This window comes from Nannobrachium achirus (assembly GCF_963921795.1).
Source record: "Nannobrachium achirus genome assembly, chromosome: 14".
Lineage (NCBI taxonomy): Eukaryota > Metazoa > Chordata > Actinopteri > Myctophiformes > Myctophidae > Nannobrachium > Nannobrachium achirus.
The window spans coordinates 42,619,965-42,908,322 of NC_137821.1; the positions used below are offsets into that span (position 1 = coordinate 42,619,965).

The window sequence follows — 288,358 nt, forward strand, 5'->3', positions numbered from 1 at the left end:
ACTTGACCTTTCACTCTGTAATTGGTCTACTCTTTTTCCCCTCTACACGAAACCTCTTTGCCAAAAATAGCAGATCTACTAGCTCACAACGCCACGTGCTTGGCTAAAGTTCTCAGAATATGGACGCTAGGGTTCAAGTGGTTAATATAGAAAAGGAGAAGAAAAGATTTGGAGGACGCCCTGTAGTAACTCTGAGGACCCCCTAGGGGTTCCGGACCCCCTGTTGAAGACCCCTGACATAGAAAATGGTTAAGAAAAACACTTGGTGTAGAGGTAGGTTTTCAAAAGCGATTTATTAAAATGGATGTTGCTAACCTTAGCTGCATTAATTTATTCTACAGCTGCACCATATACTGTATTTTAAATATTATGCTGTCCATTGTTACAACACACACTTTTCACTGGCACCTCTGAGAAGGTAAGCTGAAAGTTATAGATCAGGGGTCTCCAACAGGGGTCCGGGACCCTTAGAGGGTCCCCAGAGTTAGCCTGATTTCAGACTCTACGCTGGGGCTTGAGTCTGAACTTGTGGCCATTCTATTTGATTGAAAAGGGGAGGGGATTTAAAATTTGAAATTCCCAATCACAAGAGATCTGGTGGGAGGGGTTGTGTTTGACTTTTGCACACAAAACATTCCCTCCTCCCCCTCCCCTCAATGACATGCACCAAACAGGTCATTGTCTTTGATGTTTCATTGATTAGAGAGAATCACTAACGAGCTATTCGACACTTGTATGGCTCAATCAATGACTGCAGTTCGGAGCCCGTCTGAAGTTCAAAGGGAGCAATTAAGAACTCTGGTGAGCCACGCAGCCACCCCTCCCTCCACTGTTTCGGTTGATTTTCAAAAGTTAGACGCGCCCCTCCTCCGCATTGCATTGATTTCATTGGTCGGTTTCGGTCGGTTTGAGAAGCTTTCGGTAGCAAGAGACACGTCATATGACACATCCAGACCAAGAGATGCAGTTCACTCAGAGAGTGGGCGGGTCTATTGGCTGGAGCCAGGCTACCCCAGAGTTACTACAAGGGGTCCTCCAAATCTTTGTGTGATAGAAATAATAACATAAAATCTCCTTTTTAGCCAGATTCCTAACCAGATTCTGAGAACTTTAGCCAAAATAGCAGATCTACAAGCTCACAACGCCTTGCGCTTGTAGATCGGCTATTTTCGGCAAAGAGGTTTAGTGTAGAGGGGGAAAGTATTGACAGTTCAAGTGGTTCAATATCTGAAAACACAAATTGACATGAATCCAAATTACACTAATGATTTTGCCGTCAAACAATGAAACGATATGGAATCTATGAAAAGGTTGTGGGGGTCCCTGCTTCATCTCTCTCTCAACTAAGGGGTCCTTGGCCTTAAAACGTTGAAGACCCCCGTTATAGATAGAAAGGTCATGGAGAACAGGAGAAGTTATTGAATACAATTGATGAAGTGTACAGTATATGAACTATATGGTGGATGGTAACTGAGTGCATCAAGTAACATCTGAGTACTTTTTTCCATCACTGGTCTGGTCTATACGATGGGATATAACATGTTTCTCACAGTGTGTGTGTGCATGTGTTCAGCCAGTCTAGTAGGCCTGGACAGCCTCCACTGGCCCTGAAGCCGGCTTTGATGTTGTCAACAGCCTACCCTCGTGGGAGCCTTCAGCATATACAGAGACACAAACAAAGCCCCCCAGAGGCTTATGTCCCACCACTCTCCACCGTGAAGTCTTGTGCACTCTGGCTCTATGGGTTCCTGGGGGACCAACGAATGACCTATCAGCTGGCTGCAGCTTGCAGGCAGTCACGCAAGCAGGGCCTCCCTCGCAGTGCCATGCAGGGAGTGTTGTTCATGTCATGTCACAGTCACAGGCTCGCATCATTGGCAGATTTTGAGAGAGAAACAAGCAACCAGCGGGTCTAATTCAAGCCCAAAAGAAGTGACCTGGGCCAAGAGCACTCTAAACCGACGTACACACCGGCTATTTGAAAACGGTCACGCTGCAACACGTTTGTGAGCTTGGAGGTCGGCTATTTTTGGTGCTTGATACCACACTGAACTAAGCATAATCAAGTCACTACTGGAGATGTGACGTATGGCCCAATCATCAAGGACGATGATACACGAAAGAAGAAGCATGGATTTCTACACAGAGAGGGCAATTCTTTCAAAATAAGATGTTACGATACGATACGATACGATACAACTTTATTGTCAGCTTGCACTGAAATTCTTTTTGCGTCACATGACGTCACCGTTCAAGGTACAGACAAGACAGATACAATACAATACGAAACGAAAGACATCACAGAGACAAACAAGGAACAAGAAAGAACATGTCCAGTGGTTCAACGATTCTGGTTCAATAGCAGAACAGACTGATGTACAAAAGAGTTCTTTAGTCTGTTTTTCTTATACTTTGGGACTCTGAACCGCCTCATGGAGGGCAATAGTTGATATTCCTCATTTAGAACATGCAAGGGGTCAGAGGAGATACTCTTTGCCAGTCTAAGCAATACTCTTGGTCTGGGCATCTTTAAAGGAATGTAACACAACCTCAACCAGCCTACCAATAATCTTAGCACAGATCTTAATTTGGCTATGCAGTTTGTTCTTATACACTAAAAATAGGCTGTTATACCAGGCCGTACTACAGTACAACATCACAGTTTGAACAACAGATGTATAGACGAGAGATAAGATCTGACTACTAGCACCGAAAGATCTAAGTCGGCATAGGGAATACATACGCTGCTGTATCCTCTTATATGTAGTCAATGCATTCAAGTTCAGGAGAGTTTGGACAAGGCAATTCTCTCGAACGCTGCCTTCGCGTATGGCATGGAAAGAGGGCATTTGCATTTCTTTCACCAAAGTAAAAACTACATTCATGGTCTGGAGAGGGCACTTTTTACAGAAGGATAAAAGGGCTCAAGCTAACCTAGTAAACCTCCCATCTTCTGGCAGGAGGAGGAATCTGGTTTACGACGCTAGGCTCAAGCCCCTTTTTATGTGTGTACGGCCCGCATTTCCTCACCCAGAAGAGTTGGGTGACCAATCAGGGCCCAGTATTGGTCTGATGTAACCAATCGTGTCCAGAGCCATTTTTTACCCGCCCCTTCCATATGCCAGACTCATATGCACACAGTGATATTGTCTGGCTAAGCGAGGCTATCGTGATGCGACGCACTGGCATTTGTATTTTGTTCGGTTGCCTTTACAGTGTGGGGTAGTAGTCTTGAGTGTATAGATCTGGTATTTTAGCTACTTTTGCATACTGTCAACTTGTCAAGTGACAATTTATCACATAGGGCATTCATTTATGAAAAAATAAAGAATGTATAAATAATTATGATGTGAGGTTTCTAACTGACAGTGACAATAGGCTATGCATCATCATAAAGATTTTCTAATAATCCATTATAGTTCTCTCAGTGTTTATGAACCATTGTTCAAGTATCATAATATTTCTTAAAGATTTGTTTTTGTGGGGACTTTTATGCCTTTATTGGATAGGACAGTAGACTGACAGGAAAGGGGGGGGAGAGATGGGGAACGACACGTGGCAAACGTCGTCCGGATCAGGAATCGAACGGGCGACGCCGCCAGGCATCCATGCCTATGTACCAATGCCTAAGTGGTATGCGCCTGGACCAGTAGGCCAGCGGGCACCCCATCATATATTTCTCACTGGCAGTCATCAATAAATAAATAAATAAAAAGGATAAATTAATATTTCACATTGACATGTGTTCCAGATAATGTGAATTAATTAGTTTAAATAATCAGTTAGTAATATTTTTTGGCACCTGGGGAAAGAATTGAACATTCAGTAACTGATGAAAATGCATACAGTTCATTAGAGACACTTCAGGTCCTGTGGCTTAAATCGTGACTAACATGCATACCCCATGTAATGTAAATATGAGGAGTAGCCTGTTCAATAATATGAAAATTCACTTTTAAGACCAGGGGTTTGCATTGCATGAATGTCAATGATTAATAGCAGTGGTGGAACCATACTGGTGACTGTTTTAAAATACAGTACATGCATGTACAAGCAGCAGCCTATTGTGAACCAAGCTGTTTAAGGTTTTAACATGCATTTACAGTAGGCTTACATGTGTAAGGTTTTAATATGCATTCAGTACATGTTAAAGTTTATGTGTACACTTAGAGTACATTTACAGTACATGCACATTATGAACAGAACATGTTTTCCCTGCTGTTTTTGAAATTCATGTCAATGTTAAGTTATCTAATTAAACCAGCTCATGCACAGCGGCAAACTGGATTGGCTAATGCACTGCTGTGGAACAAGACATACTGTATAGGAAGCTGTTAACTCGTGCACTGCTGAGTCACTGATAAAATGTATATAAAACATATGTATAGATTATATACTAAAGCTGGGCAATATATCGAAAATGTACCGGTACCTATATCGAGGTATCAACATGCGAGGTATACATATCGACGAAGACAATAAAACCATTGTTGGAAAATGGAAATAAGGCATTTAATTATTTTATTATTTGTGTACATGTGCAATATGCATGCATGGATATGCTATTCATTATCTGGGTTAGGCAGGCAGTGGACCTAAAACATAAAAACGATATAACGATATAATGCAATTGTTGCGGCCGTCAGGTCGCAAGTTACTATGAAAACCTCCACCGGCTGTCTGTCAGTCAGTCAGTCTGTCCGTCATGTCACGTCACACTTTTGGCCCTATTCTTATCTCCGGCACCGTTGCCCCTATGCATGCCAAACTTTGCACACACACTCCTTGGCTGGCAAACCACAACCTCCACCCCTGATTTTTCACATGCCCCTCTTCTAGCGCACCATGAGGTTGCTAAGGCCAATTTGTGTATATATACGACCTGACGGTCGCTTATCTCCCAATTAAGGAGTCTTACTGGATTTTACTAATATTGTGAGTTATATCAATATTGAGGTATTCAACAACGTTATCGAATATTTAAGGTTTTCCTAATATCACCCAGCTTTAATATATACTTATATTGCCAGCTTGCCTGGTGTTGCCAGGGTTATTGCACTGATATGTGTTGGTGTTTCAAAGCCAAACTTGGATTTTGATTCATTCAGCTTGGCAAGCACCCTCTGTACAGGGTTTCATTGTTGTCATATAATCCATTATGCCTTGATGTGTGTCAGGAAAAAGCTCCCCATGCCCCCACCACAATCACTGGGATGACTTCATGATGCCATTTCCATAGTCATAAAGAGAAGACTTTTCCAGCCACTCTGTTGTACTTTCATTTTTAGATAATGTAATTCGATTTTAATGTTTGTTCACTAAAGAATGCCGACCACAGAATGGATTTGGCTCAGTAACCTTTCCAGGTTCATAAACCCGAAATCTCTTGTTGTTGATGTTGTTGTTGTTGTTGTTGTTGTTGTTGTAGCTTGCTTGTATCTAATGCCAAAGCATTCTCTTGTATTTTCAGCTCCATGTGAAGAGTATGGGTGTTTATTGTTTTTTATGGAATGCAGGAGGAACCCTATAGTTGTCTGCCTGTCACACAGGCACACAAAGGAATTTGGTCCTGTGTGTGATCTCCTTTATCAGTGTCCATGGTGCTACTGTCCTTGGGACCATCCACTTTTCACTCGACTAACTTTAAAGAAGAAAAATGCTGATCAATGCAGTGTTCAACCAATGCATTAAAGATCAATGAGCCCTGAGTCACATATGATCGCATATAAACATACTACATCTATGAGGGTGAGGTTAGATTGCAATCTACTGTAAAGTATAACGTAAGTAATAGGACATTGGTATTTGATATATGACATTACTATTAATAGATTTGCTTACTAAGGCTTTGGTAGCTAGTAGCTACTGTATATGACATGAGGGTAAAAAGGTCTTTAAATTAGTACGTACATTCAATATTTTTTATAGTAGCTAATAGTAAATTTAACCCCATTGATTCCGAATGGGGTCCCAATACATTTGGGTCCCCATTCGGAAACAATGGCCGGGGTACATTTAGTGTCATCAAATTGACTCAGACTTTAACTCCCGGTGTGACACCCGGCTCCTCTTGGCTGCATGATGTCGAAGTGTCCTCGAGCAAGGCACTGGTCTTCAACGTTTTCAGGCCAAGGACCCCTTAGTTGAGAGAGAGATGAAGCAGGGACCCCCACAACCTTTTCATAGATTATATAGAGTTTCATTGTTTGACAGCACAATCATCATTTTTGGATTCATGTCAACTTGATTCATGTCATCTTTTTGTTGTCAGATATTTAATCACTTGAACCGTCCCTACTTAATTAACTTGACATTTCACTCTATACTTTATCTGCTCTTTTTCCCCTCTACACCAAACCTCTTTGCTGAAAATAGCCGATCTACAAGCTCGTGTCATTGGTGGTTTTGCATGGCTTGCTCTGCTGTGAATGTGAAATGCACTGTAGAGTTCTTTGGAGAAAGGTGCTCTGTAATTGCATCCATTTATATGACATTTTCTTTCATGTGGAATGATCCCTGAAAGCATTGCACATCTCGAAATGAAGTACTGTCTCTATAATGCTCTGTCTCTCGTTCACTATCTTGTTTTTCGAAGCCACTCTCATTCCACCCCTCATTGTACCACAAACAAAGCTGAGCTCTAGGCTCAAAGCACACTCTGATTCAAACACACATCCGTATGCCCACGCACACACAAAAGCATGCACACGCGTGTGTACGCATGCACACGCACGTGCACCCACACTGTCAATGAAACATCTAATGGACACATGCACCTCAGTAAAAGGAGCAGAGAGCATTTGAGGTAGTTTGGCAATCATTCAGAGGGAGGGGTTCCATCATTGATGTCTCCTGAGGTGATGGATGGACCTAATGGAGTAATTTAGCTTCCTTGATCGACTGACCGGCTGGCTGACTGACTGACTGACTGACTGACTGACTGACTGACTGACTGACTGACTAACTGGCTGACCAGCTCACCGACTGACTGATTGACTGACTGACTGACTGACTGTCTGACTTCCTGACTGACTGACTGACTGACTGAGACAGTATAAATACTAGAGAATCACAATCACTTTTATTGTCATGTTTTAGGTTTTACAGGTGTAAATTAACTGGGTGGTTGTATACTCCTCCATCACCATAGCCAACAGTCACATTTGTCTTTGTTGAAGAACTGGGGAGGAATTAATTGGCATAATAATGACTAAATTGAACAACACAACAAATTATGTTTTAGGTATCCCAAACAACATCATCCCAACAATGTGTTGGGAAGCAAATTCTTGATACAAGGCTTTTTTTTTACTTGTACTGCAGGCCTAACAGAATATCTTTATATTGTGGCATTGCTGCATCTTCCACACATTGTTTTGCAAGATTGTATTAATTGTCTTGGAGATGAGAGGAGAAGCGAGCGTTGTGTGGTCAAGAAACAGACAGATATATTTTGTTTCCCCCAGAGGATTTCACAAGTGATTTAAACTGCTCTCATTCAGCTTTTGTCATTCACAGTTGGCAAGTAGCCCAGTATCAGCCATTATTAAGATTATTTGTGTTTACAGTATCATGTTTATTAACTCACTTAGCGCCGAGCGAGCCAGATTTCAATATGAATCTGCGCTTATAACGCCAGGAAATAGCTATATTGAATCCCCAAAATCACATTACATAACCAGGTACACGTGCCTGCGAATGCCACAAGATGACCACTAGAGTGAGCCATAGCCCACAGACTTTCCATGGTCCCATGTTAAGTCAGAATAAAAAAGGAGGTTCAGGACATAACAGGATGGTACAATGACATGCTCTCCATTGACATTCAATGGACAGGCCGCGGGCCGCCATTTGAGCTCAATACTGCTCAATTCGTGCTTGATCGTCTCAAACCACCATTGGTATGGGCATCGGAACGTATATAGATGCCACACAGAAAGTTTCCGAATCAAAATCCGACCTAGTGAAGCTACGTGAGGGTCGGATGGTTTGCATTGAGCCTAGCGGCTAACAGAGGCCTACGTAAACAGGAAGCTATGGCTTAAAGGTGACGTCATAATCGTATCCTTTTTTTTCACGGTTTTCATCTGTATGCTAGTCGAAGGTAAGCTAACCGTTCCGCTCCGTCTATCAACCCAAATTAAAAGCTTAAACAATGCTTTTATATAAAAGTCGCTCCGAGTCGCTCGGCACTAAACGCCATCATTAGTTAGTCGCCCCGAAAGTCGCTCGGCGCTAAGTGAGTTAATGAGGTGATTGTATTAGGTGTGTTAGTATGTTGTGTTCTGAGTCGCCTTTACACATTTGTTGTGTTCGTAAAACAGATCATTTTGGCCTTGGTTTAAAGGGAAACCTGGGCTGCAACTTAGAGGCAAACATGTCCAGTGAAAAAATTACGACCAAGGTAATCAAAAAAGTCAACCAAGAATTTGTTTCCTGCATAGGATCGCTCTGCAAAACACCGAAGACTCTAGGAGGTGCACTTATTCTTCCCCTCAATAACTATGGAATCCTCGTATGGAGCCCAAAACAAACTCCTGATTAGGGTCCTGCTTGGCCTTTCTTCTCGGGCCCACCTCACCGCATCACCACATAAGCAGACAGTAGCTGATAGAGTACAGCAAGACACCGAACAGACAGTTTTGTCTTCATGTTGCGCTGAATATGCCAAGAGCTGCAGGTCAGGATTACTGGTGTATAGGCCGTTGGATTACTGGATTCGATCTTGACATTTGATTAGCATAAAGTTACTGTGTGTACATGAGTAGACCGACTGCTTGGAAACATCAGTATAGGTCACAACATTTCCAAGTAAATCCTGCTGTCAAGGTAATCATTGCACACAGATCCTCTGCTGGGCTTTTCCTTGACCTTGCAGTGACCTTCTTGGACACAGTGAAGATGACTTTGCCATTTATACTGTATCTCTGCATTCTTGGGTGTACTCAAGTACCTACTGTACTTGAGTACATGTGTACTAAGTTACAATTTTGAGGTACTTTTACTTTACTGGAGTATTTCCAAATTTCCAATACCTTTACTTCTTCTCCACTACATCTCAGAGGCAAATATTGTACTTTTTACTCTACTACAATTATTTGAAAACTTTAGTTACTTTGTATATTTAGATTATTTATTACAAAAACATACATTAGCCACTAAAGCCCTATATACACTTCGGCTATTTGTGGATAGCAGATGGAAGTGTGGCACAATTTGTCAAGGTGGAAAACCTGCGGGGGAGCCTGGGTAGAGCTTGGTTGGCCGACTATTTGTGTCTCTGTTTTATGTTGACCTGAAGGCCGACAGCTCTGTAGGTGGCAGCTACCGCACATGCACAAACGCACGCACGCAGGCACGTACAGTCGCACGCAGGCACGTACAGTCGCACGCAGCACGCACGCACACAACCACGCACGCACGCACGCACGCGCACACACACACACACACACACACACACACACACACACACACACACACGGATATACACATGGACTATGATTTCGACTTCCCTGAAAATGTTGTGTTACAAGCTAGTCTATTTCTATTCTGCTGTCACTCTGGCTCCACACAGAACAACGTTGTAGTTATTTGCAGAGATTCTGTTGAGCAAGTCAAATGAAACTAACCCTGCACCGCAGTCGTTGAGTGGTGAGATGAGTTATTTTATTTTATTTAGATACACGTTATTGGCTCAGTTCATAATAAAAAAAGAAGTGACACATTGAAAACAGGTGGTAGGCCTGGCCTACAGCAGGGGTGCCCACACCTTTTTGACTTGAGAATTACTTTTAAAATGACCTGCTCAATGAGATCCACCAACCAAAAACAATCTATCCCATTGCTGAAAATAATTGTGTGTTGAACCTGAGAGGGCTTTAGAATAGTGGTGTTGGGGTAACAAACGAGACAAATGCACTTGGAATGGAAAATTGGAATGGTAGGATTTCTTTTTATATAACTTGTTATGCGACGCGATCTACCTTTTGGGCACCCCTGGCCTACAGTAGGGACATTTCTTCCACACCAGGTACTGCCATATCAGTCTTTTTCTTTTCACTACAATAAATGAGCCACCGCCCAACCAACTGCCGTTGTGGTGACATGGTCCGGTAGCCCAGTGGTTCTCAACCTTTTCAGGCTGCGACCCCCAAAATAATCATATGTTAAAAGGGGACCCCCACCCTGACGAGCACTAAGATTTGAGGCATTTGTGTACATGTAAAAAGTATAAAGTATACAGTAGTGAAAATAGCAGATCTACATGCTCACAACGCCTCGTGTTGCAAGCATGTAGATCGGATATTTTCACAATTTCTGCCTCTAATATTTGAAAACTTGGCCAATGTTTAATTTGTCATTTTAGAGGTGTTAAAAAGTCCTTAAATTGTCTCTTTAGACTCTAGACACTTAAACTTTATGTTGGTTTGTTACTGTTGAGTGAGAAAACAAAACCTAACTGCACATTAAGTTAATCATCTAGGGACACCCCCCCCCCCCCCCCCCCCAAAAAAAAAACAAAAAAAAAAAAACATTTGGGGACCTCCCCTGGGGGTCCCGACCCACAGGTTGAGAACCACTGCGGTAGCCTACGCACGGACACGGAAAGATAAAAAACCTATAAACTAACATACTGCACAGGTACAGTATATGATGACTTTGTGCTGGGTGATGGGTTTTCCTAATCCTCTCCCCATACGCGCGTGTGTGTGTGCGTGTGTGTGTGTGCGTGTGCGTGTGCGTGCGCGCGTGTGCATGCGTGCGTGCGTGTGCGCGTGCGTGCGTGTGTGTGTGTGTGTGTGTGTGTGTGTGCGTGCGTAACACCCATGATTCAAACCTGGAGTTCCCATATGGGGCTGGGGTTAAAGCCAAATATCTACAGTACCACTTAATCCAAGAGGGAATCCCACCCTTTGGTCAGGAGAGATATTAGGATATTTGAGCTATAGGCTGAACTACTGCAGCTACAGCTGTACAACGTGCATGAGAGAGAGAGAGAGAGAGAGAGAGAGAGAGAGAGAGAGAGAGAGAGAGAGAGAGAGAGAAATGTGCACGAAGGAAATAAGTATACAGACTTACTTCTTATACTTCTTTTCACCATCCTCTCACTGCAGAAACCACTTTGATTGAAAAGGATAATGGTCAACATTGCTGTGTACGTGGTTTGTGTAGATCTATGTAACCAGGTGGGGACTGAGTGGCAGGTGGGAAGGGTGGGAAGGGCTTTATGTAGGATGATTGTGGTGTTTTATGTACTTACTTTATGTAATAAAAATTGAACACAGCATTGCTGTGTGCAAATACTTCCAAACTACAGAGACACCTCATTGATTATGACATATAGTTTTCTGGCGTTTACAACTTCAGTATAACAAGTATAATTCAAAGCAGATCATCTTATCTCCCCTTTGGCAACATACGGTGTAGGGCAGGGGTCTTCAACGTTTTCAGGCAAAGACCCCAAGACCCCAGTCCCGGACCCCCTGTTGAAGACCCTTGGTGTAGGGAGAAGTCAATATTACATTTTACCCTTTCAAAAACCCTTTAAAAAAGCACAAACTGATAGTTGCTGCTGCTTCCACTTGGTGAACTCATGTAGTGGTTATTCAGCAGTCAACGACATTGGTAAAGGAAATGTTGCAAGAGAAAAATTTATATTACAAGTTACACCACATTGCATCGGACTTGATGCGAACAGCAGAATGGACTCAATAGGGCAGGCTGCCAAGAGAAGTCTACCCCAGTTACAATGCGGCGCTAGCTAGACCGCTGGGAGATGGAATGCTGAGGTGGAGCGCCACACCTACCATCAGCTCCCAGTACTTGCCACACGACTTGCTGCACCCATCAAATATGTGACCTCGGGGTCTACTGTATATAGGCAGGAGCTCTACCGACTGAGCTACTCAGATGCAGGCTGCTAACTCATCTTTTAAACATTAGTCTTATATTAAGTACTGAGCTTGCTACTGTATACTTTATACTTTTTACATGCTCCATCTGTATTCTATCATGCAAATACACAATTTACACATTTTAAACAACAATTTAATATTTAATACAAATTCAGGTCATGTCAGATCAGAGGAATGTTGTATAAGACCAATGGCGTACAGACATTACATCTATGTCTGTTGATTCTAAGGTGGTGTGGTGATCAATACAGAAACTCAAATCAAATCATCAATTGTAATCACGTGCGTCAGAGGTCATACATATAGGCTATGTGTATACAGTGAAACAAAATAAACTGGAACATGTTTTTCAGTTCCTAAAATATCCTTGGGGTAAGAAGACATTATGTTAGCCTAAAGCTGTATGGTTATTGTTGGCTTTCCCATTATTGATTTTTGTGACTGATTATTGAATTGGTATTATTGTACAATGCATTGATTCAAATGTTGTCTTCAGTCATGTAACTGTACCTTTCATATACTGTACAGTATATGAGGAATAGTTGAGTGAATAAAGAAAAAGATATCATCTACTCATCCTCATGCATAGCTGGGTTACGTCTCTAAGGAACCTCGGGGCAACGCGCACGCTGCACACACGCACGCACGCACGCACGCACACACACACTCACACACACACTCACACACACACACACACACACACACACACACACACACACACACACACACACACACACACACACACACACTCACACACACACACACACACACACACACACCTACCGTATGTGTTTGCGAAGAGAGAAAATGAAATTGCTGTATTTTATTTTCTATGCTAATGTGTTATGATCCTCATCTGCATCTACACAGAACAGTATGCCTAAAGCACTCATTAACTCAATGGCCAACAGAGCCTTGAAAACAGAGCATCAGGCACTGCAATATCGTTTAAAGGTCCTATGACATTAAAGGCTATTTTTCATGTTTCCTGACCACAATTACACACAAAAAACTGAACTTTCAACATTCAGTGGTTTTTCTGCAATCTGTAGGCTCAGAAAAGTGAGTTCATTGGCCTCTGGAAGTACACATCATGCACCATCCAGGGGAGGGTGTGGTTTTATCACCTTTGCTGTTACTTTACACGGGGGCAGACCTCTATTCAGAAACACCCCTACTTAGAAATATCCCTATTCAGAAATACCCCCACTGAGGTTAGGTTTTAGGTAGGTGTCAGGTGTGACACCTACAGTGATCTAGGTATATTATCTTTGCAAGTCAAAATGCAACAGAACACAGAGAGAAAAAATCCTGCCATGGCTTACTGTTTTCTGTTTTTTAATACATTTTAATACACAGTTTTAGGGACCAGGACAAAGACTGTTATATGATTGGTAAAAACGTCATGTCGTAATTGCTTTAAATTGTGTGTGATGAAACTTCCACGCCATCAAACATAATGCTCCAAAATGAGGAGAGAAGATTAAATTTAGATGGCACTGATTCAATTCAAATTTAGATGGCAAATGGGGGCCCATTTTTGGAATAGGCCCCCATTCGATTGGATCGATTGGTGCCCACGGTTAACTCAGACTAGAGTAGATCTGCTTTCAGCTTCTGTGGCCCTATATACATGGAATGATAGGCAGACTACTTTGAAACTGACCTCTCGTGTACCTTTAAATCGTTTTAGATCTCTGGTGACCAAACCCATCGCCACAATATGTAATTGTTTCTAATTTGGTCTTAGTTTCTATTCTATATGCCACATATTATGTGCCTTTTACTATTTACTATTTTTCAATTTCTAGATGTAATGTTATTTTGTGTCTGTTTTGTGTGTTTTCAACAGTGATGTTGTTGAATTGCTTCTGTAATGTACTACTCCGACGACATTGTAAATGAGTTTAACGACTCAGTTGTAATTTCGAGAATAAATTAAGCTTGAATTGCAAGACACTGCCAGCACATGCAGAGAAGATACATGACGTGGTCCCATCTTGTGGGCACATTATAGCTGTTTTAGTGATATGTGTGTTGCAAACTGGACACGATAGCTTCTAAAATCTGGCAGGCGGATAGGTGGATAGAGTGACACTCGTGATCATCCTTGACATCAACATTGCCTCTTCTCCCACTCTGTCACTCAGCAAGTCACCAAAAATACCATGGCAACAGGCGAGGAAACGTTTTCACTTTCCGGTGCAAAGCCGTGCCTTTTAGCCGGGGAGCCACTGTGCCAAAATGAGAGAAGACCTTTGATGTCATGACATACTCCAAATTTTAGTTTTTCCTATTAATTTGGTCAATAAGGTACACAGAATGAGAGGCCTGCTCTGCCGGAAACACTGCGAAAAAAAAGTTTCCCATTGACTTCACTATACTGGAAAGAAACACCAAAAAAGTAGCATGTGAGGGGTCAAACTAAGGGTTCTTCATGATTCTGAATCCATTACAAGCTTTTGTTTTGCATGAAAAACATTCCTTGGGCTAGATTTCAGCCTCTCAAACCTGTGAAAAGTGATGAGTCATCACTTTTCACCGTTATTTTAGTCCGTTTTCTAGCCCAAGGAATGTTTTTCATGCAAAACAAATTCTTGCAATGGATTCAGAATCATCAAGAACCCTAGTTTGACCTCTCACATGCTACTTAAAGCATATTTTTTTGGTGTGTTTCTTTCCTGTATATTGAAGTCGATGGAGTGAATATACAAATGGCCATAACTTTTTTTCACAGAGTTTCCGGCAGAGCAGGCCTTTCATTCTGTGTACCTTAATGACCAAAAACAAAAATAAAAAGTATGTCATGACGTCACAGGTAAAACCCTATTCTTTGAGCTTTTGGGCCTGTGGCTCCCCGGCTATTTGCTACATGTGTTTGTATGAAAAGAGTCTAAAAGCTGCGATAGTGGCCTCTAGAGGCTGTGCTGCGACTTACTTGTAGCAAAACCATTTGAACTGACCTCAGTGCCCTGATTACAAAATGGCTTGAGACAAGCTTTCATAATCATTGTTTTGAAATGAATAGTGCAGAAGTTATACTAGAACAATGTGTTAATCAACTTTTGGCCATCTTGACCTTGACGTTTGACCTCCCAATTTCAGAATATGAAAATCCATATCTAACTATTAATTTAGTGAATGTCTGTCCTTCCGGGTCTGACATCACTGACATCACTGACACTAAACTGTGTCGCCACCATGGTAACATCTGCATGCTGAAACAATGCCCAACTGACATCACTCACTGACATCACTGATTGACATCACTACAGTGCCCAAATTTGGAGATGACATAACAGACTGGCCTGGACACAGAACACCATATATGGGCATAAAAGAGAGCCAGACAGACAGAGAGACGGATACGGGTATTTCACAACTGGACATCAATGTGACTATTCTGCCCGGGTACTGGTCTGGGTTCTCCAACTCCAATTACATCTGAGACATTCAATCCCTCATACTGTGCACACACAACCAGGGCACAGGACTATTATCTATAATTCTGAAATTGGGAGGTCAAACGTCAAGGTCATGATGGCCAAATGTTACCACATTGTCCTATCATAACTTCTGCAGTATTACCCAAGGGTGTCCTCAAAGATACTGCAGGGGTAGGCTGCCAAATCTTTGTGTGATATTGTATTTTTGAACTGTCACATTGTGAGGTTTGGCGTAGAGGCAAAAAGAGCAGACCAAGTACTGAGCCAAAGGTCACCCCTGACTCAAAGTGTAGATCAAACGCCATGGCCTTGTTGTTTTGTGAATAATACATTAAAGCTCAAAATTCATTGTTGCACTGGTTTATCACTCCGAGCTGCAAACTAGGATTGATGCAGGCGGTTCCCATAGTTGAAATCCTGGGAGGTCGTCTATATTCATTACGTGTTTTTTTTTTATAGTTTGCAGGCTTTTTGTTTTATCATTGATTTGCCTGTGTCCAATATTTAATTCAAGGGACAGTCTTTTTCATACAGCCCAGTGCTGTTTATTTATAAATGTGGAAAACAGAAGAGAGAAGTCAAAGTAGGACACATTGGCAATTGCACAAGGATTTCATCACTCTTTCAAATAAACTTTCAGAAGTGCTCGTGAGTTGGAAACAACATTTTACGAAATGTAAAACTTTACTCTGGTATAGTGCAAAACACCCTTGTCAAAGTACACCTGCTGTATGGGCCCATATCACACTCCCATCCAGGACAGGCTTCAGACGCGACTCCTGCAGGACACTTGGCTCTGAACCCGTTTGATTTGGCATTTGGGACCCATTGCAACCGCATGCCCTTGCTGAGATCAACACCAAGTAGGGTTCGAAGACACAACCTTCCGCATGAAAGGTATATGCTCTAACTGCTCCTCATCAGTCTAAAGTAACAGTATCATATAAAAAATAAATAATCTTTACATTTAAGCTATACAAATTATAGGATGCCAGGTCAACAAATGAGCCCAGCACCTGTGTATGTAACATGCTGTCTAAAATTGCATTTTAGCCTTTTGCATAAGCCTGCAAGGTCATCAAGGCTAGGGCAACAAGTGTTAGAAAACGTTTAATTTCAATCTGCATTTAATATGACTTGGTGATATGATCAGTGTGGGGAAATCGTGCTCTTTCAAACGACCATCATTTCGACTGGAGGGTTAGCGACTCACTCCACGGAGGTTAGGGTTAGTGTAATTTGGGTTCCCAGAAGCTTCTCATTTTCGCCACTAGGGGGCGTGGGGGGAGTCGGGTGTCGAAAAGATGACATGTAGTAACAGCGACACACCGATCAGTGTTTTGTCTCTCTCACATGCTATCCGTTGAGTTTTAGCTTTTCTCTTCTATCCTTTCATTTCTCAAGATAGCTACAAATTGGTGGAGCTTACACGAAAACAGAAAGAGAAAAAGGAAAAAATAATTGCATATGACAAAGCATATCGTCGTTGTCGGGTGGAAACCTTATATGTCCAAGACCGTTCGTTTTGTATTTATCATTTTAAAAATGAACTAAACGTCTAAACTAGTGAAAACAGCAGATCTACAAGCACACAACGCCTCGCGGTGCGAGGCGTTGTGTGCTCATATATCAGCTGTTTTCACTACTTTTGTGCGACAGCCTTGTATGATGAAGCAGGGCTTTATTTGGTGAAAAAACGCTGAAAAACTTGGAGATAAGAGGTTTCTGCCCGACAGTGACGATATTGTGCCTATAGGGAGAGTGTGTCAAGTGTTGTCACTTCAGTAAACATCTTACATTTAGTAGCCTACCTCAGATTCATCTTCTGGGCCTGGGAGCATTGTGTTGGATAGCAGCAGCACTGCTGTCAAGCTTTCTAACAGCGGTGGAGATGACTGTCTATCCACAATTCACCATTCACTACCTCCCTGGCACACTCAAGGGCATTGCCACAAAGGCAAGATTCACACCATTAAAGATGACTTCAATGTTAAACCTTCACTCTCTGTCACTCTCTTTCTCTATCATAAGGCCCAACTTCCCTTGCTGTGTTTTTGGATGTTGTATTCACTGTGAATTAGTCAGTAGTTAGTTGCTCAAGAGTCCAGAATCGGGTTTATTTGACACAACTCATACAGAGAGAGAGAGAGAGAGAGAGAGAGAGAGAGAGAGAGAGAGAGAGAGAGAGAGAGAGAGAGAGATACTAACTGTACATGTACAATAAGGAGGACAGACAAGAGCAGTGACAGTGCAGAGATGTGTGGGCAAGAATGAATTGGCATAATGACTAAACTGGAGAGAAACAATGGGTTAAACAAAGTGTAATTTGAGAAAGGCTGAGTAGTGTGCATGTGTACATGTGCACATGATATCTGTACATAAGGTTTGGTTTCAGAGATAATTTATAGATTAAAGTTAGATCAATACGAATGCACGTAAATACAGTAACATAATCTTTTTGTTATTGTCCCACAAGGAACTAATAGTATTAAATCAGCCTCCTATATTAAAGCATTTAATTATTTTTTTTACCATTTCTTTTTCTTTTAACATTGTTTGTTCCAGAACAAAATACATAAATAATAATTAAGATCTTAAATCTTCATTTTGTGAATTCCAGTGACTTGTGTGTTCATTGGTTTGGCAGTGCAAGGACTCAGATTCAGACACACATCCACAACAACAAAACCAAACAAAAAAGAAAAGAAAAGCATACATTTCATGTTGCTAGGACACCGCTGCCTCCTTCTCTACGCTGTCTCATTTCATTCAGTTGTGAATGGATCTGTCTGGCTGTCTGTCTGGCTGTCTGTCTGTCTACCACTTTGGTCGCAATCGCAAACAAGATTTCTCCCAACCTACTGTTTGCCATTCAACCATCTCAACCTTGATACCAGGAGTTGGCGGATACTTTTACCTGTCAGTCAGTGCACAGGGGAGGGGTTTAAGGTATGGTCTTCCTTTGTTTGGATTCCATGCTGCCACAGTGAGTTTGTTTCTGTTTGTTTGGATTGATTCTGTGATTCTCTATGACTCATTGCTTGTGACTTTGAGTTAGTTTGACATGTTTTGCATCCTAATTGAATATGTGTTTCTCATCCCCCAGCAAATGTTTGTGTTGCAACCGTTGGAAAGACTTGTTTGGAAGCAGTGGATGCATAATTTGACATGTACGATAAGATATTATTATTTAGTTATTATATGCACATAACCTACTGTGTATATTCACTATGTTTCTGTTATTGACCAGAAAGTCAGCAATTTCACTCCATTCTTTCATGATACACATCTCAATAAATGGTTAAAGGTCTCCTGATTCCTTGTGTTTAGAATGTTCACCACATAGAGAGGTTCTATGGTACTACACATGTACACACAGCGCATTTCGGAACGCTGTGTAAATGTTTTTGTATTCAGTACTATGGTGTCCAAACGCTTTAGCTCGAGACCCAAAAGAGAAATGTGTTGTCTGCCCGGGACCCAAAACTAGTTAAAATATCCGATCTACAGTACAAGACATCTAACCTTGGATGTGCAAATGGAGACCTTATTGAGCCAAACCCTTGCTGGAAAAGCATGATTTAGAGACAGCTTTCATTCATTTTGACAGTACTAGGTTATTTGAATATGTATATTTGCAGGTGCACAGTCGGTGACTGTAATGTTGAAGTCCTGATGTCAAAGATCAAGGGCATAGCGTGCTTCCAAGGGAGATTTGAACTGGCTTGTCCTACATATTTAAATGCATAGATCATGGATGAACATCAGCCATGCTATGCTGTGTAGTTCTGTTGCTTTGGGGGATTGCTTTTTGTTGTACCTCCTGCCAAACAGTTAGAATTGATTTGTGCTGAGCGTAACAATGTTTTTTAGGGGTTAGCATACATTGTTTGCTTCGTTCCTTAATCAAATCTGTTGCACCCAGAAAATGCTTGTATTCCAGTCAGTTTTACAGTACATTTTTCATTTTAAGGAGATTAGTGATAGCTCAGGCAGGACACAAACTCACGTATCATCGAAGTGAATGTTATTTATTGAGCAAAAACATTGGGGCCGTTGTGGCTCAGGAGGTAGAGCAGGTTGGCCAATGATTCGTGGGTCGGTGGTTTGAATCCCGGCTCCTCCTGTCCACATGTCGAAGTGCCCTTGGGCAAGACACCCCACATTGCCTCCAATGAGTTGGTGAGTGCTACCCTCACACCATTCGTGTGTGAATGTGGGAAGTGAGGACGCTGGCGTCGAATGTTCGCAGCTTCAATGGAACATTGTAAAGCACTTCATGGAAAAGTGCTATAAAAATGAATAAAACGTTTAAGGGGAGGCTTGTTCTACTATGCCATTGTGCAGTCTGCCACTTCATCAGTGTGTGACAGGTATAGTACAGTAAATCGGAAATACTCAGGTAAAGTAAAAGTACCTCAAAATTGTACTTAAGTGTACATTGAGTAAAGGTACTTAGTTACTTTCCACCACTGAAGTGAATCAGCTATCTCTGTGTTTCTCGAATGAGAGTAGTTATACAGTATGGGTATGCGGAGGTACAGGGGTATGTTAGAGAAAATGGAGAAATGTTTTTGTGCTTAGTTATTATTAATTATTGACAAACTGAACATATACAGTATTTACATCAAAACCAGACTTAGTGAAATGTTATGACCAAAGTTTAAAATAAATCTGCTCAGGAGGCACTAATTGTAATGGTAAATTCATGAAATGTAATACAGTCTCTTGAGAATCACGTTACCTATATCTGACACCGGGAAAGAACCCCGGTGAATGAACTAGTGAATCTTTGGTGGATGGCTTAATGGTTAAAATGCTTAATCGTCACATGCTGAAAATAGCCAATATTTTAGGCACACAATTCCATTTTAGGAAGAAGTATACCAGCTGTAATTGCGTCAGTGAAGAAGAAGAATTGACTTGGTCAACTACCCTAAAATCCGTACTTTGACTTCTACTCCACTACATCTGGGAGGCAATTATATTACTCCACTACAATAATTTGGAATGACTAGTTACTTAGATTTTGTAGACTTCAACCCTATATACTATATATATACTATATACTATACAATGCATCATGATGAGACACATTGTGAGCTTGCAGATCTTCTATTTTCAAAAGATTTTATACAACTTATTGCCTACATTTGAAACACCACTGCTGAATGGTATAATGCAGGGGTCTTCAACAGGGGGTCCAGGACCCCTAGGGGGTCCTCAGAGTTTCTACAGGGGGTCCTCCAAATCTTTTTGTGGTAGAAACTTTTGCCTTTTTTATAATAACCACTTGAACCCTAGCGCCTATATTCTGAGAACTTTAGCCAAAAATAGCAGATCTACAAGCTCACTTGTGATGCTAATTGTGGGCTATTTTCGGCAAAGAGGTTTGGTAGAGAGGGGGAAAAGAGCAGACTAAGTACAGAGTAAAAGGTTAGATTTATTAAGTATTGATGGTTCAAGTGGTTAAATAAAATACACTGATGATTATGCTGTCAAACGATGAAACAATATGGAATCTGAAAAGGTTGTGGGGGGTCCCTGCTTCATCTCTCTCTCTCATCTAAGGGGTCCTTGGCCTGAAAACATTGAAGATCCCTGGTATAATGTATTGGCATTGGCAAACAGCTCATGCTGATGCTCATGGGAGGTGTAATTATACTTTTGAATAATTTGTCATGCTAATAGGTAAAGAAGTGGATCCTGCAGATGAGCTTGCAGCCAGAATATTTTATTATTAAAAGACTGCAATTATGCAGTTATGATCCAGACACAATCTTCATCATGCAGGTTTCTAGGCAGTCTTTAATTAATTTATGAAAATTGCACTGAAAATAATGTTAATGTGGTTTGACCCAGATGTTTCCCTCATATTATTATTAGTAAAAAAAAACATTCATTAACTGTAAGCCTTGGCTTTCATTTCAGTTATTTTCTGAATGGGCGTGTCTGGTACTCTTGAAATCGGCCCCATGCTATGTCACAGGGGGCTCATTTCCTATTGGGGGGCGGTTTGGGAGGCTATATTCTATTGAGACTATGAGGGTATATGAGGGTGTGTAGCGCTGTTCCGAGGTAACGTTCGGAACTTCGGAAGAGCGCTCTCCGTCAACGCAGTGGCATATTTTTAAATAGGCTCTGATTGAAACAGCGTGTGCGTCTGTGTGACTTTCGTATATCCTAATTGCGAACGAAGGGCGGGGTTGCTTTTCGCCCTTAGGCGTCTTACTGGTAATATATAGACGTTGTTTGAACTTTGTAGCTATAATAGCCTGTATGTTGGTGTAATTCAGTGGTTCTCAACCTTTTCAAGTTGCGGCCCCCAAAAGAATCATATTTTAACTGGAAACCCCCCCCCCCCCCCCCCCCCCCCCACAATGACAACCACTAAGAGTTGAGGCATTACATTTTGTATAACACGGTTTTATTGTGAAAATATACATGCTCACAACGCCTCGCGTTGCAAGGCGGTGTGAGCTTGTAGATCGCGTTGCAAGGCGTTGTGAGCTTGTAGATCGGCTATTTTCACAATTTCTGCCTCTATTTGACAATTTGACCAATGTTTAATTTGACATTTTATATATTATCAAGTCCTTAAATTGTCAATTTAGAAATGTGTAGATGCCCTCTGTACACTTAAACTTTATGTTAGTTTGTTTACTGTTGAGTGAGAAAACAATGTTGCACATTAAGTTAATCATCTGGGGAACCCCCAAAATAATTTGGGGACCCCCCTGGGGGTCCCTATACCACAGGTTGAGAACCACTGGTGTAATGTATTATTCTTTGTTATGCTAAAGAAAATGACAAGTGCAACCTGATTATATAACGATGACTTTTGTCATTTCTAGTTTATTATTAAATTGCTTTTGGGATCTGTAGTTGCTGAATGGTGGTTACTCTCTCTCTCTCTCTCTCTCTCTCTCTCTCTCTCTCTCTCTCTCACACACACACACACACACACACACACACACACACACACATTCTCACTCTCTCTAGTCTCCACACTCTCTTTCTCTCTCTCTCTCTCTCTCTCTCTCTCTCTCTCTCTCTCTCTCTCTCTCTCTCTCTCTCTCTCTCTCCCTCTATCTCCCTCTCTCTCTCCCCCCTCCCCATGCACACACTCTCTCCTCACTCTCTCCACTTTCTCAACAGACCCACCACACTCACACAGTGTGATATGGATAAGAGATCAGAGAGGCAGGGACGCATCTAGCTCTCTCTCTCTCTCTCTCTCTCTCTCTCTCTCTCTCTCTCTCTCTCTCTCTCTCTCTCTCTCTCTCTCTCTCACACACACACACACACTCCGCTCTGAGATAAGCTGCAGTCGTCGCTCTCTCTCGACACAGCAACTATCCATCCCTCCATCCATCGGGCTCCAGAAAGCCACACACACCCGGACTCCACACTCCACTCCACACGTCTCTTCTCTCCGCACCACGATTTCCAATGGACCATATATCTCGGTTCTGTTTACCTACTTCTACTACACCCATGGCCATGCAGTTTAAAAGCGTTCTAACTGGTCCGTGAAGAAGAAGAGGAACCACCTACCGGGCAAGCCGACTAGATGCGGGTCCGACCGGGAGCAGAAGGAGCAGCGGAGGAGCAGGAGCAGTGATGATGGTGGGACACTTTATTCCAGCTGGCGGAGGATGCAGATTCTACACAAGTTGTGGCTTCTACTTCTTCTCCTTCTTCCTCGCGTTTCTTCTCTGCCTGCTGCACGCCCCTGCCACCTCAGCGCGAGGTAAGGCTATAACTTATTATAAACGCAGTTGGAGTTTAAATAAAGTGAATAGCCTAAATGGTAATAGCCAGTGGCGTCAGTTCAGCAAAAGCTAAGGTATGGCAACATGACTGGTGACCAGTCATGTTGCCAGACCTTAGCAACAGGCACGGTGAAAAGTACATTTTATTATTTCCCCCCTGTAGCAAAGGTATGGCAGCTGCCATAGCTTGCCATACCCAATTGACGCCTCTGGTAATAGCTTATTGAAGTTGATAAGTTAATACAGTGGGGTCCACTTGTCCAGGGACTCTCTGGGTTCCTTGAACAGGGGGTTCCATATTATGAACCCCTTATCTCTACACTGACGCCCTGGAACAGAGCTATGAACCCCTCTGTATTATCGAACCAAATGGACCACTACGGCTCCATTTGGTTCCATTTGTAGCTACACTTGTCGAGTTATGGGGGTCCTTGGAATTAAAATGTTTGAGAACAACTGCCTGGGTTTAATAATGCAGGGTTTCTACATGAGCAAAAACAGATTTTAATGTGCATAAATGAGTCCATTTCAATGCCAAGTGAAAAACATGACCTCTTTCTTTCATGTGGCAACGGCACCTTTTTGCTAATTTGCGAGCATTATTTAGCTGTTTTGGTTGGGTTTTGGGCGTGACACGCCCACTCTAAGCCCAAATCTAATTGTTGTGACAAGTTTTTGGAGATAAGATGCTTTATAGCCTATGATCATTCATACCGTGTAGGCTAGGCTAATTAATTGGGAAGCTAACTTGTGAGTGGAGTTATAGTTGGCAGGTGTGATTGATAAAGCCTAATTATGCTCCAAATGAATGGCTTGTCTTTAAGCTGTCTTGTAAATCGCTCATCATCATAGCTTAATTTTCAACCTGCTTTCATTGTTGAGCTGCGTCGTTTCCAGCTGTGCTGTGAATGACTCGGTGTTCTTATAGCAGTAGTAGGCCTAGTGTTGCATTAATTGATAATTCTGATAGGCTGTATAGGCCTAGACATATGTGGTCACACTGACCCCACAACCCTAACCCTAACCCGTCCCTAACCCTCTCCCGCGTCCATAGCTGAGTGTAGACTAGAGAGAGACCTTCTGGGAAAAAAAATAACTTCTTTGTCTCACCCCTGGCCTGCCCTAGTCTGTGTTTTTGGAGCTGTGTGGAACACAAGCTCCCTATACGTGGCCGTGTGTGTGGGTCTGTCTCCGTCCGTGTCTGTCTGTATGTAGCCTGCAGTAACCTTTTCTGACCACACATGTTAAGGGAGGGGCGCTGTTGCACACACACACACACACACACACACACACACACACACACACACACACAGCTCCACTTCGAACAGAGGTTCGATTTTTCACATTTCCGTAGCCTATTTAGAGCAGCAAATTATTTTTTTACCCCCTTTTCTATCCCCATGTAGTTGTCGTTATGCCAATTAATTCCTACCGCTGCTTGCCACTGCTGTTGTACCTGTGAGGAGCCCCTAGTAGTGCCCCTCTGTCCTACATTCCTGGCCGACATGCTCTGCCCTCAGCCCCATAAGAGTAACATGTATGCAGTGACAAATAACCCCCTTACCGCCTGGCTTCGTTCCCCTGAACACGGGCCAATTCATCAAGTAAGCGAGATGCACCACGGTGGGCTCAAAACCCCTAGACCATGGGTCTTCAACAGGGTGTCCGGGACCCCTAGGGGGTCCACAGAGCTACTACAGGGGTCTCCGTGTGATAGGAACTTCTTTTCACATTAACCACTAGAACCCAAGCAAGTAAAACTTCAGTAAAAAATAGCAGATCTACAACACCTCGCGCTGCTCAGTCGTTAGAGCATTCGCCCATCGACAACTTGGTCAATGGGTCCGATCCCGGGCATCGCCAACTCGGCGAATGAGTAGCGCGGCTTAGGTGCGGCAAGTACTGGGAGCTGATGTTACAGTAGGTGCTGTGGTCCACCTCAGCACAGGAGCAGTTCTGACACATGTTGGAAGTGTCTTTGGTGAATGGACAGCTAATACAATGGCAGACAAAACAGTCAGTAGTAGTAGTAGTAACCGTGTTTGTTTGTTTGTGAGATGTACCGATGACATTTTTGTCGGTCGATACAGATTTAAAAATAATCTAGGACAGGGGTTCTCTAAGTGGGGTCCAGACGCTGAGGGCGTTTCAAATGGACGCTTACGGGTCTGTAACTCTTAGAGTATACAAATACGGGTCAATTTGGTTCCATTTTGTACACTCAGTTTATGATTATCCTTGATATTAAAAAGGTTTGAGAACCACTGAATACAAATGTAATGATACAGTTAAAGTGCAGCTCCAAGTTAGTGATGCAAGATCAACTGAAGCAGTCAAAATAAATGAAATATCATCATGGGATAAAACATGGTATCGGAATGGCATAGCCATAGATAGACTGCATGTCATACTCGCCGATACGATACCAGCATTTTAGGCTGTATCTGCAGCTTTTCCGATACTCGTATAGGAACAACTCTATGGTGTTTGTCAAATAAAGGGTTACGGAATCATGGAAAGCCATGTTTTATTTATCATACATATGACTAGTACACGGTACACCCGAGCAGCTCATGTCGTAGCTGTGATTTTAACTGACATTTCATATACAAGTCATTCCTGAAAGCAGCCAGGCTGGAATGCACTGTCTGTTGTCCCTCTTCTGTTGGAGATGGACAAGCACTGTAGCACCAATGCATTATTCAAAGAAAAACCCATTTATTTAACACCCCCCCATACACAACGACCCTCTCACTGACACTTACACGCCAGCATGCACGCACGTGCACACACACACACACACACACACACACACACACACACACACACACACACACACACACACACACATACACATACACATACACACATACACACACATACACACACATGTTCTTTCCATTCCTTTCTCCCTCACTTTCAGAGGGAATTGAGCTCTTCATGCCACTAAGAGTAGCATGTTTGGCAGTTGTTAACATTTAGAATGCTACTGAAATGGCATTGTTAAATGAATACATAGATAATACAGTATACGTTCATCAATTAAATTGCACTTTATTGAGAGTTAAGACAACATGTATTTGATAGAGGCATCGGACGCATATTGAATTGAGATTGAGGTCCTGCGGGATAAGATTTGGTGAAGTGGTCAGCTATTGTATAAGATATTCCCTGGTGATTTGGCATTGATTGGAGCACAATTATCTGTCAAGGATGCAGTAACCACAATAGTCTCATTGTTTTTTGTGGTGAATTGATTTCACATTTCCCCTTTGTTCCATTGTAGGAAGTAAATACATTTACGTGCTCATTTCTGCTATCCAATTTGTCTTTCATGCCTGATTTCTTCCATATTCCTTATTTATGTTTAACATTACTGGTATAATGCACTTAGTGTGTGCACACGGCTTGTGTGTTCTACCGTTATAAATAATGTCTCCCTGCATATCGTCGTTGTCTGGTGGAAACCTCGTATCTCCAAGTTTCAAATTTGTACGTTCTTTTGCAAAGTAAAGCCCTGCTTCATCATACGAGGTTGTCACGCAAAAGTAGTGAAAACAGCAGATCTACAAGCTCACAACGCCTTGCGGTGTGTGCTCGTAGATCGGCTGTTTTCACTAGTTTAATCATTTTTAAAATGATAAATGCAAAACGAACGGTTTTGGACATACAAGGTTTTCATCCGACAACGACGATATTGTGCCTAGAGAGAGGGTGTCAAGCGTTGTCACTTCTGTAAACCTCCTCCATTTAGTACCTCGGTCTCATCCTCTGGGCCTTGGAGCATTGTGTTGGATAGCAGCAGCACCGCTGTCAAGCTTTCTAACAGCCTTGGAGATAACTGTCCATCCACAATTCACCATTCACTGCCTCCCTCGCACAGTCAAGGGCATTGCCACAAAGGCAAGATTCACGCCATTAAAGATGACTTCAATGTCAACCATTCCTTCCTCTGTCATTTTCTTTCTCTCTCTCTCTCTCATAAGGTCCAGCTTCCATTGCTGTGTTTTTGGATGTAGTTCCTTGTTGCTGACAAACATTGAGGCCCAGGTGTAATCGATCAGTTCTCACACAGACTCACAGTAGAGAAAATGAAGGGGAGCAAGTAGTAGCAAACCTCCATCTAAAGCCCTTGCTCTGTCCTAGCCTCGTAAACCGTCCAGGTCGCGTGAATTCCAATCATCATGCGCCTTTCTTGCAGACCTGTCTGACCCCAAGCGCTGGGTGGGCATTTCGCAGAAACCAAAAGGTGAAAGAGCCAATCGGTGTCTGCGCTCAGGGCCCTGTGATTGACAGACGCTGATAATGCGTGAACAGGGTGTGCAGAGAATGATAGAGAGGCCGATGCTGACATTTCTAAAAGGGCCTTCTGGTGGAAATATCGAAAATGGCATACCTCCAACCTAGGAGGTATACTATTTTCGGTGCTTGATACCACACTGAACATAATCAAGTCAATACTGGAGATGTATGGCATATGGCATGGATTACTACACAGAGAGGGCAATTCTTTCAACATAAGATGCTGCATTAAAGTTCAGGAGAGTTTGGGCAAGGCAATTCTCTTGAATGCTGCCGTCAGGTATGGCATGGAAAGAGGGCATTTGCAATTCTTTCACCATTGTAAAAACTGCATTCATGGTCTGGAGAGGGCACTTTTTTTTTATAGATGGATAAAAGGGCAGGGGCTCATGCCCCCTTTGATGTCTACTGTATGTGTGCACGTGAATTCACGCGACGGGATGGTTTAACAGGTTAACTTTGTCCCACTTCTTGCCACCTTTTCTTTCGATTGATCGCGGCCACTTGGTCTCACTTTTTTGTTTCATAGATGTGTTTTTCGTGACCACAAGCATTATAGGAATGTTTTTTAGATAGCATGTTATTCAGGCAAACACTGGGTTCATTTTTCTTTTTGCTGGTACATCCTAGTTTCTTTGAGGCACTGCACTGTTCTCTCCGTCTCCGCACTCTACTTTTATGACTATTTACCTTGTCTTTTATTGACTAGAGTTCATGCTTACTCTGCTGATTCTGATCCTCGCACTCTTAAGTCACTCTGCTAAAGAGCATCAGCTAAATGCCAAAATTGTAAATTGGGAGCCTGGGGAGAAGGAACGAGAATAAAGCGGTAGACCACTGCGTACTGTATATAGTCTCTCCTTATCATGCCTTGTCATTGCCACAAAGTGAATAACCCATTCACTTTGGGATAGCATCCGTGTCATTTTAGATTGTGATCTAGCAGATCTACAAGCTCACAGCTTATACAGCTGATATTTTATAACATTTTTTAATACAATTTAAAGTGTGATAACTACTGATAGAAGGCATTTGTAGAATTGGGTCAGGTCTTAATGGGATGAAGCAGTACAGTTACACTATTACAGTGATTCTAAAAAATGTACATGTGAAGGGCCCCCAAATTGATATGTCTTCTTTGGCCACGGAACCCTATTTGAAAAGAGTTTAGGCCAGGTACAGTAGGTACCCAATAACATATATATTAAATACATAAAATTGCTGATCTGTAAGCTCACAACTCAGTGCTCCATGCTGCGTTGTGAGCTTGTAGATTGGACATTAAGTATAAAATAATGTTAAAGTGGTTAAACTGTTTGTAATTTAGCTGGGGTCTCCCTGGAACCCATCAAGGATCCCTGGGGGTCCCTGGACACCACTGTGAGAACAACTGGACTACTGTGTATACAGTCTGTCCTGAACAGGCATTACCATGAAGGTGTTTGTCAATAACAGCAGGCATCCGTCACCTCAGAGAGAATGTAAAGATCAAAGTTAGATCAATAAGAAATGCACTTACAGTACATACAGTCAGTAACATAAGCTCTTTGTTATTGTCCCACCAAGGGACCAATATTATTAAGACTCAGCAACATCACAGCCAAGCAATAAGCTTTGTTATAGTCTATAATATAGTTTTAGTATATTTGTATTCATTTAAAACACATGATTATCAATAAAAAGTGAGGAGTGATGCATTGATTCAGTAGCATTCAAGTATATTATATATTTTTAGCATGATCTCAGAAAGAACAATGTTATTGATCAATTCATGAATAAAAATGTTCGGATTTAGGGAATGAGCCTGACAACAAGCTGTTATGGACACAAATGATTTACCATTTGATTCAATGGTATGTCACAATACACATATAGGCCTACAGTATACTATGTGTGATTGTTGACATGATATCAATGATAAAATGTGGTCGTTTGTATAATTTTTGCTATAGTTTACAAAAAATACAGATGACGTTGGCATATCAACATATATAACCAGTAAGACGCCTAAGGGCGAAAGGCGCATAGGGCGAGGTTGCGCAGGACGGAATTCATTATTTAAAAGAAAATCAAAAATCTGAGCTATGCAAAAGTTGGAGTCTGCTGTAGAACCAACAGTGTGCTGTGAGACCCCAAACATGCTTACTCGGTTACTCGTTATGTGAAAGTTCCTATGACGTCTGACATCATACATACAATCCCTTTTTTGCCCATATATGGAGATCCCTGCCTGTAGAACCAACCGTGTGCTGTGAGACCCCAGACATGCGTCCGTGCGTGTCAGTATCTGTCTCTCAGGCCTTGTCCCCTTTTATGGGCATATTGGTTGGATCGGCCGATTAGGGGGTCTTACTGGTTTTGTACAACTGTTCAGCAGGGATCTCCATATATGGGCAGTATTGGGCACACAAGAGACAAGGACGGATTTTGATGTCACAATGTCACGGATATCCAGGGTTTGATCTTCGAGGTGGTGATGTCACACCAATGTGATGTCACAATGTCAAAAATGTGACAACAGCTATAGACATTGAGGCATTACGTATTATATCTACGGATCTATGGACAAGATGTGATGGTTTTCATAGTTAACTGCGACCTACGGTTGCAATGAATGTCTGTGTTCAACGTGTAGCACTAAAAGCAACAAAACACTCAGTACAACAGAATGAGAGGACAGGTTTCCAAGGGCCTTTGAAGACGCCTTCTTCATTATTCAACTGAGAGATGAGAAATGCTCAGCCCAGCAGGAAATGGAGAAAGATAACCTATTTTGTTTTCAGTGCTTGTCCAAAAGTCAAATTCAAAACACAAAGAGAAAAATGATGCACACCAGAAACCCTTTCATTTACTTACTGTAAGAGTTCCTTTTCACATTAAAGCTGCTATTCAGCTTGTCCCAAGTTATTCATTTTGCCAATACAATAAAATAAAACATCTTGCAGCAAGATGTAATACATTATTTAGTGTGGATGTGTTACTTTTTGAACTCAAAATAATGAGGATTTAAGAACTACAAAGGGAAGCTGTGAACTGCTGCTTATTTCTGTGTAAATCTATTCACTGCAGTAAAAAGTAGACAATATCTAACATATTTCTAATGTAATGAGCAAACTAAATGTCAACCTCAAATGTATAGAGGGTATGCGCAGCACGTGACATCATCCTCATAGCCGGAAGTTATGTGGGAACGCCTACTAACTGGCAAAAAACTGCTTTCTGGCCTTGACAGCCCATGCATACAGTACACTACAAACAGAAAAGTCCTAACTGATTGCATTAAACCGTGTTAAACTCACTTTGCCTCTCACTTTGCCACTCGATTTGCGATTCACTTTATGCATTATACATCTTCTCAGATACCTACAGACCATCACAGCATGTCATAATACTGTAGATGGACATTCAGTGAAAACAACAGGCTGAAAGCTTGTTTCATTACTTTTTAATGCTATCGTTGTGCACTGTAAACAGCAGTGTTACAATCTAAAGTTGTACCCGACCCATATACCCCGCTGGCAAACAATGTGATCCTCGCTTCACATAATTCATCACTTTGATTTCCAGTGAGTGAACACGATTTCATCAGATAGCAGCACCTGGGTGTGGCGCATAGCTAGCTTAGACAGTCAGTCAAGTGTCCCTGAACAGGACACATAACCCCTAAATGTTCCCTGGACACCGTATTAATAGATCCACTTCACTATATTTATTTTAGGTCATTTTACTGGCTAAGGTCTTTAATTAGCGGGAGGTCAAGCAAGTAATAGCTTTTCTAGGCTGCAGTAGGCCTACTATTGCAGGATTCAAATCCAGAGCACAACTATTGTGTCAACCACTTGACGCCTCAAATACATATCATTGTGGGGGTCCTTGACATGAAAAAAGTAAAGAGTACCACATATGGAAGCATAGGTTTTTCAGAAAACTTTTAGATAACATTTTTAGGATTGGTCTCAGGTCTTAATGCACTACTGACAGTACAGTATGTGGAGCTAGGTTCATCATGTGAATGGATGGCCCATTACCAGAGGGCCAGGTATAGTGAGATGGATTGAACAACAAATACAAATCCAGACTGGCTCTCCATATGCCAGCGTGAGTCGGATTGTGCACACTGCGGCCGTGTCACCATAGTCAATTTGACACACATCACTGTGTGTGTTGTAAAAATGTGTTGTAAAGGGTAAATGGTGCATTTATATAGCGCCTTTATCCAAGGCGCTTTACAATGATTGTGCATCTACATGATTCACCCATTCACACACACATTCATACACAGATAGCAGATTTGCGGAGGAAACCATGCAAGGCTGCTCATGGGGAGCAAGTAGGGGTTCGCTCTATCTCCTGAGCCACTGCCGCCCCGTGTGTGAATGTTCTCCGGACGTACTCAGAGCTAGGAACTGGCCATGGACTGCACGCATCAACAGTCACATTTATTTACTTTAGCGTCACAGATTAACTTTGGATTATCACATTTTCTACATGAATGATTTACATTTAAATGAAAACAAACACCTACGCAAACATGAAACATGAGTGATTATGGCGATGCTAGATCAGCTGTTTTATCCACGTCTTCGAATTGCTTTGATGTATCTGTAATGCCCCGTTTCCTTTCTACAACCTCGTTCCGAATGTGTGCACACTGTGAAATCCTTCATGTGAATATAACTCCTAAAGAGTTTACGAATGGAACCAAATGGACGTGTGAGGGTCCATTTGGACTAACAATTACAGAGTGTTCTGTTTGCACACTCTGCCAAAATAAACACAGGATTTGACCGTGTATTTGTTTACACATGGATATTAGCAGGTTGTGTGTTTCCATCTTTGGTTTAAATACCACGTGTACTGCCTGGTTGTGCATGTGGAACATGCCGGGGAGCCCTGTTTGTCTTTCAGACAGATAGCATCTCTCCTTTGCATGAATGTGGCTGCATTCATTTATGGACACTTTTTGGTTCACCTCACAGAATAACCAGAATCAATATAAAGCTCTGCCTCCTTGGTGCTTCTTTCCATTAGAGCCAGACCACCATTAGAGCAGAGCACCATTCATTCAGTCTTGAGCCTCACAGCTCTTTAACAATGTGTGTGCATGTGATTTGGAAATGGGACAGAAAACAGAAACGTGTGATTTATTACACAGTTGTTGTCCGATACCGATAACAGTTATCGGAAAGGCTAGAGATACTGCCTAAAATGCTGCTATCGGCGAGTATGACAGTCTGTCTATGCCTTTCCGATACCATGAAATGTATCACATTTTTTTTCACTTGCTGTACTATTTACATTATGATTATAACTTGTTGCTGCACATTAACAATTATGAATGGATTTATTTTATTATTCCTAGGTCAGTGGCTCTCAAAACCTTTTAATTTCGAGCACCCCCATAACTCTGAGAGTGTACAGATTTGTACACCCTCAAGGAACCCAGATGGTCCCTGGACCCCACTTTAAGAACCACTGTCTAGATTTGTTTAAATTACACACTGGTATCGGATTGGTGCTCAGTGTCAGGAAGGAAAAACCGGTATCGGTACATCTCTAATCTCTAATTTATTCACATACACGCCCTCGGGTTTAGATTTCATCCCTGTGTCTCCTTCCTTATTATGTTGATCTAGTTACTTGCAGAGGGCGACCTTATATTTGATAACCATTGATGTCTGCGTGCTGCAATGTCAACTGAATTTTCCTTGGCCAAATCAATACAGGTTTATCTAGATTGAGGATCGCATGATGTAAATCAATGGTATTCAATGATATTTAGAAAAGCAGCACAAGGTGACGATGGAGGTGATCGTGTGAAGACATTCTCACAGATATTAATGTAAAAGACATTTCGCCTTGGTACGAGTTTGCTTTGAAAGTGAAATTGAAACCAGCTCTCATGTGGTAATATTTCATGAATGGACATCGAACACTTACCACTTGCACCCTGGTGTCCGTATTCTGGGCCGTACGTCATAATAGGTGAACATTCTGGAAAAATAGGAGAAAATTCTGTGTGAAAGATTTAGTGTGGTGGGGGGAAAAAGGAGGAAAGGAGGACAAAAATAGCGAATCTACAAGCTCACAACGCTTGGCATTGTGAAACATTTTTGGAAAGTTGTGAAACATTTGGAAATTTTCGGTAAATTCCACCTGCATGCTCAAAATAGTTGTATACGCCAGTTTGAAAGTTGTTAATGATTGTCTGTTATTGCTCATGGATTAAAGTGTAGTGACCAGAACCACATTTACCACCACAGTTCAGGAGCTGGCTGTCCTCTCTTCTCATTTCTTAATTATTGATCCACCAATGAATGTGTTAACATGCAGCTATAGTCGGTTCTTTGCATATGGTCACTGTCAAGTAGGGCTGTCACGATTCTGACATTTTACATGATGATTAATATTGTCACTCAAATAATTGTGATTAACGATTGATTCATTCAATTGTGTTTTTGTTGTTGACAATTACATTTCTGTTTGGTTTTAAGGCTTTGAAGTTGCACATGGCAGATATGACACATAATCTAAATATACAAAGAAATTACTGACATATTTGACACCTTCATACTATAAAAAGAACATTGACAGTGGAAATATTCACACTCATTTGGAAAATATTTGAAAATATCTGAAATTCTTTCAACATGAAACGATTATGACGATTATTATGTAATAATTGTGACAGGTCTACTGTCAAGGGGGAAACCTTTGTGTCCCTTTTTATTATTACTTTCAAAACATTTGAAAATAGTGAACACAGCCGATTTACAAGCTCAATGCATCGCATCATGGCACGTTGTGAGCTTGTAGATCTTCTATTTTCACAGCTATTGTGCAGGGATGTGCAGAGAATGTTAGAGAGGCAGGGGCTGACATTTCTAAAAAGGGCCTTTTGGTGAAAATATTGAAAATATCAGACCTCCAAGCTACGTGAGCTTGGAGGTCGGCTATTTTCGGTACTTGATACCACAAGTTTGAAAGAAAGAAGGCAATACTGATAAAGAATACAATAGAGGGTATGCGCATGCATGAAGTGAATGGTAAATCGAGTGGCAAAGTGAGTGGCAAATTGAGTTTAATGCCGTTTAACGTTATTTAATGCAATCAGATAGGACTTTTCTGTTTGGATGTATGGGCTGTGAAGTCCAGAAACTATTTTTTTTACGTTTTTAGTCGTTCCCACATAACTTCCAGGTATGATGATGATGTCACGCGCATACCCTCTATACTGGAGATGTGGCATAACGGCAGGGATTTCTACGCAGTGAGGGCAATTCTTTCAGCATAAGACGCTGCATTCAAGTTCAGGAGAGTTTGGACAAGGCAATTCAATGCTACCTTCAGGTATGGCATGGAAAGAGGGCATTTGCATTTCTTTCACTGCAGTAAAAACTGCATTCATGGTCTGGAGAGTGTGTGACACTCTTGTACGACGAAGCGAGGGCATTCGTTTACATCAGTGATGTGTTGGATTATCTGTTAATCCAAAACAAAGCCCTGATCAAAACCCCACGGATAAAAGTCCAATTACCCAGCAAGCAGTCCTGTCCTGAGTTAACACTTTGTCAGTGGTGGAAAAAGTAATCAAATGTTTTACTTAAGTAAAAGTATCAATACTGCAATGTAGAAATACTCCGTTACAAGTAAAAGTCCGGAATTCAAAATGTACTTGAATAAAAGTACAAAAGTATCGGTATCAAAAGGTTCTTAAAGTACCACAAGTAAAAGTAATTTTTTTTTGAAAATAGCAGATCTACAATGTGACGCGTTGTGAGCTTGTAGAAGGTATATAATAGGGCTAAAGCGGTTAATGTACATTTTATAATATTATAATTTAATATCTGCAAAGTAACTGAAAACTATACGATGTATCTCTTAGTAAAACGCAAACCTACGTGTCCCGATGAAGCCGGTCGATTTGTCATAATATGGCCCAACTGTGTTTATCTTTCTAGATAAAGTTTATCTAGAAAGATGGATGGAAGGAATAAAGTCGGCTACTATAGTCTGGTTGCCCCCAAAACAATTGAAAGGTTTTGATAGTAAGTGGTTTGTAATCACTTTGTATTCTTTCTTTTTTTCTTAGAGGGGGCTATTCCACAATCTCTGAATGCTAGAGTAGTATATAGAGTCTGGAAGTACACCTCCCAAAGTGGAGTGGACGTTAACCAGGTGGGACAGTCGTCTCTGCTGGGTGGTGTAATGTAATCTTCCACACCCATCATGAGGTTTTGTGAGCGTGAGGCGGCTTGGGGGAGATCTAATTAAAGAACAGCAGGACGAGGGGCCCTGAACCGCTTGGTCTGTCAAACAACAACAACAACAGCATTGGATTCAAACGTCAAGTCAATATGTGCCTCTAACCACTACCCACACTGACACTGTAAAGCGCCAGGCTACAGACTCATGCCTCTCGTAACAAAATGTCCTCCAGTGCTGCTATTGTAATAGAGATTTAATGATGCCTGTGGAGACATTATACAGTATATTATACCAAACACTCTGGGCTCAGCTGGTTTTACACTAGAGTCTCTGGAGGCAGATGTGTTGGCACTGGTGGAAAGCACTGTACTTGAGTAACATTTTGAGTTATTTTTACTTTATTGGAGTATTTCCAATTTATTGTACTTTTTACGCCACTTAATTATTTGAAAACTTTACTTACTAGCTACTGTGTAGATTTGGATTATAATTGTGGGCTCGCCAGTACCTGGCGAGCACACTTTAGATATTGTCATTATTTATTTATTTATTTATCTAGTAAGTAGACGGGATTTTCGGTTCCTTTCTACTCCTACATACTTAGTGAGAAAATGAAAATAAAAACATCAATGTGTTCAGCTTACTGTGGCGACGCGTGCTATTACTTTTTACAGCAATCGGCCAAATGGTGGCGCTGCAGGAAGCCTTCGAAAGTGCGATCTTTGAACAGGTATAGCTCATGCTGTGTTATACATACAGCCATGAAACCTGTATACACTTATGCGTCTCCTCATGCCGAACAACTTTTACCCTCTAACTTTTGACCTCTGACCTTTAGGTCTCCCACAATTCGGAATTATATGAAAAACAGTAAAAATCTATCTCCTCCTGGGATCTTTGCGATACGCGCATGAAACTTTTTTCACATGAACTTTGGACCAATACGGTCAAACTAGTCTCGGCGGATTTCTTTTAAAGTGAAATATATTTTATTAATAATTCAATCAATGTTGCGGTTTTATGCAAATTATTCTTCGGCCTCTAAATCATACATGCAAAGTTACACGTTCATGGCATTTGGCAAAGATGTGGAGGGTTAGTCAAAGTATCACTGAAACCAATTTTATTCCAATCGGCCAAAGGGGGGCGCTATACGAAGCGTTTGAAAATTCAAACTTCAAACGGGCATAAGTCATGACTCGTTTCGTTTGAAGACATGCAACTTGTTACACGCGTGCTTTGACTCGAGCGGAAGACATCTGTGTCGTTGTTAAGTAAGCTCCGCCCCCCGATTTTCCGCCATATTGAGCAGTTTGTAAAACGCGTAAACCCGCTTTTATTCTGGAATTTTCACTCCACGTGCACAAAACTTTTTTTACGTGAACTTTGGACCGATATCTAAAGATCTGTCAGATCGGATTTCTTTAAAATTGAAACATGCTTTTTAAAATAAATTCAATGAATATTGCAGTTTTATGCAAATTATTCTTCTGCCTCTAAATCATACATGCAAAGTAACATGTTCATGGCATTTGGCAAAGATGTAGAGTGTTAGTCCAAATATCACTAAAACCAATCTTACCCCAATTGGCCAAAGGGGGGCGCTATATCATTTTGAGCAGTTTGTGAAACGCTTAAACCCGTTAGGATTTATTTTTGCAATTTGCATGAAACATTCTACACACAATCTAAGGACCTTTATCTAATATGCCTATGAAGTGCACACACACAAAAAAAATAATAATAATGAATATAGCTGCAAGCAGCGATAAAGTGGCCAAAGCCAAAAACACCTCAAATCATGAACACAGCCTGCAATGTGCGTGAAATCTTGCAAGCACATTCCCAATAGGTCAAGGAGCAGATACCACCCTTCTTACATTGGCCTGTTATAGCGCCACCAGCGGGTCAACTTTTGCACAACACATTTTTGGAACAAAATGGACCAATCTTTGACGTCAGTAACGTCAAAGAGAGCACTGCCTGCGATCTTGACATTTTGTACTTTTATAGCCATTGTTTTCTGGCTTGAAGCGAGCCCACAATTGTTTCGAAGGAACAATATTTTTCTAGTTACAAAACCACTTCAGACCTAGATAGATTCTTTGGCAATTTGAAAATAGCCGATCTACAATGAGTTGTGAGCTTGTAGAGATACATTTTGAATACCAAACTTGTACATGTAACAGACAGACTATTTCTACTTTAGAGTATCTTACATATAGTATTGGTGAAGGGGTCCATGGAGTGCCAACATGGAGTGCCAAATGGTATGTTCCCTATTCCAACAAACCAGTTATCCTAGAGGCTCCACACTTGGTACACGTACTGCTCAGTACTCTGGCAACGTTATAGGCACATTTGCCACCATGCTATGTACTTACATTGCGTACAGTAATATAAAACAAAATTATTCAGGCACATTTTAGCCAGCTCTTTTGGCTGCTATAGGACCCCACTCACTGTGCAGCTGCAGCCAGGGTCAGAGGCCAGGGGTTATTCAGGTCAACGAGCCAGAACATAGAGGGAGGGGGGGGGGGGAGGGAGGGGGGAGAGGAGCTGAGCAGAGTAGAGTATCGAATTACAACAGAGGGGTGTGTGTGTGTGTGTGTGTGTGTGTGTGTGTGTGTGCGCGCGCGCGCGTTTTTTTTTTTCCCTCAAAAAAATTTTTTTTCTCAAAAAACTTTCTTTTCTCAAAAAACTTTTTTTTCTCAAACTTTTTTTTCTCAAAAAAAGAACAACCCATATTTGGCCATTACACACACCACACTGCCGCAACATGGCGGTGAAGGCCGCGCAGCGGCCTGAACTCTAGACTTTTGCGGCCCAAAGGCCCGCAAACTTCTAGTTGATTTAATTAATAAAACATTAATAAACCCCCCCCCCAGTGAGCAATTCCCAACCAGTTTGATGTCAAGATGTTTCTTCTTTGCAAAGTCTTCAACTCTTAGCATGCCAGGCCTGTAAAGGTCCATTGGTTCCTAACTATCACTCATTTAGCCGGGGACCCCCTGGATGTCCTCGAGGTCTGCATGTTTTATCACGTGTGTCGATGCCGTGTTGGCTTTGTGCATGGGCACATACTGTACAAACCTCAGTGTTGATTTAACATCGGGAGAGAGTACAAATTGGAATTGAATGGATTCCGTTCCATATAACTCTCTTAGGTGTGTGTGTGTGTGTGTGTGTGTGTGTGTGTGTGTGTGTGTGTGTGTGTGTGTGTGTGTGTGTGTGTGTGTGTGTGTGTGTGTGTGTGTGTGTGTGTGTGTGTGTGTGTGTGTGTGTATGTGTGTGTGTGTGTGTGTGTGTGTGTGTGTGTGTGTGTGTGTCTGTGTCTACAATTAACAATGTGCTGTGTCAGGTGGTGATTACAGTGTTTATTATGGCGATCACATCGTCATGGTGACCAGCTGTTGACATTTTGTCCCGTTCCCGGTAGACTGGGCTTCGCATTAAAACCAAGAAAGCATAGATATCTGAGTAATCTTAGATCTTACAGTTGACTATTCAAAAATTGCAGATGTACAAGCTTGCAGAGCGGCACAAATTGACGTGAAAATGCTTGAGTAAAATTTTAACACAAATCTTGTCTTCTGGGGGTCCCTGGATGGGAGTCTGCAGCCAAATACACATCATTTTGGAGGTCCTTGGCACACAGTTTGAGAGCTAATCGGCCTCAGCTCTTGGTTTTAGAAGCTAAGAACAGCAGCCTTGTTTTATAACAGCCACTGGAGAGCCAGCGCTGCTGCTGTCCCGACAGCGAGATAAAACGCTGTGCCGGAGGCTCTAGCAGGGGGACTCTGTCCACCGCCTTGCCTGACGGGACCTGTACAGCCATGCTGGGGTCAGGTGGAGGTGAGAGAGGGGCTGATAAACAGCCAAAAAGACACGCAGGCCCCCGACCTTGTGTGTGTGTGTGTGTGTGTGTGTGTGTGTGTGTGTGTGTGTGTGTGTGTGTGTGTGTGTGTGTGTGTGTGTGTGTGTGTGTGTGTGTGTGTGTGTGTGTGTGTGTGTGTGTGTGTGTGTGTGTGTGTGTGCGCGCGTGTGTGCGTGCATGCGTGCAGCATAATATTCAGGAAGAGTTTTTCTTCAGAATCCCAGAGGGATGTTTTTCTACTGTAGTGTCAAATGCTGCTAGAGCAGCGATATTTGCATACGGTTGTTTGTGGTTTTTGGCTGAGCTGAGTTTCTCTTCATAAACTTTTTTATCTTTTCTTTTTTTTTTTACTTCTCCACAAGATGAAGAGACTGAAAGTTATTATACTTTAAAATGGAAGCAAGTGTAAAATCATAAAATGTGGGTTTGATTTAAGTAACCCATTAAGACCAGAAGTCTACAAATGATTCTAAATCAGTAGTTCTCACACTTTTAAGATTGTTTCAGGAAATTCAGCTGAAATTAGCAGATATACAAGGTCGCAGCTCATCACTTCTTGCCGCGCTACGACTTTGTATATCTTGTAAATCTAAAATGAAACAGATGCTTTCCCCGTTTTCTTTTTTTCCCCCCTAGAAGAAAGTCGGGTGTTGGCCAATGTTTTGACCATGCAATTCAAGAATTTCCCCCTTGGGATAATAAAGGTATCTATCTATCTATCTAATTCAATGGAACTTTATTGGCGTGAGAAAACATACGTTTACATTACCAAAGCAAATGTCACAAATAAAATAAAAACAGCTCTGTTTACACAATGCTGTACCCCATCCTAATGTATATGTTCCCCATTTTCAACTATGTCGCATTGTTACATTTTATATATATACAGGGTATAAAGCTTTTGGAACAAATAACAGCATTATTTTTTCCACGCAGTATACACGGTTCTACAATCCTAGGTTAATGAGACTCCGTCGTACAGTATAGCACATAGATTGGACGTCATGTGAGTCTAATTTATTGCTGATCCTAGCAGACACTATACTGTACTTAACATCCTGGCCATGCTGTCATAGTTTCATCATCTTGTCCATAATAGGCCCCTGTGTTCCCGGTAAAAACCCACACCACACATTCTGCTGACTGTAACACTTACAGTGGGATATGCGCTTACAACAGATGAACATCCCACTGTGGAGTCTTCTGACTCTTCTCTCTTACTGTAAGGCAAGCGAGTGCATTTCTATTCAGATAGCGCATTCCAACAAGACAATACTAATTGCAGAATATGCTCACAGATGCTCGTACACCCTGGAGCTTGTTGATGCAAAACTGGCACATTATGGAGGAGTTGTTGTTGCCTGTCCTATACGTTCCCTGAAATGTGCAACAACAGCGTTGTGCGGCGGGAAAAGAACTGTCAATCTCAGTGGTGTACCCGATCACAGCCACTCTGCTCTCCAGATATCTGCAACCGGAAGAAGGCGAATGACAGAAAAACCCATTTCACCCAAACTTTAACACTTTCTGTGCTTTATATATAATCACTTATTTAGATACTGTATGCCGTCATTGACTGCGCTTTAATTTGAAGACCCACCGAAGCCACGATCGTGTCCATGTTGTGGAGTCCATTTTCTCCAAAAAATACTTTTGATGCCAAGGATGGCATGGCGTTCTCGCTAAAATAGCACAACCATGAAAACATAGATCCTCCTAGTCCTTCCTTGTTTACCAAATGAACTGGAACTAACGGTGGGTCAATCGTGAAGGTCGTCAATTGGGAATTGTGAGCTCGATCTACTTCCGGCCTTCAAAATAAGAGAGTGGCCGCGAATGGAGAAACTGTCCGGCACTTTTTGGGAGGCGCATTGATCTTGGAAATGTTAGAACTGCAACACATCAGTGGGCGGGGTCCATGAGCCAACTCAAGGTTGTTGACTCATTTACCACTGTTTTAAGCCAATCAGAATCCAATATTTGAACATGTGACCTCAAAAAGTGGTAGAATGGTTGTTTTCTGATTCAGGAAGGGACTGGGTTATAACTTGTGATTGGGCAAATAGAGGTTGTAGCTTTAGGGTTTGGTGTTTGGTGTTATGCCTGATTAGAGGCGCATGCTCTGCTGCGACTACACACCCTGTTTGTTTGTTTTGACTATACTGTCCATGCCTAACAGAAACTAACTTTACAGTATTACCTGTATTGCTTCTAAGATCATCGGACTTCCCACACCCACACTTGGTGATATGAACAAGAAGGCCATCACACGCTTAGCACTCTCAATAATAAATGACACTGATCATCCTCTGTAACACTACTTCGTCCTTCAGGGACAATAAAGATTATTATTATTCTGCGCAGGTGTCACACAATGAACATAGCAGATCTACAAGCTCACAACATGTATATTATATTATTTGTGCCTATATGTATTGTATACATTGTCTATTTATTAATTTTTTGTGCTTATGAGCTCTGTGAGTTGTTTATGTTTTTGTTGCAGCATTTCACCATCAAGGTGGCTTGTCTTAAATGTGCTTCATGAATAAATATGACTTTAGGTGAAAAGCCAGTAATAAGAGTAAGAGTTATTCATAAGTGAGGTTGTGTGTAATAGGAGTGTCAGAACCGAAGGGATTCATATGAAAGGTGTTTCTCTCGTACGCTTCGGTGTGTCAGGAGGGAGGGAGCTTCAAATGTTTATTTCATTACGCTATGGAAGAGCTTCAAAGAACTTCCATATGGGGATTTGCAGGTTTATCGATTTATCTTTGTACCCGTCCGTCTGTCTGCGTCCCTTTTTATGCTCATATAATTCCGTTTTTAATTCCATTTATCTCGGATGATCGGATCCATTTAACTTAAGAACGGATGATCGCGGACGCGGATAAAACTTTTCTTTTCCGGGTGAAAGAAAAAGACGACGCTCCGCCTGGCCATATGCTTCTTGTTTACATCCTGGTCACATGGTGCGTTCCAGTTGCCGGCGAAAATAAGGTAAATATCACACCTAGTGTGCCATTTATGAGTTAATTTCATTAGGCGTCTCCCGCGAAGCTTGGCCAATGTGACTCTGGTCGTACAACAAACTTTGAACGCTGTGTGCCAAGATGTAGGCCAGATGTAGGCCACGCTTCAGAGCCCAGACAAAGCCAGATGTTGGAGCTTAGCTTCCAGGAGCACTGCTTAAAAATACTGAAAAAACGGTCTGAGGGTCCATGACGGTTCCCTTTAATGACCGTTCCAAATGGACCCTAGCAGGTCTGTACCTGACCTACGGGTCCATTTGGTTCCATCCGTACACTCTCAGAGTTATGACGGTCCTTGAAATGAAAAAGTTTGAGAACAACTTGTATTGTAGTTGTATTGCAGGCATGAAGTCCACATGCCAGCTCTGACAGTGTGATAAATACCGGTTCCTGAGACGGTTCCCAATGTGATGGAACCCATTCCCGGTTCCGCAATATTGGATTCTGGTTCCTCCCCTTTCCTCTGGTTCCGGATCCCAACCCATAAACCTTACCACAGAGATCCCCATGTATTGCAAGCCCTATAACAAATAGATAGGGCTGTCAGATTATGACATTTTACCGTACATGACGATTAATTGTCAATCAAATAATTGCGATTGTGTTTTCATCGTTGTCAATTACAGTTCCGTTTGGCTTGTAGGCTTTGAGGTTGCACATGGCAGATATGGCGCATAACCTAAATACCGGTATACAACTAAATGACTGACATATTTGACTACTTAAAATAGAACATTGAAATAGCTCTCAACGCAACGCATAGATCTGCTATTTCCACTATTTTTGAAAATCTTTGAAAATATATGAATATGTCTCAACATGGAAATTATGACAAATAATTGTGATTATGTCAAATAATTGTGATTAGACGATTATGTAACAGGCCTACAAATAGGTTGTGGTTATGTGATGTGGGGCATTTCCACCTCAAAAGTCATCACTCTACACCTCAGGGAAATCACAAGCTGCCAACATTGAAGCTCAACTTTTCAACATTTCTCTCCTCATTTAGCTTGTGGATTCTTATTGGACTGCTGGGGATTCAGACACATGTTGTGCTCAGCGATATCCACCCTGGATCTCAGCAGCAGCAGCTGCACCTATTAATTGCAGCGCTCTGTCAAACTGCATCAATAAACATTAATGTTTACCGCCCTCAGACTACACAGGCTTCAGACTGGCTGACTTTTCTTTAATGAAAGCCTGTAAACTTTGAGAAGGAGAGAGGATATTGTTGTTGGTGTCGAAAACCTTGTATGTCCAAAACCAGTGGTGGTAAAAGTATCGATACCGCGGGAGCGCGTCGATATTGCGACATACCGGTAGCATCTGTTCGACGGTTCATTCTTTCAACACGGGTGAATGTTAACCTGGTTAAAAGCTAACCTGCCGAGCCGACGCGGGTGAGTAGCTCACCTGCCGACGTGGGTGAATGTTAACCTCTATGCCTAAACCTAACCCCAAACACTAACCCTAACCTCAGTAACTGTGACGCGGGTGAGTAGCTAACCTGCCGACTCCCTTAGTCGAAATGATGACACGTAGAAATAGCGTGATTTTCCACGTGAAGGGAAGCCCACGTAACAGCTCCGTCAGTGTGATAAAAACCCGGTTACAGATAAATGTGATGGAACCCATTCCGGTTCCAAAATGTTGGATCCGGTTTCCAACCCTAGTTATGAATCACATTCTCAACATTTACAGTTTAGGCATTTAGCAGACGCTCTTAATCCAAGGTAATACATACATCAATACAATAAGCAAGGTAATACATCAACACATCAACATCAATACATCAATTGCATAGAAATATCAATCTAGAAAAATATAGCGTAGTAAAAAAAAAAAACGTATATAAAACCTAAGAATGCTATCTAGCTTTCATGTATGGTCATTGAGGGTAACATCAAGGAGCTACTAGATGTCTTGCCTGGTTAAACCCACCCCCCCGGTCGCCTAAAATCAACATTTTCAACATGATGATGTGAATTCACGCGACCGCGATGATGGTTTTTACCACCAGGCCACAAGATTTGTTCCCAAAAAACATCAACAATATAATAATAGAATGTAATTTGGCTGCAAGGCAGTCAGTGGGGTGGTACTTGGTAGTTGTTAGATGGGACAGGTTTACTGGCCTGTTGGGACAGCTACAGTACAGTACTACGCTGTCTGTATATTTATCAGTGGGTGGAAAGTAGCTAAGTACTGCTGGACACCTACCGGTATAATGCTGTATGTGTTTCTGTTTCTGTGGGTGGACAGTAACATTCCTTTTTCATCATTATCTTTTAAAAACATTTTATCATCATTTATCATCTCCAAGCTCACGACGTATCACAGCAAGGCGGGTTGTGAGCTTGTAGATTGTCTGTATTCGTTACATTTGTGTGGCGCTCTTGTATGATTAAGTAGGGCATTCATTTGTGGAGAAAAAACTACAAAAAACAAACTAATATATCGTCGTTGTCGGGTGGAAACCAGAACCGTTTGTTTTGTATTTATCATTTTAAAAAATGATTTAAACTAGTGAAAACAGCCGATCTACAAGCACACAACGCCTCGCCCTGCGAGGCGTTGTGTGCTTGTAGATCTGCTGTTTTCACTACTTTTGTGTGACGGTCTTGTATGATGAAGCAGGGCTTTACTTTTCGAAAATATTTACAAATTTGAAACTTGGAGGTACTAGGTTTCTGCCCGACAGTGACTATATATATATATATATATATATATATATATCTCGATTAAAGTACCTTTACTCAAGTACTGTCGGACATGTGTTCTGTCCAGTGGGTGGATGCTACAGTAACTAAGTACATTTATTCAAGTACCATTGGACTGCTATAACGCTGTCCTTGTAGTGCGTGTACTTTTCCAGCACGTGGCAGGCAGGGGAAGCCTCAGCAATTTGTCCTCTGGGAGTGTTTAGTTCTGCCTGCAGAGGCAGGACTGAGGATCTGCTCTGCTTGTTTGAATAGTAAAGCGGTGAAGGGAAACAGATAGGCTGCACGCAGTAGAATGTCATCCTATAACAGCTCTGGAACACATATGCAAGATGGATGGATGGATAGATTAAAGATAGACACATTATTGCGATTAACGATATTATCGCGGTAATCAAAATATGCCTAACGCTTTATGCGTAAAATACCACTTTTGTTAAACACCCCCACTGTCCCCCAGCATCCCTGTTCTAGGCGTTACAGCTTGTAGATTTGCTATTTTGGTGAATCGATTTGTGTAGAGTGTAATTCAAGCGTACCAAATACGTTCGGGGTTTAAGGATTTAAGCAGTACTGTGAATTTTCAGCTCAACAAAAGCCATAATTCATCCTAGCGTGTGACAGAGGACAACTTCACGATGAATGAAAAGCTCTGCGACGCGATTATTGTGAGTGTTTATATATTTATCACGATAAACCGTTATCGTCCCATCCCTACCTTAGGATGATATTCTTGACTCAAACGACACTTCATTAAAAACAAAAAAACCTTCGCTTTAAAATTACATTCTAAATATGTCCTTCTACATATGTTTGACCATTCATGTATGGAGGCCCAGTAACCTTCATCGGCACGCACGCACGCACGCATGCTCGCACGCACACACACGCGCACACACGCACACAGACACACACACACACACACACACACACACACACACACACACACACACACACACACACACACACACACACACACACACACACACACACACACACACACACACACACACAAAGAGCAGCTCCCTCAACCTCGTGTCAGGGGAAATCAGGCCTTCTATTTTACCACCTTCATCCAACACGTATGGGTCACCATCTCCCTGACTACGCACACACGCCAGGGATGAGACGATCATCGTTATCGTTTATCGTGATATATATATAATAGTAGATAAATAATCGTTAAGGCTGTAGAATAATCGATTTGGACTTTTATCAGTTTCTGGTACCGAGTTGGCTGAAGTGGACTTCACACCGCTCGGCACGGTGATCTCGCTCTGTAGTGCCTCTCGTGGCTCAAGTCTGTTTGGCTGAACACACATTTTCATTAAGACACATTACGAAGACTTGTACAGCTGAAAATGGTGTTTTCAATATTAGAACTAACGAGGATTCATCTAAAGTCCTTTCTAAAGATGCCATTTGAGCTACATTTCATTTGAAACCAACCCCCTCTGCATGGCTCTGTGACCTGGCATTGTTTCTTTTCTTTTTTTTGTGCTCAAGAGAGCTGATCTGGCTTGTTGCCATCCTTCGGGCTCCGTATCTCTGTCTTGTGAAAGGGATGCGTTTAATAATTTACAAAAATAAAAGCTGCCTTAATGTTTTATGAATGGCCGCATAGCAGTCATGCATGTGCGCAGCACTCATCAGACCAACTTATCGGTAGGTAGTTATGAGAACGTTGAGGCGCCCTACACACAGTTGCGACAGCTATCGTGTCCGTGTAGTCTGAGATTGAGGGGGGGGAGGGGAGGATCCAATGCATTGTCAATGGAAGGCTGTTTGGTTTTTTATCGTTGCCGTGTCTCTTGGCCAAAAGACAGCCTGTGGTTGAGCTAGAGACACGGCGACGACAAAAAACCAAACAACCTTCCATTGACAATGCATCGGACCATCCCCTCTCCCCCCCTCATTCTCAGACGATACGGAGAAGATGTTTCACGCATATGTGTGAGTCCGGCCTGAGAAATCAAGTCTCATCAGATACAGTGTGGTTGATGTTTGTTTGCGTTCATGCGTAATGAAAAACAAACACCAGGACAACAGTCCAAATTGACACTTTTGGATCGCTAGCTGTATTTTGTCGCTGTTGGATTGGAATCGTTGTATGTCCAAAAACACTTTTACATACAGTATATATTTTTTAAACATTTTAAAATAGTGAAAATAGCCAATCTCCAAGCTCATGGTGTGATGCCTTTGCTTGCCTGTTGTGAGCTTGTAGATCGGCTATTTTCATTACATTTTTGCGGCGCTCTTATGATTAAGTAGTAGGGCATTCACTTGTGAAAAAAACAACTATAAACATTTGAAACATGGAGTTACAAGGTTACTGTCCGACAGCGACAATTTCCTTTTACATTATTTACTACGTTGAGGATCCAGCAGCCAGTTTTCATGGTATAATTGCCAGTTGGAACATGTTGTTATCTTATTTTCTATGTTTGTATGTAAATTGTGTCTTTAGTTACACGCAGTAAAACTTGGTGTCAACACTTTGCATTACAAGTTGCCATGCATTTTTAAACATGTCCGTGTAGAAGACCTACCTATATTAAATTATTAATTCCTCATGCTATTTCTACCATTGTTATCTCAGCCAGGCGCGTGCGTGCACGCGTGTGTGTCTATCATGCCGTTCTCTTTAGTCATGGATTAAAGTTATGAGTCGCCACCACTGATTTCAGTCATTTGCATTCCATAGAAGCCAACATGTCTTCCATGGAAGCACGTCATGCACCGACAATAGCAGATCTAGAAGCTCACAACCAGGGACGTGCAGAGAATGTTAGAGAGGCAGGGGCTGAAATTTCTAAAAGGGCCTTTTGGTGAATATATCGAAAATTGCAGACCTCCAAGCTCACAACGTGTCGCTCTGCGACACGTTGTGAGCTTGGAGGTCGGCTATTTTCGATGCTTGATTTCTACACAGAGATGCTGCATTTGTGTTCTGCATTCATGTTCAGGAGAGTTTTGACAAGGCAATTCTCTTGAATGCTGCCTTCAGGTATAGCATGGAAAGAGGGCATTTGCATTTCTATCACCATAGTAAAAACTGCATTCATGGTCTTGAGAGGGCACTTTTTACACGTTTTAACACGTCAGGTCAAACTAGCAATAGAAAAATGTTCAGAGGCAACTTCCATAAAACCTTAAAGGTCTGGGATATTTCATAAAAAGCAACGGTTAAAGTCTCGATCTGCAATTTCCTCAACTGTTTGGCTGAAACTATAACATAATGGTTTAGAACGGTAATACTCAAACTGCATAATTTTACAACATGATGTGTTCATTGTTAAGGAAACGAACAGTGATTCACGCTGTGATTCACTGGTGGATGCATGAAATGGTTCATGATATTGAATTTTGCTTTATTCCATGTCTTTAGTTTGCTTTCACATTCATAGACTGACAGATAAGCTAAGTAAGTGTGTTCCCTCTCTCTATACACATACCAGCAAACTTTGACTTTATTCTGATTCCTGCTGTGGACTCCTTGACTTGTCGAACTCTTATCAGCGTTGCATCTTGACCTTGGAAAAGTGAGAAGGGCGACAGTAGTCAATCAATGGCATTAATTAATCACGTCTCCTGCTGAAGTGCAGCCTCAGCCGCCAGTCTCACACATTCATGAGCTGGAGACACCAAACAACCAGTTACTGGGGCCCAAGGTGGGGAGGCCTTGTAACCCCCTCCCCCTATGAAGAACATTCATAGGGGGACCCACAGTGAATCCTTGTACCAAGGGCCCAGAATTTGGTGCTACACATATTGACCAATTCTGTCAACACCCCTGCATGCATGCTTGGATGAATGGATGGATGCATGTGTTTAATGCCATTTATTGTACTCTCCTCCATGTGGCATCATTTGGGATCCCAGGGGAGGGCACTTCAGACACTAGTGAGTGTACCCATTTAACCTGAATTCACATACAGTATGCATATTTTATCCTGTCTGAACTTTTTTCTTTTTTTTTTAGATCGCACTCTGCGCCGATTTGATTTTAGATGTGACGTGAAAAAACACATCTTGTAGATGCAGTTTTCTTGGTCTGCAGCCGTACATTTATCAACCACCTTTAAGCTGGTGTCCCTGCTTTGTGCATCCCATTATAGGCAATAGTTTGACCACTTAAAGGAGGACAGCAAAATCTTTTTCTATCAATTACACACTCCATGAAGCCTTGAATTCATGGAGATTTCCTCGGTTTTGTTTTTGCATTCCTAAGCCAATAAATTGATGACGTGAGGAAATATGCTAATGTAATGAGACTCCAGGATGCCAAGGCTTCACGGGGCGAGTAATTGGTATAGAGTTCTTTTTGGGGGGCTGAACTACTCCTCTATTTCTTTGTTGAAAAGACTGTAGGGTGCTAGAGGGTGCTATACAGGGTGGTAAATGGTGCATTTATATAGTGCCTTCAAGGTGCTTTACAGATATTGTGCATTACATTCACCCACTCATACACCGATGGCGGAGGAAACCATGCAAGGCACCAACCTGCTCATTGGGAGCATCTAGGCGTTCAGAGTCTTGCTCAAGGACTCTTCGACACTATCTCTGGGGGAGCCCGGATTTGAACTAGGAACCCTTCGGGAAACCCGTCGTGTTCTAAGACGGCAACTCTACCCGTGAGCCTCTGCCGGTGGTGTGTCAGTCTGCCGATGTGCTGGCAGTGTGAAAGTGAAAGTGTTGGGGGAAGAGGTCATAGCAGGGATGCTGTTAAAGGTGTGAGTGGAGGGGGGGCAGGGAGCTTTCACGCCGGTGGCTTTTTTTTCTCTGCTGGATTGAAAAACACTGCGTGTGTGTGTGTGTGTGTGTGTGTGTGTGTGTGTGTGTGTGTGTGTGTGTGTGTGTGTGTGTGTGTGTGTGTGTGTGTGTGTGTGTGTGTGTGTGTGTGTGTGTGTGTGTGTGTGTGTGCGTGCGCGAGGTTCTGCAAGACCGGCAGTGAGCCACTGTACTGAATAGTAAAGACTCACAATGCTGTACCTTATCGACACGACCCGCAGCCAACTGTGCTTTTGAAATGGCATTTTTCTATTATGATCAAGTTGATGAAGTTAAAATATACAGCACCGGACATCTGGCGAGTAATTGGTGTACAGGGACCGGCGAGGCACAGTAGTTTAATCTTTAATAGCTTTCTGCTGCTGCACCGTGCAATATTTCAAGATTTCTGAAAGGCCTGGAATTAATATTCTCTGTGTGAAAGTTTTATTGAGATACTGTAACTCTTACGATCAATATTATGCAAATGTTGACTGTCCACTGGCTGTTGTTTTTTCTCCCCTCCTTTCTAAATCATGTGAAAAATCTAACCTGACTCTAAGCTCTTGCTTAAAGCGGCACAGTGTAACTTCTCCATATTGACCTATTCCGTCAATACGGAGAAAGAAAAGTTTTCTTTTAGTTCAATGAGCTAACTGAACCATGCATAAGTTGCAGGTTTATTTGATGTCTAAAAACCACAAATTATAGCAATGATCAAACAGCTGTGTCAGAGCAGTCAATCGATGTATTGATTACCTCCAGACAGATTTAGTCCTTCAATAAAAATATGAAAACTTTTCCAAGATCTCACTTTGTTAAATATTACATTATTGGCAATTTATGTGATGAGGTCTACTATATTTCTTGCTGATTAGATAAAACGGTAGAGCAACAATTGCACTTACGAAACACTCACTCATTTACTCACTCACACTCTGTGTGTGAATGCACCCTTGTGCGCATAATAAAGTGTGTTCTAATATGCATGACTTTTTTTCTGTAACTGTACTTAAAGCCATGCATAAGGCAGAGGTGCAGTTCACTTAAAGTTTCACATGAAATCAACATGTCTCTGTAATGGAAGACTGTGGTTTGAGCCCTGGAAGGCCTACTACACACAGCAGGCTTTTACTGTGCAGCACAACTCAGCGCATGCGCGCGCACACACACACGCACACACGCACACACACATGCAGAATATGTATTTTGCTGTGTGGCTACTTAGCAATGTTAAGTCGAGTAGCCCTGTTCAAGTTGATGGTCTTCTTTTAGATGGTGCTGGATACTTGCATTGTGTTCTGTCGGCTTGGATAGAAGCTTCTGTTTCAGCACCAAGGACCGAACCACTGGCGCTCACTGTTTAAGCCAACTCATTGACTGCCAAGGCCCGAGTTTCCCGAGTTATTACAGTAGTCCCAGGCTGCCACAGCCCAAGTTTCCCGAGTTGGAAGCCATTTTGAAAAAAACAAAAAACAAAATTGCATGTTTAGCCCCATAACAAACACATCTTTCAAAATGTCAAAAATGGCTGTTTTGTCTGACTTTGAAGGCTTGTATCTCATGAATGCCTGAACGGATTTCCAAGCGGATTTTTTTGTTTGAAAGCTGTTAAAAAGTACTACACATATGGTGCATGATCTAGGCATGGGCGTGCACGATCCGTGCACTAACAATTGATCTGTGCACTAGAAATTTAGGAACGTGGCATCCTGGTACTTGGCGGCCATCTTGAAAAGGGCATTCAATGAGTTAAGACGGGGAAAGCATCAATGTCAATTGTCAAATCAATTTAGTGTATAGCTAAAAAGCATTATTTTATACGTTGGCTATTCAAAAATAGAAGATATACAAGTGGCGTGCTACAAGCTTGTAGATTTTTGTTTTAATCATTTTTACTGGCCAGTTTGAGATTCTGGACACCCCCAGAATCTTTGCTTCTGGGGGTCCCTATAACAAAATATTTTCAGATGGGGGTCGGCGGCCAAATACATATAATGGGCGTCCTGAAAAGGTTTGAGAACCACTGATATAGCAACATACATTCTTTTTATAAAACTGGGGGGAAAACAAATAAACCAAAAAAAGAAACAGACAATTCTTTGGCCGGATGAAGCACCAAGGACAGCTCCACTGACACTCACTGTTTCAGAACCAAGGACAGCTACATTGATGATCACTGGTTCAGCACCAAGGACAGCTACACTGACACTCACTGGTTCAGCACCAAGGACAGCTCCACTGACCCTCACTGGTTCAGCACCACTGGTCCACTGGGAGTTAGACTTCATTTACATCTGGCCAGGCTGACCACACCCCGAAAAGATCAGTTGGATTTTTTCAGCTGGGGGTGAAGATACCGAAGCGACCGTTTGCAATTCACTTCGTCTGTAATCGCGCCGCTCAAACTGCGGCACCATAACAGAATCTTTTGCTGTCTCGAGTCCCCTAAGAACGAGGCTCAGGCCAGTTCTCTCATGCCTCTGTCATTACTGTTCAACATTTTCAGCAGATGTGCTAGCGTTGTTGCCATGTAGTGGAAGAAGTACTCCGATTTAAAAGCCTGTCATAGCAACTCACAATTCTCACTCTCGCTAGGACGATGCCGGACTTTGTTCTGACTAGAGCTCGCTGGGAAACTATTGCTGTTTTCTTGAGGTAAACAACCACTCAGTGTGTGTTTAACTAACCATCTACCGCTGTCTGTGGAGAGGGGGGGCACTTTTGTGGGATGTAAAGAGCCTAACAGCCCGAGGAGCATATGCTCCCGTTCTAAGCTGGTGGGACTGGGGGAGCTACTGCATAGCAGGAGCCATTGTAGAAAAACATAAAAGTCACAATAGAGCTAAATGTTGTTGTTTTTTGCCTGGAATTGTCAGAAAACTCATTCCATTGTTTCACTTGTGCCTCTCTGCTGTTTTCAGGACATTGCAGAAGTGTTTTTGGTTTGACTGAACACCTGGAGTCGATTGTTATCTCAGAGAGTGTAGAAATGCACCTGCAAGGGTCCTGTAATGTTCTGTGTTGTTGTCGGAGGGGACTTTAAACTGCCATGAATTCAGTCTTGTTCGTACGGTTGCCTTTGTTTTATCTTTTAGTTTAACTCATATTTTTTACTTCATATATTTTATCCCATTATTTGCCTCTTTCTCGCATGGTATAGAATAAGATGCTGTTTCTGTCTTGGCGTTGGTAATACATTTCACAATGTAGGTAACGTATATATGGGTGATTTTACTTTGCAAAGAGAGAACAACGTTTTGAGTAGAGTGTTTTAAACTGGTTCTTATTCAACTGAGTAGAATGTTTTAAACTGGTTGCTATTGAACTGAGTAGAGGGTTTTCAACAGTTTTGCATTGAATTGAGTTGAGAGTTTTAAACTGGTTGCGATTGAACTGAGTAAGAGTGTTTTCAACTGGTTGCTATTTAACTGAGTAAGAGTGTTTTCAACTGGTTGCTATTGAACTAAGTAGAGGTTTTTAAACTGTTTTGTATTGAACCGAGTAGAGCGTTGGCCAGTGGCAGTTTTATTAAAGTGCCAAATCGCAAACAAGTTTGTCTCAAGACACTTTACGTACAGAGCAGAGACACAGCATTTTCCCACCCTGAGAAAGAGATCGAGCGACTAAGGGCTTAAGATGTCTGCATGACAACACAACACTCACCCTTCTTTTCATAATTAACTTCTCCGATAAGAATCACAATATTAATTTAACAGAGATTATAAAACCACTGACAACTTGTGCGTTGGTCCTTGCGTGCAATGCGTGCATACATGTGTGTACATATGCATGCAGCTTATCAGAGCTGTCTAGTCAGTGTTGACCCACCCGTTGAAGGCGGGTCGCATCGCGCCACAGAGAGGAACCCGGGTGTTGGAGCGGAGAGGACAGTGATTTAGGAGGAGTCGAGGAGACTTGTGGAAAAGCAGCAACAGACAACACAAGAGGTCACAAATAGCTCCCTGTTTGGCTGATTTATAGGCCTCTGCTATGGCTGCGAAATGGACAAGCAGAAATAAATGGCCATCCAGTAGGCCAGAGGATACATCAAAGAGCCTCATTCTTTAAACTAGAGTTTATACACCCCAGGAAAATGTATAAGGCCGTAAAATGTGCCCGTCTGGTTGGGTAAACGGAGAGTGAAATGCTGGACAGATTGAGACGGGGCAGCACGAAGGCTGACACGACCTGTGGTCGATTCTACAAATGCCTTCTAAGTCAGTAGTTTACAGTATTCACAGTCACAAAGTGGGTGACAATGTAATGACAAGAAAAGACGAAATGGGTGCAATTGCCTAAATGTGTATTTTTAGACACACACTAAGCCGACAATTTCTTTATTACTATTTACAGTAACACTACTAGCCCCCATAAGTCACATCTGCCCATAGATGATTGTGGTGCATCTTGGGAATGGGCTTATTGTATCTAAAATACATATTTAGCCACTTGCACGCATGCCCCCCATCACTGAAATCAATGTAAGTAAAACATTGAAAGAAGTAAATGAAAACATTTTAACACTCATCTTGTCTTTTCTCTAATTACAATCTAAAATATGAACCTGTGTTCTAAAAAGACAAAGTTGTCCTTTAAGCGAAACAATCTGAGTTCTTCCACCACCACTGGTTGGTCGTGTCGGATTTTAACGAAGTTGTTTAGAGATCATTTGTGGCTTAGATGTGATGCAAGGTTGGCAGAAAAGGTTTCTATCACACAAAGACTTGGAGGACCCCCTGTAGTAACTCTGAGGACCCCCTGAGGGTCCCGGACCCCCTGTCGAAGACCTTTGCATTAGCCCATTGAGACCAATGAGGTTTTTACAAATGTCTTCTAAATCAGTAGTTCTCACACTTTCAATAAATTGAAAATTTTAAAATAAATACATAAATAACAGCTGTATTTTTGAATAGCCAACGCAAAAATTGAAAATGACACGGATTGCTTTCCCGGTTTTAATCAGTTAAAGGACAATGAACCAGATAAGTAAAAGATATGGACGAGGGGAAAAAGAAGAATTGAGGAAGACAAAGTTTGAGAGAGAAAGAGAGAGAGAGAGAAAGAGAAGAGAAAGAGAAAGAGAAAGAGAAAGAGAGAGAGAGAGAGAACTCTCACAGTGCAGTCCAAGTGCCATATGCTCAGACATTATGCTCGGTAGTACTCTCAAAACGCATGCATTTTCACTCAAACTATCTTTTGCTTTTTAACCGTTAGAAACATTTCCAGATAAACAGACTGACTCACAGCTAGGCACGAGGAGCATTCCTGGGTGAGCGTGTGCATTTCAACTCGGTTCAGAGAGAAACTGGTGCTTAGAATCATCATTTTACAGAGCTTGAGGTTTTGTGCTTGCATGCAGGCCAGGGGTGTCGCACCCAATACTGGGCCTTGGGTACAAGGATTCACTGCGGGCTTCCCATGAATGTTCTTCATAGGGGGAGGGGGTTTAACCCATTTAGACTGGGAACGCATTATTATGCTTTAACTATTGAAAAATAGCAGATATACAAGCTCACAGCGCGGCACCGAGTGCCGCGCTGCGAGCTTGTAGATCTGCCATTTTTGAAAAATCGTGAAAATGTGTGCAAGTCTTTGAATATTTCAAATCCTTCTAAGGTTTTTTGAAAAACCTATCTTTCTATGTCAGGGGTGACACATGTGAAGGACCCCCAAAATTATATGTATTTGGCCACGGACCTCCATCTCAAAATATTTAGTTCCAGGGACCCCCCAGAAGCAAAATTTGAGTTACAAATGTTCGCTTAAAAAAAAAATTTATTCAAAGATTTGCACACATTTTCACAACTTTTCATAGCAGATCTACAAGCTCGCAGCGCGGCACTCGGTGCCGCGCTGTGAGCTTGTATATCTGCTATTTTCCAATAGTTAAAGTATAAAATAATTAGGGCTCCCTCCACCTTGGGCCCTAGTAACTCAGTCCCACTTCCACTTCCACTTCCCACCCCCCCTTGTGACACCCCTGTGCGCGTATGCATGTGCTTGTGCGTGCGTGTCCATAACGTGTTGTGGAGGACATACGCAGGTCATACAGACACATGCAGCAGCAGAACCCAAAGGATTAATTTAACGAGCTGTCGGACGCCTGTCCCACGCAGCCCTCGTTAACACCATCATTGCACCATCTCCATTTCCCCGCTGCCTGCCGTAACTAATTGACTTATTCTGCAGGCCTAAGCAGTAGTGAACACTCATATTTCATATTAATCTTTTTCTTCTTTTTTTTCTGCAGTAGATGCTACTGGTTTGACCACGTAGTCAAGAAACCACATGGATGTTAAGGCCCGGGGGGTGCTGGCGCAGCAGTCCAGGGTAGCCTGACAGCGTGTCGCGGGTTTGAGTCCCGATCCCGACGGCCTTTGCTGTCACTCCACATCTCCCTATCAATAAAGACATAAAAGCAAAGGAAAAAAAGGAATGGACGTTAAGACTTATTAGGTCAGCATTGTGTCTGAGAACATAGCATCAGACAGTAAATGGAATCATATTTAGTGAAACATCTATAAGAAATACTAAAACAGACAATATCGTGTGCTGTAAAATGTGTGAGTTTATGTATTTGTCGCTCTGAGAGGTCCATTTGGTTACATGTGTACCCTCTCAGAGTTAAATGAACACTCAGGATGTTACAGTGTGGGCTTACAATTCTCATTACATTAATAGTAGGGGTGTAACGATACATTTTAATAGCGATTCGATACATATCACGATACATGGCTGACGATACGATACATGGATGATATTGGTTCATTCATGGTGATACGATACGATTCGATTCAATGATTTAAAATCCATATAGTAACTATTTAGCAAAGAAATTAAATCTGTGTGAAAGGTGTGGATAGTGCAGGTTTTTAAGGGAAACATGTATTATTATGGATATAAATAAGTAAAAACTGTGATTATCTGCCAAATACATGGACATTGTATATTGACAAACCTGCACCTTGACATGAACCCAGAGATTACACACATTTATTGATAGACCAGTGTAGCTATATGGAAAAGAAATGTTTTCTTCTTAAAAATGCTAAATACAATCCACAAGTAGGTAGTATCGACGATACAATCGATTCTTTACACTGCCGATTCGATAAGATACAAATTCAAATGATACGATTCGATTTTAGCTGTTTTCATTTCGATATACTTAGATTTTTTAAGTTAAATGCGATGCAGTTACTATATCGTTACACCCCTAATTAATAGAGTTGTGATGCAGGACGTTGCAGGATTGTCAAGCTCACACATGCACATGCGCGCACACACACCACTTTTAACGCTAAACTAAAGCATACTTTTTTTTTTACATGTGTTAAGTTTTAGTCTGTGAAAATGCATGTACATACGGTACAGTACTGTAACCCAACCCCTAAACTTCACCTCTGAATGCCCGTTTGGCCCACGCATGTACGCATGCATACAGGCACGCAGTCACACATACACGCTCGCAGGCATGCATACACGCATGCATGCACGCATACTGTACATGCACACATGCACGCACGCATGCACGCACGCACGCACACGCACGCACACACACACACACACACACACACACACACACACACACACACACACACACACACACACACACACACACACACACACACACACACAGTGACAGATTGACTGGCTAATTGGATGATCTTCTTAGACTGAACAGACACAGACACAAGACATTGAACTGATGCACATTAACAGAAACCATGCAAGCAACACACACTCACACACACACACACACACACACACACACACACACACACACACACACACACACACACACACAGACTAGGCTTGCAAGCACACAGTGTGGGTGCGATGTTGACAGTCACACGCACAAAGACAATTAGTGGAACGTGAAAGTGAGATGCCACAATCTGACTTTTGAGTTATTTTAAGTATGAAGTGAAATTAATTTCAGAGAGAGAGAGAGAGAGAGAGAGAGAGAACATACAGTAGGAGGTAATAACAGATGATGAAGGGAGGCAGATCTATCTAGGTCGTCCTCAGACGAGCCCTCCATCGTTGTTTCCAGTCATCTCGGTTCTCCATACATCTGGCCAGCTCATTGGTGTTCTGTGTCCCTACGTCTTCCTTGAGTATGTCCACGTATGTTTTTGTGGGACGTCCTCGCGGCCGGTGCCCGTGTGTTGGCTCCCACAGTACCAATTTGCTGGCTGGAAGCTCCTGGTGTCTTTGGCAGTGTCCTGCTAGTCTCATTCTTCTGGTGGCAATTTTCTCGCTTACCTTTGGTATTCCCTCATACAGGCTCTCGTTTGTAACATGTGCACTCCTGTTGATGTTGAGTACTGCACGCAACATTCTAGTGTAGCACCCATTTAGAGACTTCTGCAGGGTTGGCTTCAGGGTCCAGCATTCACTGCCATAGAGGAGAACAGACTCCACCGTTGCAAAGAAGAAGCTAAGTTTGATTTGGCGGGGGAGGTTAGAGTTCCATACACTGTTCATGCCGTTCAGGGCCCTCCAAGCGAGTGCCTTCCTTACTTTAAGGTCTTTCTCAGTTGAGTCGACCCATGCGCCCAGGTACTTGAAGTCCTTGACTTCCTTCAACACAGCTCCTTCTGTTGTTGTCAGAGGTGAGTGATCAGGTAGGTTATAGGTGATAACCTCAGTTTTCTTAGCGTTTAGCCTGAGACCAACTTTGGCACACTCTATCTCCACCCTGTTCAGGAGTTCTTGTGCTTGTTCCATGCTGTCGGAGAGCAGGCTGATGTCGTCTGCATAGTCCAGGTCTGTCAGAACTACTGCGGGATGCCGTCTTGACCTCCTTGGTGTTAGCGTGAAGCCAAGCTCTTGTTCCCGTCCCCCTATGGCTTTCCTGAGCGCATAATCTAGAACTATGCTCCTGCGGACTCCCGCCGCTGGAAGTATAGGATTTGGGATGACTTTGTTCTTCATGGTTGGCTTTTCAATGCTAGTTTAAGGACTGTGGGGTCGCAAATTCTCACAGTCCTGGTTTTTACCTCAGAGTGACCTTCTCCTAGGTGGGTTGCCTACCATGGCTAGGAGCCCCACCCGCCCCGACTGATAGCTCAGATTGCTGGATCTGAATGGTCCACTTGCTGATGTTTTAACTCACTGGATGGCTCTAAATCAATGAAAGCTTCTAAAGTGTTGAAGTAATCACCTGAGAGTTTCCAGCTGTGCTCCATGTGTCCCTCCTGAGCCATGACTGTGCAGGCCACTCCAATGCCTCCCTTTATAAGCAGTGTGACATGCTCATTGGGGGGAGGAAGTGGGAACAGGCCAGCCACTCACAGAGTCAGATCAGAAACAATGGGGTTTACAGCTAAAAAGCTCCCATAGATACCAAACTAGCTAACTCAGTACAATTGCAAACTACCTTAATCACCTGAGAGTTATACAGAACTAGCTAACTCAATACAATTGCAAACTACCTGTAAGCTCTAAATCAATGAAAGCTTCTAAATGTTAAAGTAATCACCTGAGAGTTTCCAGCTGTGCTCCATGTGTCCCTCCTGAGCCATGACTGTGCAGGCCACTCCAATGCCTCCCTTTATAAGCAGTGTGACATGCTCATTGGGGGGAGGAAGTGGGAACAGGCCAGCCACTCACAGAGTCAGATCAGAAACAATGGGGTTTACAGCTAAAAAGCTCCCATAGATACCAAACTAGCTAACTCAGTACAATTGCAAACTACCTTAATCACCTGAGAGTTATACAGAACTAGCTAACTCAATACAATTGCAAACTACCTGTAAGCTCTAAATCAATGAAAGCTTCTAAATGTTAAAGTAATCACCTGAGAGTTTCCAGCTGTGCTCCATGTGTCCCTCCTGAGCCATGACTGTGCAGGCCACTCCAATGCCTCCCTTTATAAGCAGTGTGACATGCTCATTGGGGGGAGGAAGTGGGAACAGGCCAGCCACTCACAGAGTCAGATCAGAAACAATGGGGTTTACAGCTAAAAAGCTCCCATAGATACCAAACTAGCTAACTCAGTACAATTGCAAACTACCTTAATCACCTGAGAGTTATACAGAACTAGCTAACTCAATACAATTGCAAACTACCTGTAAGCTCTAAATCAATGAAAGCTTCTAAATGTTAAAGTAATCACCTGAGAGTTTCCAGCTGTGCTCCATGTGTCCCTCCTGAGCCATGACTGTGCAGGCCACTCCAATGCCTCCCTTTATAAGCAGTGTGACATGCTCATTGGGGGGAGGAAGTGGGAACAGGCCAGCCACTCACAGAGTCAGATCAGAAACAATGGGGTTTACAGCTAAAAAGCTCCCATAGATACCAAACTAGCTAACTCAGTACAATTGCAAACTACCTTAATCACCTGAGAGTTATACAGAACTAGCTAACTCAATACAATTGCAAACTACCTGTAAGCTCTAAATCAATGAAAGCTTCTAAATGTTAAAGTAATCACCTGAGAGTTTCCAGCTGTGCTCCATGTGTCCCTCCTGAGCCATGACTCATATAAGGGAGGCAGAGGGAGAGATAAAGATGGAGAGGAGAGGAGATTAATGCACAGGGAGGGGAATAGACTCATAATGGAAGAGGACAGAGTGGGAGGAGGTGGATGGGAGAGTTCAGGAGAGGAGAGGAGGAACAGTTGAGGTGAGGAGAGGAGAGGAGGTCAGATGATGGCAGGAGGTGGGGGAGGGGAGAGGCGAGCGGTGCCACAAGCGGAAATGTGGAGAGTTTTATGTATTCATGGTTTACAGAAATGTATAATGGCAACGATTGTCTCTAAAGACAGGTTGCCGTGATTTCTTTTTCACCCTAAAGCAGGAGGATCTTTAAAAAAAAAACGTGTACAGTAATGTGTTAAAAATGATACACCCACCAGTTCATTAAGTATGCCTGGTTTCACCTTAGCACTGCCACCACCCACCTAATCCAGTCCCTCCTCCTCCGGATATATGATTTTAGTGTGACACTAAATCGCTGTTTTTTGATTGTCACTTTTGACTCTCAAGGTTTCAGCCTCCGGGAAGAAACTCAAAATACAAAGGGAATACATCATTGCACATAACCACAGCAGGAGGTCTAATGAAGTACTGCAACCTCACAGACGTGTGAAAATCAGAATAAAAAGTAGAAACGGATGGCACCACATCTTTAGCGATGATAACGAAGATTTGAGGAGAGGATAATTGCAGAGAGAAGAGAAGGGCTGTGGAGAGGAGGAGGGAGAGAAGGAGGGGGGAAAGGAGAGAAGTGAAGTGAAGTGAAGAGAGTTGAGCAGAGGACGTGATAGAAGAGGGTTGGGTTGAGGGGGTGAAAGGAGAAGACGTGAGGAGAGGAGAGGAGAGAATGTCCCAACCCTGATTTTGTATATCAAAAACCAAAGCCTCCATAGTGCCAGTAGCTGTCATGTTCCACTTAAGGTAACACTGAACCTAAAAGCTGTGATGCACTGTAAATGAAAGCCAGCCTTCATCCATCGATGTCACCCCCACACTAGTCATCCATCAGTGTGACTGAAGTGCCACATGTCTGCTGTTCCGGTGAGGACCCGCTAAGTGGTCTCTGCTCCTCCGCGTAAAGACAGATATTAGGACTCCTAACAGCAGGTCATCAACACACCTACTGTACTGGTTCATGCTTCATCATCCAGGACATCTTTGCATGATGGACATTGTGTCTGCAAAGCTTCCCAGGCTTAGTTATCAGAGATGGTACTAGTCAGTCACCCCAACCAGAACAATGTTGCAGAGCCAGTGGCTTCGAAGCGTGACTTGGACTTGGACGTGAGTCCAAGTCCATATGACTTGGACTTGACTTGGACTCGCTTTAGGTGGACTCAACTACAACACTAGTAGCCACAGAACCGAGGGTGATAGGCTGATAAATAGCCGCTTTTTTCTTTTCTTTCTTTTAACAAAACTCTTTTTTTGTCTAGAGAGACGGTGAGACCTTCGTATAGCAATAACTACTATCAGAATATAAAGCTATTTAACACTTATTTTAAGAAAAGAATATCACAGACACCACCTTTATATTACCACTCAAGAATGTTCTGTGCAGGTGAGAGACTCTCTCTCTCTCTCTCTCTCTCTCTCTCCCTCCCCCCACTTTGTCTCCGTTACTCTCTATCCTAACCTTTCCCTCTGTCTTTTGTACTCATTCTCCTTCTTCTTCTGGGAGTCTGTCAGGGGTGCACGCATCGCATGGTGTCTTTGCTGCCGGGGAGGGTTGATCTCATTAAGGCTCTTCACTCATGTGGGAACAGTGTGTGTGTTTGTGCACGTGCACACGTGCGCGTGATGTGCGAGACAGCAAGCCCACATGATCAGACGGCACTCAGCAAGCCGCCGCTAAAGGCAAGAACAGATTAATGCAGACTAAGATTAAAAGGCAAGGTGATGCATTAGTCATTTCCCTTCACGCTGTGGCACCCCTCCCTTCCCTCCCTCACACGGGTAAGAGTAGCCTACAGCAGTGGTTCCCAAACTGTGGGTTTGAATAGGTGCGTGGTCTACCTAGGTTTTTTTTACTTGGATTACCATTTCTATGCATTCGATGTATTCGTGTTGATGTATTGGTGTAATACCTTGTATTGATGTTGATGTATTACCTTGCTTATTGTAGGTCTGCCAGTGTTTGCCAAATGCCTAAATTGTAAAATTGTGTGTGTGTGTGTGTGTGTGTGTGCGCGTGTGTGTGTGTGTGTGTGTGTGTGTGTGTGTGTGTGTGTGTGTGTGTGTGTGTGTGTGTGTGTGTGTGTGTGTGTGTGTGTGTGTGTGTGTGTGTGTGTGTGTGTGTGTGTGTGTGTGTGTGTGTGTGTGTGTGTGTGTGTGTGTGTGTGTGTGTGTGTGTGCGCGCGCGCGTGCGTGCGTGTGTACGTGATTGTGTGCGTGAGAGCGAGACATTATGATCCACATACATCCATTCTATTGCATTTATTTACGGGTAGGTGCAGGTCCACAGGCTTGTGTGTGTGACTGTGTGTAAATGGTCTGCATTTTATATATGGCTTTTTTCTAAAGCGCTTTACATTATAATGTCCTTCACATTCACCCATTCACACACCGATGGCGGAGGAAACCATGCAAGGCACCAACCACCAATTAACACAAATCGTGGCAGCTATTAATTAATTAATCCTGTAGCTTCTGCCAGCGTTTTCAGTGTTTTTACCGTATTAGGGCGATAGGGCGATCGCAAGCACGAGTGTCTGTGTGGACACGATCCTCAATGTGGTGGAATAGAAAGAGAGGAAAAAAATGTCCATCCTGTTGTTGTAGCTCTGTTCAGTCTCCACTAAACAGCATGTGTGAATGGACATGGGGCGCTGTGAAACCAGAGGAAAGCTTTTTTTCTGCAGAAGAAGAGTTCAACCCTGTGGAGAAGTGCTTTTCATTTCCGGGTTATCTTTGTATGCTTTCGTCTCCTAGCAACCGAGTATCGATCTTGCTAGTAGAGAACGGCGATATTAATAAGCTCAAATTAAAAAGACCAATAAACCAGTTGGCAGGCAACCGCAAATGTTGAAAAAACAAGAGATCTCCGTTGGCACGACATCAATCAAGGACACTTCGACACTTGGCCAGGATGATCCGGGAATCGAACCTGGAACCTTTGGCTTGCAAGACAACCACCCTCCTGAGCCACTGCTGCCGTGTGCAAGTGTGTGCGTGTGCGAGTGTGAGAAAGTGAGTGAGTGAGTGAGTGAGACTGATGAGTGAGTGAGTGAGTGAGTGAGAGAGAGAGAGAGCTCTAGAGACACATGTGATATAATCGATCTACAAGCTCACAGCACGTTGGCTGGTTGTTTTCCGTGCTCCCAACCGACTATTAAACGAGGCATGATGAGGATTGTGCTTCCCGACATGTCGAGAGTGGAGTCTGACAGTTCATTAATCCACCATAAATCCCTCTAAAGTTGCTCAAGTGTGGATTCTATTTTCACATTTCCTATTAGTTCCTCTTTGTGGATTAAAGCTGTGCGGTTCAGCAGTGAGTGGCCACAGCCGCAGCCCCGGAACAGCTGCTGTAATTGGCTTGTAAATGGATTTGAGGATGGTTTTGGCATCGGTGATGATACGTACAGTAGAGATCTGAAGCTAGAAAGATGTTTTTCATGCTTCTTTTCCTCGTGTAGCCATTAGTGGAAAGTAACTTTTACTTCCCACTGCACTTAAGTGCTGCACTTAAAGCAGCACTATGTATTTTTTTTATTAATAAAATGTAACGTTGCCCAATCTTTATGGTAGAGTTAAAGTATTTTGATAAAATAGAATTTATACAATTAATGATAATGAACTTTATTTGTATAGCACCTTTCATACATACAATGTTGCCCAAAGTGCTTTACATACATACATAAGTAAAATACAAAAAAACTAAAAAACATTGGTGTCAAAAAATAGAAAGAAGTCATTGAGGACAAAAGGAATAACAATAAGAAATAATAAAAGATAACAATAAAAGATCATAAGAAGTAAACACAAAAAACTGATTTAAGTAAAAGCCATATTGAAAAAATTGGTTTTCAGCTTAGTTTTAAAAACACAGAGAGCTTGCCCTTTTAAGCTCCAGAGGTAGTGTGTTCCATAACTGAGGGCCATAAACCCAAAAAGCGGCCATACCTATACCTTTATGAGGACCTTTAGGGACCTCTCTTAGAAGAGCAGTGGAGGACCTAAGCGTTCTTGCTGGAACATAAAACTCGATAGAATCGCTAATATAAGGGGGTGCTAAGTTATTTAGTGCTTTAAAAATAAATAAAAGAGCTTTAAAATCAATTCTAAAAGATACAGGTAACCAATGTAATGTAGACGGGACTGGACTAGTGTGATCCCTTCTTCTTGTGTTGGTTAAAATTCTAGCTGCTGCATTTTGGATTACCTGAAGTTTTCTTATTGATTTTTTGGTTAATCCTGTAAAAAGTGAATTGCAGTAGTCCAGCCGGCTTCAGGCCGGGTACACATTTTAGTGTATGGGAGGGGCTTACAGTACATGTACAGTATGTTGCAACATATTTGTTTTGTAGGCTTAATTCTGATTTAGGCCTAACTATAGGTTAGGCCTAAATGGGATAAAAAAGCATGTGTAAGTACTTCTGCATCATTTTGATTTAAAAAAGGTCTTACTTTGGCCATGTTCCATGTTCCAAGTATAAAAGTTATTTTCAAACTATCCTATAATGGAAACAGATAATATCTCTCAAGTTTTTTCTCGTGACATACACTGTATCTTAGGGGGAAAGATATACATATTTGACACAAATGTAAGGTACTGTACAAATAATATAACAATGTAATTGTCAGGGGTGACGTGGATGAAGAAGTTATTTACAGGCGGGGTGCCGTGCCCTGAGCCAAAAAATGTGTGAGAACCTGGTAGACTGTGATACGGAGGGACAAGGTGACATGACTGGAGATGAAACATGTCAGGTGTCACCGGGGGCGTCACAAGGGGTAGGAAAGTGGGACTGAGTTACTAGGGCCCAAGGTGTTGGAGGCCTGGAGGGGCCTTAATTATTTTATACTTTAGCTATTGAAAAATAGCAGATATACAAGCTCACAGCGCGGCACCGAGTGCCGCGCTGCGAGCTTGTAGATCTGCTATTTTTGAAAAGTCGTGAAAATGTGTGCAAATCTTTGAATATATGCATTTTTTTAAGCGAACATTTGTAACTCAAATTTTGCTTCTGGGGGGTCCCTGGAACTAAATATTTTGAGATGGGGGTCCGTGGCCAAATACATAACATTTTGGGGGTCCTTCACATGGAAAGGTTTGAGCTCCACTGACATCGAAACGTAGATTTTTCAAAAAAAAACCTTAGAAGGATTTGAAATATTCAAAGATTTTCGTGATTTTTCAAAAATAGCAGATCTACAAGCTCGCAGCGCAGCACTCGGTGCCGCGCTGTGAGCTTGTATATCTGCTATTTCTCAATAGTTAAAGCACAGGGGCCCCACAGTGCATGAATCCTTGTACCCGGGGCCCAGAATTTGGTGTCTCTCACCGTCTGAGAGCATCCATCCGCCCAGCTCTAACGGTGTCCCTCTGTCACGCTGCCTTCTGTCTCTGGCTCTCTACAAACACAAGTCACGCACACAGTCTAGTCCACTGGTTCTCAACCTGTGGGTGGGTGGTGGTGGGTCCCCTGATGTCAGTAAAGTGACAATTTAACTTTTAAGACCTTTTTAATACCTTGGCATGGTATCAAACATGGCACACATGTACAGTATATCTCCTTGTATGGGCCGCTCTGTCCGCGACATCAGCTGACTGTGGTGATGTTGGTCTCAGAGTACTTTCTATGATCTTGGTCTTGTGCGACGTTAGTCTTGTGTGACGTTAGTCTCGTGTGACGTTAGTCTCGTGCTCACGGACATGGGGACATACTGTAGGGACATAGGAACCTACACAGAAAAGCCAGGCGTTGGAGCGGTTGGCACCGCTCGGAAATTACTTTACCCAAAGTAACCAGCAAACTATACTATAAAAACTGGTCAAACATTGGCCAAATTGTCAAATTATATAATAGGCAACAATTGCTGAGAGTAGACGATCTACAAGCTCGTTGCGAGGCGTTGTGAGCTTGTACAGTAGAAAAAGTTGTTTTAGTTTTGACGCTCCATGGTGCTGGAATGACACAGCCCAGTACAGGACATTAAGCCAGAGTCACTATAATCCCTTTGGGTGATTTTAAAAGTTTACTTGAGACCTTAAAAAGTGAGTTTGTATTAATGATGGTCATTTGTGTTTTGCTTTTGTGTTTTTATGTTGTGCCTGCTTGTTTGCTTTCTTAGCCAAGGGCTCCCTTGTAAAATTAATTAGGCTTGTAGGACAAAAAGAAAAGAGAGAATCCCCACTTGACCAAGGTTGATATAAATGTCTGATACCTCTCCGATATAGCTAGGTACATCGTAAAATACTGTGAACTCATGTAGCCTTATGAAGGTCTCGCCAAAGTGAGTGTACATGTATAGGGAAGTGAAAACCTGACACTTACATTTCAAATCACAGCCTTTGATTGACTGGTGATACAAATGTGACTGACACGAGGAATTAACAATCAGACTTTACAGAGACATTTGACTGACAGAAATCAGACTGACAGAAATCAGAGAGAAAGATGGAGAGAGGTAGACAATGTGTATGAGAGAGAGAAAAAGAGAGAGAGAGACTGTGCTACTGTTTCATGGTAGAAACTCACTCACAGTGCGTCACTTTGTGCTGCGCAGCGATCTTGTACATCTGTTATTTTATAATTATTTGTGGAAAATGTCTCAAATGTTTGGAAAATGTTTAGTATCATTTTGCATTTTTTTTCCCGTGGCCAAATACATATCATTGTGTCATAAAAACGTTTGAATCTGTAGAATTGTACAGGATCGGCCTCAGGTCTTAATGGGTTAACAGATAAACAGGTAGACTGATAAATTTAGATCATATTCATAATCATATAAAACCTGTGACCTCAATCCGACTATTGCTAAATCTCACCTGACATTCTTGTTTATCCATCACACCTACAATAGTATTGTCCAATATGTAATATCTACCTGTAAATAAAAGGTGGTGTGTGTGTGTGTGTGTGTGTGTGTGTGTGTGCGTGTGCGTGTGCGTGTGCGTGTGCGTGTGCGTGTGCGCGTGCGTGCGTGCGTGCGTGCGTGCGTGCGTGCGCGCGCGCGCGCGCGCGAACAGCGCCACTTGGTCACCAGCGGTGTTGCAGCTCATGCAACGGACATAGTAACACAGTAACATACAGTAGGAACGGACAAAGTGACTCTTAGGAGACGGTGTGACCACCGCTCAAAAACACATTTACATTTTGACATGTACTGGAATTGATTCTGGCGTTGGAACCAATCCAAAATGGCCCCTGGCAAAGACGTCCAGGGCCAGAGAAACCACTTGACTGTGTGATCATGCATGGCTGGCAGAAGGAGTTATTTCAGTTGGATCAATGGATAACATGCAGAGTAGTGTTCGTTGTACACACAGCACAGGCACCATCGGTCTCCAGAGACGTCATTCTGGTCCAATTAAAACCCTTTCAGATCATATCCATGTTCCCAGGGGTGTACACGGTAGAGCGCCGCTCCACTAGTTCAGAGCCTTTGACCACATACCAGATGTGCCATTTCAAACCTTCACACGTCCTCCTGCCATTGGCAAGACAGTCTATTTTCAGGGGATTTGCAGACCATTGAGCTTGTAGATCAGCTATTTTTGCTATTTGTATGACCTTCTCTGACTTTGAAGTTTAATATACTACCTTTGAAGGTGGATTCTGCTTTTCAAAGGAGAATGGAGTGGTTTCTTGCCATTTGCGGGTTTCTGCAAAAATACGCTCCATTCTCCATAAAAATTAGAAAGGCAAAAAATGCATTTGAAAAAATTGTCGGGAAAAGAGCAGTAAGTACTAAAAAGTTGAAACGGCACATCTGTAGTTGTTTGAGCTCGTTGTGAGAGTGCGTCTGTCTACCTCGCATATCGATCAGAAACAACCGCTCACACATCTTGCCAACACTCACAAAAGCTGCCGAGTGTCGACAGCGTGAAGTACGTTTTGGATACTGGACTTGTACTTCGACCGACAATAGGGTATTGATACTTTTACTTTAAAAAACACACCCATTGTGAAGTGAGCAATTCTATGTATGAGTTAATTTCATTAACACACATGCCTTTGATGAAACAATGACTTAATCGCCTTAATATTTTTTGTGATAGTATTTTCTTTCACTCAGAACATCCAATGTGTTAAGCACCCCGCAAAGCTTGGCCAATGTGACACCGGACGACCCCTTTTTCGGGACAAATGGACAAAGCCAAATGTAGGAGCGGTTGGCTCCTTACAGGAGTAAGCCTTGCAGAGCCATGAGGCCCATACAGGAGCCTATCTCCTGTTTCTGTAGCGTGAGGCAGCTTGATGTACAAGCACAGCCCCTGGACATGATGCTAGTATGTCGCAGTTACTTACCCCCAATCCAACCCTTGATGCTGAATGCCTAGCAGGGAGGCACTGCATCCCATTTTTCAGTCTCTTTGGTATGACCTGAACGGGGTTCGAACCGACCTCCCAGTCTCAGGGCAGACACTCTGGGCTCTATTGTATTAAGTACCAGCTCTTATGCCTTAATTTAAAGGCCCGTCCTTACTGTCTATGACCACCGAACGCTATATCCGAGAGTTCCGACTTTCCGACGTGCAGCTTTCCGAACTCTATTTCGGGTTAATGCTTTTCAGAAGATGCGAGTGATGTCATTTTGTAGTTGAACCGGACCTTTCCGTCGCAAAGTTCGGTGGTCGGAGACAGTATGGACAGGCCTCAAAGTTAAGGCATAAGAGCTGGTACTTAAGACAATCAAAATAGAACCCTCCAAGTCTAAACACAAGGCCACTGAGCTTACAGGATCCACCGCTCAAGAAAATGCAATACTTTCTTCCATCATTGCCCTCTTCTTTCCCTCTTCACCAAATGTCTCCGCCGAAAACACCCGTCAACACATATTATGACATGTCCAGAATAGGGATGCTAGTTCACACACTGGCATAACGCCCAGCTGAAACTTAACGAGGCTGGAGGCTGCCATCCAGGCATTTCCATCACCGAGGCCGATGGGCCAGAGCCAATCATCACTTCATAACGAGCTGGTCAATTAAGGATGCTTGCTGGTGTTCATTTGGGATGTGCTCTACAGTATGTGCAATCTGTGTTCAGAAGCACTCACTGTATCAGTGCTAGGGATGGGACGATACGCGATATTATCGTTTATCGTGATAAAAAAAAACACTCATGATAATCGTATCGTGGAGATTTAATTTATCGTGATATCGTCCTCCGTCATGCACTGGCATCAATTCACCTTTTATTAGCCGAGCTGCATATCCGGTACCATTTAAACCCTCTATAATTGGTAAAAGGTACTGGATACAGTTTTCTTTTCACTCTCTATCAAATGTATTTGCCAAAGAATAGCCGATCTACAAGCTCACAACGCGTCGCATTGTGAGCTTGTAGATCTGCAATTTTTTGGCAAATGTTCCGCCCCAAGATAATGGATTTTGACTATTGCGATAATATCGTAAATCGCAATTTCTTTTGTCATAATAATCGTGATATGACATTTTCATATCGTCCCATCCCTAATCAGTACATATACTGTATGTGGCATGTGTTTGTATTGTGTATGTTATATATGCGTAGTATGTATACATGTATGCATACATACACACACACACACACACACACACATACATACAGTACATGCATCTCAGCTTAATATTAGATTTTTCCTTTATTATCTATACATCCATACTACTGTACATACAGTATGTATACTCTGATGTGCTTGTTAATGAATGAAGAAGATATAACAATACAACATCTTTTGCCTCCCTTTTGCCTTTATTGAAATAACAATTACCTTTTCGTCATCTCTACCAGGCGGAGATAGTGTGTGCTTGTGTGCATGGGTGTGAGTTTACCCATTTTGAGATTTCCCTTTATTATTTGTGCTGTACATTACCTACAGGACAGAGGACATACGTATATACAGTACAGCTCCTGTGCCTCATTTGTATTTCCTGGGTGTCAAAAGGATTTCATTGATTCCCTGAGAAATGGCCGCTCTGCATCGATGTTGTTAACTCTCCACAGAGCAACAGTGACTGCTCATGTAGATCTGTATATCGTCGTTGTCGGGTGAAAACCTTGTATGTCCACAACCGCTTGTTTTGCATTTATCATTTTAAAAATGATTTAAACTAGTGAAAACAGCCTGATCTACAAGCACACAACGCCTCGCAAACGTTTTGTGCTTGTAGATCTGCTGTTTTCACTACTTTTGTTTTGTGTGACGGCCTTGTATGATGAAGCAGGGCTTTACTTTGCAAAAGAACGAACACATTTGAAACTTGGAGATGCGAGATTTCCACCCAACAACGACGATATTCTCTTGTGTGTGTGTGTGTGTGTGTGTGCGCGCGTGTGCGTGTGCGTGTGTGTGCGTGTGCGAGTGTGTGCGAGAACGTGCAAAGCATGCGCCAGTGTTCGTCTGTTCAGGAGGGCAAAAAGCAGATCTACAAGCTGACGGTGCGGAGCATCGTGGCACGTTTTGAGCTTGTAGATTGGCTATGTTCGGCGCACGACACTGCGATACAAAAGAGTATATAAATCAGGCTTCAGCATAACCTTTTCTATTTCCTTGCCGTTATCTCATAACCGTGGAGGAGTGGAATAGATTGAAACATCTCATAGATACTGTATATATCTATATTGTCTAGGCATCTATCCCACATCGCCAGTCACATGAGTAATCTCCATGACTGCATACAGTGATTGCCTTCCTTGGAGCTCCTTCCTTCGAGCTCCTCACTCGTTATCAAGCACCAACAATATTCAGTCCTTGCTTGAATATAGTCAGAGTTGTTTTCCGATAACGATGCCAGTATTGGAAAAGCTGACGATACTGTCTAAAAAATGCTGCTATTGGTGAGTATGACAGTCTATCTATGCCATTCTGATACCACGTCATTTATTGTCACATAATGATATTTCATTTCACAGTCATATTTTGAATGTTTCAGTTGATGTTGCACGACTGTTTTATACTTTTACTGTACTATTTACATTATATTGTTTTACTAACGTGTAGCTGCACATTAAGAATTATTAATGCTCCTAGATCTGTGGTTCTCAAACATTTTCATTTCAAGGACCCCCGTACTGAGAGTATACACATGGAACCAAATGGACCCTTCCATTTGGTCCCATTTGTACACTCTCAGAGTTACAGACCTGTAAAGGTCCATTTGGAACACCCTCAAGGAATGGCCACACGGTCCCTGGACCCCACTTTACAATTTACAATTTAGGCATTTAGCAGACGCTCTTAATCCAGAGCAATTAACAATAAGCAAGGTAATACAACAATACATCAATACAAGGTATTGTAATACAGTACATCATTACATCAACACATTAAATGCAAAGAAATAGTAATCTAAGAAAAAAACATTGGTAGACCAAGCACCTATTCAGTAAAAAAAAAAGAAAAAAAAACTTTATAAAAACAAAAAGACAAAACAGACAGAAGTTCACTTAAGATTTGTTGGAGCGACAGGCAAGTTATGAGTATCTGAATCTGTATCGGGAAGGAAAAAAAAGTCACATCTCTACTTGAATATGAATTATTAATCTCCCCGTAAGCCTAGATCAAGTGAGGCAGTGTCAAAACAGAAAAAAAGTTCACCAACTTTAAGACCCTGCCTGCTTGTTAAAGCAAGCAAAACAAGTCTCCCACTTGTTCAGTGCAGCTCCTTTTTTGACAACGACGACTCTCTGTATGGCTGGAGTCAGCATAAATGTGCTGACCCCGTCTGGCTTCCTGCAGAGCAAAGCTTTAATGATATGTATCGTAGCTGTACGTCTCGTCCTGACCCTCTAATTATTGCACACACTGTGATTCGGAACGGCATCCATTTAGATTCCATTAGGCTCTTGACTGGGGAAACGACAGTGCTAATGCAGTGCTTCTATAACCTGCTGCTGCTGCATGCATGGGTAAATGAAGAGAGGAGGAAGCATTGTGATTAGGGTTGGGATCCTTTTAGGATTTGAACGATTCCGCTTCCTTAACGATTCTCTCCTAACAAGTCCGATTCCTGAACGGATCCCTTGAACGATTCCTATGTACTGTATATACCTCTCTGGTTCTTAACACAATTAGTGCTGCAGGGTATGAAGGGTTAACTTTTCTTCTCTGCCCATTAGCACACGCTCTTATTGTGAAAGGCCTGCCTGGAATGTGTGTACACACACGGACTGTTGAATGACATCAACGATTACGTCATCTAGTCACATGACATGTGTCATGTGACAGTGTGTCATGGCGGCCGCCAGGCTTGCCTTGCTATTGTTGTTTGGAGCTGTGCTTTGGGTTTAAAAGTCTTATTTGGAGTAAATGAAGTCTCTTTATGGGCCTCTCCATTGACCTAACATGGAGGAGCTTCACTTCGCGTGCACGCCCAACGTGCGTTTTAAACAAATCGCGGACATTACCGATGCGGCCGCGACCGGAGCTACATACTGTAAGTATTAACTCATCTAGTGCCTTTCGCGTGATGTCACGCAATAAGTACTAGAGTACGTATAGTGCCGAATGCGCGATGTCGCGCGAAAAGTAATATATTACTGTAACGGCGAGTAAAAATACCTAGTACAATGGCCGACGCTCCGGAGACGAAATCCGCGCTGATTTGTCATCATCACGGCTCCACGAGCACACAATAGTCATCCCATAACATTGAGGTGGACGGCCGATCTCATCTTTAATGTCCATTATCTCAAAACAACACTTTAGAAGCGAAGATGGAGGCAGATGCTCGCTTATAAAACACATGTATAAACGCTCCTATGCAATCCAGCATGGCACCACGTAAACAATGATCGGTTCCGTCGCAGGATCCGATGACGTCAGACCGGAAGTACTTCCGGTCTAGACTTCTGGCCTTCAAAATAAGACAATGGCCGTTAATGGGGCCGGGAGGGGGCACTCTGGACCCCCTAATCCGTTAATGTCCTGGGCTCTGGATGAGTTAATACATTTACTGTAAATACAGTAAGATTGACGGTGAGCGCTGTCAATGGCGTCGTGTAGTAACCGGTTTTAATGACGGTGAGGATCGTCAAGGGCAGCAGAACAGTTAACACATTAGGTGCCTTTTTTTTTAAGTGATCCCAACCCGTAGATTGCCGTGATTTCCTTCCATAGGCGGATGCTTTTATTTTGAAGAGCCAGAGTCAAAAAGTGCACGCTTCGTGCCACTTTACACTGGTTCCAGTCACATGACACGTGTCATGTGACTCACCGTGGAGTCATGGCTGCTGAGTCCAACGAGTGTTTATCTTGCTATTTTGCAGTGAAAAAAATACGGTTCTAGGTGATCCAAACCTTTTTTGTAGCAGCTTTTTGTTATAATATATGGAGGATTTTTGCTGCGCTAAGCCATCGCCCAATGGAAAGTGATCCACGAGTCTGGCTTCATAAACGGGACCCCCGACGGTACTGTAAGGATTAATTATATAACATTATTACATTACAATATATATATATTTTTTTTTCCCCGAATTACTTTGAGACAGATAAGTGTTAAAATGAGGTACAGGGACCCTCTGGGTTACTTGAGGGGGTTCAAATGGACCCTTAAAGATCTGTAACTCTGAGAGTGTACAAATGGAACCAAATGGACCCTTAGACCTCTTGAATCAAATGTTTTCTAGTCAGGATTCACCGGGAGCCTGGATGCCTTGCTTCCAGGCTTTATATATGCATGTGGCTCCACAAAATGGCCTCCACTGCTATTCCCTATTAATTGGAGAAAGGAGTTTCAAGTGTAACTTGGTCTCCTGTGTGCAGGTTTTTTTTCTTCGCTGGGTGATTAGCATAATGATCATTAGTGATGGACAATTATTGGCCTACTAGATATCTCACTGAGATCTCATTAGCTCTCTGTGTCCAACGTATACGGCTGCAACTCTGGCGGCTGTGTTCTGCTCTAGATAATGATGTTCTATAGCCAGGGCTTACAGCACGTTAACAAGGCAGCAGATAGATAGATAGATAGATGCATAGATACATAGAAAGATAGCTGACTGATTAGCTTAATGTGCAACATTGTGTTCTCACTCAACAGTAAACAAACTTAACCAACATAGAGTATACTGTAAGTGATGTACAGGGTTTCTGCACATTTCTAAAGTGACAAATGACTTTTAAAGACATTTTAAAACCACATTGGCCAATTGCTCAAATTGTACGTGAAGAGGCATAGTGCATTGTGATAATAGACAATCTGCGAGGCGTTGTGAGATCGTAGTGCGACTATTAATCTGTGGAACTGAGTCAAACTAAAAATGTAATGTCCACAATTCCAAGATACTTGTCAGGGTGGGGGTGGGGGGATACACAGTTTAACAAGGAATATCAAAAGCAGAGACTATCCAAGCCTGGCTGTATCCACACAGTATCAATACACAGGAAGGAACAGTGTTGGATGTGAAGGTGACCCCATCAATAGACATGCATAATGTGTTTGGTGCTGCGTTGGGTTTGCTTTTCCTGTATAGCATCCATCATAAAAAAAAAAAAATCTTTTTTTTAATCATAATTGACAATGTTCTTGTATAATGAAAAATGTAATATGTATTTATTTATTACAGCTGATAAGGTTGCTGACTAATGCAGTTTTGGCTCCATGTTCAGATCAATATTAGCCGCTCACTAACAATGCCCGGAGAACACAATACCCACAATGCAATGCTGGAGGTGACTTTATCCAAGGACGTGCAGCTATACACACATGTGCAGGGCCGTTAAAGTAACTAAGTATATTTACTCTTTACTTTATCCAAGGACTTGCAGCTACAGAAACACATCTGCAGAGCAGTGTGGCAGAGTCCTGCAACGGGTCGGGGGCCCCGCGGGTACCCAACCCGTGTTTGATGGGTGAAAACGTTCTGAATATATTCTATTATAAATTCACGGGGATGGGGAAACACTGGGGGCGGCGTGCGGGGGCGATCGAGTTCGATTCCATTTGGAAGCACGCGCACACAGCTGTAGGCTATTTACTTCACTTCATGAAATATATACATTGCAGTATTGATACTTTTACTTAAGTAAAACATGTGAGTCTTATTTCATCACTGGCCCTTTGAAACGTTGGAATGGAATGTCACATCTGTGCATCCTTTCTCTCCCTGGAAAGTTGGCACGCTGAAATAGAAGCCACCGTTCTGGAATGTTCTTGAAACAACAATGCAATTGTTTTGTCTTTTTTTACTTAAACAGGTGGGATTCATCATCTGATACACCTGTGATCGACACAGATCAAGGCTTTACGCAAGCCTTTGTTTTGTGGATCAAACCTGGGTCTATAATTAGTTGCAAAACGACGCGCAAAGCTGTTGGTTTTTTGAATGAGGCTTGAAGGGATGGGACCTTTTGATTGGATGCGCTACAGTTTGGATGAATGTGCATGGGAATCAAACAGGTAGATGTAATCAAGATTAATTTATATTCGCAATGTTTTTGTTTAGAGGAAGTAATTCAGATTGGTGTTTTAGGGACTTCTGATATAAAAATACACCTTTCTTTAGTTTTTTTGGCATATATTGTTAGGTATGCCCTTATGATGTGAACCTTTTCATTTCACCAGATCTTTAATACATTTTTGCATCGTGACTTAGAGCTGTGTGGTCTCATCCTTCTCAACAGTGATCCCGGTAATCTTGAAAAGTAATATCGCCGCGAGACATTTTCCTTTGTGTCTACGCCTGCAAGTGGCATGAAGATGACTGAAGATGAAGCCAGACTATTGTCAGACTAAAGATGAAGTCAGAATATTGAAGCCAGCTACCGTAGCGAACATCATTTGTTTTTTTTCCCAGGGTATATAGAGCTATTATGTGAATGAATGATGGAGGCGGCCTTCATCACCCCTCACCCTGGCCTGCTTACAGCCATATATCAGCTCCAGGCTCCTTCACGCTCCCACACAGCGTGCATATTTACCCTGGTAAATGGAACCCCTTTCCTTCTCGGTAAAGACCCCTGTTTTTCATGGAAACGTCTGCATACTGTACGCAGAAAACAGATTGTCGATCGTCTAGCCATGCATCCCATGTAATTACTTGTCGGGAGGATTTCCAGCAGCCTGCCACCCACCCAGCGGTGTAAAACAACCAGGAGTAGTTCCTTAGGAAGGATGCTTAGGAGCCCCAGGGGACCTCTCAGAAAGATTTTTCTGCTTGTGGCTTTTATTTTCTTCCCCGCTTTTTGATTACGCTGTGGTTCACCCTCATTAAGCGGCCAGCGTTGGAGATGCAAGAATCTATCGAGTCAGTTGGAATTATATCTCCAGGCCTTATTTAGTGAAAAAGCAGGAAAGGGCTTATCGTTATGGAGAGAGATGAATACAAGATGGCAGAGATAGAGAAATGTATTCACCCATTAATTAAACGAATGGTCTTATCAATCAAATGTATGTTTTTTTGCCTCTGGATTGGTCTAAATACTAATAGCAGTGAGGGAGTGATACCTGGATTGGATTGGAGAAGGGGATTTATTTCACAGTCCACTGGTGCAGTATAGAGTTTGGGGAAACAGGCTGGATGTTATTGAATGTTAATTCAGTAGATCTGTGATGCGTACCATATAGAACTAATGGAAATGGAAAGAAAAGGCCTCCTGGGCATCAAAATACATTTTTTCCCCATTCTGAAAAAAAAAGAAAGTTGTCAAATGATATTACAAATGGTATCTCCACTAATTATATGGAGATGTGCACACACATGCACGCAAGCACACACACGCACACGCACACTCATTACACTCATTCTTATACATTCTCTCATTGGATAAACCTTCTAGCTGGTTAGATTAGCGAACCACTTTCAACCTTGGCACCCACATTTTATGCATCACAGCGCATTGTGAGCTTGTAGATCGGCTATTTTTCGCAAATGGCGCTTAAGCGGCTATATAAACAGCCCCTCATTTTAGCTCCGCCCTGTCAAGGACCCCCTGGGACGTCCCCGGACCCCACTTTGAGAACCAACTGATCTAGTTGGTGGTCGATGGTGTGTATCCAGTGTGAAATGTGCTCGCGGCCATACTATATGCAGGCTGTGATGGAAGATATGGGTCGATGCTAGAGCCAGCTTCTTGTCAGCACAGGCTCTGACGTTTATTAGTGCAGTGAAGTTGCTTTCTCTGGCATACAGGATAAGTCTCCACAAATCCGATTGCCTAAAACTGCCTGAAATTTAAAAAAGCTTTATCCTTTTTATTTTCTGTCAATCAAGAGTTGAAAATATACCGTATCTGGCAGAGAGTAATCTAGGCTGTCAGTCAACAAGATGCCAGATGGTTTGGTGTCACTCACAACTTTTGCTACTTTATTACGAGCTATTTTTTGGGGGGTGAAATTGGCGGTGATGTCATCTAAAGACTGTGATGTTTCTGGGGTAAGAACATTGTTTGTCGTTTATGTCTCTTCTTTAATTTGATCATGTGATTTTGCTCCCTCTTTTCCGCTGCTGTATGGGATCAAGCTAGGCTGGATAGACTAGCACTGTGTGTTTAGACCTGTTTAAACCCATTGAGACCTAAATCCAAGGCGCTTTACATAGATTGAGCATTACATTCACCCATTCACACACACATTCATACACTACCTGCTCACCGGGAGCAACTAGGTGTTCAGAATCTTGCTCAAGGACTCTTCGACACTAACTCTGGGGGAGCCCGGATTCAAACTGGGAACCCTTCGGGAACCTGTTCTAATGACGGTTTCTCTACCCCTGACCCAATACTGCCCCTGAGGCGGATTCTACAAATGCCTTCTAAATCAGTAGTTCTCACACTTTCAAGATTTAGAAGAAAAACAATAGCCAACGCAAAACTCGAAAATGACACAGATCTTTTCCTGTTTTATCAAGAAAATAAGGGACCACAAAGAATCAAAGAAATTATTTGAATCATGTCCCGAGGTGGTTATATGAAATACGATTCAAATGTGATTTCTAAATATATATTATAGACGTAAAGCCTGAGCTTTACTTTACAACAGAGTATTACTCACTCTATCTATGTTGTTACCCACAGCAACCATTGCAGATAGGCCTGACAATGCCTGACTAGACAAATCTCACCCCGATTACCTGTAAATAAATGTGCGTAAATAAAAGACAGTCAGTCCTAAAAGAAAGTTTCAGAAAAACAAATCTGATTTGTCTGTCGTCTGTGCAAAGCCTGAGGGCTTTGGGGCTGCTAGCAGACTATTAGTTTGGATTTTATGCAGGTGGTGTGTGCTAATCGTTTAACCCATTTAGGCCTGAACACATTATGACGCAATATTTTATGCTTTAACTATTGAAAAATAGCAGATATATACAAGCTCACAGCGCGGCACCGAGTGCCGCGCTGCGAGCTTGTAGATCTGCTATTTTTGAAAAATCGTGAAAATTAGAATTTTGACCCGATTCTATAAGTGTCTTTTGAATCCTTCTAAGATTTTTGGAGAAAACCTATGTTTCTATGTCAGCAATCTGGCTAGCCATCGACAAAAAAAAGAGAGCTGGACGCGTATATAGAGTCTAAGGGGGGGTTTCCATAAACTTATTCGAGTTAGGGAAGCGAATTATCAGAAATGCGCTTTAAGACAAAGCGAATTTAGCCCGTTTCCATTAAACTGGTGAAATGCGATTCTTGGGAGATCCTGCCTGGGTCCGTCTGACCGACCTGCTGTAAACACTTCCCGCGGGCTTGCACACAGTGCACATAGCTGGGATGGGGCTGAATTTTTCAGACCGAGAGACGTGAGGGCACTGCTGTGACTCGCTGCACACGCATCCCGATTCCCGACCCAGAGCCAGTCGCGACGCACCGCCGCGGAGAAAGTGCGGCCGGCGGGAGCACAGAGCAAGCGACCCCGGCCGGGGCGCCCCGAGTCCCCGAGCCGAGGCGGCCGCCCCCCGCCTGGTTGAGTCCTCCGGGCAGACTGCATCCTGCAGCGTCGCAGATGCGAGCTTGTACGGCCACTTTTTCCACGCGCAACGCGGTGTGATGACGAAGGGTCACTCCGTGTGTAACAACCGGTTTGTTTTGTGGGCTAACGCTATACAATGGACGTTAATTAAGCGGCGGGGGAAAGTGTTATAGGAGGACGATATGGACCAGAACGTCATATTTTATTCGCATTTATTGTCTGACCCGTTTCCATTCATTTAGTTTATTCGATTAAGCCTCAAAATCCTCCTCCTCCAAGCGGATAATTTATTTTGCGGATAATGAAAGTTTATTCGCATTTTGAAGTGTTTCCATAAAAAGATTTTGCGAAAAAGCCGTTAATGCGCAAAAAGTAGCTTTATGGAAACGACACTTATGACTGTGTTTTGCCAAGGACAGCCCATTATCTTCTTCTGAGTGGTTGAAATGAAAGAACAGGAACTGTCTGTTTCTACCAAAAAGGAGGCAGGGTCGCGTTCCAATATGGCCCGAAACCTTACCTGCCTCTGTGGCGTGCCTCGCTAAAAGTTACAGTAGGCTTTCAGCTCCAACCTCCCAGGATTGAATCCGGCTGCCCCCACAATTTTATTTTGGTGGCAATCACAGACTACTTTTTTAGCTTGATAAAGAATAATTTTTGTTCGCCGTGCCGAACATTGCGAAGTCCGCTTGAGCCGACACAGCGCCGTCCGAGTTAATGTCCCGATAGGGACAGAATCGTACATCATCGTTTTGGGGTGAGCGTTGGGCACAACTGGCAATCAAAGTGACTACTAGCCAATCAAAGCATGTATTTTCCGGGACAAAACAATATCATAGAGATTGTATACGCGAGCTGGAACGAGCCTTTGAGCTGTGCCCCGACCAAGAAGCACAAAGGACAGAGAGAGAGAGAGAGAGAGAGAGAGAGAGAGAGAAGGGAGGAGAGGAAGAGAGGAAAGAGGAAGAGCGGCTGAGTGAGATCTAATGAATAGCAAATCAGTTCCTTTTTACAAAACTCCTGCCCTCACTGTTCCATCACACTTCCACCAGATTGGCAATTTTCCTCTCAAGACACAATAGAGCACAGCACAGGCCCATGAGAACCCTGGCCTGAGTTCTCATGGGATGGAGGGGGGGGGGGAGAGGGAGAGGGAGGGGGGGAGAGATGGAGGGTGGGAGGGAGAGAGGGGGAGAGAGAGACTTGGCAGTAGCAGCAGTAACAGTTCATACAACAGGAGGTACACTACACTGCATAGCAGTACATGTATGTTGCTCTTTGACACGTCTCTGTTTCATATTATATTCCCTATTTCCTGTGATGTAGAAGCCTACACACATGTGTACACACACACACACACACACACACACGCACGCACGCACGCACGCACGCACACACACACACACACACACACACACTGTATATACAGCATCTGCACACTGGAAAAGAATAAAGTCACACACATTTACAGATCTTCTATGGTTATGAGGAGGAATGAGGAAATGCGAGTCCCTGATATCATAACAAGTGGTTTTCCATTATGTAAAATACAGGCAATTCACCCAGTTTATTGAAATCTACCGGTATGTATCATAGCAATAAACATGAATACTGCAATAGATGAAAATCCCCAAATGTCAAGAAGTCACAATTAGAAAATATAGATTCTGTATATAGGCTATATTAATTGAAACAAACTCTGAACCGAGGTGCTGACATTCTGATAATGATTATGATGATGACGATGGCCGTAGTTTGGTTGTCATGGTAAAGTTTACAGTGACTTTGGAAGTATTAGAAATGTACAGTATGTGACCTTCATCAAAGTGAGGACACTGAGCTATTACCACAAATAATAATGTAATCTCTTATGTTATTATCCAATTAGCTGACCAATCCACGCAGAGGTGGAGGATTGTTTTTGTATTAGAACGGTTGATCGTTCAGCATGTCGACTGCAATTGAAATAGAAAATTGCTCATTAAATGTGTGATTGTGAGAGAAACACTAATTTGATCGCAGCCGCTTGAGCGTGCGCCTTTATTAATTTACACTGCTTCAAAGTGTGCGGTTACATAAAAGAGCAGGAGAATCCTAATTGGCTCAATAAATTGTGATGAAGTGGTGCACGTTAACGCACGCGCCAGCGCGCTCGCACGCACACACGCACACACCAGCATACATGAATACATTAGGGCTGCATGTAATGGGCAATATGGACATCGATATCGATATTTGTTCGATAATAATTGTACTACAGTATAATCTTTTTCTTTTTTTAATAGACAAAATATTTTAAAAAAATCTTCAAGCTCACAATGCATTACAATGTGAACGGTTTCTTAGCTTTTGACCACAGTTTCTCTTTTTTTCGTAGACGTGTTTTTGTCGATCCACGCATGTCATGAATGCTATTTAGATATTGTTTAGATGGATACTAATCATTGTTTATCTGGTGTCCTGGTTTCTTTGAGGCACTGCGTCGATGTGTCTTCACTCTACTTACACCATGTGATTATATTTACTGTACCTTGTTGTTTATTGACTGAAGAGTTCACGCTGGCTCTGCTTATTCCGATCTCGCTCTTATACGTCTCCCTGGGCAAGAGCATATCCGCTAAATGCATGAATAGCAATCATCCACACACTGTGAACACAATCTCACCTCCATAAAGTGCCATTCTCACTGGGCAATATAACTATAAAGATAACTACATATTAACTATATTGTTCACCATTGTATCGTTTTTTTTTATCGTTGTGAACATCCACTTGACTTGGAACGAAACTACACTTTTATAGTTATAGTTATTATAGTGCTCAGTGTCAATGGCCCTTTAAGCCAGTGGTTCCCAAACCTTTTAGCCTGTGACCCAAAAATGTAGACATTCGCCCGGGACCCAAACTAGTGAAAATAGCTGATCTGCAAGCTCACAACGTGTCGCTTCAAGACACTTTGGGAGCTTGTAGATTGGCTATTTTCACTACTTCTTAACTATTAGTCATGGGATTTCTTAGATGTGTTTGTGAGGATTATGTAATTATGTATTTCAAAAGATTTTCTATATTTTTAAATCTACATTATAGTTCTTGTAGTAAAAGAATATTGGATTATTACTTGAACCGTGACCCATACAAATGGGTCCGTGACCTACAAATGGATCTCGACCTAGTGTTTAGTTTTTTATTTTGACACTTGCTTTGGCAATGTAAACATATATTTTCTCATGCCAATAAAGCTACCGGTATTTTTAAATGAATTGTTTGGGAAACAGTGGGTTAAGCCATCCTTTCACATGCATGTTATGACATGACATGACATGACATGACATGACATGACATGACATGACATGACATGACATGACATGACATGACAGCCAGTGTGTGGAAGTGTTGGGAGCAGCTCTCAGAAGAAAGAGGTCATTATAGTGCACAGTGTGCATGGTGGACAGTTTGGGTCCAGATGGCCTTGGCAGAGAGATGCTCCACACCAACCTGCTGTGAGAGTGTAGACAGCTCACAACCTCACTGCAGTCTCTCACAGCATCAAAGCAACCTCAGCACCACAGCACAGCAGCGCTAAAGCTTATATTTCATACTCATTTATTTTTTACTTCTCAAACTTCTTTCGTGCTAAGGACCACCGAAATTTTTTCTATTTGTTCAGATTTGTTTTTTCTGAAGCAAGTTAAGATTTTGTTCAACATGTTTTGTTTTAACTCACTCACTGCCAAGTATATTTAAAGATGAGGTGCCATGATTCATACGGCCAGCTCACGTATTAGCAGGGTGGTACCAGTCACCAGAAAAAAATAACGGGTGTTTTTAATGAATCTATCATGGTTAAAATGGTGCTTGAAGATACAATGGGTGTGTATGGGGAGGGGTCCTGGGGGAGGAGGGCCTGGTAACATTTACATAAAATTTCTAAATATTGAATATTGAAAATATGAACGATTTTGTGAAATCGTGAAATATCCCTTTAAATACAGTAGCCTACTTGAGTAAAAGTTCTTAGTTACTTTCCCGTAGCCCCCCACTGTGAATCCTCTGTCGGGGTGCAGCGCAGTCTGCGCTGCAGGTGGTAATCAAAGTGCACCATACTGATAATGCACACGGGTGTCATCCCTTAGTGGTAGAATCCTGTGTTGGCCTTGAAACCTAAGAATAACGCGTTCCTTCACATTGCAATGACAAGAGAAAGAAAATTAATAAAACAACGAGAAAGAAAGAAAGAGAGGAGATGGGGAAACTGTGGGCGGTATTCTCTCCTGTGAGAGCGCGCAGCGACAGCAGGCCGGCATCTGGCTTGTCCTGTCGGCTCGCAGGTTCATAAATATTGTAAATGAGTTTATAATTTAGTTAATTTGTAGCACAGGGGTTTGTGCACGGGGTCCATGGTGATGTGCATGTGGTTATACTGTAGCGTAGTATTGCAAGTCGTCGCTGTCGGGCAGGAACCTTGTATCTCCTGGTTTCAAATTTGTACCTTTTTTCGTAAAGTAAAGCCCTGCTTCACCATACAAGACTTTCACACAAAACTAGTGAAAATGTGCCGATCTACAAGCACACAACGCCTCGCATTGTGTGCTTGATCGCATTGATTTCCCGCTGTACCACGCTGCGATGCCCGTAGATCCCGGAAATCTAATTAGCTTTAATCATTATGAAACAATTAAAAGTATGATCGCTGTATATAGCCGTTTCGGAGTCTTATGCCCGCCTCCTAACTGTATCCTGCCGTATTTCCGGTTCTGACCGGATCTAGGTTTCCGTATCCTGTCCAAGGCCCAATCGTAGCTTCTGTCCCATCTGTTTACATTGTAAACAGAGGAAGGAGCAGCACGGTCATTTCATTGTCTTTTTTCACGCGTTTTTTTATTTATTTGATAGCTGTTTGATTCTTGTGCCCGCCTGGCATATGATCCGCACACATATCGTCTGCTATGTGCGCGAACGTGTCCACGTGTTACCATAGCGCACAGCTGGCCGTTTTCCAATGTTTGTAACACTGGCGGATACAGCAGGGGTAACAGCCTGGCAACGGATTTGTCAATTCCAATGGATTTTTTTTATTCGAAAGCTGTCATCTTGTCTACCGGTCTACTACATGAGTCGCGCACAGATCATGCACTATGCGTGCACGTGCCCACGTTAAAAGGTAAGGACAATTTGGCAGCTGCTTACTACAGCTATGTTTAAAATGGCAGCAAAATTGTTAAGTGATAAATACAAAATGAACGGTTTTGGACATACAAGATTTCCACCCGACACTGCCGAAATACTGTACGTAATGTGTATGTGGTTATGCTGCAGGCTTATATCTGTATATACCGTTCACTGTGTTCATTTGTAGCACCGTGGGCTGCATGCGACCCATGGTGTTGTGTACAGTATGTAGTTGGAACACTGGTGATAGCGTTGGGATTCAGGGACCGTGCAGAGTGTACACAACATGGAACCAAATGGAACCCTTATGGGTCTGTCTGTAACTCTCTGAGAGCATACGAACGCAATCAGACGGCACCTCTCTGAGGCTGGTTCCGTGCGTACGCACTCAGAGTTAAATATACACTGAGGATTTGACGGTGCCGGATTGGCACGGTCCGAATGATAAAACAACCTATCAGACCGGGGGACTGTGGCCTAATGCATCAAACTGGTGGTCCGTGAAATGAGAATCACATTTCTGCTCTTCACCTCCTCTCCTCTCTCTCTCTCTCTCTCTCTCTCTCTCTCTCTCTCTCTCTCTCTCTCTCTCTCTCTCTCTCTCTCTTTCTCTCTCTTTCTCCCCCCATGTTTGTGTGAGGCAGGGGTGTCACAAGGGGGGGAAAGTGGGACTGAGTTACTAGGGCCCAAGGTGGAGGGGCCTTAAAATACTTTAGCTATTGAAAAATAGCAGATATACATGCTCACAGCGAGCTTGTAGATCTGCTATTTTTGAAAAGAAATTGTGAAAATGTGTGCAAAACTTGTAACTCAACTACATTTGTAACTCAAATTATGCTTCTGGGGGTCCCTGGAACTAAATATTTTGAGATGGGGGTCCGTGGCCAAATACATATAATTTTGGGGGTCCTTCACATGAAAAAGTTTGAGCACCACTGACATAGAAACATAAAAAAACCCTGCACAAATTTTCACGAATTTTCAAAAAATTGCAGATCTGCAAGCTCGCAGCGTGGCACTGTGAGCTTGTATATCTGCTATTTTTCAATAGTTAAAGTAAAGCAAACCTCCTCGGCCCTCCTCCTATGAAGAACATTCATGGGGGGCCCGCAGTGAATCCTTCCGCCCAGGGCCCAGAATTTGGTGCGACGCCCCTGGTGTGAAGTGCCTGCTCATTGATGTGTTGACCACATGTTTTGGACACATGCAGTTGGCTCCCTTTGCTTCTCTCCGTGGAGGCTCCGTACGTATACGCAGACAGATGGACCCGGTGGGAGTTGGCACATCAACCCTTCTACATCCCATCAGCCCTGGCTGTCGCACAGTGGCAGCGCATCACACGGTCACATCGTGACACTGTGCTCTTCATCCGCTATAGCAGTGACATTATGCTAATTCGCCACGGCCTCGTGTTTGCATTGGACATGCATTTTTCATGCATCGTTATCAGTGGTGTAAAGTACATTTACTCAAGTACAGTACTGAAGTACAATGTTGAGGGTTGTCTTTTTCTTTACTTTACTGGAGTATTTCCAAATTTAGTACTCTTAATTCTACTCCACTTCAAGCAAATATTATAGTTTTGCGCGACTACAGTTATTTGAAATCTTTATAGGTTACTAGTTACTTTGCAGTTTGTATTATTACAAAACATACATTAACTATTTGAGTACATTTACCACCACTGCATATTATGCAATTGAATTAAACATCAACAATTGATGATGGCCTTCATATAAAATCACTGTGAGTTTCAGAGATAAACACTCAACCTGCCAGTTGCCCCATGCCTTGTTTGTCAGCTAGGGTTACATTATTCAAGCAATGTATCAATTTTGCAAACATGTGCCTGAAACAAGGATTTTCCAATGAGGTTTGCGCAGTGAATTATTAAGCTCTCAAGCTTTTTATATAATGCTGAAGGAGAAGTTAAAGATTAAAAAGATACAGCTGATGAACAGCAGGAAACATATTGAACTGTGTGGTAAAAGAAATCAACCAAGGGATCCAATTTCATCTCTGAAGATCAATGTTGCAAATGAATGCACTGTACAAATCTGGGTGAAAAGATCAGGCAATAGACTGATATACTGTTATATAATATACGCATTAGGGATTGGACAATAATTGTTATTATCGTTTATCGTGATAAAAAAATGCTCACAACGGCGGTTGTATCAAATATATCGCTCTATGTCGCGCTATGGAAGAGTGCCTTCTGGCGTGAACACGTTCCCATAGCGACACATCTCGCTCATGTTATCACGAACCCGGGGTTACGTTCGTGACCTATAGGTTTTAATTAATCGGTTTGTGAAATTGTCCTCCGTTGTGCACTAGGATGAATTAGCTTTTGTTGAGATTCAGCACAACTTAAACCCCTCTATATTTGATAAAACAGACCTTTAAAGACTTAAGAGCACATTATTACACTAAAATAGCATGCTCACAAGCAAGCTCACAACGCAAACAAGTTGTGAACTTGTAGATCGCCTATTTTTGGCAAGCGTTCCTACCAAAATAGGGATGCTGGGAGTTCAAGTGCTTAAGGAAAATGCCATTTTATGTTTTAAACATATTTTGAGGATCGTGATAACATTGTTACTTGCAAAGTAGTCTCGCATAGCCAGACAACTATTCCACAATCTCCGAATGCTATATAGAGTCTGGAACTAGACCTCCTGAACGGTGAGTAATGGAAGCTGGCATCTATGTTCATGAAAATATATTTTAAAATGTCATTTCTGCTAAGCAGCAAGCTAAAAATGCTTGGATGTTTTTATTTATATTAGGATAAATGTGCACGATGTTAAAAATGAAATGGAAGTGGGGAGGAGGCTTCACTTCCGCTTTAAACGGGCACTCATCATAAGAACTTCCGTCCGCCAGACTGTATGATGGGAGCATTTGCAGATCGCGGAGTCAACAGTATGGCCTCGTGAGACTACTTGCAAAGATTTTTGCCACAATAATCGTGACATGTAATTTCCATAATATCGTCCCATCCTGGAGCTTAACCCATTTAGAACGGGTACACATTATATTTTTGAAAAATCGTGAAAATTCAATTTTGACCCGATTCTATAAGTGTCTTTTGAATCCTTCTAAGGTTTTTTGAAAAACCCTATGTTTCTATGTCAGCAATCTGGCCAGCCATCGTCAAAGAAAAGGTCCTTTTCACTTAACTGGAGCTCAGTTGGTCTGTTCTTGAGAGACTACTATGTCAGTGGTTCTCAAACTTTTTCATGTGAAGGACCCCCAAAATTATATTTATTTAGCCACGGACACCCATCTCAAAATATCTTGTTCCGGGGACCACCCAGAAGCAAAATTTGAGTTACAAACGTTCGGTTTGAAAGATATTCAAAGATTTGCACACATTTTTACGACTTTTTCAAAAATAGCAGATCTACATATCTGCTATTTTTCAATAGCTAAAGCATTCAATAATTCTAGGCCTAAATTTAATACGCATAGTATAGAGATACTGGCAGGGTGCACAAGAAACGTGCTGTTGATCGGTCAAGCGGTTTTGCGGGATTAGCTCCAGACACACACAGACAGACATCCGATCCTCTTATGATGTTTGCCTCCTCCAAAGCCACAACGTAAAAATGTGCCGCACAAAATGTGTCAGTGATTGTTGACGGATGAAGGGACGCTGTAATGACCTTTAGATTCAAGGTTCGATCAGGGTGATGAGGAGCTACCTGCAGTACAGACAGGATCATTAACATCAATGTCCTTGTAAAGCTTTAGTTCTTTACTAAAACATTTGAGTAATTTATATATTCATTGCTTAAGTCACTCGTGAAAATGTGAAATCCTTGGCATTAGAATTTTCATATGAAGGTTATATTTCATAATAGTACAATTCAAGTACAATTATAAGACAGATTAATTTGAGCTATATACAACTTAATAAACATGGATTACTAAACCAAAAAAACTAACCTAAAACAGAAGTTTGACACATTCCGATGAACAGAATAACTTTAAGGTATGGGATTTATCGCCCATGGATCCTCAAGCATGCCTCTAAGAATATCATTACAGTTCACGAACCGTGAACTGAAGCCAAACACCGCGTCCAGGTGAGTTTTAGGGCTTTCCCAGATATCAATCTATTATCCAAGCCTCCAGTGAACCTCTCACTGTTTGCAGAGGAATGATGAGTCACTTTTGAGGTTCGCTGAGCACAGATGGGACTTTTTCCAGCAATGCTCTGCTCCACAATCACACATTAAATGTCATTCTTTTTTATTTTAAGGCTTTTTTCATGATTCCTGACCTCAATTACACCAAAAAGACTGAACTTTCAACATTCTGTGTTTTTTCAGTAATCTGTAGTTTTTTTTAAATTACTACGCTCAGAAAAGTGAGTTAGTTCTTTTGCCTCTGGACGTACGCATCATCATCCAGGGGAGGGTGTGGCTGTACGGGAGGGTGAACGAAACAACCAAAGTGCTGAATGGTAAATGGTGCATTGGACCGATGCAAACATGTAAAGTAACAGCAAAGGTGATACACCGTGACCCTCCCCCACAACCACACCCTCCCCTGGATAATGATGCGTACGTCCAGAGAAGAATGAACTGTTTAGTGTTTAGTTTTTGTATAGATGAGCTTCTTTCTCTGAAAGGCACTCCACACGTCCTAGACTCATCTCCCTCCCAAAATATGGGATAAACTCCCCATTGCATTCGGAACTGCAGGCTCACCCCCAATCTTTCTGAACTCTTAGGTCGTGTGTGTGCTAACACTGTCCATGGTCCTGAACTCTTAGGTCGTGTGTGTGCTAACACTGTCCATGGTGCTGCACTGGTAAGGGCCGTTCACACTGAGCACTATAAATATAACTGTAGAAGTATACGGTAGTTTTAAAATTTCGAAAAATACAATGGTGAGCAATATAGTTATAGTTATAGTTATCGTGTCCGGTGGGAATGGTGCCTTAGGTTTGTATGTGCTTGTGCTGTCCAGGCGCGCATTGTAAGGCTAGGGCTCCACCAAAATGACGGCAGCGTGCCGGCGTCGGACAGCGTAAAAAAACGCTGACGTTGATGTCGGCAGTGGAGCACCCTTCATTAATTAAAACGGGGAGCGTTACCAGCGTTGACGTTGACGCGACGCTAGCATTACAGTATATTGTTTCCCTTTGTTTGTCCGTTTTAACTAATCAAACTACATTAAATTAGAAGAGTAATTCACAAGTTATTATCTTGTTTATCTGCTATTTTTTTATGGTTAAACTGGTTAAAATATTGCTAAAATCTTAATTGGCACAGACACTTTCCTAGTTGTAATGGGTTAAAAAACCATTTACACACAGACTCACCGGCATTCAGAACAACAGCCCTAATTGTGGCCATGATTGGATCGACCGTGCATTGATGGCATCGATTTGGACTGAATGTGAGGTGAACGTAGCGGAGCGTCTGCCCAGAACAAAGGGCCCTACGGAACTCATTACACTCATCACACTGAACATGAAAACGACCAGATTGAGTTTTATACTGCATGTCTGGTGTGGACAAGCTGGGCACATAATGAGGAGCTGCACTATGTCAGAGGAGAACAATGTTTCTGGTGGATTAAAACAGTGGTTCTCAACCTTTTCAGGCCACGACCCACAAAATAATCTTATTTTTAACTGGGACCCCCTCCACCCTGACGAGCACTAAGAGTTGAGGCGTTACATTTTGTTCAACACAGTTCTATTTTGAAAATAGCAGATGTACCGTACATGCTCACGTTGCGAGTCGTTGTGAGCTATTGGCTATTTTCACATGTTCTGCCTCTAATATTTGACAACTTGGCCAATGTTTAATTTGTCATTTTAGAGGTATTAAAAGGTCCTTAAATTGTCACTTTAGAAATGTGCAGATACCCTCTACACTTATGTTGGTTTCTTTGCTGTTGAGTGAGAAAACAATGTTGCACTTTAAGTTAATCATCTGGGGACCCCCCAAAATAATTTGTGGACCGCCCTGTGGGTCCTGACCAACAGGTTGAGAACCACTGGATAAAAAAGGCAGAAATTAGAATGAACTGGAACTGGTTGGAAGTGTTTATTGTAATTCTGAATGTCCATGCAGAATCACCTCTAAAATAATGACAGAATAGCTTGTATATTGTCACTGTTGGGTGGAAACCTTTTATGTCCAAAACCATTTTCAGGAAACGAAGGAAGAAACAACAACAACTTGTGTTCCAATGGATCCTATTTAGTCACAAACTCTTGTTAGTACTTTTCATTGGTAATACAATATTTATTATACACCTCTTTATGCTCTACCAGGGGATCAGATTGGACTATTGAGGTGATAAATTGAGTTGATCAAAAAAACATCATTAGCCATTATTGCTTGTGCATAAACCGTTTCTCCACAAATGAAAAAATCTGATGTCTGATGTTTATTATTCACATGACATTAGTGTCTCATTCTTTGTTTGGTTGTTTGTTTTATAAAATTATTGTCTCGTTCTATGCTTGTATCCTATTCTAATTGGCAGTCTTTAATAAGACTTAAAAGCAACGGTGGTTTTCACTGTCTGGCATGCAAGGGGCGATCACGCCAGCCTCAGAAAACAGCCTTTTTTTAAAGAAACATGATTTCCTTTGGTGTTAAAAGCCTTTTGGCAGCCAGTTTTAAACGTCATTGATAATTGCACATTCACGGTAGCTTTGTTTGCCATACTTTAGCTTTTAGCAGGTCAAAACATGCTTTTTAAAGTGCAGTTTAATCTGCCCACCAGAGTGTGGGGACACTGGGGTTAATGGTAACTTGGGCAAAGTACAATTTGCATTTCATGAATGTTCTCTCTATAGTCACACAGGCTTGATCTGAGATCAGTGCAAAGTTGATCAGAGTTCTGATCACAATGATCAGGATCTGCCAAACATCAAGAATGTGTGTGACTTTGATGTTTAAGGTTTTTGAAGATAAGCTACTTTAAAGTATCAGTCAGGGCCAGTGTCATTTTCTGTAAGATTAAATGTGCCTAAAAAGTGTGCTGGGAACCATATGATCATTAGCTCGCTGTGCTCTGCAGTAGGCGTGGCATATAGGCTTACGAGCTGCCATACACCCCATAGAGCTGCCTCTATGGTGTGCAATGCATTACAGTAATAATGTAATGCAGTCTTCAACGTTTTCAGGCCAAGGACCCCTTAGCTGAGAGAGAGATGAAGCAGGGACCCCCACAACCTTTTCATAGATCATCGGTGTATTTTGGATTCATGTCAGTTTGTGTTTTCAGATATTTAACCACGTCTACTTGAACCGTAAATACTTAATTAACTTGACCTTTCATTCTGTACTTAGTCTGCTCTTTTCCCCATCAACACCAAACCTCTTTGCCAAAAATAGCCTATCTACAACCTCTGTGAGCTTGTAGATCGGCTATTTTTGGCTAAAGTTCTCAGAATATGGACACTAGAGTTCAAGTGTTTAATATAAAAAAGGGGAAAAACTTTCTATCACTAAAGTTTTGGAGGACCCCCTGTAGTAACTCTGAGGACCCCCTATGGGTCCCGGACCCTCTGTTGAAGACCCCTGGTGTAATGGAGGTGCTGGTGTTATATTTACAAAAAAAGAAAATAACAATGTATTTTTCATATTAGCACTTGGGATGCCTTTATTTTGGTAATTATTTGGCTATAGAGTGACCCGGAAGCCACAATCGAGTCCATGTTGTGGAAATTCACGGCCTGTAATGGCGGCCGAGTATGTTTATTTTCACACGGAAATGAAAAATCCTAACCGCGGCTGATCCTCACCGCCCCGTCACTGAGGAAAAAAATCGGCTCTCTGTATTTTTGGAAGAAGATTCAGGGATAAAGCTGTTTCTTTGCATCAGCAATGAGATTAGACACTTTATGATGCTGGTGGCCGAGTTGCATCATGGGATATGTAGTGTTTTTGCTCACCAGCGGCCGCAGCAGTGCCTGTTTACCTGGTAACCATGGTAACACTTCCCTGGACGTGATAACGGGGCCTTGGTGCCGCTGCCCCATAATTCTTATCACGCTCCTGGACGTGTTTAGCAGCGGAAGTGTCAAAACATGACCCGAATACATGACCCAAAAGTTGGATCTGTTTTGACGGCAGCCATTCTTACTGATGAAAAACTCCTGAAAGTCCACTTATCTATCTATTCTGAACAAAGCGCACGCACAGTTAAACGGTCAGTACTGTACACTGTCACGCAGGTATGCGTGCAGGCCAGGGTAATACTTTTTTTTAAGGCTTAAGACTCTTAAAGATTATTTTCCCTGATTGGTGACAATCCTGACAGATCTTTACTATTTTCAACCTGTGTTTATCACACGATAGTTGGTGCATTCTCTAACTCTAACCCCTCCTCTGTGCTTCATTAATAATGGGATTAATTAGTACATTTTATCTGAGAGAACATTTTCCAGATAAATGTAGTGTTGGGAAACAATAATCACTTGTTTATTTTCCATGCTGGGGGTGGCCTGGGTGGGCGCATAGAATATTCATTAGTGTTTTGATGTATAGGTGTACTGTGTGCGCAATTAACTCTGTTGATCTCACCAGATTTCCAGGAGATGGATGACATTTTAATCATCACTTCATTTATCCCCATAAAGCCAAGATAGAAACAGGCTCATTTCAGCACATAACTTACAGAGCTCATCTTTCAGGAACCTTTTTGTATTATCTGTGTATAGCCAATTTTAATATAGGATTTGACGTACAAAGAAGTGTATAGAGCTTAAATCAGTGGTTTTCAACCAGTGGTTCTTGAGGGGGTTCCAAGTGATCCCCAGCTGGAGATGATGGAGAGTTGGTAACCAAATGGATCCTTACGGGTCCATGTCATTTCATTCTATGCTCTCACGTGTTCATTTATAGTTAAACAACCTGCATTACTCAATTTACGAAGAAGTCTACACAATGAGAGAATTGATCAACGTTTGCCTGTTTTATCTCCTATCTATGGTACCAACATGCTCTGTCAGACGGAGCATCTTTAGACGGTTACACCGTGTTCCTCCATGTCTCCCTGGTGGCTCCTGTAACAAGGACACTGTGCAGAACCTCACAGAGAGGGCACACCTCTGCATGTCAGGATCATTGGGAACATAATGCTGTGGGGGAAAAAGACAGAAAGACATTCATTATGCCTAACAGGGTCTCTCTCTCTCTCTCTGATAGAGGTTTATTTATAGGGTATCCATGGTACAGTATCAAGGGCCCATGCAGTATCTGGCTTGCAAGTTGAGGCGATATAGGAAGAGACTTCAAGAGAAAGTTCATATGAACGGCCGCTAGTTTCGCTGTTTCCCCAGTGCTGGTGTCAGAAAGAAGAATGCTCCAGCGGATTTGTTTTTGCCGAACTTTACACTTGATTTCATTACCTTAATAAACATTGTCATAAATACTTTATGCTTCCAGTCGCTAGTTTAAAGGTTCTTTCAATGACCATGATATGCATTTTGTTAAATTATGGTCCCATGTATTTTAAAATTTATGATAAAATCGCGTATGCCGTGGCTAGCTTGATTGACATGCTTCCAACCACTAGCATTGATTGACCCTCTGTCTCAACGAATAGAATTCTGGTGTCATTTTCATTTTCAGAACAGGATGTAGAAAGATGGAGGCATGCACACGCTTGCCAAATAGTCATTTATCGTCTGTAGAGTATATGGGCGTAACGTATTCCATAATATTTTACGGTCCATGTACAGTATGCGTTAAAAAAACCTCAGTGTTGACCGATCCATTTCTGAGATGTGTACACATGGAACCAAATGGACACTTGCGGTTCGCTTTGTTACATGTGCACGCTCTGAGTTAACGCTCAAGGATTGTACAGTGATTACAGCTTGAATACACGGAACTCTGTCCTTGCATTAATATTAATATCGCATTAGAGCCTGCAGCAATTCTCTTTGTGAAACAGCTATTTTAATTAACTCCTCTCTCCTCTCTTACATGTGTGCTGCTCTGGTTCCGCTCCTGTATCATTCTCGTTCATCAGGTAAGAACACATCATTTCTACTGTGTGCGTGCGTGCGTGCGTGCATGCGTGCGTGTGTGTGTGTGTGTGTGTGTGTTGTTTTTGTGTGTGCGCGCGCGCGTGTGTGTGTGTGTGTGTGCGTGCGTGTGTGTGTGTGTGTGTGCGTGCGTGCGTGCGCGTCCAGGGCTACTCCCGCATACCTGCAGTATATTCCCCGTGCACGCGGCCAGTAGGCCAAGAAAGTACCTCCACACGTGTTGTAGTGTTTTTATTGACTAGATTTGAACAGATTAAAGTCGATAATCTGGAACTTTGCCCAACTATGGACTCATGCGTCACAGCTATGTCAATGCCAAACAGAAACGTAATTTCTATCCATTATGTTCCAGTGTTCCACAACGCAATTAAATTGTTAATTGCAAATATTTGAGCGACAGTTATTTGGCTACAAAAATGTCATAATCTTGACAGCCCTGCATAAAGACACATAGACCTCGTAGGCGGAATTGCCTTCAGGAACATGCTGGGCCCCTGATTCAGCCCAGGAAAAAGAGTTGGAGAGGCCCTCATTGCGCGCTATAGAGAGAGATCTCTCTCCATAGCGCTTCTGCTACTCAAAGATTTGCCATTTCAGATCATGACAAGTGACAAGCCAGTGGGCCAATTACATGAGTTATATTTAGTTGTTGTCGGGTGGAAAACTTGTATGTCCAAAACCGTTTGTTTTGTATTTATCATTTTAAAAATGATCTAAACTAGTGAAAACAGCCGATCTACAAGCACACAACGCCTCGCACCGCGAGGCGTTGTGTGCTTGAAGATCTGCTGTTTTCACTACTTTTGTGTGACGGCCTTGTATGATGAAGCAGGGCTTTGCTTTGCAAAAAAAAAAGTTTTTGGAGCGGTGAAAGCGCTCCCAATGAACAGGTATGTCCGTGGGTATGTGGGTGGGTGGCTGGCTGGGTGGCTGGGTGGCTGGCTGGGTGGCTGGCTGGCCATGTCCGTAGCCTGGCAATACCTTGAGTGGCCACACACAAAACACTAGTTAAAGGAGGGGCGCTGTTTTGTGCAGGCCAGGCACACTCACCACTCACTCACAGGCACAGTTTACACTCACTCACTCACTCACATAGGGTACAGCTGCTCAAATTCACCGCTCCACTTCGAAGGTTTGATTTTTTCCTAATGGCCGGCCTGGAACGGCCGGGAATGAACCGGCCGTTCGGGAGTTGTCCCGCTTTTCCCAATGGCCAGCACGTCCCTGATTGCGTTGCTAGGGAACCGCTTGGATCCAATTTGTTTCCTCGTCAGCTACTGAAATGCACAAACAGTGAAACAGCAAATAAACTTTTAGAGCCATTTAGAATGTGTTTGTTGTGTGGAGAATGTTAATGCTGTGGAGGGTTCAGAATGTTTATGTTGTGTGGAGCATTACTACGGTGTAGGGTGTGAAGAGGTCTGTTGAGACCATTTAATTCACACCAGGCTAAATTAAATTCCATAATTGTTGTTTGGAGGCTAGAAGCCAGGTTTTTTCTCAGGTTGTAAATGTTCCTATTCTTCACACAGCAAGACACAGTCATGTAAATTAATAGATATCCACTGGACAGAGACATGTTTATTGAGCACAATTTGCATGTACTCAGGGATTGATTATTAAAGGTCATATAACATCAAATTTAATATTTTTTATTTTATTTGAGGGTTTTTTCATGTTTCTTGACCTCAATTACAGTTTTTTCTGTAATCTGTCGTTTTTTTTTTTATTACTAGGCTCAGAAAAGTGAGTTCATTTTCCTCTGGACGTACACATCATCATCCAGGGGAGGTTGTGGTTGTTGGGGAGGTTGAGCTCTACAACCAAAGTGGTGAATGCATTGGACCGATGCAAACACAATGTAAAGTAACAGCAAAGGTGATAGGCCTACACCATCCCCTACAACCACACCCACCCCCGGATGATGATGCGTACGTCCAGAGACAAATGAACTCACCTTTCTGAGCCTAATTATTCAAAAAACTACAGATTACAGAAAAACCATTGAATGTTGAAAGGTCAGTTTTTTTTGGGGTGTAATTGTGGTCAGGAAAGGAAACATGAAAAAAAGCCTAAGACTTTGATGTCATAAGATCTTTAAACAGCAAATGGCAAAGTCTTTTTAATTCAATAAATATCTACTGCTTAGTTGACAGAGCGACTTTTATAAAGCACATCATCGGCTATGTTTAGGAGCAATTTGCTCTGACATTTACATGCAATCAAAGAGTTAGCGGCCTGTCTCCTCAACTGCCTCCTCAAACTGTAATGGCAGACATAACAGTGGCACCATCCAGCATTTACCCTGTGCAGTAACAAGGAAAATGTGCATAATATTTGCATAAATGTTTACTTAAAAACCCTTCTGTTTGCACTTTCCCCCCAGTGAATGTTGGCCTATATATTCCCCTACTGATTGCAATCTCTGCAATCTGGTGCGTTTAGACTGTGGCATATATAGGCTTCCGGTGAGATAGCAGAAGATGATTTCATTGTCAATGTACACAAGGAAATTGGAATGTGTGTTTTAGCATATCTCTCCTTAGTTACAGGTACGCACACATATTTAATCAGAGAGGTCAGAGTGCAGAGTTGCCCCTTGGAGCTTTTTCGTGGGTTGCGTGCGTTGTTCAAGGGCACTTAGGCAGGGATGGTGGGCATGCAAAACCAGCCGCTTCACCAGTAGGGACGGGACGATAATCGTACTAGTAACTAATGTTTTCATATTTAATGGATTAAAAGTACAATATTTGCATCTGAGATGTAGTGGAGTAGAAGTAAAAAGTATTTGAAATTGGAAATACTCCAGTAAATTACAAATTCCTTAAGTAAATATACTTAGTTACTTTACACAACTGGGTTTTAAAAGCTATATGTTCCACAAGGATGAAGGACTGACAAAGTTTTATTTAAAAATCTAAAAGTTGAGCAGAGTCCCAGCATTACAGATCATGAGGAACAGGCCTCCTGGCCTCTCCTCACAGCCCTCTCGGGGCACGGACAGTTCTTATACTCCATTCTATCAGAGATGCTATTCTAACATGGTCTTATAAGGGCATGTACTAAAGATAAGGGCAACATCCAAACAGTTACATAAATACAGGTTCGCTGAAAAAGTGAAGTAAGCATGGGGGAAACAGTTCAGCTGTTAGATTGGCGGCTGTAGTCGAGACCACAGTGGTTAATTGAGTTGCGACTTGATATTTGAATACTAGCATTCATATGTTAGCATGTTCTCTAACCCTATTAGCACATTGTTTGGCAGTATTACAATCACTAAACCACTTAAGGTCATAACAATGATAATAATAATACCTGGAATGTATACAGCGCTCACAAGGACACATTGTTATCACCATACAGCACAGTACATAGATATAGCTTGGTGGATCCGACTGCGATTAGAATTGATTTGTTATCGTCATACAGAGTCATATCGATCAACATTCCAGTTGTTATACTGTAAGTGGACCAAACATCTCTCTCTCATAAGACACACAGGGTGTCTTTGTCTTTGCGTTAAGCATTGATTTTTTTTTAGATCTAAGACAAATTATGTCTCTGTGTGGTATTGATTTAGATGTAACATCGTTGATCACTTCAAAGACTTCATTCTCCTCCTGTAGCTGCTGTCAGTCAGCTCATGGGCTCCTTTACATCAATATGTAATGCACACAACAGTATCTCATGAGCTATGTATTTAACCAGTACAGGAAAAACAAAACAAAAAATCACACCCAATGTGAAGTGAGCTGTGGTCGTGCTTGCAAAACGTCTTCAATTGGTAATTCACCCTTTGTTAGCCTCCAGGTTGGTCCCTGACTGACCAACCAGCAGGCTCTATCTGCCTTGTCCCGCCCTGGTTCCGCCTTTTTTATGTTGAATTAGCTAAAACATAATTTTTGGAGAAACAAAAACATTTAAAAACATGCTGATTCACTATGCTGCCACTGAGCAGCTCCAATTGACTGAAACAAAGTTTGAAATTAGAATTGAGCACACAGAATAACAATATGAAGCAACTGAATTAACATGGCAGTGGATGGAATGTCCCACTGAATGTCCCTCCAAGTCAAAGCAACCAATGGGTGTGGAGAGGGGCAGGACAATGGGCGGGACTTGACAAAGGGTGAATTGGTGATGTAATATGGCTACACACACACACATATTGCTATGGCAAAACGCTGAGGAAAACACATTGCTATGGCAAGACGCTGAGGAAAAGTGGCTACAGATAGTGGCTACAGATAATTGGTGATGTAATATGATGTAATATGGCTACACACACACACACACACACACACACACACACACACATATTTCTATGGCAAAACGCTGAGGAAAACACATTGCTATGGCAAAACGCTGAGGAGAAGTGACTACAGATAGTGGCTACAGATAATTGGTGATGTAATATGATGTAATATGGCTACACACACACACACACACACATATTGCTATGGCAAAACGCTGAGGAGAAGTGACTACAGATAGTGGCTACAGATAGTTGGTGATGTAATATGATGTAATATGGCTACACACACACACACACACACATATTGCTATGGCAAAACGCTGAGGAAAAGTGGCTACAGACACACGCACAGCCACTCTTAGGAGCGGTTTACCACCGCTCAAAAAAAACATTGAGACTTTTACGAGTGTGCACTGGCCAAGAGAAGAGGCAAACTAGAAACAAGCAATTGGAAATTGCAAGTGTGGTTGCCTTGAGGCAAGTCACACTTATATCTCTGTATCCGTCAGTCCTTTTATGCCTATAGAGATCCATGAAGTCATCCATTTTAAGCCCTTATCTTGGATAATTGCAAAGTTTACTATTGCAGTTTACTATCAGAACCGTCACATCTTGACCGTATCTGTCTGTCTGGGTAACACTTGTCTTTCGTGTTGATTGACTCTCACGCTCTGACATCACTGTGATGTCAGGGGAAGAAATCCTTTTTATGCCCATATATGGAGATCCCTGTGATGCCAGGGGAACCAAATCCCTTTTATGCCCATATACCTGTATGGAGATCCCTGTGATGCCAGGGGAACCAAATCCCTTTTATGCCCATATACCTGTATGGAGATCCCTGTGATGCCAGGGGAACCAAATCCCTGGTGGTGATGTCATATTGATGACGTCACTCTTGCCCAAACATGGAGGGGTGTCAGCCTGCGCACATCGGTGTTGTCAGACATGCACGGCAACCGGTTGCGTTGTGAGTGAGGTCAGACCAGAGCTCTGCTAAGCATGTATAAGATTTGAAAATATATGTTTTTAATTCCACTTCATTCCACAGAGAGTATTTGGTGTCCTACCCAGAATTGTAAGAGAAGGAGAAAGACAGCCTAGTGATTCAGAAAGAGGATAAATAAATTGTCCGTTACCCAACAGAACCCAAAACTCTGTCCCTATAACAGTCCATGTATAGATGCAGATGTCATGATAAACCGCCACTTCAGGAAGGAGTGTGCTCTCTATCTTCCCAGACTAAGATCTGTACATACTTCACATCTCAATTGAGTCATGATGACCTATACTGCCAAATGCCCATAAATGGACAGATCCCCTCAGAATCCTTACAGCAAATCACCAGACTTGTAACCGGCCAGGAACAAGGAGACACAGACGGAACAAGATCTTACAGTCATCAAAAGTTCATTAAGACTTTAACTCAACCAGGAGAAGTGAAGACACGTCAGCTGACTTATGCAGGGAAGAAAACTCACATCTGTAAACAGTGTGACAAGAGTTTCAGTACGTCAAGTCACCTGGAGAGTCACCAGCGTATCCACACAGGAGAAAAACCTTTTCTCTGTAAAGAGTGTGACAAGAGGTTCAGTCAATTATGTAACCTGAAGATTCACCAGCGTATCCACACCGGAGAAAAACCTTTCTATTGTCAACAGTGTGACAAGGCTTTTAGTCGGTTAGAACAACTGAAGAATCACCAGCGTATCCACACCGGAGAAAAACCTTTTCTCTGTAAAGAGTGTGACAAGAGTTTCAGTCTGTTAAGTATCCTGAAGATTCACCAGCGTATCCACACCGGAGAAAAACCTTTTCTCTGTAAAGAGTGTGACAAGAGTTTCAGTCACTTATGTAACTTGAAGAGTCACCAGCTTTTACACACTGGGGAAAAAGCTTTCTATTGTCAGCAGTGTGGCAAGGCTTTTAGTTGTTTAGGTTACCTGAACAAACACCAGCTTATCCACACAGAAGAAAAAGCTTTCTATTGTCAACAGTGTGACAAGGCTTTTACTTGTTTAGGTTACCTGAGCAAACACCGGCGTATCCACACAGGAGAAAAACCTTTCTATTGTAAACAGTGTGGCAAGGCTTTTAGTCGGTCAGATGAACTGAAGATTCACCAGCATATCCACACAGGAGGTGGTTAAGACGTTAGACTTTCATGTGGGAGACCCGGGTACGAATCCTGGGCGTTAGTGCCGTGACCCGGATCAGGTTTCCCCGTGGGAGGACGTCTAATGGTGGCAGAGTGTAGCAGAGTGACTCACTGCCTCAGCCTGATGGCCTCAAAAGTATAGTATCCCCCCTGGTCCATAGGGATGTCCCTTTGGTCTAGTGGTTAAGATATTGGACTTTAACACGGGAGACCCGGGTTCGAATCCCGGGCGTTATACATGGCTGCCTGTTTTGTGCATCCAGTGCAGCCCAGTGTGAAGTAAACAGTGCTTTTTATGAGTTTAATGTGGCCTTTTTTTCCTTCTTTTTTGTTCTGTTCGCACTGTATCCAACTGCATCCAATACAGTTTCTGGTTGATTGTGGACAGTCCTTACTAATGTCCTTACTAATGTCCATTATAAGATGACGAGTACAAAGCGCAATATCCCCTCAGCCCAAACAAACTCACTGCCTTAACAGCTCAGCAGTAGAAATGTTGGCACTCGTGCGGAGACGCGGGTGCAAGGTTTAGGTCTAGGGATGGACCGATGTGGAAATCTTTGGCCGATACTGATACCTATGTTTAAAATAACAATTGAACCGATAACCGATACTGATACTGATATTTTTTGTATTTATTTTCCCCTTTTGTGCCACGGGAACATCTTCATTATAAGAAATAACTATTAAGAATCTACAGCTTGGTAGGCTACAGATAACAAATACACCAACATGTATGCTTATCAACAACAGATGAATATCGGCTACTGCCATCGGTTAATGTCAGCTTTATTTGACGATACCGATATTGACCGAAAACTGCAAAAAAAATCTGACTTATACCACTTAAACCCTATTTAGGACATAAATGTTACGCGAATGCAGCCGAAATTACTTTGTCGTTCAGCGACGTTGCTTATTAAAAACAGATGACTTACAAGCTCACACCATGTTGCTAGGGTCGGCTAATTCCGGCGAGCGTCCGGTCATATAAGAAAGTATAAATTTGGTTTAGGCCAATTTATCGGCCCAGAATGTCTGTCTGCCAGGTAGCTGTTATGTGAAGTAGGGAGACTTTTTTTTTACCGTGTTACAGGCTTTTAATAGACGTGGCTCCAGCATTGTTAAGTGGGACATGCGAGGGACGAGTGCGCACGTCAAATGTCACCATTAACCTGCACAGGGGCTGGTGTCAAGTAACTGTGTGTGTGTGTGTGTGTGTGTGTGTGTGTGTGTGTGTGTGTGTGTGTGTGCGTGTGCGTGTGCGTGTGTTAAATGGGACATAATGAGTCCTTTTACTTTTGGTACTTTTAAGTACATTTTTATGCCAATACCTTTGTACTTTTTACTCAAGTACATTTTGAACACTGGACTTTTACTTACTGGAGTACTTCCCTTACCAAAAAGTAGTAAACTTCAAGTTTACTTTTCTAAGTATACTTAAGTCAACTTTGAGTATATTTCTTAAGTATACTTTAAGTACAAGTATACTGATATTTATGTACAAGTAGTATACTAACAAATGTACTAGTTAGTGTACTAGTTAGTATACTTACAGTATACCTACCGTACTAAAAGTAATCTGAATTGGCCCACTTTTGAGTATACTCGAGTAAACTCTAAGTTTACTTAAAGTATAAATGAAGTATATATGAGTATACTTAAATTATTGTATTCATACACTAGAATTGTGCTATTCCCTTACTTAAAATAAACCATTCATATACTCAGATGTATACTTAAGTGCACTACTTATTTACTTGAATTGCACTTCTCTTATACGAGAGGTATACTATGGTCATACTTGAACTGCACTACATTTAAATTTGAAGTATACCATTTATATACCTAAAACATACTATGCGTGAACTTAATGTACACTACTCTTTTACCTGCAGTGTACTTGAATAGCACTTTTATTGTACTTGAGGTATACTAAGGTCATATGAACTGCACTACTTGTAACCTTGAAGTATACCATTTATATACTCAAACTATACTATGCATGAACTTAATGTGCACTACTCTTTTACCTCTAGTGTACTTGAATTGCACTTTTCTTATACATGAGGTATACTACGTTTATATTTGAACAGCACTTTTTTCATACTTGACGTATACCATTTATATAGTCGGAACATACTATGCATGAACTTAATGTACACTACTCTTTTACCTGCAGTGTACTTGAATTGTACTACGTTTACATTTGAACAGTACTATTTCATACTTGAAGTATAACGGTTATATACTCAAAACATACTATGCGTGGACTTAATGGACACTACTCTTTTACTTGAATTGCACTATTCTTATACTTGACGTATACTACGTTTATATTTGAATTGCATTAATTTTAAACTTGAAGTATACCATTTATATACTCAAAACATACTTGATGTACACTACTCTTTTACTTGCAGTGCACTTGAATTGCACTTTTCATTTACTTGAGGAAGACTTTGGTCATACTTGAATGGGACTTTTCTTTTACTTGAGGTATACTATGGTCATAATTGAACTGCACTACTTTTAAACTTGAAGTACACCATTTATATACTCAAAACATACTGTGCGTGAACTTAGTGTACACTACTCTGTTACTTGCAGTGCACTTGAATTGCAATTTTCATTTACTTGAGGTATACTATGGTCATACTTGAACTGCACTACTTTTAAACTTGAACCATACCAGTTATATACTCAAAACATACTATGCGTGAACTTAATGTACACTACTCTTTTACTTGCAGTGCACTTGTCTTATACTTGACGTAAACTACGTTTACATTTGAACTGCACTATTTTCATACTCGAGGTATGCCATTTATATACTCAAAACATACTATGCGTGATTTTAATGTACACTACTCTTTTACCTGCAGTGCACTTGAATTGCACTCTTCTTTTACTTGAGGTATACTATGGTCATACTTGAACTGCACTACTTTTGAACTTGAACCATACCAGTTATATACTCAAAACATACTATGCGTGAACTTCATGGACACTACTCTTTTAATTGAATTGCATTATTCTTATACTTGAGGTATACTATGGTCATACTTGAACTGCACTACTTTTAAACTTGAAGTATACCATTTATATACTCAACACATACTATGCGTGTACTTAATTGACACTACTCTTTTACTTGAACTGCACTTGTTTTATACTTGACGTAAACTGTGTTTATATTTGAACTGCACTATTTCCATACTCGAGGTATACCATTTATATACTCAACACATACTGTGCATGAACTTAATGTACACTACTATTTTACCTGCAGTGTACTTGAATTGAACGTTTCTTATACTTGAAGTATACCAGTTATATACTCAAAACATACTAGGCGGGAACTTAATGGACACTACTCTTTTACTTGCATTGTACTTGAATTGCACTTAGCTTATACTTTACATATACTATGTGTATATTTGAACTGCACTATTTCTATACTCGAAGTATACCATTTATATACTCAACACATACTGTGCGTGAACTTAATGTTCACTACTCTTTTACCTGCAGTGCACTTTAATTGCTATTTTCTTATACTTGAGGTATACTATGGTCATACTTGAACTGCACTACTTTTAAACTTGAATCATACCATTTATATACTCAAAACATACTGTGCGTGAACTTAATGTACACTACTCTTTTACCTGCAGTGCACTTGAATTGCACTCTTCTTTTACTTGAGGTATACTATGGTCATACTTGAACTGCACTACTTTAAAACTTGAAGTATACCATTTATATACTTAACACATACTATGCGTGTACTTAACTGACACTACTCTTTTACTTGAACTGCACTTGTTTTATATTTGACATATACTACGTTTATATTTGAACTGCACTATTTCCATACTCGAGGTATACCATGTATATACTCAACACATACTGTGTGTGAACTTAATGTTCACTACTCTTTTACCTGCAGTGCACTTTAACTGCTCTTTTCTTATACTTGAGGTATACTATGGTCATACTTGAACTGCACTACTTTTAACTTGAATCGTACCATTTATATACTCAAAACATACTGTGCGTGAACTTAATGTACACTACTCTTTTACTTGCTGTGCACTTGTCTTATACTTGACGTAAACTGTGTTTATATTTGAACTGCACTATTTCCATACTCGAGGTATACCATTTATATACTCAACACATACTGTGCATGAACTTAATGTTCACTACTCTTTTACCTGCAGTGCACTTTAATTGCTCTTTTCTTATACTTGAGGTATACTATGGTCATACTTGAACTGCACTACTTTTAAACTTGAATCGTACCATTTATATACTCAAAACATACTGTGCGTGAACTTAATGTACACTACTCTTTTACTTGAATTGCACTATTCTTATACTTGAGGTATACTATGGTCATACTTAAACTGCACTACTTTTAAACTTGAAGTATACCAGTTATATACTCAAAACATACTAGGCGTGAACTTAATGGACACTACTCTTTTACTTGCATTGTACTTGAATTGCACTTAGCTTATACTTGACATATACATATATTGACATATAGTTCAAATGTATATTTGAACTGCACTATTTGTATACTCGAAGTATACCATTTATATACTCAACACATACTGTGCGTGAACTTAATGTTCACTACTCTTTTACCTGCAGTGCACTTTAATTGCACTTTTCTCATACTTGAGGTATACTATGGTCATACTTGAACTGCACTATTTTCATACTCGAAGTATACCAGTTATATACTCAAAACATACTATGCGTGAACCTAATGTACACTTGCTGTGTACTTGAATTGCACTTTTCTTATATGTGAGGTATACTACTTTCATACTTGAAATGCACTATTTTATTACTTGAAGTATACCATTTATATACTCAAAACATACTATGCATGAACTTAATGTACACTACTCTTTACCTTGCAGTGTACTTGAATTGCACGTTTTTTTATACTTTACGTATACTACGTTTATACTTGAACTAGACTATTTTCATGCTTGAAGTATACCATTTATATACTCAAAACATTGAATTGCACTTTTCTTATACTTGAGGTATACTATGTTTATACTTGAACTGCACTATTTTCATTGTAGCGACGGGGTGCAACTAATTAATATTCGAACACAGTTCTGCATAGGTATTTTAATGGTTAAAGAAAGACAGAGTGTGAAATATTATAGCTTTGGAAATGGAGGACTGTATATTCTGGAGTTGAGGTTATGCCGACCACAGGGCTCCAGTCAAAGAGCAGTAATCAATGATGACACTAGTTGTTTTATGTGGTTTTTATAAAGGAGGTAGTTGGTGGACACAAACATACACAATGATGAATGGTATCTGAAAATATAGAAATAATACATAAGGATAAGGAGACAATAAACAATATGCAGTAGTAACACAAACATAGCATATTACTGAAATGCCATGCACTCATGTGCCAGCTTAGACCCAGCATGCACTCACACACAGGTTAGACTAGGGCCTGTTAGCTTAGCCACTGAAGTTTAGCTAGCAAACACAATTACAAAAACAAACTTTTTAAACCACACACAGATCAATTCTGACACAATGAACTGTTACCACATGAACCATTATTGCTCTGCAGGACAGAACTCACTTTGTCAAGAACGCATTCTTATGTGCATATGTTTGTGTGTGGCTGCACTCATGCATGTAAACAGTTGGGGGAATGTTTGGTGTTGCTGAACTGTCTGTAGATTTCACTCTGAATGTGTAGACTTGCCGGTCCCATTATACACCTACAAATGAACAGATAAAGCACATTAGTTATGGGAGTCAACAGTAGTAATATACTTTGAATTGACAAGTAGAATACTCAAGATTTGTGAAGATAATGTAAAGCTGTTATTTGTAAAACCCTTACCTTTGTCTGTCTCCTCCTCCCAGGGTGGTGTTCGGGCAAAAGAGTTCCCTCCGGGAACACGCACACTATTTATAGTCCTGGGAGGGTGAAGCCAAGTGGGGGGTGGATAGAGGGGAGATTGAAAATGATTCTAATGCATTTAATAATGTATGGTGGGTGTACACATTTAGTGGGCATAGTGGTAATTGGAGCATATCCATGTGCTAGTGTTTTAAGTACTTTTGTATTATTAAATGCATTAGAATCATTCTCAATCTCCCCTCTATCCACTTCCCACTTGGTTTCACCCTCCCAGGACTATAAATAGGGTGTGTGTTCCCGGAGGGAACTCTTTTGCCCGAACACCACCCTGGGAGGAGGAGAACATCAGACAAAGGTATTATCATCACACATCTTGGCATTCTACTTGTCAATTCAAAGTATATTACTACTGTTGACTCCCATAACTAATGTGCTTTATCTGTTCATTTGTAGGTGTATAATGGGACCGGCAAGTCTACACATTCAGAGTGAAATCTACAGACAGTTCAGCAACACCAAACCCCATCACCACCTTTATTGTCCCCATTTAGAGCAACTGTTTACATGCATGAGTGCAGCCACACACAAACATATGCACATAAGAATGCGTTCTTGACAAAGTGAGTTGTTTTCTGTCCTGCAGAACAATAATGGTTCATGTGGTAACAGGTCATTGTATCAGAATTGATCTGTGTGTGGTTTAAAAAGTTTGTTTTTGTAATTGTGTTTGCTAGCTAAACTTCAGTGGCTAAGCTAACAGGCCCTAGTCTAACCTGTGTGTGAGTGCATGCTGGGTCTAGGCTGGCACATGAGTGCATGGCTCATTTCAGTAATATGCTACATTTGTGTAGGTTACTACTGCATATTGTTTATTGTCTCCTTATCCTTATGTAGTATTTCTATATTTTCAGATACCATTCATCATTGTGTATGTTTGTGTCCACCAACTACCTCCTTTATAAAAAACACATAAAACGCCATCAAGTGTCATCATTGATTACTGCTCTTTGACTGGAGCCCTGTGGTGGGCATAACCTCAACTCCAGAGTATACAGTCCTCCATTTCCAAAGCTATAATATTTCACACTCTGTCTTTCTTTAACCATTACAATACTTATTAATTAGTTGCACCCCGTCGCTACAATGAAAATAGTGCAGTTCAAGTATAAACATAGTATACCTCAAGTATGAGAAAAGTGCAATTCAAGTATGTTTTGAGTATATAAATGGTATACTTCAAGTATGAAAATAGTGCAGTTCAAGTATAAGCGTAGTATACGTAAAGTATAAAAAACGTGCAATTCAAGTACACTGCAAGTAAAAGAGTAGTGTCCATTAAGTTGACGCATAGTATGTTTTGAGTATATAACTGGTATGGTTCAAGTTTAAAAGTAGTGCAGTTCAAGTATGACCATAGTATACCTCAAGTAAAAGAAGAGTGCAATTCAAGTGCACTGCAAGTAAAAGAGTAGTGTACATTAAATTCACGCATAGTATGTTTTGAGTATATAAATGGTATACTTCAAGTTTAAAATTATTGCAATTCAAATATAAACGTAGTATACGTCAAGTATAAGAATAGTGCAATTCAAGTAAAAGAGTAGTGTCCATCAAGTTCATGCATAGTATGTTCCGAGCATATAAATGGTATACTTCAAGTATGAAAAAAGTGCCGCTCAAATATAAACGTAGTATACCTCATGTATAAGAAAAGTGCAATTCAAGTACACTAGAGGTAAATGAGTAGTGCACATTAAGTTCATGCATAGTATAGTTTGAGTATATAAATGGTATACTTCAAGGTTAAAAGTAGTGCAATTCAAATATAAACGTAGTATACGTCACGTATAAGAAAAGTGCAATTCAAGTAAAAGAGTAGTGTCCATTAAGTTCACGCATAGTACGTTAAAGTATAAACATAGTATACCTCAAGTATAATAAAAGTGCAATTTAAGTACATTCAAAGTAAAAGAGTAGTGTACATTACGTTCACACATAGTATATTTTCAGTATATGAATGCTATACTTCAAGTATGAAAATAGGGCAGTTCAAGTATAAACATAGTATACGTCAACTATAAAAAACATGCAATTCAAGTACACTGCAAGTAAGAGAGTAGTGTACATTAAGTTCACACATAGTGTGTTTTGTGTATATAAATGGTATACCTAAAGTATAAGAAAAGTGCAATTCAAGTACACTGCAAGTAAGAGAGTAGTGTACATTAAGTTCACACATAGTGTGTTTTGTGTATATAAATGGTATACCTAAAGTATAAGAAAAGTGCAATTCAAGTACACTGCAAGTAAAAGAGTAGTGTACATTAAGTTCACGCATAGTATGTTTGGAGTATATAATAGTGCAGGTCAAGTATAAACATAGTATACGTCAAGTATAAGAAAAGTGCAATTCAAGTACCCTGCAAGTAAAAGAGTAGTGTACATTAAGTTCACGCACAGTATGTTTTGAGTATATAAATGGTATACTTCAAGTATAAGAAAAGTGCAATTCAAGTGCACTGCAAGTAAAAGAGTTCTGTACAGTAAGTTAACGTAGAGTATGTTAGGAGTATTTAAATGGTATACTTCAAGTAAGAAAATAGTACAGTTCAAGTATAAACGTAGTATACCTCAAGTATAAGAAAAGTGCAATTCAAGTACACTGCTAGTAAAAGACTAGTGTACATTAAGTTCATGCATAGTATGTTTGGAGTATATAAATGGTATGGTGCAAGTTTAAAGGTAGTGCAGTTGAAGTATGACCATAGTATACCTCACGTATAAGAAAAGTGTAATTCAAGTTTAAAAGTAGTGAAATTCAAGTATAAATGTAGTATACGTCAAGTATAAGAAAAGTGCAATTCAAGTACACTGCAAATAAAAGAGTAGTGTACATTAAGCTCACGCATAGTATGTTTGGAGTATATAAATGGTATACCTCAAGTCTGAAAATAGTGCAGTTCAAATATAAACGTAGTATACGTCAAGTATAAGAAACGTGCAATTCAAGTACAATGCAAGTAAAAGAGTAGTGTCCATTAAGTTCACGCACAGTATGGTTTGAGTATATAACTGGTATTCTTTAAGTATAAGAAAAGTGCAATTCAAGTACACTGCAGGTAAAAGAGTAGTGTCCAGTAAGTTCACGCACAGTATGTTTAGAGTATATAACCGGTATGGTGAAAGTTTAAAAGTAGTGCAGTTGAAGTATGACCATAGTATACTTCAATTATAAGAAAAGTGCAATTCAAGTACACTGCAAATACAAGAGTAATGTACATTAAGTTCAAGCATAGTATTTTTGTAGTATATAAATGGTATACTTCAAGTATAAGAAAAGTGTAATTCAAGTTTAAAAGTAGTGAAATTCAAGTATAAATGTAGTATACGTCAAGTATAAGAAAAGTGCAATTCAAGTACACTGCAAATAAAAGAGTAGTGTACATTAAGCTCACGCATAGTATGTTTGGAGTATATAAATGGTATACCTCAAGTCTGAAAATAGTGCAGTTCAAATATAAACGTAGTATACGTCAAGTATAAGAAACTTGCAATTCAAGTACAATGCAAGTACAAGAGTAGTGTCCATTAAGTTCACGCACAGTATGGTTTGAGTATATAACTGGTATTCTTTAAGTATAAGAAAAGTGCAATTCAAGTACACTGCAGGTAAAAGAGTAGTGTCCAGTAAGTTCACGCACAGTATGTTTAGAGTATATAACCGGTATGGTGAAAGTTTAAAAGTAGTGCAGTTGAAGTATGACCATAGTATACTTCAATTATAAGAAAAGTGCAATTCAAGTACACTGCTAATACAAGAGTAGTGTACATTAAGTTCAAGCATAGTATTTTTGTAGTATATAAATGGTATACCTCAAGTATGAAAATAGTGCAGTTCAAATATAAACGTAGTATACGTCAAGTATAAGAAACGTGCAATTCAAGTACAATGCAAGTAAAAGAGTAGTGTCCATTAAGTTCACGCACAGTATGGTTTGAGTATATAACTGGTATTCTTCAAGTATAAGAAAAGTGCAATTAAAGTACACTGCAGGTAAAAGAGTAGTGTCCATTAAGTTCACGCACAGTATGTTTAGAGTATATAACGGGTATGTTTCAAGTTTAAAAGTAGTGCAGTTGAAGTATGACCATAGTATACCTCACGTATAAGAAAAGTGCAATTCAAGTACACTGCAAATACAAGAGTAGTGTACATTAAGTTCAAGCATAGTATGTTTGTAGTATATAAATGGTATACCTCAAGTATGAAAATAGTGCAGTTCAAATATAAACGTAGTATACGTCAAGTATAAGAAACGTGCAATTCAAGTACAATGCAAGTAAAAGAGTAGTGTCCATTAAGTTCACGCACAGTATGGTTTGAGTATATAACTGGTATTCTTCAAGTATAAGAAAAGTGCAATTCAAGTACACTGCAGGTAAAAGAGTAGTGTCCATTAAGTTCACGCACAGTATGTTTAGTGTATATAACTGGTATGTTGCAAGTTTAAAAGTAGTGCAGTTGAAGTATGACCATAGTATACCTCATGTACAAGAAAAGTGCAATTCAAGTTTAAAAGTAGTGAAATTCAAGTATAAATGTAGTATACGTGAAGTATAAGAAAAGTGCAATTTAAGTACCCTGTAAGTAAAAGAGTAGTGTACATTAAGTTCACACATAATATGTTTTGTGTATAAATGGTATACCTCTAGTATAATAAAAGTGCAATTCAATTACACTGCAAGTGTACATTAAGTTCACGCATAGTATGTTTGGAGTATATAATAGTTCATTTCAAGTACAATCGTAGTATACGTCATGCATATTTAAAGTGCAATTCAAGTACCCTGCAAGTAAAAGAGTAGTGTACATTACGTTCACACATAGTATGTTTTGTGAAAATAAATGGCACACCTCAAGTATAAGAAAAGTGCAATTCAAGTACACTGCAAGTAAAAGAGTAGTGTCCATTAAGTTCACGCACAGTATGGTTTGTGTATATAACTGGTATTCTTCAAGTATAAGAAAAGTGCAATTCAAGTACACTGCAGGTAAAAGAGTAGTGTCCATTAAGTTCACGCACAGTATGTTTAGAGTATATAACCGGTATGGTGCAAGTTTAAAAGTAGTGCAGTTGAAGTATGACCATAGTATACCTCAAGTATAAGAAAAGTGCAATTCAAGTACACTGCAAATAAAAGAGTAGTGTACATTAAGTTCACGCATAGTATGTTTGTAGTATATACATTTTGTGTAAATAAATATGGTACCCCTCAAGTATAAGAAAAGTGCAATTCAAGTACACTGCAAGTAAAAGAGTAGTGTACATTAAGTTCACGCATAGTGTGTTTGGAGTATATAAATGGTATACTTCATGTATGAAAATAGTGGAGTTCAAGTATAAATCTAGTATACCTCAAGTATAAGCACTACAGGTGCACAGTGTAGGGCAACTACCTTAAGCAGCCAGTGTGAGAAATATACAAGTATACACCCACAAGCCAGATACTGTATAAGAACACTCCATGTTGCATGCAGGCAGGTAGAACATTTTGATATACTTGTACTAAGTACTATAGAATATAGGCTGCACTTGAAATGAAGGAAAAGTATACTTAAACTTTTGCTGTGTACTCGTCAGTATAAACTAAGTATACTTTTGTTAAGTATATTCCTGATAGTACATTTTAAGTAAACAGAAAAGTATACTTACCAAAGTATTAGTTTAGACAAAGTATACTTAGTTCATAACAAGTATACTCAGAGTATACGTAAGTATACTACTTTTTGGTAAGGGTTGTTCCACCATTAACCTGCAGAGTGACTGAACTGCATCACATGGAGGTCTGAAGCAGAGTCGTAACAAAAGGTCAGATGAGTCATGTTCTTCTGTCTCCTGCTGGGCTATTCTTATATCTTTGTTCTTTTACAACACTCTGTGTCCTGTAGTCCCTCCTCTTCCTTTGTACAGTAGTCATAAGCCCCCTTTCCACCACACGGTCGAATCAGAACTAGAACCAGAGCTTTCCAGAACCAAGAACTTTCAAGAACCTGCAAAGTTCCGGGACCCAAGTTCTGCTTGCGTTACTTTCCATATAACCAGACCTAACCGGGGGAAGGTCCCAAAAAAGAGCAGCAGCACGCCACACATTGTGAGCTTGTAGATGTCCCCTCAGAATAGGGAATATAGGGTTAAAGTGGCTAATGTAAAAGAAACGACATCCCTATCAGACAAACATTTGGTGGCCCCCCCTAAAGTAACTGTGTGGACCCCCGAGGGCTCCCGGACCCCTTGTTGAAGACCCGGTTACACATCTTCTTTCAGAAACATTGCCATTCAGAAGATTGACTTCCATTATTCTAAATGGAGGTGTCACCTAAACCTAACCTTAACCCTAACCCTAACCTCTGTGGGGGTATTTCTGAATGGGGATGTTTCTAAGTGGGGGTGTTTCTCAATGGAGGTCTGCCTAACCCTATCCTTAAATACAGTAAGATGTAAGAGACTAATAATAACTAAGGCTGGGACTTTAACTGATTAATTGCGATTAATTAATTACAGAAAATTAACGCAATTAAAAAAATTAACGCATTTTAATCGCACTTAGTTTTTGCACCACAGAACCTTCAGTTTCGGGCATACCGATCATAGCAATGCACCAACCAAGAAGAGACAACAAACGCGAAGGGAGAAGTAGCCGACCAGAGCGCTTTGCTTGGCCCAGTGGATGCGAAATTTAGATTTAAAAAACTAACTTGTTGATTCACTCGTACAACAAAATGTGTTTTACTTGAAAAAAAAAATGCTTCTCAGATCAAATATCGATGTGCGATTAATTGCGATTAATTAATCACAGAGCCTGTAATTAATTAGATTACAATTTTTAATCGCATCCCAGCCCTAATAATAACTTAATGCAAAGTACTTCAAATGTGACCGCAGCGTTGCTAAATATGTCCGGTAACGTTATTTACTACTTTCTTGTATTGTTTGATTGATTGGTCTCTTTATGAGACCTACCACGGCGTGTGATAAACAAAACTAGCAAAAAAATAATTTCCCGTATGGTTGGCAGGTCTTGTCTGTGTGTGTGTGTGCGTGCGTGTGTGCGTGCGTGTCCCCGATTCAGTTAGTTTCAAAAGCACAATTTATTAGGGTCGTAAAACCTCTCATGACTGATGGCTTGCATTAACAGGAGCCATCGATTAACGGTGTCCTTACACAGAACAGTGTTGACTTACATCTCTGCTTGGACAGCAGGCTGTGTCCTGAAGTGACCATGGTGTCACATCACAAGATGTCAACAAATGCATCGTTGCTGTTGGGGTAGAAACCTTGTGTCTTTACTATGAAAACCTGCAGCTCATTTGCGTCAGTCACACCTCATGTCACGCTTATGACCAAGACAGAATGCATTTTCAAGTGTGATTCGCGTCACGGCTACCACACTTGCAAATTAATTCTGTCCTTGTCCCTTTTATGCCCATATATGGAGATCCCTGATGTCATGAATATTAAGCCCATATCTGGGAATGCCTCATATATGGACATATTGTGCCAGTCTCATGATAACCATGTGGTTGTGGCGACGCAAATGAATTATGTCCCTGTCCATTTTATGCCCATATTAAGTATGGAGATCCCTCAATATTAAGCCATTTTTCTGGACTACCCATATATGGACATATTGTGTCAATCTCTGTTGTTTCAGCCCTTTAGGGCGAGGTCGCTTCGCGCCCTTAGGGCATCTTCCTGGTAATTTTTTTGTAAGGTCTCTCCACCTGAAAGTGATGATATAGACTGTTTTCTCAGAGCGGCGACCATAACTGCGGTGTCAAGCGGGACCTACCGTATGTGTGTGTGTGGCTGTGCGCCGACACCACAGCTACACAGCAGCGCTCTGGAAATTAAGGTCTATACCGTATATATCAGTGCATGTTCCCAAATCTTTTAGCTTGAGACCCAAAAGAGAGATTAGACGTTTGCCCGGGACCAAAACTAGTGAAAATAGACAACTACAAGCTCGCGTTGCGTCGTTTCGCGTTGTGTCGCGTCACTTTGTGAATTTGTAGATCGGCTATTTTCACTACTCAAGCTTCGCTTAATGAAATTAACTCATCACGTAAATAGCACCGCTCATTTTTCCTTCACACCTTGACTTTCTGTCGTTCACATAAATCACTTCCTTCATTTTTTGGAAGTGTTACAGAGAAGGAAGTAGACACCATGCATGACTCACACACACTGGGGAGGCGTTGTTTCTTTAAAAAAAAAGTTACATATGCAGCGGTGGAAAAAAAGTTTTTTTTTAAGCTTTCCCAAAACAGTATTTTGATATTCATGCTAAAAAGAGACACTTTGAGGACGACACACTGAAACGAGCATGGTTGACAGAATGCACCATTATTAGGGAGAGAAATGGAGGGAAAGACAGAGGGAATGAGAGAGAGAGAGGGCGAGAGTGAGTTAGAGTTAGTTTTAGAGTTGTTGTCGGGTGGAAACCTTGTATTCCAAAACCATTCGTTTTGTATTTATCATTTAAACTAGTGAAAACAGCCGATTTACAGTGTGCTTGTAGATATGCTATTTTCACTTCTTTCGTGCAACTGTCTCGTATGATGAAGCAGGGCTTTACTTTATGAAAAAACGTACAAATTTGAAACTTGGAGATACGAGGTCTCTGCCCGACTGCGACGTTACGCTCTATGCTCGCTGTAAACCAAAAAATAGCCGATCTACAAGCTCACAGCCTGTCATAGAGATCAAAATCTCTGAAAAAAAAAAAGTTTTTTTTTTCAGCCGGTGACACTGCAGTACATGGCGAAGTCTAAACGAGTTTTTACAGTAGAAGGTGGAGGGAGAGATTTGTGGCGACGGAGTCACAGAAGAAGACCATGATTCACTGCAGAGCTGGATGAGAGGAGACGCGGGAGAGACAGGAGTATATGGGCTGAGATTTAGAGAGAGTGGATGGAAGAGCGGGCGAGAGAGCAGTGGTTTGAATGGTGAAAGGAGAGAGAGTGTTAAGGAGGTATAGACAGGGAGGATAGAAGAGAAGTCAACGTCAAGGATGTCTCAGTGAGACGCCATAAAACACTGTCTCATTCTGCTGCTGTCACCACGCGCACGCACGCACCCACACACGCACACACACACACATACACACGCACGCACGCACATACACACACATACACACAGGGCAAGGCACGCACTGCAGTCGATTCCTGACTTGGTTTAATAATCTCTGACAGGGCATTTTCTCTTGCTCTCTTCATTTAAAAAAGATACCCTCTGGCAGTTGTTACACATGCCACACGCACGCACACGCACGCACACACACACACACACACACACACACACACACACACACACACACACACACACACACACACACACACAGCAACAGCTTTCCTAAATCTAGTGTGAGTCGGGGTTTGTATTGCACCCAGGGAAGGCAACAAATCTAAATGTAAAACTCCATTGCAGACATCCCACAACTGCAGCTCAAACTGCATCAAACCTTCCACATTTCTCTCTCAATATTGTTTTCTTCTTCTTGAACGGTTTATCTATTTTCTTCCTCACTCGTCCTTAAACCTCATGAGGAGGTAGAGCGGCTGCTTGGGAACCGCAAAGGTTCCCAGTTCGATCCCGGGCTCCCCCAGAGCAGGGGTTTTCAAAGTGGGTGACGGGGCACCCTGGGGTGCCGCGACGGCAGTCCAGGGGTGCCGCAAGATAATTTGATAATTTTGGAATTTATTTGGACACTTGGAAAAACATTTTAAACTTAGTACAAAGTTATTTTCAGTCAATTCTAACCAAAATGGCTACGTATTATCTCAACGTTTTCCTCACAACATAATCACAAAAATATTGTCACTGTCGGGCAGAAACCTTGTATCTCCAAGTTTCAAATGTGTACGTCTTTTGGTAAAGCAAAGCCCTGCTTCAACATACAAGACTGTCGCACAAAACTAGTGAAAACAGCCGATCTACAACCACACAACGCCTCACGATGTGAGGCGTTGTGTGCTTGTAGATCTGCTGTTTTCACTACATTAGTACATTTTATAGATGATAAATACCATTTCAAACATGCACAAGAAGTACATAGGGCCCGCACACCATCTTCAACTTGCCAAAAAAAACTCTTTTTATTTAATGCAACGTTTCGGTCAAAGACCTTCTTCAGGCATCTCAATAGATGATAAATACAAAACGAACGGTTTTGGACATACAAGGTTTCCACCCGACAACGACAATATGCTATAAATATAAGGTGCTGGGAGTGAAAATTATTATGTAGGGGTGCCTCGGATAAAAACAATATTTATTGGGTGCCCTGAGACAAAAAAGTTTGGGAACCCCTGCCCCAGAGTTAGTGTCGAAGTGTCCTTGAGCGAGGCTCTGAACCCCTAATTGCTCCCGATGAGCAGGTTGGTGGTGCCTTGCATGGTTTCCTCCTCCCTCGGTGCATGAATGTGTGTGTGAATGGGTGAATGTAATGCACGATCATTTTTTTTTTTCCCACAAATGCCTCCACAAGTGAGCAAAAAATCCAACAACTGAAAAAAATTACTAAACAAAGTTAATGGGGGGCCAAGTTCAACAGCTAAACGATATTTAAATCAGTTTATAAACTCTCACACTATTCGTACAGTATGATCTAGGTGTCACGTATCCACAGCCGTGAGAGTTTCAACGAGCGGTGAGTTCAAACGCACTCAGTCACCCACGATCGCTCCTCGCTCATGCGTGAAAGTGTTTATCCGGAAATGTTTTAAATAGTAAAAAAGAAAAAAAAAACATTTTCCCATGGGTTGGCAGATTGTGTGTGTGTGTGTGTGTGTGTGTGTGTGTGTGTGTGTGTGTGTGTGTGTGTGTGTGTGTGTGTGTGTGTGTGTGTGTGTGTGTGTGTGTGTGTGTGTGTGTGTGTGTGTGTGTGTGTGTGTGTGTGTGTGCGCGCGTGCGTAGCCATGTTACCCACCCCTGGAACCCTCTCCTTGAGGTTTATTTTATTAAGATGAACAGTACTTAGAACTCTATTGTAATGAGTGTTTTATAGGCTTAACAACAGCACAGTCAAATAGTCAGTCCACAGGCTCAGCACTCTGTCTTTGCTGATGTTACAGCTTTTGAGTAGCGAGCACGCACGCACGCACGCACGCACACACACACACACACACGCACACACGCACACACACACCAGCCTACATTGATTCTCATTAGAGAGAATAAATAGACAACAGCAAAACAAAGAACATTCCTCTCCCGTTCAGACACTTCTGCCATTGTGCTACGGCAGTCAATGTGAAGTGTCACTTGTCATGTTACGGTAGCTGCTTAAAGAGGTGGTGCCATAGTATTGTACGTTTTTCTGTTTTGTATGTGTCTATTGAGTTAACATTACTCTAATAGACCCCCAGGTGTGGTTATAACATAAATCTGCTCTTATGGGGGGCCCTGCCATATACTTTCAAATGGGGGTCCGTGAGCTAATAAGTGTCAATTTGAAGGTATCCTTGACATGAAAAGGTTTGAGAGCTAGAATACATCTGTAGCTACAAACTGCCGAGAGGCCGTCTCACATCTGAGACGTTCACGCTCTCGTCCTCATCCCATGCAAGGCGTTCCAAGTTAAGGCCAAAAATGGCCCCCCGGGCACTTCAGATCCCGTCCTCTCTGAACCGTCCAGACGCAGAGTTATTTGAAGTCCTCGACTACCTCGAGCGCCGTCCCACTGGCAGTAGCAATTATTCCCGCAATCTGTTCCGCGACGCACCATGGAAGCTTTTGAAGAAAATGTTTGTTTTGATGAGGTTATAGGAGATACAATACGTCTATAATGCCTCTCTGAGGGAACTAAAAACACAACCAGATGGTAATTCATTCAGGGAGAGAAATCACACACACACACACACACACACACACACACACACACACACACACACACACACACACACACACACACACACACACACACACACACACACAGACACTGTCCACCGTGTCTGTCTGTCGCCATAAATTGGGGAAATCTCGGAGGAGAATGATGTGAAAGCGAATTAGAGATTGATGACAGACAAAAGGGTGGCGACAGAAACGCCATCACAAACGCGCCGTGATGCTTGTAGAGGCTATCTTTGCTATTTGACGTATAAAGTATATCATGACTGTGGCTCAGGGGTTAGAGCAGGTTGGCCAATGATCCCGGCTCCTCCTGTCCGCACATGTCGAAGTGTCCTTGGGCAAGACACTAGGCAGTTTAAGCAGCCCGTTTCTACAACCGTGACGCAAGGCGGGACTACGTCTGCTATGACGTAATCGCCATAGCAGTCAAAATCGTTAAGCAAACAGCCGTCGGCGACGGAGTCCCACCCCTTGTTACTGAACTCTTTGGTTCCCATGGCGACGACGCGTATTTGCAGCAGACGTTCCAGCCACTAAGTGGGAAGGGAGCCTCTGGCGTTGTAGACAAGCCCCCAGAACCTTGGGTGAGCTCTGAAGCGCCATGGACATGGTGGCCGTTTTTGAGGTACTGCAGTTGGGGCCAGAAACATGAACGCACATCTAGGCTTCTTTGTATTGACGCGCGTTCATGAATTGGGGCCCCAACGCGTCCATAAACACAAACTATGACGCAAAATGCGTCACATAGGCCCCACTACGTCACGGCTTTACTACCCGGAAGAAGGGGTGAAAACGCCTCATGCGCTGGGTGAGCAACTCAATGCAAGTGGACGGGCGGGGATATCTGGTGTCCTCTCTATTCTTCTTATAACTCTATGGTTGTAGAGATGACGGCGGCAGGTTTATCTATCGATCGCTGATCATTTCCGGTTGCCGTTGTCGTCTGCCGTCAAAAGCTTAAAGTCGCGATTGAAACCCACATTGCCTCCAATGAGTTGGAGGGTGCTAGCCTGCCACCATTGGTGTGTGAATGTGGGAAGTGAGGACGCTGGCGTCGAATGTTGGCCGCTTCACTTCCCAATGTATGAATGAATGGACCATCGTAAAGCGCTTTGAGCACTTGGAAAAGCAAGTGCGTGTGCACTAGGACATTCACCAAATATTCGAATATTCGAATATCAAAGTCACTATTAGGCGTTGTTCACCGAAGTCGAATATTCGCTTCTTTTTTTATTTTATTTTTATTTTTTTGTTTTCTCTTTAAAAAAATATATAGTTTATGAAGCTTGGCTAGATAGGAAGTCATAAGAATGAGTTGTCAATGCCCCTGGAGGATGAATTTGTTAATTGCGACCGTCAGGTCGCACTTACTACCAAAACCTCCACCGGCTGTCTGTCTGTCCGTCTGTCCGTCTGTCCGTCCCTCCGTCACACGTCACACGTCACACTTTTGCCCTGCTCATATCTCCGCAACCGTTGCCCCGATCCATGCCAAATTTTGCACACATACTCCTTGCCTGCCATCAATTCTCACATGGCCCTCTTCTAGCGCCACCATGAGGCCGATTCTTGAAAAACACATTTTTGGACACTGCTCCTACAATTTTTGCCCTAAAATCACGCAAATTACAATCATCTCATCAACATGGATATGTCCCATTTAGCGCCACCTTCAGGCCGATTTTTTAAAAACATTTTTGGACACTGCTCCTACAAATTTTGCCCTAAAATCACGCAAATCGGTACACACTTGCTCTACACTGATGTCATCAACATGGATCTGTCCCATTTAGCGCCACCTTCAGGCCGATTTTTAAAACACATTTTTGGACACTACTCCTACAGATTTTGCCCTAAAATCACGCAAATCGCTACACAGCATGTCTACACTCATGTCATCAAAATGGATCTGTCCCATATAGCACCACCATCAGGCAGATTTTTTCAAACACATTTTTGGACACTGCTCCTACAGATTTTGCCCTAAAATCACGCAAATCGGTACACAGTATGGCTACACTCATCTCATCAACATGCATCTGTCCCATATAGCGCCACCATCAGGCCGATTTTTACATACACATTTTTCCACACTTCTACACATTTTCGCCTAAAATCACGCTGTGACCTGACGGTCGCTTATCTCCCGATTAGGGAGTCTTACTGGTGCTCTATACCAGGGGTTCTCAAACATTTTTAGGCCGTGACCCCCAAAATAAACACATATGAATTGGGGACCCCCACCCTGACAAGCACTTGGAAGTGTAGGTATTACATTTAATGTGACTCAGTTCCGCAGATATTTTGAAAATAGCCGATCTACATGCTCACAACGCCTCGCAACACAACCTCTAGCTTACTTAATATTTGACAATTTTGCCAGTTTGGCCAGTCCTGTCGAATATTCGACTATTCGAATACTTTGAGGTCGAATAATTCGAATACTAAAAATCACTATTCGTGAATGTGCACGCATGCTTTCCGTGCGTGTGCGTGTGCATGTGTGTTGTCCACTCTCACATGCTGGACAGCATGACAGCAGGGAGCAGGTCAGAATTGGTGGGTTTGAATCGCCGCTGACCCAAAAAGCCATTTGTCTGATTGATGTTTGAGGAGGGTAGTGGGACGTACCCAGCGGAGGTGAAACTGTAAATGAGTTTTTTTTCTTTCTCTCTACTTTCTGTCTGTCGCCCAGCTTCACCCTCCATCTGTCTTCCTCTTCACCCGCTTTGCCCGCCAAACATTTAGTAAACTAATTAGTTTGGAACGCCGCCATTGTGTGTGAACTCTCGTGACGGCTGAGCGAGTGCGGGGCGAACTGGAGGAAGCAGCTGGGCGTGATGGAGAAATGGGAAAAAACGAGAAATGAGAGCTTAACCCATTTAGGCCTAGAATTATTGAATGCTTTAACCAGTGAAAAATAGCAGATATACAAGCTCACAGCGCGGCACCGAGTGCCGCGCTGTGAGCTTGTAGATCTGCTATTTTTGAAAAAGTTGTGAAAATGTGTGCAAATCTTTGAATATACCGGTATGTATTTTCAAAGCGAACGTTTGTAACTCAAATTTTGCTTCTGGGTGGTCCCTGGAACTAAATATTTGCGGGTCCAAAATATCATTTTGGGGGTCCTTCACATGAAAAGGTTTGAGAACCACTGACATAGTAGTCTCTCAAGAACAGACTAACTGAGCTCCATTTAAGTGAAGAGGACCTTTTCTTTGACGATGGCTATAGCCAGATTGCTGACATAGAAACATTTTCAAAAAATCTTAGAAGGATCTAAAAGACTTATAGAATCGGGTCAAAATTCTAATTTTCACGATTTTTCAAAAATAGCAGATCTACAAGCTCGCTCATGCTTGTATATCTGCTATTTTTCACTGGTTAAAGCATTCAATACTTCTAGGCCTAAATGGGTTTTAAACAAGGGGAGGGGCTGTTCCGTTAGCGGCGGCGAGTGAGTGATGGACCATTGAAGCGGTGGAGGAAACGGTGTGGAAGAGAACGCCTCGTCAGACATCCGTCCCATTTTGTGCCGTCTCCTGATTTGACCATGTCTATGAGAAACTCACTTTAACCCATTTAGGCCTAGAATTGTTGAATGCTTTAACCAGTGAAAAATAGCAGATCTACAAGCTCACAGCGCGACACCGAGTGCCGTGCTGCAAGCTTGTAGATCTCTATTTTTGAAACGGTCGTGAAAATGTGTGCAAATCTTTGAATATATGTATTTTCGAAACAAATGTTTGTAACTCAAATTTTGCTTCTGGTGGGTCCCTGGAACTAAATATTTTGAGATGTGGGTCCGTGGCCAAATACATATCATTTTGGGTTAGGGTTATGAAAACGTTTGAGAACCACTCACATAGCAGTCTCTCGAGAACAGACTAACTCGAGCTCCAGTTAAGTGAAAAGGACCTTTTCTTTGACGATGGCTGGCCAGATTGCTGACGTAGAAACATGAAGGATTCAAAAGACGCAGAATCGGGTCAAAATTCTAATTTTCACGATTTTTCAATAGTTAAAGCATAAAATAATGATACACAATAATGTGTACCGTTCTGAATGGGTAAACCTCTGTGAACATTTAAACCACTTAATCCATTTTTCAAATCATGCCTTCTAAAGCAGAGGATCTCACACTTCCGAGATTCATCCATTGTTCTGGATGGAACAGGGATGGTGTCATTTCCGGATGCATCATGGGAATTGAAGAAGGGTTGTTCCCAGCTAATTAGCTAATTTAGTTTCACTGACGTGTACACAACATTTTTTAAAACAAATATTTGAATTATCTGAAAATGTATTCAGTAATTAATTTATTGAAATGAACACCCAGAAAATAGTCAAAACTGAGCACATTTCGATCTATAAGGCCTCGTTTGGAAAAATATTAAGAGTATTAAAATGTTTATACTATTGGAATCTTGCTCCAAAATCTTGCTCCAAAATAATTAATTACAGCATGCCTGTGTGTATATATATAAAATGTCACAATGCGACATAGTTCTGTTTACACAATGCTGTACCCCCTCCAACTGTATATACAGTATGTTCCCCATTTTCAACTGTTTTTATTGTATTTGTGATACTTGCTTTGGCAATATAAACGTATGTTTTCTCATGCCAATAAAGCTCCTTTGAATCGAAATTGAATTCAAAGACGCAAATCTAGGTCAAAGCAATTAACTCCAGCACAGCTGGTCTGACTCTGGGCTCTGAAGCACGCTAGTACTAACTGACCAGCTCAGCTCTCCTCAAAGTTACTTTAAACCATATTTTATGGTACCGCATTCTCAGCCAATTTATGTACCATTGCATTGTATACATCCTGCTGCAGAAACATGGATATATCTCCGCTTCTTTTCCCATATCGCTTGTTTGGTCAAAACTGCCTGTTTTCTATGGACCATAGCTTACACACGGATCATCGCGGTTGTATTTTTTCTTCTCCGCGTGAAAGAAAAGCCTTTAAGCGGCCGTGAACGGAAGCCGCCACGCGCACAACGTGCAAGCGGCGCGCCACCGAAAATTAGGTACCTAAAATAGGCCTTAGAAGCGAATCTACATTAGTCTTAAGTGTTAAGTCGTCTCCGTCAGTGAATGAGTTTAGAAGAGCTTGTAACTAAATATTAACTACATTGGATCCATTTCCCCGAAAAGTAACGGTTTGGACACCTGACAGCCGTGATTTGCAAACAGTGGCGTTTTTTAACGGTGTGAAGAGTCGTTATTTGATTAGATTTAATGTGTTGTGATGAAGCATGCAGAATGAAGCTGTGATGTTATGTTTATGTATGGGGGAATTTCAATTGAGGTCGACGCCAAGGTCAATCTTGTGGTCATGTTTAACTCGCTGTCGTCACTGACTCTTTCAACGTACAATACTGTATATAAAATACGTCTGAAAATTTCGCTAAAGAACCGTTAATTAAACATGTATTTCTTTCCCATCGTTTTATGAGAAACCCAGACAGGCGTGAGTTTTAATTTCATATAAATGACTTTTCTTTTTTCTCCCCGGTTGGAGATTGAACCCTTCTGTTGGGTCGATGTCTGGGATTAGCAGTAATCCTTGGTATTTGGAGGATGAATTAATTAATCTACACACATAGACGTTTGCTGACGAACGCTGTTTGTGATCCCCTAGCTACCGTGTGCACACGCATGTGCGCACTTGCACGCACGTGCTCACGCACATGCACAGAAATGCATGCATTTAAACAAAGTCAAAGGCAAATATATTTGACAAGCATAGACTCGATGTGCTTCAAAATAAACACAGCACGTCCACAGTAAAGTAACTAAGTACATTTACTGCCTACTGCACTTAAGTACGCTTTTGAGTTATTTGTACTTTACTTGAGTATTTCCAATTTCCAATACTTGTACTTCTACTCGATTGATTATTATAACAAAACATACATTAACCACTTCAGGCCTACAGTATATACATTTCGGCCATTTGAAAATAGCCAATCTACAAGCTCTATATGAGCTTGTGGATCTGCTATTTTCAAATATTTGTATACATTTGAAAACTTGTGAAATGGGACATTTTGCATAATGAGTACTATCCACTTTTGTACTTTAAGTACATTTTGATACCAGTACTTTTGTACTTTTACTCAAGTACATTTTGAATTACGGACTTTTACTTGTTACAGAATATTTCTAGTATTGCAGTACTTTTACGCCTACTTTTTCCACCACGGAAAACCCCCAGGGCTTTTTTTATGTTATCCTTTTAGCATTACTTAATTAATTGAATACCTCTTTACAATTTAGGCATTTAGGCATTTAGCATTTCTTGCAAACTGTTGATAAAGTATTCAATCAATCAACACACATACAGTACAGCACATGCAAATGTACAGTCACAGTTGACATGTTGCTTAAACAGCAAGCGATGAGGTCAAAGTTTGTCACCGTGGAGATCTGTGCCTCATGTTTTTAAAGATGAGACGGGGGCCTGACCGTGACCTCCTTTGACCTCTGGAACTTTCATCTTTTTAAACTTTAGTCTCTTAAGACAAAATGGCCATGATTAATTAAATTCATATTAATTATACGGTTACCTTTTGACCATTAGAGATACAAATAGATTACTACATTTATAATACTCTTTCTCATAACCACACAAAACCTGATGTCCCTATTCTGGGCAGGTCATAATAGGTGAAAATGCCGTAAAAATAGGCAGACATTCTGTGAAACTTAACTAGATCTACAAGCTGTTCATCGGCTATTTACGCAGGAGAGATTGGGTGTAGAAGGAAAAAAAACAAGTATAGATTCTTGTGGGACCCCGGTCAAAGAGGTATAAAGGGTCTAAGTCAGGGTTCCCCAATTAGTTTTCCCCAAGGGCCGCCGAATTATGTCTAGGGTACCAAGCCGAGGGCCACAACATTGCAGGGGGCGACGGTGGCGTTCCCGCTACTCCAGCGTCAATCGTCGTTGTCAGGTGAAAATCTTGTATGTCCAAAACCGTTCGTTTTGCATTTATCACTTTAAAAATGATTTAAACTAGTGAAAACAGCCGATCTACAAGGTTGTGTGCTTGTAGATCTGCTGTTTTCACTACTTTTGTGCGACGGCCTTGTATGATGAAGCAGTTGTTGTTGCTGCTCTCACCATTATTTCTGGGGTTGGTGTGGGCCAGTCAGTAGCCCCCCGCGGGCCGCAAATGGCCCGCGGGCCGCCTATTGGGGAACCCTGGTCTAAGTTGTTGAAGTAATAATGACCTTTCATCTTGTGACCATCAGACCAGACTTTTTAATATCTCATGTATAGATTGCCACATTTACAGAAATTACACTGTAGTTATCGTCGTAGACCTGCACAGCAATCTTTTCAGTCATTTCTCATTAAAACCACTGATGAGTACAATGCCGTAATGTGTACGCATCACTGCACAATGATCTTATACCTGAGTATCAAATTATTCTTTCTGCATATTGAGGGCAATATGTCTCAGAGTTTCAATTTGAAATTGCAGTATTTAGTGGACTGGCAATAATAAGTATAACAAGTCAGAATTGTGGCTGCAAAGTATGCATAACTTTCCCATGAAACCAAATCTTGGTTCCTGAACCTTCGCATCCCTATTCTGGGGAGGACATTATCCGAGATTAGCATATCTACTATCTGCTATTTTCAGTGAAGAGATTTGGTGTAGAGGGATAAAAGAGCAGACCAAGTACCGAGCCAAAGTCATAGTCCATATTCAACCAAAGTCAAACATAGTTCCTATAGTTAACCATAGTCAGCAGCACCCAGTTTACCATAGTCAGTAGTACCATAGTCAAGACAGTCAGTAGCATAGTCAACCATAGTCAGTAGTGTTTCTCAAACATTCCCCTTAACTCTGACGGTGTACAAATGGAACCAAATGAACATGTTAATGTTCATTTGGTTCCATTTGAACACTGTCAGAGTTACAGACTTGTATGGGTCAATTTTAGACCCCCCTAAAGGAACCCACCGAGTCCCTGGAATCCACTTTGAGAACCACTGCCATAGTCAACCATATCCAACCATTCTACTGCCAGTAGTTGTTCCCTTCCTTTTTCTGCTGTGTCCAAGACTAGGGCAATGTCATCTGCGTGTGATGTACTCGTTTAGTTTGCTTCGGGACCAGCGTGAACCCCATTGTCCCTTGTTTACTCCTGCGAGCATCAAACTCTTTAGTCCAAGGGTCTTCAATGTTTATCAGGCCAAGGATGCTGTATGAAGCCTATAAAACAAACAGAAAATTAAGATTGTATCCGTAATGATCCGATGTTCAATACCGAAACACAATCCATCGTCAAACGCAATTATTTGTGTGACAATTCATCATCAACTTAAATGCATAATCGTGACTGTGTGTGTGTGTGTGTGTGTGTGTGTGTGTGTGTGTGTGTGTGTGTGTGTGTGTGTGTGTGTGTGTGTGTGTGTGTGTGTGTGTGTGTGTGTGTGTGTGTGTGTGTGTGTGTGTGTGTGTGTGTGTGTGTGAGCGAGCGAGCGTGTGTGCGCGCATGTGCGTGTGCATGTGCGTGTGATTGAGGGAGGAGAGGAGAGCAGAGGAGAGGAGAGGAGAGGAGGGGAGGGGAGGGGAGGGGAGGGGAGGTAGTGAAGTGATGTCAGACAGATGCTACTTACTGTAGCGTAGCGGCAGTCAATCAAGGCCAAGTAATAGAGTCTTCATTGGCAGTGGTGGTGGTGGTGGTGGGGGGGGGGGGGGTCCGCAGCATTTATAGAGGTCCCAACCTTTTAATGAAAGTTTATAGTGGTCCTAACCTCGTAATTAAAATCCAACAGGAGGTCTAATGAGGAGAGAGAAGGATTTCTATCCGTAGCTCTGTGTGACAGCCATTACTCACACAATCCACACACGCACGCGCACGCACAGCACACGCACGCACAGTACACGTACGCACGCACACACACACGCACGCACGCACGCACGCACGCACACACACACACACACACACACACACACACACACACCTAGCTTTACTCAGCAGTCCTTCGCTTCACTTCACACATTCCAGTGCTGAAACTAACAGACCTCTGCCACATAATACACTCACGGTGTGTTCATTGTACATGCACAGATGTGCTTTTTCAAATGTTCTAATTTGTATGGAGAATGGAGTGTATTTTGCACATAGCAAGAAACCACTCCATAAAAAGCAGAATCCATCTTCATACTGTAGGTAGATTTAAAGTACCCAAAAAAAAGTTAGAGAAGGTCATAAAAATAGCAAAATAACTGATCTACAAGCTCAACGTTCTGCCAATCTTCTGGAAATCTAACGTCTTGCCAATGGCAGGACGTGTGGCGTAAGTGTACATTTGACGACAACATTTTAGTAAATGTACTACCACCATCGACGGCTGCTATGAAAGGGGATGGCTGTGATATGATATCACACATCCCCGTTCGAATAATGCCTTGACTTCTCTTAGAAAAAAACACCACTCTGATGTTCTGTTCCGAACAATATTGTTGTTTTCAATTACATTATTATGAACTCGGCAATACGAGACGGAAGATGAGCTCCGCAAAACAACATCCTCTCCTATAATCCACCTTCTGCCTCGTGACAAATGAATGATGATATTAATATGTTCTGCCGGAAGAACGTATTTTAATCGCTGGAGCGATGTTAACTTTTTTATTGAGGCCCGGTTCTATTTCCCTGGCAGAGATTTAATGAAATGACAAAAAAAAAAACTGCATATTTTATTTAGGATTAAATTTTCACCATCTCTCTGTCCTGAACCGCATCTCCGCAGACACAACGAACGGTAATATATTCATACATTAATTTATAGTAATGGAAACCCTTCTGCGGTGTTGTTGTTTCACAGGGAGAGAGAGAGAGAGAGAAAGAGAGAAAGAATGAAAATGGATTGTTTTCATCGGGTACATTATGAGTTAGAGTGAGCTGTCGAGTTCAGAGTAAAACCCTGTGCCAATTTGGATTTGGCTGTGTAGCGCGTGTGATTACTCCACAATGCCTTTAATTATGTGCCTATATCTCCTTTCTGGCAGAGAAGACAGACTAATGGATCAAAGACGATAAGAAAAAGTGTGGATAATTATATTCTTTTGTCCGCTGCCGCCATCAGTCAACGAACGGAGGTTTCATTTTCAGAAACGCCAAGAGCCAAATAAATGCTGAATATCGTCTGGTGGAAACCGTGTATTTCCAAAACCGCTCGTTTTGCATTCATCATTTTAAAAGTGATTTAAACTAGTGAAAATAGCCGATCTACAAGCACACAACGCCTCGCACAGCAAGGCGTTGTGTGCTTGTAGATCTGCTATTTTCACTAGTTTTGTGCGCCGATCTTGCATGATGAAGCAGGGCTTTACTTTATGAGGAAAAAAATTGTACAAATCTTAAACTTGGAGATACAACAAGGTTTCTGCCCGACAGTGACTCAATGAAAGTTGTTGTTAGATGAGCTAATCGAGGCACTAGATATGAATAATGTGCTTACAACAGAAACCTCATTTGTTACCCCAAAAAATTAATTGGCTGCAAAGCAAACGAGGCAGTTGATAAAATCCACATCTAGTTTATAACCATCTTACGTTTTGAAAACACGTATTGTGAAAACCTCGGTTGAGCTGCGTGAATAATGTCTAAATTGCATCTTACATCAGTGGAATGGCATTGTTGTGACATAAAACGGAGGTAGAGGGAAGTCTGCGAGGGGCTGTTAAGAACTGAGCACAACCAACGCTGTAAAAACCTGAATGCTATTTTAATGCTAAATTAACTACTGTGTACTTTGTCAGGATTGCAGAAATTACCTGTGGTGTAAAGTACATTTACTCAAGCACTGCACTGTACTTTTACTAATACTCCACTACATCTCCACAAATATTGTAATTTTACTCCACTACAATTATTTAAAAACTTTAGCTAGTTAATTTGGGGAGCGTGTCGCTATTTCTACAAGTCATCCTTTCGACAAACAAACCTAACCCTAAAGCCCTTTGCACACAGGACAGTTGCGTTTTTTTCGTTTGCGGCATGAATAAAACGCTTTGGATTTGGTGTGCAAGGCTGTGCGGAATCGGCGCTGCGGATCCAAAAAGGAGTCATAAAAGGAGTGATGAGTTTTTTACCGCATGCGACAAGACGCACGAATCGAACTGGTTTCGATCGAGAAAAAAACGCACGGCGGCAGCCACTCTAATTCGTAGCCGGTGTGCATGAGGTCATAGAGAATCATTGTTTTCTTTTCAAAAAATTATATTGTCCGTTTTATCCGTGCGGTTAAACGCGCCTGTGTGCAAAGGGCTTAACTCTAACCTCCGTGGGGTGAGTAGCGATACTTGCCGACACTCCGTTGTCGAAATGATGTGCGTTCGAAAAAGCGAGATTTCCCTGTTAATTTGTAGATTTTGATTATTATTACAAAACATAGATTAACCACTTCAGCCCTACAGTATATACATTTCAGCCATTTAAAAATAGACAATCTGAAAACATTACATTTTGAATTCCGGACTACTTCTACATTGTAGACACTTTAACTTAAGTACAATATTTGAGTACTTTTTCCACCAGTGTAAATTACCCATGCAGCTGTTCCTCATGCCTCTCTCAGAGGGGTGGGGCAGCTTGTTAAGGAATAGATTTGGGTGGAATTAATTAACTGCTTTCACGTGTACGTCATTCATAACAGGGGTTGCCAAAACATTCTTTTATAGATGAGATTTCATCCTCCCGTTTTTTTTGTTTTTTTTTGCGTGAAATCATGTTATTGTTTCTTAGATGTGTTTCTCTCAACCACAACATTTGGCAATTATATACTGTAGCACCCTGCGTATTTTCCAGTTCCATATTCACTGTCATCTCCCCGTGTCATCTCCTTTCATCCTGCACTGTCCCTGGACCCTCATTGTCACATCAATCTGACTGCATTAAATGGCTTCCCTTGTTCTGTCCGTCACTTTGTCAAGAGCCACGGTCTTTGAAACATCTACATCTGCTCTGCCCCTCACAGCCTTATATCCACTAAACCCCTTAAAACTGGGAAATCTGCGTCACTTTAGCAGTGGCTATTACAAAACGGCAGATATACAACCTCATACCATGTCATACAATTTACAATTTAGGCATTTAGCAGACGCTTTTAATCCAAAGCGACTTACAATAAGCAGGTACATCGTGACTACTAAATGAAGCCGAGGCCGAATTGCACGAAAGAGCCCTGACAGCACATGGTTGGTTCTACAGACTCCAAATTTTGCACACAGATAGCTCAGACCTTTGCCTACGTTCTTAGCTAGGCCTCGACCCGACCCGATATGCGGTTTTCCGGAACCAACGCGAAAGGTTCGGAATCTCCATATGTGGAGTACTGACTACTAATTGAAGTCAATGGACGCGAATCCGAATTGGCCCGAATCGCATGAAAGAGCCCTGACAGCACATGGTTGGTGCTACAGACTCCAAATTTCGCACGCAGATAGCTCAGACCTTTGCCTACGTTCTTAGCTAGGCCTCGACCCGACCCGATACACCGTTTTTCGGATCCGGCACGAAAGGTTTGGAATCTCCGTATGCGGAGATGACTGACATCGGGCCGTTCCGGAGGAAGCGCTGACTCATTGTGACATCACTTCATAAAAGGCTCTGACATCACATACGCCACATGAATCAACAAAAAATCTCTGTGAGTGTGTATGTATGTATGTATATATATGTATGTATTATGTATGTAATCCGCGTATCTTGAGAACCGTTCGTCCCACCAGCTTCAAATTCAGCGCGCGTGTTCCCTGCCGCAGCAGGTAGTGCAGTGCCCGGCCTCGACCCGACCCAATACGGGATTTTTCGGAACCCAGCGCAAAAAGTTTGGATTCTCCGTATGCAGAGCTGTTGTCTGACATCAGGGTCTTCCGGAATCGGCACTGTGTCTGCAGAGATCTCCATATATGGGCATAAAATGGACGCAGACAGACAGAAACAGATATATCCATATACTATGGGCATAAATGGACTCAGGCAAACAGATGGTCAAAATGGATCCTATGACAACAGGTATAATGGGGTTTGCATTACACAGAATTCGGCACACACGTTCCCCGCCGCAGCAGGGAGTGCAGTGCCCGGCCTCGACCTGACCCAGCGCGAAAGGTCCGGAATCTCCGTATGGGGAACTAATGTCTGACATTAGTGTTTTCCAGAACCGGCACTGTGTCTGCAGAGCTGACGTTGGCCGGTATCAAACCCATGACCTTACACTCCAAAGGCGAGAGCTCTACCGACTGAGCTACCCGGACACAACATAGTTTTTGTGAAAATAGCAAAACTGCAAGCTACTACTTTTGGGCTTGTTTTCATACCGTAGCTGGTTGCGTGTGGCAATCTGGCAAAGGGGGTCTGAACAAGTCGATGCTAAAATGTTTTTAAAAAGTGCAGAGCGCTGCTCTCCCACTAGGCGTAACTCACTCTGTGACAGGCTGTGACATTACACCCACACATGATACTACTGTCACCAAGTGACAGGCTCATACACCCACACACCTCCACAAAGCACTGAAAGCTAAAAGCTCTATTTATCACATTCAGTCGCATGGAGGAAAAGCCTCCCAGAGTTCCAGAGTTCACCTGTGTGAGTTCTGTGACACTTGAAGCTGAAGATGAAAGACATGTCAAATGTTCGTCAGGATTTTTTATTCTGGTGCTTTTTTTTTTACCCCCCTGCCAATTGTTAAGCACTTATCCCCATTATGGTTGACCCAGGGTTACCTTATATTGCTATGTGTATCAGTGAACTCTTCAAACCTTTTCATAGCAAGGATCCCCCAAAAGGATATGTACCGGTATTTGGCCCGCCGACCCCCATCTCAAAATATTATGTTCCAGGGACCACCAGAACCAAAGATTCAAGTAAAAAATTGTTCTCTTAAAAACACATATATTCATGGATTTTGCACACATTTCAGGATTTAGTAGGCTCAAAACACGTGAGCTTGTAGATCTGGGGACTTGGGGAGACCTGGATGCTTCACTTTTCTTCAAGATTTTGTTTTTAAAATAGCAGATCTACAAGCTTGTAGATCGGCTATTTTCAGATATCCGACGCGTGGTATGAAGTGCTCATGTTGGCCTAGTCGCTTCTTTTGGGCTTGTTTTCATAGACCTGGCTGCTTATTTCTCTCACAAAATTGTTGTCATTGTTGTTGCTTCCGAGTTGTTAGTTGAGATTTCAGTTCCTCATACCTGCTCTTTCTCAGATCCCTGTTCAGCTGGGGAAAAGTTGGCTCAAATCACTTTGTAAAGTGTCGTTCTCAGTTCCCTTTGCAGCCATCGCTGCACAGCTTTCACAGCTAAGGAAAATAAGAATTTTCCATTCAAACATGATGAAACAATTCGTTCTCTTCCCATTCAAACAACATAAACTGAAAAAATATTATTGCTGGTCGCAGGACTGCTTCTTTTCTTCCATTCCCTGTGTGTACCCTGTGCTGCATCCATTTTGGCTTCTAAACTGGCAGACCCAATAGAAAAAAGGCGAGATAAAATAGCTGTCTCAAATCTGTCTCAACACTAGGCTAATGTGACAGCAGACCTTGCTAGCGTGCTGCCGCGAACAGCACACCTGACACTTCAGAATTGCCACTTTGTACCAAGAATTATAGGCTAAAGCGTTGGCTGACCCTGCTGGCTTTGGGACAAGCTGTTTGTTGTGACAACACATCTGAGTATTTTAAGCCTAAATTATGATCCGTTCTGTACGACAGCGTCAGTGCGAGCTACTGGTCTTTCACATTAGGCCGTGCCTGAGCGCCATCTTGTGCTGTTTGGAATATTTCTGTCGAGAGTAACCATAAGTTCTATGGATGGATATAATGCCTAACCTGTTTCAGTGGTTTATGTAGTGGTCGATTGGTGTTGTCGCTTCTTCTCATGTCCTGCATGAGGCTGTTAACACATCGGGTGCCCAGAATCATTCGACGTTTAATTTGCTGGTGCCCATGGCAACCCGCCATTTTACCTACCTTCGAAGTACTGGCGAGAAAAGTAATCAGAGTAAATGTAATCCAAGTATGTCCTGTTTATTTCGCGAAAATCTTTTCTTTCAGTCAGGACCGTTTTTCATCAATTCTAAGCCACAGTGTTTGTGTTACGGCCGGTAGAAGAGGCTGCCGTTTTGAGAAAAAAAAGAAAAAAGGAAGAGAATCCGGAGAAAACAGCATTTTTGTGCAGCCGCTAAACAGGAAGTCAACGAGACAGACAGCACGTCCGGGTGACGTAATTTCGCGCTGCATGTTGGAGTTTGTTTCATCACCGCGGTAGCCAAGTGCAGTAGCTACAGTACAGTATAGTTTACTGTACAACGCGTCGAACGCGTCGTGGGCACATGTAAACATCAAAGAGATTAGCGCGTGGGCACCACGTGGGCGTTTAATGTGTTAAGGCTCTATAAATCACCATACTGTAATGCTGCACACACATGCACACACGCACGCACGTGCACGCACACACACGCACGCACACACACACACACACACACGCACGCAGGTGCACGCACACACACACACACACACACACACACACGCACACACACACACACACACACACACACACACACTAAATGCATTCTCCCCTGCAGCACCGGGTCTATGATGTGATGCATAGAAGTGATAATAGGGCAGGAGAGAGGGGTCTACCAGCACCCCAATGACATGTTTTCGAAACCTGTTTTTTTTGGACCGTTATGATGTCTAGTTATGATTTCTGCTTGTTGCCGTCGCCAACTAATACCCCATGGGGTTCATTTTTAACCTTTTCTCACAACTATTCCCAATCTGAACCATACAATGGTCATAACAGAAAATGCCATAACGCTTGATGTAAACAACCTACAGGGACAAATGAACACACTTTTCTATATGATTTTGACCCAGGGAATTCATTAAAGTGGTTATTTTTAACATTTAAGCACATCTTGACCCTATTTCAGGACAGAAACTGCAAAAAATAACCCAAAATTGTTCAAAACACGTCTATACTTCTCTTTGTACAGATAAATTAAGGTGTATTCTTTTTATACCACAGGTTTTTTAGGACCCTTATGATGTCTAGTTATGATTTCTGCTTGTTGCCGTGGTCAACTAATGTCCCATGGGGTTAATTTTTAACCTTTTCTCACAACTATCCCCAATCTCAACCATACAATGGACATAACAGAAAATGCCATCACTCTTGATGTAAACAACCTACAGGGACAAATGAACACACTTTTCTATATGATTTTGACACAAGGAATTCATTTCCGGCATCATTTTTAACATTAAAGCACATCTTGCCCCTATTTCAGGACAGAAACAGCAAAAAACGACCAGAAATGTTCAAAACACATCTATTTCTCTTTGTACAAATACATTAACGTGTATTCTTTTTATACCACATGTTTTTTAGGACCCTTATGGTGTCTAGTTATGATTTCTTCTTGTTGCCGTGGTCAACTAATGTCCCATGGGGTTCATTTTTAACCTTTTTACATCTATCCCCAATCTGGACCATACAATGGACATAACAAAATGCCTTAACTCTTGAAGTAAACAACCTACAGGGACAAATGAACACATTTTTCTATATGATTTTGACACAAGGAATTTATTTACGTCATCATTTTTAACATTCAAGCACATCTTGACCCTATTTCAGGGCAGAAACAGCGTAAAACGACCAGAAAATGTTCAAAAACATCTATATTTCTCTTCGTACATATAAATATTAAGGTGTATTCTTTTTATACCACTTGTTTTTTGAACCATAATGGTGTCTAGACAATATTGCTTCTTGTTGCCGTGGTCAATCAACGTGGCTTGGGGTTCATTTTAACCCTTTCTTACACCTATCCCCAAAACAAAACATAAGATGGAGATAATAGAAAATACCATAACTCTTGAAGTAAACAACATACAGAGACAAATCAACACATTTCCCACATAATTTGCACCCAAGGAACTTATTAACGTGGTTATTATTAAGATTCAAGCACATTTTGACACTACTTCATGGCAGAAACTGCAAAAGATTTGCAGAAAATATTCAAATCACATCTTTATCTCTATATCTATATTCTCTTTGTACAACATTTCTAAGGTCACACGTCATGTTTCTTAGTACCCTAATGGTGTCTAGTGTCAAGATTTAGTAGTGTTGCCCAACTCATGTCCCATGGGGTTCATGTTTTTTCCCCAGATATGTTTTTGGGCTTTTACGCCTTTATTGACAGGACAATAGACTGACAGGAAACAGGGAGAGAGAGTGACACGCAGCAAATCTGGACGGGCTCGGGGATTGAAACAGCGACCCACCGCAGGCTACACAAAGCCTACTGTATGTGGGATGCGGCCCAGACCATTTTGAATCGATGTCCGTAAGTTATCAAAGAACAATTTCACTGGTCAGTGTCTTCCATCTCATCAAACTCCACCTCATCCTCTTCCGATATCATCATCATTATCATCACTGAGGACAGCCAACAGGTCAATGAGAGATTGGGGAAGAATTGCCCACAAGACCAGACAGGCTCCAAAGTCCATCCTTCTGTCTTCTGCCACCCCTGACCTTCGTCATAGGTTTAGGCCCCCACAAGATTGGCTCAGCTGCTGGCTTGTAACAGGCCACTCACTCTATAGTTCACCCGCTGGATGTGGGGGATGAGCATATTGGCAGAGGGGCAGGTGGGCAAAATGCACTCTAGACCTGCTGAAGAGGGTCTCGTCTTCTCCCACCAGTTTATTCAGCATCTTGCTCCTACCATAGTTCACTGATGTATCACGTGCTTGATTTTACATCACACACGCAAAGGCTTCCAGCTGCTCCTGCACTTCCGGCTTCAACTTACACTCATCGCCAAGCATTTCTCTCAAAATGTTGCATTATGTATAATGCAACATTTTGAGAGACCATATTTAGCAATAATCGAAACAATCATTCTACAGCCGGCTGGGCAATGAGTGTAAGTTGAAGCCGGAAGTGCAGGAACAGCTGGAAGCCTTCACGTGTGTGATGTAAAATCAAGCACGCGAGACATCAGTCGACCAGGCTAGGAGCAAGATGCTGAATGAACTGGTGGGTGAAGACGAGACCCTCTGCAGCAGGTCTAGAGTGCATTTTGCCTGCCTGCCCCTCTGCCAATATGCTCATCCCCCACATCCAGCGGGTGAACTATAGAGTGAGTGGCCTGTTACAAGCCAGCAGCTGAGCCAATCTTGTGGGGGCCTAAACCTATGACGAAGGTCAGGGGTGGCAGAAGACGGAAGGATGGACTTTGGAGCCTGTCTGGTCTTGTGGGCCAATTCTTCCCCAATCTCTCATTGACCTGTTGGCTGTCCTCAGTGATGATAATGATGATGATATCGGAAGAGGATGAGGTGGAGTTTGATGAGATGGAAGACACTGACCAGTGAAATTGTTCTTTGATAACTTACGGACATCGATTCAAAATGGTCTGGGCGCATCCCACATACAGTAGGCTTTGTGTAGCCTGCGGTGGGTCGCTGTTTCGATCCCCGAGCCCGTCCAGATTTGCTGCGTGTCACTCTCTCTCCCTGTTTCCTGTCAGTCTACTGTCCTGTCAATAAAGGCATAAAAGCCCAAAAACATATCTGGGGAAAAAACATGAACCCCATGGGACATGAGTTGGGCAACACTACTAAATCTTGACACTAGACACCATTAGGGTACTAAGAAACATGACGTGTGACCTTAGAAATGTTGTACAAAGAGAATATAGATATAGAGATATAGATGTGATTTGAATATTTTCTGCAAATCTTTTGCAGTTTCTGCCATGAAGTAGTGTCAAAATGTGCTTGAATCTTAATAATAACCACGTTAATGAGTTCCTTGGGTGCAAATTATGTGGGAAAATGTGTTGATTTGTCTCTGTATGTTGTTTACTTCAAGAGTTATGGTATTTTCTATTATCTCCATCTTATGTTTTGTTTTGGGGATAGGTGTAAGAAAGGGTTAAAATGAACCCCAAGCCACGTTGATTGACCACGGCAACAAGAAGCAATATTGTCTAGACACCATTAGGGTTCAAAAAACAAGTGGTATAAAAAGAATACACCTTAATATTTATATGTACAAAGAGAAATATAGATGTTTTTGAACATTTTCTGGTCGTTTTACGCTGTTTCTGCCCTGAAATAGGGTCAAGATGTGCTTGAATGTTAAAAATGATGACGTAAATAAATTCCTTGTGTCAAAATCATATAGAAAAATGTGTTCATTTGTCCCTGTAGGTTGTTTACTTCAAGAGTTAAGGCATTTTGTTATGTCCATTGTATGGTCCAGATTGGGGATAGATGTAAAAAGGTTAAAAATGAACCCCATGGGACATTAGTTGACCACGGCAACAAGAAGAAATCATAACTAGACACCATAAGGGTCCTAAAAAACATGTGGTATAAAAAGAATACACGTTAATGTATTTGTACAAAGAGAAATATAGATGTGTTTTGAACATTTCTGGTCGTTTTTCGCTGTTTCTGTCCTGAAATAGGGTCAAGATGTGCTTTAATGTTAAAAATGATGCCGGAAATGAATTCCTTGTGTCAAAATCATATAGAAAAGTGTGTTCATTTGTCCCTGTAGGTTGTTTACATCAAGAGTGATGGCATTTTCTGTTATGTCCATTGTATGGTTGAGATTGGTGATAATTGTGAGAAAAGGTTAAAAATTAACCCCATGGGAAATTAGTTGACCACGGCAACAAGCAGAAATCATAACTAGACCTCATAAGGGTCCTAAAAAACCTGTGGTATAAAAATAATACACCTTAATTTATCTGTACAAAGAGAAGTATAGACGTGTTTTGATCATTTTTGGGTTATTTTTCGCCGTTTCTGTCCTGAAATAGGGTCAAGATGTGCTTAAATGTTAAAAATAACCACTTTAATGAATTCCCTGGGTCAAAATCATATAGAAAAGTGTGTTCATTTGTCCCTGTAGGTTGTTTACATCAAGAGTTATGGCGTTTTCTGTTATGACCATTGTATGGTTCAGATTGGGAATAGTTGTGAGAAAAGGTTAAAAATGAACCCAATGGGGCATTAGTTGGCGACGGCAACAAGCAGAAATCATAACTAGACATCATAACGGTCCAAAAAAAACAGGTTTCGAAAACATGTCATTGGGGTGCTGGTAGACCCCTCTCTCCTGCCCTACTATGACCGTTGGTTGAGAGCAAACGAGACATCATAAGACAGCGTTGTTGCTTTCTTACAAACCATTATGAATGAAACATGATCTGTCCTCCACTTCACTGGTGAATTACTGCGCATGGAGCCACCGCTATGAGATGCACGTGTGTGTGTGTGTGTGTGTGTGCGTGCGTGTGTGCGTGCGTGCGTGCGCGCGCGCGCGCGCGCAGGCTGTTTTTAACCACTTGAGCCCCAGAATACATATTCTGGGAGGGGGTATTATAGCCACAAATAGGCAGCAGATCTACAAGCTCACGTGTTTTAGACCGGCTTGTTATTTGTGTTGAGTGGTCTAGTAGTTTTAACCCATTAAGGCCTTAGGCCGACTCTACAAATACTTTCGAAATCGGTAGTTCTCAAACCTTTTCATATCATGCAGGGGCGTCAATTGGGTATGGCAGGGGTATGCAGCTGCCATACCCTGGGTCCAGGGGGGGAAATAAAAGTTACTTTTAAATATAAATCCATGAATGTCTCTTTGTCTATCTGTGCTGGTTATTATGTTGTTAAATTACAGTAAAATAACTACAAATGCAAAATTTTACAAAATGGTCACTTTAACAAGGTATTATAATTATATTCTCTTGTATTCTCCCCATCTTAACAAAATGGTATATTTCCAGGTTCCGCAGGTCAGCTGCACAGGTGCAATGCATTATTGTTAATTGTGGCACGTTTACCAACATGCCAAGTTTAGCTGCACCGAACAACCATATCCAGCCCATTAAAAAAAAAGAAAAAAAGATTATGGCAAAGACTCCCATCTTTGCCATACCCTAGCTTTTGCTGAACTGACGCCACTGATGTCATGGACAACCAAAATTGATATATATTTGGCTGTGTACCCCCATCTGTGGGCAATGAGTGATGCACCACATGGGGCATCAGTGGCTCAGGGGTAGAGAAACCGTCATTAGAACACGGAGGGTTCCCAAAGGGTTCCCAGCTCGATCCCGGGCACCCCCATAGTTAGTGTCGAAGAGTCCTTGAGCAAGACTCTGAACCCCTATTTCTCCTGGTGAGCAGGTTGGTGCCTTTCATGGTTTCCTTCGCCATCGGTGTATGAATGTGTGTGTGAATTTACCATTATCACAGGTAACAGCGAACTGACAGTTAAATTAAATGCTAAAATCTGAGTGACACAGATTTCCCGGTTTTAAGGGGTTTAGTGGTTAGGGCTGTGAGGGGCAGAGCAGATCTAGATGTTTCAAAGACCATGGCTTTTCACAAAGTGATGGACAGAACAACGGAAGCCATTTAATGCAGTCAGATTGATGTGACAATGAGGGTCCAGGGACAGCGTGGGATGAAAGGAGATAGGGGACACGGGAAGATCACAGTGAATATGTAACTGGAAAATAAGCAGGATGCTATATAATTGCCAGCAGGAAAAAAAGAAACATCACATGCTCATGGCTCCATATGAAGGGATGTCTTTTTTTTTCTATTCTATACTATGCGTTAGAGTGACCCTGAGGAATTTCTTGTCGAAGAGTTGGCTAACTTGGCTTCCCGAATCATGCGGACCCCCTGGGACCCCGGACTCCCACTTTGAGAACCACTGTTCTAATCATCTTCAGAGCATGGCAGAACATACTGTACAGCACCCACCCTGATCTGTTGTCATGTTATCTTTGTCTAAGCATCATACATTTTTGACCCTGACCTCAATTTTAACTCCCATATCGGCAAATCCACAGAGTGGCAATCATAATTGTGGTGTCAATGAACGGCCAGCACTTTTATAGCAGCAGTGTAACATTTTGAATGTAAAAAAGGCTGTTTGAATGATTGTCTTTGGAAACAACGTTGTCAGTAATGCCCTCGTCAATGTCCACAAAATATTGTCGAATGATACGAATAAGCGATTTAGCATAATGTCCCACCGCACTCGTTCGAAGCTGCTGTGAACAAAAAAAAAAAACTGTACTGATCATTCTGGGATATCATAAAATCAGATCAGCATAATAAAACATCTAGTCCGGAATTCTCCTTTAAAGCACTATACATGGTATATGGACCCAGCCTATCTCATGGTCTCTGAAAAAAAAATATAGGCCCCAGAGAGTACTTGGGATGGGTCTATTAGAGATTACTGTTAATACCCAGAAGAAAACTGGTGATGCTGCATTCATCAGTCACACCCCTAATGGAACACATTACCTCAAGAGATCAGGGAGGCATTAAGCACAGTCAACATCTTTAAAGTGTCAACTGAAAACCCAGCTTTTTTTAACTTTAGATTGTTGCTGGATTGTTCAGCACTTCGCGTTGCATTTTGATGTATGAAGTGCTACACACACACACAGTTGCTTTCCTGGTCTTAATTAATAGGATAAATATAGCTAATTATCATCATCATCATACAGAACATTTTAGACTCGGTTGATCTGAACATATGCTCTTCCCTGCTTCTTCTCACCCACTGATCGTCTGCAGCTCCATCTCTGCTCCACCCACCTCCGTCTCCTCCCTCTCCTCATCTCTGATCCACAACACCACACCCTCCATCTGCTGCGTGGAGCACACCGACTTTATCTCTAAACTTCTACCGTGCACAAACCCCCTCACCGTACAAGCTTACATAATTCACATCATGTGTTTATGCACATGGGTTTGAGTGAGTGTTGAAAATGTTACAGTATGTTTTACAAATCTCTGTGGTAAATCTATGTTAATACAATATAACCAGTAGCCTACATCCGCATCCGCATGTTATGTTACTAACAATAAAATCACATCCAGTGTGAAGTGAGCAGTGCTATTAGTTATAAGAGTTAATTGTGGGCTCGCTTTAGTTGTCCCATCCAATTCTTTCTGGCATCTAAAACCAATTAATTTTGTCTTACCATTTATATTACTGCCATCCACATTTTTTGGCACTTAAAACTATAGTCCAACAAACTATGAGTATGAGCGCTTTTGTGCCCAGATGTAGGCCACGCTTCGGGACGCTTTATCTAGGTCGCTTCATACCGGACAAAGACAAATGTTAGAGCTTGGCTCCTTCCAGGAACACCACTCAATAACTTGTAGCCTACATCTGTATGGTAGCGGATGTTAATACAATATAACTAGAAAGGTGCAATTCTGGGAAATTGCAAGTGTGGTTGCACGGATGCGAGTCGTGAGGAATCCACAGGCAAATGAATTTCGTCTTACCATTTAAATGAGATATTGTGGGGGCGCCCGCTGGCCTGGTGGTCAAGGCGCATACCACATACTAGGCTATGATGCCTGCTGGCGTCGCCGGTTCGATTCCCGATCCGGACGACCTTTGCCACATGTCATTCCCCATCTCTCTCCCCATGTCCTGTCAGTCTACTGTCCTATCAATAAAGGCATAAAAAACCCCAAAACAAATCGTAAAAAAAAAAAAAAGAGATATTGTGATGTCAATTGAAGCATAACCAATCCTGTCTGAGATATCTGGCCTTAGAACCCAGATAACTTCAGTCAAAAGGTTAACTTGTAGTGAAGCATGACCAAAAGCTTTACTTTTCTGTTGCAAAGGTTAACAAAAAGCAGGTTCAGTTTGCTGGCAATTTTTTTTTGAATTCTTATACTGTATGTGCAGTAGTTGGAGGTGGTCTCCCTGCTATTTATTTACACACATTTACACCTGAAGCGCGCTGCCTGGAGCGCACAAGCACAATTATCTCCCCTGGCAGAGTGGTAGATCACCCACTGCTCCTAATAGTTAGGAAAATGTTTTAATAGCTAGTAATAGTTAGGAAGGGAAAATCAACAAGTAAACCTAGTAGAGTGTTCTACTCGCCATGGCTTGGCATGAGTAAACGACAGCTTTCTCTGTGTGAAACAAGCCAAATCACCAGCCAAGGGCCTTTCTCAACTGGCTGCAGCACTGTCGATTATACCTACTATGTACCTCTTTCTCATTTTTACATTTTAATTAAAAGCTGTGAACACATTGGGACTGAAACCAGCAACCACCCACAGTGATCCCATCATCCCAGCACAAATCCATTGCTCAGAACATTTCATGCGGAGATGATATTTGCTGTTCTCAAGGAAACCCCCATCCTCTTAATGTAGGTGTGCTTCCAATATGGAATATGAAGAGCTGTGAGTTACAGCTGTAGTATACCTGCCTCAGTGGCGTGCCTCGCTAATCATTAGCTGTAGTGTTAGTCATCGGTGGGTGCGTGCGTGTGCGTGTGTGTGTGTGTGTGTGTGCGTGTGTGTGTGTGTGTTAATATGCATGTGCTGTTCTTCAGAAAATAGCCATCTTTTGGTGTTTGCTTTTAATATGCACTTTCACGTCGCTTTTCCTCTCTCTCTCTGTGTTTGCGTGCATGTGTGTGTGTGTTCACTGAATATTAGGGCATTCACTGAATATTTGAATATTTGAATATCAAAGTCACTATTCGACGTTGTTCACCGAAGTCGAATATTCGGTTATTATCTTTTAATTATTATTATTATATTTTATATATTTATATATTATATTTCTCTCTTTTTTTAAATAAATATTATTTCCTCATGGTTTATACAGCTTGGCTAGATAGGAAGTCATAAGAATGAGTTGTTAATGACTGATGTCATGCGTCACATTTCGTCTCCCGGAACTAATTCCAACAGCGGCCAGCCGACAAATTCGATGTCATGATGGAGAAAGAGCCAGCTAATGCAACTGTCACTACTAGACCGAAAATTGCTAGTTTTTACTGGATGAAAATATACACATATATATGTCCTGTCGAATATTCCACTTTTCGGATATTTTGAGGTATTCGAATTCGAATACTAAAAAATCACTATTTGTGAATGCCCTGGTGTGTTAGAGCATTCACTCAGCCCTGTGGCATGGACATGTTGTTTTCCTCTCTCTCTCACACACACTGGGCACAACAGATCTATCAGTATCTGCAGCCCTCCTTTATGCATTATTACCATGGAGGCTCATTGGTTATAGATCAGTGTGGAAGGAAGCTGCGGGGCAGAGAAAGGACACGGCCGTCTCCCCTGACAGCATCAAAGAGACTCAGTCTCCCCTCAGCTCTTCTGGAACAACTGTCCACTAGGGCAGTGGTTTCAAAGTGGGTGACGGGGCACCTCGGGGTGCCGCGAGATCATTTGATAATATTTGGAATCTATTTGGAACACTTGAAAAAATATTTATTATCATTTTAAACTTGAAGTACAAAGTTAATTTCAGTCAGTTCTAACCAAAATGGCTATTATTTCGACGTTTTCCTCGTAACATAATAACCAGTAAGGCTCCCTAATCGGGAGATAAGCGACCGTAGGTCACTTATCTCCACAAATAGGGCAAAAATGTGTTTTGCCAAAATCTTCCTGATCCATGTTGATGACATGAGTGTAGACATACTGTGTAGTGATTTTCGTGATTTTAGGGCAAAATCTGTAGGAGCAGTGTCCAAAAATGTGTTTTTAAAAATCGGCCTGGAGGTGGCGCTATATGGGAGAGATTCATGTTGATGGGATGAGTGTAGACATACTGTGTACCGATTTGCGTGATTTTAGGGCAAAAATTGTAGGAGCAGTGTCCAAAAATGTGTTTTGCAAGAATCGGCCTCATGGTGGCGCTAGAAGAGGGCCATGTGAGAAATGAGGGGTGGGGTCTCCGCGCCGGCAAGGCGGACGAATAGGTACGGGCCCCGGCTGTCCCGGTCGCTCCTAGCCGGAGTTACGGCATTTTATGTGAGTTGCAGTGTAGGGGGTCCTCCACTGGGGGCGCCACCACTTTTGCATCCGTTGTGGAGCAGCAGGAGTTGGTGGTCCCCGGGAATTCCCCGTGAGCAGGCCGGTTGGGGTGGTCATTTGGTCATTTTTGCACATTTTGGATTTTTTTTTCATCTGGGGGTCCCCCAGGGACATGGGGGTCCCTGGAGCTCCGGGGGTCCTTGGAGGTTGTAGTTTGGCAGGCAAGGAACGTGTGTGCAAAATTTGGCATGGATCGGGGCAACGGTTGCGGAGATATGAGCAGGGCAAGAGTGTGACGTGTGAGGTGTGACAGACAGACGGAGGGAGTTACACTTTGTGGTGGTTTTGATAGTAAAGTGCGACCTGACGGTCGCAACTAAAATATTGTCACTGTTGGGCAGAAAGCTCGTATCTCCAAGTTTCAAATGTGTACTTCTTTTGGTAAAGCAAAGCCCTGCTTCATCATACAAGACTGTCTCACAAAACTAGTGAAAACAGCCGATCTACAAGCACACAACTGTAGATCTGCAAAAGACATTTTGAGATGGGGGTCTGCGGACAAATACACATAATTCTGGGGGTCCTTGACATGAAAAAGTATGAGAACCGAGTCAATATTTTTCAAAAATAGCAGATCTACAAGATCGCAGCGCAGCACCGAGTGCCGCGCTGCAAGCTTGCAGATCTATTTTCGAACAGTTAAAGCATAAAACAATGGTTAAAGTAATAATGTGTAATAATGCGTGAAGCCAGGTCTTTTAAGGGTTAAACAAGCAGGTAACAACTGGAAGAGCTGCTGTGCTTTGTTTGACAGCATGTGTGTGTTTATGTATTTATGTATTTATGTGTGTTTACGTTTCCATCTGTCGCTGTGTGGGTTTTGGGTTTGTTTGCTGCTGTATCCAAACACACACACACACACACAGGCGCCGCGGTGAATCACCGCTCTCTGTCAGGGGTGTCACACCAAATTCTGGGCCCTGGGTACAAGGATTCACTGCGGGCCCCCCATGAATGTTCTTCATTTAGACTGGGAACGCATTATTACACGTTCTTTTGTGCTTTAACTATTGAAAAATAGCAGATATACAAGTTTGCAGTGTGGGTTCTGCGCTGCGAGCTTGTAGATCTGCTATTTTTTTTAAATCGTGAACATTTGTGGCAAGTCTTTGAATATTTCAGATTCTTTTTTTTTTTTTTTTTTTACTATGTTTCTATGTCAGTGGTGCTCAAAACTTTTCATGTGAAGGACCCCCAAAATGATATGTATTTGGCCGCGGACCCCCATCTCAAAATATTTAGTTCCAGGGACCCCCCCCCCCCCCCCCCAGAAGCAAAACTTGAGTTACAAATGTTCGCTTAAAAAATACATATATTCAAAGATTTGCACACATTTTCATGACTTTTCAAAAATAGCAGATCTGCTATTTTTCAATAGCTAAAGAATAAAATAATGAAGGCTCCTCCACCTCGGGCCCTAGTAACTCAGTCCCACTATCCCCCCCTTGTGACGCCCCTGCTCTCTCTGCACAAATAAATACAGTAGCAGTTGAGCAGACAACAGGAGCTGTGTAGCCTGCGGCTCGTCATTTAGAAATGAAATGCGCGTCTCTTTGTTCAGCCTAGGAGGGGGAACGGGCAGAATGAAAGTGTTGCGAGAAAGGGAACAGCGTGAGAGAGAGAGAGAGAGAGAGAGAGAGAGAGAGAGAGAGAGAGAGAGAGTGAGTAAGAGAGAGAGAGAGAGTGCTGCTGTGATTTCCAAAAAGGCCAGAGCATCACCACAATCCTCTTCAATAAGGAGACACTCAAACTGCAAAGATGCTATACCGTATAGGTTAATCGCTTACCTGTATCCTATAGATTCAAACTACAGTTTGTTATTTCGATTTTCATATGCTCTCTCTCTCTCTGGCTGCCGTTGCCCCTCATTTTGGCCCTCAAACCAATGGCATGACCTGTGGCCACAGTGGCCTTAATGCCCCAGCTGACTGTACCAATTTCTCCTCTGTCTCTTTCTGGTCAATATGTAGACAGTAGAGTAGACACCAGTGTTTCTTTCTTGTCATGTAGACACCAGTGTCTTTTGTTGAGATTCTGAAAGAGTCCCCATCTTTAAACCAATCCAGTGACTTTGACTGGTGCAGGGCTGAGCATGGATTCATCCGATTGTAAATACCATCATTTATCTATTTCCCTGCAGAATAGGTTATCATCCCTACCCTTAAGGGCGTGTTCACACCAGGGTTATTTGGTCCGCTTAAAAGGGACCATGGTCCTCTTTTTCCTTTGGTCCGCTGGTGTGAACGTGCAAAGGGACCATGGTCCCTTTGTTTGGTCCGGACCATGGTCCTCTTGAAAAGGCAGGACTCGGTCCGCTTCCAAAAGGACCATGGTCTGGTCCTCTGCTGGTGTGAACGGAGCCGGACTTTATAGAGGACCAAACGTAGGTCTGATCAGCCTACAGTACATTCTGCACTGTGTGTTGTTCATTGAAAAACAATATGGAAAAAAAGAATAAACGACTACTCGTTAAGCAATTCTAACTTCAGCAACAGCTTAGCCTACACTCATCAATCTTTATGTTTTGCAGTTGTGAAGCTGGATTAATAATTAGTTCTAAAAGCATGAATTTCTCACGGGAATCACTATTGATATAGCCTCTGAAACCCAGACTTTTATTTTACTATTGATATGACCCAACCGCTGATATTTCTTCATTAGCTGCAGTAGGCTACACGTTAATAATTGTATCATCTCCTCTCCCTGTGAGCCGTCCCTGGGTGTCTTGTAAGCTACATGGAAACTGGTGACCCATCGTGTGCGGTGACTCCAGGGGTCGCTCTCCGAACACGGTGATCATTCTTTGTTTTGACGCAAATACTGTCACAAATAAAAGTAAGGTCACCATCTTGTGTGTAACACGGGAGTAGACGGAGCCAGGCGCGCTGCGCGCATAACTTCCATCCAACAAGGAAATGTAAAACTTGGCTTTTCTTTCAAGGCATTAGGATTTTGCTCTCTTTTCGCTCTCTCACTGTTCCCCTGAGGACAGGCGTTCATGAGTCAAACTTTTCACATTGTTGTTGGGACGGCAGTAAGATGTCCATAGCCTACTCCAGTCATCGTGTGCTGTGCGCAAAAATAACTGATTTGCAAGCTTACACGAGCTAAATGAATCCTATGGTTAAAAAGAACAGATCTGCAAGCTAGCATCCTGTTAGATATGTTATTTTTAAGCATGCGCCACCGCATATAAAGTTATATGGCTCACACGCATAGATTCAACATTTGGGACAATAGGGATTTGCTATGCATTATTTTATTGTTTTTATTTATGTTATTTATTCATGTAGCTTCACATTTCCAACATGATAAGGATAGGAAATATCTTTATGGACCCGTTGCTTGTAAAGAAAGAAAGAGACAGAGAGAGATTATTTGATGTGGAAACGGTGACGCTTATTATGTTTTTATTTGGCCACGCGTTCTTGCACTATTTATTGTTAAATGAATCAAGAAGGCAGCTTTATATTAGGCTATATTTTTTGAGAGAGAGAGAAAGAGAGAGATTCCTCCATCCATCCATCGCTAATTACTGCCTGAAATGTGTGAGTTTCGCTTCTTAAAAAAAAAGATATAGGAAGCGGCTGTGATTAATAACACAAAATTAATTAGAATAGGCAGTGAAGTAACTTTATAGGAATAGCCTATTCTGTCAATAGATCAACAGCAGCCTGTATGACCACGTCCACGTGTAATTTTGTTTACATATTTGGTTCTTTTAACAAAAGTCCCATGTGAACGCTAACCGGACCAAATTCAAAATGCAACAATGTAAACATTTGGTCCCTGATCCGGACCTTTTAAGCGGACTTTGGGTGAGAACGTGCCCTTAGATTCAACAAATTCTTTCAATAGACTAAAATCTTGTTTTATTTTATGGCCTTCCTGCCCTGGCATTTGGCCTTTGTGCCCTCAAAAAATGGACAACACCAAAGGCCAAGTGGCCTTGCCCCTAAAATGACGAAATTCCAGGCCTGTATATCGGTATATAAATAAAATCAGGCCAAGGACCCCCTAGATGAGAGAGAGATATTGTGTAGCACTTGCGAATAGATAGCATAGATTTCATAGACGCTGGTAGTTTCGTAGAATTGTTTGACAGCACTATCATCAGCGTATCACTATGACTATAGGATGTAGACATACTGTAGTCATCAAATAGTCATCCCATTATACTATGGGATGACTATAGGATGACTATGGAATGATGGATTGACACGACACCATTTAACCACTTAAACCGTCAATACTTAGTAAACTTGACTTTTCACTCTGTACTTGGCCTGCTCTTTTTTCCTCTCTACACTAAACCTCTTTGCCGAAAATAGATGATCTACAAGCCCTGCGAGGAGGTGTAGATCTTGTACATCTGCTCAGAATAGCAGATTCTCCTGAGAATAGGGATAGGATTGAAGTTAATGTAAAAAGGTTATCCTATCATACAAAGATTTGGCGGCACCCCCCTGTAGTAACTCTGAGGTCCCCTACTAGGGGTCCCGAACATTAGACTGATGCTAGGTTCTTGGTTTGCCTGGGATCCAATAGTTTCTTGAGTAGGGATGGAGCTTGTTAATTTTTATTGATAATGAGCACCTTATCGATCTCGCTTATTGAGCCAGGCTTTTATCGAGCCCACTATTGAGCGTTTTTTAATATTTTCTGGAAAGATGTGAGACGACAAGAGAATTGGTATATTTTTTATTGGCCAGTAGTTGTGACTGAATGTGTGGCTGACCACCATCTATTAAGATAAAAATTGACAAAAGTTAAATAATACCATTAAAACAAGCATTCATTAATGACATGGCTTTATATGATGAATAGTACTGTAAATATGTCTTGATTGCTTCTTCTGATTGCCACTATTCTCGATAACTTGATCCCAAAGCTTATTGATACCGGGTACTCAATACATTTGTTATCGAGTTTGTAACAGGCTCGTATTCCAAGCTCCATCCCTATTCTTGAGGCACCACGCTGTCGCTCTGCAATCTATGTATGTGATTACCTTGCGGGTGGGAGTGAGGGCTGATTATCTTCATTAAAAAACCTGCTCATCAACATTACAGCGGTTACGGGTCACATGCAGGTTAGTCACAGTGTAATTACACGCGCTGTGTTTCAGGAATAGCAAGACGTGTTTATCGTTTACACACCTCTTAACCACTTAAACCCTATACCCTATCATTGACCAGGGTCCCCCAGGAGTCCATACTAGGCCACTTCCTTTTGTCCCCTCTTTACCGAATCTCTTTGTCTGCCCCAGAATAGGAACACTAGTCTTCATGTGGTTAATTACAGTTAAATGAACAAGACAGTCGTGTCTATTGTTGAGCTGAATTAATCATCATTTTATAATTCAGCAATATTACACGAGACGAGAGGGTGTGTGTTATTGTGAATATCGGCACGCCTGCGTCGTCCCTCAACTTCACATGAAACTGCTAGTGTAGCCGCTTAATTACAAAGGCATCTCCTACGAAAACAATAATAGCGAGCCGGCAGCTTTTTTGCGACCAGCGTAGCTAATTTCTTTGTTTGTTGATTCTGTCCATTGAGGTAAATAAAATCATGTGAAAAGGATTCCTTGAGTGCTGGCGACTACTTCTTTCTCATTTACCAACAGGAAATAGCCCAAGTTGATTTGTGCAAACTATGAAACTTTCAATTCCAACAATCATGATTGAGATTTAAAAAAAAGTGTCCAATTCAATAGCTTTGGTGTTCAATTTTTTTTTACACTATCACTATACCACTATTTCATTCTAATGCAGTCTCTTACATGCAGATAGCCAATACATTATTGGATCCAATACCATTATACAGCAGTACTTTCAGTGCGTTAATCTCGTCCATTTCCCTACACAAAAGTATACAATAATTATAGAAGTAAGTGTAAAAGTATACTGTACTGTATGTGTGTCTCCAGGTTCCCGGGGTGAGTCGTCGCAGCATGCCATTGGCCAGTCGGGAACGTTGCCTCACTTCCTGTTGGAGCCCAGCGATGCGTACATCATCAAGAGCAACCCCATCAGGCTGCGCTGCCAGGCCCGGCCCGCCCTGCAGATCTTCTTCAAGTGCAACGGAGAATGGGTTCATCAGAAACACCACGCCTCCCAGGAGCACACTGACACAACCACAGGTATACAACACACACACACACACACACACACACACACACACACACACATGCACGCACACTAGGGCATTCACCAAATATTCGAATATCAAAGTCATTATTCGCCGTTGTTCACAAAAGTCGAATATTCGCTTATTTTATTTTTTGTATTGTTTTCTCTGTCTCTAGTTCATAAAGCTTGGCTAGATAGGAAGTCATAAGAATGAGTTGTCAGTGCCCCTGGTGGATGAATTTGTTAATGCTCCATACCAGGGGTTCTCAAACCTTTTTAGGCCGTGACCGCCAAAATAAACATATTTGAACTGGGGACCCCCACCCTGACAAGCACTTGGAATTGTAGGTATTACATTTAATGTGACTCGGTTCCGCAGATAAATATTGTGAAAATAGCAGATCTACATGCTCACAACGCCTCGCAACGCGAGGCGTTGTGAGCATGTAGATCGGCTATTTTCACAATGTTCGCCTCTTGCTTACTTAATAGTTGACTGTTTGGCCAGTTTTGCCAATCCTGTCGAATATTCGACTATTCGAATACTTGGAGGTCGAATAATTCGAATACTAAAAATCGCTATTCGTGAATGCCCTAACACACACACACGTGTCCTACATTTAGTAGGCACAGTTACAACATCCACTGATACAACCCATCAAACAGAAAGAGTTGCTGCGTGCGCACGTGTGCGTGTGTATAAACTGACACCCAAATGTCACCTCATCTTTTCCCGTCCCTTCTGTCGGAGTTACACAAATTGAGTTCACACGTTTTGATGTTAAAAATGGATGCTTAATGAAGACGTGTTCCCATGGAGTCCCTTTATGATTGAGGCCATGTGTTGGGTTCTGAAGGTACGGTTAGGTTTAGGAGTTGAGAGTTAGGATTAGGAATTAGGGTTATTTTTTATAGGAAACTTGATCATTCAGTTTTGGAGTTACACTTCAAAGCAGGGGTCTTCAACGAGTTTCAGGCCAAGGACCCCTTAGCTGAGAGAGAAATGAAGCATTTCATATATACTGTACAGTACAGTATATAGCCTGGACGCCAGGCGTTTAAAAGAACCAGGCAGATATTATTTGTGTATCATTATAATAATAAGTATAATATAATATAGTATAATAATAATACTTCTTTACACCTCTAAACCTGTGATGAGATACAATAAATAAATAAGCTGAATCTGGATCTGATCAAACCCCACAGACATTTGTGCTAATCTGAGCCACCTTAGCAGCCTGAGCTGGGCGAATGCAGAAAAGTTATGGACTAGTAGTAAACAATACCTTTCTCCCTTGATTTGCCCTCCGCGGCAAACCAAACAAAGTTTTTTCAGCGAATGCTATACTTTGTCCGCATTAAACGTGATGATTATCGTTTAATTGAATCACGGCAATGAAGAAAGCAAAGCACAAGAGGAAGGTCAGGGCTTTACACAAGCTGTTTGCTGTTGTGATAGTGCTGATGCTTGACTTTACTCCTCGACGCAGTGCTGATCATTATCTCTCCCACAGTCACCATTGTATTCCTGGCCCTGTAAAACTTTATAAGCTGCATTCACAAGTCATAGTCCTCCTCCTGCTCCCATCTGGATCAGTATCACCAGGGGCGTCACAAGGGGTAGGAAAGTGGGACTGAGTTACCAGGGCCCAAGGTGGAGGGGCCCTATAGTAACTTTAGCTGTTGAAAAATAGCAGATATACAAGCTCACAGCGCGGCACCGAGTGCCGCACTGCGAGCTTGTAGATCTGCTATTTTTGAAAAGCAAATCTTTGAATATGTATTTTTTAAGCAAACATTTGTAACTCAAATTTTGCTTCCGGGCAGGGGTCCCTGGAACTAAATATTTTGAGATGGGCGATTAGCTGTCGCCAAATACATCTTGGGGGTCCTTCACATGAAAACGTTTGAGCACCACTGACATACACTAGAAACATAAGTTTCTTGTACACATTTTCACGATTTTTAAAAATAGCAGATCTACAAGCTCACAGCGCGGCACTCGGTGCCGCGCTGTGAGCTTGTATATCTGCTATTTTTCAATGGTTGACATTCATGGGGGGCCCGCAGTGAATCCTTGTACCCAGGGCCCAGAATTTGGTGTGACGCCCCTGTCCGTATCACGCTCTCTCTCTCTCTCTATCTCTCTCTCTCTCTCTCTCTCTCTCTCTCTCTCTCTCTCTCTCTGTCCACCGGGAGGGATTGGAAATTGGAGGAGAGCGAGGGGTAGAGCGATCAGCACACTCCAGAGACCTTAATGAAAGAGAGAGAGGGAGCGAGGTAGGGAGGGAGAGAGAGAAGGAGTGATGGCATAATAATGGCAAATGAGACCAAGAAAGAGAGAAAAGTAAGGAAAGGGGTATTTTTTCTGGTCTCTTGGGGGGGGGGGCTGCAGCTGGGGGAAAGCTTTTACGGCTTTGCTCAGTTGATGGCTGCCCGGGTGACTTTTGATGATGAGTGCGCGGGGGACGAGGGAGCTGTTATAGAGGTTGACCCGTTGAAAATGGTAAAGCATCTGCGTCAGTTTAGATTTTAGCCTTGGCTATTCAAAAATAGCAGATGTACAAGCTCGCAGCGCGTCACTTTGTGCCGCGCTGCGAGCTTGTACATCTGCTATTTTTGAAAAACCTTGAAAGGGTGCTTGCTTGGCATGAAAACGCCTTTGAGAACTGCTGATTTAGAAGGTATTCGTAGAACCCCACAAAACAACCCAAGCAGTGCCAAGCAGGGAGGCATTGCTCTTATAGTCGTTGGGATGACTCTTGTCAGGGATTGAACCCTGTTCTCCCAATCTCAGGGGAATTGTATCCACTGAGCTATGGACCCTGAAACATAATATTTTGAGATGGGGTTGTGGCCAAATACATATACCGTAATTCTAGGGGGTCCTTGACATGAAAAAGTTTGAGAACCACTGACATAGAAACATGCGTTTTTCAAAAACCTTTTGAAGGATTTAGAAGACATTTATAGAATCGGGTCAAAATGTTCACGATTTTTCAAAAAATAGCAGATATACAAGCTCGCTGTGAGCTTGTATATCTGCTATTTTCAATAGTTAAAGCATTAAATAATGGTTAAAGTAATAATGCGTTCCCGGTCTAAATGGGTTAAATTAGGCTACCGCTACACAGTCTCAGTAAACTCTGTGATTATTCATTTTAACTTTGAGAGGATACAAATGTTATGGGTCCATTTGATTACAAATGGATAAAGGAACACTGAGGTTTTTTACGGCGTAGGCAGAGCCTGCTGTTTGATCGGCTGGGAGACAACAACGCGATGGACTGTGAACTATATTTTATTTCAGTTTGGCTTTGTTGTTGCAACATAAATATTTGTATTATCATGGGTGCAATCGGGGTCTTTTGTTGAACTGTAATATCATCCATAATGCAATATTTCTGTGTTGAGAAACGGGGCAATTAAAGTAAAACACGGTCAAAATGGCATTTATAGTGTAGATTTGTTTGCCGGGTTTGTTTTGTTTTCCTTTAAGGACGTTGCGTACGGGATTGAAATAAGCCATATACTGTAGGCTTGGAACTGCTGCTATTGTTGGCAACTGTGCTATGAAATGAAAATAATAATACGCGAGATACGCAAGGCATCATCTCCTGGATGCCTTTCATTTTCCTGCATAAAATACATTGTGCAGCATAACTTTTACTATAAACTCCAATACAACCCCCTGAAACAGCATCAAACAGTTTGTGAAGGTGAAAGCATCAACTTTGCAGTAGCATGAGGTTTATGCCAACAATAAGATGCTGTTATTATCATATGGAAGACAGTAGAGCCATAGTAGCTTTCTGCCGTGACCTAGAGAGGAGAGATTCTGCGTATTTCTGTATGTACATGTGATTTTGACGGCAAAGAGGGCGCTTTCATCTACTGCACGTATGTGTTCCACACACATACTTCCAATTGGCATAGACAGCGACACGTCAACCAGTGGTGGAAAACGTACTCAAATGTTTTACATAAGTAAAAGTATCAATACTGCAATGTAGAAATACTCTGTTACAAGTAAAAGTCCGTAATTCAAAATGTACTTGAGTAAAAGTATGAAAGTGTTAAATGTACTTAACAACTTGGGTGCCAAACTCGTTCAGTAACGAGTTAAGGCCACTAGGGGTCACCCTGCCAAAAGGAGTTGTCTCGTTCATGAACGAGACAACAAGGGGTTAACTGTACAGCGTGCTGCGTGCATGCTGTGACCTGTGAATGACCCTAGTCCATACGTCACCCCGTAGCTCAGAGAGAGAGAGAGAGAGAAAATTGATTTCCATTCTAGCCTGAAACATAAAAAGGGCTTTATCTATGAATGAGGTGAAAAGAACGCCAGGGAAGCAGAGATCTGATTGTTTTCACGGCGACACTTTACGGCGATGGTCGGCGGTTTGGATTTTAGTTTCGCGAGCGTTTGTAAACAAATGGATTTTCTTCCTCAATCGTCAGCGGACACTCACGTGCACACGCACGAAGCTTCCGAGGCTCTTCAAAATAAAGCATGAGTGAACGGCGGCAGCAGCAACAACTAGAAATGTTAGAAACCTGAGCATCCCATGTGTTAAATGACCAAAGTACAACATTTTTTTGAAAATAGCAGATCTACAAGCTCACAACACATTGCGAGCTTGTAGATCTGCTATTTTCAAATAGTGTGGGTATAAAATAGGGCTAAAATGGTCAATGTATGTTTTATGATATTATAATTTATATCTGCAAAGTGTCTAGTAACTAAAGATGTAAAATAAATGTAGTGGAGTAAAAGTACAATATATGGATCCGAAATGTACTGGAGTAGAAGTAAAAGCATTGGAAACCTCAAAATTGTACTTAAGTAAATGTACTTAGTTACTTTACACCACTGGTTTTAAGTTCAAAAGAGTAAACAGTTGTTGTTTTCCCTGAGATTTAGGCCAGATGCTATTTCCATGTCATCATATTTATCCTGGCACCGAGGGGAGGCATGTGTGATTGATGTACTACAGACACACAGCACACTCCATGAGATGGAAGAACAGACACACAGCACACTCCACGAAGAACAGACACACAGCACACTCCATGAGGTGAAAGAACAGACACACAGCACACTCCATGAGATGAAAGAACAGACACACAGCACACTCCATGAAGAACAGACACACAGCACACTCCATGAGGTGGAAGAACAGACAGGGATGGTATGCAAGAATCACAACCTACATTCTCTTTAACACACACTGGAGACTCGATGATGATCCTAACGGCAGAGAATTAGTCCTTTCTTTCTTTCTCTCTCTCTCTCCTCCTTTTTCTCTCTCTTTCCACTGCACAGCAGATAAAACTTGATCAATTATAAACACTGGCTCTGTTGACCCCACCAGCTGTTGTCTCTATTTTCTGCACAACAAACAAACGCTGCATGTAGCCAGTGGTGTAAAGTAACTAAGAACATTTACTAAGTGCTGTATACTTTTACTTCTACTCCGCTACATCTCGGATCCAAATATTTTACTTTTACTCTACTACATTTATTTAAAAACTTCAGTTACTAGTAGTTACTTTGCAGATATAAATGATTATATTATAAAACATAGATTAACCAATTTAGCCCTATTTTAGCCGATCTACAAGCACACAAACTTGTGAGCTTGTAGATCTGCTATTTTCAAACATTTTGCACTTGGTACTTTTGGTACTTTAAGTACATTTTTAAACCAATACTGTTATACTTTTACACAAGTAAATGTTGTATTCCAGACTTTTACTTGTAACAGAGTATTTCTATATTGCAGTATTTATAATTAAGTAAGAGATGTGAGTACTTTTTCTACCACTGGCTGCACAAGCAGATAAAACTTGGTCAATTATAAACACTGGCTCTGTTGACCCCACTAGCTGTCTCTCTATTTTGTCAGCACAACAAACAAACGCTGCATGCAGCTCTGGCAAAGGGGCAGCAACCTGCTTCACACAGGGAAAGCACAGCGTGTGTATAGATGGTGTGCACAACGCAAGAGTCGAGATCGGCCGCTCCATGTTGCGCTCCAGCTTTCTGCCACACAGTAACGCTGACCTCAATGCTTAAACCCAGAGCCTTTCAAGGAGAGTTGCGTCATCTTCGTTCACTTCATGGGGCCAGGTCTTCTACATACACATCTATTGGTGAATAGTGAAGTGCTGAACCGGAAGTTTACAGAATGCATTGGAGTTTATGAGGGGAATAGTGACATTTCGAGTTACATGAACCACGTGACCGGCGCTGTTTCTGACCCGCATTGGCAGAACTCTCTAATACAAGACTCTGCTTAAACCTTTAAAGGACAATTTTTTTTTTTTTTTACATATTTTAGATTGTAATTAGAGAAAAGAAACAGTACAAGTAGCTAAATATGTCTTTTTAGACACAATAAGCCAGCAATTCCTTTGTTACTATTTACACCAGCCCCCATGTGTCACATCTGCCCATGAAAGATTGCAGTGCATCTTGGGAATGGGTTTATTGTGTCTAAAAATACACAATTAGGCATGCATGCAAATCAAAATCATTAAAATCACTAAAACGATTGAAAGAATTAAATGAAAACATTTGAACACTCATCTTTTCTTTTCTCTAATGACTATCTAAAATATGAACCCCTGTTGTAAAAAAACAAAGTTGTCCTTTAACCGTTTTAGTGCCAGCCCCTAGAGGGCGCCAAAGAATGCCAGGGTTTGTCCCATAGGCGAGCGTATTAGCATCCGGGGACTCACGTTGCAGTGACGCGCGTGCTCACATTCGTGCACGTCATGGAAAGGTCCCGGATGAAAATGGCTACAGAATAGCTATTAGCATTTTGTCATTTAAAAGATCATTTTTAGGCGATTTCGCCGTAAATAAACCTCGCGCCACATCCCTAAAAACACAATCCAGAGATATGGGCCTCCAAAGATGTGGTTTTTCATTGGATTCGGCGGCGATTCGCGGCAACGTTCGCGGCTAACGGCCGGCCGGGGGGCTCCCGGATTTCGATCACTGGCTTGAAAATTTAGGCCCAGGCTTCAGAAGGCCTCGGATCATTTTATTCATTTCATTAAAAAAGCCGAACATGTTCGGGATAGGCACACTGGACGTCGTTCCGGAAGCGGCGCTGAACATTCAGTGAACATTGGGGGGCTCAAAAATGTATTTTAAACCATTTTTAATGGAATATATCGTCGGACCATGTAAAATGGCTAGCTGGCTAGCGTAGGACGAGCCAGGACCACCCACGACTCTACAAGCAGCTCAGGGTAAGTCAATTAATTAAAAAAAAATTGTATTGGATTGAAATAAAGCCGAACATGTTCGGGATAGGCACAGAATGAGTTAAATGCCTAATCCCAAAGCCCAATCTGAATCATTGCCTAATTGTAAACATAACTCTCAAAATCTTTTTTTTTTAACCACAAAACCAACATTTATTGTGAGAGGCTGAGGAAAATGTCCCTCACTCACAACACAATGTCTAAATAGTATCAAATTCTACTATATACTTGTGATGATAATTGCCCCTCACAAGTCCAAGTATGTGTGTCTGTGTCTGTGTCTGTGTGTGTGTCTCTGTGTGTGTGAGTGCGTGCGTGTCTGTGCGTGTTATGCTTGTTTGAAATATTTAACGTACAAGCTGAAACACTGCCCAAGTTAGAATGATACGTTGAAGATGTTGTGAGATCCCCATGGGAGCTGTTTCTACATGGATCCCCAGATCCACATGATATCCTAGTTTTTGGTCCGTGTGGGTAAGGGGACTTACTTTGGCTTAAAGTGGTAAAATTGCAGGAGCTGTAAGCATTGGACAGAATGTCCCGATTAAACATCCTCATATTATACACTAGCTGTGCAGAGTAATGCGCGTGATGATGACAATTATAGTTCATCAAGGGAGAGTTGATTAAAGGATTAAAGTTATTACCTCACGAAGCTGAACATCCTAGATTAGAAGAAATTGCTTTCTAATTCCGTCTGTCCCATTGATTCTGAGCCGTTCCCTGGTGTCTTAAGACGGCTCATGTTGTAGCAAAACAAACTTTGATCACAAACTTTGCCAACAACAAGGTACAAAGGTTATTTATTGATTTCGTTTTTAGTTTTTTTAACAAATGCAAGTCACAATGATCTACAAGCTCGCAGCGCGGCTAAGAGCTTGTATGTCTGCTATTTTTTAATAGTTAAAGCATAAAATAATGGTTAAAGTAATGGGTTCATTCTGAGTGTAAAAATTGACCCAAATGAGTTTGTACTGTAATAGTCACCAGGGGACCGTTCAGTGTTTACAATGAAGGGTCACCATATAGGATTTTAGAGTGCTCTGAAAAAATAAATAAAAAAGGTGTGACCCTCACCCTCCCGGTGACACGAATAGATTGGTCTTGATCCTCCCCACACGTGATCAACAACGGTACAAAATGGAGAACTGTTTAAAATGTTTTGGCAGCTACAGATGTGCAGTTCAAGTCTTCAGCCTTTAGGCTACGGCACACCAAACTATACCTATGAGAGTGGATTCCCGATTCCGCCAATGCATTTCAATGGGAATGGAGTGTTTCTTTTCTTTTTTTTTTTTTTTTTTTTTTAACCCTCTACTGTTAGGAAACGCTCTATTCCCATTGAAATACATTGGGAATCTGGAATTGGGAATCCACTCTCATAGGTAGATTGGTGTGACCGTACCATTACTGTACCTTTGCTGCAAATTTCCTGCGAATGCATTTTTTCCCACAGGTTTCTTCCCTGTTTTGCTGTTTCTAATTATGGAGAATGGAGCGTATTTTTGCAGAAACCCGCAAATGTGTCAATATGCCGACGGGTCGATATGCCGACGACCTAAACCTAACCTTAACCCTTACCCTAACCTCAGTAAAACTAACGCTGGTGAGTAGCTAACCTGCCGACGCTGGTGAGTAGATAACCTGCCGACGCTGGTGAGTAGCTAACCTGCCGACGGGTTTAATATATCGACCTGTCTGCATATTGAGTTCTTCCCATCTGTATACTCCCCACAACTTGTGTGAATCTCAGAGTCTCAGTTTATTGTGTTCACATTTCTCCAAATACTTCTAGGGTCTTTGTCGTTTTACATTTTAGCATTGGCTAGTCAACAATTGCAGATATACAAGCTCACATCACATCACTTTGCGAGCTTGTACTGTACATCTGCTATTTGTGAACATTTTTCAAAAATCTTGAAAGTGTGAAAACCTCATAATGAAATAAACATCATGGCAAATTCAACAAAGGCATTTATTAGCCAAAGTCTATACTGTATGTTAGCCCAGCCACAGACAATGTTAACAGCTCATGAAGATTGTTTTGCTGTCTGTACTGAGCTCTCATAACTCACTGAAATAAAGACATTTCTTTCAAGGGATGAAAGATTGTTCTCATGGTTTGCCAAATTGGCACTGGTCTCCATTCTCCAACTTCAGTGTAAAAAGCTGGTTTTGTACCGTCACCAATTTCTGAGTCAACAATTTACTTTTTTTGCTCACTTGCACGTCTGCCTAATTTATTTCTTCATTGGAATGTTAAAGCTATACTGTGTAAGATGCTCAACTAGTGGTCAGTAGCCCTATAGTACGAAAAAGTACTATAGTAGTACGAAAAATGGCCGTTTTTCGTACCTTCACACCCCCGCGTCTGCCTCCACCTCGCCGAGAGCTATCTTTAGAGGGGTCCCTGGTTCCTGTGCGTTCAGGCATTCCGGAGAAACGGACTCCTTCACCCTGCCTGGTAGGCGAGATTACCTTTTGAGTATAGAGACACACGGGCGACTACAAATATGGCCGCCATAGCGACCCCACTTCAAGATGCGCTGTGATTGGCCGGCAGTGTATAACCCTCGCTGTGATTGGCCGGTAGTGTGATGACGTAATTTTGCCGGGAAATCCCGCCCCTGTCACGGTTAAGTAGAAAACATATAAAGAGAAGGCTTCAGAAGCTGAAAATAACGTAGTGGGGGTTCTAAAACTTTAGCGATTTAACAGTTAGGACAATTTTAAGATTTGTTTTATAAAAAAAGTTACATGGTATAACTTTAACTTTTTTTAAATTGTCATTTGTTATCCCCTTGTGAGTCACTGTAGAATAGTTTGATAGTTTGTCGCCGTCTTAGTCTTTTTTATTATTATCGTACAATGGGAAAACTGACATAATATGTGCAAGCTTTCCAACTCAAGAACTGGTGAAGGACGAGAGTTTGAGAACAGAGACCGTTGCCAGCACAGAGAACAGTCTTTCATCACTTTAAAAAGCCCTTTACTTCAGTGACTCAGTCTATAGAGATTGTCTTGCTGTCTGTACTTCAGTGACTAACAGTCTTTGACAGGAACATCAGTGAGACACAGCCACACAACTAACACACACTCTCCTCTGCTAATCCTCCATGGGAGATTTGTCTACTTTACTGTAATATGAAGGCATTTTCGTTGACAAAGAATCCTCCTGGAAATGCGATATGCGAGTGATGATGAAGAGTGATAAGAGGCAGAGATAGATAGATATACCGGTATGGACAGATGGACACAGTGAGAACACAGTGAAAGAAGAGGAGGGGAGAGGAAGATGGGATAGAGGGGATGACGCACGCGTGCTGCGCGCACGCACGCACGCACGCACGCACGCACGCACGCACGCACGCACGCACGCACGCACGCACGCACGCACACACACACACACACACACACACACACACACACACACACACACACACACACAGGAACAGGAAGGTGGGACAAAGGGGATGATATCTGTGCCTGGAGACTTCGGCTGAAAGGCTGATACCCAGAGATGGAGAGAGAGATAAGAGGAAGAGTGGTGAGGGGAAGAGAGGAAGGACAGAGGAGCCAGATCAGCTCGGGACTGGAGGGCGGTGGTGTAAAGAAAGTGGTTTTAAGTACATTTACTCAACAGTACTGTACTTAAAGGGATATTCCACTTAATAATAATAATAACTTTTGGTCATGGGTGTGTATGGGGAGAAGCCCTGGAGGAGGAGGACTGATAGCAATTACATCAAATATGTAAATATTGAATCAAGCAAATTAAAAACTGTCCAGGGTGTTCATAAATGCCTGATTAGATGATGAAATGACCAAAAGTTTTTTTGAAAGTAAAATATCCCTTAAAGTACAATGTTGAGGTAACTTTTTACTTCAGGGTTAACAATTTTCAATGTTATTACTTCTTCTACCCCACTAAATCTCAGAGGCACACTTATAATACTCCACCACAATTATTTGAAAACTTATAGTTACTTTGGAGATTTTGATTATTATAATAAAACACACTAACCACTTTCGGCCATTTGATAATAGCAAGATTGCTGCAACGCATTGTGAGCTTGTAGATCTACCATTTTCAAAATGTTTTTTGAAATGGGACATTCTGCACAATGAGTACTGTTACTGTTAGTACTTTAAGTATATTTTACGATACTAATTTTACGATACTCATTTGGAATACAGGACTTCTACTTGGTAACATTTTCTCTACATTGCAGTGCACTATTGATACTTTTACTTAAATATAGCATGTGATTCCGGGCGCTGCAGAAAAGGAGAGGAGACGAGAATAGAGGAGAGGAGTGGAGTGGAGGATGCAGGAAAAAGGATACAAAAAGAGGAACTGGCATAGAGACATAATTATAGGATATGCCTCCCCGCAGAGGTCTTTGATGAGGAGATAAAGTGCAGGGAAGAGGGCGAGCAGAAAGCAGGGGGTCGTCCACCCTGCTGATTCTCTGACAGAAGGTCCAGGTCAATGTGGTGGATTAAGATCTTGGCTATAATCTTTCTGCATGGAAAAAGGGTAGGATATGTACATCATGCGGTGTCTCTAACACTGTGCTGGACCCAAATATAATCAAGTGATTAAAAAGGCAATATTCGCACACTGCTCTCCTGTGCTTTTTAAAGAGGTGGTGCCATAGTTTTGTACTTTTTCTGGTATTCATGTGTCTAGGAGGTTGACAGTACTTCATTAGACCCCCTGGTGTGGTTGTTATGAGAAATTATGCATTCTCTTCTATTCTATTTGGGTTTTTAGCTGGAGGATGCCACCTGCTGGGTCAGACGTGCCGTTCCAAAAACACCCATACTTATTACATCATAGAATCAACCCCTCCCCTAATTACCATTCACCCAACACACGTGGGTGTGGCCAACTTCAGCTGGATCACCAGCACCACCCACCATGACAACCACGCATACCAATGAACTGGTGGGTGTGGCCACATAAAAACATCATTTTAACTCTTTCTGTACACTTTTTTGGAAAAATTCTTCCTCCTAGTATAATCATAATAGTATATAATCATGTTTTATAGAGGGGAAAATCATGGCACCTGCACTTTAAGAGGTTTTTCTGCCTTTAACAATTGTACAGTGGAGTTGGACAGGCAACAGGGAGAGAGAGATGGGGAGAGACATGCAGCAAAGCAATGCGCAGTCAGGCTACATTAGAGCCTAAGTGCTCGGACTGCTATAGGCCAGCAGTCCAGGGCCACCGTCTTTTTTTTATTTATTTGAACCAAAAGTGAACAAGGTTTCTATTATTTTAAACATTATATTATTATTATCATCCCATTGCAGAGGGAAAATATTTAACAGACCTGTAGATACTCTCCCTTACTGTCGGAAAGAATCCAATATAGAAATCCAATCCTCCTCTGTCTGCATTTACCCATCCTATAACTATTAGGACCAGTAGATGCTATTGACCACTGAACCAAGGCAGCACCGCTGTCCGACGTGCTGAACTCTGTCATCACCGTGCCTGCTGGCCGTAAAAGACCTCTCACCTGATATTGAGGCCAAACTCCACAACACTAAATCTGTCTGTGGAAGACAGCCCATCTCCAAGCTTGTGAGCTTGTAGAGCGGCCTTTAAATGTTTGCCCAGACTCTAGGGATGCTAGGTTTCATGTCGTTAGTTAGAATATAGGGATACTTCTTGGCTGCGGGACTTGATGTCATTTTTTTAATTACATTTGCGGTCCGAGGATCTGTTGAGCATTTTTTATCGGTACAGGTAGATGGGAGCTGGGGGAAAACTGGAAGGGAAGTTCGCCTTTTTTTAAAAAGAATCTGAAAACCCACAAGAAAGCACTGACCTAGACAACTTAAGAAATGTACCAAGGTATAAACGCAATGTGTAATTTTATGTGCAAAATGTGTGGAATAAAATGTATTAAAAAAAAGAATATAGGGATGCTAGGTTTCATGTTGTTACAGTAGTACGGCAGCCAGTACAGGATCAGTCAGGGGGTTAAGTGCCTTGCTCAATGACACATCTGTCAATCCGGGGGTCGAACCAGGGACCTTTCGATTCCCCACACAGCCTCTCGACCCTCTCAGCTACAACAGCCAACCCCCACACGAAAGTTACTCGTTTCTAATACACAGACTTTTTGTTTTACATAATCAAATTGACTAATTTGAGGGGAAGCGATGCGACTAATTTACTAAGGACTCAGCCATTGAACAGGTAAATAATCCTCGTGCCTCTCCAGTCTGCACATGAGTTATAACGTGCGTGGAGTGTGACACCCACAGCTGGGAAGAACCAAGACTGAAAGATCTTTGCTGCCTGGGAGCAGAGGCGTCACAAGGGGTGGGAAAGTGGGACTGAGTTACTGGGGCCCAATGTGGAGGAGGGGCCCTAAAAACTTTATCTATTGAAAAATAGCAGATATACAAGCTCACAGCGCGGCACCGAGTGCCGCGCTGCGAGCTTGTAGATCTGCTATTTTTGAAAAGTCGCGAAAATGTGTGAAAATCTTTGAATATTATGTATTTTTCAAGCGAACATTTCTAACTCAAATTTTGCTTCTGGGGGGTCCCTGGAACTAAATATTTTGAGATCGGGGTCCGTGGCCAAGTACATATCATCTTGGGGGTCCTTGACCTAGGTTTCTTGAACACATTTTCACGATTTTTCAAAAATAGCAGATATACAAGCTCGCAGCGCTGTGAGCTTGTATATCTGCTATTTTTCAATAGTTAACATTCATGGGGGGCCCGCAGTGAATCCTTGTACCCAGGGCCCAGAATTTGGTGTGACGCCCCTGCCTGGGAGCATCGTGTCCCACCGTCCCTACTCCCTGTCTCGCAGCGTATAAACGTCAGTCAGTGTCTGGCCCTCAGCCAAAAAACCTCACCCGTTTCCACATGCTGCACCGCACGCCACCAGTGTTGTAAAATAACGAAGTATATTTACTCAGGTACTGTACTTAAGTACAATTTTGAGGTATTTGTACTTTACTTGAGTATTTCCAATTTCCAATACTTTAACTACTACTCCACTACATCTTGGATGATCCAAATATTGTACTTTTACTCCGCTACATTTATTGAAAAACTTTAGTTGCTAGTTACTTTGCAGATATAAATTATAATATTACAAAACATACATAACCACATTAACCACATTTTATATTGTGGCTAGTTGAAAATCGCGATGCGACGCGTTGTGAGCTTGTAGATCTGCTATTTTCAAACATTTTGTACTTTTACTTTTGGTACTTTAAAGGAGGACTTCACCACTTTTGCGACGCATTGTGAGCTTGTAGATCTGCTATTTTCAAACATTTTGTACTTTTACTTTTGGTACTTTAAAGGAGGACTTCACCACTTTTCAACCTATCTTCATATAATAGGTCCCCACTAATGTTCATGATAAAATATCACAATTTTTTTCTACTCAGTTTGGGTCTCATAGGAGAGCTGTGGGTGGGTCAAATCCTTCCACCGGTGACATCATCAATGGGAAATAGCTAATAGAAACTGCAGGTTTTCTATTCCTGAAAAGTTGCAATGTTAAAGTGGAAGCCATTGTTCTCATGATAATAAAAATCTATTTTTTTTTTTTTTTTTTCAAAAATATTGTTTAAAAAAGATCTGTCAAACGATGATGTCACCGGTGGAAGGATTTGACAGCTCTCCTATGAGATTGAAAAGTGGTGAAGTCCTTTTTGATGTCAAAATGTTCATACTTTTACTCAAGTACATTTTGAATTCCGGACTTTTACTTGAAAAATGTAATCTACATTACAGTATTGATACTTCTTACTTTACTTTAACACGCCACAATGTCACATCACGCAAACACTCCCCCCCCGAAGCTGTATTCACATCCGCCACGCCACATCTCTCCTCGCGCTATATCCATCCATCCGCCGTCTATTCCAACGCACACAGCACGCCATGTCAGCCCGTATGTACACAGATGTCTGCCTCAACCAAACACCATCCTCCTGACAGTACCCCCCACTGCTAAGTTTGACGAGAAGAGGCGGCCGGGAGGCGATATCTGTGCCAGGCTGCTTGGATCATAGAGCCACTTGTGGCGCTGGCACAACCCCGCTGGCATTCCCTGAGGAGCGCTTCATTCATACACTCCTCCAGCAGGCTTAAAGACAACGAGCCAGAGCCTACAGGCTGAATGCCAGACTGACAGGCGGACTGACAGACAGGCTGTCAGACAGACAGACACACAGACAGCATGCCAAGCTGACAGTCTGACACATAAATGTTGCGGAGGACCCTCGGGTCATTGCCCGCAGAGATATGTTTAAGCCCACGATGTACATGGCCATACATGTACTTTGCCGTACATGATACACGTGTGATCGTGGGCCTGCAGGAAATGACCCGAATGCAGAATTCATGCCAAAAGTTATGCTCCTGCTTAGGTTACTATATAGATGCCTGTTCTTATTTCCTAGGCTGTTAGTATGCTGCCTGCTTTAGTATAGTATCACAGTTATACATGTCATGCTTTCCTGCTGCCATCCCCATGTTAATAAAGTATATTCTAACATAATGTGCTGTAACCCCGGCCAAACCCCTCAACCCACTACAATCTTTGTATGTATTTTGTAAATATCTTTACTTTAAAATTAAACTGTAAGTCAGTGGATTGGACTGAAACCTAAAAACTCACCCATCATAACTAGGGATGCCAGAGACCATTAAAAACTCCATTTGAATATTCTACTGCCCTGGCAAAGATTTTTCGAGACTTTCGCCTGGGCTGCTCCGGTTTGCATAATGTATGAACCATTAGTAGATAGAAAAGGCATAGGCCTAACAGTAAGTACAGTATGTGTATTCTGTGACTAGTGAAAGGGGCATATACATAGACATATCCACTTAAACCCTATATTGTTTCCTTCTACACCAAGGGTCTTAAACAGGGGGACCGGGACCCCATAGGGGGTCCTCAGAGTTACTTCAGGGGGTCCTCCAAATCTTTGTGTGATAGATTTTTTTTCTCCTTTTTTATATTAACCACTTGAATCCTAGCATCCATCTCCATCCATAGAACTTTAGGCAAAAATATACAATCTACAAGCTCACAACGCCTCGCTTGTAGATCTTGTATTTTTGGCAAAGACGTTGATGCAATCATTGTATTTTGGATTCATGTCAATTTGTGCTTTCAGGATTTGCTGTCAAAGAATGAAACTATATGGAATCTATGAAAAAGTTGTGGGGTCCCTGCTTCATCTCTCTCTCAACTAAGGAGTCCGTGGCCTGAAAATGTTGAAGACCCCTGCTACACCAAATCTCTTCGCTGAAAATAGCCCTTCAATAGACCCAGAATACGAACGGTATAGGATCAAGTGGTTAAGCCCTTGTGTACATGGAGAGAAATGATTAACAACTACATTAATCACTACAAATACCCTTTATATTTGCTGATTGGTCAATCAATCAATCAATCAATCAATCAATCAATCAATCAATCAATCAATCAATCAAGCAATTGTGGTATTTCCTCATATTCCTAATTTTCTCAATAACAGACCGGCGTTCTGCCTCCTGTTTATGTGTTGCTACGGAAACAGCCGCTTGTAGGCCTATACCGCACATGAAATCATTTTTAAATCAACATCATGTGTCAGATTACATTGATTCGATTTGTAAAGCGGCCGGGTAATATAAGAGGGATAATAATGATGTCCACTGAGCCCGTCATTATTGGACAATAAATAAAGCCCTTCGAGGTGAAGCATGACCTTCATGTTAATGTGTACTGTCTAATAATAATGACTCACACTGTGCCTTAAGGGGCGTGTCCACAGCAACAAGCATCGCTATGAATATGTCATTATTCTAATGGCTCTTACCCTAGCGGACGGCGGAGTCGACGCCACAATCATAAAGTTAACGACGGTGGGGGGAACAATATTGCTGGGATCACTTTCAGAAGACTGTGATGAACACTGACAATCACGCTCCGTCTCCATTTGCAGGCTGATGTTGTTCATCATGGTGTTGACAGAATGTTATGGTTCATCAGTGAGGACCATCACATCATTATCGTTGTAATTATCTTTAGAGTTATTGCTGCGGTGGACGGCCCTTTAATCCAGTGGTTCTCAACCTGTGGTTTCGGGACCACCAGGGGGTTCCCCACATGGTTTTTGGAGGGGTCCCCAGATGACCTTTAACACCTTTAAAAATTGTAATAAATGAAATGAAAAAATACCATTACTGCATCAAAGGACTATAAAAACTCGTCAAACATTGGCCAAATTGTCAAATAATGTAAGAAAGAGGCAAGATTTTTGGAAATAGCCTAGCTGATGAAAATAGCTGATGTTTTCACACGTGAAGATCAGCGGATGTTTTTCACAAGTTTTATCTGTGAAACTAAATTTAATGCCTCTACTCCTGCAATTCCATGCAAGCCGTTTTCCCTTGGCCTTAACCAAAAACATTACCACATACTGTACATATCCATACAATTTAGAACTTAGCCACACCCTGAGAAGTTAATCACGCCCCCTGTACTGTATCCCGCTGCTACACTGCAGCTATGTTAGCACAGACCCACGGCCCAATTCCCCAAACCATTTCACTGACAGCACAATCATACCTCTCGCTTTTGGAGCGTCGCTATTTCTTGGGTCTTTATGCATTCTTTTACCTTCTTTGCACTGCTTTTCTACCTCAGCCGCGAACGGTGCTACGTCACATATCCTTCTTCCTGATAGGTCATTATCTTATCCTTTTCCAGGACTCCTTCATCCGTGCGCTAGAGATGGGACGTTCGCGAGCGAATCGAGTCTTTTGAACGGCTCTTTGAAATGTGAGCTTGTAGATCGGCTATTTTCAAATGGCAGAAATGTATATGGCAGAAATGTATATAGGGTTTAAGTAGCCAGATTTGTAATAATAGTCAAAATCTACAAAGTAACTAAACTGAGCCAGTCTTTTGAACGGCTCTTTGAAAGGAACGGATCCCAGAGATCCAGCTCACTTCAAAGAACCATAAATCCCTTCTCTATTTTGCGCCTGGCTCAAATCTCCGCCCACACACTATTTTGAGACACCGTTCAGTGTGGCAGCACAACTAATCGCTGGCTCGCTGCTATTCCGCTGCATGTCTACGAAAACAGCATTGCTGGCCATTGGGACACACAATGGCAACAAACATCGTGTGTGTCTGTGAGTGCGAGCGAACGTGACTGGGTGCATTGTGCGCACGTGTGTCTCGGTGTGTGAGCGGCTGCTTCCACACAGAACAGCGAACATGTCATCAGCTTGGTGCGTGCATGTACGTTGCGCGTGTTTGTTTGTTACTCTGTGTGTGTACTGTATGTGTGTGTGTGTGTGTGTGTGTGTGTGCCCCGTGCCCCCCCTGCAAACAAGAACATCGGACATCGTTCATTTCTCCCCCGATGTTCCGATGTTTTTTTTATCATCGTTAATTTACCCTAAACCTGTCTTTTAGAACATTGGAACTGCTATTTTACTCGAACACAAGTGAACTTAGCAATCATCTGATTGTCGATGCCAGCGCATGTGTGCAAATCAAAGTAGGCTGAGCAACCCCATGTCAGATGAACAGCAGAATATAGATTAATAAATGTGACAAAATACAGTAACATCCCCACATTAATAGACACTTAATATCCAGCAAGCAATAGACATTAATTACTGAAAACAAAAGCTTAGGCATCATTCAAATAAGAGAGAAGCCCCTGTAACCTTACTGTTCTGATGGACAATAAGTTATAGGCTAATCCTTTTGCAAAAAATAAATAAATCCATGTTTTGTTACTTTTTAAAACAAGATCCAAATAGGACGTTTTCAGCTGTTAGATTTATGACAGTTTGACATTGTTAAGCAGTTGTTTTTCTCTCGCAAAGTCCCTCAGTATAGTCAATTGTTTCAGCTGCTGTTGTGCTGCTGTAGAGCCTATGTGAGCTGTGTACTGCAGGGGAATATCCCTGCCAGGCCAGGTTTTCTACCCAGGCCTGTGAAATTCATAGGCAGTCAGTGCTGCTGTGCGCTAGCCTGGTGAGCTGTGCAGCAGTGGAATATCTCTGCCAGGCCAGGTTGTCTACAAGTGGCCAATTGTAATGGAATCTGCTCAAAGCCACCCTGTGCCTGAGGGGTTTGTTTGCAATGAATATATAATCCTATAGACGTTACGTGGTGTACCTAATTACTGATGTCTATATCACTGCTCATGTTCATGTCACTCTCAACTACTACACCTTTTAGAACTCAAATAAAATTGCCTACTCAAAAATATATTTTATGTTCTCTACAGTTTCAAAAATCACAGATCACCAATGCAACATAGCCGTGAAGGCCGCGCAGCGGCCTGAACTCTAGACGTGCGCGGCCCAACGGGCCACGAGCTTCTAGTACTATATATAAATGCATAATACACATTTAAAGAGTCATCACATTACCCACACAGGCCGTTTAATCGATCCTCTTGAACTTTGTAGGGATTGTGAGCTGAGTTGATCCATTGAGCCATGAAAGTGTCATGACAACTCATTCTGTGCTCTCTCATCAATGAATGTGTCAAACATCCATTGCGTCAAACACGCGTTGCGAGACGTTGTGACCTTGTAGATAAGCCATTTATTACTTTTGATGCAATAATGGTCTTTTTTTCATTTCATTTTTGGTCTGAAAAGTATACTTAAATTGTCACTTCACTGTCATCTGGATTCTTCGGGGCTGAAGGTGCATGAGGTGATTATCAGTATAAAGGTATATATCCTCGTATCTCCAAGTTTCAAATGTGTATTTCTTTTTTCTTCTCGAAATTAAAGCCCTTCTTCACCATCACCATACAAGGCTGTACCACAAAACGAGTGAAAATAGCCATTCTACAAGCACACAACGCCTCGCGCCGCGAGGCGTTGTGTGCTTGCAGATCGGCTACATGTATTTTCACTATTTTAGATATTTTTTAAATGATGAATACAGAACGAACGGTTTTGGACATATAAGATTTCCACCCAACGACAACGACTAAATCTCCTTGTCTTCAGGGCTGAAGGTACAAGAGGTGATGACCAGTATGAAGGTATATATTGAAGCAATAAGCCACAAGAGGCATGTGGTTACCTGGTATTTTATAACGGCTGAGAGGCGTGGTGAGACACGAGGCAAAGCCAAGTGTCTCCAACCCTCTCAGCCGTTATAAAATACAGTAACCACATGCCTCTCGTGGCTTATTGCTTTTCTAAAACGGTTACAATATGGCAACATGAAAAATCATAGACATGTACCAATTAAAACTGTTCTATTTCACTAATCATTCACTACAAGGTCTGTAAGAAAGTAGTTCCCAGCTTTTTTGCCAACAACACAGATAATATGTGCACCGTGGAACACTGTGGAAAGAAATAACGCACCTGGGTTTGATATAAACTGATTCAAGGTGTGGATCATAGTCTCATATAACACAGCAATTAAAGGGAAACCAGCCAATCAGAATCAAGGAATGAAACTAGCCGTTTTAGAAATATATCTCTGTGTCTTCAGGGCTGAAGGTGCGAGAGGTGATGATCAGTATAAAGGTATATATCTCTGTGTCTTCAGGGCTGAAGGTGCGAGAGGTGATGATCAGTATAAAGGTATATATCTCTGTGTCTTCAGGGCTGAAGGTGCGAGAGGTGATGATCAGTATAAAGGTATATATCTCTGTGTCTTCAGGGCTGAAGGTGCGAGAGGTGATGATCAGTATAAAGGTATATATCTCTGTGTCTTCAGGGCTGAAGGTGCGTGAGGTGATGATCAGTATAAAGGTATATATCTCTGTGTCTTCAGGGCTGAAGGTGCGTGAGGTGATGATCAGTATAAAGGTATATATCTCTGTGTCTTCAGGGCTGAAGGTGCGTGAGGTGATGATCAGTATAAAGGTATATATCTCTGTGTCTTCAGGGCTGAAGGTATGAGAGGTGATGATCAGTATAAAGGTATATATCTCTGTGTCTTCAGGGCTGAAGGTACGAGAGGTGATGATCAGTATAAAGGTATATATCTCTGTGTCTTCAGGGCTGAAGGTACGAGAGGTGATGATCAGTATAAAGGTATATATCTCTGTGTCTTCAGGGCTGAAGGTGCGAGAGGTGATGATCAATGTGTCGCGGCAGCAGGTGGAGGACTTCCACGGCCCAGAGGACTACTGGTGTCTGTGTGTGGCCTGGAGCCACCTGGGAACCTCCAAGAGCCGTAAGGCCAGCGTCCGCATCGCCTGTGAGTCTCCCTTGCTGTGTGTGTGTGTGTGTGTGTGTGTGTGAGTGTGAGTGTGAGTGTGAGTGTGAGTGTGTGTGTGTGTGTGCGTGTGCGTGTGTGTGTGTGTAGACCGTTTTCCTGAGCAGTGCCCTGTAGATGTCACAGCCATTGCTGCGGTGTAAACCCTATGTACAACTACGGAAACCAAAACAATGGATTCCCGAGGGCTGCATGCTAACATTGCATGCTAACTAAACGTTTCCAAAACCTACTGAGCTGTTCTTTGTGGGAACAAAGTCCTTTATGTTGATATTTTTGATCCACTTCTGGCGAATAATATTTACTATTCTGTCCATAACGGCACATAACTCAGTCACGGCGCCTCCGTCGCGGTTTGGTCAATAAAACAAACATTCTGGTGGAGCCTCCGTCTCATTAGCGTCCTCTGTAAGAGCGCATGGCTAGTATTCCCAACCTGGTAGTCTCGAATCCCAGTGTGGGTATGACTTTTTTTATTCCCCTGAGAAAACACGCATGGATTCTCGAGGCTGCATGCTAACATTGCATGCTAACTAAAAGTTTCCAAAACCTACCGAGCTGTTCTTTGAGGGAACAAAGTCCTTTAGGTTGATATTTTTCATCGAAGCCATGGCTGGCTGCACCCTCAGGAAAACATCTATAGTGCAGGTGTGTAATGTGTATCCACAGCAGTATGTGTGTTTAATCCATTGTGTTTTTTTCCCTCGTTTTGTGTCAGACCTGAGGAAGAACTTTGAGCAGGACCCCCAGGGCAGAGAGGTGCCTCTCAAAGGCATGATCGTCTTACACTGCCGACCACCAGAGGGAGTGCCTGTGGCCCAGGTAATGAGGACATCTCTCTCTCTCTCTCTCTCTCTCTCTCTCTCTCTCTCCATCCAATGACACAGTGGTTCTCAACTTCTCAACCTTTTCAGGCAGTGATCCCCAAAATAATCATATTTTAACAAAATTATCTTTTGGGACAAAAACTATTTTCGGGTTAATCTGGAGGACTGAGTGTGGAGGGAGAGAGTGAGCAGAGATTTGGGTATTGGAATTTGGTTCCTCTCTCTCGCTCTTTCTCTCTCTTTCTCTCTCTTTCTCTCTCTCTCTCTCTTTCTCTCTTGCACTCTCTCTCTCTCGGCCTCTCTCTCTGTTTGTGTGCAGTGGTGTATTCATTAGCATTTTGCTTAACGCTATGAATATAAAATCAGTAGGTGTCACTGTGACAATGCCACAATGACGGTGTCAATATCAAGGTTTATGCATGAAAGCATCTGTATCTTTGGATTTGCTTTGGATTCCTTCACAACAATGCCACTTAGATGGGGAGTCTGTGCGTGCGTGCATACGTGTGTGCGTCTGTGCGTGTGTGTGTGCGTGCGTGCGTGTGTGCATACTGTACAAGTGCAGATGTGTGCGTTCGTGTATGGGCTCACACGCACTACACACACACACACACACACACACACACACACACATCTGTACTGTATGTGTGTAATGAATGATTCACCTCACACAAATGGAGCATCGCTGTAGCGCTGGTGGTGCGCTCCCGTGCTTCTGTGGTCACTGAATAGACAACTCCTCATGCATGCATTAATGTGACTCCATCTAACAAAGACAACGCTTACAGTAAATAATGCAGAAACTAACGCAGCTCGCAGGAAAATGGCCACATAGCCCTGCAAGAGCTGGAAGGAGGTGAAAGGCTGAGAGCTTATAAATTATTATTATACATATTTGAATGATTTCACAGATGGAAGTTCAACCACAGGTTGACTGATAATAGCACACGCCGCAAGATGACCAGTGGGAATACTTTGCATTTCGATCAGTCATTTCTGTCTATTCTCTCCATATATTTTATCTCAGAGAGTGTACAACTGTGTACATTTGTACGCTGAGTTGCAAACACATTTGGGTTCCGTGGCACATTTTCGATCGGTGGCGGCTGTTTATTTTTCATCTGGCTACAATTTGCATATGGTCACGGTGCCGCAGCATTTGAAGCTGAACTAATGTAAACACAGTTTGAGATGACAGTACATGTGTACTGTCATAGTGATCCACTCGTCCTAGACAATTTGCTCTCGAGTCCTGGCCCCCAAACTGTGGAATAAACTCCCTGTCGCACTTAGAACTACAGACTCACTCCCTAGCTTCCGCCGTGGACTGAAGACGCACCTCTTCAGACTCCACCTAAAGTCCTAAACCCATAGCACTACTGTAACACTCATTGACCATACATGAAGCTAGTTAGCATTTTTTAGGTTTTAGAAACGTTTTTTTACTGATCAGGTGCATGGTCTACCTATGTTATTGTTTTTCTAGATTGATATTCCTATGGATTTGTTATATTGCTGTTGATGTACTGACATATTATCTTGCTTATTATAGTGATGTATTACCTGCTTATTGTAAATCGCTTTGGATTAAAAGCCTCTGCTAAATGCCTAAACTGTCATATGTGCTGTGCAGTGGACCGCTTTGTAGATGTATCCATATGCATATGACACAGTTTGACTGTAGATGTACTGTATCTATATGCATTTGACATACTTTGACTGCAGATTTATCTATATGCATTTATGCATATAACCTCACAACGGGGACCTTCTGCATAATGTGTACTTTTACTTTTGGTACTTTAAGTATACAGATTCTGATGCCAATAGGTTTGCACGTTTTCTTGAGTAAATGAACGTATTACTTGCACTTATGGCAGTTAGAAGCCAGCACAAACGTTGAAGCCAGCATGGTAGGCTACCATTTAAAACGGTGTACTGTAATTAGAGTCTCTTTTTCATGTACCAGAGGTGTATGCCGGCCTGTGTCCCTTAACCCATTTAGGCCTAGGAGTATTGACTGCTTTAACAATTGAAAAATAGCTTCTTTCTGTCTTTTTGTAGTCCGTCTGATGACTACAACATGACATAGGATGTTTCTGCTCCCCACCGGATCAGAAACCTGAAAATGCTACTGATCCCAGGCTAATATGCATATTACATAGTTTAACTGTTAGATACATATCTATGCATATGATATAGTTTAACTGTTAGATACATATCTATGCATATTACATAGTTTAACTGTTAGATACATATCTATGCATATGATATAGTTTAACTGTTAGATACATATATATGCATATTACATAGTTTAACTGTTAGATACATATCTATGCATATGACATAGTTTAACTGTTAGATACATATCTATGCATATTACATAGTTTAACTGTTAGATACATATCTATGCATATGACATAGTTTAACTGTTAGATACATATCTATGCATATTACATAGTTTAACTGTTAGATACATATCTATGCATATTACATAGTTTAACTGTTAGATACATATCTATGCATATTACATAGTTTAACTGTTAGATACATATCTATGCATATTACATAGTTTAACTGTTAGATACATATCTATGCATATTACATAGTTTAACTGTTAGATACATATCTATGCATATTACATAGTTTAACTGTTAGATACATATCTATGCATATTACATAGTTTAACTGTTAGATACATATCTATGCATATTACATGCACATGTGTCATGTTTGCACCGCTCACTTTGCACAGGTGCGATTTTCTATTTACTGGATTATTTCCAATGTTCATTACTTTTACTTCTACTCCACTACATCTCAGGGGTAGATATTGTACTTTTACTTCACTACATTAGTTATTTGAAAACTTAAGTTACTAGTTGCTTTGTAGATTTATTATTAAAAAAAACACTTCAGACCTTTGGCAATTTGAAAATAGCCGATCTACAAAGCAAGCTCACAATGGGGACCTTCTGCTTAGTGTGTACTTTTACTTTTGGTACTTTTAAGCCTGTATCATAGTCGGGTCCGCGGTGGAAGGCTTTACACCGCGGTGTAGTCTTTTCGAGTCTTTTTGAGTCATGAAACTACAACGTTACATCATTCCTCGCGGTGGAGAGCTTTCCACCGTGAGTCCCAACACATCTCTCTGTTTTTACTATCAGACAGGCAGGCTCTACACCCCGTTCACTGATTGGTCGACCTGAACCGGTCTAGACAGGGTAAAGGACTTCACTGTGGGCCGTGACTATGATGGCCTGCACTTATTTTCTGACTTGAGGTGGAATGCTTTCCACCTCAAATTTGCGGTGGACAGCTCTCCACCGTACACTCTGATACGGGCTTTAGTATACAGATTCTGATGCAATACGTTTGCACGTTTTCTTGAGTAAATTAACGTATTACTTGCACTTATGGCATGTAGAGAATCATTTATTTTTATTTTTCACAAACAAGCCAGCATGGTAGGCTACCATTTAAAAAGGTGTATTGTAATTAGAGTCTCTTTTTCATGTACTAGAGGTGTATGCCGGCCTGTCCTCCTTTAAGCCAATTTTAATAAGTTAAATAGAAGATAGGTTTATATTCCTTGTCGGTGTGATTAAAAGATACTCATTAAACATCCCTTCAAAGATCACGGTTGATGAATAATTAAACCGGGCTTAAAGAAAACAATTTAAGAATAATTTTGAAATGAGTGTCAGGGAGGCACACATCGCTCAGAGGAAAGCACAACAAGCGGAGCGCAAGACGAAAGACACTGCTGATTTTAATGAAAGAAAAATATTAATACGACTGTTTCACAATCATTAGGCCCACATTAATGTCTGCTTTAGCAAGTGTAATGAATCATTAAGTCGGCTCGTCCACATTCATTTGAAGTGCTTAAAATGTCATTATTCAAGGATAAACATAACATTTCCAGAGGCGTAGTGGAGATGAAGCAGAGAGACAGTGAGGGATTAGCCGCTGGCCGCTGGCCACTGGAAACCTTGTATCAACCTGTTGGTCGACCAATTTTTATGGGTTATGGACAAATATTGGCTTTTTCCGTTAATAATAATATCTACTGTGTATAACTTTTCTTCAATTAAAAACACGTCCAGCACTTTCTTTCTAAGTATTTCATAAATACAAAGTAAAGAAGATCTAAAAGCTCACAATGAGGCGCGACGCACTGCCATTTTCACTAGTTTGGGTCCCGGGCAAATGTCTAATTTCTCTTTTGGTACTTGAGCTAAAAAGGTTTGAGAACCACCCGTGTCCTAAAGTATTCACTCACAAACTATTTTAATACATAGGTTCAATATATATAAAAGCCACACACATTCAACCAGTTTACATCTCAAAATGTTTCTACAAAAAAAAATTCACATGACACTGTTTGTTGTGCAAGGAAGTAGGGCATTAATTTAAAGCTATACTGTGTAAGATGCTCAACTAGTGGTCAGTAGCCCTATAGCAAACCGCGGTCGCGTTCGCGTCTTTCGCCCGTTTTTCGTACCTTCACACCCCCGCGTCTGCCTCCACAACGCCGAGAGCTATCTTTAGAGGGGTCCCTGGTTCCTGTGCGTTCAGGCATTCCGGAGAAACGGACTACTTCACCCTGCCTGGTAGGCGAGATTACCTTTTGAGTAAAGAGACACACGGGCGACTACAAATATGGCGACCCCACTTCAAGATGCGCTGTGATTGGCCGGTAGTGTACCATGTGTGCATGATCGGCGATGTGATTGGGCAACGTATACACAACGTATACAGATGATGCAGATTACGTCATTTTGGCGCGAAATCCGGTCCACGGCCAGGATCATAGAAAACATATAAAGAGAAGGCTTCAGAAGCTGAAAATAACGGAGTGGGTGTTCTAAAACTTTAGCGATTTAACAGTTAGGACAATTTTAAGATTTGTTTTATAAAAAAAGTTACATGGTACAACTTTAAGTAAAAGTTGAAATTTCGAGATACTAGGTTTGTGCCCAACAGCAAAGCTATGTAGCTGTCAGGTTGGCAGAGCTCATTTGTTTAATGTTTAATGGTTCTAGAAAGGTGTGGTTGGGTTCAGAAAAGGCCTTAACATTGACTAAAGTGGAGATGGAGACGCTTGGGACGAGAGAAGGGAGGCCTCGCTAATGAACCTCACAGTTGATTGAATCGGACAGCAGTCGTACCATTCATGTACCAGGGTGTCGGTTGTACCATTCATGTACCAGGGTGTCGGTTGTACCATTCATGTTGTACCAGGCCTAGGCCTGTCACAATTGATACATAATCGTCTAATCACAATTATTTGACATAATCGCAATTATTTTGTCATAATTGTCAATCGTTTCCAAAAAATGTTAATATATTTTCAAACATTTTCAAAAATAGTGGAAATAGCAGATCTACAAGCTCACAGCGCATCGCAATGCAACACGTTGGTGAGCTTGTAGATCGTCTATTTCCACTATCGATGTTCTTCTTTAATTATAAAGTTGTCAAATATGTCAGTAATTTCCTTGTATATTTAGGTTATGTGTCATATCTGCCATGTGCAACTTAGCCAAGCAGAAATGTAATTGTCAACGTTGTTCATGTTGTATCAGGGCGTAGGGAAGAGGAAAGGCGTCACTAATGAAACTCTAAAGTTAATTGAAGTGGATGGAATGAAAGCTGATCTGGTTGCAATATTCTGTAATTGCCTTCATGTGGTTTCCAGTTCTCTTTTAAATGAATGTGAGTGTAAAGCCATTACAGCTGTTTCCACAATGATGGACGTATCACTTATTACACCTGATGGGGAGGGGGCTATGATTAATGCTTGGTTCAGTGATGATCAACCCTTTTTAAATTCAAGGAACCCCATTTAACTCAGTTAGCGCCGGGCGACTTTACGAGCGACTAGTTCACTATGGCGTTTGGTGCCGAGCGACTCGGAGCGACTTTTATATAAAAGCATTGTTTAAGCTTTTAATATGTGTTTATAGACGGAGCGAAATGGTTAGCTTACCTCAGCTAATGTCCACACGTAAACCGTGAAAAAAAAGGATACGATTATGACGTCACCTTTAAACCAGGGCTTCCTGTTGACAACAGGCCTCTGCTAGCGTTAGCCTCAATGCAACCATCCGACCCTCACGTAGCTTCACTAGGTCGGATTTTGATTCTGAAACTTTCTGTGTGGCATCTATATACGTCCCGATGCCCATACCAATGGTGGTTTGAGACGATCAAGCACGAATTGAACAGTATTGAGCTGAAATGGTGACCGGCGGCCCGTCCATGTTAAGTCAATGAGGACCAAGTCAGCGTCTCATCCTGTTATGTGGATTTAAACAGGCTTAACATGGGACCATGTCAGTGTATGGTGTATGGTGGTCTCTAGTGGTCATCTGGTGGTATGGTATGCTGAACGTGCATTCCTTAAGGTGGTCTGGTTAAGGTGGTCTGGGGGGATACAAAATAGCTATTTCCTGGCGTTATAAGCGCACATTCATATTCATATTTTGGAAATCTGGCCCTGTATGAGTTAAATACAATATTTTCCCTCGTGAATGAACCTCCAATCCACACTGTAGGCTACTACTGTATCTTGAGTGTTTAATTAACTAGAGTGTGTGTAGGGTCCTGCTTGGTCTTCCTCCTCGGGCCCACCTCACTGCTTATCACCACATAAGCATGGGGTGGCTCCCAGTAGCTGACAGAGTACAGCATCTTGCAATGGGCCTGGTGTACAAGATAAACTACACCACCAAGATACCCATGTACCTGACTAACAACTTCAAAAACGTTAAGGATGTCCACAACTACAACACCAGAGGCAGCTCCACTAATCACGTTCAGCCCTTTTTTGTCTCTAAAAAAAGGCTCAAATTCGTTTTCCTTCTATTATCACTTAAATGTGGAATGCACTCCTGCAAGCCCTAAAGGAGAGTCAATCCCTAACCTCCTTCAAAATCGGTCACCTACAGAAGGCTGCTACTCGAAACTTAGACCTCCCCTTTTCCACTGTAACTATCTGCTTCTTCTGTTTTTCTATTTTGTATTTTCCATTTATTCTTAAATTTCTGATTTTATAAATAATGTTATCCTATGCAAAGTACTGTGTTCTATCCGTCTGTCTCTCAATGTTATATGAGAGACTTAAAGTGGTTCCTGTGTAAATACGCCGAAAAGCTTACTAGGATCTCCTTGCAAACTTCTAATAAAGTCTTCAATCAATCAATCAATCAATCAATCAATCAATCAAATGAAACTGAATGAACCCGTGGTTACACACTCTTAGAGTTACAGACCCGTATAATTGAGGAATTGATTACAAAGGACCACAATGGAAACAAGCCAGGCATAGGCTTTCTTGTAAAGAAAATCATTTTAGCTGACCTTGTATTGTACTGTACTTCCCTCTGTACCTGTCTCTGCAAACTGTTAATAGAGAATTCAATCAATCAGTCAATCAAAAGGGTCCATTTGGTTCCACACAGCTCATCCGCACTGCCCGCGATGCGATGCGACGCAACGCAACGCGAGCGATGAAATCTCATTAAAATACATGTGTTTCAATGAGGACGTCCTGACCTACCACGAGCGACAACACCTTGTGCGGTGACGTTGTCCACCCCTCCTGTTTCTTTATTATTATTTATTCATTTGATTGATTCAGGGCAGGCTACGTCGCAACGCAATGGCCGACGCTCCATGTGCGGAAGTATTTCTTCGGGACACCACGTTGCGTCGCTCGCTCGCGTGCAGTGTGGATGACGGCCGGGCTACACCAAGCCGTTTTGCGCGCGTCAGTGCGTATGCGGGTCGTGCGCGCGTATGCGCGTTTTGGATAGATCCAATGTATATCAATTCAGCCGGCTACACCAGGCGTACGGATAGCGCGAACCACGGATACGCATTCCCTAAAAATAGGATCGGTTCTATTTTTTAAGCACGCGTATGAGTTTTGTACGCAGACTATCTGGTCTTCCTCGCATATACTCCCTCCTTGGTGTAGCCTGGAGCGTTTACGCATACGCGAGCGTCTTCACGGACAGCAAAATGTGCGCGTATGCGCACATTTTTTGGTGTAGTCCGGCCGTGAAGTGTAACTGACAATGGTGTCGCCGTGGAGGACGCCCTGGCACCTCCTCAAGGACCACTGGCCTGAGGAGGAACAAGCTCTGTTGGCAAATGCATTGATCCGGACTGGATGAATGCATTACCACCAGTAGACATGCTGTTCAGCATGGATCATAGGATTAGGTGTGGCTTTGCTGCTGTACTGCTCACTGCCAATTAAGCAGAAACATTATATGCTAATTAGCAAATCCTTCCTCCTCCCTTTTCCTCTCCAGTCAGTGGCTTACTGGCTTATCGTGCAGCTTTGAGTCTCCTCTGCGTCAGCATTATGCATTATCATTTCCCTCCAGACAAGGAGATTATTATTCAATCACACAATGTAAATAAATAACATGACAAGGTTATGGACGCACTGAGGAGAGCAGGAAGGACAGAGATTGAACGCAAAACAACGAAACCACAAAACCACAGAACAATTAGGAATGCTATAAAAGCTCAACAAGAATGGCTCAATTAAGCATGCACAGTCCTATCAATATGTAACTCTTGAGATTGTACAGATTTAACCAAACGCGAGGCGTTGTGAGCGTGATGATTGTCTATTTTCAAAATGTTTGCCTCTTATATTATTTGACAATTTGTTTATTTTTTGACCACTTTTTATAGTATAGTTTGTTGATAATGTTTTAATGCTGCTTCTTTTCTTTTAGAGCTATTAAAAAGGTCTTAAAAGTCATTTAATTGTCATTTCAAAGTTATCTGGGAACCCCCCTGACTCCCTCCCCAGAATCATGTATATGTGGGACCCGAACCACAGGTTGAGAACCACTCCTCTAGACCACAGTGTAAACCTCCTCTAAATCATCCCAGGATCCCCCAGGCGCCGCCATGGCAGACACTGCAGCCCAGAGGGCCTTGCCCTTGATCCACTGGCCAAACTGGCACGGCATCACTGGGCAGCTAGTCTCTCAAGAACAGCCTCAGAGAAAGGAAGAGAGGCCGACCGATAGGTGTCGCCCTTTCTTCTTTGACGATGGGTTCCCAGATTGCTGGGCAGCAGACTGCTGGCAGAGCTCCACAGACCACCTCGCTATCACAGAGTTGCCCCTGTGTGGTTGGCACAGGAAAGGCTCGGCCATGACTATCTATAGCCTGGGGGAAGAGAGAGTCGAGGTGTAGCAGAGGTGGAACAAGTACTCATATTAAGTAAAAGTATAAATACTGCAATGTGGAAATACTCTGTTACAAGTAAAAGGTCTTCAATTATAAATGTACTTGGTATCAAAATGTACTTAAAGTACTAGTAGACGCCTCAGGGCGACATGCGACAAGGGCGAGGTCGCGCCAATTCTTGACCATCTGGCCAGTGATATAGGTATATCGGACCAGTTACCCAAATATGGAGATCCCTGCATGATAGTCAACAATGTGATGTCAGAACATGCCCATATATGGATATTACCAAATATGGGCATTCCCAGATATGCCCTTGATACTGTTGACATCGGGACAGGGATCTCCATATATGTGCATAAAACGGACAAGGACGTAATTCATTTGCAAGTGTGATCTGGGAATGCCCATATATGGGCAAGCTGCGACATTTCTCATGGTATGGTCGCAACAAAAGTAGAAAATAGTTTTCAAATGTATGAAATATATACTATAAAGATCTTTTGAAAATAGCAGATTCCTTGGACAAATGCGTAATATTTGGGGTCCTTAAGATGTTTGAGAACCACTATTGTAAACAACATTAGGAAACGAGCCACAAAATGTTACAAACAAGCCCAAAGACCCGCAAACCGGCCGCAGCTACCAATAAGTTACAAGCAATTTTACAGAAAAACATGCCCAAAGTCGTTTACTGTATAATAAGCAGACATGGCAACTGTTACTATACAGTATGCACATATGGCCTACAAATCGCCCTTCTCAAAGAAGTCCTTTATTCTGTTCACCCAACTGTATTACTTTAATGAATTAAACCATGCCTCACCTCAGGATGTGTCCATGCACGCTGCCTTCAAACATGCCGTGGTTCATCCTTGAATCAAAAAGAAGAAAAATAGATACAGTAGATCCATCAACCCCCTCTAATGTGAGGCCCATTTGTCAGCCACCATTCCTGTCGAAGCGAGAAAGTAGTTTACGCCCAGTTCTGTGTGTGTGTGTGTGTGTGTGTGTGTGTGTGTGTGTGTGTGTGTGTGTGTGTGTGTGTGTGTGTGTGTGTGTGTGTGTGTGTGTGTGTGTGTGTGTGTGTGTGTGTGTACACGTGCATTCTTGCGCGCGAGAGAGCAAGCAGAGGGGTTTCCGAATATGATCAAAGTATTCTGCAGCACCCTATGACTTTGCACCCTAGGGTAGCCAGGCATTAGCCACGCTAGGGTGGATTCACTCACACGTTCCACGTGAATCCACGTTATCAGTCTCACATTAGCAGTTTTCACTCCGGTGAAAGAAATGCAATTGCCCTCTTTCCATGCCATACCTGAAGGTAGCATTGCCTTGTCCAAACTCTCCTGAACTTGAATGCAGCCTCTTATGTTGAAAGAATTGCCCTCTCTGTGTAGTAATTCATGCCGTTACGCCACTTGATCTTGCCGTTATTGACTTGATCATGCTTATAGTTCAGTTTGGTATCCAGTATTGAAAATAGCCGACCTCCAAGCTCACAACGCGTCGCAGCGCGACGCGTTGTGAGCTTGGAGGTCTGCTATTTTCAATATTTTCAACAAAAGGCCCTTTTAGAAATGTCAGCCCCTGCCTCTTTAACATTCTCTGCACGTCTCCGAGTCTGGCTAATGCCAGGCTACCCTAGGGTGCCACGGCACCCTCTTTGAGACCCCCTGCAGGCTATAGAGGGTATGCACGTCCACTGGGACCCGCCCCCCTAATCTAGACTGAGTGGCAAAACATTGAGCAGCATGGAGCATTGGAGTTTGGAAGTGCTAGTTGCAAATCACTCAACGGTCCTGCATACCAGCTGTTTCTAAATTGCACATAATGCAGGAGGCAGCAGGATGTTGTGTTGTTGAAAACGAGCGCTTCCAAACTCTGACACTTGGAAAAATAATCCCCTGCACAGAATGTCTTGACAGAAAGAAGCTCATAACATGCCTATGGTGGATTTTATGAAACAAAAACTTTGCAGATAGAAAGAGGATAATTCAAGCTTTTAGTACTGCCGCAATGTTGGTGAGTTTAACTTTGTTTAATACAATCAGAAAGGACTTTTCTGTTTGGATGTATGGGCTGTCAATGGCAGGAATTAGCTTTTTGCCACTCAGTAGTCATTCCCACATAACTTCCAGCAACAGTGATGTCACGCGCATACCCTCTATTGGGGCTTCAGTGTTTAAAGGCACATGAATGATGACATGTTTACATCAAAAGGGGTAAAAATGACAGATGACATCGTAACTTCTTTATCGATTTTCCGGCCCTATTTATTGTTTTCTTCCCAGGCACTTTTTGAAGGAGAAAAGCAATCTCTGCCACGCTGTGTTGGTCTGTGGTCATGTTGCCTCGGAGAATGGAAGGCACTGTGCACTCTCACCATACAGCAGGGCAAGTGGTGGAAGGAGTACTCACGTGTTTTACTCTATTAAAAGTATCAATACTGCAATGTAGAAATACTCTGTTAGGGCAGGGGTTCTCAACCTTTTCAGGCCGCGACCCCCAAAATAATCATATTTTAACTGGGGACCCACCACCCTATGAGCACTAAGAGTTGAGGCATTACATTTTGTATAACACGGTTCTAATTGTGAAAATAGCAGATCTACATGCTCACAACGCCTCGCGTTGCGAGGCGTTGTGAGCATGTAGATCGGCTATTTTCAAAATTTCTGCCTCTGATATTTGACAATTTGACCAATGTTTAATTTGTCATTTTAGAGGTATTAAAAAGTCCTAATGTGCATAGGCCCTCTATACACTTAAACTTTATGTTGGTTTGTTTATGTTTAGAGAGAAAACATAGCTTAGTGTTCCACATTAAGCTATGCATCTGGGGACCCCCCAAAATAATTTGGGGACCCCCCTGGTCCCGACCCACAGGTTGAGAACCACTGTATTAGGGCATGGTCGCATTGGTCGGTCACACCAATGCATTTCAATGGGAATGGAGCAGTTTCATGCCAGTAGAGGATTTCTGCGGGCCACACAGACCTTGTATTATTCTGTTTTTCCCCTTCTGTCCAAGGTGGATACAGGGCTGGAAGTGAGTGACAGGTGCGACACAGGCTTTGAGACAAAATGCGCTTTCTGCGTTTTTTAGTCAGCCGCGCACAAAAAAGAGTTTATCTGCTGGCAAACATACTTTGGTGTGACCGCACCAATATTCTACCTATGAGAGTGGATTCCGCAAATGCATTTCAATGAAAATGGCGTGGTTTGATGGTATTGTTCAGCTTTCGACATGCCTCGCAAACATTGTGTTTATGCTTGAAGCAGATAAATTCTCCACGCAGTCAGACGAAGGCGGACCGTCCCAAGACTCAAGAAGTGATGAATGGTTGTAGATACGTGTGTTGTGTATAGACAAGGGTGTCATATATACACCCGTGAAGTAAAAGTACATTATTTGCCTCTGAGATGTAGTGGAGTAAAAGTAAAAGTATTGAGAAATACTTGAGTAAATTAAAAATACCTCAAAATTGTACCCGCACGCACGCACGCACGCACGCACGCACACACACACACACAGAGTGTGGCTGGGGGAGTTTGTGTAATGTTCAGTGCACTGCCATAAATCAAAAGCCACTCCCTGACGCCTGAGTGAGTCTCTCTCTCTCTCTCTCAATGAAAAGCTCCAACTAATGGCAAGTTAATAGCAATTTACAGAGCTAGCCAAGCAAGCACAGAGACATACACTGACACACCGTCCTTTTAAGTTCATAATTCATAATTACTTTCACTCCCTGCGTGGCCTTAGAATGGGTATTAGACTAGTACAGGGGTTCTAAACCTGTGGGTCGGGACCCCCAGGGGGTCCCCAGATGATGCAACATTGCTTTCTTGTTTGTAACAGTAAACAAACCAACATAACTTTTTAAGTGTCTAGCACTTTTCTAAAGTGACAATTTAAGGACTTTTTAATACCTCTGAAATGACAAATTAAACATTGGCCAAGTTGTCAAATATTGGAGGCTGAAATAGTGAAAATAGTCGATCTACATGCTCACAACGCCTCCCATCACAAGGCGTTGTGAGCATGTAGATCTGCTATTTTCACATTTGAACCGTGATATGCTCGTCAGGGTGGGGAGGTCCCCAGTTAAAATATGATTATTTTGAGGGTCACGGCCTGAAAAGGCTGTATGCAATTTATAGTGGGGGTCCCTGCTTCATCTCTCTCTCAGCTAAGGGGCCCTTGGGCTGCAAAACGTCAAAGACCCTCGTAACACAACTGTTGATTGTTATTATAGATACAATGTTGTTTCGACAGATGCTATCTTAGTTTCTCTGAAGCACGACTACATTGTTCTATTTCACTCTTAAGTGACTGTTTACTTGTTGTTGACTGTAGGGTTTGTGCTGTTTACCCTGATCACACTCATAATCCGCTCTGAGTAAGTGTCTACGTACAGTAAATGCCTACATTATAATAAAGAAGAGTGATTAAAAAAAACACACGCGCACACACACACATTTGAAAAGAGAAACTAATTAAAATGCAAAAAACAAAAGATCTCACCTCAAAATCAACAGAAGGAATATTGACAAGAAAACAAGAGTTAGGATTATTATCGAAAAATAAATAATGAAGACAATTAACACCGTGCAGCTGACAGGAGGTAATACTGTAACAGTTATGGCTGAAAACTATAACACTAAGTGTGTGAAATGACATATTCCTGATGCAGAAATGAATAATAAAAGGTTAGAACATTTCAAAATCCAAAAATACTTCAGAGAGAACTTGGCTTGTGTCGAAACCCGAGAAGCACGACCGAGAACGCTCCTCGTTTGCTCCTCGTGTGTGTGATGTTGTTCATCACAGAAGTGTTTTAAACAGTGAAGGAAACAAGTGAGTTTCAGAAGTAGTGAGGATACGACTGGATACATGACACTTAGGCCTATTTCATACCGGTATATCCCGGTTTTCCAGATATCCACATAGAAAAATAACTAGGTCCACACAACAAAGATATCTAGGTCTAAAATAATCTGAGTCCCCAGACCTCCACTAGGGGGACAAGCACACACACAGTAAAGTCTTCAGAGATGTCCGTGTTCCATGCCTACACGGATCCAGTGAATCGGATATTTTTCAATGTTTTCACTTATTTATCCGGTTTAAAAAATATCCAGTTTTGAGGCCGAAATATCCAGCTTCGTGTGGCTGCAAGCCCCAACCGCACAAAGAAATGTCTAGCTTCAGAAATATCCTGCTCTCTGGGAGAGTTCTGAGAGAGTTTAGAAACTGATGTTTGATATAGTTTTGATGTTGTTGTTAAACTTGACTCACTATTAACTTTTATGTTCTTTTGGGATTCTTCATTCGACCGTGAAGGATAAAATAAAATAAAAAAATACATATATACATGGATTCAAGTAATCACAGACATCACGGTGTGAATCATTGATAGATTAAAACAAGAAGCAACATTAGCAACTTCCTCCTATGGGATCCAGAGACATTCCCAGGCCAGTGTGGAGATACTGTAATCCACCCATGTGGTCCTTGGTCTGCCATGGGGTCTCTTCCCAGTGGGACATGCAGCGAGGACCTTCCCTTTGGGAGGCTTCAGGAGCCATCCGTACGAGATACCCAAACCGAATTTTATACAATTTATAGTGGGGGTCCCTGCTTCATCTCTCTCTCTCAGCAAAGGGGTCCTTGGGCTGAAAATCGTTAAAGACCCCTGTTGTAGTGACACAAATGTTAATTGTTATTTAGATACGATGTCGTTTCAACAGATGCTTTATCTGCTATTCTAGTATCTGCGAAGCACGACCACATTGTTCTATTTCACACTTAGGTGACTGTTTACTTGTTGTTGACTGTAGGGTGTTTCAGTACAGTAATTGCCTACATTATAATAGAGAAGAGTGATTAAAAACACACACACATTTGAAAAGAGAAACTGATTAAAATGTAAAGTAGAGAACAAAAGATCTCACCTCAAAATCAACAGAAGGAATACAGACAAGAAAACAAGAGTTAGGATTATTATCGAAAATAAATAATGAAGACAATTAACACCACGCAGCTGACAGGATGTAATACATCCAGTTATGTCTGAAAACTATAACACTAACTGTGTGAAATGACATATTCCTGATGCAGAAATGGGTAGAACATTTTTATAATCCAAAAATACTTTAGAGAGAAACTTGGATTGTGTCGAAACCCGAGAAGCATGACCGAGAACGCTCCTCGTTGCTCCTCGCGTGTGTGATGCTGTTCATCCCAGAAGTGTTTTAAACAGTGAGGTTTTTGAGTGGAAACGAGTGAGTTTTCGGAAGTAGTTTGGATACGACTGGATACATGACACTTAGACTATACTGTCTGGGAGAGTTGTGAGAAAGTTTAGAAACTGAAGTTTGATATAGTTCTGCTGTTGTTGTTAAACTTGACTCACTATTAACTTTTATGTTTTTTTGTGGGATTCTTCATTCAACCGTGAAGGATAAAATCTAAAAAAATATATATATCCGTGGATTCAAGTAATCACAGATATCACTGTGTGAATAATTGATAGATTAAAAAAGAAGCAACATTAGCAACTTCCTCCTATGGGATCCCGAGGAGTTCCCAGGCCAGTGTGGAGATATAATCCCCCCTTCTGGTCCTTGGTCTGCCATGGGGTCTCCTCCCAGGACCTTCCCTAGGGAGATGCTCGGGAGGCATCCGTACGAGATGCCCGAATGCACCTAAGCTGTCTCCTTTCCAAGTCAAGGAGTCTCTCATAGATGACTGAACTTCTCACCCTATCTCTAAGGCAGTGGTTCCCAAACTTTGTGACCCAAAAGAAAGACGTGAAAACAGCAGACCCAGTTCGGCTATTTTCACAACTTCTTAAACATTTGTTTCCTAATTTATGGAATTTCTTTGATTTTTCTTTGATTTCTTCATGAAATTACTGAAAAAAATCATAGAATTTTGTTTTTAATTCATGAAAAAAAAAGGCTTTTTTTGGTAATGTTTTTTGAAAATATTTGGAATAATAATTAAAAAATAAAAATGTAGGAAACCAAAAAACAAATGAGACCCATAAAAATCTATCTGCGACCCACAAATGGGTCCCGAACCAGTGTTTGGGAACCAGTGCTCTAAGGGAAAACTAATTTTGTGAAAACTCATTTTGGCCGCTTGTATCCGTGATCTTATTTTCAGTCATGAGTCATGACCCACACTTCATGACCATAGTTGAAGTAAGTTAAGCATTTTTCTTTGCATTTATGTGTGTGTGTGTGTGTGTGTGTGTGTGTGTGTGTGTGTGTGTGTGTGTGTGTGTGTGTGTGTGTGTGTGTGTGTGTGTGTGTGTGTGTGTGTGTGTGTGTGTGTGTGTGTGTGTGTGTGTGTGTGTGTGCAGGTGGAGTGGCTAAGGAACGAGGAGCCAGTGATCTGGGACGGGGTGGTTGACACCAGAGTGGATCAGAACCTCATCATCTCAGAGGCGCGTCTCTCAGACTCTGGGAACTACACCTGTGTGGCCAGCAACATCGTGGCCAAGAGACGCAGCGCCACGGCCACCGTGGTCGTCTACGGTGAGATGGATGATGACGCCTTCGTTTGGTCCTGTCTGGCTCACAGTTACTAACAAATAAGTCCCAGTCAGTGTTGATTTTGACAGCAAATTCTGTTTAGTTTTAGTCATATTTTAGTCACCTGAAATGTTTTACTTTTAGAAAAAAATATCAAGATTTTAGTCGACTACCGTAAATTTACAGTTGATTTAGTTGACTAAAATGTATTTTGGTGAGCCTTGGTGGCTGATTTTCACTTACTGTAGCTGCATGCTGAAAATAGACGATCTACTGTACAAGCTGAAAATAGATGATCTACAAGCTCACAGCGCTTGTAGATCAGTTAAAAAAGGGTAATCGACGGTCCCAGTGTAATTAATGTACACTGTATGTTTATTTTTTATCCTCCGTTCATTTATTAATTTGTGACAGGAGTTTTGTAAGGATCTTACAGTGTAACTGTACACACACAGTACAGTATTCAGATGCTCACAGACACAGTACAACCATCAGCTAACTCATCCACCCTCAGTTCCTTAAATAAACTGAGAGTGTGAGCACCCCCAGTTAACGGTCAAGTTAAGTACAGTTAGTTTCATTAACTGTTCATTTAATTAAACTGAGGCTTAATTAAATTAACCAGGGGTGTCCTGTCCAAATGTGGTGTACAAATGGAACCAAATGGACCCTAAGGGTTCATTTGTACACTCTTAAGAGTTAAATTAACGCTGGCATATTAGGAAACGGTATCAAATGGAGGCAAGCCAAAGAACAAAGTTTCATGCTATTTAGCACCTCTTCTTGGTGTTCAACATTTTGCATACATACATATCTTTACATGCTGTTAAGATATGCCGTTCCGTTGGCTGCTCTGTGAAGACAGAAACCTAAAGACCCGCTATTCCACTGGGAGGAAACTCCACAGCTCATTAAGTGTTTCCACATTTACTTTTCTCGACACCTATCAAAATCCAGAGCGGGCTCCTTTTGTTTTCACAGAAAGCAACGCTACAGGGTAAGCGACCTCCTCTCTCTATTCAGCCTCAGCTTTCTTTGTGTTTCTCATCAAAGCAGTCGAGGCCCGTCAGTCAGTCATCATCAACCCACTGTCTGTCACACTAATGAAGGCACTCACAACAACGTTCCACACTCTTCGTGATAGCACGAGACAGATGCAGATCAACGAGACGAGAGTGCGTCTTAATTTTCTCAACATGACAATGAATGTGATGTTATTACAATAAGTCAGCTGTTTCTACGGCGGCAGATGAAAGGTGACGGATGGATTAGAGCCCAGAGCGATATACTGTATATATCGGTCGGACTGAGGGGAGGCGGGGGTGGGGGTCCATGCCTCAGACATTTACTGTAATATGATCCTACGTGGAGACATGGTGCGTACAGTATGTACTCCATGGCTACAGCAGAATGATGTTTGTTCTTGATCACACTACAGTAGTGTCACATGAAAGCATCAAAAGTAGCAGATCCGCAAGCTCTCTATGGGCTGTGTTTCAGGCTTGTAGATTTGAATTTGTATGCTATTTGAATCCTGAATAGCAACAGTTTTAAACATAATGAGGTTTCCAACCCGTCAAAGACGAAATATAGATGGATGGATCGGAGGAACACATTACACCGAAAGCACTTTTGTCAGTTCTGATGGAGAACTTTTTAATTTCATTTTCACAGTAATTCTGTTGCTTTGTATATAAAAGGATATGTTGTAATCGTATTATGTTATATCTTTGTATATAAAAGAATATATTGTTGAGAAAGGGAGAGTGAAGTAGAAAGTAGGTCAGTTTTCAAACTGTGGCCACAATTTGGCACTGCCGTGCAGTGGTGAAAACATTTACTGTACATCTTTTTGGTGAATCTTTAAGTATACAATCTACTTAACACAATTAGTGCTGCAGGGTATGAAGGGTTAACTTTTCGTTGACGCCACGCAGATCCGCCCATTAGCACACGCTGTTATTGTGTAAGGCATGCCTGGAATGTGTGTACACACACGGACTGCTGAATGACATCAACGATTACGTCATCTAGTCACATGACGTGTCATGTGACAGTGTGTCATGGCGGCCGCAAGGCTAGTCTTGTTGTTGTTGTTTGGAGCTGTGCTATGGGATATAAAGTCTTATTTGGAGTAAATGAAGTCTCTTTATGGGCCTCTCCATTGACTTAACATGGAGGAGCTTCACTTCGCGTGCACGCCCAACGTGCGTTTTAAACAAATCGCGGACATTACCGATGCGGCCGGAGCTACATACTGTAAGTATTAATACATTTACTGTAAATACAGTAAGATTGACGGTGAGCGCTGTCAATGGCGTTGTGTAGTAACCGGTTTTAATGACGGTGAGGATCGTCAAGGGCAGCAGAACAGTTAATATACCATTGCTTATAATGGTGTCTTTCTTCATGTTTTCCATTATTCTTCTCCTCCAGTGAACGGAGGCTGGTCCTCGTGGACGGACTGGTCCGCCTGCAACGTGCGCTGTGGGCGGGGCATGCAGAGGCGCTCGCGCACGTGCACTAACCCCGCCCCTCTCAACGGGGGGCTGTTCTGCGAGGGCATGTCTGTGCAGAAGAGCACCTGCAACGCACTGTGTCCAGGTAATATGGAATGATCACCAAAACCTGCAAAAGTAACTGGTAATTAAAGCTGTCAAATAAATTAGTAAAAAGTACTTCCTTGCTTATGGTAGTGAAAGTATTCCATAAGTGTTACGCTAACATAATTCCCCTGCGCTCAAGGACATACTTTTAGGGCCTACCTAATAAACCCTTGATGCGGCATAGTTTTGCTTTTGGAAAATTAATTTGGTATATGCATCTTTTAGTCCAACTCGTAGTGACTGGCAAGACTACACTAGGCTACTCGAGCATCCTATGGCGGGGCCATAGGAGGAAGAGAGGGAAGCGAGGGGGTTCACTGGTGAAGCTACGTGGACGCCCTTCGCGACCAACCATCCTCAGCATATTGTTGGCAAACGTCCAAGCGATCGACAACAAGATGGACGACCTCCGAACCCGGCTACGCGTTGAAAGGGATATAAAGAACTGCTGTGTGCTCTGTTTCACGGAGACGTGGCTGAATGTTGACGTTCCTGACAGGGCGGTACAGCTAGATGGCTTCTCTGTGTTCCGCACGGACCGTTCGATGGCAAACACGGGGAAGACAAGAGCGGGCGGTGTTCTGTTTCACATCAACGACTCTTGGTGTGCTAATGTGGATATAGTCTCACAGCACTGCTCGTCGGTGCTGGAGCATTTAACACTACGGTGTAGACCGTTCTACTTGCCCAGGGAATTTCCTTGTGTGTTGCTGACGGCTGTTTACATCCCACCAGAAGTGAGTGCATCCGAAGCTATGGACGAGCTGAGCGATGTCATAGGCAAGCAGGAAAATAAGCACCCGGAAGCCATATCAATCGTGGCTGGGGACTTTAACCACTGCAACTTGAAATCGGTGCTGCCACACTTTTACCAGCACGTTAAGTGCCCAACAAGGAAGGAAATGACGCTGGATCATTGTTATTCCACCATCAAGGCTGCCTACAGAGCGGTCCAACGGCCCCACTTTGGGAAATCTGACCACCATGCGGTGCTACTGCTACCTGCCTACAAGCAGAGAATGAAGAGCGAGCAACCCAAGGAGAGGTCTGTTCAGTGCTGGTCCACAGATAATGTATCTAAACTACAGGGCTGCTTTGAATCGACAGAATGGTCCATCTTCAAAGACTCAGCCACAAGTTTGGATAACTACGCTGACACTGTCACCAGCTATGTTAAATTCTGTGTGGATAATTGCATCCCAGCGCGAACCGTTCGCTCTTATCCCAACGAGAAGCCGTGGATGAACCATGATACTCGTCTGAAGTTGAGAGAGCGCCGAGCCGCTTTTCAATCTGGGGACGAGGAACGGTACAAAAAATCCAGATACGACCTGAGGAGGGCGATCAGAGACGCTAAGAGACAATATAGGGACAAACTGGAGAACAACTATAGTGGCTGTGACGCACGGCGTATGTGGAGAGGGCTGCAGGCGATCACGGATTACAAACCGAAGCCGGCTGTTATTAACACCTCGGACTCTCTACCGGACGAATTGAATAACTTTTTCGCCCGCTTTGAAACTCACAACACGGACCCAGTTACACCGGTGCGGGGAACACCCGGTGCGGTGGAGCTGCAGGTGACACAACGAGATGTGAGTAAAACTTTTAAAAGCGTTGGGACTCATAAGGCGGCCGGCCCTGACGGGATTGCCTCACGTGTCCTTAAGTTGTGTTTCGACCAGCTTTCGGGAGTCTTTACTGACATTTTTAATATGTCACTGTCATTGTGTGTGGTACCGTTGTGTTTTAAGGAAACCATAATTGTACCCATAGCAAAGAAAAAACCTGTCGCATGTCTTAATGATTATCGCCCTGTGGCTTTGACCTCTGTTCTTATGAAGTGTCTGGAAAAAATGGTTATATCACATATAACGCACATTATCCCTGCCAATACTGATCCATTACAGTTTGCATACTGTGCTAATAGATCAGTCGATGATGCTATTTCTCTCGCACTACACATTGCCTTGAAACATCTGGAGAATAGGAACTCTTATGTCAGACTACTCTTCATAGATTATAGCTCTGCCTTTAACACGATTGTACCATCTAAGCTTGTGTTGAAACTCAGGGGTCTTGGTCTTGGCAGTAGTATCTGCAACTGGCTGTTTGACTTTTTGACAGGCAGGCCACAATCTGTACGAATAGGGAACAAGCATTCATCTAAGATATTGACCAGGACTGGAGCGCCCCAGGGCTGCTGCCTCAGTCCCTTGTTGTATAGTCTGTTCACCTATGATTGTGTTGCCAGGTGTGGCAATAATTCTATTCTCAAATTTGCAGATGACACCACGGTTATAGGACTAATATCCAACGATGATGAGAGGGCCTATAGGAGGGAAATTGAAGAGCTAACCCTATGGTGCCAGAATAACAATCTCTCTCTAAATGTTAGTAAAACAAAAGAGATCATCGTTGACTTTAGGAAGTCCAAAGTCAATCACAGTCCCTTAACCATAAATGGTTCACCTGTAGACATAGTGGACAGTTTCAAATTCCTGGGTGTTCACATAACAAACTCACTCACATGGTCTCTAAACAGCGAAGGTATCCTTATGAAAGCGCAGCAGCGATTGTACTTTCTGAGGCGCCTCAGGAGATTTGGCCTAAGCACCAAGGCTCTTGTTAATTTCTATCGCTGTACCATAGAAAGTGTTTTGACAGGATGCATCACAGTGTGGTTTGGTAACGTGACTGTTCAAGACAGTACACAGTTACAGAGAATTGTGAAGAAAGCTGCCAAAATCATTGGCACAGAATTACCACAGCTACACACAATCTATAACACACGCTGTAAGAAAAAGACAGAGAACATCTTAAAGGACAGCTGTCACCCCGCCCATTCCCTGTTCTATCTCCTCCCATCCAAAAAACGTTACCAGAGCATCAAATCTCACACCACCCGTTTCAGTAATAGTTTTTATGCTCAAGCAATCAGGATGCTTAACGAAGAGATGGAAGCGAGACGTAGGTAGTCATGTGCAAGATACGCAGTTTTTAAACTGTACACTGTTACACTGTATGGTTGTTTTGTTGTTTTTGGGTTGTCCTGGGTGACCTGTTGTTGTCTTGTTTTTTTGTGTGTAATAAGGCTGAGAGTGCTCTTGGCACAAGCATTTCAATGTATGTCTATACCTGTATGGATGTGCATTTGACTAATAAAACTGAACCTGAACCTGAACCTGATTTTAATAGGGATTGGGGAAACAAACGATACCTCTTCTTCTGCTTGGGGTTTCCACCTAGACAGGATCAGGATATTCGTTGTAAACGAATACCAGGCTTTCCCCCGAGAAAGCCTGGTGACGCGAGGTTAGGCGTCCCTCCAGCGCAACACGCGGTCGCCATGGAAAACAAGTGTTGGTCAAATAGAATCCATTTTCTGTTACTGCATCTGTCTATTTTTCGCTTCAAATATGTCTTTGTTTACATGGCTGTCATGTTGGATACGGCATAAGATTCACGCAGTGCAGCAAGTGCTCTGAACCTTTGATTAGTCATCGGTCTGTTATCAAGAAATAACACACAGCTGATTTCAGTGATTAACCAATCAGAAACAAGCATTCAACCAAGCCGTGTAATAATATTATTTATGGTTTTATCATGTCATCTCCTCTCTCAGTGGATGGAGGTTGGGGTCCATGGAGTGAGTGGACAGAGTGCAGCATAACGTGTCAGAAACAGCGCGACAGAGAGTGCTCCTCTCCTCCGCCCAAACACGGGGGGCTTCTGTGTGACGGAGCCACACAGGACCATGACAACTGCACCGGGGGTCTCTGCACGCACAGTGAGTCACAGCTCTTCATTTAACCATTATAGGACCATGGCAACTTTCTTTTGAGATGGAAGCTAATATCTCCTGCATTGATTGGATGATACTGGCAAAAGGGAGAGTATTTTTTGCTGGTCTTTCAGTGCGAGAGTATCAAAAAAGCAACTGGGTTAAGCACTGTTGTTCCGACCAGTTTAACATTCACCAGGTTAGCATTTACCAGCGGAATGCAGCGCTTCTCTCTGCTCTCGATACTTTCCTCACATCTTCAATCATTGTCTCATTAAATCTGTCTTTACCGACGACGGTCACTGAAGACAGAGTTTGTCATGTCTTTCCTATCACATCAATCTATAGCTTAGACATTTGGCACCGATTTATGTTTTAATATTTTTTTTTTACCATACCAGTAAGAAGCCTAAGGGCGAAAAGCGACCTCGCACAGGACGGAATTCATTTGCGAGTGTGATTCGAGTTGCGGTTGGTTGTTTAAGTTGGACAAAATGTGGACAAAATATTTTCCCAAATATGGATATGACTGACGTCTGACATCATAGATGTCTTATGTTATGAGTCTATAACATAAGACGTCTATGATTTTTTTCATAGTTAACTGCGACCTACGGTCCCAATAAGTAAAACTCTGTATTTTTATTTGCAGATGGAAAGCTGTTGAATGACGTGACGCCACAGGGTGAGTTCTAACATCATTACTAGTATTTTAGTGATTTGGGAAAATAATGTACCGGTATGAGGCGGAGGTGAAATCAGCTGATCTGGTAACAGATTTGATGAGGGATTGATAAGAATCTAGGGTGCTGAATGTTCGCCTGCTATGATATGGCCAGAATAAGTTACGTCAGGCGCCTTGTGAGCTTCTAGATCTATTATTGCTGCTGGTATGTTACCAAAATACCAAATGATTAACTCATGTTGCAGAATGTTTGCCTAATTAAATGTACGATATGCCCAGAATAGGGATGCTAGGATTCGTGCGGTTAATACATGAGCTGTCCCCTCGACAGTGATTTGTAGATTTGCATAAATAGATCATTAAGAATCCAATTATGTTATCACACCTCTTCTGTTATATAAGCATCTGCTTCCCTCTTCACGTCTCTGGCACCATCTCATCTACCACTCTCCTCTCCAATCCTAAAATATCAAGAAATAAAAGAATAACCTCACGTACCACGTACTCTCCTCTCTAACCCTAACCCCATCCTAAAATATCACTTCCACTCCAACTCAGCCTAGCGGAGGTGGTTTTGGCACCGCCTTTGGTCCACAACTCGTCCATCTCCTTATATTCTGCTACTTTATGAAGAATCGTAAAATAGTGAATTAAAGCAGCGGTTTTCAACCTTTTTCATAGCAAGGTCCGTCCGTTATTTATTCGCCATTTGAGCCACGGACCACCATTTGATGGTATTTAATACCCTCTCAGACTTAGAATATTTTGTTGTCGTTGGATATAAGATCTTGTCCATTATTATGCCATGCTGTATTGCTGTGGTACCATAGGAGAGATAACAGGCAAACGTTGATCGAAATAACAATCCTTCTACATTCTCTAATTGTGTAGACTTAAGTAAATTAAGTAAAATGCAAATGTTTAACAATACTTTTAACTCAAGACTTGAGAGGGTCCATTTGGTTTCATTTCACGCTTTCAAGAGTTAGAGATCTGTAAGGGTCCATTCTGTTACCAACTCTCCATCATTTAGCTGGGGATCACCTGGAACCCCCTCAAGGACCACTGGTGGTCCCCAGACCACTTGTTGAGAACCACTGAAATAAAGTATCAACTTGCGAGCTTGTTACCAAGCGGCGTGCTATTATCTCTAACACTTTATAATGGTGAAGAAGTATTCATAACATCTACAAATCTCATGGGCGATTGGAGAGATCGGATTGCATCTATGAGTCAGACCCACAGTGGAATGAAGGTTTTTAATTTGGGGCCTTATATTGTTATGTGGGTGTGTTCCATTGCAGTGCTGGTTTGGAGGGTTGGCTAGAGCTAATCAGGAGAAAGGGAGACACCTGGCCATTGTCTCCTCGCACTATAAAAGCCCTGCTTGACCAGTCCTCTCCATGTTGCCAGACAGAAGAGCGGCATTTGTTAGGTTGTTTTGTTAAGTTGCAGTTGCTCCCCTGCCCTTATGATTTTCTGTTTTACACACCATTATAATGTTCTTATTTTGATCATATACACCAATTACCGAATGTCAAGTCTCCAGGTTCTTTTCACAATATATGACACTGATTTTCTCTATATGGCATATTATGAGTCCACTAGTAGCCTATGAGTGGTTCTCAAACCTTTTTATTTGCAAGCACCCCCATATCTCTGAGAGTGTACAAAATGGAATCAATTGGTCCTTTTGCTCATTTTGTGCTCATTTGTGCACTCTCAGTCTCAGACCTGTTATGGTCATTCAGGCCTATCTGGTAATAATCATTTTGCTGCCTATGTCTGTGGTAAAAATAGAATTTTGACAAAGATGTGCACCACAAGCCAACACAGTGAATTTAGAAGGCATTCATATAATCGGACGCAGGTCTTGTTAACCTGCTACTGTTACTGTTTATGTCAATTTGCATATTTTTAGTCAGATTCCACTTCTTCAGAGTTTGGGCCTCCTTCAAAGGCCTTCTCTGCCGGTCCTGATTTTTCAGCGCAGCTCTCATTATCTGGCCAGAATAAAAGCTAGTGAGCTTTATTTCCCATGCATCCCTTTGGCTCCTGGAGTTGTTGGACGAGGCTGCGCTGGTGGGAGCAGAAAGAGCAGAACCGTTGCTAATGAGCTCCTGTAATGAATGGGTGTTGTCAGAGAGTGGTGGGAAAGTACATTTACTCTTAAGTTCTGTGCTAATGTAATGAATGATTGTTGTTGTCACATAATGATCCCCGTGGAGTGCACTGGCAGAGCCACGGTGAAATTGGAAATGACAGTCAGGTCCCATAGGATGATTCTTATCACCTTCCTTTGTAAAGGGTTATTTTTAACAGCTAGGATGGCAGTACTGTAGATTAGATACACGGTGCAGAATCACAAGACCACAACATTTTTTTAAGCAATATGTACAGTACGTTTCTCTCTCTGAGAACTTTAGCCAAAAATAGCAGATCTACTGTACAAGCTCACAACGCCTCGCGCTGCAAGGCGTTGTAGATCGGCTATTTTCGGCAAAGAGATTCAGTGTAGATGGGAATAAGAGCAGACTAAGTACAGAGTACAAAGGTCAAGTTTATTAAGTATTGACAGTTGGTTAAAGTGGTTAAATATCTGAAAACACAAATTTACATGATTCCAAAATACACTGATGAGTGTAGGTGAAACTATATGGAGTCTATTAGGTTGTGGGGGTCCCTGCTTCATCTCTCTCTCAACTAAGGGGTCCTTGGCCTGAAAACGTTGTGCAGACAGCAGCAGTGACGTAGCTCTGAGTCTGTACTCTCTCTCTCATGGTACAGGTGTAGACAGTAGCAGTGACGTAGCTCTGTATTCTCTCTCTCTCGTGGTACAGATGTAGACAGCAGCAGTGACGTAGCTCTGTACTCGGGCGTAGCAGCAGGCCTGATGGTGACGCTGGTGGTGCTGGTGGTGGGAGTCGCGCTGTACAGGAGGAGCCAGAGCCAGTACGGGGTGGACGTCATCCACTCCTCGGCTCTCACCGGAGACTTCCAGTCCTTCACCTTCAAGTCCTCTAGCCAAGGTGAGCTTGAACTGTGAGCTTAACTTAGTACATTTACTTAAAGGAGAATACCACTCATTTTCAACATTGAACAATGTCATTAATATACTTTAGAGTTGTGTGGAAATAAGAAGAAAAGTCTGCCCTTCTATGTTGCCTAGAACTGGAGGATTGATTGTGGGGTCATGTGATCAGTGACATCATGAAGGTGTACTTTTTTTTTACTAATCAAACCTGCATCCTTGTACAACCAAAGGCAATACCAGAGCTCATACATACCAGCGCCATAGAAACGACAGAGTTCTGCCATTGCAGGGTCAGGAACAGCGTTGGTCACGTGGTTCATTGTCACTTTGTCACCCCTCATAAGACTTCAATGCATTCTGTAAACGTCTTGTTCGCGGTTTGTCACTATACACCAATAGATGTGTGACCTGGCCCCATGAAGTGAACAGGAGTGTCTCTGTCTACAACGCTCTGATACATACCTGGTTTAGTTTCCACACAGACACAGTCAGGTTTTCATAAGTCTCACATGAAGAGTCTCTACGGCAAGTGTTCTCAGTGGGAGGTTATGAAGAGTGTTTTGGTCAGCTAGCTAATCCAGTAGGAGAACAGAAGAATACTGTATGACCTACTGTTCAAGAGTTATAGAAACTAAAATAGCTGTTCACAAATTGATACACTGACGAATATGAAAACTTTATCTTAGAATAGGTTTTATTCATCCTTTTTTTCACAGCTTCAAATAGCTGCTCAATGTGATTTATTTATTTTTTATAAAAGAAATAAAAAAATAAACACATTTTTCATAATCAAAGCTGAGGTGGATAATGTGAAACTCAGGAATGCATTCCACCTCCATACTCCTGAGTATGTAGGAGCAAAAAGGGCGGCTGTGTGAATATGGTTAATGATGGAGAGTGTTTTGCATAATTTCTTTCCATGGTGAGGATTCTACACTACAGTATTAGCTCTGGTCCATAGCGTTAGAAGGAGTTCTCCTTAACGCTATGGTACTTCCGATCCATTTCCCACACACCCACGGTAGCTGAGGCTGGGTATAAAAAATACTTTTGCTACTCACCAAAAACAGATGTTAAAAGCCTACTTTCCTTAGTGGGTTAATACTGTCTTTGATGAATCATTGTTTATTGGCTGTATAATGATGATGTAAGGTATGATATATATGCTTCATAATATGCTTTTAATTTATTTAATCAAATCAGTGTTTGTGATTGGATGCTGGTGATTAACTTGAGATTTCAGCTGTAGGTGAACTCTGAACCTTTCCCTATAAAGTGAGTTGAATTTATGTGATATGAATGTTCTGATGAAGGCTCATAGTCGAAACGCGTAAGCGTTCTTTCTGGTGTGTGCCAATAAAAAAAGTGGAAATGTGAGTACTTTAATTGTCCTCCACTGATTTACATTTTTGGATGTGCTACCTTTTTGGAATTTTAATTCCTACTTTTCATGTATATATTCACTAACAAAACAAAGGGCATTCACGAATAGTCATTTTTAGTATTCTAATTATTCGACCTCAAAGTATTCGAATAGTCGAATATTCGACAGTACTGGCCAAACTGGCCAAACAGTCAAATATTAAGTAAGCAAGAGGCGAACATTGTGAAAATAGCAGATCTACATGCTCACAAGGCCTCGCAACGCGAGGCCTTGTGAGCATGTAGAACGGCTATTTGTAGATCGGCTATTTTTTTGATATATTTATCTGTGGAACCGAGTCACATTAAATGTAATACCTACAGTTCCAAGTGCTTGTCAGGGTGGGGGTCCCCAGTTCAAATATGTTTATTTTGGGGGTCACAGCCTAAAAAGGTTTGAGAACCCCTGGTATAGAGCATTAACAAATTCATCCACCAGGGGCATTGACAACTCATTCTTATGACTTCCTATCTAGCCAAGCTTTATAAACTATATATTAAAACGAATATATTAAAACGAATATTCGACTTCGGTGAACAACGTCGAATAGTGATTTTGATATTCGAATATTGGAATAGTTGGTGAATGCCCTAGTGCCTGTATTGCTGTGTTTTTTCAGGAAATTCTCTGCTGATCAGCTCGTCCATGCAGCCTGATCTGACGGCGTCCAGGACCTACACCAGCACCATGTGTTTCCAGGACTCCATGGAGAAGGAGCTGATGGCTGAGCGCTCACTTCTCGACCCCTTGCCTGACCTCAAGGTCAAAGGTGAGAGGAAACAGATCCTTGCTTCCATCACTTGCCTCATTTCCTTAGCCAATTAGATATTGTTCATAAAAACATGTTCCAAAACGGGAGAATGTTTTTTGCAGGTCTTTCAGTATAAAAAAAATAAAATAAATGGGTTAAGGCAGCGGAAGCTTGTGATTGGCTGCGCGGAGGTGCCGAAAGCCGGGGGGACGGAGACACACCTAAACCTAACCTTAATAGGCCTAGAATTATTGAATGCTTTAACCAGTGAAAAATAGCAGATATACAAGCTCACAGCGCGGCACCGAGTGCCGCGCTGCGAGCTTGTAGATCTGCTATTTTTGAAAAAGTTGTGAAAATGTGTGCAAATCTTTGAATATATGTATTTTCAATGCGAAAGTTTGTAACTCAAATTTTGCTTCTGGGTGGTCCCTGGAACTAAATATTTTGAGATGGGGGTCTGTCGCCAAATAAATATCATTTTGGGGGTCCTTCACATGAAAAAGTCTGAGAACCACTGACATAGTAGTCTCTCAAGAACAGACTAACTGAGATCCAGTTAAGTGAAAAGGACCTTTTCTTTGACGATGGCGAGCCAGATTGCTGACATAGAAACATAGGTTTTTCAAAAAACCTTAGAAGGATTCAAAAGACACTTATAGAATCGGGTCAAAATTCAAATTTTCACGATTTTACAAAAATAGCAGATGTACAAGCTCGCAGCGCGGCACTTGGTGCCGCACTGTGAGCTTGTAGATCTGCTATTTTTTAATAGTTAAAGCATAAAATAATAATACACAATAATGTGTATTCGTTCCAAAACGTGTCTAACATTAAGTGAAACGTGTAACGTCGTTAAAATGCAGTGCTGTGCTGCACGAGCTGCATGACAAAAATAATAGGTCTACAAGCTAACAACGCGTTACACCGTGATACGTGGTTAGCTTGTAGATATGTTCTTTTTGTCATGTGACGCTTTTCACTCTACTCTGTCTAGGGGCAATGGAAACCCATTATTTAATGTGTTGCTTCAGTAGCTTTCAAGGCATCATGGGTTGGGGGTAAGTCCCTGCGACATACTGTACTATATAGTGTCATGTCCAGGGGGTGTACTGTACTTGAACATCATGCTTCCCCACGCTACAGAAGCAGGAGATTTGCTCCTGCCCTATGGGCCTCATGGCTCGGCTTCAGTAGCTTTGATCACCACTGTTATTCAGAATGATAATATAAATGCACTTCAGTATCTGTGCAGTTTAATCAAATGGGACACTTTCACTCTCACACCATTCACCACACATGTTATGCAGCCACGTTATGTTTACATTTGAGGAAATGAGCCCGCAGAACAGCGTGAAAACATCATCAAAACATCAAAACGGTCCTTTGAAGTCCGCGACAAGGCACAGCATTTCCTTTATTTTCTTTTTAGACCCAGACAGTGTAGTCACGGTTTTCATCCCATAGCCAGAGGAGATGGTCCATCCAATAACAGTCAAAACCTCCAGGGAGCAGAAGAGAACAGGATATACGCTGGTTGTACACTCGCTGTTTGATGCTCCAAGTGGCTTGGAGAGGCCGCTCGCTCTCCGGTCTCGGCTGCTCCAAAAGCAAATTACCTTTTGGGACACAAACTATTTTCCGGGTTAAGCCGGAGTCACCAGTCTCCTCACACCAGTGTGAGGAGAGAGGAAATTAATACATGTTGGAGAAGTGATGCCTCAGCTCCTGACAATGGAGCTAAAAGTCTAATTCTAACTCTAATTGTGGGGATATAATGTGCAAATTTGCCTTCCCTGTGTATTTTTGGTTTCTTCCTGAAAGCTGAAAGCCACTGAGTCAAAAGGCCCGATCGAAAAACACAGATTTAATGACATCATAAAATCATCCCCTCCCCTTTTACCATACACACAACACTGTGGGTGTAGCTAACTTCAGCTGGGTCACCACCCACCTGACAACCAAGCATACTCAATGAACTGCTGGGTGTAGCCACGTAAAAACATAATTTTAGCACTTTCTGTACACTTTTTTGGAAAAGATCTTCCTCCTAGTATAATCATAATACCTACCTGATCATCATGTTTTTGGGGGGAATAATGGCACCCGAGCTTGAAGCCACGTCCATTTCTGATGACAACAACACAGCTGTGTTTTTCGACATATAAAAAAAAAACCTGCTGATTGAAAGTTTAATTTTCCCTGTTACGGTTTCATATCGGCATCCACCTGCGACACTCGCACACGCACGCACACACACGCACACACTCACACACACACATTCGCACGCATGCACGCACACGCACATAATAGCCATTAACATCATGCTGTTGAGCTTGGAAAGTCTTCCAGGAGTAAGGAGGCACTCATGTTTCCTCTCTCATGGCTCCACAGAGATGCCTCCTAATCCTTCCTCCTAGCACTTTGGAGCAGGAATAAAAGACCTGGCACCACCGACAAACCACTGGAGATAAAAGAGCTGGCACCACCGTTAAACCCCCTGAAATCCTGGTTCAAGTGAGGACAGAGGAGTGAGATGAAATATCAGGCAGTAGAATAGAATAGAATAGAATAGAATAGAATAGAATAGAATAGAATGGAATAGAAATAATTCTAATGCTCTCAAGAATAACACAAGAGACCTAGGATGCCGTCTAGTGTAAAAGCCCACTGGCAGTGGTGTAAAAAGTACTAAATGTTTTTTATTATTTTTTTATTTTAGTAAAGTATCAACACTGCAATGTAGTTACAATTAAAAGCCCTTTAATCTCATTTTACTTGACTAAAAGTACAAAAAGTATCAACGGATGAACGGATCAACACTGACCTCGGTGTAGCCCTGCACTGAAAACTGCCGATCTACAAGCACACAACGCCTTGCGATGCGAGGCGTTGTGTGCTTGTAGATCTGCTGTTTTCACTAGTTTAGTACATTTTATAGATGATAAATACAAAATGAACGGTTTTGGACATACAAGGTTTCCACCCGACAATGACGACATGCTATCGGGTGCCTCAGATTCAAAAAATATTTATGGGGTGCCCTGAGACAAAAAGGTTTGGGAACCCCTGTTCTATGGATGGAGCTCGTTATTCTTCATTGACAATGAGCACCTTATAATGAGCACCTTATCGATCCTGCTTATTGATACCGGGTCTCAATAAATGCGTTATCACGTTTGTGATTGGCTCGGGTTTCGAGCTCCATTCCTATCTACAGTAACACAAATCTAACAAAATATGACACTTTTAGTTCTAATTTCACCATTCTGTTCTTTCCCCTGGTTGGGAAGAGTACCTTGCTGAACATCAGTAAGGCACTGCCAATGTTCTTTTGCCCTGTGATAACATCACTTTGATCTTGGCTTATACCGGAGCTGAAACAACGTTATAGTGGAGTATGCTGCAGCCTTTAGAGCCCCTTCCTAACAAGGCTAAAAAGCTGATGTCCCAACTTTACACGTTTGTCTGTATATTACATGGAATTATCCTGGAGGGAAGTGCACTTTCTCTCTCAGAGTATTCATAAAGTTATGATGTGAATGTTTGTGCTTGTTTGTTTTACAAGCAGGTCAGGGTTCCTACATGGTGTCTCTGGGGGTGGCAGAGAGAGCAGAGTACCACCCTTCCCAAACCTTCCCTCGATGCATGGCACCAGAATACAGCACAATGGGGGTCGATGCCACCTTGGCTCCAGAATACAGGACAATGGGAGTTGATGCCACCCTGGGACCAGAATACAACAGGATGGGGGTAGATGCCACCTTTGCTCCAGACTACAACAAGATGGGGGTAGATGCCACCTTTGCTCCAGACTACAACAAGATGGGCGTGGATGCCAACCTAGCACCAGACTACTACAACAAGATGGGTGTAGATGCCACCCTAGCACCAGATTACTACAGCACGATGGGGGTCGATGCCACCCGGGCACCAGACTACAGGGCGATGGGAGTAGATGCCACCCTGGGCAGAAGAGAGAAGAGTGTCTTCACCCCCCAGGTCTCCTCTGCCCCCTTCGCGCCTCACCACAAAACAACAGGGGTGTTCGGCCGTGCAGAAGGCACGATGGTGATGCCCAACACAGGTGAGTCTGATGCTGAATCCGTCTGTGTCGTAGCTACTCTACCTTGCTTAGTCATACGACACAATGTAAATCAGGCTTAAAGACTGATGGTATTGATTTGTGCCACAAATAGAACTACCACGTGATGGAGGTTCTTACTTTATTTAAACCATTTTTGACGAGAATCCCATTTTGAACCCCTTTTGGGGCTATTGCTTCTATGTACAGTATATGGTCATTGTCAGGTGGAAACCTTGTATGTCCAAAACTTTCCCTTTTTTGTTATTATTTTAAAAACTATTTAAAATAGTGAAAATAGCTGATCTACAAGTACACAACACCTCGCATCGCGAGGTGTTGTGTGCTTGTAGATCTGCTATTTTCACTACTTTTGTGGGACGCTTTTGTATGATGTAGTAGGGCTTTAATTTTAAAAAATATATACAAACTTGAAACTTGTAGATACAAGGTTTCTGCCTGACAGTGACGATATAGTAACATAATGTTTTTTGTAAATCTTTAATAAATATTTGACGTTTTTCAGAAAACTTAGTTCAGGATTTAAAAGGCGTTTCTTAGAACCGGCCTCAGTCCTACGTGGGTTAACCGTCATTAACCTTCTCAATCAAAGCTCATGATTGATTAAACTGATATAAACAAATGTTTGTTGAACAAGAAAGTTGAGCAAGACAATGCAGCTTTTGTTTGCAGTTTTTCCTCAAATATGAACGGGGGGAAAAAACACAAACCCACTTATTATTTTACTTGCTGATAAAAAGCTGATAATAACAAACTTGGCAGAGGTCGCGCCTTATCACATTGTACGTTATCACTTCTACCACTTTTTCTAGTCACAGGTTCAAATACTGGATTCTGATTGGTTTAAAACAGTGGTAAATAGGCCAACAACCTTGAGTTGGCTCATGGACCCCACCCACTGAAACAATTAATGATTGCAACTAAAGATCCTTGCAAGTTACAACTGTGTTTTCTTTCATTTATATGGAAAAAGCGGCTCGTGGCACAACCCTGAAACAGTGGTAAATCAGCCAACAACCCAGTCCCTCTCATGGTAAATGGCTTACTTTATTAACACTTCTTTTTTTAGACATCCGCACAAACACCACCAGTGGAAGAGGAAGACGAGGCGGGGCAGGAGGAAGCGGACGCTTCACTCAACACCATTCAGACGAGCGGGACCGGCACCAGCTACGGGAGCGCAGCACCGGGCCCACACAGTGAACCACACCAGTGATGAATATATCAGGTATACAGTTCTTTGCCTGGCTCCAGCCCATAGACCCGCCCACTCTCTGAGCGGACTGGTTCTCTTGGTCTGGTGTTGTCATATGACGCTTAACTTGATATGGTATCTTGGCGTACCAGCCAATGAAATCAATGCAAGACGGAGGAGGAGGTTTTTTGAAAATCAACAGAAACAGTGGAGGGAGGGGAGCTCAGCCAAAGCTCTTAATTGCTCCCTTTGAACTTCAAAGGGGGGTTGTGCACACCTCGTTAGCATCAAAGACAACAACCTGTTTGATGCCTGTCATTGAGGGGAGGGGGAGAGGAAATGTTTTTGTGTACACACAAGTCAAACAACCCCTCCCACCAGATCTCTTGTGATTGGGAATTTCAAAATTCAAATCCCCTCCCCTTTGAAATCTCTTGTCAATGGGACAATGTTAGACTCAAGCTCAGCGCAGAGTCTGAATTCAGGCTATACAGTTCTTTCTGATGCCTGCATGTCTGTTCTATCGAAAGGTGCTATATTGGTGCTCGGGTGGCGCAGAGGTAAAGTCCCTGCCCACCACCACGGAGGCTGTGGGTTCCAATCCAATGCTGTGCACCCCAAAATTGGGGAGAAAAAAAGTGGGTAAAAAAGAGTAATTTGATACTGTAAATTTAAACAGGACTATCTTTTGCACCAATATATAACACAAATTACTTTAAAATAAAAGTTAACTTGTTCAAGTTAAAGCCACGATATCTTCAAAACACTGTTTTCAGAACTTCAACCAACATTGAGCAGGCTGCATAGCCTACAGCCCTGTCAAGCAGTGTTCATTTTGTTGACTAAGACTAAGATCTTGTCCTTATTTAGTCCTAACAATCAGAAGACTAAAGAAAACTAAAACTACATTTGTGTTATTCAAACACCAATACTAAGACTAAATCAGAATCTGCTGTTAAAATGAACAATGTTGTCACGCCCAAATAAACTTTCCAATCAGCAATAACACCTGTTTGAACGCATTTACAAAAAAAAAGAAAAAAAAGAAAGTAAGGCATGATGTGGAAAACCTTTTTCAGGATGGGACCAGAAGACAACAGGAATTCAACCAGGAGGAGAGGAGAACCAGGCTATTCTAGGACTTCAGATCAACAACAACTTGGTGGTAAAGATGGCTGACCAGGGAGGTGCCACAGTGGTTTTGGGGTAAGGGTCAGTGAATTCAAGATGCTTTATGTCAACTCAATAATCCTGCAAACTACGGTCCATTGATGTGATCTATTTATGCCATGTATGTGCAAAAAAAAACACACAAACACATTTGAAATATTGATTTGATGCTCATATTAACCATAGGAAGTATTACGTTAGTTTTTATTTTTACATGCAGGCCATCAATTCCATAGGGATAGATCACACATGACATTTATGACATCATCAACTTGCGACGGGCCTATTGAGTGAAAGATTAGCTATTTCTAAAAGAAACACAATAATTGAGGTGTTTTTAATTTGACATTTTAGTTATAGAGGACAATTATAATGTATTAAGGCATATTTGTCGTATTAGCCAGGGATACCTTAAAAAAAATACTGGATGACCTAAAAAACAAACAATTTTTGTCACTATGGATGTTGACTCTCTATACACAAACATTGATCACAGGGAAGGCCTTGAGGGCCACTATTTACAGCAAATATCTGGAGACTGCATGCTGCCCCCTGGTGCCTTGATTCTGTCACTGAAACAGTGTCTTTCTATTTCAGGATCATCTTTACAGACAGGAGAAAGGGACAGCCATGGGTGCAGCCTTTGCCCCCTAGCTATGCTCTTCTTGGGCCTACGGGAGGAACAATTCATCTACTCTGCTATTCATCAACTCGACTAATGATGATCTCTGACTGAGCTTGGATAGCAAAGCAGAAATAACATTTCTAGACATGATATCAAAGGATGCAAACAATGGCGGTTTACACGCATTTATCTTTAGGAACAGAAGTGACGGCAATTCTATCCAACGGACAGACAGCTATGGTGTCATCTCCAACATAGCTTTTGGACAGTTTCAGAGACTATGGAGAATTTGTGACTGTGATAATGACTTTGACCAACAAGCCATCAACATGTACACACAGGGGTTATAAAAGTGACACACTGCTTATAAAAATGACACACATGGCATACCATGGTTATGCCAAAGCTAAATCTTTAGACGAGAAGTTAGATTTATTTTCCAACCCCGTACAGTACATTTGCCCATGATTTCAAGCATATACTGTAATAAAAAAGAATTGGTGCATTATACAGAGTGATCCTGATTTGAAACCTGTGTTTCCTGATTCTTTTTTCTTTCAGACGCGCCCCCACTCTCAAGGACAAGCTTGTAAGGAGCTAGTCTTGCGAGCCACGCAGTTGCCTCCCACAGTTTCCAAGTGCATCCGTCATACAGTCAGTCTGGAGCACGGAAGCTGTGGAAGAAATCACAGCTCCAACAACAAATCAAGTAGCTTTGTGGATACGTTCAGTACCCTACCTGGTCAGTTTTGCTAATTGTAAGTCTACTTTAATCTACAGATTAGGATGTGGTTGCTTTTTTACATTGGACACACTATAAGCGCAGACTTAGAGACGGATCTGCTGAGCATAAATATGCGGTGCGGATTGGGAATCCCAGCTACCCCATGGCAGAAGACAGCTGGGCACACGTGTTTATCGAGGTCATTCCCAGGTTTCTAAGAGGTGATGGTGGACTCAAATGGCTACTTCCCTGGTTTTAACATTGACTTCTCCCCATTCCTCGATTTAACGGGCTACTCAGCCGGTATGTTGTCACGCTATTTGACGCTGCTATGTGGACCCTACTATGTCTACTGTGGTTCTTATTTTACCATTTGGGCTCTGTGTTCCAACCTGATGTATTGTAGTGTATTGTTCAGTTTTCTATTTGGTAATGTAATGTGTAATCGCGCATGGGTTAAAGGAGTAGTTCACCCCAAAAGAAGCTTATTTTCTATCGATTACACCCGCCACGAAACCTTGAATTCATGGAGATTTCTTTGCTTTCATTGCATTCCTATGCCAAGAATTAGATCTTAGCGCTGCGAGGCGTTGTGAGCTTGTAGATCTGCTATTTTCGGCAAAGAGGTTTGGTGTAGAGGGGGAAAAAGAGCAGACTAAGTACAGAGTGAAAGGTCAAGTTTATTAAGTAGTGACGGTTCAAGTGGTTAAATATCTGAAAACACAAATTGACATGAATCCAAAATACACTGATGATTGTGCTGTCAAACAATGAAACAATATGGAATCTATGAAAAAGTTGTGGGGGTCCCCGCTTCATCTCTCTCTGAACTAAGGGATCCTTGGCCTGAAAACGTTGAAGACCCCTGAATTAGATGATGAGTCTCTGGCAAAGAGTCTCTTAGCAGCTTCATGCCTGTGTAATTGATACAAAATAAGTCATTTTTGGGGTGAACTACTCTAAGGTGAATTCTGTTTAAGTGATGATGTCATGTGAAGATGACTGCGGGCGCTATTTAATGACGTGTGACACTGCCATTACTAGTGGACCCTGATGAAGGCCTCCGGCCGAAGCGCGCGCGTTGGTCAACCATGTGCGTTTTTTAAACTCCCCGCTATGGACTAATAAAAGATTTTCTACATGAACTGAACGGAGCTGCCTTGGACCTTCTTTAAGTTCACAGCCGTGGTTTTTTCCACTGTGATGTCTAGAAAGGAAAGGAACTCACAACTCTTGTCCTGAACCTAAACCGCCGCTCAGCACTCAGAGACCATGATTCTTCAACCTGTCCATAGACGCTTTATCTGTTGAAAGACTAGGCTGACAGTAGTAATTGCTGTGTGTGTGTGTGTGTGTGTGTGTGTGTGTGTGTGTGTGTGTGTGTGTGCGCGCGCGCGCCTTTGTGTGTGTGCGTGTGTTTGTGTGTTTTTACAGGCGTGTACAGGTGTGTTAGTTGCGTGTATGTGTTGATCAGTGATTATAGGTGTGTGTATGCTGTGCAGTCAGCTGTGTTCGATAACATGTTAACCTCTATTAGTCCGTGCATTTAAGGCAAAAATCGTGCACTTTATGAACGAAGCATGACATTTGGCACACAGTTAGAACATGCCATATGGAACATTTTTGGCTATAGGGGCATCGCAGATTTGTCTTTCGAAACTTGTGGGAGCCAATCAAAGTTGGGCTCTCATAGACTTTACTATAGAGTACAATAATACAAAAAATAAATATGCTTTAAGCAAGGTTTTTTTTCGGGATTCTGAATCCAATGCAAGCATTTGTTTTGCACAAAAAACATTCCTTTCTGAAAATAAACGGCCCTGACAAAACTGTGAAAAGTGATGACTCATCACTAAACCATCACTAAAGCATAGTTTTATGGGGACCGTTTTTAGCCCAAGGAATGTTTTTTGTGCAAAACGAATGCCTGCATTGGATTCAGAATCCCGAAAAACACCTAGTTTGACCCCTCACATGCTACTTAAAGCATATTAATTTTTTGCATTATTGTACTGTATAGTAAAGTCTATGGGAGCCCAACTTTGATTGGCTCCCACAAGTTTCCCAAGACAAATCTGCGATGCCCCTATAGCCAAAAATGTTCCATTATATGGCATGTTCTAACTGTGTACCAAATTTCATGCTTCTTTCATAAAGTGCACGATTCCATCAAAATACTGCCTGAAACGCCTGGACTATATGGGCTTCTGTCAAGTTACAACCTGTACCATGAGACCAGCAGGTATACAGATACACACACGCACACACACACACACACACACACACCCACGCACACACAATGTATTCATGCCCACATGAAGGAGAGCATACAAGGACACAAATAATACATAAAAGTACAGTTCAGGTTGCATTCACAAAATCAATAAGCACCGGCATAGTTCCAGTAGGAAACTCAAAGAGTCTCCCTGTCAATCATCAAATTATTGGCTCAGGAAAATGATTGGCTTGTGTCAAAAACAAAATATAACTACTGTAGAAAGATGCAATTCTGGGAAAGTGTTTGCCGTGACACGTGATTGTCTTTTTTGGGGGATGCAGTGGATTAAAGCTCCCTTCCATGAATCTGGTCCTCTTCTATCCCTTAGACAATAAAGATGGATGCTAAAATCTGGCATGACTGCGTGGCTTTATTGTTAGGAGGAAGGCCATGTAAAAGTGCTTGTATGACTGCAGTGTCACTGGGGCATGCAGGGGGAGGGTCGGGGTGCACACACACACACACACACACACACACACACACACACACACACACACAGAGCACTCTCTGTCTTACTGAAAGCAATCGATTGCACTCCATCTCTCATCTCGTCTTTTGCTATTTCCCCACCGGTGCACACAAGCACATGCACGGTTGCACACACACACACACACACACACACACACACACACACACACACACACACACACACACACACACACACACACAGCCTTGAAACACCCCGCTCTGCATGCGGTCTTTGCTCATCTCTCAGACGCTACGGGGGAGAGGACTTGATTTGTTGCAAACAGCCCGTCAGCCTGTTAATGTAGGCCACTACGGGCCTCAAGGAGGCATTTCACTTTCACCTGGAATCAAACATTTCAACCCCCGCCCCACCACCACCACCACTACCACCACCACAGGGCACCGAGGAACGTCTGAGAAAAGATAGAGATCAGAGGTGAGAGTACAGTACAGTACTGTATAGGTCATGCCTCAGAGCTGCGTTGCGGCGAGCAGGGACGTGCTGGCCATTGGGAAAAGCGGGACAACTCCCGAACGGCCGGTTCATTCCCGGCCGGTCCAGGACGGCCATTAGGAAAAAAATTAAAATAAAATGTCGGCCTTCGTTCCATTTTGGGGGCTGGGCGGCCAACAAAGTAAATCGTCACTGTAGGACAGAAACCTTGTATCTCCAAGTTTCAAATTTGTAGATTTCGCCAAGCAAAGCCCTGCTTCATCATACAAGGCCGTCGCACAAAAGTAGTGAAAAACAACAGATCTACAAGCACACAATGCCTCGCGGTGCGAGGCGTTGTGTGCTTGTAGATCGGCTGTTTTCACTAGTTTAAATCATTTTTAAAATGATAAATACAAAACAAACGGTTTTGGACATACAAGGTTTCCACCCGACAACGACGAAATTTTACTCATGTAATTGGCCCACTGGCTTGTCACTTGTCATGATCTGAAATGGCAAAGTAGCAGCAGCGCTATAGAGAGATCTCTCTCTATAGCGCGCAATGAGGGCCTCTACAACTCTTTTTCCCAGGCTGAATCAAGGGCCCAGCACGTCCCTGGCGGCGAGGGTCTAAAGACTCCCCATAATAATCCAGAGACTCTCAACCCTGCAGCTCTCTGCTCGGCTCCGATAAGACCTGATGCTGTTTACTTCTCCGCATGGATCCACACACGTGTCAGTCAAACATCCTCCTATCTACCTGACAGCCGCATGCAGAGGCCCAGGGAGAAATGGAACCTTTTGTTTCTTATTCAAGTGCAGGGCCGGTTCCTGGCATAAGCAACATAAGCGGCCAATTAGGCTTAGGGGGCCACATCACAGGAAGAAGATATTTTTAAACATATTGTTACATTATGTCATGTATCCCCTATCCAAAAACTAGCGTTATTATTTTAATATGCGCTCCCCTTCCTCCTTCCTCATAATCCCAAACTTCACTCTAGGCCTGGCTGCCTGTACTTGATTCATGAGCAAGTCAATATGCCTCCAAAAAGAACATTTCGATCTGGTGCTACAGATTATTTTAGGTGGCCCCTCACTAACGGATGCGCATGTACGCGCGCATCCGTTAGTGAGGGGCCACCTAAAATAATCTTGCATAGGGCCACTTGAGTCCTAGAACCGGCACTGTTCAAGTGCAATCTGGATATTTTATTTATGTAACCTTTATTTGTATATACTGTACGTAGGCAATCTACATAAGACACACAATAGGGAACGGCCAGCCCTGTGTGGAACAGATTCAGGTGGATAGCAGCGTTTCTGTAATTGTTCTTCTAGTTAGTTTAGTTAGTAGTTATAGTTAATGGGCACGTGCACACATAGACACCAAAGGGGGCTTGAGCCCCTGCCCTTTTACCTGCCTGTAAAAAGTGCCCTCTCTTGACCATTAATGCAGTTTTTACTATGGTGAAAGAAATGCAAATGCCCTCTTTCCATGCCATACCTGAAGGCAGCATTCAAGAGAATTGCCTTGTCCAAACTCTTCTGAACTTGAATGTAGCATCTTAAGTTGAAAGAATTGCCCTCTCTGTGTAGAAATCCATGCCGCTACACCACATCTCCAGTATTGACTTGATTATGTTTAGTTCAGTGTGGTATCATGCACCGAAAATAGATGACCTCCAAGCGTTGTGAGCTTGGAGGTCAGCTATTTTCCATATTTCCACCAAAAGGCCCTTTTAGAAATGTCGGCCCCTGCTTTTCTAACATTCTCTGCACGTCCCTCCCTGTTGAAGTCATACTCAAGTATTACTCAACTACTGTGAGAAAAAGAAAAAAGATTAAATATTTAGGTTTCTGTCAGACAGCGACAATATATCTATATGCAGATGTGTTTACGCTGTGTGTTTGTGCTAGCCTACCCCCCGGCTCCACCGGGCGCGTCGAGCGTCGCGTCAACGTCAATGCTGGGAACGCTCCCGTTTTAATCAATGAAGGGTGCTCCACTGCCGACGTCAACGTCCGCGTCGGACGCTCAAATTCGCCCCGGTTCATTTTTTGACAGCGTCCGACGCTGGCACAACGCCGTCATTTTGGTGGAGCCCTAGCCCTATATTGCATCCCATGCTGTCTCAGACTGGCCTGAGAAAGAGCACGCTGGTCCAGTGACAACAGTGACCATATGACACCATATGGTCATATCCATGAGAGGAATCCTGCCAGCAGTGATGGGAGAATGCACTCTCACATGTTTTACTGAAAAAGTATCCATGCATTATTGTAGAAACTAGAAGCTCGGCCGCCCTTCGGGCGGCCGAGCGTCTAGTCGGCGACCTGGCCAACTCGGGAACAATGTAAATAGGGAATGAATGCCCCGCCCTTTAATGCAAACCCCATTATACCTGTTGTCATAGGATCCGTTTTGACCATCTGTTTGCGTGTGTCCATTTATGCCCATATATGGAGAGATATGTCTGTCTACGTCCATTTTCTGCCCATATATGGAGATCTCTGTAGGACCTGGTTTGACCATCTGTTTGCCTGTGCCCATTTATGCCCATATATGGAGTTTGCGACCTGGCCAACTCGGGAACGATGTAAATAGGGAATGAATGCCCCACCCTTTAATGCAAACCCCATTATTATGGAGATCTCTGTATCTGTCTGTGTCCCTTTTATGCCCATATACTCTATCTGTGTCCATCTTTTATGCCCATATGCCCATATATGGAGATCTCAGTCTGTCCCTTTTATGCCCAAATATCTGCGTCCATTTTATGCCCATATGCCCATATATGGAGATCTCTGTATCTGCCCATATGCCCATTCTCTGTATCAGTCTGTGTCCCTTTTATGCCCATATACGGAGATATCTGTCATGGAGATCTCAGTCTGTGTCCCTTTTATGCCCATATATCTGTCTGTGTCCCTTTTATGCCCATATACGGATGCAAACCCCATTATATGGAGATCTCTGTATCTGTCTGTGTCCCTTTTATGCCCATATACTCTATCTGTGTCCATCTTTTATGCCCATATGCCCATATATGGAGATCTCTGTATCTGCCCATATGCCCATATATGGAGATCTCAGTCTGTGTCCCTTTTATGCCCATATATCTGCGTCCATTTTATGCCCATATGCCCATATATGGAGATCTCTGTATCTGCTCATATGCCCATTCTCTGTATCAGTCTGTGTCCCTTTTATGCCCATATACGGAGATATCTGTCATGGAGATCTCAGTCTGTGTCCCTTTTATGCCCATATATCTGTCTGTGTCCCTTTTATGCCCATATACGGAGATATATCTGTCTGTGTCCCTTTTATGCCCATATACGGAGATATCTGTCGGGTCGAGGCAAGGTCCCTGTATTGCCCATATATGGAGATCTCTGTATCTGCCCATATGCCCATATATGGAGATCTCAGTCTGTCGGGTCGAGGCTAGGCCCCTGTATCTGCCTGCAGTGATGTCACAATGACTCAGCGCTTGCGCCCGGCACTGCAGTGATGTCACAATGAGTCAGCGCTTGCGCCGATTTTGCGCCGATTTCCGCATAAGGAGATTCCGAACGTTTCGCGCCGCTTAGGGAAAACCGCGCGTCGGGTCGGGTCGAGGCCCGGCACTGCACTCCGTGCCGCGGCGGGGAACGCGCGTGCCGAATCTGAAGCCGGTGGGACGAACGGTTCTCGAGATACGCGGATTACAAACACACACGCAGAGACTTCTCGCATTTATAGATAGATAGTCACGATAGTTAGAAGTACTTCAAGGTTAGTGTTCGAAAATGTACTTGAGTAAAAGTGCAAAAATATTGGCATCAAAATGTACTTAATGTAACCCAAATTAAAAGTACTCATTATGCAGAAGGTCCCATTTCTCAAATGTATAAAAATCCTTTGGAAATAGCAGATGTACAAGCCCACAACACGTCGCAAAGCGGCACGTTGTGAGCTTGCAGATCGGTTCTTTTCAAATTGACAAAGTGTAGTAAAGTTTTCAAATGAAATAAGTATAGTGGAGTAAAAGTACTATATTTGCCTTTTGAGATGTAGTGGAGGACAAGAAAATTGGAAGTAGGCTACTCCAGCAAGGTAAAACATACCTCAAAATTGTTCTTAAAGGAGTAGTTCACCACTTTTCAACCTGTCTTCATATCATAGGTCCTCACTAATGTTCATGATAAAATATCATTTTTTTTTCTACTCAGTCCAAGTCTCCTAGAAGAGCTGTGGGAAGTTCAGAATCCATCCAAAAAAATATTTAGATTTTTATTATCGCGAGAACAATGGCTTCCACTTTAAAATTGCAACTTTTCAGGAATAGAAAGCCTGCAGTTTCTATAAGCTGGATTTGCAATCGATGGTGTCACAAGACGATGGGTTTCTGACCTGCCCACAGCCCTCCTCTGAGAAAAAAAAGAAAAAAAAAGAAAAGCTATTTTTGAGTGAGGACCAATTATATGAACATAGGTTGAAAAGTGGTGGAGTGCCCCTTTAAGTACAGTACTTGAGTAAATGTACTTAGTTACTTTCCACCACTGCCAGCCAAGCCAAGCCAGCTGCATGACTGGTGGTGGTCCCATCCATCCATCGGTCGATGGCTGCTGCTCCTCGGGGCCTCCGGCTATGATCGGGCCCCTGGCCAAGAGCTAATCTGTCAGCGAGGTCCGACCAAAACAGGCTCTGTAACAGGGGCGTCAATTGGGTATGGCAGGGGTATGCAGCTGCCATACCCTGGGTCCAGGGGGGAGAATAAAAGTTACTTTTAAATATAAATCCATGAATGTCTTTCTGTCTATCTGCGCTGGTTATTATGTTGTTAAATTACAGTAAAAATAACTACAAATTTTACATAATGGTCACTTTAACAAGGTATTATGATTATATTCTCCCCATCTTGACAAAATGGTATATTCCCAGGTTCTGCAGGTCAGCTGCACAGGTGCAATGCATTATTGTTAATTGTGGCACATTTACTAACAAACATTTCAGGCTGCCATATCCAGCCCAAGAAACAGTTTTTTTTTCAGACATTGTGAAAATAGCCAATCTACATGCTCACAACGCCTCGCGCTGCGAGGCGTTGTGAGCATGTAGATCGGCTATTTTCACAATAGAACCGTGTTATACAAAATGTAATGCCTCTTTTCCATGAGGACTCCCATCTTTGCCATACCCTAGCTTTTGCTGAACTGACGCCACTGCTCTGTAAACCCTCATCCAATCCATGGCAGCTTACATGCTGTGTGCTAAAGCCTGTCCACCATTAGTCTTAGTTCTTTAATCCTCCTTTCTGTGTGTCTGCGTGCCAACTGGGAAATGGGCATCAATGTGTGTGTGTAAGTGTGTGCCAACTGGGTAAGGAGCATCAGTGTTTGCCAACAGGGCAGGGGGGTCGCCACTCGCCAGTAGCCAATGATTCATTGTGCTGCCTGCGGTGGATTTGCGTTTATGTATTTCTTAGGCGAGGTCCAACCCATCTATTGTTTGAATGGCTTTCAGCCGTACTTTTAAAACCCACACCACAGCTTTTATGCTGGATGTTTTGTTACTTTCAGTGCACTCCAATATTACAGCGATGCTGTGCATGTATTTGCATAATAGTCGCTGTCGGTATGAAACCTGTTGTACGTCCAAAACAGTTACTTTTCAGGAAATTAAAACATAAAATAAAACTTTGTTCCAAAGGATGCAAGCTCTTGTTAATAAATTACTTTTCTTTAGTTAAATATTGATGAAACCCACAGACACACGTAACCACTTTTAACTCGGTGTCTGTCATGATCCATTGCCCTGTTGTTTTGTGTTCCAGTTTTAGTTGGAGTTTTACTTTTCAGTAGTATGATGATATGATCAAGTAGGGCAGTGGTTTTCAACCAGTGGTCCTTGAAGGGATTCCAGGTGGTGTTAAATGATGGAGAGTTGTAGCCAAATGGACACTTTAATATAGATCTTTAACTCTTGAGAGTGTAAAATGAAATAGACCCTAATGGATTTGTTAAAAGTTTACGAGTTAAATTATTGTTAAACAAGTGAAGTCTACACAATTAGAGAATATAGAAGAGTTGTTATTTTGATCGTGTGCCGTTATCTCTCATATGGTACCACATCAATACAGCATGGAATTGTGGACAAAATCTTATCAAGCGATAACAAAATATTTTTTTTGTTTTGGGTCTGAGAGGCTAAATCTCATCAAATGGTGGTCCGTGGCTCAAATGCACAAAATAAATAATGGACATTGACATGAAAAAGGTTGAAAACCAGTGAAGTAGGGCGTTAATTTGTCTGCATGTCTGTCTGCATTTGGGTCCTAAAACTCCTGCCTTCGCACCATATGACACTGACAGTGTGCTGGTTTTGGACATGCTATTATAGGAAAAAAACGTTCACATATTTGACTACTGTTGCGCACACACGCGACTATAAAAGAGGATGTTGACATATGAAAGAAAAACATAAATACATATATACAGTATGTGTGGAGATACAAGATTTCTATCCCACAGCGACAATTTGCATATTGTAATGAATGTGATGAATGTCGCACAGCTGTATATCACAGGCTCCAGCTATTTCTATGGTTTCCACTTAATTCTAATTATACTGATTTTGAGTGAATTCATTTAACTGTGGTGTGTGTGTGTGTGTGTGTGTGTGTGTGTGTGTGTGTGTGTGTGTGTGTGCGTGCGTGCGTGCGTGCGTGCGTGCGTGCGTGCGTGCGTGCGTGCCTGCCTGCCTGCCTGCCTGCCTGCCTGCCTGCCTGCCTGCCTGCCTGCCTGCCTGCCTGCCTGCCTGTCTGCCTGCCTGCGTGTGTACCTCTGCGTGTGCGTATGCAGTTTGGAGGGCCAGGCGATTCTTTCAAGTCCAGAAGTCTCGTACAGTATCTGCACTAGCTCATGCACACTGCGAGGCATTGTGAGAGCGACTATTTTCACAGTGTTTATCTGTGGAACCGAGTCGAACTAAATGTAATGACTACAAAGTGGTTGTCAGTTCAAAAATTATGATTATGTTGGGAGGTCGTGGCCTTTTTGAGTTTGAGCACCCTTGGTTCAGCTGACATGAGCATGTACCGGTATGGGCTGAAAAAATCTCAAAAGTTTCTTCCTCGAGTGTAACACCTCTATATAAGCTATGCTTTTTTAACTCTGCGCTTTTAAAAAGGTGATGATGGATTTTAAAACACCTCAATGCTTTCCAACTCTGTCCTTTTAAAAATGTGATGGATTTTATATCAAACGATTTCATAGCTCATAAAATAGTATGGCTCTACAGCCTGTTACTGCTGTGACTTTCCTCTCTCTCTCCTCCTCACAGCTAAACTCTTTCAATAAAACGGTGTACCTCTGAACATCTCCCCATCTCTGCCTGCTAGAAAAAATATATACCTCACGCTCCATACGCCCCCACATCAAACCAAAACGCCCGTGATCCATTTCCATGTAGCCTTTTCAACAGCAGAGGAGAAAGATGCCTCCTCTGGTGTTGAGCTAACCTCGTCAAAAGGCTTGGTGAGAACCTCACAGAAGCAGCGTGTGACCTCCCCCAGAAGAGAGGTCACAGTCTGGTGTCTGTGGAAGAGGCCTGGGTCACTCTCCGTCTCATCCTGGACACCTTTCCATGGTCTGTGACATTTACACTCGATGCAATTTGCCAGCACAGACATCAGATGTCGTCAAGTAGTATATGCCAACAGAGCCCCGTCAGTGATGCTAAATGTCATCAGTTAGGGGAGATAAGGGTATGGACAGATACACAACACCTATGTACAGTTGCGGTCAAAAGTTTACATACACTTGTAAAGAACATGTATGTTATGTCAGTTTTTTACTTTCCAATCATTTCTGAAATTATTTTTCTGTGATAGGTTGATAAGAACAAATAGTTCTTTGTCACACAAAAGAAATAATCACAAACATTTTATTTTCATGAATTGATGGGTTTTCTATTACATACAGTAATATATAGTCTACCATGTATTACAACTAGGGACATTTTCTCTATGATTTTAGTTAGTTAGCTAAGCACGTAGGCCTACTATAGTGTTGGTCCCTTAAAACTTAAACCTTCTCAAAACTCCTTTAATAAACCGGAATTAACCTGTAATAAAAATCAACACACACTATGCTGCTACTGTAGCATATCAGACGCTCTATTTTTAAGTGTGCCTGCCATGCAATGGCAAAACACTTATTGTAATCCGCCATACTTAATTAATTAATTAAGTTCCTTGCAAATTTGGTGCGCTAATAACTGCCGCACAATTTACGCCACCGCCGCAATATATACATCAAAACGTGCGGCTCGGCCGGGAATGGTGTGCTATTACTTTTCTAAGAGAAAAGTTGTATCGTTTAATTGATATTAATTTATTAGTGAATTAATTTTACCCATTGACTTATAATGGGAATCGCAAAAACTCACATTCAATATTTTTTTTTCTCGCAAACCATAGGGGCTACAGTTTCAAAACTTGGAGAGGAGATTTATAATGATATCAAGGATTAAATAAAAAATAATTTCGTCAGTTGGCCTCATGGTGGCGCTATAACAGTCCACTTTACCTTTCGGCCTGTAACTCTTGAACCGTGGGTCGGAAAATTAAAATTCCTTTTTCCCTGGATTCCTTGGGTCATGACGCATCTCCTCATATAGGCCACGCCCATTTGCGTCAGGATAGATTTTCCGCCATTTTGAATTTTCTTCAAAACACACTTTTTGCTCCTTTTCCTACATATTTTCTCCAAATGTCACACAAATCGATACACACGATCTATGGACTCATGCGATAAACATATTTAAACGATATTTTGATAGTCCATACCGTTCTTCCGTAACAGGGTTCCAAAGTTAGCGGGAGGAGCCCGTTTTGTAAGAAGTAGCCATAAATCACAAACGAAACATCCAGTCAACACCAAATTTTAACCACAAGTGGGGGGCGCTATACTGAACATTTCCACTTCGACCCATAGGGGGCACCACAAACGCGCAAAACGTAACCGTTTCATGCCAAAACGTGTTTTTCAGGGGGAACGACCCTCTCAAAACGAAACACAAACAATCTCGGGAGCGAAGGGACAACGTAATCGCCTTGCGGAACTTATGGGAGGAGAAGTGTGCCTGCCATGCAATGGCAAAACACTTATTGGTTGCACACACTTAGCGAGCTGCAGGCACACTTAAAATTTCTTAGAAATTTTCTTTTCTAGTTTCTTTATCTTTTTCCCTTTTTTAACAGAAGAGCAGAATCATGTTTACACGTGATTAATTAATCATAATTAATATTAATATCAATCACACTGAAGTGCTAGAAATCAGGTTCTTCTATGGTTTGAGGAGTAGATGCATTTTAACACAAAGTTGATTTAAACATGAAACACTGCATCCCTCTGCTGGTGAGACCTATGCTGTGCAATAGAAACACTGATAATGCAAAAGAATATATTCTAAAAACAATAAAAACGCGTTCAAAGGTCGTGACTGTATGTTTCTCTCCCTATTACAAGTTGAAAGTATTAAATAAGAAGTAAGGCACTTGGATTATAGCCTACTCTGAGAGCTGTGTTGGCGTTTATACATTGGTTTATACATTATAATATAGTTTAGCTGTTAATCAAGTTCAGTATTCTCGGAATCTTCATTCACCAAAGGTATTTGTGCTAATTTGCTGTCATTGAAACACGTGATTATCCAGGATTAGTTGTATTATTGTGTATTGTAAAACACAACACTTTGTAACATTAATACATGATAGTGTGGTTCAATATCCATGTCTTCAAATATCAGCTCTACAAGCTTATAACACGTCCCTTTGTGAGCTTGTAGATAGCAGTGGGAGTGGTTTAGGCCTACTGGTGCCACTAAAAGATCCTGATGAACAATCAAATAAATACTTTTTGTTGTTGTTGTTGCTGTTTGTTTTTGTTTTTTCTTTTTGCAGAATAAAGGCAGTGAACAGTGAACACCGTACTGTCATGAAACTGTTTCCTATGCAAACTTCTAATCAATCAATCAGTCAATCAATCAATCAATCAATCCAATAGGCCTAATTGTAGTGGAGTATAGGCCTCTGAGATGTAATGGAGTAATGGAGTAGAAGTATTAAACGTTGGAAATACAGGAAAGATAATTTTAACAGCAACAGCAGGTTATTATCTCATGATGTCCATATTCTGAGAACTTTAGCCAAAAATAGCAGATCTACAAGTGAGCTGTGAGGAGGACCGATTGATTGTGAGTTGTGAGCTTGTAGATCTGCTATTTTCGGCAAGGAGGTTTGGTGTAGAGGGGGAAAAGAGCAGGCTATGTACAGAGTGAAAGGTCAAGTTTATAAGTATTGACGGTTCAAGTGGTTAAATATCTGAAACACAAATGGACATGAATCCAAAATATAGCCCTTTTGATTGATTGATTGAAGGCTTTATTAGAAGTTTGCATAGGAAAATGTACAGTTTCATGACGGTACAGTTCACTGGTACAAGGTCTACTAAAAGGAGATCCGTGAAAAGACTAAGCTTATTTCAACAGGAAACCATTTAAGTATCTCATATAACATTGAATGACAGACAAATAGAACACAGTACTATGCAGTAGTTATGTAAAGAAAAGGGGAAAAAAAGAGAACAGTAAGTCTAAACAAACAGTAAGTAGGTCTATATACAAGGAAGGGGCAGGGGAGGGTAGGGTTGGGCTAGGTTTTTACCAGTTGCGAACAGCTGCTGCCTGTAAGTGGTTTTTCAGGGCAATTTTAAAGGATGCTAGTGATCCACACTCCTTTATGGCCTTCGGTAAGGCATTCCACATTTTTGTGGTATAGCAGAAGAACGAGTTTGACCCTTTCTTTGAGTTGACTCTGGGTTGAACGTGATCTGTGGCACTGCCTCTGGTGTTGTAATTATGGACATCCTTAACGTTTATAAAGTATTTTGACAGGTACTTGGGTATCATAGTGGTGTAGTGTATCTTGTACACCAGGCCCATTGCAAGTTGCTGTACTCTGTCATCTACTCTGAGCCACCCCACTCTTAACTGGTGAGTAGCGGCGCCGGTGATTGTGCTGTCAAACAATGAAACTATATGGAATCTATTAACAGGTTGTGGGGGTCCCTGCTTCATCTCTCTCTCAACTATTAGGGGTCCTCACTTCCTAGCCTGAAAACGTTGAAGACCCCTGATTTACACTACTAGAAGCTGGGCTGGGCGGCCCAGCGTCTAGTCGGCGACCTGGCCAACTCGGGAACGATGTAAATAGGGAATGAATGCCCCGCCCTTTAATGCAAACCCCATTATACCTGTTGTCATAGGACCCGTTTTGACCATCTGTTTGCCTGTGTCCATTTATGCCCATATATGGAGATATCTGTATCTATCTGTCGGCGTCCATTTTATGTCCATATATGGAGATCACTGCAGATATAGTTCTGGGTCCATTTTATGCCCATATATGCCCATATATGGAGATATCTGTCTATTCGCGTCCATTTTATGCCCATATATGGAGATCTCTGTATCTGTCTGTCTGTGTCCCTTTATGCCCGTATATGGAGATCTTTGTGATTCTGCGTACATTTTATGCCCATATATGCCATATATGGAGATATCTGTTTATCTGCGTCCATTTTATGCCCATATATGAGATCTCTGTTGCTTTTTGTTTGTTTCTTCTTTAAGCAGAATACGCAGCCTGCTTAAATCTGCATCATTCAAGTCATCCTCCCAGTCCCACGCTTTGTTGCTTGTCTTATGTTTGTCTTTGTTTCTTTTATTTTCTTTTTCTTTTTTGGAGCAGACCCCATGAATGCCCCACCCTTTAATGCAAACCCCAATATACCTGTTGTCATAGGTCCCGTTTTGACCATCTGTTTGCCTTTGTCCCCTTATGCCCATATATGGAGATCTCTGCACACACAGTACCGGTTGCTGAAAACTCTGATGTCAGACGCACGTGCCGGTGGGAAGAACGGTTCTCGAGATACGCGGATTACATACATACATACACATTCACAGAGATTTTTTGTTGACTCATGTGGCGTACGTGATGTCAGAGCCTTTTATGAAGTGATGTCACAATGAGTCAGCGCTTGCGCCGATTTCCTCCGGAACAGCCTGATGTCAACAATCAGCTCCGCATAAGGAGATTCCGCATAAGGAGGTTTCGGAAAACCGCGAGTCGGGTCGGGTCGAGGCCCGGCACTGCACTCCGTGCGGCGGCGGGGAACGCGCGTGCCGAATCTGAAGCCGGTGGGACGAACGGTTCTCGAGATACGCGGATTACAAACAAACAAACAAACAGACAGAGATTTGTCGCATTTATAGATAGATGTAAAAAAGACAATTGCTCTTCTCTGCTGTGATGGCGGAGCGGATGGATTCGGAGACGGAGGACTCAGTCCGCGAATTTCAAAGCGATGAAGATAAAAGGGGATACGAGAACAAAAGAAAGAGGACATCTGATACTCCGGCTATATCAGAAAGTGAAAGGATTGTGGTTGGAATGAGAGCGTTGACCAAAAAGAATGGAATATTTAGTGATGCACATGCGGTTGGAAGGTACATAACAGGAAAAGTAGGGAAAATCAGGAACATAAGAGTAACAAGGAGTGGAACGGTAATCGTAGAATGTTTGTCAAAGCAGCAGAGGAACAAGATGGTGAAGATTGACGAGTATGAGGATGGGAGCGAGATTGTTTGGTTTAAACTGAACGGAAAGCCAAGGAGGAAAGGAGTGATCAGTGGCGTGCCACTGTCGATTGACATGGACACAATTATGGACAATGTAGGCGAAGCATACGAGGCCAGGCGTATGAAACGATTCCGAGAAGGGAAGAAGGAGTCAAGCAAATCGGTGTGTATAACTTTCGAAGAGGACCTGCCAGACAGAGTGTACATTGAGTATGTGTGCTACAGAGTGAGGCCGTATGAGGAAGCCCCACTCAGGTGCTTCTGTTGCCAGGATTTCGGGCATGTGGCTGCGGTCTGCAGAGGAGAACGTAAATGTGGGAGATGTGGGAACAAAGACTGTAGGAAGAGGCAGTGTGAAGAAAACCAAGTACCGGCTAGATGCAGTAACTGTGCAGGAAATCATCATGCTGGAGCAGCACAATGTCCTAAACGACATATGGAAGAGAAGGTGAAAAAGATCAGAAAAGAAGAGAGAGTGTCATATGCGGAAGCGCTGAAGAAACTGGAGGAGGGGAAGGATAATGTGACAGGAGAAAGCAGCAAACCAGAAGGAAAAGTGATCGACAACAACACTGATCAGAATATCTGCCTCGACAAAAAGAGATTCCTGGCTTTCATCGCCATGGTGATAAACTGTGCTGTTGAAATACAAAGCAAAACGGAGAGAATCAAAATGATTCTGGATGCAGCTACAAGATTCCTGGGTATCGTGGATATAAGTGGTGACGACCTGAATGACACCTTGAGAGGCGGGTTTGCCCCAACTCCTGGGGAGCCTGAGTAGAACGGACAAAAGAAAAGAAAGGGACATTTTGGGTGGGACACTGTATATAATGTGCACAGAGACTAACATAAAACATTGAAGTAGTAAATATAACTCCATACAGTAGGTGGCGGAATACACCCTAGTGGTAGTAATAGCCATTAAAACCAAAGAAGAAGAAGAAGAATTGCTCTTCTCGCCCACAAGATGGCAGTAATGGACATGGAATCAGCTCTCATTCAACCTTTGACTGAGGAAGACAGCTTACATCACACACACCAGGCTAGAAGCTAAAGCTAACAACAACAACAGTGCCAGTTTGACAGGGTCCACAGAACTACAGAGAGCAGAGCAGACTATACGCACACACACAAATGGCGGACCACCAGGGTCAGGTCCAGGGGGGTCCGGCGGTACAGGGGTCCGCCGGGGAAGCGGCTCGCCTCACGGCCGCCCAGAAGCAGCTGCATCGCCGCAGAGAGGAGCTCAGCTACTGGAAGCAGAACATGGAGAGGATCCGCAGACGCAACCTGTGGACCGGCCTGGCTATTGGAGCGTTTGCCATAGGAATGTGTATCCTTTCACTTTTATTTATGGGTTATTAATAAGGATTATAGTGGAGTTTTGATTGATTGAAGACTTAGAAGTTAGAAGTTTGCATAGGAAATACAGTACAGTTACAAGGTCAACTAAATGGTTCTCAACCTGTGGGTCGGGACCCCCCCCCCCAGATGATTAATATGCAACATTGTTTTCTCTCACAACAGTAAACAAACCAAAATAAAGTGTAAGTGTATTGTGTGTAATTATGCACATTTCTAAAATGATAATTTATGGACATTTTAATACCTCTAAAATTACAAATTAAACATTGTCCAAATTGTCAAATATTAGAGGCAGAAATTGTGAAAATAGCCGAAGCGTCACAACGCCTCACATGTAGATCTGTTTTTTTCACAATAGAACTGTGTTATACAAAATGTAATGTCTCAACTCTTAGTGCTCATAGGGTGGGGGGTCCCCAGTTAAAATATGATTGTTTTGGGCTTTGGGGGTCACGGCCTGAAAAGGTTGAGAACCACTGAAATAAAACAAAAGGATACACTCAGGAAAGCACGTGGCTTATTTACATTGAGATCCTTTTTTTTAAATAACTCATATAACATTAAATGACAGAGAGATGGAACACAGTACTATGCAGAGGATATCAGAAAAACTGTCATAAAATAAAAGGGTATTTACAATAGAAAGGGTAAGGCTGCAGGGGTAGGTAACCGTAGGCACGGGTGCCAACATTGGCACAGGGGAGGGTGATCACTGGCACACTGGCAGAAGTGTGTGAGAGAGGTTTTTTAAATATTGTTTTTATGTGACATAAGTCACATAATTTGCACAAATTACATCCTGCACATAATTCTACATTCATTAAAACTCTGAACTTTGACTGGGGAGGGAGTCAGGGAGATAGGTGGGTTATTCCTGGAGTCTAATGATCATTATAACAATTTCCTGACAATCAAAATATGTTAGAATATTCAATGGGGTGTCATTAAAATACATGATGAATGAATGAAACTTAATTTGTATAGCACCCTTCATACTAAAATGCAGCCCAGAGTGCTTCACACAACAAAATATAAAAAACAAAACAGCAATAATTACAATACAGCAAAACAAAAGTAAAATAAAACGTTAACACAGAAGATAACAGCAATAACAATAGAATAGCAACAAGCAAAGGCAGTTAGGCTAGGGTAGGATTATCTAAAAACAATAGAAAAGAGATGAGTCTTAAGTTGAGACTTAAAGCTGTCCACCGAGGTAGACTGCCTTAGACTGCCTGATGACATGTCACACTGACTAAATAAAACATGGCACTTCATTTCCAAAAGGTTGCTGACCCCTAGACAATGCATAATAGAAGGTATTTACAATAGAAAGGTCAGGGGAGGTAAGGCTGTGTTTTAAAACTACCGTATATAGTACACTACTGTATTGTGGATGGATTACAATTAACAGGTGTGATTAATGATCTGTCAGTGTGTCCCATCATGTGGTACTGTATCAATCTGCTCATTCAGAAGGTAGTTTTAAAAGTATTGTTTAGCCTACTTCACTGATGTGAATGTCAAACAGTCATGTACACTACATATGTTAGACTTGGGTCAATTCACTGGGCAGGTCACTGATCCGGTTTGGCTCCAGAGCGGATACGGAAACGCTGCGTGCATGTTTGTGTTTGTACATGCCAAATAACCGGATGCAGTAGGCGGGTTCTAGACCGGCTCACACAGGTTAATCCTGAATAGAAACCAGGCGTTACATGGAACGCCTGTCTCTGTGTGAATCTTGTGGAAAAGTGGAGATATATTTGACTAAATGCACGTTTTCTGCCACAACTTTCAAATGGGTGTGATTAGCACAACGCGATTAATCCCTCCATATGGCTGTTCTATGTTTGTGTATGGAATGTATGCCAGTATATAAATAAACATGCCATATCTATAAACCACAGATATTATGGAAAAAACACATATAAATAAAATTAAATGGCTGTAAATGATTCATTTAGAAATGAAACTAACAAATAAAAAATGCAGTGGTGGATGAAGTACTTAAAAAACTGTAGTTGTTACATACTCCCTCTCATGTCTCTCCTTCTTTGTTTATATCTACCATGTTATGTTTTATCTTCTGAAAGTTCAATTGAGCTTATCAAACATATAATTCTGGCCCTGTTACATATGTTGTCCAAAAATCATGCAGATCGGTACACAGTATCTCTATAGCCATTAAACGAAACGGGTATTTCTTACATTGATGCTCCTACATATTATCATGCAAGCACCAGTTAAAGTTACTTTCCATCCCTCATATACTGTGTGCACAGTGCACATCCCATAACCCACACACTGCACATCATTTCTGAGCGGGTAAGGGCTAGTTGAATATAATTTACCAGTCTAGACAGAGGAGGGCGCTATTGTACTGTTTATGGGGTTAGTGGGATGTATTGTGAATGACTACTGGTCAAATAAATATTACTCCACTATAAAAAGTTTTCCTGTCAAATGTATACTGTAGTTAAAGGAGCTATAGTCAACTTTTTCTTGAAAAACGGATGCTAAAATAAAAATAATGTTTCGAAAATATTTTATAAAAAAATAAGCTTCATATATGTGTTTCAATTAAAAAATGACCACAAAAAGCGTAAAATAATGATAAAATAATCATTTTGGCCCTTTGTTTACATTTACAGGGCCCGTACTTTGTTTACATCCTAGTCTGTAGACTAGGATGTACACCTACAATGAAAAAGTTGACTATAGCTCCTTTAATATACCTGAGTACCTAAGTATTCAAAAGTACATGCTTTAAAAATATTTAAAACGTCAATATCAACGCATTGCTTTGCAACGCATTCTCTTTCCCCCCCCCCCTTTTTTAATAGCATTGTTGAACTTGATTGTCATTATTATTATACTTAACAGCAGTTCTCCAGTCACTTACACCATCGTGTCGGTCAAACAGGAGAGGATCCTGGATGAGCTTGACGACGAGGCAAGAATTCACATCGTCCGGGGCCCTCGGACCGGGGCCAACAGCTAGAGCCTCGCACCGGGGGCCAACAGCTAGGAGTGTGTTGGTCTCTATCTATGGATCAATATGGACCTATTAGTCACTGTTCATTGACTGGAGTTTCCCTGAGAGGTTTTTTATTGTATTTATTTCCGGGGGGTTAGACTGCTCTTCACACCCTCTCCCATAATGCACCTGCCCCCAAAAAGGAACCAGAATTGATATTTAAGCTCACAAATGAGTTTGCAGATAGCTATATTTGCAATTTCTTTGTACATTCTTTGCAAAAATGGGCATCCCCAAATGGTATGTTTTATTAAAATCTACTATTTAAAAAGTGTCTCTAGTCTGTTCGTAACGCATGTGTTTATCCTCTGTCCAGCATGAGTTCTATTTATTGGACACAATTGTTATCCAGATATGCAGATATATATATTCAACTAAAACATAGATAAACACATAACCTTAAAACAGTCTACAGTATTTTATTATTTTTTAATCGTCAACCTCCAAGCAAAACTTAAACATGCCTGGTCATCGTCAGTGTTTAGCTGTATCTTTGTTTCATAATTCTGCAGCACTATATACAGTATGGCAAGTTAATTTCTCTCAGGATCAATAAAGGCCTATCTGTCTATTTGAATCCCCTTAGCGAGGGGAGATATTAAGCTTGCTGGGTTACTTCGACACACCACTTTTGCACAGACATCTCCTGGAGTTTTTGTTTACACAAAGATGTACTGTTCTCTGTCACATCCAGACTGGACGACCTGCGTTGTTGGAACAAATTAGAAATGGATAGTTCACCTTCAAAATGTATTATTTCCTATCAGTTACTCACCTCATGGAGACTTGAACTCATTTTCTTTTAGTTTGTATTGCAATCTTAAGCCAGTCATTTGAGGGGAATCTTTTTGTGTGTCTCCATAGGGAACAAAGCAGGCTCTTTGTGTCTCCATAGGGAACCACTGCTTGTCATCAGATTATTGGCTTAGGAATGGGACCAAAACATGAATTCAAGTCTCCATGGGGTGAGTAATCGATAGGAAAAAAAAGAAAAATTATCTAGCTCTTTAAAGCAGTAGTTCTCAATCTTTTCATGTCAAGGACCCCTAACAAACACTTTCAAGATTTGTTACAACATTTTCAAAAGCCCTCAGCGTGTCACTTCATTCATTGCTACGAAGCTTGTACATCTGCTATTCTTGAATAGCCAACATAAAATACTGTATGGATTAAGAGGTTATGGCTGGGGGCCCCCTTGGGGGTCTATGTCTGGACTCCACTTTGAGAACCTCTGCTTTAAAGATATCTCAACCACAGATATAAAAAGCTAGATGCCTCGTTCGCCTCTGCAGTTCATTGGAGCGACGTGCAACAATTGTAGTCCGGACTTCCTGGAAAAACCCTTGGAAAAACCAAGGGATAGCTGCCAGTCAAAGTGACTACTGGCCAATCACAATGCGTCTTTTCCGGGACTTATCCAAGGACTACAATTCAATTCAACAGAGCCAGTTTCCGATGTTGCGCGACTCAGCTGTTCTTACAGGCTGCGTACGTAAAGACCCGCCCCCACTTGCCTCTGATTGGCCTAGCAACGTCCGTATGTGTGACGCACGTGGAAGAGATGCACACGGATTCCCTTGGTTCCTCGATGCATATGCCCCAGAGCCGAAGGAGGCGTCTACCTTTCTATGTCTATGATCTCAACTCTTTATAGTGTCGCAGACCACCTCAGTGTTGGTGACAAAGCAGGGGAGACCATGCCAGCAAATGAGTTCATATGAAATAAACGTGGGGTACAAAGGTCAATTGAATCAGTGGTCTGTTGAATGCATGGATGAGAGAAACGTGTGTATAGAATGTATAATGTCAACCCCTTACAACGTATCCTGGGTTTACCCCCAACAACAGAATCAAATAGGTTTAAGAGACCAGAATTAAATAAGTTTAAGAGAGTACTTATTATTCTATGGTACTGTCAAGGTTGACAATACTACAATGGTGGCTTGATGACGATGTACCGTCTGTTTCAAATTAGCTCCATATCTGCAACTGCTCCCACTGGAATGGCTCACAGACGTTTTCCAGGGACGCTTGAGTGGGTTCTTCATAGTTTGGGGCCCAGTTGTGGAATATTTGGGGGAAGAATATTCTGAGATAATATGGAGGGGTTTTGCAAATTAGAGCAGGGGTTCCCAAACGTTTTTTGTCTCAGGGCACCCCATACATATTTCTTTAATCCGAGGCACCCCTACATTATAATTTCACTCCCAGCACCTTATATTTATAGCATATCGTCGTTGTCCAAAACCGTTCGTTTTGTATTTATCATCTAAACTAGTGAAAACAGCAGATCTACAAGCACACAACGCCTCGCACTAGTTTTATGCGACAGTCTTGTATGAAGGGCTTTGCTTTACCAAAAGACGCACACATTTGAAACTTGGAGATACGAGGTTTCTGCCCTAGAGTGACGATATTTTATTGATTATGAAAATGTTGAGATAATAGCCATTTTGGTTAGAACTGACTGAAAATTACTTCAAGTTTAAAATGATACAAAATATTTTTTCAGGTGTCCAAACAAATTCCAAACATTATCAAATTATCTTGCGGCACCCCTGGACTGCCGTCACGGCACCCCAGGGTGCCCCATGTCACCCACTTTGAAAACCCCTGAATTAGAGAACCAAGAAAGGGGAGAAGAATAAACTATCCCCTTTCCCAAAGATTTTAATTTTTGGAAGGCGATGAGTGTAAAAAGAATATGATGTATGTAGGCTATATGTATGTTTATATGTACGTGAGACCATGTGTGAAAGTTAATTGTTGATTGATGTATGTCTGTGTGTCTGTCATGTATCAGTTTATGAAAAATGAAAAATAACAATTTTGTTGAGGTGTGAAAGAAACCCTAAACGAGCACATGTCAAAACATAAAGGAGTTTTAGGACCCCAGTCAGAAAATGTGTACTATGTTTAATAACTACCTTTCATAATGTGCGTGTGTATACTCAATCTTCTTAGCCTGTGGGCCACATTACAAAAATGTCAAGGGGCTGCGGGCCGGGTGACAAATGATATTACTTGATAACTTTTATTTGCTTTATTTCCACATAACATAAGACAAGTGAATAATGTGCGTTATTTTATGGCTTGGAAATCCACTTATATTCTGTCAATGATACAATGTGTACTACCATAATCAAAGTAATTTGATACATTTTCTCTCTTTAATAATTCTGTGCAATTAGCATATTCCACACAAACAATAAAACATACTACCGGTAGTATATGTGTGAATCTGCGATTTCAATGGCCGCTTTCAATATGTTTTGTCCATTACAGTATCTCTGGAATGGAAGGTCCAATCTGCTCAGTTTAAAGCTTGTTGGATGCGTGACTTTGAGGACATTAAGCTGGTGGGCCAGTCAAAATTGTGCCGGAGTTTGAGTACCACTGCTGTATAGTATAGCCTATTGACCATCTGTGTGGTAGTCTAGGAATAAACTACCACGCGATAAGGAATACGAAATGACATTCTGATCCTTGACCCTATTTTGCCATAATGATGTGACAATAGAGCAGTTTTTCTCAAACACTCAAATTTCAAAGTACACTCTGGCGGTGTACAAATGGGACCAAATGAACTCTAACAGGTTCATTTTGTACACTGTCAGAGTCACAGACTTGTATGGGAAAATCTAGACCCCCCTAAAGGAACCCACAGAGTCACTGGAGTATTCATTATTACATCACATACTGTACACATTCATAACTATAAGATGTAGAATCGATTCTCTCTCTCTCTCTCTCCCTCCCTCCCTCCCTCCCTTTAACACCAGCCTCCCCTCTCCTTTCCCTCTCACTCTCTCACATCTCTGCTCTGTGTTCTGTCTCTCTGATCTCTCACTCACACACACACACACACACACACACACACACACACACACACACACACACACACACACACACATCACCAGCTCCCACACTCACCACTCTCTTTCTCCTTTCTGTCTCCTCTCCATCCTTCAGTTGTTCATCCTCTTCTTCAAATATCAGTCACTTTCCCCTCATCTCTCTCTCTCAGCTTCTCTCTCTCTCAGTCTCTTTCTTTCTGTCTGGACGAGGTTTTGACTTGGAAGCAGAATGGTTGGACTGACCCTCAAGGCTCTGTCGGTGTTGGCGGCGGTGTTTGGAGTGTTCAGTTTCGTCTGTCTGGTGGTGTCCATCTCCACGGACTACTGGTACATCATCGACACCTCTGGCCTGGTCAGCAACTCCTCTCTGAGGGCTCCCAGCTCCCACTCTGGACTCTGGAGAGTCTGCTACTGTGAGTTGCTTTTTTATCACCACCGTTCTTCTGACAATCTCTCTCTCTCTCTCTCTCTCTCTCTCTCTCTCGTTGTGGAATAGTTGTCTGGCTACACGAGACTAGTCTTCATATAATTGGTCCTCACTAATGCTCATTATAATATATATGGTACCATTTCTGTCCACTCAGTGTGTGTCCCAGAGGACAGTTCAGAATACCAGTGACATCATCTATGGGGATTCCAAGCGAATAGAAACTATAGGCTTTCTATTCCTGAAAGGTTATCATGCTATATAATCCAGTGGTTTTCAAACATTTTTGTCACAGGGCACCCCTGTAAATAACGTTTTCAAACTTTTCATCTACGGCACCCCTGAATTACATTGTTACTTTACAGTACCTTACATTTGTGTCAAATATGTTAATCTTTCCCCCTAAGATACGATACAGGCACAAGGACAACTCGAGAGAATATCTGTATCTATTATAAAACAGATTGAAAATAACATTTATACCTGGCGTTTGACCACTTAAACCCCAGCATCCATATTCTGGGGGGAACATTCACCAAAAATAGCCGTTCTATTCGTGACGCGTTATGAGCTTGTAGATCTGCTATTTTTGGTGCAGACACTTTGCTGGAAAAGGTCGCACCAAGTACATTGCAACTCAGGTCTGTTTTACTAAGTATAACTAGTTAAACTGAGGTGATATTGATTATCAATTCCAAATATTATCAAAATATCCTGAGGCACCCCTGGACTTTCGTCACGGCACCCACTTTGGGAAACCCTGAGAAGTTATTGTTCTTGCATCGATTAAGATGAAAAAAAAGGCTAACAATGATGTCACTATAGGCATGTCTCTGAAGTGTCCGAGTAGGAAGATAGATTGAAAATGGGTGAAGTTGTGCTTTAATACAAAGCCACACCCGTGTGAAGTGAGTGATGCTCACTTCACACTTACAGTATACACACTGAAGAAATGGTGTGGGTTTGAGTAGTACAGTATGGTGATTACACACGACACACCCAAAGTGAGTTTGTAAACATGATCAACAAAAAAGTTCCATACCTTTTACCTACTGGGAGAAATACAACAATGTGCGAACACAGCAGCAAGATGTGGGAACTGTTGTGATAAAAGAAGGCTAGAGAATGGAATACAACCACCCTAAGGTCTACAAACCATTGAACGGCATCCAGACCTACTGCACATAGAGTATAAACAGAGCTGCTACCTTTAAACGTGTTTTAACCCATTTAGGCCTAGAATTATTGAATGCTTTAACCAGTGAAAAATAGCAGATATACAAGCTCACAGCGCTGAGAGCTTGTAGATCTGCTATTTTTGAAAGAGTCGTGAAAATGTGTGCAAATCTTTGAATATATGTATTTTCAAAGCGAACGTTTGTAACTCAAATTTTGCTTCTGGGTGGTCCCTGGAACTAAATGTTTTGAGATGGGGGTCCGTGGCCAAATAAATATCATTTTGGGGGTCCTTCACATGAAAAGGTTTGAGAACCACTGACATAGCAGTCTCTCAAGAACAGACTAAAGCCCTTTGCACACAGGCGCGTTTATCCGCACGGATAAAACGGACAATTCATTTTTTTTAAAGAAAACAATGATTCTCTACGACCTCATGCACACCGGATCCGAATTAGCCGTGCGACGAGTGGCTGCGGCCGTGCGTTTTTTTCTCGATCGAACCCAGTTCGATTCGTGCGTCTTGTCGCATGCGGTGAAAAACTCATCACTCCTTTTATGACTCCTTTTGGGATCCGCAGCGCCGATTCCGCACAGCATTGCACACCAAATCCAATGCTTTTATTCATGCAGCAAACGAAAAAAACGCAACTGTCCTGTGTGCAAAGGGCTTAACTGAGCTCCATTTAAGTGAAAAGGATCTTTTCTTTGACGATGGCTGGCCAGATTGCTGACATAGAAACATAGGTTTTTCAAAAAATCTTTCAAAACGTCACTTATAGAATCGGGTCAAAATTCTAATTTTCACGATTTTTCAAAAATAGCAGATCTACAAGCTTGCAGCGCGGCACTCGGTGCCGCGCTGTGAGCTTGTATATCTGCTATTTTTCAATAGTTAAAGCATAAAATAATGATACACAATAATGTGTACCCGTTCTATTACATTTTAGGCTTTTTTCTCTTCCTTTGTATGCTATTGAAATTGTATTGAGAAAAAAGAAATGCTGATATTGTCCAATCAGAAAAGGGACGTATGTATAGGGACGTCTATACACACACACACAAAGCCACGTATTGGAGTGGCTAGCACCGCTCAAAAACAAAGAAAAAAGGGCAGTACATTAAAATTCATTCTGTTTCTCTTTGGCAGCCGAGAGACCCTGTGATTCTCTGGTCAACCCTTTTGGAAGTACAAAGAACTACACCCACTCCGTGAGACGCATCATACGTAAGCATCCTCCCACCTACACCCACTGTGTTACACCCACCCACCCTGTGAGACACAACATACTGTACGTACGTAGTAAGCATCCAATTCAATTCAATTCAATTCAATTCAATTCAATTCAAAGGGCTTTATTGACATGAGACAACATAAAGCAGAAGTGTACACAATACAATACAATACAATACAATCGGAGCATGTACAGGTGAAAAGAGTGTAACCGTTTTCATGCATCAAGGTTACGTGTAGGCAGAGCAGGGATATATACACTGTTTTTTAAGGTGGTTGGATTCCATCCTCCCACCTACACCCACTCTGCTACCTTTCACCATAGGTGGAAAATCAGCATCATTATCTTCACTATCTAAACCAGGGGTGGGAAACTTAAATGAGCCACACTCACTCCAAGGGGCCACATTGCATATACTGTAGTTTATACTGCCAGGCAGGGGGGCTTTTATGCCTTTATTGGATAGTACAGTAGACTGACAGGAAACGGGAGAGAGATGGGGAGAGACATGGGGAGAGACATATATATATATATATATATGTTAGGCTATTTTAACTATTTATGAATTAGAATCCTGAATAAGTTTTTTGCTATTTTTGAATTGGAATCCTGAAAAGTTGCATTGTGAGCACCCTGGCCACAATAGGCGATGTAAATGGCATGAATCTGCAGACACCGGAAGTGCCACGGTTAACGGAAGTTACGCCATGCGTTGCAGTCTTCCGGTGAAATTTTCCCGGTGGAAGTAGCACCGTTTCATGCCGTTTCAGCCTATGGTCGTAACTAGGCTTTTCTCTTCGCAGATGAGTAAGCCTGGCTACGCGATAAGTGAGTGAGTGTTAAAATGTTTCATTTACTTTGTTCTATCATCTTAGCACGTTTAGCGATTTAGATTTCAGTGGCTGGGGGCATGCATGCAAGTGGCTAAATATATCTTTTTAGACACAATAAGCCAGTGATTTCTTTATTACTATTTACAGTAACAATACTAGCCCCCATAAGTCACATCTGCCCATGAAAGATTGCGCCGCATCTTGGGAATGGGCTTATTGTGTGTAAAAATATTTTTTTAGCCGCTTGTGAGCATGCCCCCAGCCGCTGAAATCAAAAGAATTAAAATCTCTAAATCAATAGAAAGGAGTAAATGAAAACATTTTAACGCTCATCTCTTATTTCTTTAATCTAATAAGAGTTGTAAAAAAACAAAGTGGTCCTTTTAACCTGCGGGCCCCATTAAATGAAGGTGGAGGCCACATGAGGCCCCCGTGCCACCAGTTGCCCATGTATGACCTGAACTGTTGTACATAGAAGGTTGTATAAGTTCATATATAATATCCGAGGTGACAAGTCTGGTGACGCAAAGTTAATAAGTTGTGTTTGTATAATATGCCACATTGCACATTGTACATACGCTGATGAATGAATGAATTAATTTATTTGGTGATAAAAGGAAAGAGCACTTGAGCCCCTCCACACAATATAACACAAATATCATGCATTGATTCATTACTGTGTGTCTTATTTTATGTTTTTCAATGAAATGGATTTTCAGAGGATACTAGTAACTGATAGAATGTAGATCAGGGGTGGGCAACTTTGATGATGTAGAAGTTTTTTTTTTTTGTTTTTTTTTCATTAAGCTACCAATATAGACTGAAGTACGGTAATTAAAGCGGGTCATGTTTGCATGTTTGGAATTGTAACTTCTAAAATCAATAATATATGTGTGATGTCATCAAGTTGTACTTTACAATACAAACCCCAAAATCAATCCTCCAGTTCTAGGCAACACAAAAGGGGGAGGAACTCCTCTAAGGTATATTAATGACATATTTCAATATTGAAAATGGGTGGTCTTCCCCTTTAAGGTGGGGTCCGCATGTGGCCGCCAGTTGCCCATGTATAATGTAGATGGTGGAACAGCCTTTATGCATGTGTCCTTGTTGAAATGAGTTTTTTTGTTCTGTGATTGTGGGATTGCTTTCTTGTCGTTTGTTGTGCTTTGAGGACCCCCTCGAAAAACCAGATGCTGCATCTCAAGGGGTTTATTGTTCTCCAGTTAGATCTCAAAATACTTCCATCCATTGTGGTCGTCGTCGAAAAAACAGTCACGACATAAAAAACATGTCACGCTCTGCTCCGCTCCTCAGTCCTTGAACTTTGACTGTTTTGGACATTATGTTTTCATTATTACTGTTCTGCAGTGTTGTTATTGACAGAACATTTTGATTTAGTTTTAGTCATAGCCTTTTAAATAAAACGTCATTTAGTTTTAGTCATAATTTAGTCACCTGAAAAGTTTTAGTTTTAGTCTAGTTTTAAATATCAAGATTTCGCACTGCGATGCGTTGTGAGCTTGTAGATCTGCTATTTTCAGCACGCAACACCGGAGAGCAACCAAACATAAAATGACTCTCTTCTCCACCAGTCCCTCTAGTGTGGGGATTTAAGGGGAGCAAATGCTAATTTTGTGCAATTTTGACTTAAAGCGCGAGGTTTTGCACAGATGTAGCCCAGGGCTTGCTCTAATGATTTAGCTAGGGCGCCTGAGTCTGCGACCTTCGGGGTCGCCACAGCGGCCAAATCAAGTTGGGCTCCCATTGACTTTCTATACAGGAGGAAAATACCCAGAATTTCTTTTTTTTTCTGGGTATTTAAGGAGGATCTGAGGGGTCTAACTAGGGGTTTGTCATGATGCTGAATCCATTGCAGGCATTTGTTTTGCACAAAAAACATTCAGTGGGCTAGAAATGGCCTCAGAAAACAATACACGTATGGGTGAGTATTCATGTTAGTCGGAGGCCTTAGGGTTTTTTTTCTCGTGCTAATCAGTCTAAAAGTGCAAAACTTTGCACAGATGTAGCTCAGGGTATGCTCTAATGATTTAACTAGGGCGCCTGAGTCGGCGACCTTCGGGGTCACCACAGCACCAACAAAACTCTGAAAAGTGATGACTCATCACTTTTCATCACTAAAGTCGATGGGAGGCCAACTTGATTTGGCCGCTGTGGCGACCCCGAATGTTGCAGACTCGGGCGCCCTAGCTAAATCATTAGAGCATGCTCTGAGCTACATCTGTGCAAAATTTTGAACTTTTAGACTGATTAGCACGAGAAAAAAAAACCCTAAGGTCTCCGACTAAGAAGAATATTCACCCATACGTGTATTGTTTTCTGAGGCCATTTCTAGCCCACTGAATGTTTTTTGTGCAAAACAAATGTCTGCAATGGATTCAGCATCATGACAAACCCCTAGTTAGACCCCTCAGATCCTCCTTAAATACCCAGAAAAAATGTATAATTCTGGGTATTTTCCTCCTGTATAGAAAGTCAATGAGAGCCCAAATTAATTTGGCCGCTGTGACGACCTCGAAGGTCGCAGACTCGGGCGCCCTAGCTAAATCATTAGAGCAAGCCCTGGGCTACATCTGTGCAAAATTTCGCGCTTTAAGTCAAAATTGCACGAAATTAGCATTTGCTCCCCTTAAATCCCCACACTACTCCCCAACATTTTAGTCTAGTTTTTATTTTGTTGATGAATTGGTCAATATATTTAGTCTTAGTTGTAGTCATCACAGCTTAGTTTTTATTTAGTTTTCGTCAGTGAAAAAAACGCAGTCGACAAAATTTTTTTGTCATAGTTTTAGTCGACAAAATCAACACTGCTGTTCTGTTTGTTTTTGGTTTTCTGTTACTCCGTTGTTGCCTTGGTTTTGTGATAACTTATTTTGTAGTATTGTTTCTAGTGTTTCCTGTCTGCCTAGTCACTGTTTACCTGCCTTGTCTAACCGGTCTTGTGAGTTGACAGTGTTTCCACCTGTGTCCTCTTAAAACACGTTTAGTCGCCTAGAGAAAACGGCAAAATCCTGTTGCGTTTTCATTTCTTTATTCCACATTCCGACGCTCCTTTGTCGAAATGGCGGTCGTTCGAAAGAGCGAGATTTCCCTGTTTCGGCTGTGTTGCTTTGCAACGTGAGCCGACGTGAGCCATGACACACGTTTTGCGGATTCCCTGTAACTTGCCCATTTACATGGAAACGCGAGGAGGAGCGTTTTCAAAGATTTCTCTAGAAAACGGCGTCATTTGCATGGCACCTTAGTCTCCCGGCCCTATTCTCCTTTTGCACAAAGTAGTGCAATGCAAGATAGAGGGTGCCAGATCCCTTTGAGTCACACCCTACCACTACTTCCTGTTCATCCACAGAGCATTGATTCTAGTTGTTTTCTCAAATTAGATTAAAGTCCTTTCTTTTCACTTTTTTCAACTTTTATTACTTGTCAAAATACATTCTATTTGTCTGCCTCATCGTTTTACCATCCCAAGTAATAAAAGTGAAAAGAAATCGAATGGAGAAAATGACTAGAATCAATGCTCTGTGGATGAACAGGAAGTAGTGGTAGGGTGTGACTCAAAGGGATCTGGCGCCCTCTATCTCGCATTGCACTACTTTGTGCAAAAGGAGAATTACAGTGTTGATTGTCAGTTGAGTTCACCTGTGTCCTGTAATCCCTGTGTCTATTTAAGCCCTGCTCTTGTTGGTCCGTAGACTTATGTGGTGGAGAATGAGTTATGTCATGAGTGTTTGGTTAAATAGACCTTTTGAGTTCAACATTCCTGCTGGTCTGCTTTTGGGTCCTGCCCATTACTCATTTCTGACAAAACAAAACAAAGACATATAACAGACACTGGTAGCAGCGTCAGGCAGCAGCAGTAGCATTACAGTTTACTGGCAAACAGTCTCTACGCATCTTCAAGCTCAAACTACACCAATGATTCGCCCATGCAACATGTATGGTATGGTATGGTATGGGTTTATTGCTTAGTCCCCGAGGGGAAACATGTTTTGCCACCAGAGCGAATACAAATACACAAGTAACAATAACAACATATAACAAACATACAATACACAGCAAGTGACAATAACAGACTTTACAAATGACATAACATAACACCCTCCCAAAACAAAGCTAGCGGTGTTCGTTAAGAAATCTAACAGCAGCGGGAACAAAGGATCTCTTCATTCTCTCAGTAGAGATTATAGGCATCAAAAACCTGTTGCTAAACTTACTACGTAGGTCCTTAAAAACCTTATAAAGAGGATGGCCTTCGAAGGAAAGAATAGTGTTCAATTTGGTCCTCATTCGCTTGGCTATGGTGATATCCAAAGTATCCTGAGGGAGGCCAATCACTGAGCCAGCCTTTTTAATCAATTTATTGATCCGTTTTTTGTGCATGCAACTACTCGCAACGATTATCCCCAATGGCAGTTGCACAGAGTTGCATTGGTGTGGTTGATCTTCAAACTGTTTTGTTGCAAGGAGTTGCATCATTGGTGTAATTTGGGCTTTAGGCAGAGGTGTAAAGTAACTAAGTACATTTACTTAAGTAATGTACTTAAGTAGGTAGATAGATAGATAGATAGATAGATAGATAGATAGATAGATAGATAGATACCTTTATTATCCCAAGGGGGAAATTCAGTCACCCGGAGTCACACAGCAGTTAAGGTTACAAGTTACAGGACAGTAAGAAAAAGAAAAAGGACTATGTTGTGTACAGCCGAGCGACGAAAAAATCAAACAAGAAAGAAGAATCAACAATACAGGAGAGGCAACCATACAGAGCAACTATAAGTTTAAAAATATATACAAATAAAGTGTCGGGATCAGTAGAAAAAGACACAACACAACAAAAGAATAGTAGTACCTAAAGTTTCTATAATGGATTGCAATTTTAAAGCACTTTTCTAAGCATATTGCAAACTCAAAGAACTTACAATGGTCCATTCATTCAAACATAAGGAATTACTTACCAACGCAAGTGACCAGTGACAAGAGTCCCAACCAAAAAAAAGCGCACATGAATGCCCCTCTCCGCAATCCTAAGAAGGGGGTGGGAAAAAAAAGTAATTTGGAAGGCACGCCACGGGCTCCACGGCAAGGACGCATCCAGTCCACGTTTGCGACGTTACGAGCCTAACGGCGAGAGCGCCTCTGGCCCACGATAAAGGCTTTCACGGCGACAGCACTTCTGGGCCTCCTGCGTCGAGCTTCGCGCGGCAACGCACGGATGCAGCGTCGCTCTGGATCGGACCTCAGCCAAGTTCCTCGTAAACGTTACGTCTGCCATGCCTATGGCACCGACAGACTAGTGTCTAAAAAAAATCACAAAGGCAACGAGCCATCCAGCCCCGTTGGCCCAGGGCCACACGCTTAAGACAGGCTAGATAGGTAGGAGTAGGCCGCTGTTTCCTATGCTTAGATCCAAGCAAGGCACAGAAGACCCTTCCCCCACTTTTCTGCCAGCCGATCAGAAAAAAACAACAACTAAACAACGTAAAAAAACAGACTAAACTACTATATACACGAATAAAACAAAGTTGCTCAAAACATGCCCAGCTTGGCCAATTTAATGAGTTAAAACAAGAAAAATCACACCCGTGTGAACTGAGCGGTGGATACTTTTACTTAAGAATGTGAGTACTTTTTCCACTTCTGGAGACACTTATGAAGCACTGACTGTAATGACTGACACTATTTGGTTTTACCTCCGTTTACCATCTCTCTGTATTGTTGATCCTTCTTATGTATTTATTTATTTTCCTTTGTTTGCCTTGTTTTTGCTGTACACAACAGTACTCTGTCTTTGTAGCCGCTTTCCCTCCTTTTTAAGCCCCTTTAGAGATGGTATGAGAGGCACTCAGCTGTTTTCAGATACGTAGCCAATGTATTCCAGTGTGTTGCTGCGCTATTGTCTAGATGACCTTTTTCATCCCATCAGGGTTTTATCTGATGGAAGCCCAACAAAAATGTGTGTTTACTCTTATCTACAGTATACCTGTGCACAAGATGTAAGAATAAAGAACCAGCCTTGAACCCGCTGCCATCCCTCATACTCAGAGGTGAGGGCCAATCGGCTGCGCTCAGAAATGTGCACTTAGTGGTACTGTGTCGTGTACAGTGTAGTTTTGACGGATTATTTTTTTAAAGATTTTTTTGGGGCTTTTATGCCTTTATTGGATAGGACAGTAGGCTGACAGGAAATGGGGGGGGAGAGATGGGGAACGACATGCGGCAAAGGTCGTCCGGATCGGGAATCGAACCGGTGACGCCGCCAGGCATCCATGCCTATGTGGTATGCGCCTGGACTACTACTAGCAGAAAGTAGTTAATACAGCTTCACAAACATTTTATCCACTTGGCTATTCAAAAATAGCAGATAAAGCAGATTTTTTTATTATAGATTTTCAAGTGAACGTGGACATGAAAGAGGGAGAGAGACAGGCAACAACGGTCACCGGGAACGTAGCCTACTAGCGCAGCTAGACTCTATCTGGCGACCCCTATCTGCCATGTCTGGCTACGCGAGGCTTCCCGGAAACGGGATTCGAACCCGCTACACACTGTCAGGCCACATTGAGCCTGGCCTGTCCGAGCCATGGTGCGCTAGCCTCTGTCTTGTATGCAGACAGGGGCTGCATATCATCCATTACATTTTCTGGATGAGCACCGTCCAGATCTGTTTTGAGTCCACTTGGTCTGTGCCTTTCTGTCTGTATTTATGTTATGTGCTTGCGTGCAGGGACGTGCTGGCCATTGGGAAAAGCGGGACAACTCCCGAATGGCCGGTTCATTCCCGTTCCATTTTGGGGGCTGGGCGGCCAACAAAGTAAATCGTCACTGTCGGGCAGAAACCTCCTATCTCCAAGTTTCAAATTTGTAATTTTTTTCGCAAAGCAAAGCCCTGCTTCATCATACAAGGCCGTCGCACAAAAGTAGTGAAAACAGCAGATCTACAAGCACACAACACCTCGCGATGCGAGACATTGTGTGCTTGTAGATCGGCTGTTTTCACTAGTTTAAATGATTTTTAAAATGATAAATACAAAACAAACGGTGTTGGACATACAAGGTTTCCACCCGACAACGACGAAATATAACTCATGTAATTGGCCCCCTGGGTTGTCACTTGTCATGATCTGAAATGGCAAATCTTTGAGTAGCAGCAGCGCTATAGAGAGAGATCTCTCTCGATAGCGCGCAATGAGGGCCTCTCCAACTCTTTTTCCCGGGCTGAATCAAGGGCCCAGCACGTCCCTGCTTGCGTGCATGCGTGTGTACATAGGCACAGTAGTACAGTATGTATGTAACCTACATGAAAGAAGTGTCCTTGACATCAAAACAAAATCACCTTTTCACAGTTTCTTTTTCGTTTTCATTTTTTCACGGTTTATGGTTTTTGAGATGAGTTTATTGATTGTGGATCGGCGCGGCTGGGACTGTAAATGTAATCTCAGCGTGCAGACAGATGACACTGTGTCAACAACAACCACAGGTCAGGTAGTCGTCGCTGTGAAACGCCTGTGATCTTATCAACGGTGTGTGTTTGACTGCAGAAAATCAACAAGGATTAAGACTGGCTCACTGATTCACTGATGGATTATATTGCTTCCCCACGTTTTAGTCGACTTACCCTGTTGAAAGTATAGCTCAACGTTGATTCCATAAACTAGCCTGGGATCGCTTCCAATTTCGTGTTTTTGATCCGGTATTTTGTAGTCAAAACGGACTACACTTTGGCCGGATCTATCAAACCGGAAAATGTTTTAACCCAAAACAATTCCCCGTGCTCAAGGACATAATTTTAGGACCTACCCAAATAATAAAACCCTTGATGCGACACGTATGTTATCTTCATTATTTATCTATCAAGTTCTCCTCAAAATGACGTAATGTATCAGTCAAGTTCTCCTCAAAATGACGTAAGACACTGCCTTTGTACAGATGAGGTGCAACCAAAGGGTAGATCTTTGTGCCCATACATGGTGTTAGTGTTACATGCGAGCCCACACTGTTTCGTAGGAACAGTATTTCTAGTTTTGCTTGTTTTTTGAAAAGTTTCCATGCCATACCTGAAGGCATCTTTATTCAAGAGAATTGCCTATGCAAACTCTGAACTTTAACACAGCCTTTTATCTTGAAAGAATTGCCCTCTCTGTGTAGAAGTCCATGCCATAAGCCACATATTCAGTATTGGCTTGATTTATGTTTAGTCCAGTGTGGTATCACGCAATGAAAACAGGTGATCTCCAAGCTCACAACACGTTGCCACGCGGCACGTTGTGAGCTTGGAAGTCCACTATCTTCGATATTTTCACCAAAAGGCACTTTTAGACATTTCAGCCCCTGCCTCTCTGACATTCTCTGCACATCCCTGTCCTGAAATGCATCCAACCAGCAGTGCCTGAGGGGGAGGGGGAGGGGGGGGGGTGGACTCAGTGAACAGAGCCAGATACATTTTTCGTGCATTTTCAGTTCAACATTTTATAATCAGTGTTAATTTTGTCGACTAAGACTAAGACTAAAAGACTAAAAGACTACAAGATTTTGATATTTTGTCGATAGACTAAAACTAGACTAAAACAGTCCCAAAAGACTAAGACTAAGACTGTTATTTGTGTTATTCAAAAGGCTAAGACTAAGACTAAATCTAAGTCTAAGACTAATGGCTGCAATGAAATTAAAGGCAAATACATATTTTATGTATGTTTTATTTTGACCAAGTAACAGGCAGTAGAAGACAATGACTTGTTAATAATTATGTGGTTATATTAGGCTAAAAAACCTATCCTAAAAGACGAAGACTAAAAGTCTAAGACTAATCCCAAAAGACTAAGACTAAGACTAAAATGTTTTGATATTTAGTCGACTAAGACTAGACTAGACAAAAATTATTTCAGAAGACTAAGACAGGACTAAGACTAAACGGTGTGTTATTCAAAAGACTAAGACTAAGACTAAATGAAAATTTGCTGAAAAAATTAACACTGTTTATAATTTCCCAAGAACGGATGTAGTGCTAAAAGGAATAAAACGGAGAGGGCTTTGACGATGCTATAGCCAGATCGATCACAAGGTTGGAGTCCAACATCATCACTGCAGATGTTGTGACTTACGACGTTGTGGATACTTAGTTGGCAGTGGTGTAAAGTACAGTATTGATACTTTTACTTAAGTAAGAAATGTCAGTACTTTTTCCACCACTGCTCTCGTGTCTCCTGTTGTTTGCGATCGTGTGGATTTTACTTTTCCAAATTTCTGCAGGACATTTTCAAAGACATACAAGTGATTCATTGTTTATTTTCTAGCTGAACAAAGGCACTCGGTGCCGCGCTGAGCTTAAAGCATCAAATAATGGTTAAAGTGGTACCAGCTCTTAATACAGCATCCAGCATCCTTGCCTTGCTCAAGGAAACCTCAACGCACGTCAATGGTTTCATCATTTAGAATAAAACCTGACTGAACTGCAGTCTGCAGTGCAGGGTTTATCAACGCCTTTGGCAGAATCAGACAGCCCACACATACATTATGATACTGGGCTGTGCATCTGTACTAGTGTACACATCCCAGTAGTCCATGTGCAAGTGTGCCAGAGTCAGTTGTTTAATCGTACAAGAACATACAGTGCCAGAGTCAAAACAGGAAGGTAATCCCAAATGAACACATTGAACAGAACAGACAGTGCAGGTTAACTTTAAGGTTTCCCATGTATCCCAGTTCCTTTGAAGTGCGAAATTGGTTTTTACATAGCGCTCCACTTAGTGACCATATTTAGTCCTTTGTTGACCATACAGGGCTCATGCCGTTCACTCAATTCAATTCAATTTTCAATTCAAAGGGCTTTATTGGCATGAGAAAACATACGTTTACATTGCCAAAGCAGAAGTGTACACAATACAATACAATCAGAGCAAAATATGTACAGGTGAAAACAGTTTTCATGCATCATGGTAACGTGCAGGCAGAGCAGGGATATATAATGGTTTTTAAGGTGGTTGGGTTCCATTTGACATCCTTCTCTTATCACAGCAGCTCACCAATCTTGCTGCTGTGTTTGCACATTCTTTTACTTCACCCAGCAGGTATGGGAGTTTTTCATCATTGGTCATATTTTCAAACTCTCCATGGGTGGTTATGATCTGTGGGAAGTATGTGTCTTTGATGTCTTGGTACTCCCACCTTGCACTTATAAGTCGTTCTGGTCTCTGGAGGGAAGAGCGTGTGGTAAATGGCTAAACTGTAAATTGGATAACGCTCCAAAGGCTCTACAAAATAAACTTGCCCCCCCGGGGTGTCGCACCAAATTCTGGGCCCCCCGGGTACAAGGATTCACTGCGGGCCCCCCATGGATGTTCTTCATAGAGGGAGGGGGTTTAACCCATGTAGACTGGAAAAGCATTATTTCGTGCTTTAACTATTGAAAAATAGCAGATGTACAAGCTCACAGCGCGGCACCGAGTGCGAGCTTGTAGATCGGCAATTTTTGAAAAATCTTGACAATTTGAATATTTCAAATCCTTCGGTGGTATTCAAATTTTTTCATGTGAAGGACCCCCAAAATGTATTTGGCCACGGACCCCCATCTCAAAATATTTGGTTCCAGGGACCCCCCAGAAGCAAAATTTGAGTTACAAATGTCTGCTTAAAAAATACATATATTCAAAGATTTGCACACATTTCCATGACGTTTCAAAAATAGCAGATCTACAAGCTTGCAGCGCAGCACTCAGTGCCACGCTGTGAGCTTGTATATCTGCTATTTTTCAAAAGCTAAAGTCTAAAACAATTAAGGTCCCTCCACCTTGGGCCCTAGTAACTCAGTCCCACTTTTGCCCCCCTTGTGACGCCCCTGCGTGTGGTAAATGGCTAAATTGAAAATTGGATAAAGCTCCAAAGGCTCCACAAAACAAGCTTGACCCCTAATTTGTTTGGTCAAGGCTTGGTTGTGCAACCTCATGGCTACTGGTACAACCTGATAGCTACTGGTACAACTGCATGAAATCCTTTTTTTGGAAAGCAGAACTGAGTGGCAACATTTCCAAATGAAGGTGTCACGTACAGTACAGTAGCCAGCGACAGCTCCAGAGAATTGTGACTGGGGGAGCTATGGGGGGGCTGGCTTTTTTGGAGCGGGGGCTAATGAATTTTGGCAACAAACAATAATGATAATACTAATACGACAAACGCGATTCTCTTGCATAGGGTATTGATAACTGAACAGACCAGATCATTGGCAAATGCCAGCTCCAAATCTGTGGACTGTAGGTGATCGGTGATAGGGTTTTTGTGAGGCTGAAGATGCTTTCCAGCATAGTAACATGCATAATAAACTGTCCATATAGTATGATTTACATAGAAGTCAGTCAGTTGTTGTTCACATATTCATATATATTTCATTTATTTATTCCATAAATATTTTTCATCACAATTGGGTTTTCCCCCCGGAGCCATCCCTGACAATATACTGTAGCATGTCCTCCAACAGCATGCATGATATTACAGTGATGTACAGTACTTATAGCCTGTCCTCCACAACACATATAGGTTTGTCAAATCAAATCAAAGTTGCATTTATAGATGCAGAAACACATCCATTGGATGGATCCACAGCCAAGCAATCCAGGTGCCTTACTTGACTGATGGAAAAAGGTCATATACGTTATACATATATACAGTATATCTTTTTCACATCTTCACATCCCATCGTCAATTGCAATTTTCTGTGGCAACCCTGAGGGAAGAGAAGAGGAGGGATTCACAACCAAATAAGCAGGATGTCACATCATTCATGCGCAAACTGACAATTTTCTTTCTATTTTTATTGCGATGCCACACATACAAATAGCAGCTCTAAACCTGGTATTATAAGGCAATGCCACCGAGAGATATCCTGAGGCCACTGCACTCGACGCGGAACATTCCATGGGGAAATAAAGCACCAGGAAGGTTACTCTGTTCAGATTGCACCAAATACATTGTCATTAAAAAGCTGTAGTTGTCATTAATGGCCCAGCAGGGGGCAATAATTGCCCTCCTGTGCCTACCGAAAAACTTTCATTCCATTCCGGTCGATGGGAACTTAATTCAGACGACTTATTCTTCTGACTACACGTAGGTCATGTCCTAGTATGAGCGAATAGGGCAAGCGGATCAACGTCACGTGATTCCCTTGTTTGGCCCGGGAAAGAAATACCTTGCAATTACCTGCACCACAATACTTCACCAAGTGGACAGGGCCATTTTTGTCAATTAGTCCCATTAATTCCATTAACAGCACAGCATTACAAGTTACCGATAAGGACAAGAAGGTACAAAAGGATAACATCGCAAAAAAAAAAAATACACCTTCAACAAATATAAATAAAGTACCTAATTGTAAACAGCACGAGGTACAGAAAGACATAAGCTAAAAGGATAACACAAAATAAATGTCCTGGGGTCTTGTTTCCATTGTGGTCCTATGTGTTGCATAAATACTAAAATAATATGTGTCATCAACACATACGAAACACTATATGTACGAAGGAAAAAACGTTGGCCGTGAATGAGTAGCCTGGGTGCCAGTCTCTTCGCTCCGTTCCGCGAATTGGTTTTTGTCTCTTCCGCATCACAGACAAAAAAACAAATCATGGAACAGAGTGAGCAGACTGGCACCCAGCCTAGTAAATGAGTGTCCTTTCCTTTAGGGAAAGTTAGCCTATTGCTAGACCAAACTGGGAACTAAATCTAAATCACTAGCTTTCTTCACAAATGTGTTCATAAAGGTGTCCACTATCACCTCTGAACTTTGTCAAACCCAACTCCCTTGACATACTTTGTGGGAGCCAATCAAAGTTATTGGGTATCCAGAGGGCCTGGGATTAAAGGGGGGGGGGGGGGGAATGGCCAATATGAACGTATGTGGTGTGTAATTTGGGTATTTTGGGGCTGCTGAATCCATTCCAACCATTAGTTTTCAGTTAAAATGACTCCTTGGCCATAAAATAGGCCACACCTACTTTTGTGTGTCCATGAGACATATAATATTGGCAAAAAAAAAAGGTTGGAGTAGGGTTTGAATTCATGAAAACTATTCAAGATCAGGTGGGTAAGCGCACATCATGACACACAGGATAACATGATACAATCTGACAAGGAACACTCAAACACAAGGTTTAAAACAAAGGGACTATCAGGACACAGGTGAACTCGAATGACATGATTGGCTATAAGCCTTAGCCAATTAGGCCAAGGAGTATTTTTTACTGATAACTAATGGTTGGAATGGATTCAGCTGTTTCAGCAGCCCAACAATACCCTAATTACACACCTCATATGTTCATATTGGGCATTTTTCTTTCCCCCCCTTTATTTCAAGGCCCTGGGTATCCCGATACCCCAAACTTTGATTGGCTCCCACAAAGTATGTCAAGGGAGTTGGGTTTGACAAAGTTCAGAGGTGATAGTGGACACCTTTATGAATACATTTGTGAAGAAAGCTAGTGATTTAGATTTAGTTCCCAGATTGGTCTAGCAATAGGCTAACTTTCCCTTACTACTTGGGATGACTGCATTCATCTCCCCTTGTGGTCTCCTGCTATCATCCTGCCTGCCTGGTGCAGAGCAAGCCAAGAGCCTTCTGTATTTAGGCTTTCAAAATTTAAAATAGGAAAAATGGCGAAGCACTCAGGATCTTAATTTCCAGCGTGTTGATGTTGCACAACGGCCACAGTATTTAAAAAGATGACACAAAATGAGCCATCAGATCAACCGCTTTCATGTTTTATTCACTGTTCCCAGTAAAAACCATTTGGAAATCATACCCTGCGCATAGCGCCCACGCACGTGTGTGAAGGGTTTGATGTCCAAATAGGTTTTCTGGGAACAGTGAATTAAACATGAAAGCTGTTGATCTGATGTACACTGGCTGCAGCATTTAATAAAAAGATGACTATAAAATGAAGCAGCATCAACAAACTGGAAATTAAGATCCTGAGTGCTCCTCCAATTAAAAATGTTTGAAAGCCTAAAGACAGAAAAACACGAACCTTGACCTTGCAAGTTGCATCTTGCATCTTGCAATGCCAGTCCTTGATATTTGCATACAGTATGAGTGCATCACTCTTCTTTTGCCTTGAGGTTGTTTTTTTGCTGCTGCCAAAGAGTCTCATTCTAACATTGGAGAAGAGATGAGCACATATTGTTAGCAGACTGCGATCGCCTTCCGATGCGTCTGGCTGGGAATGGGCACTCTACTCCCCGCGGTGCAGAACTGATTGATTGATGCCTGGCAGGGGCGTCATTTGCCTTTTATTTTGTAATGCATTGGTTCTCAACCTGTTGGTCGGGACCCCCAGGGGAGTCCCAAATTATTTTGGAGGGTCCCCACTCCCCAGATGATTAACTTAATGTGCAACATTGTTTTCTCTCTCAACAGTAAACAAACCATCATGAAGTTTAAGTGTATGCACATTTCCAAAGTGAAAATGTAAGGACTTTTAATACCTCTAAAATAACAAATTAAACATTGGTCAAATTGTCAAATATTAGAGGAAGAAATTGTGAAAATAGCCAATCTACATGCTCACATCTGCTATTTTCACAATAGAACCGTGTTATACAAAATGTAATGCCTCAACTCTTGTGCTCGTCAGGGTGGGGGGTCCACAGTTAAAATATGATTATTTTGGGGGTTGTGGCCTGAAAAGGTTTGAGAACCACTGTTTTAATGCAACCATTCATTTATTATTAACCACTTTCAAAGTGGGTTTTCTCTATTTTGGGAATAGGCAAAACCTATTACCTACCTATACCAAAACAAATTGCGAAAATAGTTGATCTACAAGCAATTCTTTAAATGGGGCTATGGTAACTTATTTTTTGCCACCCCCTATTTCTTTCTGAAATTACACCTCTGATGCCTGGCTATGGTAGAACCTCAACTGGTGTGAATCTGTGAGCTCCCAGAGTCCCAGTCTGTCTGGTTGTGGTAGTTGGTGGACAAATGCACTAAATAACATACAACAAAAGTCTACCAAAATCTACTTTCCAGAAAGCCGTCATTTTCAAGATGGCGGAAATTTCAAAATTGCTGTAACTTTTGAAAAAACCTCCAGAAGTTTGGCTCTGTGAAAACGTGCTCCCAGCCATCAGCAATCAGCCATTTTCAGCCATCCAATTGCTCCCCATCTCAACAAATTCTCCCAGACAGGAAATCGTTTTATAATAGGCGCAAACTATTCTGAGACGAGCTGCAACCACCCCACTTTGCCACAAAAGTTCACCTTCGACAGAACCTTTTTTTTTTTGTCTTTCCGAGTGCTGATTAGGGTGTGAAGCAGTGGTTCCCACATTTTTAGGTCAAGACCCAAAAGAGAAATTCATGTTGGCCCCGGGACCCAAAGTAGTGAAAACAGCAGATCTACATGCAGATCTACAGGCTCACAACGCGTTGCTTCGCGTCGCGTTGTGAGCTTGTAGATCAGCTATTTTCACTACTTCTTAAATATTTTATTCATTAATGAAATTGCTTAGAGAAATCATTGCATTATTTATTTATTTCTATTCTTGAAAATCGCACAGGACGGAATTCGCACAGGATGGAATGGGGGGGGGGGGGTGATAAATGGTGTGAATGGAGGGGCTCCCAGTGGCCTGCCTGGCCGTGGTCTGACCTCAACTGGTGTGAAGAGATTCAATCTAATTCACACGTTCAGAATAAAAACCCTGTTCCGACCACTTTAGGGCTGCGTCCCTGCAAGAGACCATCAGCTCGATCAATAAACGCAGGCCCATCATTTGATTGAAAAGCAATTAAACTCTGGAATCCAATACTTAAAGAGGTGGTGCCATAGTTTTGTATTTGTTCTGTTTTGTATGTGTCTATGGAGTTAACATTACTCTAATAGACCCCCAGCTGTGGTTATAATATGCAAATATATGTCTTCCCTGTGTATTTTGGTCACTTCCTGAAAGCTGAAAGCCTCTGAGTCAAAAGGCCAGATCGAAAAACACTGAGTTAATGACATCATAAACTCAGCCCCTCCATTTTACCATACACCCAATACTGTGGATGTGGCTAACTTCAGCTGGGTCACCATAAAACATAATTTTAACACTTTCTGTACACTTTCCTCCTAGTATAATCATAATACCTGATGAACATGTTTTAGGGGGGGAAAAATCATGGCACTGCATCTTTAAGGTATGGGGTACGTGATTTTGTTAGGTTAAAATAAGTGTTAAATAGCTCTATAAATGGTAAATGGTGCATTTATATAGCGCTTTTATCCAAGGCGATTTACATAGATTGTGCATACATTCACCCATTCACACATACATTCATACACCGGTGGCGGAGGAAACCATGCAAGGCACCAACCTGCTCACCGGGAGCAACTAGGGGTTCAGAGTCTTGCTCAAGGACTCTTCGACATTAACCCGGATTCGAACTGGGAACCCTTCGGGAACCCTTCGTGCTCTAATAACGGTTTCTCTACCTCTGAGCTATGTCGCCCCTATATTCTGCCGCTCTATATTCTGATAGTACTCGTTGCAATAGGGTGCTTGTTCAGTAACGGGAGTCACCATGTCTCCTCAGCTCTTTAGTAAACAGAAAATACATTTTCAAGTTGGGATGCCAATTTCATCCAATCTGTCAGGATACAGATTGAACTAGAACTGCGCTATAGTGGTGCCAACTTGCATCTTGTGTGCCAGCAGAGCGTGCCATGAGGTGCGCTCAGTGACATCACCACGGGCATCACCAGGAATGCTGGTCCCTCATTGGCTGTTAATGATGACGTTGCCAGAAACGCTGGTACCTGATTGGGCTACGGGCTTCAACAAAGATGGACATCAACATGCATACATATACAGTCGAACGCAGTACTTGCACGCTCTCTTCTGGCGCAACTGACAAGTGAAATTGGAAGTGATGACACAACATTTGAACTGAAAAATGGGTACTCTCTCCTGATTGGCTGATGATTGGCAACTCATCTTAAAATGTGTTTTCTATTAAAGAGACAGAGAGAGGGGGAGACTCCTGTGACTGAACAAACTATACTCTATAGCAGTGGTTCTCAAACTGTGGGTCGGGGGTTCCCAAATTATTTTGGGGGGTCCCCAGATGATTAAGTTAATGTGGAACATTATTTTCTCTCTCAACAGTCAACAAACCAACCTAAAGTGTAAGTGTAGGGTATATGCACAGTTCTAAAGTGACAATTTAAGGACTTTTTAATGCCTCTAAAATGACAAATTAAACAAATTGTGAAATATTTGAGGCATAAATTGTGAAAATAACCGATCTACATGCTCACAACGCCTCGCAACGCAACTCAACTCTTAGTGCTCATCAGGATGGGGGGTCCCCAGTTAAAGTATGATTATGTTGGGGGTCACAGCCTGAAAAGGTTGAGAACCACTGCTCTATAGAAGGAGTACCGTAGGCACGGGCACACTGGCAGAAGTGTGTGAGAGAGGATTTATTTTAAAATCTAATCAGTTTTTTTTAAAACATGGTCAATTACAGTAAATGAAGTCACCTAATTTAGAGCAAATTACATCCTGCACATAATTCTACATTCATTAAATCTCTGACTGGGGGGGGGGGGGGGGGGGGGGCCCGCTGGCCTGCTGGCCTGCTGGTCCGGGTGCGTGCCGCTTGGGCGTTGCCGCGTGGGCGTGGATGCCTGGAGGCGACCACATGACCAAGACAATACATGAGGTCCCCACTATACACACAACAATAACCGCAATCACACCGCCCCAATGGCTGAGTCTCCATTCCGACACTAACCCTATCTCTAACCCTTACCCTAAACTTAACCTCTATGGAAGTGTCGCCACTCCGACAATAAGAAGTCAATTTCGGAGTGGCGACATGTCGGAATGGAGAGTGACACCCTTCTAAAACTGACCTTTTCCCACTTCAAGGTTCTGTACCTTCGCCCAGATGGCATTAGTTTGAAGTAGCGATAGTACAGGTGATGATCAGTGTCATTTGCTATTGTAAGTGCTATACGCGTGTGATGGCCTTTTTATATGCCCCTTTGTATTTAGTTCTCTGTTGGTTTGTTGTATATCGTCGTTATCGGGTGAAAACCTTGTATGTCCACAACCGTTCGTTTTGTATTTATCGCTTTAAAAATGATTTAAACCAGTGAAAACAGCTGATCTACAAGCACACACGCCTCGCACCGCGAGGCGTTGTGTGCTTGTAGATCTGCTGTTTTCACTATTTTTGTGCGACGGCCTTGTATGATGAAGCAGGGCTTTGCTTTGCGAAAAAAATGTCCAAATTTGAAACTTGGAGATACGAGCTTTCTGCCCGACAGTGACGATATGGTCATGTGAGCTTATGTTTGTTCTCGACGCTTTGTTGGCTTGTATTTGTATCCCTTCGTTTTCCCGGTTTAGTTTTCTCACTGACTACCAGTGTTGACTTTTGCCCGTACCTGGACCTCGATGGTTGCCTACTCCCCTCGGTATGGGGAAAATAATTGAACACCTCTGCCTCTCATGTTGCACTTGGGTCCTGCACTGCCTTGACTCGTGGCACATGGCAATATCAGACAGTGTGATAGAATTAAACGTCATTACGTATGAATTCTCAGTGCTCTGCGAAAGCTTTTTAACAGAATTGCCCGAGAATCTATATAAAAGATCCAATAATTGGGATCCTTTAGAAAATATGAAAGACTGATCTGAAGCCGTCTGAGCCAGAGGGAGGCAGACGTCCTCAAAAAGAGATTGATCCAGACAAATTGGTCTTTATCCTTTTCCCCCACAATTGAATGCAGAGAAATCACTTTGTTCCTCAACCACTTGAAACCGGGACCACAGAATATAAAAGTGAAAAGAAATGAAAGAAAACACGGCCTCCTCACCACATTAAATTGTTTGAGTTTGAGTCTGATAAAATGAATATGAAATATAAATACTGACTCATCAGACAGCCTTAATAACTGTCTGGGATGAGACAAAAGCCTGAGACTTAACATTATCCCAAACAAAGTGAAATATCCGTTTAATCAATGTTTTTTCAGGCCAAGGACCCTTTAACTGAGAGAGAGAGATGTCATATTGTATAAAATATAGTTTATACAAACAAACTTTGTCATAGACGGATAAGTGGATAGATTCCACCACACTGTGTTTCAATGCAACATGTCTTCTATTCCACCGATGCTTTTTCAGTGTTTTATTTTTGGTTGGAAATGATTAATTAGCAATTACCTTAGGGCAGGGGTGTCCAAAGTGCGGCCCGGGGGCCAAATGCTGCCCGATGACAAACGTTATGCGGCCCGCAGCTTCATTTCTAAATTATACTATAAACTAGAGATGTTACCGATCAATCGGCAATGGATCGGATCGGGCCGATCAAAGCGTGATCGGCGATAATCGGTGGTTTAGATCAAAAGGTAAATTCACCGATCCGATCCGATCGGTGCATCCGATCAACCAGCCGTTCAGTATGCCCACGTGAGGCCATTTTGGGGTAGTGATTGATCGGTATCGGGTGATCAAACTTTTGTGATCGGTGCTCGGTGATCGGTTCCAAAAAACCTGATCGGACCATCCCTACTATAAACGGCCCGCCAGCACCATCAACAAGAATGTTTTATTGTATAATTTGTCAGGATTCCTTGTTCGCTGTTCTCGTTCTCATTCTGAAGGGGTCGAAGAAAGGCCATTTTGTTGTATTTTTTACCTTGCACGTCATGGTTACATATTTTGGTAATTTGAGTTATTTGTGTTTTGTTCAGAGCACACACCTTACAAAAGACCGTTGATATTAAATATTGATGATTATAGTTAAATAAAATATTGTAATGGTGATGCATATATTATGTATGTGACTTTGTTATATGGCCCGACCGAGAGTAAATTTTGTCAGGAGATGTAGTCGGCCCTTGGGTGTTTTAATATTTTCTAATGTGGCCCCCTTTGAAAAAAGTTTGGACACGGTCTTCAACGTTTTCAGGCCGGGGACCCCCAAACTGATGGGGAGATGGAGCAGGGACCCCCTACCACCTCGTAGGTTGGGGGGGTCGGGGCTACGAGCCTACGACATATTTTTTAACATGTACAAGTTACAGCGAGCAGGGTGGGCCGTACCACTACCATTTCTAAACATACTACTTATTAACTGAGAACCAATGTCAATAATATCAACAATCTGTCAGTTGCATAGTAATCATGTATTCAAGCTATTCAAAATGGATAGAATCATGATTTATTTTTTAACATAAATGTGAAAAATGGCAACCAAAGAAATTGCATTTTTTGATTTTTTTTCTTTTTTTTTTTTTTTTTAAATTTAAATTTAAAAATGTTTATTTTTTATTTTTTAAGCAACAATTTCGCGGACCCCCTGCAGTACCTCCACGGACCCCCTAGGGGTCGCGGACCCCCTGTTGAAGACCTCTGCCTTAGGGTAACTAATTCCCCCTATGATGGATGTCTTGAAAGACTAATGCTGCGTATTTTATGCATATTGGAAAACCATGTAATTACGCTTGTCCTGTTGGTTGGCATTTGGTTGCAGCCGACAGCGTAACAAGCATTGAGCATTAAATCAACACCTTTTCCTATTAATTTCGTTTTGAGGTTGCAACCGCTTCCACAGTGCACTGTTATCTCTGTCCCCTTCCACTGTAATGCTATGTTTTCGCAGAACGTATTTTCTGCCAAACATCCCCACAGCTTACATCAAACGTTTACCCTTTGTTTTGTCCACGTTTAAATTTAATTGCTCACTATACTTTTGCCTCTTATTTATTTAATGTGCACAATATTACGCCTCAGTATGAACAACACCAGAAGGGAACACTGGAAGGGAACACCAGAAGGGAACAACGTTAGTGACAGTTAGCAAAATGGCTAATAGAAATGAACGGCTTGGTGGAATCGGCTTGATTCTGATTGGTCAATCACTTAAATCAGCTGTTATTTCTTGATAGACTCATGGAGGGAACACTATTTTTGGTTCACATGACTGATTACCTTTCCATTCACCGCAAAGAAGTTCTGGGAATTCAGATTAATTCACCACGGCTCAGAAAAAGCCTTGTTGCCTGCCTCTTTTCTTTCTTTTTTTTTTGTAAAACCTTGCACATCTACAGTAGGTGATGTTGAGTGGACGAAAATGAGGACAAAACTGACGTGCAGAGAATGTTAGAGAGGCCGGGGCTGACATTTCTAAAAGGTCCTTTTGGTGGAAATATCGAAAATAGCAGACCTCCAAGCTCACAACGCGTCGCGCTGCGACACATTGTGAAAAAACGTGAAAGACTGATCTGAAGCCGTCTGAGCCAGAGGCAGAAGTCCTGAAAAAGATATTGAACCAGACAAATTGGTCTTTATTGAGCCTTTTCCCCCACAATTAAATGCAGAGAAATCACTTTGTTCCTCAACCACTTGAAACCGGGACCACAGAATATAAAAGTGAAAAGAAATGAAAAAAAAACACGGCCTCCTCACCACATTAAATACTGACTCATCAGACAGCCTTAATAACTGTCTGGGATGAGACAAAAGCCTGATTAGACCTTATCATTATCCCAAACATTTCAAAGTGTCCGTTTAATAAGAGCGGTTGTCTTCAATGTTTTTCAGGCTAAGGACCCTTCAGCTGAGAGAGAGAGATGATGCCACATATTGTATAAAATATAGTTTATACAAACCAACTTTGTCATAGACGGATAAGTGAATAGATTCCACCACAGGCTGTGTAATAAAACATACATAAACCATACTTTTACCAGTAAGACATTCGAGTACTTTTTCCAAGCAGCCATGCTGCCACACAGACGAGCAGACGAGAGACACGGAAAAGGTGAAAGACTCCGTTCCCCTCTGCCTCAATGCAAAGGGAAGGTCCCTCGACCATGTTCTCTCTCTCTTTAAAGGGAAGACCACCCATTTTCAATATTGAACTATGTCATTAATATACCTTAGAGAAGTTGTGTGGAAATAAAATAAAAAGGTTTCCCCTCTTCTGTGTTTCCTAGAACTGGAGGATTGATTTTGGGGTTTGTATTGTAAAGTACAACTTGATGACATCACACATTGTACTTTACATTACAAACCCCCAAATCAATCCTCCAGTTCTAGGCAACACAGAAGGGGGGGAACCTTTTTTTTATTATTTCCACACAACTCCTCTAAGGTATATTAATGACATAGTTCAATATTGAAAATGGGTGGTCTTCCCCTTTAAATAGGATAGAGTGAGCTTGCTTTGATACAGAGAGAGAGAAGAGTTCACCAGCAAATGTTCGCCAAATTCGACACAAGGGCGAATAAAAAACAGACGCCTTCTCGCTTTTACTGCCATGGAAAAGCTTGATATTAAAATGTGGTGAGGTGACGTGTCGGGCTAATGTCTGTAATCAGAAAACGCCTTTTGAGAACCAGAGCATTGAAGGTAGATAGATAGATAGAAAACGTTATTAAAGTGTCACTCCTCAGACTGTACAGTTTAAAAGCAGACAACATTTCGTTTAGCAGTTTGAGGACCACTCACTTGGAGTTAATCTTCTTTTTAAGATGAGATGGCAGGCTTTGGCACATTCATTTGCGCAGTATTTACCAGCTAAAATTACATTCAATTTATTATAATCATCAAGACCATTAAAAAGTTCTACCTGTTGAGATACTGAAAGGAATAGTTCAGACCGGATATCCTTGTATAGATCACAGTGTAATAGGACATGGGCCTCAGATTCAACAGAACCGCTGTTACATAGTGTACAGAAACGACTATCTGCTGGGGTATTTGTGTATCTGCCTGTTTCTAGAGCTAAAGGAGCCACTCCACACCTGAACTTGGCAAACGCGCAGCCAATCACAGAGATTGAAAGCCTTAATCTCTGTGATTGGCTGAGACTCATGGAGGGAAAGCTATTTTTGGTTCACATGACTGATAACCTTTCCATTCGACGCAAAGCAGGGGTGAGATGCCGTGGGCTCGGTTGGGCTCGGCGAGCCCAGACTTATTTAGCTGCACCCACGCTCGCCTCACATGCACACACATGAATCATCACGTCACGAATTTAGAGGGGCACCACTTCTAAAAATCCATATCACACCACTGCCGCGAAGAAGTTCTGGGAATTCAGATTAATCAGGGGCATAGTTCCGCCGATTTAAAACAAATCCAATACGGAACTAAAACTTCCTACGTTTTGTCGCTAGTTGCGGTACCAAAAATAATTTGTCTACATTGGACCCCATTCATTTTCTCCTTTGATTTTCTAACCTTAATAAACGTTGTCATAAATACTTTATGGTTCCTGTCGCTAGTGAAAAACTCCCTTTCAATCACCATGATATGCGTTTTGTGCAAATAATGGTCCCAGTTATGTTAAAATTGATGATAAAGTTGCGGGGGGCGTGGCCAACTAAACTGATACTAGCCTGCTGTGTTCTTCTTTGTGTGCTTTATTTCGGGAGGCTCCGACCACATTCTCCCATGTATCCCTGTGGTTGCACGTGACCGTTAGCATTCCTTATGATTCCTGGGGTACCATTCAAACAATGATGGCGACACCCATACAAGGGACAAAAAAACATCATTTTCGCAGCATAGAAAGCAATGGCTTCGCTTCGTCCATATTTTTTTTACAGTCTATGAGATTAATTCACCATGCCTCTTTTTGTTTTTTTGTAAAACCTTGCACATCTACAGTAGGTGATGTTGAGTGAACGAAAATGAGGACAAAACGGACTCCCAGTCAGGGACGTGCAGAGAATGTTAGAGAGGCAGGGGCTGACATTTCTAAAAGGTCCTTTTGGTGGAAATATCAAAAACAGACCTCCAAGCTCACAACGTGTCGTGCTGCGACACATTGTGAGCTTGGAAAACGTGAAAGACTGATCTGAAGCCGTCTGAGCCAGAGGGAGAAGTCCTGAAAAAGAGATTGATCCAGACAAATTGGTCTTTATTGACCCTTTTCCCCCACAATTAAATGCAGAGAAATCACTTTGTTCCTCAACCACTTGAAACCGGTACCACAGAAAATAAAAGCGAAAAGAAATGAAAGAAAACACGGCCTTCTCACCACATTAAAATGTTTGACTTTGAATCTGATCAAATTAATATCAAATACCTAAATACTGAGGTTATTTTATAGATGTGGCGTAATGGCATGGATTTCTACACAGAGAGGGCAATTCTTTCAACATAAGATGCTGCATTCAAGTTCAGGTCTGTCTAATTGCTTGATTATGTCACTTTGAAATATCCTACCAAAAATGTCATTATGACACGCAGTCGATGTATCCACTTATAACATTTACGTATAGGTGGAAGAGATGTGCGTACATACTGGAGACCTGACGATATTTGAAAGGAAAGGAGGCATTTGCATTTCTTTCACCATAGTAAAAACTGTATTCATGGTCTGGAGAGGGCATTCTTTACAGATGGATAAAACGCAGGGGCTCAAGCCCAATTTGATGTCTGTGTGTGCACGTGCCTGCTCCCAGTCACTTATGCTTCAGTCAGTGTCGACTTTGTCGATTAAAACTATGACGAAAATCGTTTGTCGACTACCTTTCGCCCTCTCTCTTTTTTCACTGACGAAAACTAAATATGAACTAAATAAAAACAAAGTAAAATGTTATGGAGGGTCTAGTGGAGAAGAGCTCCTGTAGAACTAAAATACAAGTCATTTTATGTTTGGTTGCGCTCTGAAAATAGCATATCTACAGGCTCACATATCGCATATCTACAAGTTGTGAGCTTGTAGATCGGCTATTTTCAGTATGCAACCAAGGTGTAAAATCAGACATTACAACTCTATCAAGGCCCGCCCAAATGCATTTTAGTCGACTAAATCAACTGCAGATGTAGTCGACTAAAAGAGTGTAGTAGATTTGTCCTCTGTATTTAATGCACCCTAATAGAGTCTTTTAGAGTCTAATAGAGTCTATTAGGACGCATTAAATACAGAGGACAAATTTCACGTGTGGACAAAATGTACTCCACTGTGACAAATTTCCTGACAAGAACATAACCAGTTTAGGCGATATACTGTTATCTACCAGCGCCAGACGACTAATGACTCATGGATGAAACATGTAGCCTACAATATACTGTAGATGTGACATTCGCAAACATTAGGCCACACGCTAATATCTATCAACAAAAGAGACCATCAATGTCAAAGTGAGGAGAAGTGTTCACTGAGCTTCTGTCAGTCACACAGCTTGACTGTCAAATATTATGAAGCCTAACAGACCTGTAATCCTGTTCTCCAACAGAACTGTCATTCCTTCATCTGTGAAGCGCAATCCCCACTGGGCACATAAAGATAACTATACCGTTCACCATTGTATAGATTTTTTATAGTTGGTTAAGAACGATTTTTATAAACTATACTTTTTATAGGTATAGTTATAGTGCTCAGTGTGAATGGCCCTTTTCAGTTGAACAGTGACACCATGACAGAGGCGTTGGAGGAGGAAACGAGCTTTGATATGACTGTCATCATAGGCAATTCTAGACTCTTCTATCAGGGGGTGCAAGACAGACCGAGTACTTCTATTACCTCATGCACGCGTGCGGAAAAAAAAACGTTTTTTAGCAGTTTTGTCCAGTTGTTTTAACGGGTTTCTGCAGTTTATTTTTTACCCAAATGTAACACAATATAAACAAAAAAAAGTGCAAAACAGGTGCTTCTTTTTCTAGACACCATGAGCAAATTCATTTACTTATATTTTGCAGGCAGAGGCAGCACAGGACATATAAATCCAAACATCAAGTTAATCATCAAGCAATCAAGCAATCATCCTTATTACACAATGAACTGCAGCCTCCGGTTTTTGGCACTTGCATACTGATCAATTATTTGCTGCAGTTTAATTTCGTGTTCTTTCTCAATCTGTAAAATGCCTATATGGTGTTAATCTCACAGACCACCCATAGTGCCTGCCAAGTCTGCCAAGTTAACAACAGAAATACTTGCCCCTCCTCTCTTTTTGCGCACATTTTACAAACCACGATCACTGTTTTATTTAATAATTATAAAATAAAGTTACACTACAAAAAAAAAGTAAAAAATAAATAAAAAATGGCCGCCTGGTGGCCAGGGGGTGCAAGTGCACCCAAGGACACCCCTTAAAATCGCCTATGACTGTCATGAATAGGTAGAGCTAATATATACCTTTGATGTCATCAAATGAGGAAAACTTAACTCTAGCCCCTGATATTTGATACACTAAATTACAATTCTTTTTTTTTTTACTTTCTCTTAACAAAACAAAAACTTTTGAAGATACTGTAAGTGCTTTTCATCTGGCAACAGATATTTCCTTTTTTATATTTGCAAAGCAGACATACAGTACAGTACTGGTGGGTGTGGGGATAATAATTATCCCAAGTTTTCAGAAGGTTGAATCAACCCTCAGTTCTTCCCTTCTCTAAGCTGTTGCTATTGCTATGAGTTCTAAAGTGGTTGTAATTAAAGATGCAAGAAGAACACAGGATCCACTAATCAATGAGACAATATGAAGCTATCAATACACGTCCTTAGACTCAAGAGGTAATTAACAACAGCAATTAACATCCTACTCTTATCCTCTAGCTGGGTCCATTTTTCAGACTCTAAGCTACTCACTCGCCCTCGTTTTGAGTCGCAGCACATCGATCAAAGATGGATAATAATCATTCTCTTCTTTGTAGCTCCTGCCCCCTATTTCATGTCCTGGCGCACACATGATTCATCTATAGAACGCTCACAGGAATAAGCGATTGATCAAACTTGTTCAGACAACGACGGGTGTACGTGTGCGCCGAGATCACCGCAACCATCGGGATTTATCATTCTTTCGTTACTTTGACTTGTCTTGAGTGTACGGCCCGCTGAAATATCGTCAGGTCTCCAGTATGTGTACTTCCACCTACGTAAATGTTATAAGTGGATACATCGACTGCGTGTCATAATGACATTTTTGGTAGGATTTTTCAAAGTGAAATAATCAAGCAATTAGACAGACTGATACATTCACTTTCCAGACTGAGACAAACCACTTAGTCTGTTGTTCAGAGAGAGAGAGAGAGAGAGAGAGAGAGAGAGAGAGAGAGAGAGAGCACTTTAAAAGCAGCTTTATTAAAACACTGCAATACAATGTCAAATACAAATGTCTCATCACAACCCTAACCCTTATAGGCACTACTCATTGTGTACCAAAAAACCTAAAGAGAGAATAAAAAAAATGACATTATTGCCTCTGTTGAAGAACACACTTTTTCCAAAAGAAAAGCATAATTCTCCCTCCTGCACGGAACATATAGCACATCTCTCTGATAAGTCATAAGATAAGATAAGTCTCTAAATTGTCCATTATTTTATGATAGGCAAACTCCACCCTATAAGGAGTGCTGCCACCAGTCCTTCCAGTAACTGCATGAGTCGTTGTCCCCAGTTCCCTCTGTTTTGTTCTTTCGAGTCAACCAAATAGCCATCTTTGCTGTCCCAGAAATAAAAAATTATCAGCTGTGAGTGTACAAAGTTTTTTCCAGAGGGAATATTTTGGAGCAAAAATAAACAGTTCATTAGAAAACACTTCCCCAGCCCTTGAACTGTCCCAATAGGTTAAATTACTGAGTGTTGTTCTTGGCCATTTTCAAATTGTCCCTGGCAGGCAGACACTCAACTACATTGGAATCCACTGGAGTAATGTAAAGTGAGCAGTGCTTGAGTTCATTTCATTATGCGTACCACGAAGCTTGGCCAGTGAGCCAAGTGTGGGATCTGCTATTTTCAAACATTTTTGTAGTTTTACTTTTGGTACTTTAAATACATTTTGATGCCAATACTTGTGCACTTTTAATTGTAACAGAGTATTTCTACATACTACTATTTCAACTTTTACTTGAGCAAAACATTTGAGTACTTTTTCCAACACTGAATATTGTATATTTTTGTGTCTGCCAGTATGAACGCATGCAGCATAACAAGACCTCAAAATGTGACGATTCATCAAGGCACGTCATGTTTACATCAAAAGATTAAGGATTTCAAAGACTCAATAGATCAATAGAATACAGAGTATAGATAATATATTCATGCAGCAGAAAGATGACCAAAATTCATAGAGCAGATAGCCAGTGAATGCAGCATTATGATAGCCAATTCTGAGCTTCAGTAAACTAGATATAATGCAAGAAGCAAATACACAATGTGTTCACAGAGATGCAAAACAGCCACTGCGTGTGTGCTCTGCTGGCGAGCGCCACAGACAATGACAGTTTAAAGACAGCTGGGAGCTGTGATAGCTTGAGGGCAAAGCATGGGGAGAAACATGACAAATAGATCATCTCTTGTTTGCATATTGATTTCTTCATTTTTGCTATTTATTCATGTCATGTTCCAATGTCATGTTCTCACTTAATGTGTGTGAGAAGCTGCGTATCTATCAGGGACGATACACATCCATCAACATGTCAGTATTCACATCAATGTAAATGAGCCAACAATAGGTCTATATCTCTTTCGTGGTGATCTATAACTATCAATACAAAACTAGTCAATCAATACAAGTAAGTAAGTACAAAAGGCAAAACTATTACGGTATAATATGAGTGAAAATCTGAGCGGACAATTACTCATCACGATTACTTTGCTTTAAGCCATCTCCTTGTTCCATGGGGGCTCAACGTAACCTCTTTGTGTACAACATCCAAAACACAGAATTAACTATCAACAGGAGCAAAGACACTGCTGTGTTGGAACCAGAGAGGCCGGCACTGGCCAGGAAATAAACAGCTGCCAACAGTGGTGAACATCAGGCCTTAGGTGAGAGCAAGCAACACTACGGGAAACAAGTAATTATAGCCAACATTTTGCATGTTACGCCTGTATCTCATGCACCAAACGATTAACTAAACTAGTCCTTACCCGTTCAAAGATATGAGCTCCGAAATGATGTGCAGTGTGTGGGTTATGGGGTGTGCACTGTGCACACAGTATATGAGGGATGGAGTAACTTTCTGGTGCTTGCATGATAATATGTAGGAGCATCAATGTAGGAGCATCAATGTAAGAAATACCCGTTTCGTTTAAAGGCTACATACTGTAGATACTGTGTACGGATCTACATGACAACATCTGAAAGAGGGCCAGCCAACACCCCCCCCCCCCCCTCCCCCTCCCCCCCCCCCCCTCCCCCCCCCCCCACACACACGCACGCACGCACGCACAGAGCTGGTTAAACATGTTGCCCCATGCTAGATGCAGAATAGATATGCCTCATGCTAGATGCAGAATAGATAGTAGTTACACCATAAAAATGCTAATATACAGCATATGATTTGTGAAAGTGACAAACGGGCTTCACAGTTGTGTCAGGTGTGTTCATATGCTAATGGTGATGCGATTTCAGATCAATTGCTCCAGCCACTGAGGAGAAACGCTGTGACAGACACTCAGACATTCGCAAAATTATAGTATAGATGAGCTCTGACATGTGTGCACAGCAGAGTGCAATCGCCCGGATCCTAGAAACAAGCGCTGATTGTTCAGATAATTCATATCATAGGCACTGCATGGGCTAATGCAGCCGTGACACATCCCATAATAAAGCACATCAGGGGGAAAATGACACATTGGTTCATTATGTGACTTCACAGCTGTAAATCGGGCTTCGTTTTGCCTTACCATTATCTGCTGTTAGCGTCTGTTCTGCCGCACAATCCAGATGTGAGAGCTCACAAGCCAGGTGTGAGATCATACACAGGACTCAGAGATAATTGCTCTCCATCAGGACTAATAATAATAATAGCTAAATTGCGTGGGGGCACGGTGGCGCAGTCGGTCATCATCAGTGCCCATTGTGGTGGAATTCAAGATGTGTCATCAGATGGAATTAAAGAGGCGTCAGAGGCAAAAACGTGAGGTGGTTGAGTGAACAGGGGAGATGTTACCTTTACTGTAAAAAAAAACATGGACGGTGCGAAGCCATTGCTTATATGCTGCGATAATGACGCTTTTTTGTCCCTTGTATGGGTGTCGCCATCATTGCTTTAATGGTACCCAAGGAATCATAAGGAATGCTTTTGGCTGCCAAAGGTCACATGGAACCGCAGGGATACATGGGAGAATGTGGTGTTGAGCACACAAAGAAGAACACAGCCGGCTGGTATCAGTTTAGTTGTCCACGCCCCCCGCAACTTTATCATCAATTTTAACATGAATGGGACCATATTGCTCAAAACGCATATCATGGTGATTGAAAGGCAGTTTTTACTAGCGACAGGAACCATAAAGTATTTATGACGATGTTTATTAAGGTTAGAAAATCAAAGGGGGAAATGACTGGGGTCCAAAGGAGAAATATTCTCTTTGGTACCTCGCCGGGGTAAAACAGCGCAACTAGCAGCCAATCATGGGATCTTTCTGTTCCGGGAATGCTTCATGAATAATCCCAACAACAACACGCCTGGATGTTACATAGCAGTACCACAGGCCTGTGGTGCAGTGATTCTGCCACGAGCACAAGGAATGAGACCATAGTTATACTGTCATGTACAAGGACAAGCTGTTCCATAAACAATATCATTCCTGGCAATGCCACTAATTACCGTAAAGGAGCACTAGTCTTTGATGAATACATTATTAATAAGTTAAATAAATATGGATATGGATAAAATCCATAACCAAAATAAGACAGAGACGAGCCAAAGGACTTTCAATACATTGCTGTATTTGAAGAGAGTCAGACAAGGAGACAATACAGTGAGCTACCACCCTAGTAGCAGTTCTGCTAATTCTCTCTCTTCCAAGATGGAAGTTAACATTCAGTATATAAAGAGTACAGATTATGACAGTAAGATCTTCGTGGGACTCATTGATTCGTTCCCAGATCATAACAAGGAAGACAGTGACACGTAGTGTTGGTAACTTTCCACTAGTGACATACAGTATATCATGATTTCGTAGTCAGGGCAACCAAAGTTGCCATGACCTGTAATCTTTAGCCTGAACTTACAGTATACGACCAAAATATGGTCTCCTATACTGTAAGTTCAGTTCATAATATAACTTATATGGTCATATGATCCTCATACACAAATCATACAATTATGTATCATAATTCATATCTAACAGTCTTCACCCATGTTCAACCTTCAGTCAGGAACACTCACGTCAAAGTAGATTTAACCATCCTATTGCAACAAATGGAATGCAGTTAAACTTGGCGTTAATGGCTCCGCTCTTTAAGATGTTCCCAACATTTTGCTCAGCATCTTAAGCAAGGGAACGCTACATGAGCTTGTACATCTGCTATTTTCAGAGCGCAACACCCGAGCTTAACCAAACATAAAATGGCTTTTCTTTCCGTTTTACTGGATCTCTTCTCCACTAGTCCCTCCCTGACATTTTTGAGCGGTGGTCACACCGTCTCCATAGCGTGGCCGTGTGTTTATCCGTGTGTACACACACACTGACTTGAAATTAATGGACACCACCGCTCAGTTCACACTGTGATTTATTTTTTATTTTTTGACAAAAATGTCAATATATTTATTCTTAGTTTTAGTCATCATAGCTTAGTTTTTAGGTAGTCGACGTCTTTCTCGACGAAAATCTTTCGTCATAGTTTTAGACGACAAAATCAACACTGCACCCTATCACTAAAGATACAAAGATATGGTTGAAAAAGGAAGAAGCACCCCATTTCATGTCAAGGATCGTCTCTAAGCCCCTTTCTTGTTTGCAATGGTGATGGATGGATTAAATTATGACCTGTAGCTCAGTGAGAGGAGGGAACAGGTTGTTGAAGAGAGTGTGGAGAGGTGGAGGTGCATTATGCACTGGACTGGAGGGAAGAGGGATCAAAGTCAACAGGAGCAAGATGAAATACATGTGTGTGAGTGAGAGGGAAGACAGAAGACATAAGATGTGTGTGTGACCACCCTGGGCTCAACCTGCACTGTGCGTTGGTTGTTGGCTGTTCCGGAAGTTGTCGCAGAAGTGCTGCGTTTAAGGGAAGTTACGTCATGCAGTGCGGGTCTGTTTATATCCCCCAGCGAAACAAACAAAAATAGATTGCAGCTCTTAAATCGCTCTTAATACAGTAGGTGCAACTAGGGGTGGGCGATATGGTGCTAATTATCGTTGAGACGATACAATGTCATTGCAGAATTCAATTAAACCTGCATTTTGGTCAAAATCATCAGTTCTCAAACTTTAAAATGTCAAGGTCTCCACTTAACTCTGACAGTATACAAATGAAACCAAATGGACCCATAAGGGTCCATTTGGTTTCATTTGTATACTGTCAGAGTTACATACTTGTAAAGTTCAATTTAGACCTCCCAAAGGGAACCCAGAGAGTCTAGTTTTTGTCAGTAACTTGAAAAATAACCATAAAAACCAACGTGAAAAAGAACCGTGATAAAATCGTGTATCATGATAAAGCTTGGGAAAATATCGTGATATTGTATTATTCCATATCGCCCACCCCTAGGTGCAACTTTGTGCAAATCCATGTTTTGTTTGGATAATATTTTTTGGGACAGAACGGACGGAGCGGGAGACTTAGAACAGATTTTTTTCCCCAGCGGGGAACACATTTGCAGGAACACTGCATTGTGAAAAAAAAGACAACTTGCGGGAAAACTCACACCTAGAACACTCTCTGCCTCATATCATGCCCAGGCTTTTTTCTTCGCAGATGAGTAAGCCTGGCTATACGCAAGGTTAGTGTGTGACCGAGTGTAATCTCTCAAGACAGATTCAGAGCTCCGTGGCTGAATCTGTGGGGCAGCTCCCGCTGCAACGTGTAGTTAGGAATGTATATAAACAAAGACACAAGGACAGCTGCACGGGGAAGTGGAGGTCTAACATCCTGTCATTTAGGTTCAGGTTCAGTTTTTATTGTCACACACAGGGGCGTCACAAGGGGTAGGAAAGTGGGACTGAGTTACTAGGGCCCAAGGTGGTGGAGGGGCCTTAATTATTTTATACTTTAGCTATTGAAAAATAGCAGATATACAAGCTCACAGCGCGGCACCGAGTGCCGCGCTGCGAGCTTGTAGATCTGCTATTTTTGAAAAGTCGTGAAAATGTGTGCAAATCTTTGAATATATGTATTTTTTAAGCGAACATTTGTAACTCAAATTTTGCTTCTGGGTGGTCCCTGGAACTAAGTGTTTTGAGATGGGGGTCCGTGGCCAAATACATATCATTTTGGGGGTCCTTCACATGAAAAGGTTTGAGCTCCAGTGACATGGAAACATCGATTTTTCAAAAAACCTTTGAAGGATTTGAAATATTCAAAGATTTTCATGATTTTTCAAAAATAGCAGATCTACAAGCTCGCAGCGCGGCACTCGGTGCCGCGCTGTGAGCTTGTATATCTGCTATTTTTCAATAGTTAAAGCACAGGGGCCCCACAGTGAATCCGTGTACCCGGGGCCCAGAATTTGGTGCGACACTCCTGGTCACACATATCCATGCAGGTACAGATACAATGACATGCTTGTGCCAGGAGCACTCTCAGCCTTATTACACAAAGACATGGTCACGGTGACCGACAGGAGTGTGGACCCACATACCATGCAGGCCACACAAGACAAGTCCCAACAACGACAATACCATACAGCAGCGTTCCCCAATTAGTTTTCCCCAAGGGCCGAATTATGTCTAGGGAATTATGTCTAGGACCGAATTATGTCTAGGGTAGCCGAGGGCCACAACACTCCAGCGACAGATATCGTCGTTGTCGGGTGAAAATCTTGTATGCCCAAAAGCGTTTGTTTTGCATTTATCATTTTAAAAATGATTTAAACTAGTGAAAACAGCCGATCTACAAGCACACAACGCCTCGCATTGCGAGGCGTTGTGTGCTTGTAGATCTACTGTTTTCACTACTTTTGTGCGACGGTCTTGTATGATGAAGCAGGGCTTTACTTTGCGACAGAACATACACATTTGGAGATTTTGCTTGGAGATCAGCTATTTTCAGCAAAGCGATATCTACTGTAGAATGGTTTTGCTATTGCTTACAAGCGTTTCAAGAGAACAGTTTGTCACCATGTCAAATTTAGAAAACTGTTACTTGTGTTTTTATTAACATAATAATAAAAATGCTTGTAAGGAATAGCAAAACCATTCTAGATATCTCTTTGCCGAAAATAGCTGATCTACAAGAACATAACAGCGCCGCCCAATAGAATGTGCATGACAGGATGTTGCCCCGTTTAGTCAAATGACAATTTGTCATTTTCCACGATATGACATGCAATCTATACAGTATTCTTCCCCCATGTTCAGTGACAGTGTCAGTGTGTCTCATAAATGATGGAGTACAGTACACCACGGTTGTACATTATAGATTTGTCTATTCCTGTGATTTAGACAAATCCAGCCTCCAATCAGGTAGTTTAAAACCCATTTAGAACGGGTACACATTATAGTGTATCATTATTTTATGCTTTAACTATTGAAAAATAGCAGATACAAGCTCACAGCGCGGCACTCGGTGCCGCGCTGCGAGGTTGTAGATCTGCTATTTTTTTTAAATCGTGAAAATTAGAATTTTGACCCGATTCTATAAGTGTCTTTTGAATCCTTCTAAGGTTTTTTGAAAACCCTTTGTTTCTATGTCAGCAATCTGGCTGGCCATCGTCAAAGAAAAGGTCCTTTTCACTTAACTGGAACTCAGTTAGTCTGTTCTTGAGAGACTACTATGTGGTTCTCAAACCTTTTCATGTGAAGGACCCTCAAAATGATATGTATTTGGCCACGGACCCCCATCTCCAAATATTTAGTTCCAGGGACCCCCCAGAAGCAAAATTTGAGTTACAAACGTTCGCTTTGAAAATACATATATTCAACGATTTGCACACATTTTCACAACTTTTACAAAAATAGCAGATCTACAAGCTCGCAGCGCGGCACTCGGTGCCGCGCTGTGAACTTGTATAGCTGCTATTTTTCAATAGCTAAAGCATTCAATAATTCTACGTCTAAATGGGTTAAAAACATCTGCAATGACACCTCTTGAGGAACAGACTTTCTGTACATCATTGAGTTGTCCAGTGTTCACCGGAGTTGGTACAATTTGTGATATACGTATTGTGATGTACATATGGGCAGATCTATAATGCACGTCATGTTTTGTTAAAATAGTAATTTGTTTTGGTCATTAGCCATATACAAATATGACATACAACAAAACAAAACAGCTAGAGCGAAAAGCCTTGACTGAAGCCTTGCTTAATACCGTAAGTGCCTAAACCCTTTTATATTTTAAACATGTAAAATAGAAAACAATAACAGAATCATAGAAACAAAACAACTTACCTTGTCCCTACGGGCTACGGGGCCATCCATTTTACAGTAACATAAAAGAGTAAACATATAATAATAACACAGAAGAAATGTGAGAAGTTGTTTGACATGAAAAGTGCTTGTCTGTAGAGGAAAATATCCAGCTTGTGGATGAAGTGAAAATAGCTTTTTTTGACAGGGTAGGTGTGTGTCTGAGTCATTCAGACCTGAAGCCTCTACAGCCCTCTGTTATGAGAAACCGTGAAGTGGTACCAGGTGAACTGATACCTTCGCCCCCTCATCCCCTCTGAGCTAGCAGAGATAATGAACATGTTCAGACAGACACTCCCACAGCACAAAAACACGGTCAGTCCTTTTTTGTTGAAGCAGCCACAGGAGGTTCCACAACCAATCCTTTCCTGACCCTAATAGACCTGCACTGTCTGCTCTGTTCTGTTCTTGATTAAAGTTGACCATAAACCGAGTCACAGAATGAATGAATGAATGAATGAATGAATGAATGCTTAAAACTCTGAACATCGCTCGACAACAGGTGTGGCAGTCACACTAGTATAGTGTACATTGTAGGGCATTCACGAATAGTGATTTTTAGTGCTCGAATTATTCGACCTCAAAGTATTCAAATAGTCAAATATTCGACAAGACTGGCCAAACTGGCCAATATTAAGTAAGCAAGAGGCAAACATTGTGAGAATAGCCGATCTACATGACTCACATGTAGATCTGCTATTTTCACAATATTTATCTGCGGAACCGGAACCGAGTTACATTAAATGTAATACCTACAATTCCGAGTGCTTGTCAGGGTGGGGGTCCCCAGTTGGGGGTCAGCCTAAAAAGGTTTGAGAACCCCTGGTATAGAGCATTAACAAATTCATCCACCAGGGGCATTGACAACTCATTCTTATGACTTCCTATCTAGCCAAGCTTTATAAACTATACATCTTTAAAGAGAAAACAATACAAAAATAAGCGAATATCCGACTTCGGTGAACAACGTCGAAGAGTGGCTTTGATATTCGAATATTTGGTGAATGCTCTAGTACATTGTACCAAGTTCAGTTGAATCTGGCTTTCAACCAAATTTTGCATTGCCGTGTGTGTGTGTGTGTGTGTGTGTGTGTGTGTGTGTGTGTGTGTGTGTGTGTGTGTGTGTGTGTGTGTGTGTGTGTGTGTGTGTGTGTGTGTGTGTGTGTGTGTGTGTGTGTGTGTGTGTGTGTGTGTGTGTGTGTGTGTGTGTGTGTGTCACAGACATGCAGGGGACCTTCAGTGTGCTGCTGCCCCTCAGTGTGATCATCATGGTGGTGGGAGGAATGCTGGGCTTCTTGGCTCTGCTGGCCCGGAGCTACCTGTTGTTAATGATGACTGGAGTTCTGCTACTGCTGGGAGGTAAGACGTTACTATTGTTGTTACATGGCTTGGTTGAATACTTGATTTTGATTGGTCAGTCGCTGAAATCAGCGGTCTGTTATTTCCTGATAACAGACCGCTGCGCTCTATAACAGACCGATGCCTAATCAGAGCACCTGCTGCATCAATTGGGTATGGCAGGAGTATGCAGCTGCCATACCCTGGGTCCAGCGGGGAACATAAAAGTTACTTTTAAATATAAATCCATGAATGTCTCTTTGTCTATCTGTTCTGGTTATTATGTTAATAATTTTACAAAATGGTCACTTTAACAAGGTATTATAATGATATTCTCCACACTTGTATTCTACCCATCTTGACAAAATGGTACAGGTGCAATTCATTATTGTTAATTGTGGCACGTTTACTATAGCCTATGCCACGTTTAGCTGCACTTGAACAACCATTCCAGGCTGCCATATCCAGCCCAAGAAACCGTAGAAACTGTAAAAAAAATGTAATGTACTTCTTAAAATAAATGTATCATGCCTGTTGCTAAGGTATGGCATATTGCGCGCGTGCAAGACACCAGTCATGTTGCCATACCTTAGCTTTTTCTGAACTGATGCCACTGAACATGGGAGCCATGTAAACAAACACACAGTGTCAATTACAACTTAATCTCTCGAGACAGCCTCAGAGAACGCTAAGGAAGAGAGACAGACCGATAGGTGTCGCCCTTTCTTCTTTGACGATGGGTTCCCAGATTGATTACAACTAAACGTTGCTCTCAAGAATGTTCAAAAAATATATTTGAAGAGAAAAATAGGTGATGCAGTAACAGAAAATGGATTCTATTTGATCAACTTCCTTGTTTTCCAAGGCGACCGTGTTGCGCTGGGCGGAACGCCCAGTGCATCACTTGTGGAACACTTTCACTACAGTAAGTGTAAGCAAGGATATACTTTGTTTTGTTTTGTTTTTGGTCAAATTATGAATTCATTTATTAAGTAGCCGTGTAATAAGCGACATAACATCTGCCTCAGCGGTCATTATAGAGTGATAAGATCCCTTCACGCTCCGCGTCGGTGCCATATTATTACGTTATCCCTTACTTAATGATAACTGGAGTTCTGTTACTACTGGGACTGGAGGTAAGGAGTTTAGTACTACTGTGAGTTATTTAGAAAGTTATAATGGCAATGCAAAATTTGGTTGAAAGCCAGAGTCAACTGAACTTGGTAGTTCTGCAACTGATGGGAAGTAAAGGTCTGTTCATACATTATTCATTATTTTAAATAGTTTTCGGTTTCTGAGTACAATATACATAAACAAAACATTGCACTCAATTCCACCAAAACATGGCCATATTTGAAATCCAATATGCTCATCTAGCAACTATTATGGTTTCAAGACTTGAGGGTGCTTGAGGGTTTTGTTTGGCTCTTTGCTTTCAGGCTTTGTCTAGCCTCGGCACTTTAAACATTTACAATCAGATGAGGGGTTCTTCAGACCTGGCCGGCACACTCCTGAATAGGCAACAGGGGACAAATAAATCACACACACATTTGATGTCTTCTTAACTTGTTGTGTTGCTGCATGAGGCTGAGTGTTGAATGTATCAGTGATTTAGTTGCTGTCCAGTGCTCTTGTTGTTTCAGTGGTGTAAAGTAACGAAGAAACAATTTTGAGGTATTTTTGCTTTACTGGTGTATTTCCAGTTTTCAGTACTTTTACTTATACTCCACTACATCTACAGAGGCATATATTGTAGCGGTAGCAATAATTATTAGAAAACTTTAGTTAGTTACTTTGTAGATTTTGATTACAAAACATAAATTAACCACTTCAGCCCTATATACATTTCGGCCATTTGAAAAGTATCCGATTTATATTATGAAACATTTGCGAAACGGAAGCGGCGATGGGGCTTCATATCCGTTTTATCCCCATGAGAATAATTAATTTTCAGAGCTTCTGTTGCTCCAGACTCAAATCGGGGCGAGGCAACAACAGTCTGGCTTCCGAGACAGAGAAAAGATGTGTTTGGGGCTTACGGCGTTCCTCTCCAGCACATAATGAATCGCTGTTGAAAACTGCAGTTTCATCGCCATTAACATTCCGCTTTAACAGGTGCTAGGACCCCTAATTAGGTATCTAGGGGAAAACAAAAGCGGAGAGGGACACAAACACATGAATAAAGTGAGATTCATTATCGTTGTTCTAAATCAATGAAAGAAACAAAAGCGTCAAACCATGTGAGGTTGACCAATTAGGCCAAATCAAACCAAACCCAAACCCACACTGCCTTAGAAAGTAACACATCTACACCAACTCAAACAAAAGTACAGCTCTACCGTCTCCCTATAGTCAGGGAATTTTAATAAAACCCTGTGAATAAATTCCTTACCAAACAATTTCTTCACCAATGTGTTCGTAAAGGTGTCTAGTTAGTAACATATTTAACAAAGATTGAAATTCAACATCCCTAGCAAAATGTTTGACAGCTAGGATAATTCTGGGTCTCATTCACTTACTATACACTGTACTATAAGGGAGAAAAATCAGTCCCAAAAATATGACCCCTCACATCCCACTTAAAGCATTATTTTTGGGAGTGATTTTTTCCCCTTATACTGTAGTACAGTGTATAGTAAGTGAATGAGACCCAGAATTACCCTAGCTAGGAGTTCTGTTATACTACTGGGACTGGAGGTAAGGAGTCTTTGTTAGATATGTTACTAGACACCTTTACGAACACATTGGTGAAGAAATTGTTTGGTAAGGAATGTTTTCACAGATTTGACAGGTATTCTGCTAATTTTTCCTGACTACTAGCTGACTACCTCAACAACAACAACAGGAGAAACAGGGGGAACATGATAAATGGCAGCACACATTATACCTTTGACCACAGAGATACTGTATTGCCCACAACCTACACATGCCCCCATCACTATTAGGCCCCGAATGGCAGACAACAACAGTATAGTGGTTCTCAAATGGGGGTAACCCATGTACCCCGAGGAGTATGTGTACCCCTAAGGGTACGCAGAGGTACTACATGGGGTACGTGAGAGAAAGTGGGGAAGAAATTATTTTTTAAATGTGCCGCAGGAAGCTCTAATTTCAAGTCTTTCACTCTTTTTCTTATTTGTAATGTTATATTCTTCATTAAATATATTATTCAAAAGGTGGGTTAACTTTCATTCATAGCATTAGTACCTCATTATGTCCAAAACAGCCACTTTTCAATAAAATAAAAAAGCATAAAAAATAGCAGATTTATTGTACATCTGCTATTTTTGCTACTTTTCTATGACACTGTAATATGGCAAAGTAGGGCATTAATTTACGAAAAGGCGGGTTTGATCCATAAATCAGGAAAAGGGTACATAAGCCAAAAAGGTCTCTGAGGTCACCATAATTTGGTGACCTAGCTGTTTTTATGGGTCACCAAACATTCTTCTTTTGTTTGTTTGTTTGTTTGTTTGTTCTGTTCTGTTCTGTTCGGTTCTGTTTTATTTGATAAAAAATGGGCCTCTGCACCAAAATCTTCCAGATGTTTTGAGCTGTTTTGGGTCTGCCACCTCTCACAGTCAAGTCTGCACTGCAATCTCTGGCTTCTCACACATTTCCGATTGCTGTAAAAAAAAAAAAAAGGTCTTCTTTTCTGAGTTGGCAGTGATTACAGTCTGGGCCACATCATCTGCCACGACAAGAACAAAATTGGGAAGACTGTAGCCGGCCAGACATGAATTAGGTGGTTCTGAATACAAGCTGCACTCTCTGACCCTGGCAGCAAATAGGCTGAAAAGCAATCACTGAAATCTCTTCCATTTTAATGACAGCTTTGCATCTTTGGAATGATTGGTTGGCAGGAAAGTTTTTTTCTGGGTGCGACCTTCTTTCTTTTATCTAGTTTATCATAGAGAAAACGTAATCATTTCCATGAGGAGAATATCGATATTGTGCACGAAGCGGCTTTGAAATAATATATTGAATGTATGAAACAAAAAAGACACAGTGCTGGAAAAAAAAACAGTGTTCAGCAACTGAATGCACAAATACCTAACTTAACTAAATTAATAACCTGTACTCGTATACTCAAAAGTAAGATAGTGTATTATTATTTTATGCTTTAACTATTGAAAAATAGCAGATATACAAGCTCACAGCGCGGCACGAGTGCCGCGCTGCGAGCTTGTAGATCTGCTATTTTTGAAAAATTGTGAAAATTAGAATTTTGACCCGATTCTATAAGTGTTTTTTGAATCCTTCTAAGGTTTTTTTTAAAAACCTGTTTCTGTGTCAGCAATCTGGCCAGCCATCGTCAAAGAAAAGGTCCTTTTCACTTAAATGGAGCTCAGTTAGTCTGTTCTTGAGAGACTACTATGTCAGTGGTTCTCAAACTTTTTCATGTGAAGGACCCCAAAATTATATTTATTTGGCCACGGACCCCCATCTCAAAATATTTAGTTCCAGGGACCACCCAGAAGCAAAATTTGAGTTACAAACGTTCGCTTTAAAAATACATATGTTCAAAGATTTGCACACATTTTCACGTCATTTTCACGACTACAAGCTCGCAGCGCGGCACTCAGTGCAGCGCTGTGAGCTTTTCACTGGTTAAAACATTCAATAATTCTAAGCCTAAAGGGGTTAAGAATCTCTTTCCTGGCTTAAAGAAAATCGGACTGTAAACAGTAGAGGCGTTGCTGCCCTTATATAGACCTAACATGTTACCTAACTGTGTTCATTTCAATGCTACAACACTAACTGTAACAGCTGATGATTGAATAACCTCGTCTCCAATACAGAGCACTTGCTGAATGCCCGAGAGTGACCTCATTGATCACCTGACGTCATCTCACATAACGCACAAAGACTCCAACAAAGCAGGGAGACATAATGAGCACCCTCTGCACACGTTCATTACAGTTGAGCCGTCAGTGTCACAGTGTGTCAGTGGGTGCTGCTGCTCAAGAAAACAAACCCAAGAGACTACTAAAACCATATACATTTGAAAATAGCAGATATGCACGCTCACAACACGTCGCGGCAACATGCTCTGACATCACTGTGATGATGACCAAATCCCTTTTATTGCCATATATGGATGGAGAGCCTTGTGATGCCATGGGAACAAATCCCGTTTATGCCCATATATGGAGATATGGAGATCCCTGGGATGCCAGGGGAACCAAATATATGTATATGGAGATCCCCGATGTCCACATCACTGTGACTCTGTGCCACACACTGGCACAAATTTATATATTTTATATCCCTAATGGCACAAATATTTTCAGATGAGGTTCTGTGTTCCTCATGACGTGTGCTGGGGAATCAGAATCTGTTTGTCACTTCACTTCCATAATGATACACACTGAGAACACATGGAAGCAAGATATATTGTTCTGTTCCCCGCAAATCATAGTGCTTTAAAGTGTCACATTGAAAACAGACACGTCTTTAACAGAAACAAGGACACGTACAGAGAGAAAAAAATAACATCTGCATCCAACGAGCCAATTTTTCTTCTTGTTTTTGTTTTGTCCATGCATGTCCTTGTTCGGGGCCTCTGACAGCCTCAGGGGGAAAAACAGAAACACTCTTCCAGAGTCGTGAGGCCTGGAGGGTTTTAGTATCGTCTCCTTCACACTCTGATGTTGGCTAAGAAATAAAGACCTGTAAGAGAAGAGGCAGGACTCAGGGACGTGCTGGCCATTGGGAAAAGCGGGACAACTCCCGAACGGCCGGTTCATTCCCGGCCGGTCCAGGCCGGCCATTAGGAAAAAAATTAAAATAAAATGTCGGCCTTCGTTCCATTTTGGGGGCTGGGCGGCCAACAAAGTAAATCGTCACTGTCAGGCATAAACCTTGTATCTCCAAGTTTAAAATGTGTAGATTTTTTCGCAAAGCAAAGCCCTGCTTCATCATACAAGGCCGTCGCACAAAAGTAGTGAAAACAGCGGATCTACAAGCACACACTTGTCGGTCCGCTGTTTTCACTCGTTTAAATCATTTTTAAAATGATAAATACAAAACAAACGGTTTTGGACGTACAAGGTTTCCACCCGACAACGACAAAATATAACTCATGTAATTGGCCCACTGGCTTGTCACTTGTCATGACCCGAAATGGCAAATCTTTGAGTAGCAGCAGCGCTATAGAGAGAGATCTCTCTCTATGCAATGAGGGCCTCTCCAACTCTTTTTCCCGGGCTGAATCAGGGGCCCAGCACGTCCCTGGGCAGGAGGAGGAGAGGCAGGAGATAAACGGAGCGAGGAGGGAGAGCGATGGACAGGAAACAACAAAGGAGTTTGGCAGTGAAGAATGAACGAGACGATGATAAAGTATTAAGGATGGATTACAGTACAGAGCAAGCAGCTGAGCCAGCCAGGGCTTCCAGAACAGCACTGACACAAGAATATCTGACTCTTTTGTGAACTAATCTTAATAACTAGCAGGGACATGCTGGGCCCCTGATTCAGCCCGGGAAAAAGAGTTGGAGAGGCCCTCATTGTGCGCTTTGTTATAGAGAGAGATCTCTCTCTATAGCGCTGCTGCTACTCAAAGATTTGTGACAAGTGGGCCTATTACATGAGTTATATTTCGTCGGGTGGAAACCTTGTATGTCCAAAACCGTTTGTTTTGTATTTATCCTTTTAAAAATGATTTAAACTATAGTGAAAACAGCCGATCTACAAGCACACAACGCCTCGCACCGCGAGGCGTTGTGTGCTTGTAGATCCGCTGTTTTCACTACTTTTGTGCAACGGCCTTGTATGATGAAGCAGGGCTTTGCTTTGCGAAAAAATCTACAAATTTGAAACTTGGAGATACAAGGTTTCTGCCCGATATTTTTTTCATAATGGCCAGCTAGGACCGGCCAGGAATGGACCGGCTGTTCGGGAGTTGTCCCGCTTTTCCCAATGGCCAGCACGTCCCTGATAACTAGGACATGATGTTGGTCTCAACATGATGGCCCTAATGCGGACAGGGGTGTCACACCAAACTGTGGGCCCCCCATGAATGTTCTTAAACACATTATTACGCATTATTTTGTGCTTTAACTATTGAAAAATAGCTTCTATGTTTCTATGTCAGTGGTGCTAAAACATTTTCACATGAAGGACCCCCAAAATTATATGTATTTGGCCACGGTCCCCCATCTCAAAATATTTCGTTCCAGGGACCTCCTAGAAGAAAATGTTGAGTTACAAATGTTCGCTTAAAAAATACATATATTCAAAGATTTGCACACATTTTCATGACTTTTCAAAAATAGCAGATCTACAAGCTCGCAGCGCTGTGAGCTTGTAGATCTGATATTTTTCAATAGCTAAAGTATAAAATAATGAAGGCCCCTCCACATTGGGCCCTAGTAACTCAGTCCCACTCCCCTCCCCCCCTGTGACGTCCCTGAATGCGGATATCAGATGTGTGCGACCAGATCTGTTCGATGACACATTACATCTGAGCCCCCAATGCATCATAAAATGTAAGTTAGATATTTTAATGAAAGTATAAAACACAACATATTATGTGGAGGTACTTCCGTGCCCTTCTGGCATCTTGTATACAAAGCTCTGCGTTACCTTCGAGAGCAACTACTTAATTGTGTTATTAACGTGCGTCAGAGAAATCACAAAATAGACTCTTAAGTGCCTCCGTTCAGAAAGGAACACAAGGTCCTTACACAATAGGAGCATACATTTCACAGCAAATACAAACTTCCTTTCACGTTTTGATTTGAAACATTCTCTGACGTATCAGTGATGTCAGCATGTAGACAGACGGCGGACAGACAGACATTCCGTTAACCCATTTAACGGGTACACATTATTGTGTATCATTATTTTATGCTTTAACTATTGAAAAATTGCAGATATACAAGCTCACAGCGCGGCACCGAGTGCCGCGCTGCGAGCTTGTAGATCTGCTATTTTTGAAAAATCGTGAAAATCAAAGTTTTGACCCGATTCTATAAGTGTCTTTTGAATCCTTCTAAGAAAAACCTATGTTTCTATATCAGCAATCTGGCCAGCCATCGTCAAAGAAAAGGTCCTTTTCACTTAACTGGAGCTCAGTTAATCTGTTCTTGAGAGACTACTATGTCAGTGGTTCTCAAATCTTTTCATGTGAAGGACCCCAAAAGTTATATTTATTTGGCCACGGACCCCCACCACCTCAAAATATTTATTTCCAGGGACCCTCCAGAAGCAAAATTTGAGTTACAAACGTTCGCTTTGAAAATACATATATTCAAAGATTTGCACCCATTTTCACGACTTTTTCAAAAATAGCAGATCTACAAGCTCCCAGCGCGGCACTCGGTGCTCCCAGCGCGGCACCCAGCGCGGCACTCGGTGCCGCGCTGTGAGCTTGTAGATCTGCTATTTTTCAATTGCTAAAGCATTCAATAATTCTAGGCCTAAATGGGTTTTTAATGAATAGATGAAAACAGTAATCAATAATCTGTACATCGAAGCTATACACACTATAGCTTCGATATACAATAGGATGCCAAAGCCATATAGCAATGTTTTTCTTCGTCTGTCTTCACAGTGCCTTCCATTTCCATTCATTTATCTATTTTTGTGAGCGTAGGCCTATTGTGTGCATAATTACATTTCACAGACAAGCGCCTCTTTTTGTGCTTGTCTGTGAGCGGTGTGTTATTTTCATTCCATTTCCATTCAGCATCGCCTGTCATTCCATGATCCTCTCCTTAATGTCATATTAACCTAGTTCTTTCCTTACTCATACTCTTTTTTTCCCCCCTAAATTTGTATCCCACGATTTTGTAACCCATTTTTCACTCGGTGTCAATTATCGAATGCAGGGGTCTTCAACGTTTTCAGGCCAAGGACCCTTTAGTTGAGAGAGAGATGAAGCAGGGACCCCCACAAGCTTTTCATCGATTCCATATTGTTTCATTGTTTGACAGCACGATTATCAGTGTATTTTGGATTCATGTCAATTTGTGTTTTCAGATATTTAACCACTTGAACCGTCAATCCTTAATAAACTTGACCTTTCACTCTGTACAAGGCGTTGTGAGCTTGTGGATCTGCTATTTTTGGCTAAACTTCTCAGAATATGGACGCTAGGGTTCAAGTGGTTAATATAAAAAAGGAGAAAAAAAGGTTTCTATCACACAAAGATTTGGAGGACCCCCTGTAGTAACTCTGAGGACCCCCAGGGGTCCCGGACCCCCTGATCTAATGTAATCCTGGGCGGCTACACTCCCTCTGCCAACCTGGGGAGAGCATCAGACTGACCTCATGCTTCCTTCTATGCATGAGGAGTCCAAGTTGCCTCTTTTCCATCCTCCTCCTTGATGTCACATTAACCTGTGTCTTTCCAACCTCTCCATGATTATTAACAAACAGCTTCTATCCCACAGTGGTTTACTTAATAGTCACACTCAATGCTGCTGAGAAATGATCTGTTGACTCAAATACATGTTTTATTGTGCTGTTTTAAGTTAAGTGCAATAGGGGTTTGTGCAATAACAGGAGGTATGGTTATGTGTGTGTTTTTGTTTGTATTAGATTTTCATATATTTTAGTGATTTGATGCACTGATCGGTTGGCACTTTGAATTTCATTGTACATGTTACAATGACAATAAAGATCTATCTACACATTAAAGTCGAAATGAAATCAAAAATACGTTTTTCACACTTTTAGAGCATATCTGTAGTGATAATATGGCCATAAAAAAAGTAAAAAAAAAAATAGTATTTGTGTATTATAATAAAACTAGAAAAATATTGTTCCTTCGAAACAATTGTGGGCTCGCTTCAAGCCAGAAAACAATGGCTATAAAAGCACAAAACGTCAAGATCGCAGGCAGTGCTCTCTTTGACGTTACTGACGTCAAAGATTGGTCCATTTTGTTCCAAAAATGTGTTATGCAAAAGTTGACCCGCTGGTGGCGCTATAACAGGCCAATGTGAGAAGGTTGGTATCTGTTCCTTGACCTATTGGGAATGTGCTTGCAATATTTCACGCACATCCCAGGCTGTGTTCATGATTTGAGGTGTTTTTGGCTTTGGACACTTTATCGCTGCTTGCAGCTATATTTATTATTATTATTTTATAATTTTTTTGTGTGCACTTCATAGGCATGTTAGATAAAGGTCCTTAGATTGCGTGTAGAATGTTTCATGCAAATTGCAAAAAAAATCCTAGAATAAAAACGGGTTTAAGCGTTTTACAAACTGCTCAAAATTATATAGCGCCCCCCTTTGGCCATTTGGGGTAAGATTGGTTTCAGTGATATTTGAACTAACCCTCTACACTATTTTGTCATGAAAATGTGACTTTGCATGTATGTTTTAGAGGCAGAAGAATAATTTGCATAAAAATGCAATATTGTTTGAATTATTTAAAAAAGCATGTTTCAATGTTAAAGAAATCCGATCTGACAGATCTTTAGATATCGGTCCAAAGTTCACGTAAAAAAAGTTTTGTGCACGTGACGCGAAAATTCCAGAATAAAAGCGGGTTTACGCGTTTTACAAACTGCTCAAAATGGCGGAAAATCAAAGGGCGGAGCTTACTTAACAACGACACAGATGTCTTCCGCTTGAGTCAAAGCACGCGTGTAACAAGTTGCATGTCTTCAAACGAAACGAGTCATGACTTATGCCCGTTTGAAGTTTGAATTTTCAGACGCTTCGTATAGCGCCCCCCTTTGGCCGATTGGAATAAAATTGGTTTCAGTGATACTTTGACTAACCCTCCACATCTTTGCCAAATGCCATGAACGTGTAACTTTGCATGTATGATTTAGAGGCCGAAGAATAATTTGCATAAAACCGCAATATATATTAAATTATTAAAAAATCATTATTTAACGTACAAACTTCTCACCACATAGCCTGTGTAGATATAGGTTCAAAGTTCATGTGAAAAAAGTTTTGTGCACTTGACGCGAAAATCCCAGGAGGAGATAGATTTTTACTGTTTTTCATATAATTCCGAATTGTGGGAGACCTAAAGGTCAGAGGTCAAAAGTTAGAGGGTAAAAGTTGTTCGGCATGAGGAGACGCATACGTGTATACAGGTTTCATGGCTGTACCTAAAACACAGCATGAGCTATACCTGTTCAAAGTTCGCACTTTCGAAGGCTTCATACAGCGCCACCATTTGGCCGATTGCTATAAAAAACTAGAAAAATATTGTTCCTTCGAAACAATTGTGGGCTCGCTTCAAGCCAGAAAACATTGGATATGAAAGTACAAAATGTCAAGATCGCAGGCAGTGCTCTCTTTGACGTTACTGACGTCAAAGATTGGTCCATTTTGTTCCAAAAATGTGTTGTGCAAAAGTTGACCTGCTGGTGGCGCTATAACAGGCCAATGTGAGAAGGGTGGTATCTGTTCCTTGACCTATTGGGAATGTGCTTGCAAAATTTCAGGCACATTGCAGGCTGTGTTCATGATTTGAGGTGTTTTTGGCTTTGGCCACTTTATCGCTGCTTCCAGCTATATTTATTTTTATTTTTTTTGTGTGTGCGCACTTCATAGGCATATTAGATAAAGGTCCTTAGAATTGTGTGTAGAATGTATCATGCAAATTGCAAAAAAAATCCTAACGGGTTTAAGCGTTTCACAAACTGCTCAAAATGATATAGCGCCTCCCTTTGGCCAATTGGGGTAAGATTGGTTTTAGTGATATTTGGACTAACACTCTACATCTTTGCCAAATGCCATGAACATGTTACTTTGCATGTATGATTTAGAGGCAGAATAATAATTTGCATAAAACTGCAATATTCATTGAATTATTTAAAAAAGTATGTTTAAATTTTAAAGAAATCCGATCTGACAGATCTTTAGATATCGGTCCAAAGTTCACGTAAAAAAAGTTTTGTGCATGTGACGCGAAAATTCCAGAATAAGAGCGGGTTTACGCGTTTTACAAACTGCTCAAAATGGCGGAAAATCGAAGGGCGGAGCTTACTTAAAAACGACACAGATGTCTTCCGCTTGAGTCAAAGCACGCGTGTAACAAGTTGCATGTCTTAAAACGAAACGAGTCATGACTTTTGCCCGTTTGAAGTTTGAATTTTCAAACGCTTCGTATAGCGCCCCCCTTTGGCCGATTGGAATAAAATTGGTTTCAGTGATACTTTGACTAACCCTCTACATCTTTGCCAAATGCCATGAACGTGTACCTTTGCATGTATGATTTAGAGGCCGAAGAATAATTTACATAAAACCGCAATATTGATTGAATTATTAAAAAATTATATTTCACTTTAAAAGAAATCCGACCAGACAGTTTGACCGTATTGGTCCAAAGTTCATGTGAAAAAAGTTTCGTGCGCGTAACGAAAAAAACCCAGGAGGAGATAGATTTTTACTGTTTTTCATATTATTCCGAATTGTGGGATACCTAAAGGTCAGAGGTCAAAAGTTAGAGGGTAAAAGTTGTTCGGCATGAGGAGACGCATAAGTGTATACAGGTTTCATGGCTGTACCTCAAACACAGCATGAGCTATACCTGTTCAAAGATCGCACTTTCGAAGGCTTCCTACAGCGCCACCATTTGGCCGATTGCTGTATAAAATAATAGCACACTTCGCCACTGTAAGCTGAACACATTGATGTTTTTATTTTCATTTTCTCACTAAGTATGTAGGAGTAGAATGGAACCGAAGTTCCCGTCTACAGTATACTAGATAAATAAATAAATAATGACAATATCTAAAGTGTGCTCGGTCCGTGTACCTTTTGATAGTTTGTTATTGGATTTGGTTTTTAAGAACGAAAAACGAAAAAGGAGACAATTAGTTCTGGTTTGCCGTTTTTTGTTTTTGATTAACAAATCGAGAAACGGAATACCAATCCCGGTCCGTCCATTTACACTCTGTTGTTTACACGTGACAAAACCAAAATAGCCAATGCAAAAACTGCAAAACCACTCCGCGGTCCGTTCTGGGTCCTGCTTATTCCGTTTATAATTCTCATAATGAAAAATTAAAGAACGCAGAACGGAAGCAGCAGTGACGTAAGTGTCACGTGACCGGAAAATCTGTCGCGGTTGTAGTTCTTTCAGGTTTTTACAGTCGTGGACTCGTGTACTATATTAAAAGCTTTTATTTGTAGTAGATCTACACATTGTGCAAGTAATCAGTCATATGGAGTGTAATTTTATTATAGAATTGACCCGATAATTATAGGGGAGAGCCGGGGGGGGGGGGGGGTACTAAGATGCACGTGTCCTCTTCCATTATCTGCATTTTATAGTTAGATACCTTTATTATCCCAAGGGGTAAATTCAGTAGTTTTAGCCCATTTAAAATGTTGGTGAAACGAGTCGGGCGCAATGAGCAAATAAAGTAACCTCGCGCTTATTTTGCTCATTGATGGTTTACTAGAACCATCAATGAGATTTAAATTTAATCTATTGTCAAATATATTTATCATGTTAATTTCGACATTGTCTGAATTACCCCAATCCTCACCTTT

At 41.8% G+C, this 288,358-nt stretch overlaps 2 protein-coding genes across 2 annotated transcripts; both read left to right on the plus strand.

The window, feature by feature from the left end:
• Positions 1-22,984: 22,984 nt before the first annotated feature.
• LOC308298072 (netrin receptor UNC5D-like) lies at positions 22,985-207,895 on the plus strand (the record flags this gene model as incomplete). The annotated part of the gene is made up of 12 exons (XM_080741635.1): positions 22,985-23,114; positions 150,959-151,171; positions 172,546-172,689; positions 173,426-173,529; positions 190,133-190,307; positions 192,741-192,908; positions 196,536-196,700; positions 197,347-197,379; positions 200,220-200,408; positions 202,456-202,605; positions 206,159-206,674; positions 207,762-207,895. The coding sequence occupies 12 exons, from the start codon at positions 22,985-22,987 to the stop codon at positions 207,893-207,895; spliced, it is 2,121 nt and encodes a 706-aa protein (XP_080597761.1).
• A 19,439-nt stretch (positions 207,896-227,334) lies between these two features.
• Positions 227,335-230,918, plus strand: coa3b (cytochrome C oxidase assembly factor 3b). The gene is made up of 2 exons (XM_080742020.1): positions 227,335-227,618; positions 230,548-230,918. Exons 1-2 carry the CDS (start codon positions 227,420-227,422, stop codon positions 230,652-230,654), a joined length of 306 nt encoding a protein of 101 aa, XP_080598146.1. The 5' UTR covers positions 227,335-227,419; the 3' UTR covers positions 230,655-230,918.
• Positions 230,919-288,358: the final 57,440 nt, after the last annotated feature.

Bases quoted from the DNA above. Each gene is read 5' to 3' on its own strand.
- coa3b (XM_080742020.1), top strand. From the start codon at position 227,420: ATGGCGGACCACCAGGGTCAGGTCCAGGGGGGTCCGGCGGTACAGGGG. The intron at 227,619-230,547 runs GTATCCTTTCAC...GCAGTTCTCCAG, and splicing joins AGCGTTTGCCATAGGAATGT to TCACTTACACCATCGTGTCG.